We start from the raw sequence: 288,358 nt of genomic DNA on the forward strand, positions 1-288,358 counted from the left end.
AAAGGAAGGTTTTTAGGCAGAAAACAAAGGACAAATGAGACAGATAGAACACAAAGACAAAGATGGTAGATTTAAATGCAGCAACATCAATAATAACATTAAATACAAATAGTCAAAATACTCTAATTAAAAAGCAAAATTGTCACACTTGATAGAAAACCAAGTCCCAGCTATTTTCTGTCTACAAGAAACACACTGTAAATATAAAGACATAGACAAGTTAAGTTAAAAATGAAAAGATGAAACAAGATACACCATGTAAACACTAATCAAAGGAAAGCTGGAGAGGAGATAATATTAGATGAAGTAGATTTCAGAAAAAGGAATATTATGAGGGAAAAGAAGAGAAATTTCATAACAATAAAGAAATCAATTCATTAAGTGAACATAAAAATCCTAAATGTGTATGAAACTAATAACATAGCTTCAAATACACAATGCAAAAACTGACAAAATGAAAAGAAATAGATAAATTTATGATTTTTTCAATACTGCACTCTCAATAATTGATATAACTGCAGGTAGACACAAAATCAGTAAGAATATAGAAGACCTAAACTACACCACCAAATAAGTTGATCTAGTCAACATTTATGGAACAATACATCCCAAAACAGCAAAGTACACATCCTTTTTAAGTGTACGTAGAACATTCACCAAGAAAGAGCATATTCTGGGCAAAAAAACCCCTCAACTTTAAAATGAATGAAATCATAGAAAATATATTCTTTAGCAACAACAGGATTAAGTTAGGAATCGATAACAGAAAGATATTTGGAAAATTCAGAATATTTGGAAATTAAACAACACACTTCTAAACAACTCATATATCAAAGAAAAAAACACAAATTACTTAGAAAATATTAGAACTGAATTAAAATGATGACATAACATTCAAAACTTGTGGGACACAGTTAAAGAAGTGTTTAAAGGGAAATTTATAGCATTAAATGCTTATATTAAAAAAGATGAAAGTCTAAAATCAATGATCTAAGCTTCTATCTTAAGAAACTAGAAAAATAAGAATAAATTAAGCCATAAGTAAGCAGAAGAAAGGAAATAATAAAAACAGAAATCAATGGAATAAAAACAGAAAAAGCAATAGAGAAAATCAATAGAAACAAAAGCTTGTTCTTCATAATGATTAGGGAAAAAAAATAGGGAAGACATCAATTACCAATATCAGGATAAAAGATATTGTCTGTACAGATCCTACAGACAATAAAATGATAATGAAAGAATATTATAAATAACTTTATGCAAATAAATTTCCTAACTGAGATGAAATGAGCACATTCCTTAAAAGACACAAACTACCAAAGCTAACTTAAGAAGAAATAGATAATATGAATGGCCTTATCTCTTTTTTTTTTTTATAATTTTATTTATTTATTTTTCCCCCAAAGCCCCAGCAGATAGTTGTATGTCATAGCTGCACATCCTTCTAGTTGCTGTATGTGGGACGCGGCCTCAGCATGGCCGGAGAAGCGGTGTGTCGGTGCACGCCTGGGATCTGAACCCGGGCCGCCAGCAGCGGAGCGCGTGCACTTAACCGCTAAGCCACGAGGCCGGCCCTGAATGGCCTTATATGTAATTTAAAAAATTGAATTTGTAGTTAAGAATGTTCCCACAGAGAAAATTCCAAGCCCAGACAACTTCTCTGGTGAATTCTACAAAAGATTTAAGGAAGAAATAAGGCCAATTTTACATAAACTCTTCTAGAAAACTGAAGAGGTGAAAACACTTTGCAACTCATTCTATGAGGCCAGCATTACCCTGATACCAAAACCAGACAAAGCATTACAAGAAAAGAGAACTACAGACCAATATTCCTCAAGAAATAAATGCAAAAATTATTTTTAAAATATTAGAAAAATAAATCCAATCATATTTCAACCATATATAAAAAGGATAACACATTTTGAACAAGTGGAGTTAATCTCAGGACTGTAAGGCTGGTGTAACATTTAAAACTCAATAAATGTAACTCACCATATAAATGTACTAAAACACATAAACCATAGGATAATCTCAATAGATACAGAAAAAGCATTTTAAAAATTCCAACACTGATCAATGATAAGTACACTCAGCAAACTAGGAATAGAAGGGAACTTCCTCAAATGGATAAAAGCCATCCACAAAAAACCTATAGATAACATCATACTTAATGGTAAAAAACTGAATGCTTTCCCCTTAAGGTTGGGAACAAGCTAAGGATGTCCATTCTTACCATTTCTAGTCAATATACAGGTCCCAGCCAATGCAATAACGTAAGAAAAAGAAATCAAAGGGCTACAGAGTTGAAAAGAAGATGGTAAAACACACACAATGATTATCTATGTAGAAAACCTTAAGGTATCTTAAAAAAAAAAAGATTCTAGAATGAATAAGTGTGTTAAGCAAGGTTGCCAGTACAAGGTCTACGTTAAAAATTCAATTATATTTCCATATATTAGAAACAAACAATTGGAAATTGAAGTAAACAATACAATTTATAATAGCATCGTAAAAGTGAAATAGTTACAGATAAATCCAACAAAAGTTGTTCAAGTCCTACCCACTGAAAACTACAAACCATCGCTGTGAGAAATTAAAGAAGAGCAGTGAGGAGCAATTAAAGAAGGGGCCACCGTGATGTTGCTCTTACAGTAAAACTATAGTCACTAAGATCATTTTGTATTCATGAAGGGATACGTAAATTAACCAATGGAATAGAGAGCTCAGAAACATCCCCCCATACTGATGGAAATTTGGTAACAACATAAGTGGCACGTCAGGTCAGCAAGGAAAGAAAGATAAGCAAAAAAGCAATATTGGATATCCACTTGTACCACACACAAAAATCAACTCAAGATGGATTAAGAGTTTAAATGTAAAAAGTAAAACTTTAAAATTCGTGGTAGGAAATAAAAATAAATATGATTTAGACCTTGGGATAGGGAAAGATTTCCTACAAAAAATTTTTTTAAAAAGCATCTGCTATAAACACTGATAAATTATATTAAAATTAATATATTTTGTTCATCAAAATATATCTTAAAGAAAATGAAAAGACAAATGTCAAATTGAGAGAAAATATTTGCAATACACACATGATTAGTGTCAAGATGATTCATATCAAGAATATATACAGAGTTTCTATAATCAATAAAAAAATACATAAAATTAGAACAAAGAACAAAAGAAATTAAAAGACATTTATCAGAGGCGGAAACACATAAGAGACAATAAACATATGAAGAAATGTTCAATATCATTAGTGATCAGAGAAATACAAATCAATACCCCAATGAGATACCATTTTATGCTGATTTGATTGGCAAAAACACAACAGAAATATTAAAATTTCAAACAATAAGAGCCTACTGTATTCCAGTTTGGCTGAAGGGTAGAATGCATGTTACATAATAATCTTATAAAGGCAGTATATAGTGTAAATCTTATACGAACCCATGGAGAGTATTAAAAGCTAGTCTAAGTAGTTTAATTCTAGGTATCTGAGGCTATAAGGTAGCGTCTGGCTACTCAGACCCTCTCAACAAAATGGGGAATACCTTTCCCCAGGGTAGTGATCCACGACTCTGCTCTTCAACTCATCTTCTCTATCCTCTTCACAAACCACTGGCCACATGTTTTATTCCACAGAATGCAAAGCATGAAATGAATTTTCTCTTTTTCATATAATTTTTTATTTTGGCATGTAGCTTTCAGTACTTCAACCCAAAGTAATGAGGAAGATAGGTATTTCAGATATTTGAGTAAGCGGGAGAAATTTTTATTTTTTGTTTCAATAAAACAGATACCTTTATTGACTAAAGGAATCTTTTGGTTTCTCTCTCAAATGCTGGAAAGCCCCATGGGAAATAATGGATTCAATTTCATCATTTCAGGTTTTTTAAAAATGTGTTTGTCTGAGGACTCAAATTACAGAAAGGGTAGCAGTGATTAAACCATATTCCATATGAATAACAACAATGCAGTCATATTACAAAAGACATATTCCTCTTCAAAGTACCCTCATATATATATATACATATATTTTTTTTTTTGGTGAGGAAGATTAGCCCTGAGCTAACGTCTCTGCCAATCTTCTTCTATTCTATATGTGGGATGCCACCACAGTATGGCTTAATGAGTGGTGTAGGTCTGTGCCCAGCATCTGCACCCATGAACCCTGGGCCGCCAAAACAGAGTGCATGAACTTAACCATTACAACACCAGGCCAGCCCCTAAAGCACCATCATATACTTTTTTATATTCACAATTCTATGAAACAGAGTAAATATCATTCTTCCCATCTGATGAGTGAGAAACTGAGATACAAAGGTTAAATGACTTGGCCTATGATGACTGGCCTCTTCGTGGTAAGGCTGAGACTAAAACTCAGCTGTCCTGATTCTGAGTCCCATGTTCTCTTTCCCTCTCTCTTCTCTCCTCTCTGTTCTCTTCCTTCTTCCCTTCCTCTCTTTTTTAATAAAAATTTTAATAGCTTTTTAAAGTACATATTTATTGTTGAGAATTTAGAAAAGCATAAAAAAAATTAAATCACAGACAATCCTACCATTCAGAGAACTACTATAAAATATTAGTGTATACTTTTTAGTCTCTGCGCAGAGACATTTTTAAAATAGGGACCACACTGACATATAACTTTTGCTATATGCTTTTTCTCTTAACAATATAACGTAAATATTTTCTCAAATTATTAAATATTTTTCCGAAACACAAATTTTGTTGGCTGCAAACATAGTATTACAGTATGTGAATATACTCTAATTTATTTAACCAATTCACTCTACTGTTGTAGATTGTTTTCAACGCATCACCATTAAGAACAACACAGTGCTGTTTATATATATATACATATACATATATATATACATATATATATATACATATACATATACAAATAAATCTTTGTGCACATCTCTGATTCTTTTTAATGGTAAGTTCTTAGAAGTGAAATTTCTGGGGCACTGTTTTTGTACTCTAAAACATATTGTCAAGTTGCCATTCAGAAAAATTCTACCATTGCCTATGTGTGTGAGGCATGCCCATTTCCATGAATCTTTGCCAACATTATCACCATTTAAAAAAGTGCGTTAGATCAGTGAAAGTACTAACCATTTATTTATTCACTTAACAAACTCTTAATGAGCAATTACTATGTGCCAGGCACAGGGTTAGGTGCTAACCATGATCCCTTTCCTCGAGGACAGTCTAGTGGCAGTCAGTAAATTATGCGCTATACCTCTATACTCACACACTGCTATAGGGGAACAAAAGAAAGATCTCTTCTTTTAGGGGATCATGGAAGTCCTCCTGGCAGCAGCATGCTTGAGACTTTATGGATGAGTAGGAGATAGCTGGATAAAGGGATGGGAAAAAGATTCCAGGCAGAAGGAACAATACATACAAATGGAAGAGTGAATATGGTGTGTGGGTTCAGATGCCTTCAAGTAAATAAAATCTACTCGCTAAGCCATGAGACAATGTGTCATCTAACACAACAAGAAGGTCCTGTGTAGTACGGGCCCCAGGCAGAGTACACGAAGGCTCAACTCCCCTTCTCTGTCTTCTCCAGGCTCTTCCCTCTCTTTGTGTTCTGCTCCATCCTCAGCATAAGAAAAAATACTGTCTTCCACGTGATCCCAAGCCGACTTCTCCTTTTGCCTGATTGGCCAGGATTGGGTCATATGCTCCTTCCTAAACAAATGGCTAGAAGGGGAGTGAGATTATCATGTTTGGTTAGACTAATGACTCGAGGAGTTGGGGAGTCAACACCACATCCACCGCATGGGGAACTGCAGAGAGTTAAATACGGCCGCAGCACAAATAGAATGAGGTGATGAGTGACAAGAGATGAGGCACCGGCAGCTAAGGAGAAAAGGACTGTATCATGAAGGAAGATGGTGAAAGGTGTCAGATGCTACAGAGAGGTCAAGGGACAGGACGTGGTCAAAGTGCCTGCTGAAATCACCCTCAGGAGATTACTGGGGCTCAGAGAGAGTAGTTTTAGTCAAGATGGGTAACGTCAGATTTCAGAGACCTGGAGACTAAGTGAGAGTTGACGGTGGAACGGTCACTACATGAAGCTCGGCGGTAAACAGAAGAGAGAAGGTAGTGACAGCAAGAGGCAGGCAGAGAGTTAAGGGAGAGTCTTTAGACGAGAGAGGCTTGAATATGCTTAATACCCAGGGAGAAGAACCAAGAGAGAGGAAAGTGGAGGACAGGGGAAAGAAAAATGGGATTATCACCGCCCGGGGGAAGGTCAAAGGAATGGCCACCTGCAGAGAGAGAGGAGTCAGAGGAGAAGAGAAAGTTTTGAAAGAGCTTCTGGAGAGGGGAGTGACGATAGTGGGTGGGTAGACTGGAGGTCCCAGGTGAGGTTGGGACTGTGAATTTGGAGCAGCCCAGGTGAGTGACTCTTCTCTAAGGGCACTTGGCAGCGAAGAGGTTGGCTTGGAGATGGCGGACGATGGGACTGACCTAGGGTGAGGGTTTTGCCCTCACAAAAAGAGGCTGAAGTCATGGACCATAGAGCTAGGTTAGGTGGGAAAAGGAGAGGCAAAGCCCACTGCCAGGAAGGGAGATATTATAGGGTGTAATGGCAGTAGCTGGATGAAGGTTAGGGACAGGGACAATAATTTTGGATTTCAGAAATGGAACAGTTTTAAATTGTCTAGTGTGACCATGGAGGTGAATGAATAAACAGGAAAGCAGATTTTTACAAAATAGGATGATAGCATTCTACACATTGCTTGTGAGGGTGTAAGTTGGGCTTTGCCGTTGGAGGGCAACTGGGCAAGCTTGAAAAGTATACACACCCTTGGAGCTAGCAATTCCACTTGTACTTATTCTGTAGATTTCCTTCCACATGGGTGTAATGATGCATACTCAGAGTTATTCACTGCAGCATTATTTATAATAGACTAGAAACAACCTAAATATTCATCAATAGGGATCTCGTTAAAAAGAATGTTAAAGTTATTCAAAATACAAGTCTTAAGTTTAAAAAAAAAGGCAAAGAAAACAGCATTATAAAATACTACCATTTGTATAAAAAGATAGTAGAGGGGAGAATACACAGACATGCTCACACGTAAATATCTAAAATATCTCTCCAAGTATTTGCCTCTAGAGAGGAGACTTGGGTGGCTGGTAGAAGGTGGGGGGAGGAAGACTTAATTTTCACCATCTATCCCTTACTTTGATTTGAGTTTTTTAACCATGTGTGAGGAGAAGAGGTTCTTTGTGGGAGGAGAGGAGGGTGGTCTCTCAAATCACAAGACATACACCAGTGCCCACTTATGCTTCCCTGCAAGGTGGGCTCTAGATTTGGGGAAGATAAGGTCCAAGAGGGAGAAATAATGAAGAAGGAAGCATCTGGACTGAAGCTCTCAGTCTGCCTGTCCCAGCTGTGGGGGTTCTACAGCTAATGAGAATGGGAAATGTGATATTCTTACCTCTCAAGGTTGTTCCAAGGAGCCAGTGCAATCATGAAATGCTTCAGAATACGGCAAAAGAATATTAAAAAGTGACGTATTTATTCAACAAACACTTCTTAAACATTTATCATGTTTCAGGCGCTAGGTTAAAATGGTAATTACTTTAGTATTTTATTAATAATTTTCTTGCCTCTTATAAATGGGTTTTTATCATTGTTAATTTCTACGATTGTTTCTTGCTAAAAATCGGTTTACGCATCTGTCTGTGTCCCTAACCCATCCCTGGGCCCCCATCCACACCTATCTTTTGTTTAAACTCCACTAACTAGAACAGAGGTCATCAGGGGGCCCAGGCACCTGATTCAACCTCCAAAAATGTTTTATTTACCCACAGAGTATTTCAGTATTTTTGAGGTGGTTGATTTTTTTTAAAAAATCAGGAAATTTTAAAGCCCAGACTTTTTACTTTTTTAGAAAAAGCAGAAGACCTGGCAACTATGGGCCTCAGGGCAACAGACCACTGGAGCCAAGCTGGGCTGCCCTCTGTGTATTTTATTCTGGATACTTGTATGTCCTCAAATTAACTAACCCTTTCTTCTGAAGTATCTAGTCTGCTATTAATCTCATCCAGTACTTTTTCACTTCATATATTATAGTTTTCATCCCTAGAAATTTAATTTTGATTTTTTTATAACTTCCATTTCTCTTCTCATAATTTTTGTATTCAGATTGGATATTATGTTTGGGGTCTCATCCCACTAGACTCTGGGTTTTTCCTCCCTGCACTGCGGTCTGGAATCTGTCTCTGGAGTAATCACAGAGCGTATCCAGTTTGTTAGGCCTTTCTCAATGGTCATTGTCCTGCCCTGACTGTTGTCCAGCATATAAAGATCACTACCCATATATTTTGCCTGGTTTTTAGTGGTTTAATGCAAGAGGGCAAACCCAGTCTCAGTTACATCATAATGACCATGCCCATTTTAGAAAGATATTTCTCCTGGATGTAGAACTCTAGGTTAACAGCATTTTTGCTTTCAGCATGTTAAGGCATGTTTTGCTTTTCAGCATGTTAGAAATGTTATCTTCTGACTCATGTTATTTTTGACAAGAAATTAACTGTTATTCGGTTTCCAATGACGTACTTTTCTCCTGTCATAGGTCACATTTTCCTGCTTCTTCTCGTGTCTAGTATTTCTTCAACTGGATGCTTGGCATTGTTATTTTGCACTGTTGTGTGTCTGGATTTTGTTGTCTTTCTGATTTCTGTCTCCTCAACTCAGTGAGTCCTCTGTACCCTGCTTGGGTTCCCCTCCTCGTGGCACAGTCTGGAAAGTGCCTCCATGTAGAAAGCCAGAGTGATCAGAGGGCCACTTTATTTTATTCCCTTTCCTCAAGGATCACTTACCTGCGCTGCTTGTTTTCCAACATCTGAAAGCTTGTTTTTTTCCCTACATTTTGTCCAATTTTCTATTTTTTTACAGTGCGAGCAAAGTCCAGTACCAGTTACTCTGTTATTTTTGCCAAAAGCAGTAGTTTTGTTACGTTATTAAAAATAACTATCCAACTAACAAGCACACAAATTAATAAGGGTTTCCATGCATTAACTAAGGAAGAGTGTATCATGAACCATGAATTATGATTGGTCCAATCCCACACTCCTCAGGCCCTTTTCAAAATAAATTGAAAAACCAATTCCACATTTGTATTCTTTATTATTGCATTCAGTGCTGAAAGCCAGATCATTTAGCAATACATAATTTTTGCTACCATGCACATTTGTGGGGCTGGTAGATGACTTTTGTTCTCTGTTTTGGCCTACCTCTCTCAAGTATTACAAAGAGGTATTATATGGCAGAGGAGTATTTATTTGGGACAGACTCAAAGATTTCTGGACTAATTCTTCCAGAATGAGAAGGGTATACTATGCACTGGATTCTCAGAATTTACTCCATGCTCACATTATTCCTTCTCTCTTGCACATCTCATCCTTGTCTATATATCTGTTAAAATTCCATGCCTTCTTCCAAATTCAGATGATATGTCACCTCTTTTATCTATTCTTTCCTTGTCAATATTTTTTTTGTGTGAGGAAGATCAGCCCTGAGCTAACATCAGTGCTAATCCTCCTCTTTTTGCTGAGGAAGACCGGCTCTGAGCTAACATCTATTGCCAGTCCTTCTCCTTTTATTCCCCAAAGGCCCAGTAGATAGTTGTATGTCATAGTTGCACATCCTTCTACTTGCTGTATGTGGGACGCGGCCTCAGCATGGCCGGAGAAGCGGTGCATCGGTACGCGCCCGGGATCCGAACTGGGGCCGCCAGTAGCGGAGCGCACGCACTTAACTGCTAAGCTATGGGGCCGGCCCCTCAAAGATGTCTTTGATTCAAAATGTTATCAAAGGCATATAGAGACTTGGCTTTCTTTCCTCTGTGTTTCCACATCTCCTGGTTTATACTTCACATAGGATAATTATCAATTCTAACTTGTATTGTAATTATTTGTACACATGTCACATTTGCCCCCAGTGGGCTGTGAGTTCATTAAAAGAAGGACTAAATCTTAATAGTCTTTGGGATCTCCCGGCACCTTGTACCACGCCTCTCAAATAGTAGTGCTTGGTAAATCGTTGTTGAATGAATGATGAAGGAAAATGGAAGGGCCTCCAAGACAAGTTGCCCTTGATCTACTGTTTTTACCTAAACTCAGCTCTGCTGATTGCGGTCTAGTGACACAGGCATCACTGTTCTCTGAACGTGGGCTCCAAAGGCCAATGGTCCTGATGCGGCTACAGCTCATGCCAACTTCTCTTCTCCCTGAGTTGCCATGGAGAGTGGCTATTCACAGAATTGGTAGTAAGACTTCATGTTTCATCTCCTTTCATCTGTTACATTCCTCTGCCAATTCCCTACCCTATTGTCAGTCTCCCTCAACCACTGAAGCTCTGGAAGCTTCTGTGAGCTAGGATAACAGGTCCAGTAGTTTCTGCGTGCATACCTGCCCATAGAGGGTAGGAGTGTGTGTGTTTAAATGATAGTTTCTCAGTCCTTCTCTGATGCAGCTTCCAGCATTGAAGCACACTGGGCTCAGCGGCTTTTTGCCTCTAACTTTTCCTCTTTAGTGTGTTTGCTCATTTGTCTTTGCCCACCTTCTAACAGCAGAATTAGTCTTCAGATTGCTATGTCCTTTGGGCATCTAAGTGAGCTGGAGGTCACAGTGCAACTCAAGCAGAGGAAAACTCATTAATGCACTTTTGGCTGTTTATTGAGATTAGTCCTCAGCTATGTACAGAGTGACAACTTCTCAATGCCATGCACTGCCCTAGGTACTGGTGGTGCAAAATTGAGTAAGTTTCGGCCTCAGGGAACTTATCATTTAGATGAAGAGATTGATAAACAAAAACTGAACATATAATGCATAAGTGCAATAACAGAGGATGGGTAACAGATAGGTTATATAAATGAAAAGAGGGATTAACTCTGCCTGAGGAGAGTAGTCTGGTATCTCAGTATCCCAGGGAAGGTAACATCTAAGCTGGATCTTCTAGAATGAGCAGGAGTTCATCAAGTGGAGAAAGTGGATGTATGGTTCAGCAGGAGGAAACAGCATGTGCAAAGGCACAGAAACACGAAAGATTACGGTTTGTGTGATATGTTTGGGAGGGAGGCAGAGAGAGGAAATTGTTAGAAAAGTAAACTCAAGCCAGACTGCACTTTTTATGATCTGCTAAGAAATGTGGATTTGTTTCCATAGGCCCCTGTTTCCTAAATTTTGGTCATGTTCTTACTACTTTCACACCATCACCATATGTAATGTATAATACCACTACCAATGATTACTTAACACTTCCCTTTAAATCAACTTTAACACACCTTACTTAAAAGAGTTTATGATGTAATAATTTGATTACTTAAAAAAGACTATATATCACGTATATAAATTCTGAATCAGAATAGTAGAATGGATACTCATGACCTCGTTACCTGATATAAGGAGTAAACATTATTATCCAACTTAAGAACTAAGACGTGCTCAGTTCCATCGCTGTTGTTGTATGCTTCATCCCTGTGTCACTCCTTGCCTCCTCTAAGAGGTTACCACTATTCCATATTCTGTGTTCACTATTCCCTTGCTTTTTGAAGAATTCTTTTATCTCATATGTATAGATCCATAAACAGCATTTAGTTCAGCTTTGTTTGGTTTTGAGCTTTAGATTTTGATTTGTGATAGCCTCGTGGAAGAAACATTGGAGCAGGAGCAAACCTGGAAGCAGGGAGACCATTCACAGGTGATTGTGATAATCTAGAAAAGAGGTGATGAGAAGCTGGATTAGGACCATAGGAAGACGAAAGGATCAATAGGAACTATTTCAAAGGCAGAACTACTGAAACCAAGGGATAATTTAAAAGAACTATGTAGTAAGAGCTTTAGAAATCTGCCCTTTGTGATATTTCTAATACTAGAAATATAAAACCGTTTGCTTAATTTATTGATATAAATGGTTTGTATTTTGACCCTTGATGGGCTGGTGGTTCCCTGTGGTTTCCAGGGAACAAGGACAAGCAAACCCATATGCTTCCTTCCTAGAAGGTCTGCTCTGTGACTTTTAAAGATAAGTAAATAAAAGCCACTCACTTTTGAATGGAGTTTAAGGTGTGGTACCTTATGATCCTACCAGGCAGCTGAACCAATACTCAGATCTTGGCTTTTAACTCCAAAACAAATCTTTCCCTCTAGGTCATAATGTCTTGAATTTTCTTTTTTTAATTCACCACACCCAGATTTTCCCCATGTTTGTTTTTACACGAAAATCTCACCATCTTTTTGTAATTTGTCCATACAACACTGCTATTGTTTTCAGAGTTACTTTGGAAAGAATCAACAATTTGGGCAATATTTGCAAATTCTAGTTAATTTAAGGCTGTCGACACTATGGGAGATTTTTAACTTTAGAATAAGTTGAATTAGCCAGTTTTATTGAGACTAGAGCAATTAACTTGTAATTTGTGGCTGGCTTGAAACAGCCCCTCTCTGGAAGGAGAGTCTGGGTCCCCCAAGCCCTCTCGGTCACCTGGATTGGGCAATTTGAGCAAAGCAGAATGGCTTGGAAGAAGCATTCTCCAGCCAGGAGGCCACTCCTGCTATACCAATCAGACTGGGAAACTGGTCCAACTTGCTGGATCAGAAAACAGCTACACAGCAGGAGTTTAAAAACTATAAAATGATCACTTGGGAACATACAGGTGGAATGCAGTAATCATCAGGTTAGTTCAAGTCATCTTTTGAGAGTCAATAACCCCTCCCACCTCCCTAGTCATTTAATTGAGCAATTTCCTTAGTTTGAGCCAGACTGGTTGCTCAACAAAGTGTCTGACAGACTAGGAAAGCCAGTCATTGGGAGACAAAACGTCCTGGATAAATCAGCCATGTTCATCGTGGTAGAATTCCAATAGGACCCAGTGGTTCCTCATGCCTCCACTTGGCTGTGGGCCTCTTAGACTATTCAATTCAATTAAACTAACATTTATTTAGTGTCTATTATGTAAAAGTTCTGTACTAGGCACACTGCCAATGTTGTATTACTTTCCTAATGGACTGGGCAACTTGGGAAGATCTCAAATAGTTTATAACAGGGTCCCTGATCTTATGGTGAGGAGGAGACACTATTTGTCTCCAAAAAAGTTGAACAGATTCAGGAAAGGAGGGAGGGCATGGGTCACTGTGAATGGAGAACTTGGGGGGAGTGGCTCTGTGGGCCCATCCTCCCCAGTGGAAATTCTGACAAACTTGGAGCAGGAAGCCTAGTGCGGAGAGGGGTTTGGTGATTTGGGGATTTGGGGAGGTAAGATCTTAGGATCTACTATTCAATGCTAGATGAGGACCTGTGACTTCATCCTAACAGGATATGACTCATTTAGGGTTTTGTGGACGTCTTGATGGGTTGACACACATTTCTTCTGCATCCTTGTTCACCTAACCATTAACTTTATTTGACTATATACTTCCACCCTGGAGTTTTCCTCTCTGAATAGGAGGGTTTTGCTTTATTTTTATTTTTTACCTCCTGATGATTGATGGTGGGGAGAGGAAGGAACAAGACAGGAAGCAGATAGATAAGCTGATAAAAATGACAATTTTCATGTTCAAATCAGAAGAACAAAAAGCTATTTATAAGTTGTGATATTATTTGGTACTGAAGAGTAACACAGATGTAATTAAAGTCTTTCAACCCAATGTTTTATCCAGAGAGATTGTATCAGAAAGTCAGGCAGTATTTATCTCATAAAAGCAACACTGGTTTACAGAGCTCACTTACATGACAGCTGTTAACGACAGATGTCTGGATCCAGGGTGCCAGAAATGTGGTCCCAAATTGAAACTTTCAATACCCATGGCATGAGGGAGTGAGCATGCGTACAGAGAGGGGAATGATATCTGATATTTGCATAGTGCTTTTTCCCTTTTTCAAAGCACTTTCACATCACTAGAAAATGAAATTGTGCTGCTTATTACAATTCATTCTTGATTTTTTTTCCTAGTGATCATTTGGCCACCATTCTATAGACTGTGTTGTTGAACTAAGTTTAACAAGAATCTTAAGGTTGAAAAGGACCTTTGGTGATCTTTTGGTCTGGGGCTCAGACTGTGAGAAAATCTTCTAGAGTTCTCCCTTACAAAGCGAACATACCTTGGAAAGTTTACATTACTAGGTAACAGCTTACAATGTAATAGTTCATGTCTTGGCATGGATTAGTCGGCAGTTACCTGAAAAGAGGGAGAGGAGTTTTAAGGTGGTAAAGGAAGTCAGCTAGAAGAGGAGGTTGCCTCCAGGAGGAGCGGGAGCATTCACCTGGGCTACCAGAGACAAATTCCTCCCTCCAATTCCACCATCACCTCTCACCAGCCTCCCCCTCAAACTGCATCAAGCCCTCTGCTATCTGCTCCCCTGCATTCTCCCCACCCAGCGCGTGTCACACTCAATTTATCTGCTCAGTCAACCTACTGATTCTGTCCCCAGACTCTAAGTTCTTTGGGGCAGGCACTCCTGTCCCTCACCATTGCCTTCCAGCCTCTCTCAGCATATAGTAGAGACTCAGGAAATATTTATAGAATGAAGGAAAACTTTAATCCATCATTGTATGCCTAGTTGTTACAGTTAAGCTTCTCTCTGATGCCATCCTAGTTTTCAAAAGGAATGACTCGCAGCATGCCAGAAATAGAAATGTTTACCTTTGTCTTAATCCTCTAGAAGAGAAAAGTATCCAGTTTCCCTGTGGGATAATAAAGATCATAGATAACACTTTCTGAATATTTATTGTGTGCTGGGTATTGTCCTATCACTTTAGTTAGAATTTATCACTTTAGTTAGTTTAGAATAATTAATCTATTTCATTCTCACCACCACCCTATGAGGTAAATGCTATTATTATCACCATTTTACAGATAGAGAAACCAAAGTACAGAGTTTAAGTCCACTTGCTTATAAATTTTGCCTTTTTTATTATGAAAAAGGAAAAAAGTGCTGAAAGACAATGACAAAAAAGTTTCTTCTGTTCTTAAACAAACTTCAATGTAGACTCAATAAAAATCAAATGCAAAAAAAAAAAAAGAGCAAAAAGAAGAATTCATCGCTGAGGAGCCTAGCATAGTACCTAAGTATGCATAACGATCTGCTAAGGAGTTGCTAAAATCCACATGGATGTGGAGCTATGAAAACATAAGGAGTGGAGGATCCCAGAGAGCACAAAAATCTGTGTCCACCAGGTGGCACTAGTGCCTCTAAATGAGGGGCGTGGGTGGAAAGGTTTCTAATAGTGCTGCCAGCACCCTTGGCAAAAAGATTCCAGTACTGGCCTTCAGTTTTCTAGACTCAGAGCTACGTATCCAGGGTGAGTTGAGGAGCCGTCAGACACCCACCAGTGCACTCTGGCTATTTTGCTAAAAGAGGAAGAAAGTTCTCAGGTGCATAGGCACTGTGGTGTAGTGGATAGATGTTGTCTGTTTCAAATCCCAATTCAAATGCAAGTTTCTTCAAATCCCAGCCCTACCACTTATTAGTTGTATGACCTTGGGCAAGTGACATAACCTTTCTGTGTTCCAAGATCCTTATCTGTGAAGTGGGGACAATCATTGTACCACCTCATTTTGCATCACCTGGTGTAACAGTGCTCTGTTCACAGAACATCTGAATAAATGGTCTAGGAAATGGAATTAATAATGTGACCTTTCAGTTGCTGGGCACTCAAATGACATCAAAATTTTACTTGGTTCAAAATATACTCTACCATTAGGAGAAGAACTTGAGTTTTGGTTTTAAATGCTAATGTACAGCTGTGACTATTTACTAGATGTAAGATGGTCATTAGAAGAAGAAGTATGGATTTAGCATCTCCAATGAGCTAGTCGCTTCTCTAGGTGCTGCTGCTGCAAGATGAGCAAAGCAGGTACCACCCCCACCCTCATGAAGCTTACAATCTAGGGAAGAGAAGTGTTAAATAAATAATGACATAAAAGCAAAGAATCACAAACGTGCAAAGTACCAAGTCCTATAGGAATGGAAAACAGACGGATCTAACCTAGTCCGGGAGTCAGGCAAGGCTTCAAAGAGGAAGTGATGGTAAGAGGTAAACAGGTAATAGGCAAAAGGAGGGTGGATAAGCATTCCAGGCAAAAGAAATGGAATTTGCATAGGCCCCTAAGTGGGAAGACCTGCTTAATTCCAACCACTGGGGAAAGTCCAGTGGGGCTGAGGCAGAGAAAGAGTGGGACAGAGAGGCTGGAAGCTGGAGAGGTCGCCTATTGGGCAATAAGAAGTAGTATTAAAGGATTTTAAGTAGAAAAGTGCCATGTGCATTTTTGAAAGGTCATTATGACTGAAATGAGAAGGCTGGATTGGGACAGACCAGTGCAGAAGCTTTTGTATTATTTCAGCCAAATGATGATGGCAACCTGAGCCGGTGTGGCAAGGAGTGAATGGCTTTGAGAGACACTTAAAGCATGGATTTGTTGATTAAATGTGTGAGGGAGGGGAGCCAAGGTTTTTGGCTTAAACAAGGGGATTGACGGTATTGCCATTCCTCAAGGCAGGGAACATTGGAGACCTAGCAGTTTAGGAGGAAAGTTCGTGTGTTCATTTCAGGGTATTTTGAGTTCGAGGCATTTAACAAATATCTAGAGGAGCTGTTAAGAAAGCACTTACGTGTGGGGAGCTCAAAAGAAAGATTGTGGTTTGTTCATATAAATTTAGGTGTTATCAGCATACGGACATAAATGGAAGCTACGATGAGACTTTCTAAGGAGAAAGTGAAGTGTGAGAAGGGAAGATGTCCTGGGACAGAACTCTAGGGAACGCTGCCATTTTCTAAGTTGTAGAGATTAGGAATCAACAATCAGTAATGAAAACAGAGAAAGAGTGGTCAGAGGTAGAGGAGGAAAACCAGACAGTCCAGTTCCCCTCCCCCAGAAATGATTGAGAAAGAGGAAGTGGTCAATGGTATTGAAAGCTACTTCGAAGTCAGGGAAGATGAGGACTAAAATGCCTTCTTTGGATTTGGGGACAAGGAGGTCACTGGTGACCTTGGTGGGATCAGTTTCTATGGCACACTGAAGGCAGAACCCAAACTACAGTGAATTGAAAAGTTAAGTGTGAGGTCAGGAAATGATGATACCATATGCTACAAACATTTTCTAGAAATTTGGCAGGGAAGGTGAGGTGCAAGGAGGGCTTTTTTTAAAGGAGAGGAAAAAAAGAGCAATTTTTAATGCTGATACAACAAAGATACAGGCAAGAGAGAGATTCCTAAGAAGGCAGCAGAGGACAGTCTCCAGAACACAGGAGGAGGGACAACTTTCCATGAGAAGGACAAGGATGAGGCAAACTCAGGAATGTAGATTTAGTAACAGGAAGTTGGTGTGGTTCCTACGTAAGGCTGGTGAATGTCTCTTAAACACAAAGGGTGTCACTTGCTAAGAGTGAGGGTGCGGTGGTGAGGTGGAGTCAGAGGTGTGAGCAGAGGGGAGATCTAAAGCAGTCAAAGTGCGAGCTGAGCAAGATGAGGACCCACTGAGGCTGGTGACTGTCCACTTAGAGTGACGCAAATGGGGGAAGGTGTGTGATTTTCTGCAGCAACGTTCATGGCCCAGAGGTTATATGGAGAGGGTGAACTCTTGGATTCATTCACTCACAAATTTCTCTTGTGCATCTGCTCTGTGCCAGATCCTCTGCTATGCCCTGGGTTCTGCTGGGCAGAAGTCATACAAGAAAGACTAGGACAAGGTAATTTTGGATATTAACAAGAGAGTGACTTAAATGATGGACCACTGAATCTTAGCTATGTAGGGGAGGAAAGACTTTTCCTCTAGCCTCAGGTTCTGTGGCCGGGCCTGAGAATTAAACTGACAAAAGACCCATTAACAGGAGAAGAACCTACATTTTATTTGGTGTTAATATTTCCACGTGACATGGGAGCCTTCATAGAAAAGAAATGACACCCAAAGAAGTAGATAGGCATGAGAGCTTACATACCATTTCAACAAAGGACAATACATTGTGGAGATGTGACAAGACAAAAGAAAAAGGGTTTCAGGCTAGGGGCAGTAAACTGTGGGAAAGTGACTAGGAGCTAACGAAGATAAGGGCTATTTTAGTAGTCTGTATGTACAGATTCATCTCATCCCCAGTGATGAGAATGTTCCCCTTTCCCTGGTCCAGAGAGGGCATCTTTCTCACAGGAAATTTATGTCCTGCTTTTAGGGAGAAAGCAGGTGGTCTGAGAGCCCTTCCCACATCAGCTGCCTTCAGCTCAGAACAATCAATATGCCAAAATGGCATATTTTGGGATGGCAGGCTCTGACTCCGTTCAGTTAGATGGAAGGAAAGTGAAGTGAAGAGAGAACTGATGAATACGTAGACAGTAATAGAGAAAGCCACAGGAGGTTTCAATGAAATAAAAGAACAAGCATCTGGGGGTATCTGCTAGAATACCATGGAAGAACAGGAAGTTGTGGCCAGAGCCTAAGATTTCTGAGCTACTGATGTGAACCATTGATGTGGCTCTAAGAGCTGGTGGCTGAGGTGAAGAACAGATGATGTCACCACAGCAACTTGAGGGATCTTTTTAAAATGCAAATTTGCACACGTCACACTTACACAGAGCATCCTTTGCCCTCAGACTAGTTCCATGAACTTTTCCTTCATAGCAATTATTACAAGTTATCATATATTTCTGTGATCTTTAAAAAGTTATTTTTATGTCTCCCCACAAATCACAAGCCCCATGGGAGTAGCAACCGTGCATGCTTTGCTTCTTATTGCATCCTAGCAAAGAGCGCTGTGCCTGGTACATATCAGGTGCTTAATAAGCATTTGTTAAGTGAGGGGATAAATAAAGAGGTTAAGTGACTTGTTCCAAGTCATTGATTGGGCTTCCTAAGAATAACAATATTAATATTTTTAAAAAGTGCTCATTAAATTTTGTGCCTTTGTGACATTTACCTATATGTCACAGTGGGTGAATGATACCAACAGGCATGGCTGATGGTGAAGAATACCAAAACTTGAGGAGACAGTGATATAAAATAGGAGGTAACACAGCACGGGGGTTTGATACCCAGAAATCTTCCCCGGGGTTTCTTGCACAGAGGGAGGGTCGTGACAGGGCAAGATGGTCCCCTTTCCACAATTACAGGAAGATTTGTTCTGTTCTGGTCTCCTGCCTGATCATTGTGGAAATTCTAGCTACCCACGTGCCTGTCCGTCAGGAGCAAGTGGTGTGTGCGAAACACCCCCTGCACATCCCTGAGTATTGACTGCCAGACTGAGTGAAGAGAAGGTTGGTTTCTCAGGAGCATCCCCCAGCAGGCCCCAGGCCTGTCTGAGCTCTAGACCTGCTCATCTCTTCCCTTACCATCTTGAGCCTTCATTTAAACAATTGGCAGCAAGATACTTTGACCTATTACCTGAGGATTTTGTTCACGTATTTTCTCGTAACCCTCCAGACCTTCTCCCATTTTGCAGCCAGAGCATGGGCCATCCACTGGCTCAGATAAAAAAGAAGTATTTTCCTCACTTGAGTTCAAATATATAAACCCTACAGGGAACAAGGTGTTCTCAGGTGAAGTTAATGGATTTGAGAGACTGCACAATGACGCAGGAACAAGGCTTTCCGCCCCAAAGGATCATTTGATGGGTCAAGAGTGATAAGTTTTTCTGAATGTCGGAGAACAAACTACATGAGCTGCTGGTCTGTTCCTAGACAAAAAGGCATCTCCCCATCCCCCACTGTTGGATGGGAGACAACAGAAATCTCAGGTAAGTAAGGTAACTGCCTGAGTTGCAGGTAGAGCTTGAGGAAGCTTCAAGATGTCAGAACAGAAATTCTTGGCTATTGATGGGCCTCACAGAGCCTCACAGAGCACCCCCAGCCCAACTTGCTGTGACTCTGCAGAACGATCCCGGTACGCTCATGAGGAGCACAGAACTACTGAAGGCCCTTGGACAGCCCTCCAGGCCCCACCCCCTGACATGCAGGGCTCAGAAGGAGCCGTTAGCAAGGACGGTCACGAACCTTAAGGGGCCCTTGGGATGGAAACAAGGTCCGTCCAAGCAGCCATCTGTGTAGCCAAATCCCCAGGGCACAGATGAGACAACAGAACTCAGTGGATGGCAGCTTGGGTACCTGCCCACTCCCCATTCTTCCTCCCATCATCTTGGCCCCTCAAACTTAGAGCTGATACCATGCAGAAGGAGAGAGGGGGCCTCCAAATTATCTAGGATTACGTCTCTGCCACTTGGAAGAATTTGAACCTGCTATCAATTGTAGACATTCACTGTTTTCTATATTAAAGAAATGTACCTTTTTTATTATTGAGAAATAATACTTACATTTCTTGCACACTTGAGTTTGCGAGCAGAGATGCATATTCTACACACGTATTGCTAGTTATCTTTTCCTGCAGTAATGTCTGCTGTCCGTGGCTGGACGCAAGATATTCAAGGCTGGAGGGTAGCCCCTTCTTGCCCTCTCTTCTTCCTACTCAGCATCTTCTGTATAGCAGACCCCATTGTTGAGAGAAAACCTATGGAACAGGGTGTGCATAGTTGTTTCCTTTACACATTATTTGCCAGTGTATCAGTTTAAGAGTCTCTCAGCTCTGACTTCATTTGTAAGTTGTGTAGGTTCCCCCAAGTATTCACTTTTCACGGTAAGAGATAAATATTTGTCCAGTACCCTCCACACTCAAGGCCTTACTTCTGCCTCTTCCCAAGGATACAGTCCTGTCATTAAGGAGCTTGTCATTGGAGATGTAGACGACTGAACTGAACTTGCAGTGATTTTAGGACAAGGTGTTGTTGCTTGTTATTTTAAACATTTAATCGGATTGCAAAAGTGACAAATGGATTGCATCCATAAACTCAGAACCTGTAAAATTAGAGGTAGTCAGTGTTAACATTTTGGTATATATCACTATTAACGCATTGTAGAAATGTATCCTGATTCATTGGAGCTTGTTATTTAAAGAAATCCCTGATATTCTAGGGTGTGTGTATGAAAGAGAGAGATTTTTGCTTTCTCCTAAAAAGGGGATGGTGGTATTTGAGAGTTTCAGTGACTAAACGTATTCAGTGACCAAATATAGTCCATTAATGAAATAAATTTGAAAATGTATTGCACATTAGAAAAAGTTGAAAATTAGGTTTCTGGTAGCTGAGTGGGGTAGGAACCAAATAAAACATGTACTTGAATCTAATCCATGACATCTCCATGAAAATAGCTCTGTTGATTAACTCAAATGTCACCTCTCACTGAAGCTCTCTCATCTTCCCTCCAGCAGAGTTAGCAAGCTAGTCACTCTGGGCTCCCAAATATCTTTACTATCTATATTTAATAAGATCTTAATTATTTTAATAAAATAATATACACTATTATTTCTATATTATATTTTAGGGGGGCAGTATAATATTGTGGTTAAGAACATAGATTTTGGGCCGGCCCAGTGGCGCAAGTGGTTGGGTGCGCACGCTCTGCAGCGGTGGCCTGGGGTTCGCCAGTTCGGATCCCTGGCGCGCACCGACGAACCACTTGTCGGGCCATGCTGTGGCAGCGTCCCATATAGGGTGGAGGAAGATGGGCACGGATGTTAGCCTAGGGCCGGTCTTCCTCAGCAAAAAGAGGAGGATTGGCAGATGTTAGCTCAGGGCCGACCTTCCTCACACACACACACACAAAAAAAAAAAAAAAAAAAAAAGAACATAGATTTTGGGGCAGCTCTGGTGGCCTAGTGGTTAAGTTCAGCATGCTCCTCTTTCATGGCCCGGGTTTGGTTCTGTCAGTGGCCATGCTGTGGTGATGGCTCACATACAAAAAGAGGAAGATTGGCAGCAGATGTTAGCTCAGGGCGAATCTTCCTCGGCAAAAAAAAAAACCCAAAAAGCAAAAAAATGAACATAGATTTTGGATTTAAACAGCCCAAGTAAAAAGGTAAAAAGCCTTACCGTTTGCTAGTTGTGTGACCTTGGACAAGCTATTTAGCCTCTCTGAACCTGTGTCCTCGTCAGTAAAATGGGAATAATAGCACTTACTTCATCAAGTTGTGAGAGACGAGGACAATACTGCAACACACTGACCCATCCCAACACACAGGAAAGAAATAATAGGCATAATTATTTTTATTACAGAGCTACCATGTTGCATTGCAATTACTGGTTTAGGAATGCTCTCCTCGCTGGACTGTGAACGCCTAGACAGCAGGCCCCAGGGCTTGACCTCTCTCATCCAACCTCTCTCTCTCCTAGCAGAGTAGCTCATAAACAGTAGGCAATCCATATGTGTTTGCTGGAAGATAAAATAGCTATGGAAAGTGCCAGACCAAATGCTTTTTTCCCAGGAGTTCTGTATCCCTCCTGGGATTTTTAGAACAAACTCTAACTGCAAACCGTTAACTCTTATAATCAATAGTTTACAAGGTCATTTCCACTTTTAACAGAAGCTAACATTTCATGAGCACTTATTATGTGGCAGGTTTTGTTCTAGTGCTTTACATTGTATTCAAACCACTCTGTGAGGTGGATATTAGATCTTCTTTAACAGATGAGGAAACTGAAGCCCAGAGAGGGTGCTATGGTCTCTGTGACTCCTGAGATTTTGTTATGGTCTGCAGAAAGTCTTAGTTCTCCATCCTTCCATTGGAGTACCAACACAGGAGGTGAGGAAAAGATATATGTTTTTCTTTCTCTTTCGTAAGACATTTTATTTATTTTACAGTCTCTTTTCTCTCCTGGAAAAACAAACAAAAGAAATTCTTGCTTCATTCATGATTTTACCCCTGCTGAGGTCCAGGGCAGGATTTCTCCCCTGCAGAGCCTTGTTCAAGGAAGCAAATGCAGGTTACAGGACTCCGCTGAGAGTCTCAAGCAGTAATGATTTCTTTTAAGAGGGGTTTGAAATAGACTTTAAATACATTAAAATAGTAATAATAATTCATATCCCATCTGTGTGTCTAAAAACAATCAAATCACCTGTGAAATCATAAAACTATCAATAAGCTAAATAAAACTGAAAGTGGAACACATTAAAAATTTTTTAAAAAGCAACTTACTCTCGAAGAGAATTCTTTTTTTTATTGGGGTCATATTGGTTAATAACACTGTGTAATTTCAGGTGTACACTATTATATACCAGTTTCTATATAGACTGCATCATGCTCACCACCGATAGTCTAGTTTTTATCCGCCACCGTACATATGTTCCCCTTTACTCCTTTCGCCCGCCCCCACCCCATTCCCTTCTGATAATCGCTAATCTGTTCTCTTTATCCATGTGCTCAAAGAGAATATTTTATCCCATATGACCCATGCTGTTATGTTAATGAACTTTATCAATTATTGGTTCATGTGGCCTACATGAGTGGAAGATATGTTTTAAAAATAAGACAAACCTTGGAATGATTTTACTTCAAGGAAGCTGATTGGAATCTTTCCAGATTCCACATTTGTTCTATTGACCAGAAGTCTTCTGACTTGGGAAAATATTTTTATTTCCCCCCTCCTTTTCTAAATGTCCTATGAAGACCTGTATTCGGATGGGAAACATTTTCTGAGTCCCAAAGGAGTCCTCCGTTTGCTGGAAAGAGATAGCAGAAGGAGCGCTGGGAGGGGCCGCTCCAGAAGAGCAGGAGATGCCTCAGAATAACTTTCCAAACATTCTATGCATACTTCCTTCATTCAGAGTAACATTTACCATCTGATAGATAAAATGTGGTTCCAGAGAGCGTTATATTATTTTTCGTTCACATACATCATAAAAGATGCAACAAAAATGTCACTTTTAAGAGAACTGCATAGTGCCTAGGGTATTTATTCTTTAAAAAGTTTCTTTGACTTTACTTCCAGAATCAGACATGAAAATAGCAGAGGCCACTACGTTAGATTGAGATCAATTGTTATTATTCTCTAAGGAAATAAATAAATATAAAGGAAGAGGGGAAAAAAGGCCAGTACCTTAAATATGAATTTTGCTTTATTTTTTGCTAACATTCCCACAATAATAATAACCTAAAACCCGTTAAATAGGAAAACTAATTCCATCTAGTGAAGGTATCTTCTGATGTACGAATAAGAATTCACATGTGAAATATGTAGTGAATTTTTAAAGCCATTTAATCATAAAGGTAGCTGGTGTCTGCTCAGCAGTACTTTCTATGGTGAAACAGGTAGCCCTTCCTTGGAAAAATATTTTGAAAATTACTATTGTTGTGAAACTTATTCAGGAATTGAGGATGGGATTGCTTCTGGCTTCAACTCTTGCAGGGAGACAATACTCTGAATGGATGAAGTGAGAAGCGTAGTGTACTAACAGTGGTAGGTAATGCCTCCATCCAAGGCACACAGTAGGTACTCATTAAATGCTTGATCAATACATGATGAGTCAGTGTTGGAGATTGCTACTAATTGTTTGGGGTCATAAGTGTTGTCGTTTGGGACGCTCCAGAAGCAACGAGTCTTACTTAATTCCACAAGGTGTGAGTTTACGTCTCCCTTCCTCCACTCATCTATTGATGGCTGCCATGTGTCAGGGTCTGTCCTTGGGGCTGGGAATACAACTATGAACATCACAGTCATTGCTCTCACAGAGCTGACGTCCTGAAAGATGGAGAGCAGAACAAAAACGCCGTAAACCAGTCAGTAACCTCAGGTAGCATGTCTTCGTGGCTCTGGCTGGTCCTGTCTGCACTGAAGTCAGGACATGCCTCGTATGAGAAGCAACAAGGAGGACCTCCCTTGGGGACTCCTGTCCCTGTCCCCTGTCCCCTGTCCTAAAGGGCTGATTGGCTCAACCTCCATCATCTGAAGCTCTCTATTGAAAAACAGGAGTTAGAAGAGGGCCACTGCACTGGAAAAAAAACTTCTCAGGTTAATAAACGAATCTCTTCTGCCTTCTCTTACAAAATGCTAACTTAGGTGTATTAGGCTTTTGTTCACTTGGAGGCATCTGCCATCAGAATAATCAGACAATTTAAAGTGAATAGATTTCCTTGAGAACAATGGATACACTATTGCTTCTATAGAACAGTGATGATCGTACAATTCTCTCCTCTGTCCTCATTGCCCCTCCTCCCCACCCTTTATCACCACCCTCCTCCCTTGCTTTGCTTTTTATAATTGAGTAAAACGCAGGGTGTGGATCCTACATTTTCAACAAGGCTAGCCCACATCACCCTCCAATACCAGAAAATTTCCACTTTATTTGTGGCTCTGTGAAAAGGGCACTATGTCCCTCTTAACTTTCCATGTTAATGGAGACATAATTTACTTGTTATGCATGAGATTTCTCTACCATGCAGAGGAGGGAACTGAAGTCTGGTTTCACCTGTTGCCGAGGGTTCTGGTTCAGGTAAGCCCTTAAGGATCATACACGTGGGAGAAGTCCCTAACCAAGAGATTGTTTGACTTCCAGCATCAGATTTTAAATGTCTGGGATGTTGAATTAGAATTCACACTTACGACTCTGATGCTTGGATGTTATTGCCCAGCCAGCGTTGGGTCTATTTTCCCAGTGGGTTCACTGTTGTCATGTGTGGACCACTGTCACCTTTCCTATGAACCAGCGTGACTGGATCCTGAAGAACAAGGACACAGAATGGAGCCAGTCGAGCAGCACCTTGGGACTGCTTATCCCTCATTACTCCCCTGGGCAGGACCAGGCAGAGTTGGGTGACAGCAGGAAAGCCAGGCAGCTGTAGGAGAGCAAGCCCAGGTGTCCCAATTCCATGCCAGGTGGGTGGAAGAAATGCTGTCAGAGCACGGTGAAGTACAACTCCAGGCCACGTGGCACGGGCGTGGCAGAATGGAAACACCAAGAGCAAGAAACTTCTCAGTCAGAAGGGAGGTGGCTCTTGTGGAAGAACGGTGTTTGGTAGTCTGCGGATTAAAATTCAGGACAGGCTGTCAAATGTTACAATCAAAAGCTGTGTCCGGAAATTAAAGGAAGGCCTTCACACAGTGATCATGTGGAAAGAAGCCCTCTGACACTCACTGAAGAGCGTGGCTATTATGTCCCCTAAGATATAACACCTACATGCTCTGAAGAGACAACAAAATTAATTTTAAGGTTGCACCAAATATTGGTGAATGTATTCACCTTTTAATCAAAGGTTCTTCTCAATTCTTGAGTTCTGGAGTTACATGGTCTATTTGTTATCTATTGTCACATAAAAAAATTATCCCAGCTTAAAACAACAAACTTATCTCACACAGTTTCTGAGGGTCAGGCATCAAGGAGTGGTTTATCTGGAGGGTTCCATCTCAGGGTCTCTCTTGTGAGGCTGTAGTTGAGCTCTGGGCTGGGGGTGCAGTCGTCTGAATGCTTCCAAGACGGCTCACTCACCCTGCTGCTGGCAGGTTCCTCTCCAAGGGCTCCATGACTGTCTTCGTGACATGGCACCCATCTTCTCCCAGACCAAGTGACCCAAGAAGAAGACACATGCCACAATGCCTTTTATTATTGATGATGAAGACACACACTGTCACTTCTGCCATATTCTATTTGTTAGAAGTGAGTCACTAAGTCCAGCCCACACTTGAGTAGGGGGTGAGAATCTGGTTCTACCTTTTAGAAGAAGAACTGTTGAAGAATTTGAAACTCCTACATATAGTATTCATCTAGGATATCAGGAAATGTAGTATACTCAGGACCAGCTACAAGATTTGTGGGACCTACTGCAAAATAAAAATGCAGAAACACTTGTTTAAGAATTATTAAGAATTTCAAGAGAGTAAGAGGAGAACATTGAACCAAGTGTGGGGCCCTTCTAGGCACCAGGCTCTGTGCTACTGCCCAGATCGCACACCCAGGAAACGCAGCCCTGAGTACAGTGGTTAAGAGCACGGGCTTTGAAATTAAGAGTTTGAATCCCAGCCTCCCTGCTTAATAATTGTGTAACTCTTGGGAAAATTACTTCATCTCTCTGAACCTCAACTTCCATTTCTCTAAAATGGGCATGATTATTTTACCTGCCACTTAGGATTTCTGTGAGCATTAAATGAAATAAGTACAGTGCCTGGCTTATAGTAGACACTTGAAAACTTGCAGATATGATGATTGCCATTTTAAGGAGCTTTAGCGGGGGAGAAGAGAAAAGAACCACTGAGCTGATAACTCAGACTGATTATTTAGCTGATGATCATAAACCCCTTAAAGTAGGACTAGTATCTCATGCTCTTCCCTTACCAACATCTCTTTTACCTGGCATGGACATGGCATGGACTCATGTTCATGAGTTTGAAAAATGTGGCTTGTAAGCAACAACAAGAATGGCTAATAAGATGTGTTTCAGAAATGACATGTTTCAGCATTCTGAAAGGTAGGGCCAAAGCTACTATAGAAGAAGACCATGTTTCATTAGCTGTTTTAATACTAGGCATTTATCAGCACCTTAGAAATGGTTGCCATGAACGACCTTCTATTAATAACTCAGTTGATGAGACTGAATAGTAAATGGGAACTTTCCCATAGCAATATTCTCTTGGAATGGCTCAAAGAACAAAAGCAAAACCTGAAACTATTTCCGGATGAGGTCTTAACACTGGCAGGACGATTTTGTAAGACACTCTAGAGCTGCAGGCAGGCTTCCTTTCTCATGCAGCTGAGCGTGGCCCAATGAAATCAACAGTGGAAGGGAGTTTGTGCAAACCCGTGGCTGGGGCTCCAGCTACCCTGCTTCAGAGGTTCCATTTCACACAACAACTAGCCTTCTTCAAAGACCATCATCTGTTTCCACATGGACCTTCTTCTACTAAGCTCTTAACCAAAGCATACTGTTGGGCCAAGACACCCTTGCTCATCTGACAAAAATCCCGTGTGCCGGCCCAGGAGGCGGAGTCCTCAGAAGCCAGGAACACAGTACCAGGCTTTGGACTGTGACTGAATGGTGCCTGAGAGAGCTGACGCGGGTTCCAGGGGTGCTTCTCTTGCCTCTTCTAAAAAGATGGGCTCATCAAGGACCCGAGTTAGGAAAGTAGGAGAGGCGCCGCTTATTTCTCCGCATGAGCAGATAAACAGGAAACATTAGGAAAAATAGCGCGAGTTGGACTCTTCGCAAACACATTAACACCACAGAATAAACAAGCTAGGTATAAGCGTGAGTAGACTTTTTTCCCCCTGCCTAACTACAGGCAGTGCTGTGTTCTTAGCAATAGTCCTCTATTTCTCAAGGAACTTTATTTATTCCCCAATCCAAAATTAGTTCCTTAATTTGAAACAGCCATAAACAAACATGACTAAAGAAATCCCTTGGGCTCTCTTCTCCCACACCCTCTCCCCCCCCACACATTTTTTCTGCTGCTTTGTTTGTTCTCAGTTCTTTTGCCTTTGTGCTCAATACAAGGCCCTGCAGTGGTTTGGCTTTCTGAAATCCCTTCATAAGACTCTTGAAAGATATTTAAATTCTGTTTTGACACGAGAGAATTAAATTCACATTAACTTCAGTCAATTACGTATTAAATGCAAACAAACTTCAATAACATCCAAGTATGGAGTTTAGTTTTCTACCGGTTTCTAAGGTTGCTTGCAGCTCTGGAATTCTCCTGTTGGCCTGTTCTAGCTGCCCCTGTACGTGAGCGTAAATGGGGCCTCTAATCTGAGCGGCTGCTCTGGCAACTTGGAGAGAGATTCCCCCCCTTCCCTTCTGTCTCTTCTTGACTCCCAATCTTTGCCACTCCCTCTTCCTTTCCTACCTTTCTTCCTTGACCTCCCTTCCCGGCCCCATGTCAACAAAGAATTCCATAGCCATGTGGCTTTCCTCTGCAGACTCATCTCAACACCATCTTCAAAAAAGAAATGAGCTGATCAGTTGCCTGGCTGCTCTGGCCTTTCCTCTGCTCTGCTCTCTATCATAAGGGACTGCATTTTCTCTATTGTAGGGGCTAAGCCAATGGGAGGCATAGGCAGAAGATTGGGGAGTGGGAGGAGGGGAGAGCCAGAGAGTTTCTCCTCCTCTTTTTCCATTTTGAGTGGTATCTCTGGCAGTGGCTGCTTCTCCCCCATGATTCCAGCTGCTGTAAGATAGCCCCTCCCTTTGTGGTCTCAGCATCCACCAAGAATCCTCCCTCTGTGCTTCTGACTTCTCTCTGATGATCCCATCTTCCAGGGTCTGATAGCACCACCTTCTCCCTGAGTCCTTCCAGCAGTAGAGGTGGGGGAGGTTAATGGCTTCTGAGTGTTGTTAATCTTTGGGTTACCCCCACCATCCCTACTTAACTCCTCAGTTCTGGTTCTCCCATCACATGTATAACAAGTTCCTCTACTAAATTCTCTCTGTTTGAAGCACCTACAGTGGTTTCTGTATTCTCAATTGGGCCCTGACTGAACTAGAGGGCTCGAGATGACAACAACAAAGAGGAGCTTCTGGGCTGGTGAACACATGGAGGTGTTGGGAGAGTGGCTCGCTCAGCGAGGACATGGAAGCTCTAGGCCCCTTTCCACATATCTGGTCCTATTCATCTCTTCCATCTGGCTGTTCTTGAGTTATATCTTTTTATAATAAACTGGTAATCTAAAATCTATTTAAGAAATTATAACCTCCTCTGAACCTCTCAAAACTCAAGTCTTATAAAGTCTTCATAAGCTGAATCCAGACGACTACAAGTCCTCAGAGAACGGCAGAGCCATAAGATGGAATGAGTCTAGGTCCCTAAATCACCACATAGGAGAAGGCAGCTTACTGAACAGGAGCACCATCTTCAAACTGACACATGCACAAGAAAGAAACTATTATTGCATTTGTGCCATTATATATTTGGATGGTTATTTGTTACAACAGCTTATACAACTCTGCTAGAGGAGAATGTGAGCTGTAGGTGGAGAACAGAGAATACTCAAGCAATAGCTTAAATCTTAAAAGTATAATTTACATAAATAATATTCATATAATAAATATACAAAATTTAATTGATCTTTGGACTGATGAGATTAGCAAATTTACACATGGTAATGGAAACTTCTCTGTGTATAACTGAATCAGTCACGTAAACATGTTTAAATTAATGTGTTAGTAGGTCTGCCAGTGTGGAAGAAGAGACACAAAATTCCCAGACACAAGGGGTTAATCACCATTTTGATGTAATAAAACAATAAAGATGAAAAGAACAATTAAAGAAAAGAAAACAGTAACAAAACAAACCACAGCAGCACATCTCAGGTCAACAGTTCTCCAGAGTGGAATGCTGCTATGCATGACCTTATGCTATGCTCTTTTGGGTTTTTTTTACACACGGTAAACCTTAAGAAATTAACAGCTGTCAAAACCCAATGTCAAAGTTAAGTTTGGGGTACACACGAGGGGTGCACTAGGGAAACAGATGAAGCATCTTTTCCTCCATGCACCTGGTGCATCCTGTTGCTTGCACTCTCCTAAACACGGAGAGGAGGATTTTCCGCCCTTACCTTACTAATGTGGGCTTTAGAGCAAATGTTTTGTGAGATTTGTGAGTGACTTTCTTTCTCATTCCAGTCTGAGTGGGCACATCCCATCTGCTTTTCATCACTGCCTCAAGACTCCAGTAATATAGTTTTGATCATCACTGTTTTCAATGATCTTGCATCTCACCTGACAGCAACACATCTTTGTTTATGAATCTGGGAAATATTTGCTATAGAGCAGTGGTTTGCAAAACTTTGTGAGTCAAAGTCCTTTTGGGAGAATCTGAGGAGTGGTCAGAAACTTCTCCCCAGAGAGATATGTGTATGTGCTATGATTGTGAGTGAGCATGTACACACACACACACTTGGACATAAATCTCAGCAGGCTTGTTGATTCCAGATTAAGTATCTGCCATCCCCTGCCCTGCCACATGGTCCTTGGTCATATATTATACTTCTGTCCATATTCAGAATGCTCTGGGTATTGCCTATGTATGTAACTACAGTTTTATTTATTTATTTATTTATTTTTGTGTGAGGAAGATCAGTCCTGAGCTAACATCCGTGCTAATCCTCCTCTTTTTGCTGAGGAATACCCATTCTGAGCTAACGTCTATTGCCAATCCTCCTCCTTTTTTTCCCCAAAGCCCCAGTAGATAGTTGTATGTCATAGTTGCACATCCTTCTAGTTGCTATATGTGGGACGCGGTCGCAGCATGGCCGGAGAAGCGGTGTGATGGTGTGCACCCGGGATCTGAACCCGGGCCGCCAGCAGCGGAGTGCACGCACTTAACCACTAAGCCACGGGGCCGGCCCTACAGTTTTATAAATAACTTATTTTCTTCTCATTCACCCCTTTTTATTTATTTATTTATTTATTTTATTATTTTTTTTGGTGAGGAACGTTAGCCCTGAGCTAACATCTGTTGCCAATCCTCTACTTTTTGCTGAGGAAGATTGGCCCTGCACTAATATCCAGGCCTATCTTCCTCTACTTTATACGTGGGATGCCTGCCACAGCATGGCTTGATAAGCGGTGTGTAGGTCTGTGCCCGGGATTCGAACCCGTGAACCCCAAGCCGTCAAAGCAGAGCACGTGAACTTAACCACTACGCCATCATTCATCTCCTTTTAAATGATGAATTTAACTTCAAAATACAAAACCTGTCAGACACTATTTGGGGAGATTCTTCCTTATTTTGGACTTATCCTAAGGCAGATAATTCCACATCTTACTTGTGTTAGAAGAGTTCTCTATAGTGATATTAAATGTTTCTGCACATGAAATAGTAATTTCCTCCTGCTGTTTTGAGATATCTCTCTTTCTTATTGGCACCACATGAGATAAAGTTCTGCAATTGGGACAGAGATTTATGGAGTGTTATTGCTGAATGTATGTGTATGTTGCTTTCCTGTGGTGAAAGACCCATGACACAAGACTTCCGTTTGGGATTGATTTGGGGCCTAGTGTAACATATATTCTGTCATAAGTCACAGCAGATGCTGCCTATTCAGTCCCTGCTACCCCGTGCAGGTTCCAGGGTGGATAATCTTGCTCATTCTTTTGGCCTTTGCTACGGCTTGTCAGGGACTAGACTCGTGTTCATAATTCTGGGACGTGCTCAGCTGTGAAGTAAGTACTGAAAAGATGAAATGCGATTGATCCTGAGCCACTGTGATCTTTCAATCCTATGTAAGCAGGAAATAAGTATTTAAAGGGGCCCAGTAAATCCTTTTGAGTTTAAAAGTTCATAGATTAAAAATATTTATGGATTGACTTGGGCAGAAGACTAGGGAAAACATATGTACTGGCTCTGAAGTAGAGATAGAAACCATTATGGAACATTATTAGTGATAAGCTGAGTGGAGTCAGCCAAGTGTATCTGTTTCTACAGAAATGAGAATCCTTTAGCATCAAGATGTGAGAGGGTATACTAGAAGTATAGGAGACGTCAGTTCCAAGATTGATTAAAAATGAAAAATTGGCTTTCTTTTAAACATCTGTAGCTATTTGTTGTATTTGAGCTTATTAGAATAGGCTATTACACTAAAATTCTTGAGGCTTGCTATAAGAGGAAAGGGATAATCTTTCAAATTGAGTGATAAGAGCTATGCAGGACCCATGAAAGAAGATACTGGAAACGCTTAGTATTCATTCATTCATTCACTCATTCATGCAACAAGCATTGAGCATGTACTATATTACGAGACCTATGTTAAACATAGCAATAATGAAACGAATAGGACATGATTCTGCCCTCAAGATTGTCTCAGTTTAGTGAAAGATACTGATAAACAGGTAATTTGATCATGGTGTGATACATTCTATGACGGAGGTGCAGTGTTGTTGGAGCACCAAAGAAGTGCTCTCTTCTTGGTTTGGGGGATCAGGAGAACTTCTCAGAGGAGGCGATGTTTTCCAGAATGAGAAGGTGTTGGCCAGGGGAAAAGGGAGGGAGAGGCATCCCAGTCAGCAGATACAGCATAAGCAAAGGCAGAAGTAGAGAATCCTGAGAGATCAGGAACTGGAATGACTTGGTGAAAAGGGCCTGGGTGGGGCGTGGTGGGAGACAGGCTGGAGAGTGAGCACATGTCACATGTATGCCATGCTGACAATGGAGTATCCTTAAGTCAAAGGCTTTAGGGACAAGAAGGCAGGGACAATGAATGTGGGAAAAAAAGCATGGATCTTTGAGTCAGTTAGGAGGTAGAATAATAATAGATTTCCAAGATTGATGGGATTCAGAAGATGACAGTGAGAGAGGAGTCTAGGATGACATTTGCTTCCAGCTTGGGTGACTGGATTGGTAGTGGCGCCATTCACCATGATTAGGAAAAAAGGACAAGGAAAGGGGTTGGGATTGGAGATGATGATTTCCCTTTTCACGTTTGTCTGAGAGACCTGTGAGTTTCTGTCCTGAACATATTGAGTTTGAGGCAGATGTTCAGTAGACACTTTAATGTATGAAACTTGAGCTTAAGAGACACAAATTTGGGAGTCATCAGTAGGTGAAGCCTTGGGTGTGGGTGAGATTAGAGAGAAGAGAGGGTTGAGAACAGAACCTAAGGTAACATCAACATTTAAGGGGGAAAGGTAGAGACAAAGGAATGCTAAATAATGTTGAGAAAAAGCAACAAGAGCATTAAGAGAATAAGGGAGGCTGGCAAACAGAAGCCAAGAAAGAAGAGTGGTTCAAAAAGGCAGCAGGGGTCATGTGGTACAGGGGTCCAGTGATACAAGGACCTAAGCTGCCTTGAAGATGTGACAACTGAAAGATCACTGAGGACGTTGGCAAGATGTTTTAACATGGTCATAGGAGCAAAAGGTTGGGGTATGGAAGGGAGGTGAGATGGTAGACAGAACACATCCAGTAAGCTTTCCAAATTCTACTGGTGGGAGAAAGAGTTTTTAAGACCCAGGCTCCTTTTCCAATAAACATGAGAATGCAACTTCATTACATCAAAATTCTGATCAGATAGAGTCCCCTTCTCCCCGAGGGTCACAGCTCAATCTTCTGAATATTTCTACCCACCAAGCAGATGTTTCCTAAATTTACTTACAATAATTTATATTACAAAAGAAATATTTTTTTCCAAAAATGTATTTACAGTATAGTATAAAACATCATCCACTCCTCAAGACTTTGATATGCCCTACCACTCCTTGAGGTTACTAATGTAGAATTCACCTGGACCCCTCAGCACAGTGATAGGGTCTGTGGGTTACAATCTTTAGGTTCCAGGGTTAATTTCAAAAGCAAGGTGTCGTGGGTGAACCATTATTGAATGGAAACCAGGTAGAACTATGGTGTTTGAAACAGAAACTAGCCTAGGAAACAGCTAGTTGGAAATTCGAAGATTCCATATGTAAGTTCTCACATACATGTAGTGGGCCAGCCATTTTGGAGGGAGGCTCCCACCTCCCATCTCTATCAGTTTTACCTAAAATCTTGATTTTATGCTCCCTTTGACATTAAGACAAGGCCATCACACTGGCCCAAGGATCTTGGATGCATTGCCCTTGGCAGATTGTGTCTCTACAGCCCTAATTCTCCTTTGAGCTGGCCATCACAGCCAACCACCAGGCTGGTGATGGAGAGACTTCCCCCAGCATTTGTAATCACTGTTAACGCCTCCCACACACCACCCACTACCTGTGGGCAACAAGACTTCATGAAATGCAAAGAAGGTCCTCTTCCATTAAAGAGTGAGTAATAAAGAAATCCAAGCACCTTGCAGAAACAAAAGAAAAAATAAACAAATGGGACTAGAGCAGACTAAAAAGCTTCTGCAGAGCAAAAGAAACCAACAACTAAATGAAAAGACAACCCACCAAATGGGAGAAAATATGTGCAAATCATATACCTGACAAGGGGTTAATTTCTAAAATATATAAGGAACTCATACAACTTAACAACAAAAAAAATTAACAACCTGGGGCTGGCCCTGGGGCCTAGTGGTTAAGTTCAGCATGCTCTGCTTTGGTGGCCCGAGTTCAGTTCCCAGGTGCAGACCTACACTGCTCGTCAACGGCCACGCTGTGGCAGTGACCCACATATAAAGTGGAGGAACACTGGCACAGATGTTAGCTCAGGGAAGATCTTCCTCAAGCAAAAAGCAGAAGATTGGCAATGGATGTTAGCTCAGGGCGAATCTCCCTTAGCAAAAAAGAAAAAAAGAACAACCCGATCAAAAAAATGGGCAGAGGATACCAACAGACATTTTTCCAAAGAAGATACATAGATGGCCAACAGGCACGTGAAAAGATGTTCAACATCACTAATTATTAGGGAAATGCAAATCAAAACTACAATGAGATATCCCCTCACACCTGTTAGAATGGTTATAATTAACAAGACAAGAAATAACAAGTGTTGGAGAGGATGTGGAGAAAAGGGAAGCTGGTGGGAATGTAAATTGGTGCAGCCACTATGGAAAACAGTATGGAGATTTCTCAAAAAATTAAGAATAGAAATATCATATGATCCAGCTATTCCACTACTGGATATTTATCAAAAGAACATGAAATCAATAATTCAAAAGGATTTATGCACCCCTATGTTCATCGCAGCATTATTCACAATAGCCAAGACCTGGAAGCAACCCAAGTGCCCATCAACAGATGAATGGATCAAGAAGATGTGGTATATATATACAATGGAATATGACTCAGCCATAAAAAAAGAAAAAATCGTGCCATATGGGAAAACATGGATGGACCTTGAGGGTATTATGCTAAGTGAAATAAGTCAGACAGACAAAGACAAATACTGTATGATTTCACTCACAAGTGGAAGATAAACAAACACATAGATAGGGAGACCAGATTGGTGGTTACCAGAGGGGAAGGGGGTGGGGGGAGGGCGAAAGGGGTAAAGGGACACATATGTATGGTGATGGATAAAAACTAGACTATTGGTGGTGAACACAACGCAATCTATACAGAAACTGAAATACAACAATGTATACCTGAAATTTACACCATGTTATAGTAACCCAATATGACCTTAATAAAATAATTAAAAAGTAAAAAAGAAATCCAAGCACCTTGCATTTAAAGCCAATGCTCTCTGTGGATCCTTAACACAAACACTCACTCAGCAGGAGTTGGTTATCAGATTTGACAGTTTCTAACATATCCTGATAGAAAAGATCACCAAGCACTGAAACGTTTTGATGGAAAGGTATTAGAAAAAGCATGTGAGCAGTATTTATTTATCTATTTTTTTCACTAGGGCCAATTCAGAAAAACAACCAAAAAAATGTATAGGCCACGTATTTTGTCCAAGACGAAAATAGCTTTATTATTTTTGCCTGATTACAAAAATAACACGTTTGTTATTATTAAACACTTGAACACTGTTTGTATGAAAAAGAAGTAAATATAACTTGAAATCCCAAAGCCCACAGGGGGTCACAGTTGAAAAGACAACTCAAGTCGTTTCTTTAATATTTTACTTTATTTACTAGAATAATGTCAATGAGTGTCTTTTAGCCACTGAATTTTTGAATATTTGAAATTTGATATTTAAATGTTTGAAATGGAGGAACATCAAGGTAGATTTCTAATCTTTTACTCAGAATTGAAATCCTGGACTGTAGTGTAGTCCCTGGACCCCAGATTGCATATCAGTGACCTAAAAACACTTGGGGCAGCATATGAGGGGCTGGGTGGGATGGTGAGGCCTGGGGGATCCTGGGAGCAGCAGCAGGGCCCTCATTGCCTGGGGACTGGGAGGATGTTACAAAGGAAAAGAAAGAAGGTGCCAAAGACCTGAGGCTAGACCCTACATTCTGGAAGGTCCCAGACCCAGACTGTCACGTTTACCTTCCCTCCTAGCGATGGGGCCAGCACAGGACTTAGCAGACGCTTCATAAATACATCTTGATGTTGGACAAGTCTCACTTACTTCACCATCTGGCCCTGGGGCGGTGGTGCCTGACCACAGGCACTGGAATGGAAAAGAGTCCCTGAGGTTGAGGTTCTTCTATGGCCAATAATCTGGAGCAATTACAGCACCATCCAAATCACCCAGGGGAACCAAAAGCATTTAGGCACCGAAATGCCAGGAAGTAAAGAGATTCTCTTTCCCACACTCAAGCTACATTTGGGTGGTGATAGCTGCTTTAGGCTGATAAAGATTCATAAAGAAAACTGAAAAGTGATAAAACACGCTTTCCAATTTAGCAGAACTCTGGACTTGTAGAAGCATGCAGGACCCTACAGGGTCCCTCAGGGAGTAGATACAAGTTTCGACGAGACTTCAGGAGATTAGGAATTTTTTGAAGCAATTTTCAGACCCAGAGGAGAAAACATTTGAGGCCTCTGAGCTGTCTTCAAGGTCACCTCAGGTCTAGACTCAAGATTTGGGAAGAACTTGTAAAGTGCCCACTCACCAAGAAGAGGGTTGGGGCAGGTGAGGTTGAGGCCTGGCAAGAGGGCACCAGGGAGTTTGAGACGTAAGCGTCTGCTCCCTTCTCTTAGCCACATTAACGTGGATGGATTTCGAGAGAAACATCCACATTTTGGGGTGTCTGATGGGAAAGGAGGTTATGCATCTTTTCAGTAGAAGTTATGCCTGTTTGGGGAGTTGGGTTGAACTCAATGTCCTGGTTCACGCTGTCTGCTTCTTCCTCTGCAGGAGGTGGCTGTGCTTTGGTGTGATTCTCTTTCAAGTCTTTGCAGCTTTATTCAGAGTTGAAGCAGATCATCCCTGTGAATCCATCAGCAAGGACCTACTGTTGTTCTACCTTGCTGTGGAAAGTCCTTAAAACTGCTCTAAGATCCATCTGGAAATACTGACTGAGATATAGGTCAGTTCCATTTACCTAAAATAATAATAATTTATGAAATTGTTTCATCAGTTCAACAGTCTTTATTGAGTACCCTGTATATTCCTAGGCTCTAGGGACACAACAGTGAGCCACAGAGACAAAAATTCTGTCTCACGGAGCTTCTTGCCTTGGGCAGAGATGCAAGACTGAGAACGCTGTTCCAACAACGAGCTACATAGCCTTGGTTTATATTTCCAAGTGAAATTTCGGTTTATTTAGTCAATAGTCTCTAAACTTGGATTATCTGTTGTCTTGGTTGTGAATAAATTAAAACATTTTTTTGTGACACAGTTATCTTTCTCAATCAGCATTTTCATACGCTAACACCTGTGATGAATGTATACACCAGACTCAAATAAATGGACTTTTGGTTTTAGGGATGAAGCAGAAACAGAATATTACTTCATAGGTTTGCTAAATTGTTCTTCCTTTGGTATAGACAGCCACTGTTTTTTTCCTTTGCCATATTTGCTTTTCCCTACAGTCCTCCTCAGGTCTCCTCAGCAACGAGATGACAAGCTCCCCAGTTATCACGAGAAAAAGAGCCTAATGGTACTAACTTGCTACAGCTTAAGAGGAAATAAAAAAGACAATTATTTTACTAGTTGAAATGACAAAATGCTAAATTATAAAATGTCAAGGGAAAAAAATTCAGGCAATTTAAATTTCCTGGAAATGGGTCTATAATTTATTTGAGGAAGCAAAGTATTCTGAGCTGTAGAGAAATGCATTTTGTGCAGAAAAAAATTACCCTTTGAGTTTCACTGCTCGATTTTAGTGCTCAATTACATCGTTATATTTTTATAAAGAATAGTTGTTTTTGATCTTCCCATAGCGTAGTCCCTCTATGGAACCATATTGGTGAGCTCTTTGAATTCGTCTCATTTTATCTTCAAAAAGCTTTAGTCAATTTTCCTGCCCAGGAGAAATTCCATCAGTTTTTTCACTCTCTAATATTCTTGTTGTCATTTACCTCCAGTCTTTAATTTTTAAAAATTTATTAATTTTTTTATTGAGGCATAATTGACATGACATTATATTCGTTTCAGGTGGACAACGTAATGATTTGATATTTGTATCACATGATCACCAAATAAGTCCAGTTAACATCCATCATCGTATAGTTACACAATTTTCAATTTTTTTCTTGTGATGAGACCTTTCAAGATCCACTCTTCTAGCTGCTTTCTATCTATAGCTTTTTAAATACTTAAATTAAGAGTTGTGTTTTTACTGCTGAGTCCTGGAGGCTGAAAATGCTATGGAAATATTTTTTATAATACCTAATCTGAATTTCAAATAATACTTTGAGCCTTAAGCATTTATTTTCAAAGGACTCTTTAAATACATAAAAAAGATTTCCTTTTGCACGGGCTATTTAAGAACTGCTAATTCAGCGCTTCTAGCATTTGGAGCACTATTCTAAACTAAGAGAGATATACTAAAGAAATAAGACAATACTTGTTTTCGGAGACAAAAGAAAAAAAGAGCTCACAGATGAGATGCTCACAGATGTGCGAGGGAGCATACAGCCTTGAGGTAAAGAGACTGTCCCTGAAGCTATACTGACTAGCTTCACGTCCTGGCTCTAATGTTCTTACTGTGTAACCTCAGGCAAGTAACTTCACTTTTCTCTGGCTCAGTTTCATCATCTGTAAAATAGGACAATAATAAAAACCTACCTCACCGGGCTGTGGTGAGGGTTAAATGAATTAACATACACACAGAGTATTTAGAACACCTTCTAGAACAGAGTAAGCTGTCTAAAATAGTTCTTATTGTCCTGTGCCTAGAGTTTTCAAACTGAATTACTCCTTTAATCTAGAGATCTACCATCGAGTTGGAGAGGCCACACATTTATAAGAGAAAAACTAGAAAGATTTCATAACCTGGAGCAAATTAATAGGTACTGAGAGGATGCGGCATCAAGATGGGTTGTAATTAGTATTTTGGTGGTGAACATGATGTAATCTATGCAGAAATAGAAGTATAATGATGTACACCTGAAATTTTTACAATGTTATAAACCAATGCTACTGCAATAAACAAAAAATTAAAAATAAATAAATAAATAAATAAATAAATAGCAGTAAAGCCAAAAAAAAAAAAAAAAATGATGTTACCACAGTAAAGAAAGTGGGATCCAGGGCCGGTCCCATGGTGTAGTGGTTAAGTGCGTGCGCTCCGCTGCTGGCGGCCCAGGTTCGGATCCCGGGCGCGCACCGATGACACTGCTTGTCAGGCCATGCTGTGGCGGCGTCCCATATAAAGTAGAGGAAGATGGGCACGGATGTTAGCCCAGGGCCAGTCTCCCTCAGCAAAAAAAGAGGAGGATTGTCATGGAGGTTAGCTCAGGGCTGATCTTCCTCACCAAAAAAAAAAAAAAATTAAAAAAGAAAGTGGGATCCATTTCCAGAAGATGCCCATGAATAGGTGAGAACTGAGTTTGGTGTGAAAGGATAAGTAAAGTTTGTGAAAACCAAGTGTTTGGGTAGGTAGACAAGGAGAGAAAAGATGGCAAAAACAAAGATTCTTAGAGATGATGTAAAATAACTAAGGACGGAGAGCATGGGCCTCCCAGCTAAAATTCTAAAGCTAGCTGCAGACAAGGCCAGTGCGGAAATCTAAAACTGTGACTTCCAGCCCACTAATTCGTTTGCTACGCCAAAATGAGGCAGAAGCAGGTCATGTGGTGCTTTCATTGGTCTTTTTCACAACGTTGAATTCTTTAAAATTTTTTTTTCTTTTGTGAGGGAGATCAGCCCTGAGCCAACACCTGATGCTGAGCCTCTTCTTTTTTTTTTTTTTTTTGCCGAGGAAGATTGGCCCTGAGCTAACATCTGTGCTCATCTTCCTCTACTTTATATGGGAAGACACCACAGCATGGTGTGACAAGCAGTGCTTTAGGTGTGTGCCCGGGATCTGAACCCGGAAACCCCAGGCTGCCACACCGGAGTGTGCGCACTTAACTGCTTGCGCCACTGGGCCGGCCCCTAAAAATTTTTTTTAAAAGGGGCTCAAGTAAAAACAACTAAGGAAAAAATCTCCAAAACAAAAGAACCCTACACATTTAGTGGTAATTCTCTTCCTGGGACACACACAAATGTGCTTGAATTTCTATCTTTTTCCACAAAGATGGCAGGATTTCCCTGGTTTTATTGTAAATCATTGCATGTTTTTATTGAGGTGAAGCATACTTTTTATAATCTTTTACTTCTGTAATTTGATAATTTATGTTTTTCACCCTAAAATCTTAATAATAGTCTTTCTGCTTCTTCATATATTCTACTTCCTCCAAATAGACTGAGGGGAAAGTAAAAAACGCTTTTGTAGTTGGTGGATTTATTATCTATTCTTGACAATTATTAGAACTGTAATCTGTGTCTCTAAAATCCAAAAGCTGTTGATTGATGGACTTTTGAAAAGAACAGCCAGGAAGGTAGAGGTATTTTAAAACCTCATGGTATGCCTTCAGAAGCTTGGGTTCTGTGATTTATGAAAACTAGGTTAGTGGTATTTTTAAAAGCAGCATAGCTTTGCTCTAGAAACATTTTTGGCTTTCTAATAGCTTCTTGGTTCATTTTCTCAGTGTTTATTAGGATGAGTTCAACAGTTTCTAATATTCTCTTTTCTGAACTTGCTGAGAAACAGGGAGAAAGCCTCAAGTGTCCCCAGTATGTTAGGTCCTTCTAGAGGCAGAATTGTTCAAACATAACTAAGTTCCCTATCTCTTTCTTGAGGCAGGAGCTCCCAAACCTTCTTCCTCACAGCTCTCAACAGTCCCACTCAGCACATACTTGTCCCAAACCTACTTCTTACTAAAACTTGGCCATCTTTCAAGATCCGAAGGTTATAGAATTCCCCCACTCTTTTACACCATTTGTTTTCATCTTATATTTGTGAACCTGCCATTTTAATTTCTGCTATTTTTGAAAAGCTAGACTGGACAGCAGAGGTCAGAGGCTCCCTTATTTCCAAACTGCTATAAGCAGTCACTTTGGAACCTAAAATCAGAGGCGCGAAATGGAGAAGTGAATCTAAAATGCGTTGCCAGGTAGCAGGTCTATATGTCGTCTACCATGAAGGCTGGGATCTCCAGGGTGTTCATTAGGCTAGGTTATCAAGGTCTGAGGTGGTGTGCTTGATTGTGGGGGAGACTGTGGAGTCAGACTGCCTGAGTTTGAATTCCAGCTCTGCCAGGTTCTGAGTGTCTGTATGTGACAACCACCTCGATGACAATCTCTTATTATTGTTCTCTCTCACGTTTCTGGGCACTGGCTAGGCTCAGCTAGGTTTTCTCTCTAGGACTCTGATGCAGTGTGGTCAGTCGGTGACTGGGGCTGGAGTCATCTCAAAGGCTCCCTCACTCACATGTCTGGAGTCACGCTGGCCGTAGGCGGGGTCCTCAGCCGCCACCGTCAGCTGCAACACCTGCATATGGCCTTCCAGGTGGCAGGAGCTTCCTCACAGCAGGGCAGCTGGATTCCAAGGGTGAGTGTCCCGAGAGAGGGCCAGGTGAAAACTGTAGCTCCTTTGATGACCCAGGCTCAGGAGTCACGGAGCATCACTTCTGCTGCATTCTGTTCATTAGAATCAAATCACTAGGTCCAGCCTATATTCAAGAGGTGGGCAATTAGACTCCACTCCTTAATGGGAGGAGTGTCAAAGAATTTGTGGACATGTCTTCACACCACCATAGCCACATATTATCTGGAATTCTTCTCTGTTCTTGGCTTTCCTGGTCTGTAAAACAAAGATAATGAGAGTAACTTACCTCCCAGGTTTTGGGGAAGATTAAACAAAAACAGTACCTGGTACTCAATGTCTTAGCTTAGACCATTATCATGGCTTACGCAAATCTGAATTGATGCTGATGGTGTCAATGAGGGTACAGTTCCAAGCAGATACAATCTGGGGGAACTGCCACCTTTCCAAACTCTAGTGGTGGCATTTGACAAATCCCAGTGCCTGTGGCTCTTAGGTCTGTGGGAGCAGAGTTACTATATATGGTCTGAATTCTTTGGTTCACCTCATTTTAGTGACAGTTTCCAGATATAGGTCAGTCCATTTAAACCTGGCCCCATTTATGGCAATTTATTTCATTACAGGATAAAGTAGTTAGAACCATGAGTAACAATTACTGTGTCTACAGTGCTTTTAACACCTTAGCTAAGTAATCCTCACCTCACCCAGTGAGTAAGTTTGGATGAGCACCCTTCCCTCCTCTGGGATGAGGAAAGCAGGACCTGGGTCAAGTGGCTTGTTCTGAATTCTACTGAGGCAAGGGGCCGGCTGGAGTGAGAGGCTGGAGGTCCTGGTCTCTGGCTCCTCCAACCCGCCTAATAATATTAATACCCCATCGGTGATCATTTCCCAATGCCAGTCAATGCGCTATATTCAGATATCTTCAGGATATTGAAATTTATTTTAAACTATCTTTTATTAATCTGTAACAGAGATTTGGCCAGTGCCTACTTAGCGTACTGTGAGAATAAGTGAGTTAACAGATACTAGAAACCTTGTGAAAGCACACTTTGTCATTCACTACACTTTTTTTTCTCTTTCGGTCAAATTGATATTTTCTGATTTTCTTGGGCATCGAAAGTTTTTTATCTAGGGGAGGAGGAAAAATTGAGAACACTCCCACTCTTCGCTGGTATTCGCCCCCGGGCTGGCTTCTAGCTGTCACCTGCACCCTCCCTCCCCCTCCCCCTCAAAATTATATTTCTCGTTCGATGTTAGTAAATCCAGGAGTAAAAGAGGCAGCAGGACCGCGCCTTCCGCGGGGGCCGGGGGTGCCGGCCGCCCCTCCTGCCCTCGCTTTTCCGTTCCCGTGCCATCGGGGCTCGCCCCGGGTGCGGCGGCTGCCGCCCGCGTCACCGGGGGGCGCTGTGCGGCCGGCCCCGGGCGGCCGGAGGTGAGCCGGCCGGGAGGCGGCGGCTCCGGGTCCTGCCGGCGCGCGGAGGGGCGAATCCCAGGCGGCGAGGTCGCCGCCCCCGCCCCTCGGCCGGCCCCCGGCCTGCGGGGGAGAGGGAGTGGCCGGCGCTCGCGCCGCACCGAGCCCTGCGCAGCGCCCGCACTCTGCAGCCGGCGCGCACCGGAGCCCGGGCGGCGCGAGCAGGCGGGGCGCGCCAGGGGCCAGCGGCCGCGGGACAGCCCCGCCAACAGCCTCGCCCAGCCGCCGCCGCGGGAGAGCCTCGGCCCCGGAGCGCCGCCGACAGGAGCACGACGCGGAGGCGCAGTGGCGCCCGGCGAGGTAGCGCGGCGCTTTCCCTCTCTCCCCTGCCCTGCCGCTCGGTCCGGCCGCGGCCCGCGAGGGGCGGTCAAGGGGCGCCCCGCGCCTTTGTGCCCGTGTCCCGGTGGCCCCACCGCCCGCCGCGGGGGACGGGTCAGCGGGGTCTGCGGCGCCGTCCTCCGGGGGAGGCGGCGCTGCGGCGAGAACACGCGGACGCGGGAGGGCGCGCAGGGTGGTCGCGACTGCAGTTGCCTCGGGGCGAATGGGAAAGAAGCTTGTAAACTAAGTTGCTCTTACTTTGCCCCATCCTCCTCGTACCTGTGGGCAGAGTGGAATCCAGATCTTCCTCGTGTTCACCCACACCACCTCCATCTCTCTGGCCCACAGCTGTTTCCTGGCCCCCTGGTTCTATGGAAGGACACGGGATGGCCTCCTCCGGGAAGGAAAGCGGAGGGAGAACAATGGGGCGTCCTGGGGAGTGGGGTTCAGGTGCGGCGTGCCCCGGCGGCAGCGGCGGGGGAGAAGGGACTCGGGACCTGATGGGGCTTCCTGCGCGTGCAGCTGCGCTCTCCGCCTTTGTTCCGCCGCAGCGGAGGGGGCTGCCCTGGGTCTCGTTTCCTGCCGGGGAAGGGATTCATTCACGGCCCCAGAGAGGGAAGGGGAGGGGGCGGGGCTGGAATGGAAACCAGATTAGGGACGGGAGTCCTGGAGGGTGCCGGGGCCGGGAAGAGGGTTGAGGCGGGGGTGCTGAGAGTGCACTGGAGAATTGATTATAAGCACAACATTTTGTCCAAGGGCCGTGTGGGTTTCTGGAGCTCGTTTATACTGCTTTGTTCAGGCTACGGCCGAGCGTTTATTGCTGCAACAAGTTGTGTACTTCCTTGAGTTTGGGGACGCTCCCAATGTTAGTTTGCTGAAATCAAATCTTATTAGTTACAATGGAGGAAGACTCTTTTGGGGGGCTTTGAATCAGGGTATTTGTATGCATGTGTGTGCCTGTGGGTCTGTGTGTGTAGCTAGTGGATATTGGCTGGAATGGCTAGGAGGCAAATTTTATAGCATCGATTTTGCATAAAATAATTTTCCCCATTGTAGTATAGTATAGGATAACCATTTTCCTGGAATGTTCGGGGGGAAATCACCAGAAAATTAGACAGTGCTAAATAAATGAATCAGATTATGTAACACTAAATTGTAAATCCCTTTTACAGTTTTTCCCGGAAAACACACCACACACACCAGCGTTCGGGTTTTGAGTTGAGGAGGCACGGCTTCAGTGCTTTCACTCCCCCAGTGTGGGTCATCTGGAAGAAGAAAGAGAATACCAGCCCTTATGGTGAATGGGAATTTTGGGGAGGAAGTAGAATTAAATGCCATATGTTGGCATTTGTTAAGTGACCCTTTCCTAGATTGGGATGTAGAAACCCAAGAGGATGGGCTGACCTCTAGAGGGAGCTGTGGGGGACTGAATGAAGAGAGTCTTTTGAATGGGGGATTCCAGGCCAAGCTGTTTGGGGAGGAGGCTGACATTTCCAGGCATTCATGGTTTGTGCCTATGGGACACTGGTGGAAGGATCCCAAACTCGGACTGAAGGTTGGAATTACTGTGGTGATAATTGAGGAGACATTCAGTTATAGTAGTCTGGCTGCAGGCAGGGCTGGGAGATTACCCAGGGCTGCGTCTTGGACAAGCCAGAGGGTCCACCGTTAAACCACCCCATTGGCCATTCATTTTAGGATGAACCTAGTTTGAAAGCCTCTTAAGCTTAGAAGGCGAATTAGAAGCTTACTCTGGGGGAAAAAAATGTTTCCTGCCCACTAAGTGGTAATGGAAAAGAGCTGTGCAAGCTACTGCTGAGGGTTTGTCTTTTTCATGGGGAATGTGGTCAGATTTTCAGGCCAGGATGGAAAGTAGTGTCCTCAGGAGCCATTATGATGTGAAGTTGGAGTGAGATGTTGTCCAGCCATCAAGCTGTTTGTCATTATAACTAACACACTCCCTGGCGAAACAGGGTGCCATGGGCGGGCAGCGAACAGAGGGAGACTTCTTTGTTATCGTTGTCTTGCCATTTTGGACTTTTCATTTATGTTGTGAATTGTTTTGTAAAATAGAGCACAATTGGATTCCTCCCAAGTACTCATTGGAATATATGTTAGCAAAATGCAAAGCATGAAACTGTGTTATTGCTACTGGAGACACGGATGGGGGATCCTCCTAAATAGCTGGTCCTGGCCGCAGGCTGTCCCGCTGGATGCCCTATTGTGTGCTGAGGCTGGCTACAGGCTGCACCCCCTTCATGGGGTGGGATGAATCATCACTTTTTCAAGCCCGGAATTAAAGACTGACTCTCGGGTTGCTGCCCAGTTAGGCAAAGCAACAAGGAGCTTCTGACATCAGTGGGGATGGGGTGGGGTTTGGCTAAGAAGGGATCCTGAGTGTAGGATCCATGTTTTTAGCATTTATCCTCCTTTTGGATGAGATTCTCCTCTTTTCCTTCTCCCTTCTACTATTTTCAGTAGCTGGACATTTGAATTTCAATTCAATAGCCTAACGATGGTTATAGCTATCCTTTAGTAAGTGTTTACTATGTACAAATAGAAGTACAAATACATTACTCTATTAATCCTCACAGCAACTTGATCAAGTAGGTATTATCTCCATTTTACAGTGGAAACTGAAGCCCAGGGAATTTAGTAACTTGTCTCTTATATCCTGCTGTGTGGGTAGATAGTAAGTGACGGAGGTGAGATTTGAATTCGGGTCTCTGATTCCAAGGTCCATGCTCTTTTAAGTATACACTGAATGCTCTGATATCTCTTAATAATAGGAATAACCACAATTTGATTAGCCCTTTGCAGATTTCAGATCACTGTCACATCTGTCATTGTAATTGATCCTTCCAAAAACCTCTGTGAGATAGGTTTGGAAGACCAGATTAGTGACATCACAACTCTTCAAACTGGATTGTTAAAAAGCCTTATGCTCTTCGATGGTCTGTGTGAATAAACTTTAAGTGAATGAAACTTTATTTTTGAAAAGTTGGACTGCCAACATTTAAAAACAAGTTCTTTTTTGGAAACATTTAAAAGGAGTGGAATGGAATAGATCTAATATTGTATTCGAGCATTTTATGTATATTGAAATCCATTTTAGCCCATTTTACCTTACAGTCTTTATTAGAACACCGCACTTTGCGTGTTCACTTTGACCCACTGCCAAGTGTCTTTTTAGGAGAGAAGGAAGGGGGAAAGGAATGTGATTATGAAGAGGAAGTGGGACATCAGAATTGGAAACATACGAGCAGCAGGCTGTAGATTTTCCCAGCACATGCTTTTTGTCTTGACAGTCGCCTTTTACAGAAGACATTCTTCCTTAGGGAAGTGTCAAGGGTCTTTCTTTACGATATCCTCTGAGATCATCAAATTTCTGAGCTCTGTGGGAACACACATTCCACAGGATTTCTGTGTTCATCCTTTCCCCACAGGGGAAGTGAACTGGCTTAGGCGTCAACGTGACAAGGGAATGGAAGTGGTAGCCGCCGTTGGGTGGAATGGAGAGGGTTGCTGGGCAGGAGGCACCTGCCCTTGACCCAAGAGTGGCCATCAAGGGCAGGGGTAGAATGGTTTTTAACACTTGGCATCATCAGTTGTTTATGGATTTCTCAGAAAGCTTCTGGGTGAATGGAAAAGTCAATATTGGTTTTTGTTTCCCAGGTAAGACTTTGAAGACTGAACGTTCCGCCTTTGCTTAATTATTTCAGGCTAGGACACCATTTGGGGTCTTCAAGGTTGTGGTGTAGCAGTAACTTATGTCTCCTCATGCTAATTAAATCCGCCCCCTCCCCCAGGATAGTTAGGAGGGACGCAGACACGTGGTCTGCTGAGCTCTAACAGAGAGCACCTTCCAACTCACCAGCCGAGAAGGATGAAGGATGAAGGCCGCTCAACAGCATCGCGCTGTTATAACCTCGCGTAGGTTTCTTTTCAGTTGTCAGTACCTTCTTCATCAATTCGTGCTTTAGTAAGCATACAGTGGACGCAAGGCATGCATGAAAAAGCAATAAAGGAAATCTGTTGTGCCTCAAAGGATGTAGCAGGGCAGGTCGGTGTGCCCAGAGCGTAGATGTTGGTGAAATGAAGAAAATGCCTGTGACAGCCTTGGTGACCAAGGCCACGCCAACATCTGCTGACGAAAGCTGAAAACAAACAAAACCAAGAGAGTGGGAGGAAACCGAACACGGTGCCCGCTCCTTCCTTGCCTTTGGTTTCCTTTCCTCCAGCCTCTGATGGTGTGCAAGGGGTAGGGTCTCTAGATGCCTGCCTCTGAAGGTTGAATTGGTTGGGATGTTAGGAAGCATCATCCTGGTAACTTCGCTGCTTGGGGAGGCAGCAGAGGAGCCTCTTTTGGACCCTGATGATGTACAAAGTACCATTCCACGGGGGAAGGTGTTGAATAACATGGGCGGCCCTGGCCTGTGGCAAGTCCTTGGTGCCCTCCTGCTTTCTTCCCTGCACACCTGCCAGCGTCCCATCCTCATCCTGTGTTCAGCGTGGCTGTCGATTCGACCCCGCTAAGGCTGTTCGTAGACTTCAGGTGTGTTTGCTTTGTGGCCAAGAAATGCCCGGTCCCCAGAGAATGAAGCGTTCATATTTTCTGTGACAGTCGTGCTGCTGTCTGTTAAGCATTGGGTGCTTGCCTTGGGTCAGGCTTCATCCTGGGTAATTAGGTAACTTGTTACATTTAATCCTCATCAGTGTCCTCGGCAGGAGGTATCTGTACATGAGGGACCTGAGTGACTTGCCCAGGGCTAGTGGACATCAAGCTCAAGACTCACCCTTTCCAGAATAACACACGGCCTCGTGGTGCGGTGTTCTGTGAAGCTTCCGGCCACTTTTAAGTAGTTCATCTAAGCAGTTAAAGGGAGAGGCCACCCTGATGGTCTCTCTCCCTCCTGGCTTGCTTCCTTTGTCCCCTGCAGTCAGGGTTCCTGTGGGTGTCAGTGTCCTGGGCTAGTCTAGAGCTGGGAGAGTTGGTTGAAATGCTCCTCAGTTTCTCCTACTTTTCTGGGTCTTGTCCTTGGCTCCCTGTCCTCCCCCAAACGAGGGAGACCTGGTGAAACAAGAGTCAGCCTGCGAGTGAGAGACTGAGGAGCTCGTTCCCACCTCGTGATCTTTCTTACCCTCTCCTGGGCGTGTCTTTCTCTGCAGGAATTAGATGGCCATCTGGGAGTTTTCAGGGGGTTCATTCATCTGATCTCTGTTCTCGAGTCTCTCTGAGCGCAGTACGCTGCTGGGCATCCAGTGGGAGCTCAGGGTCCGATGAACGTGAATAAAGTGGTGTGAGCACCATTGCAGAGCCGGGGCTCAGAGAATAAGACTTTGGACAAGGCGGGGAAGAAAAGAGTCGGTAAGGAATTTATACTCGTTCAAGATAGGCAGTTTTTGAAATTGAAGTCTGGAGAAAAGTGAAAATTGACATTCTTGCATCGCTTATCAGATAAATAACAATGCTGAGCTTCTAAAAGGACCAGGCGCCTGGCTTTCCTTGATAGAGGCCAGGGGGAGACCCATTCCCTGCCTTCTGGGGACTTTCCCACCACTCCTGCATGGGCTCCAGATGCTTTGAAATTGCACAGATGGCTTCATTTTGCTGTGTTAAAATTAAAATACAATTCAAAATTGTACATGACAAGTTTTTAAACTTTTTTTTAAAAAATCAACATCCTTAAAGAGATTTTAGAGAAAGGACAATGGAGCAGATTAATAATTGACAGAAGAATAACAGAACAATAATTAATAAATTATTGGTTTTGTTATAGAATGTGTGCACATCATTTGCCTACTCATTTTCACTGGTTTCATGAAAGCAATTTTCACACTCTTCAACCAGAAAACAACCTCAAAAACCCTTGACTGAAAAATCCCTGCTGGCCTCCGTTACATTTTCCAGGGTACACCTTCTCTCTCCTCACTCGGTGCTGCTTACTTTTAAATTCTACGTTATTAGACCCTGAAGTGCTGTGTGCAGTGTTCAGATTGCAAATATGCTTGGTTCCTAGGTGATCAATTTTTTCTTTTGAACGTGCTTTAAGAAGATCATCACTATTTTATTCATTTTAGAGTCCTAGCCTAAATGCTTTTAGGAAAAGTTTAATTTTTATCAACATTGGGCTTAGGCCAATTTGTGTGGCTAGTTTTTTTGTAGTCCACATGTCAGTCTGCTTACAGTTGTAGTAAGTTGACTGCAGTTTTGATCTACCCCTGATGTGGTGAGCCATCGATGAAAGTTCTTTCTCCCTTGCCTGAAATCTTTGGGGTGTTGAGAGGTATTCATAAAAATATATGAACTGCCTCATTGGATCTGATTCAGGTATCTGCTTTCTGCAGAAGCAGAATACTGAGTGTTCTGTGGCGTTGGGGGAGGGGGCCAGAGTTACATTTTATAACTTTTTATAGGTTTCACGGATATCTCTTAAATATCCATAATTGCATAATCTCTTCAAAACCTCTTATCCATACATTTAAGTTCATCTTGGGTTGTTTATTTTTATCCTATATTCTCTACATTTCATACCTTCTTTAAAGGTAGAATTTGATTAAATTGGTATTTTGACTTCAAATGCCCAATTTTTGGAGTGGTGGAGTGGTAAGGTTGAAAGAGCCTTAAAGGTCACGGCTGTAACCCCCTCACTGTATTTGAGACCTGCTGGGGCTCTAAAGTTAACTGGGGACAGATCTGGGAACTCAGCCCCAAGTCTTTTAACTCCTTGCTCAGTTTTCTTTCTAGGGGAACATCTCACTGTCTCCCCAAACCCATCTAAATCCAGGCTGAGTGCCTGTCGCCTCACAGTCCCCCCTTTTTGACGTCACTGTTTGTGCTGATAGCGTTCCTGTCACCATCTTGACTTTGGATTTCAGGAGCATCGCCTGCGTTTCTGTTTTCTGTGACCCTTAAGTCCATCCCATCAGTTGCTATGTTTGGTTGACTGTTGTCTCTTCTATTTGCCTTTTATTTTCAAATCCTGAAGCCTCTATTCTGATTCAGACCTTTAAAAGGCTGGGTTACTAGAACACAGCATTTCCCAGAGTGGGTTGTTCTGTGAGAAGTTAATAGGTTGGGAAAAAAAAAAAGCCCATAAAGTTAGTAGATGATAGTGTAAAAAAGGGTTCCGTGGCTAAGTAGGTGTTGGTTAAAGAACGTTGTAAATAAGTTTCTTAGCAGAAGAACTTTCATGGCCTTTTATTTGTGACTGTGCGCTGTGAATCTTCAAGGGGGAGATGTAGTATGCACATGTCCCAACTTATGTGACCTCTTGCCGCTTTTTGAGGGGATCATTATGTAGATAACACTGCTGTAGTCGCTTCATTGTACCATTTCTAGATCCATCGTGATCTGGCTTTCTACCGCAATATGTATTCTATGTGAGCCACGCTTGGTTCACCCTCAAATATGCCTTATGCTTTTTTAGCTCGTTGTTCTCCTGGATCTTTCTTTCAGCCCCGAAGCCCCTCTCCATCTGTCACACCTGGGTGTCTTTCACAACCCAGCTTTGTTCCTGTCTTCTCTGTCAATTTCCCCCAGACTCTTGCTCTTCCCAACTTACAGCATTTATTGTTTCACAACTTAAAAAAAGAGAGAATCTGGGGCCGGCCCGGTGGCGCAAGCGGTTAAGTGCACACGTTCCGCTGTGGCGGCCCGGGGTTCGCCGGTTCGGATCCCGGGTGTGCACCGACGCACCGCTTGTTAAGCCATGCTGTGGCGGCGTCCCATATAAAGTGGAGGAAGATGGGCATGGATGTTAGCCCAGGGCCAGTCTTCCTCAGCAAAAAAAGAGGAGGATTGGCATTGGATGTTAGCTCAGGGCTGGTGCTCCTCACAAAAAAAAAAAAAAAAAAAAAAAAAAAAAGAGAGAATCTTTGAAACAGTCAGAATATTGAAAGTAGCATTGTGCACCCATGATAGTTAAATTATTGGAATTCACACAAAATGCCATTTTCCATGTTTGTGTCAGTTGATGCCTCACACGCACGTCACATTCCCTTATCTCTCCACGCAGGCTAACTTGCATATCTTATTCAAGCAGGTGGCTTGTTTTGCTTTTAGATTTTGTTATTGGAATTGCATTGCATTTATATAGAATTCAGGGAGAATTGACATCTTTATGGTTTCATGGCTTGCCATCTGCAACCTGATATTCCTCTCTGTTTATTTAGGTCTTTTATGTCCTTCCATGAAATTTTATAATTTTACATATAAAACTCTTTCACATTTGTTAGATTTGTGCCAAGGTGCTTTATGGTTTTTGTGGTCATTACGAATGGAATTGTTTAACACATTTTTGGTTGCTGTTGCTGGTGTTCAAGAATGAGATTGATTTTATATTTGTTTATTGATGGTTTTTGATTGATCAAGTTTACAGTTAAACTTGTGTTTGCTATGGGAGCCGGAAGTCAGGCGGCTTTTCTAGTAGAGCGCGAAGTCTTGAAGCAGAGCCACCTTTGGCTCTTCCAGTGTCTCAGCCGTCTCCCCTCGCCCTCTAGCACCTTCTCCAAGCACACGCTCAGGGCTCGGCAGCAATGTGGGTTGGGTGGGGGGGTCTAGTCTGAGTTATATACACTTCAGTCCACCTCGAATCGCTGCTGTTTGGTCATCGAGGCTCTGCACCTGGGGCATGCACGTCTGAGCCTGGCTCTTTCTTACACGGTGATGAGTCCTTGCCTCAGTGGAGGCAGTGTGCTGCAATGGTTATGGGCTGGGCTTTGCAGAGAGGATTGGTTTTGAAACTTGGCTCTTCTGCTTAGCAGCCCGTGTCCTTGGACATGGAGCTTAATCTGTCTCTGCTTCCACGTTCTCGTCTGCAAAATGCGGATATGGTAGAGCCTTCTTTGGGTTGTCGTAGGCATTAAATGCATTAACACGTGGAGTGTGCCCCTAGAATAAATAGTGTCAGACACGGAGCGAGCACTCGGAGTAAATGTTAGTTACTACTCCTCAGTCTTTCCTGAAAATGGATTCCTGGGGTCCCTCCTCCCCCACTAGATACTCAGATCTGTTTGAATCCAAGCAGTGCATGTAATTTATGATTTGATACGGGACTCTAGTTACTCCTCTGAAAAATATGTAGGAAGAAAGATGGCAGAGAAATAAACCAAAATGTTAACAGTGATTGTGTTAGTGTAGTAGATTGGAGTGACTTTTACTTTTACTTCTCTTATTTTCCACATTTTCTGTAATCTGATTGTGTTACCTCCACGCTGATAATAGTATAATAAAATCTTATGAAAAAAGGTCAGGCTGCCAGTTGCCCAAGCGGTTCACTAGTGGGGCAGGAGAGGGTGGGACGCCTGGGGTCTGCCTGCTCTAACTGCATTTGCAGGTGGAGTACTTTCCCGTTTATGCTGATAGTTGCAGAAATGCGACAGTGTTTAAAGGTCTTCAGCAGAAGTATCTCAGAAAGGTAGGAGACAGGGATGTGGTTGCTTGTGAAACTCTTCTTTCTTTGAGAGTTTCTTTTTCTGTCATTATTTTCCCTTTTTGTTTCTTCCTGTGCTCCCTGAGTGGGGCTCTGGGCATCTGTTAGTCTCTTTTGGTCTCTTCTTACTCCCCTTTCTTGAAAACCACTTTTTTCAATACCCCCATCTTTCTCCTTGACTTGCTGTCACACAGAAATGATGCACACATTTCTACAATTCAAAGTAAAGAGTAAATTTTATTTCTTATTTTTAATTGTAAAAATAAATGTGACTTTTCACCCTCAAAAATCTAAATTAAGTTGATTTTCACTTACTCACACTTAGAATTAATTAACTTACCTGCTAACTAACTCACTCACTAAACTCTGGGGGTCTGTGGCTTGTAAAAGTACCGGGAACCTTGGGGGCCTGGGAGGCTGAAGGAAAGGGAAGATGGAGGGAACGCGGAAGTTAAGTTTTTCCTCTTTCCCTTTTTTGTGTAAGGTTACCTGTGTGGCTGCCATTTTGGTGTGTGTCAGAGTTTTTAAACTTTTCAAACTGGAAAACCGAATTCTGGAAAATTACCAAAATATATTTTTTACAAAGAAAACTTTGCCAAATCTGACACATTTCCTCAAAAGCCCGTTGATTTTAATTACTTTTTTAAAAGTTCCGTGACCTTCCCAGCTTTCCTTTCATGCGCCTCCTCTTGTGTAATTCTGAGTGGAGAGACGGGCTTTCCAGCTAAGTTTGTTTTATCTACGGGAATTTATTCTTAAGCAGTGGCATTCTGTAAGTATCTCAAAATAATGGCGACACAGATTTCAAAGAAGGCATGACAGCGGTGTTGCCTGGTGTCAGCAGAAGAGCTGTTTACTTGAGAAATATTGCTAATTTCAATGAGATTTCACAATTGAATGTAAAATCTAGTTGAGGGGATTTAAATAAGATGATGCCTTTTTATACCTTATTCCACAATTTATAATGTTTGTCGTCTCTGACCACAAAGGCCTCATTTGAACGTCACATAAATATTTATGAGCGTTCTTTGCTGTAAGGAAGTCTAGTACAGTTACAGTAAAATCTGAATTTATAGAACGGGTATTACTAGGATTCAGTATTTACTTTTCAAAAGGATTCATCATAGGAATTCTTTAAATTAGAAACAACATATACCCCGCTTTTGAGTAAGGCGGCCGTGGTAGTAGGTCTGTGTCCCCTCCACTGCTTGTCAGGTTGTCTCACAGACCCGTGTAGGTGTGGGCACGATCTTGTGTCACATTTGTGGCTGTTGCCCCTTTCACTTCACATACACCAATTATGTGGAGGCGGAAGAGGAGAAATTTGTTGGGTTTAGCTAAGGTGTGCCAAGGGTAGGGCATAGGCGTTGAAGAAATACTGGTAAAACTGTCAGCCCAGTCTTGATACTTGCCGTTTGTTGCCAGTTTAAAAAACAAACAAAAAAGTATAGGTAAATGTTAAAAAAGACTTGTACCATTTTATGTCCTTAGAGGTGACCTGTTCTGTATCTCATGGACTCTAGGATGGGATCGTGGACAGCTTCTCTCCTCCTCGCGTGGAGAAAGTGCCCCTTCCCTACCTGGCAGTCAGCGAGCCTGTCAGACATTCGATGTAGAGGCGGCCTCACCTTCTGTCATTCGGCTTCTAGCTTTCCACATGCTCTCTTGGCAGCAAACTTGTGCTTGGCGGTCTGTTCTTTCTAGAACAGTTAATAACCGCGGCAGATGTTGGGAACCCAGTTCCGCCGTCGTGCAGCTGTTTACATGTTCGGTTAGATTTTTGGAAAGAATCAGCTTTTGGGATCTCATGCTGAGGGCTACAAGTATAATAGGATTTAGGGGGAAACTTGGTGTTTTGGGGGTTTGTGTTGGATGTTGCCACAGAGGCAGCACGGAGGTGGAGTGGCACCTGGAGGGAACTCTGTGGTAAACTTCCCGTTTCTCCCGAAACCACCCAGTTCAGAAAGCCCAAGATCACTAGAGCTCTCTTTTGGATGTTTTATATTAGAGATTCATCTTAACCTTACAGAAAATTTGGAAAATGGAGCTAAAAAAGACACTTCTTGAGCCAAGTACATATATTTTCGATGTCGCCACATAGTTTTTGAAATAAATTTTGTAGTTGTATATAATTCCATTGAGTACCATAATTTCCCGAAACTTTCCTTTATTATTGGGCGTTTGGGTGGCTTCTGCCACTTTGCTGTTGTAAATAACACTGTGATGAACATTTCTGTGCTTATAACCTTCTCCATATTTTGGATGATTTTCTGACGATAGGTATTGAGAAGATGATTGGGCTACAGATTGTTGTGAACATTTTGAGGTACTGCTCTTTAATCAGGGGAGTGGATATAGGGATGGACTGGAGGGCCAGGGAAAGTCGGAGTCTGGGATGACTCCCAAGTTTCTGGCCTGTGTGATGTCAGGAATGGCTGGCACAGATAGACCTGAAGGGGACGGGTTCCATTTGGGATGTGGGGCCTCCAGGCAGTGAGTGAGGTTCAGCAGACCATTGAAATGCAGGGCCTGGAGCTGAGGGACAAGCCCGGACCTGAGGTCTAGATGAAGGAATCACCAGCATCTAGGTGTGGTTGAGGCTGTGGGTATTATTAGGATTGCTTAGAGGGCGGAGTGAGAACAGAGGAAGGTGGATAATAGAACTCTGGGGAACATTATTTTGTGAGGAGTAGAGGAAGGAGAAGTTACTAATGAAAATAAGGAGTGATGGGGGTGGAAAGACGACAGCCAGGAAGAAATGACCACATGCAAACCAAGGCAGGAGGGAGTTTCAAGGAGGGAGTCCAGTGGCCAACAAACAGGTAGTGACATTTTATTTGAGACTATTTCAATGACATGTGCCAGGTGAGCTGTGAGTGCCTAGGAAGGATGGCAACTGTCAAAGGTGGGCCATGTCAGAAACCTTAGCTGTGGAGGAAGAGACAGAGGTAGGCAGTTGCTAGAAGGGGTTGTAGGATGGTGTATTAGTTTGCTAGGGCTGCCATAACAAAATATCGCAGACTGGGTGGCTTAAACAACAGAAGTGTATTTTCTCACAGTTCTGGAGGCTACAAGTCTGCGATCAAGGTGTGGGCAGGTTTCTTCTGAGGCCTCTCTCCTTGGCTGGCAGATGGCCACCTTCTTGCTGTGTCCTCATCTGGTCATATTGGATTAGGGCCCACCCTGCTGGCCTCATTTTTACTTAAACACCTCTGAAAGGCCCTTCCTCCAAATACAGTCACGTTCTGAGGTCCTGGGGGTTAGGGCTTCAACATATGAATTTTGGGGGAACACAGTGAATTTGAGGGGGACACAATTCAGCCTCTAACAGATGGATTCTAAGCCTGATGACCCACTTGTCTCCCTCCTTGCCCCATGCTCCCTCATTCTCCACACTGTTGACCATCTGCTGCTGCTCGTCACACTCCTGTCCCTTGGCTTCGGTGACCTGTGCTGTTCTCACCCCTCATCTCCTCCTGGTCCCTTGGTGTCCAGGTTCTGCAGGGTTTGAGCCTGGGCCCTCTTCTCTTCCTGGAATCACTTCATCTATCTATCTGCAGCTCCTTCTCTGCTAGAACTCAATCTCCTGTGGCAAGGTATTTGTTCTCCCAGGTGTAATATTTGTGTCAGGTTAACTCTGTGGTAAATTTTATTTGATAAGACTAAATTTTGTAATCCTGTCCTCATGGTTGCTCATCTCAGTTAAAAAAAAAAAACTTAGTGGAAACAATGATTTAGGTCAAGGTTCAGTAAAAATGTATTTTTGAGTTCACTCATATTTCACAAGGTGATGTTTTTCTCCTTAGAGTTTGGTTTTGGGTTCCTTCCTTTTCGAGAGCCTAGCTTGGTTAAAATAAGACTGAGTGGGTAGCTATTCCAGTAGAGTCTGGGGGCAGAATGATTTTGGTAGGTATGGTATTATTGCTTTTTTTCTCCAGATGTACTTTTTTTTTTTTGGAATTAAAGTTATATAGAGGTTAAGGTTATCCTATTTGATGCTGAGAAGGGAGCCTTCACATGCATGGTATTGGTGAAGGGGTCAGGGTGGACTTGTGAAAATGTTATTTAAACTATGGTTGGTTTTGGGGTTTCTGGTGTATATGTATTTACATAGTGTTTCTCTCAATATTCTTTTGAAATATATCAATGTGATTTCTACATAAAAGTTCATATTTTTATTGAAGAGGCTATCAGATTTCTAAAAGTATATAAATTATGGGTAGATTTACTATTTGGCTACCTAAAATAGAAGCACCCAGATTTTGCTAGACAACCTTGAGAAGAACATTTATCTCTGTCTACAATTTTAAAGAAGTATGTAATTTTAAAGTATGAAACTCAAATTTAGTTTTTAATAGTAACTTATGGGTTTGTTCTTTCTGTCTTTGAGGCAGGTTATTGGAATGACATGTGACTTTGTCCTCTTGACTCTGTCCGGTTGTGGGTTTGAAATGTTATTTTTGTGCTTTCTTAAGTGACTTAAGCACTTCTGACTGTACATTTGGGACAGAATAAATGTGCTAGTTGGATATAGTTTTGAAAAACCAGCCAGATTTTTAACCTGGTAATATGATGGTACTATTCATTCTTATAATTGTTCAGGCTTACAGCTTTGGAAAACAGTAGGTTACAAGCTCGTAGTGACCTCCAGACTTGCTGGATTAGATGGTGTTCTTTTCCTTTATAAAATATGTCAACTGATGCCCATAACACACTAAATACTTAAAGTTAGGGGCTCCCCTGTAGCATGCTCTTGAGTTCCCACCGGTGGTGTATACTTATCCAGATTCAACTGTGTTTATTCCCAAACCTGTTTATGCTAGTCGTACTTACTATAGTTTAATATAATGATTTTAAATATATGTGCAAAAAGAGTTATTTCTGTGAAAATTCATTTGAATGTTTTGGAAACCACCTGATAAGAGTGAGTTTATGAAAATGATTGCAGCTGATTTAGGAGTGGCTGAGGTAACTGCAAAGGATTTGGGTGCTCATAAAATAAAAGTATTCTCACTAATGTCGTTAGTCATTCAGGATAGGGAGCTTAAGTTGTGATTATGTACAACCTGAGAATCTTAATGGCTCCAAGCAGTCATCTGCACTCACACTGTGTGTCCGTTGTAGATCGGGGCGGGGGGGGGGGGCGCTGCTCCATGTTGCCCTTGTTCTTACTCCAGGACACAGTCTGATGGAGCAGCGTCCTCTGGAGCATTGCCGATCCCTACAGCAGAGTTTGGAAAGGCTGCTGTGAAGCCAGCAAGGCGGGGTTGTATAACCCTCCCATAGAGTGGGGTACCAAGCGTGTGTCAAGAGGAATGCGGTCTACCCCACATTGCTTCCCAGGGGTCTCTACAGCTTCACCATTCTTAAAGGAATTGGACCTGGTGGATGATGCCATGAGGATGGTTTATACAAGAAAGACCACTGGGTACTACAGTCAGCGGACATACAAGCACACCTCGGAGATATCGCGGGTTCGGTTCCAGACCACCAGAATAAAGCGAATATTGCAATAAAGCGAGTCACATGAATTTTTTGGTTTCTCAGTGCATATAAAAGTAATGTTTACACTATACTGTAGTCTTTTAAGTGTGCAATAGCGTTATGTCTAAAAACACAATGTACATACCTTAATTAAAAAATAATTTATTGGGGCCTGCCTGGTGGCGTAGAGGTTAAGTGCGTGCGCTTCGCTGCGGTGGCCTGGGGTTCGCAGGTTTGGATCCCAGGCGCGCACCGACGCACCACTTGTCAAGCCATGCTGTGCCGGTGTCCCATATAAGGTAGAGGAAGATGGGCACAGATGTTAGCCCAGGGCCAGTCTTCCTCGGCAAAAAGAGGAGGATTGGTGTCGGATGTTAGCTCAGGGCTAATCTTACACACACACAAAAAAATACTTTATTGTAAAAAATACTAACCATCATCTGAGCCTTCAGCAAGTTGTAAGCTTGTTGCTGGTGGAGGGTCTTGCCTCGATGTTGATGACTACTGACTGATGAGGGTGGTGGTTGCTGAAGGTTGAGGGGCTGTGGCAATTTCTTAAAATGAGACAACAATGAAGTTTGCTGAATTGATTGACTCTTCCTTTCATGAATGATTTCTCTGCAGCATGCGGTGCTGTTTGATAGCATTTTATCCACAGTAGAACTGCTTTCAAAATTGGAGTCAGTCCTCTCAAACCCTGCTGCTGCTTTATCACCTAAGTTTATGTACTATTCTAAATCCTTTGTTGCCATTTCAACAATCTTCACAGCGTCTTCAGCAGGAGTGGTTTCCATCTCAAGAAACCACTTTCTTTGCTCATCCATAAGAAGCAACTCCTCATCCATTAAAGTTTTATCATGAGATTGCAGCAATTCAGTCACATCTTCAGGCTCCACTTCTAATTCTGGTTCTCTAGCTATTTCCACTGCATCTGCAGTTACTTCCTCCACTGAAGTCTTGAACCCCTCAAAATCATTCATGAGGGTGGGACTCAACTTCTTCCAAAATCCTGTTAATGTTGATGTTTTGACCTTTTCCCGTGAATCATGAATGTTCTTAATGACATCTAGACTGGTGAATCCTTTCCAGAAGGTTTTCAATTGACTTTGCCCGGATCCGTTAGAGGAGTCACTATCTATGGTATCTGTAGCCTTAAGTAGTATATTTCTTAAATAACAATACTTGAAAGTTGAAATTATTCTCTGATCCATGGGCTGCAGAATGGATGTTGTGTTAGCAGGCAGGAAAACAACATTACTCTTGCTGTACATCTCCATCAGAGCTCTTGGCTGACCAGGTGCACTGTCAATGAGCAGTAGTGTTTTGACAGGAACCTTTTTTTCTGAGCGGTAGGTCTCAACAGTAGGCTTAAAATGTTCAGTAAACCATGTTGTAAACAGATGTGCTGTCATCCAGGCTTTGTTGTCCCATTTCTAGAACACAGGCAGAGTAGGTTTAGCACAGTTCTTAAGGGCCCTAGGATTTTTGGAATGGTAAATGAGCATTCGCTTCAACTTAAAGTCACCAGCTGTATTAGCCCCTAACAAGAGAGTCAGCCTGACCTTTGAAGCTTTGAACCCAGGCACTGACTTCTCCTCTCTAGCTATGAAAGTCCTAGATGGCGTCTTCTTCCAACAGAAGGCTGTTTTGTCTACATAGAGAATCTGTTGTTTAGTGTAGCCACCTTCATTAGTTATCTGAGCTAGATCTTCTGGAGAACTTGCTGCAGCTTTTGCATCAGCACTTGCTGCTTCACCTTGCACTTTTATGTTATGGAGATGGCTTCTCTCCTTAAACCTCAAGAACCAAATGCTGTCAGCTTCAAACTTTTCTTCTGCAGCTTCCTCATCTCTATCAGCCTTCAAAGAATTGAAGAGAGTTAGAGCCTTGCTCTGGATTAGGCTTTGGCTTAAGGGAATGTTGTGGCTAGTTTGATCTTCCATCCAGACCACTAAAACTTTCTGCATATCAGCAATAAGGCTGTTTTGCTTGCTTATCATTCGTGTGTTCACTGGAGTAGCACTTTTAATTTACTTTAAGAACTTTTCCTTTGCATTCACAGCTTGGCTAACTATTGGGCACAAGAGGCCTAGCTTTCGGCCTGTCTCAACTTTGGACATTCTTCCTCCCTAAGCTTAATCATTTCTAGCTTTTGATTTAAAGTAAGAGACAAGTGACTCTTGCTTTCACTTGAACACTCAGAGGCCATTGTAGGGTTATTAATTGGCCTAATTTCAATATTGTTGTGTCTCAGGGAATAGGGAGGCCTGAGGAGAGGGAGAGAGATGAGGGAACAGCCAGTTGGTGGAGCAGTCAGAACATACACAACATTTATCAATTAAGTTTGCCATCTTATATGGGTGTGGTTCATGGTGCGCCAAAATAATTACAATAGTAACGTCAGAGATCACTGATCACAGATCACCATGACAAATGTAATAATAATGAAAAAGTTTGAAATATTACAAGAATTACCAAAATGTGATATAGAGACACGAAGTGGTCAAATGGTGAGCTGTTGGAAAAATGGTGCTAATAGACTTGTTCAACACGGGGTTGCCGGAAGGCTTCAATTTGTAAAAAATGCGATATCTGCAGAGCGCAATAAAGCAAAGCACAATACAATGAAGTATGCCTGTATACGCAAAGAAAAGGCCTCAGGGGGCTGGCCCAGTGGTGTAGTGGTTGGGGTCGCTTGCTCCGCTTTGGTGGCCCTGGGTTCGCGGGTTTGGGTCCCCGGATTTGGATCCCAGGCGCAAACCTACACACCACTGATCAAGCCATGCTGTGGCGGCATCCCATGTATAAAGTAGAGGAAGATGGGCACGGATGTTAGCTCAGGGCCGGTCTTCTTCAGCAAAAAGAGGAGGATTGGCAGTGGATGTTAGCTCAGGGCTAGTCTTCCTCACACACACACACACAAAAAACAAAAACGAAAGAAAAGGCCTCAGCAGTACAGCAAAAGATTGGCAAATAAACAATACATTAGGTAGGGGCTGGCTCGGTGGCCTAGTGGTTACATTCGTGCACTCCGCTTTGGCGGCCCAGGGTTCTCGGGTTCGGATCCCCAGCACGGACCGACGCACCGCTTGTAAAGCCATGCTGTGGCGGCATCCCATATAAAGTAGAGGAAGATGGGCATGGATGTTAGCTCAGGGCTGGTCTTCCTCAGCGAAAAGAGGAGGATTGGCATGGATGTTAGCTCAGGGCTAATCTTCCTCACACACACACACAAAATACATTAGGTATGTATCATTTTTTTATGACTTCCAACTTGAATCAACTTTTTTTTTTAAACTAACCAGCCAGAGTCAGTCCCAATGCATTTGGATGAGAGAGCCTCTACCTCAGTCTTAAAACCTCCTACCTCCTTTGCCCCCTCCATCAAATTAGTTTCCCACCTTTTATGATGGATTCATCTCTTATTTCTCTTGCACTTATCCTCATATTTCATTTCTATTAGTTCTACCCTAGTTCTTATTCATGAATGATTAGGTTCGTGCCCCAACTGGATTCCCTGCCACTAGCTTGTACGATGCCTTTATGCAATTAGAAAAAGGTACCCTTCAGGACAAACACCATCCCACAGGAGCTCGACTTGATGTCAGGCCCCATTTTTTGCCCTTGGCTGGCCCACTTTTATGCAGTGCACAAACCGAACAACTGCACGGAGCAGTCCTACTCCCTGCTTTCAGTCTCTCTCCCAACTAATTTAGACCATCCCTTGGTTAAATGTCCTTTAAATTTTTTGTTTTCTCTGTCCCTGCTTAAAAATGTTTTGATGACTCCCCGTCATCTATAATGGCTGTCCTCAAGTTTATCTTCCATCAGTGACTCTCAGTCACACTTGTTGCCCTCTGGAAGCACTGACATCTGTCATGACTGTAGCTCAGACACAGGCTGCGTAACGCTGCCCTTTCCTCTCCCACCCACTCCAGCCACTCTCATGCTGTGAACTCCTTAGCTCGGACTCCCAGTCTTGCCTCAGTATACCTTTCTTCCCAGCTTCAAGGCCCATCAGAGCCTGACACCGGCTGTCTCCTCCTGCCATTCTGCATAGCCATTCTCTTCTGAATATGTTTAGTACTTCCTGCTTTAAAGTTCTTTTCTGCTTAACCACGTCCTACTCATCCTCAAAAAGTCAAGGTCAAGTTTCACATCTCCAGCCATCCTTCTCTGATCCTCCTACACCGTGATAACAGCTCCACCTCTAACCATAAAGCTTAGTCTCTATATTCTTCTTTTTGATTTTTGAGGTGAATCATCTGCCCTATGTGAGCGCTTGTTTTTTTAGTTATATTGCTCTTAAGCATTTTCTTTCCCCAACCAGATCCCCAGCCAGCTACTACTGGAAGTAGTGGCTGTGTCTCTGATTCCTCCTTCTCCTGAGCCTGTGTATGCCAGGTGCCAGGTCAGAGTGGTAGGTGTGACTAGAGGAGGGTCCAGTGGGGCGAGTCCTGTAATACGCTTCTGGTGAGGCTGAGGCTGCCTCTTCCCAGCCCCGGGATAGTGACCTACTTTTCCCTTCTTATCTGTGTGCAAAATATTTGTTGTACTTAGTGTGTTCTCCCTGTCACAACGAATGTTTGTCTCTCCCTTTCATATGAACTGAACGCTAAAGTGCTAGTTAAATCGGTGGAAAAAACAATGGAGAAGAAAAGTTGGTAAGCAGTTTTAATTTCTGAACTAGGGGGCCTTGTAATTATGTCATTTAAAAAGAACTCTCTACAGTTTTTGCATCTATCTCTCTATCTGCCTGTCTACCTACCTATCTATTGAGAGACATGATTAAGGGTGGATTGTGAATTTTAAGTTTTTATGGCTTTTAATTTGAAGATTTACAATATAATAATGTGGTATTTTGAAAACCTTTTTTTGATAAACTACTTGTAGCAAGAAATGAACTTTTCTTAATCAGGAATATACAGTGTAGTTCACTATTGAATATTTAATTTCTTACCAAATTTTCCCTTGGGAAAATTTATTGTATATTTCTCCATGGTCAAACTGATTAACTTTAAAAATTGATTTTTGTATAGCATTACAGGTTAAGAGTGTGCTATATTCAAGGGGAAAAGGGTATGTGTGTGTTGGGGGGGGAGGGCATTTGTATGTATGTATCCTTATGTAAATATGTGAAATAATTGCTGTATCCTACAGAACTTTTGGAAATTAATAGAACTGTTACTCAAATTTAGTTAACATTTATCAGTTTAAATTTAGTAAACATTTATTTTTGTAAACATTTTAATTTGTGACTTAAAAGATTATTTAGTTATAGCACGCCCCTGTAGATTGATTTGCGGTATAGTATATCTTTTAGTTCTTTATAAATACTTTAAAATGTATTTAGAGGGATGTCAGATGTGTATTACGGTGCATTGATTTTAAATTTAGTAATACTTCCAACATTAGAAAAACTAGAAAAAAATTAACCTAGAAAATACTTCCAAATCTTTTTTTTTTTTTTTAAATCCTGTGTTTATTTTATTTTATTTTATTTTTTTGAGGAAGATCAGCCCTGAGCTAACATCCATGTTAATCCTCCTCTTTTTGCTGAGGAAGACCGGCTCTGAGCTAACATCTATTGCCAATCCTTCTCCTTTTTTTTTTTCCCCCAAAGCCCCAATAGATAGTTGTATGTCATAGTTGCACATTCTTCTAGTTGCTGTATGTGGGACGCGGCCTCAGCATGGCCGGAGAAGTGGTGTGTTGGTGCGCGCCTGGGATCCGAACCCGGGCCGCCTGTAGCGGAGTGCATGCACTTAACCGCTAAGCCACGGGGCTGGCCCAATACTTCCAAATTCTAATGTGATTGTTGATTTTAATCAACTTAGGTGAGGTAACCCATTGCAATGTAGCTATTTTCTTTAAAAATTCTTTTTAAATGATAAAGTACTTTCACCTCTTCAATTTACATCATCAGTGTCTTTTTTGGAACATCTTAGCTATTTTTGTTTGATCAGTTCTCAACTAATAAACATTCATGAAATCCTAATGTAAGTGTATAAACATCTCTCTGTCTGATTACACAGTTTATTAGACTTTATTTTGGTGGATAACTGGGAAGCTTCTGAATTTTTATTTTAAAAAACTTCTTTTAACCGTGAGTACAAAGGCGCTGAAGATGCACTGTTAAGTAATACATATTTTCCTTTACTGTATAGGTTTCTTAATTTGTAATCCTTAGATACCTTTTTGCTTTCATAACTAGATTAATTTATTAAAATAGCTAACTCCATTTTTAGCTAACCATGTGATTGTAAACACACAGAGGACACATTCACATGTGCCTGGATGCATTATGAGGATTCTGTTGATTCTGTGCATTTCTTTCTGTGCTGTGTATGGTTATTACAGTTTTTGCTGGTGAGGTCAGAATAAAGAGAACTGCTTTCCTTTACCTCTGAGTAAATGTCATTGAGAAAGATTCTTGTGGACTGGCATTTTCGGTTTTTAACATTCTTTATAATCAGACCCATGATGCATGCTCATCCCAAAATGCAGGAACTCAGTCTTTCCAGAGTTGAGCCTTTTTGTTGAATCAATAATGATGGAAGCTGGGACGGGATCTTAGGAGATGATGTATTCGACCCCTTTGTGGGGAAACTGAGGCTCAGAGTTGGTGGTGTGCCCAAGGCCTCACTGTGAGTTAGCTGCAGACCTGAGTCTGCAACTTGGATCTTCTGGGATTTTTTCTGGAGCCACTGTGGTAGTCGTTCTAACCTCTGTGGTCTGTTGGAGAATGCACAGCTGGTGTTTCCCTGAGAGAGAACTTGTTTCCTTAGCCCAGAGAATAAGAAGACGGCACTAAATTCAACACATTTCCTTCTATTGTCACTGAAAAGCGCCTGAATGATGGGAAGGTGCCTTTTTTAAAGGAGGTAGTCCTGCTTGGGTGTACCCCGGGCTATTTTATGTGAGCGTCTCTGTTCAGCCAGTTATCTTCAAAAACCCATCCATAGGGCCCCCCAAAACTGACTGGTACAAGAAACCCTATGTGAGTGCCTATCAGATGCACATCACTGAACTTTAATTATAAGGGAGTACCTGGAGTGGCTAGATGCTCTGATCAGGTATGGAGAGCACAGAGAGAATGAATCTACAAGTGGGGTAAGCAAGGGGAGGGGGTCAGAGACAGGAGGACTTGGGTGAGGACATTAGCCCGAGATCCAGACCCTCTGATTAACAAGCCAGTTCACGTGGAAGGAAAGTTACTTTTCCCCTGGTGGCTGTGTTCAGTTTAACAATCACCGGTGTATTTGGGATCTGTGGCACGGCCAGAACAGACCAGCACTGTCGGGTGCGCCGGGTGTAGTTAACAGGTTTACGTTCACCGAGGGGTCCCAGGGTCTTGGGTTTGCCAATCTAAACACATTCGACTTCATGGAATTTTTTTTATGTGCCTTGAGGGAACAAATTGAGAAGTCTGTGGGTTATAATTAGCATGTCCCACGTGCAGCTGAGTTTGTGTTTCTGGCTCTAACAGACGTTTATAGTTTTTGGCTACCTTATCCCGCAGGAACTCGTAGCCCCTCTTCAGACGTTAGCTCATTAATTCTCATAACATCCAATGTGAGCTGGAGAGCATGATCGTAGATTCCCCCTAAAGCCAAGACTGCTTGCTGTCCGTTCTAGACCTTCCAGGATCCTGGCTGGTGAGGGCTGCCAGGCGGTGGGGTTGGGGAGGGGGGCTGTGTTGGCTTTCAGACCCAGTCTTGGGGGTGGGTGACGTTCTCTGGAGTTGCCCTGCCCTTTGGCAGCTGTTCCTGCCGTGACTCTGCAGAGCTTCCTCCGGGAAATGATGGTGGGGACAGTGAAGTTGGCTGCGTTTCCTCCTCAGGGCACTGAACCCGTGGAATGTGTGCTGCAGATGAAGCAAGTCTCTAGGTTATTCACCTTGACATACCTGCCAGCAGACAGCGCAGGAAGACTAGGGGAGCTCTCCAGGATCAGAAGAAACGGGCATTGGAAAGGGAGGGGATTAGCATCTAGTGAGAAACTCCTTTGCTTTCTCAGTCAGCCTGCGTAGTAATCTTGCTGTTGTCACCCCTGAGTTTCTAGATCAGAAATTCGAATTCCAGAAGTGAATTCTCTTGGATTCGAGCCTGAGTCTGTGATCCAAAGCGTGTGCTGTCCCATTTTGGGGCAGATCAAAAGGGAATTCTCAGGGGTAGTAAACTCTTGCTACAAAACTTCTGTAGCAAGTTACTCTTTCCCAATGTAGAAGGGAAGCTTCTCTTTAAAATGCCATGGAGTACTGTGGAGAGTTTGATGATTTAGAAATGACATTGAAGGATGTGTGTAATATATTAAGTGTGCCAGCGCACTCTCACACCAGGCGGGAAAGCTTCCTCCTTCAGAAACCAGATGTGCAACACCTCCTGGGTCCATTTCTCTTTCTGTTAAAAGAAGGTTTTGCCTGGGCTCCTAAGAAATTTTGCTCATATATCAGAAGAGATAGTTTGTAGCTTTTAATCCAAAACCTTCAATGTTGTCATAGCAGCCGCTGTTATTTTTGACTCAAAAATCCTTCTAATTAGTCTTGATAATATATTTGGCATTTCCACAGTTGGGGAAAATACCTTTTTTTTTTTAACTGTCACTTTGTGAATTGTCAAGTTCTAGATGCTATCTTTCAAATTATTAATATCGGTCTGTTGGGATTAAGGGCAGCCCAGCTCCTCGTTCATGGCTTTGGTTGATAAGGCCAGCCTTTCCAAACCCAGACAGAAACAAACCTTGACATTGACCCTGGGTGGTCCTGGCCCATCTCTGCTTATGCAGAGACACCGTTTGGGGTGTTAACTCTTAGATAACCGGAGTGTTGAATTAATTGCCCATCCCATTCACAGAGCCTTCTAAGATTGGAGTCCAGCTTATGGTTTATGGGCTTCCATTTGCTTTCGGCTGTTTGTTTTCACTGCCTGTTCAAATCTATTCCATTTTATCATTGCCTGATAATTTAATGTTCTTTGTATTATCCAGAGTTTGAGCATAAGGCAACAACTGACTGTGTGGAAATTGCCTAGTAGTTGGGCCTATTTCTTCCCTAATCCAAGATTCTGACGAAAGCCATCCTACTAGCAGAGCATTAAATATTCTTAACAAAAAGCTTTAGAGAAGAGGGGAGGGGAACTCTCAGTATGTCATGGCTTTAACAGTGGAATAAAGGATTGGAAAATCAGATAACTAGACTTTGTGAAGTCAATGCCGTGAATCGATATACCTTATAGAAGTTTCTCTAAGGAAGTGTGTTGAAAGGAATGAAAATCAGCATCACCAGAGCCTTTTCATGAATGCGTGTCAGGGCCCACTTTGTCGTATGCACTGGGGAGCCCTGCAAAGCACCCCATGTGGTTCCTTGTGGCCCACCAGGCCCTTGTCCTTTGAGAACCATGCTGCCTGAGTAAATTGTCCTAAAGAATGCAGCTTTCCTTCCACCTGCCCTTTAGGTTGATAAATACTGAGAAACTGTCTTGCCCTTGGGTTTCTAACCTGAGTCTTTCATGATCTTTCACGTTCTTGGTGTATCACCTGAGGCTCTCTCATTATCCTTTGCCAGTTGTGACCTGGGTGGGAAGGGTAGAGATGATGGGAACAGTCTTGGAAGGAAGAATGAGCTTTGTGTCTCCAATATGCATTCATTTATTTGCTCTACACCCCAGAGTCCTGTGTGCCAGCCACTCTGCCAGGCAGTGGGGCCTTCGCACATGGAGAGCCGGAGCCTTCTCCAGGGCGAGGAGGCGACAAGCTGACCAACAGCTGCGCCGGAGGAGGCCTGGCTTGCTCGGAGCACGCTGCCTATGAGGAATGGCTACTCACACTGGTTAAGTCAGGGGGGGTTTATTTAAGATAGGAAGCTCAGCTGAGCCTCTCGAGGGCCTACACCTAGAACCACTCAGCATCTAAAGCAGCTCTTCTGTCTGTCCCACGTGGTCCCTCATCGCTGCTTCTCTCTGCACATCTGCTTCCTTATTCTCCTTGGACTGGCCTCCTCTGCAGGAGCCCAGCAAGTCTCCCCTGAATGAGACACCCCATCCCCTGGATCTACGTGAACTTCCTGGTCCAGTGCTCACAGCTGGACTGTAGTCTCTGTGTCCTAATTCCAGATCCTCAGAAGCTGGCATTGTTTGGGCTGGTGTGTACCCATGGCCCAACTAGCTATGGCCTGGTTGAAGGAGCTGTTGGAGGCCTTGGCATATTTGTGTGTCTTGCGAGGTTTGCCTTAGGGTGGGGTCCTCCACCAGAGAGAGATGAGACTGAGGAGGAAGGCTTGATCAGGCTGTGGAGTTATGTGATCTCTGATAAGGAAATTTTTTTATTGTGGTAAAATATATATAACATAAAATAGACCATTTTAACCTTTTTAAGTATACAGTTCAGTGGCATTAAGTGCATTCATGTTATTCTGCAACCATCACCACCATCCATTTCCCGAACTTTTTCATCTTCCCCAAGTGACTGTACCCATTAAATAACAACTCCCCATTCCCTCCTCCCCAGCTCCTGGCACCACCACTCTACTTTCTGTCTCTATGAATTTGACTACTCTAGTACCTCATATAAGTGGAGTCACACAGTGTCCTTTTGTGACTGGCTTATTTCAGTCAGCATGTCTTCAAGGTTCATCATGTTGCAGCATGTGTCAGAATTTCTTTCCTTTTTAAGGCTGAATAATATTCCATTGTGTATATAGTCGTCACTTAACGATGGAATTTTGTTGTTGTCGAACATTCATAGGGTATACTTACACAAACTTATGATGCCTACTACACACCTAGCCTATATAGTACTAATCTTATGGGACCACTGTTGTATACATGGTCCGTCGTTGACCAAAATGTTGTTATGCGGTACATGACTGTGTATACCACATTTTGTTTATCCGTTCATCAGTTGATGGATACTTGGGTTGCTTCCAGCTTTTGACTGTTGTGAATAATGCTGCTTTGAACATGGATGTATATATATGTGTTTGACTTTCTGCTTTCACTTCTTTTGGGCATATACCTGGAAGCGGAATTGCTGGGTCGTATGGTAATTCTATGTTTCATTTTTTTGAGGATCTAGTAAGGAATTTGAATACTGGCTTAAAGACACAGGAGAGTTATTGCAGGATTTAAAGCAGGGCTTACTTGATCAGATCATGATCTAGAAAGGCAGGTGGGGTAGTGTGGCCCATGGATGGGGGAGGAGAGGGCTGGCAGAGGCTGTGGTGGCAGGATAAGGCAGAGAGACCACTTGGAAGGCTGTTGCCTTCCAGGTGAGAATGATGAAGGCTGAACTGGGGTAGTCACAGTGGGGAAGAGAGGGGAAGGGATGAAAGTGGGAGTGATTGAGGTGATATAATCAACGAGACAGATTGGCTATGGGGGAAGGAAGTAAGAGATGGAGAGGACAAGGATGAGAAACTGAGGCAATTGTACCTTTGTGAAATTTAGGGGGAATAAGAGGGTTTATTTTTTTGCATTTTGGTATATGATGGTAGCAGATACAAGTTTTAGAGAGGTATTCAGACACTAGACACAGCCAAGTGGTGGAGATGATTGGTGGGCAGGCTGTTGATAATATGAGTTGCTAATTTGAGGGAGGGGAGAAAGTAAAGAATAAAGGGGCAGATGGCCATGCAATTTGGCTGAATTTAAAAGTGATGGGGATGTTATTGGTGTAACTCCACAGTTTCACAGCTCCTACGGATCTATTTCACATTCCTTATCTTGAGGCAGAAATATATACAGCAAAATTTATAAAACCAGAAATGATGGCCACTTCATTGGTTATAAAAATCAGGTGTCATAAGGATTCTGATAAATTCCAAAGGATTTAGACTAAAGCATGAGGGTGTTGAATTTGGCTTATATTCTTTTCGCTCATCCACATTTAAAAATTTTTTTCTATAGTGAACATATATTGCTTTTACTCGTTAAAAAGGTCATTTGAAATTTTAGAAGTGGCCTATTTTCTTGTCTTGACTCTCTTACTGAACTGGGAGCTCTTGGGGGTGGTGTGGGGAGGGGAAGTACCATGATTATTCCGTGTGTTGCTAGCACTTAACACAATGCCAGGGACCAACAGGACTCAATACTGTAAATAGTGGTTGGCCTGGCTTGAATGGAAATTTAATCTCACTGCTCTCAGAGAGATGAGATTCAGTGCTATTTAAAAAGATCTAGGAAGGAAATTCCAGTTTTCCTCAGTCACTCAGCTCCTCATATTAGATACTGAACCACATGTTATAGACTTGGCCCCTCTCTACTTTTATTTTGCCATCAGGATTTGCTGAGATTTATTTTGTTTGTGAAATCTTGCCACATTGGCCCTGTTTTCTTACCTAAATGTGTTTCTCATGTTATTCTTAAAAGCATTAGTGATCTCTTTGGGAGCCAAATGACTCAATTCTGTTTCCTGTCTTGTGTTGATAATATCATGCTTTTAGAGGAATGGATCAAAGTGGCTTGAAGCTTGGTCATTATTTTGCCTTCTGGTCGGCTGTGACAGACCAACCTATGGCAGCTGTGAGAACTGCATTATTGAATGGCTCAGTTGTCACTGGTAAATTTGCATACTTGTTTTCCCTTTGTATCTCTCTGAGTGCCTACCATATGCAAGAGGCTGTGCACTGTGCCTTTGGGAAATAAAGACAATAAGGTGTGACCCTTGACATCAAGGAGCTGATTCTCTAGAAGAGGGGCTATCGAGCATACGTGACCACCATACAGGAAGGATAATGAGTGGAACTGGAGTCAGATAAGAACTGTGGTTGTTATGCTAAGAAGACTCCCTGAAGGTGCTCCTTGGATGTATATTGCTAATGACATCATAGGAGATGTGTTTTAAATGTCCTCGTTTATACTTACCAAAGCAATAAATATCTACTTTCATTGAGTTTTTCGGCAAGTGGCTTTTATGGCTTTGCTTTCAGAGTTCCTTCAAATTCAAAATTATGTTAATGATTTTATTAATCCTTGTTAATCATTGCAGCCTTAGCTCTGATTTGTGAATGTTCTTTCAAATTCTATAATAAAGCTGTTTCAACTTAAAAATATACGTTTGTTCTCGTCTGTGGTACTCTGAGAACTTTGAATAAATGGGAGACTACCAGATGCTTTGTTTCAGCTTATCCTGCATCTCTTATTAGTTATTAAATTAGTCATTAATTTGGAATAGCTTTTCAGGGTTACCGTTTTGATATCGAATAGTAGAAGGACCATGCACTTCATACAGATGTGCCGTCTGGTTTGGCCGTCTCTCTGTGGAGCTGTCGGCTTAGGGAATGGGTCTTGACATTGCTCATCACAGATGACATTAACATGGTAGGTGGCTTGTAATATAAGGTTGGTGACTGGGGTAGACTACTTATATTTAAATGTTAGGTTACAGATGACATTTTAAGATGCTATAGGATGTTTATGCTACATTCTCTTTTGGATTTTGAGAAATTTTGAAATGATGCTTTTAATATTTTAAATGGTATTTTTACACTGCAGAAGATGCCAGAAAATGAATTGGTGTACATTGAAATACAGGTAGTAATTTTGGAAGTTTTTGAGATGAGAGTAGGTAGGGGGAAGGAACGGTTGCAATCATATATTTTGTTTTTCTTGGATGGACGAACGAGTAGAAAGAGATGAGGCAGTCACCTGGCACCAGTTGGTGGGCTGGTGGCTGGGCCAAATCAGCACCCTTAGCTAAAGGGCCCCTGCTTCCAGGTTCCTCTGAAGGCTCTCATAGTGATTGTATTTTGTAGATTTCTTTCACCAGGGTTCGGAGATGAAGCTTAGGTTTTGCATAATAATGAAGATCAAACAGTGGTATAATACTGTATATTGGGTACTGTACTTAGTGTTCATGTCAGTTAGGGATCTTGGTTGCTGGCAATGCAGGAAGCATGTGGAGACTCACAGAAATGCAGAGAGGTTGGAAGACTTCGAAGGATATAGGCTTGGGGGATAGGCAGTGACCAGGGCCAGGAAAAGGCTAGAGGGCTGGGCAGCAGGATCCATAGCAGAAGCCATGCCACAGGAACCAGCTGGTCTTCATTTTGCTGCTGTTGCTGCAGTGAGTGATGAGTGTAACCTCCAGCTATCACGACCGACGTTCATCATCACCCAGGACGCAAAGTCTCAGGAGCATCTCATTGGCTGCACATAAGCCATGTTCCTCCGGGTGTGGAGAGAGCAGATCTGTTTCCTTGGGATTCTGTAATGGGGATTGGGCACTACTTCTCACTGGATTACTTGTTATCTCAAGATAACTGGGCACTCCCCAGAAGGGAGATCAGGTGCAAATAGGAACAGGACTGTATATTGGATAGTGTCCTCTTTTTAAAAAAAAAACCAAACAAATGTTTACTGTGGCTCTCTTCCTTTGGCTGCCCAAAATTCACATCCACCTTTCTTACCGTACTTATGTTTGTGCAAATGAGGTACTGCCGCCAACATAATGCAATTCTTCCCTGAATGGCTGAAAACACAGCCACCCCTCTTCAGAGGTTCTGCTGTTCGAGAAGATCTCCTTTGTCCGTTGTCTTCCATGGCTACATCTGAGATGATCATTGGGGAAGATGGCTTTATCAGGGGCTGCGGTGCTTTAACAGTTCTCTTTTAGTTCTTATGAGTTGGAGGTCTTGGGGTTGATTGTCTTAAGGATCAAGCACTTGTGAGTTATGGTCAGCCAGACTTCTTTGGCAGTATAGATCCCTTAAAAATGTTGTTGGGTTTTAAGGTTTATTGGCCTCCATGGACTAGTAACCAAAACTGGAGATACTGCCAGCTCCCAAGTTTTGAACATAGAACTTGGTCTGAAAACTTCTCCTGGCAGTTGGACCTGGCCTTGGTGCTCTGCAGAGTGCCTTAGCTCTTGGTTAGTAGAGTCCACCTGGGAGTAGTTAAGACGCATACGGAGCAATAGACGGGATGGTACCTCTCCTGGGCTACATCTTCATGGGGGAGTGCTATCCCTCTCTTAGGCCACAGAGGCAAAACGGTGCTCGAGATGGGTCACATTTCCTCTGCGTCTCCCACCTCTTGGCAGAATGACTCCTCTTAGCAGCACCAAATGGTCTCTCTGTTCAGACAGGCCAGTTTCACAGCAAGCTCGTCTTTTTCTTTTATGTCCTTAAGAGGTAGCCAGCACATACTCCGGCATCTGAATTTTTCTCGAGTTCCCTAAAGTTGCAGGCACAAAGTCCAAGTCTTAAGGCACAACAGCCCATGGTTTAATCAGCTGTTTCACTGTTAAGTAACAAAGATGATCGTCTTGCCAGTCCAAGACAGTAGGTCCTCATGCTCTCCACCCTGTGGCCTGGGCACAGCCAGTCCATGCTCTTTCATGTTTTACTTATGACACTCCACTTCCTCATACCAGCTTCTGTTATTAGGTAAGATGCTTTCTGTTGCAAATAATAGAAAATCCAACTCAAACAGTTTAAACAATAGGGAGAATTAATTGGCCTCCATGACTGAAAACTTGAGAGCTGTGGGGCCGGCTTCAAATGTAATTTGATCCAGAGGTTTGTGATGTCATCAGGGCTCCAGCACAAATTCTGCTTATTTTCTTGCCCTGCCCTCCTCCAGGTGTTGTCTTTTTTTTTTTTTTTGTGAGGAAGAACAGCCCTGAGCTAACATCCGTGCTAATCCTCCTCTTTTTGCTGAGGAAGACCGGCTCTGAGCTAACATCTATTGCCAATCCTCCTCTTTTTTTTTCCCCAAAGCCCCAGTAGATAGTTGTATGTCATAGTGGCACATCCTTCTAGTTGCTGTATTCTTCTAGTTGCTTCTAGTTGCCACGTGGCCTCAGCATGGCCAGAGAGGCGGTGCGTCGGTGTGCGCCCGGGATCCGAACCTGGGCTGCCAGTAGCGGAGCGCGCACACTTAACTGCTAAGCCATGGGCCGGCCCCATGTGTTGTCTTCCTCCTCAGACCAGGCCCTGTCATGAAAGCAGACATGGCCACAGCAGTTCCAAAAATCACTTCTGTAAATCATGCCATCCAGATATATAGAACTTTTGTCCTAATATTCCAAGCCAAAGCCTCAGGCACAGCTATCTGAGCAGCCCTGAATCAGTTACAGCGGCTGGGAGATGGGAGTGTGTTTATTGCCTTTGTCTAGATCGCGTGCTACCTTCCCAGAACATGGGATAAAACTGGCTTCCCTAGAACAGCATGGATTCCCATGGGCGTCTTGGAAAGGGCAAAGGTAGACATCTCCATGTCAAACAAAAAGGATCGTCAGTGCTCTACGTACGTCATTTCATTCTCCCATGTAAATTCTTCTAATAGTTTATGGAAATCTCGAGTTAGCAAGTGATTCTGAAATTTGTTGTTGTAAGCATTGCTCCTTCAGAGAAAAGACAAGTCAACTTCCTTTAGTGGAGGAAACATACCAACTAATGTCATTGGGATGTCAAAGTGAACCGAACCAAGGCTGGAGACAGTCGTCACGTAGGGGAAGTCAGTCCTCTTGTAGGAAGATAGGGCGGTACCTCTACACAGTCTTCTCAGTGTCCCGTTTTTACCATGAGAATGAGGGAGGGTATCCCTCTTTCCTCCCCCAGAGTACTTAGATGCTAAAAAGAAAAAAATGAAATGAAACAAAACTGTGGCTTGAATGACTAAATGAATGTTGGCATCACCTTTTCAGGTGGTTTACTTTATTGTATTTTGGTTTGTAAAAGTTGTATTTTCAGAGTTTTTCAGTTTTATCAGTTGCCCATAGCTGAGCATTTGTTTTGCCCTCTCCCCCACTGCTGATATAAAGTCGGGATAGAAGTGTAAAAATTGGAACCCATACAAACTTGTTTAAAGCCTGTGTTTGAATGTTGAAGCAGGTTTAATTACAGAGAAAGACTGGCTGCTTAATTATTGTTACCTGCAGCGAAGCCCTGGTCTTTCCGCAGCTATTTCCATAAATAGACTTGATATACAGGAACACCCCAGGGCACAGAGTTCCCATTCAGCCTCTTCGTTTAATGTAAATTGCTGGTTTGAGGTGGTTATTTTTGAAACCCTTCTCAGGTTGATTTCCCCCTTAATCCCCAAGCCTTCTTCCCTCATCTGCCAAATTATATGTAATGCATCGCAGCTCAAGTGCTTGTGGCATTCCACGAGACTGAGAACTTCAAATTTGATTTAAATGCTAATTTATTGCGACAAAGGTTGGGCACTCACGTTCCGTTTCTGTGCAAGTCTTTCCATGGACTTGGCGGGGGACCAGCTGTCTCCCTGACTTCTGTTGCATCTCCAGAGAATGGCAAGTGCCCCCACCCCTGCCTATTTTGTTTTAAAACAGAGTCTGGCCTAGTTCAAAGGTCACGGAATCATTCTTAGTGCTATTGTTGGGTTTTAGTGATAACTTGGGGTTTTTTATTCCAGGCGTAGTTGGCATGAAATTAAAAAAAACGTGTTAACAAAAATGTTAACTCTATTTTTCTTCTTTTGAATATTAAATACTTTCTTACTGGATTGTTCTTTTTAATGGGAGAACCTCTCTGCTTCTTGGTCTCTCTTTTTTGGCTTTTCACTGCACACTTAAAAAAATTTTTTTAATAGGGTCAGAAATAAAGGATGTGTTTGTGGATTCATATAAATCATTAGTAATTAATAATAAAAAATTATGCAATTCCCAGTCCTTCCTAGTTCTCTTTAAAATAGCCCAACTCAATGTAGTTTCTATTGCTTCTAAGACACCTACTGGATGTTCTAGACTAGAATAGGAGGACGTTTATTTAAATTGCTAAGTCTTAAGCAAGTAGACCAACCTTTATAAGATATAATAGGCCTGGGTGACCCCTTTTTTTTGTATGTTCATTTCTATTTATTTATTTAAAAAATCTTTTTTTTAATTGAGGTAACTGGTTTATAACATTATATAAATTTCAGGTGTACACCATTGTGTTTCAACTTCTATATAGACTGCATCATGTTCACCACCCAGAGTGTAGTTGCCATCCATCACCCTACAAATGTGCCTCTTTATGCATTGTACCCTCCCCCAACCCACTTCCCTTCTGGTAACCACCGATCTATTCTCTGTATCTATGTGTGTGTTTGTTGTTGTTTTTTATCTTCCATGTATGAGTGAAATCATACGGTATTTGGCTTTCTCCGTCTGACTTATTTTGTTTAGCCTAATACCCTCAAGGTCCATCCATGTTGTCGCAAGTGGCACGATTTCGTCTTTTTTTTATAGCTGAGTAGTATTCATTGTATATATCTACCACATCTTCTTTATCTGTTCATTCCTTAGTGGGCACTTACATTGTTTCCAAGTCTTGGCTATTGTGAGTAATTTAGCAATGAACACGGGGGTGCATATATCTTTTCAAATTAGTGTTTTCATGTTCTTTGGATAAATACCCAGAAGTGGAGTAGCTGGATCATATGGTATTTCTATTTTTGATTTTTTTGAGGAATCTCCATACTGTTTTCCATAGTGGTTGCACCAGTTTACTTTCTCACCAGCAGTGTACGAGGGTTCCCTTTTCTCCATTTCCTCACCAACACTTGTTATTTCTTGTCTTTTTAGAAATAGCCATTCTGATGGGCATGAGGTGATATCTCATTGTAGTTTTGATTTGCATTTCCTAATAATTAGTGATATTGAACATCTTTACATGTGCCTGTTGGCCATCTGTATGCTCCTTTGGAAAAATGTCTGTTCAGATCCTTTGCCCATGTTTTAATCAGGTTGTTAGTTTTTTTTATGGTTGAGTTGTATAAGTTCTTTATATATTTTGGATGTTAACTCCTTATCAGATATATGATTTGCAAATATCTCCTCCCAATTGGTAGGTTGTCTTTTTGTTTTGTTGATGGTTTCTTCTGCCATGCAGAAGCTTTTTAGTTTGATATAGTACCACCTGGGTGACTCCTTAATACAAAGAATTAAATGTACTTTCCCCTCAGTATTAGGGGCGTGAATATACATGAGTATTCATTGCATGTTAATTTGATTTTGCTGTTATAGTGGTATGTGTGTTGGAACGAGAATTAAGAATATTGAAGTCACTCTTCGCAGAGTGACTTATATTTTATAGGCAACCTCTAGTTTACAAGTGGGTTATGTTTTTTTCTTTATAAGTTAATGTTGGTGCCTGGAATGAAATTTCCACCCGTAGGTGCAGTGTTATAAGTGGTGATTGAGTTCTTTAACACAAAAAATAACGCACTCTTAAATTGTCATATGCAAAATTTCTTAATCTCTCTGGGCTTCAATTTCCTTATCTTGAAATGGAGATAATGATAATGATACCTACCTCATAGAATTATTATGAGGATAAATTAATTCATGTGAAGTTCTTGATATAGTGTCTGATATGTGGCAAGTACTCAATGTTAGCATCATTTTTGAAACATTTCCTTGGAAAACGCATTCTGAATTTTATCATGGAATGCTGGGGGATGTCATCTTGGGGGAAGCAGGTTCATATAGGCTCAAATCTGACATTGGTATGCAAGGGTTAATGGAAAGGAGTGGGTGGGGTTTTCTTGCTAGAGTTTTGCAACTACTGGTTAAGAGAGGGGATGGTCTAAAGAAGAAAATGGAGACCCTGGCTTCCTAGTGGCTCTTTCTGCAGATGGACTTTGCCAGGGACGATGGACTGGAGGTTTGTTTGTGGCGGTAGGTTGGCAGATGGGGCTTCTAGTGGCTTGGCAGTGACCTCAGCGCCTCAGAGGCTTCTGACGTATGTTGTAGGGAGGGGAGGTTATGACGTTGGTGAATCAGGTGAGGGCCAGTTGGAACTACCAGTGTTTCATTTCTCCAGTAGTGCTAAGAACCCATCTGAAATAATTTTGCTCATTTAAATCGACCCTTTTCCCCTCTTTCCTATAACAGGAGACTATGGCCAAAATGGAGGTGAAAACGTCACTTCTGGACAACATGATTGGAGTTGGAGATATGGTTCTTTTAGAACCTCTGAGTGAGGAGACCTTCATCAACAACCTCAAGAAGCGCTTTGACCACAGTGAAATATATGTGAGTGTACACCAAAGGTCAGCTGGGGGGCTTAGACTTTGTATTTCGTGGCAGAGAGCTGGCTTCTCTTCCACAGACTCTTCTCTCTTGTTTCTGTTTATCAGAGTCCAGAGGTATTTGTTTATACCCTCAAAGAGAGTTTTGTGTTTGCTCAGTTGGCACGTGAGTAATATCGATTGAAGTCAAATGAGTGTGCTTTCCATGTGGTGTTTCCAGAGTGCTGACCGTCTGCAGAGTATTGTACTGGATGTTGGGGACATTCGAAAGCAAGTAGAATACTTAGTGCCTTGCCCTCTGAGGAACATATATTCAGGAGGAGTTTTGAAATTCATAGGCATCTTCTTGGATGCCTTCGTAAGATGAGCATCTAATTGTTGAGAAGCTACCCATTAAAATGCAAGGCAGTGAACTGTCAAAAGAGACATGAACCTTCTTGACATTTGTAGTGAGTAGGGACAGGTGCAAATTACCAGATGAGACTATGTGTTTGGTCCCTCGAGATTTGGGAATAATCATGTCCTGCTGTGCGAAAGTATAGTGTCAGATACAAAATGAAAACATAAATATATACAATAATAGGAGAAATTTTTTGTTATAAAAATTCTTTATAAAAGATTTCACAGTGTTACTTTAACTATCAAGTTCCTTAAATATATTTAAAACATGAGCGAAAAATAGAATTTATACGCAGCTTTTCAGGAATTTGCCTAAAGCACAGAAGTTTGCGTCTGTTCAGGTAGAGACGTGTTGTTAACTAAACCAAGGAAACTGGGCGTTGACACCATGTACCAGCAGCTGAGAAGGAAACAGAATGGATTAGATGGAAGTAGTTTTAGCAGATTCTGCCTCGCTTCTGAGTTCTTCTTACCCCTTTTTTATAGTATATCTGTGTCGGGAGTTGAAGTGGATTATTGGGACATGATTCATATTTTTCTGTCTATCAATGTGGGAACAGTAAGAGGAACTATAAGTAAATAAAAGGAGAGATCATAACTGATACAAATAGGGTCAGTTTTAACTTTTGTGGAACTAATGTATTTTTAAAAAGTTATATGCAAAGCTGTATTATTTTATGTCACATATAGCTTTCCTTTCCAGATAGCCAATCGTGTTTCAAGGATAGCTTTGGATAATTAATTTCTTAATGAAATAGTAGTCATCGTCTGGGGATTGAACTTGCCATCCTTCTTGATTTGTATTCTTGGAGGTAGGGGGAAGTTGATAGTAACATGAGATATGTGAATATTTCTTTTGGAATATTAATATGATGACTGGATACTAAACTAAGTCCAGAGATGTAGTATAAAATGCTGATTCAAATGGAAAAGGTAGAAAATGCTGCTGCAGAGCAGGGAAGAGGTATTGTTGGGTTTGGCAGTGAGGCCCAGTGTCGCTTTCCCTCGAAGTATCGCAGTTCGGCTTTCAGGTGGGAAAACCTTATGGTTCTGCAGCTTTAATTGAAAGTATGGTCTGATATCAAATAAAAGACAGACTTTAAACACTGGTCTTTGAGATGGAGATAGGAGGAATCAATCCTATCACAACTAACATTGCTGATCATTTTTCTTTTTGTCTCTAAGAAGCACAGTTCACTGTTAGATGAATTGAAAATAGGGTGGAGGGTAGAACATTACGTGCATTCAAATACCTGATTTGTTGTGCTCACTAGAAATAAAACAATCCCCTTTTTAACAAAACGCCAAGTGTTAACATTCATGGGTCTTTAGCAGACGAAATGTCTGGGTTTTGGCCCTACATAATTTTATTTTCTAACTATTTTAGGAATGCCCTTTCTGGTATAAAACAAAAGCAGAAAATTGCTTTCTGCTTCCCAATATTCATGTCAATTAATGTTTTCCATGATACTTTAGGACTGTCATTTCCGTGAGACGTGTGCCTTTATTTTGTAACTTTAAACGCACATCATATTGGAGGGCTGGGCATTCTCTATTTTAAGCAAAAAAAAAAACCAAAACAAATTATAAAGTAGTGGGTGTACTATGATCCTATTTTTTTTGATGGGAGGTTTAGGGATGTGTGCATATGTTTGTATATTTGCATGCACATAGAGAAGGGCCTGCTGACTTTGGGTAACACAGTGGGGACAGGGAAGGGTTATTCTTTTAGACCTCTGTGTTATAGGACTTGTTAAGTCAAGCATGTATTGTTTTTGTAATTAAAATACCGTACAATAAATGTGATTGTCACACCTCTGTAACCACATGTCGTGTATACCACCCTTGGGAAATCTTTTTCTGGCTCTTATCCTGATAATACTCCTGCTTTGCTTTTGTTCATGAGTTGCTGAAGAATTGTTTGCCTGATGCCAAAGGCCAAGTTAATATGACATGTAATATTTTATCGTCTTGTACTTCACTTTGTTTTTTAATTCTTTCCCAGAAAATGAAGGTGCAATTTAAAAAAAAAAGTCTCTTTTGTAGTCTCATAGCTTTGTTTTATACTATAAAAGTGGGTGATGGTCTAGGGTGATCCATCTTGCAAACATATTGAACAGTAGTTTGTATGTTCAGAAGCCATGGTTGATAAGGGGGGCTGGTGAACAGAAGGACCTTGGCTCAGGCTTTTGAACTCTGGCTATACCCAGAGCCTTAGCCATCTCCTGTGTGAACCAGCTCTAGCTCGAGGGTCCCTGTTCTTCCATCCTGACATCCATCCATCTCCCTCCCACCCCCATCTTGAGATAGGAAATAGTCCCTACCTTCACAGAGCTCTCACAAGGGATTGCTTTGCCTCCAAATATGAGTTATCAACTCTCTAGAGCATTCATAACCCGTAGTGATTCTCCAGATTTCCAGGCAGCTAAGTCTGGAAGTAGAAACCGTTGTGATCCCATCATACTAAACCTGAAGCTCTGAGGAGGCCACTTGAGTCATGCATACTCCTCAAACCACTGACTGTGGCCAGGTGACCAGATGAGCTGAGTGGCTTAAGAAAATGATGTCTACCCCTAGGATTGGAGTAGGATCAGCTTTTTCCAGAGTAGATGGGCTGTGTGTAAGGGGGTGGATACCCAACCAAATATATCTATCAACATATTAGGAAGAGGAAAAGGGGAATGGTGCTGATGAGGCCAGCCGCTGTAGACCCCTCACAGGTTTGGTCGGGAATTCTGTAATGAAGTGGCTTTATTAATGTTGATACCATCCTACAGGATATGCCCCATGGGAAGCGTTTATCATTTGAGTTCTAGGCTGCAAGGGCACCCAAAGCCTTGCCTCCCAGACTTGTCTCCTGGAGAACTCCTAAGGGCGGAGAAGAGTAAATAGGTGTCCCAGGTCTCTGGGGGCAGAGTTGAAGTCCGTCCACTTGAGGGAAATTTTGTTCAAATCTTTGCTGCTGAGGTAATTCAAAGTTTTATTCTATTTTGTAATGCATATGTGTTTGTTTTACTCTAATATGCTCCTTGCAGTCCTTCTTTGAGTAAGAAGTATTTTTGGTGCTGACAAGTAGATTTAGTTTGTTTTCTATCTGAATTGTCAAGTTGGGGATCATCTAGATAATAGAGGTCTGAATTAGTCCAATTTTAGGATCTTATGTTAAACTAATTGTAGTGGTAAGAGGACTACTTTAAAAGTCTGGTAAAAATTGTCTTAATTTTTAGAAGTTAGTACTTGAATTAGGATCCCCAACAAGATGGGATCGGGTACTTTTACGAAAGATACTCAAGTGCGTGCCTCCAGGAACATCCGTTCTTTGCTTTGAGGTGGGTTCATACACTTGTTTAAAAAGCCCTGATGGCGTAGCGGCCCCGTGGCGTAGCGGTTAAGTGCACACGCTCCGCTGCTGGCGGCCCGGGTTCGGATCCCGGATGCGCACTGACACACCATTTCTCAGGCCATGCTGTGGTGGTGTCCCATATAAAGTGGAGGAAGATGGGCACAGATGTTAGTCCAGGGCTGGTCTTCCTCAGCAAAAAGAGGAGGATTGGCATGGATGTTAGCTCAGGGCTGGTCTTCCTCACAAAAAGAAAATAAATAAAATAAAAAGCCCTGAGCTGGTTCATAATCCCCTTTGTAGCCCGACAGAGTCTCTAAATCTGGGACAGTTGCAGATGTTGCCGTGGTATTTGCAGTAAGGGCTGTTCAGGGGGAGACGAAGGAGCCTCAGGGGAGAATAGCTAGAGGGAAGAGGGAAGGTTGGGCCGATGGGGTAATGTGCAGGCGCAGGGACTGTGCTTTTATTCCTCCCTCTTAGCAGGGTGCGGTTCAAGCCGGGACCAGCTGCAGGACGTGCCATTTGGTCTAGCAGTTTCTGTGTGGGGTCAGCGGTGGGAAATGCTGGTCATGACATTCCAAGCGCCGCCTGTCTGTATTCTGTCCTCTGTCAGACCTTCTTCCAGCCAGATGGAGTGGTGGCAGGATTTCACGTGGACTTGTAATGTAGGAGACCCAGCCAGACGAGATTCTGTTTTTAGGGTGACTGGTCAGGACCGTGGTTCTCTTCAAGAACAGGAAAGCTGCAATTTAGGCAAGAATAAGGCCCAGGGCAGATTTGGAAACTAAAGAACCAAGGTGTCTGTTCTCTGACAAGAAGTATTTTTGGTGCTGACAAGTAGATTTTTTTGTTCCCTCTCTGAATTGTCAGGTTGCAGATCATTCAGATATAGAGGTCTGAATTAGTCCAATTTCAGGATCTTAAGTTAAACTAATTGTAGATGTAAGAGTGACTTCTTTGAAAGTCTAGTAAAAATTATCTTAAGTTTTAGCAGTTAGTACTAGAATTAGGATCCCCATAAAAGATGAGATCAGATGCTTTTATGAAAGGTACTCAAATATAAGTACAATGTATTAGGTTTAAAATATTGCAAAGTAAATGAAAATAATACTAGTTAACATTTATGTATTTATTTGAAGTGTCAAAAAACACTTCATTTATACACATGAAAATCCTACCTTATAGGTATAATAACATGTATTCCTGGGAATTTGATAAATGGTGTATTGGTTTTCTCTTGCTGCATAACAAATTGTCCCGAACTTAGCCATTTAAAATAACATACATTTATTATCTCACTATTCCTGTGGGTAAGGAGTTCAGGCATGGCTTAGCTGGGTCCTCTGCTCAGGGTTTTACCAGGCTGTCATTAAGGTGTCAGCCAGGACTGCAGTATCATTGGAGACTCAGTCCTTTTCCAAGCTCACGGGATCTTTGGCAGAGAGCGGGGCTGGAGTTCAAACGTCCAATTTAGTGCTATTCCTACTACTCAGACATTCTCCAAACTTTTTTCTTTTTAACATTTCACTTAAAAAATTCTTTATTTTTTTAAATTACAAAAGTAACAAATGCTTTTGGAGAAAAAAATCCTGTAGTACAGCACACATAACATAAAAATGTAATTTTCTTACCTTAATACCCCAGTCCAATTTCCAGGAGTAATAGTAGTTAATAGAGAGGTGGGTAATCTTCCAGATTATGTTAGTTTGATTAAAAATAAATTTTTTTGTTCTGTAGTTGGAACTAGGAGGAGGTTCTCCTTCGTCTAGATGGATGGGCCTTTACCCAGAGAACCCAGACTCAACAAAGTTGGAGGGAAACAAGGACCGTCTTTGATGCCACCTCCCATCCCGCCTGGACCAAGTAGGGAAAGGAGGTGGGGGGATCCCTGAGCTGGTGGAGTGAAGTGTCTAGATGTGATTGTGTGTGAGGGGTTCACCGTGAGCAGACTCAGCCTACTCGGCTCAGTGAAAAGGTAGACCGTTAAGGAAACACGGAGAACACATTGTATGTGTTTTCAGAGTGTAGCTTTGGTGTTTGGTTTGGAGACACAGCAGTAGAAGACTAGATAAAGCTGGAGAAAAACGGCACATCACGAGGCTGAAGAGAAATGTTGTGTCTAATTTCTGAGCATGGTCTATCTCTTGGATGGTTTTATAATACTTTTCAAAACAATCATTTTTGGTAATAACTTGCCAATTTCAACCCATCCAAGCTCTCTTAAAACCTCTGGTGATTGGAAAATTTCTTCCTCCTAGAACTTGCAAAATGGACACACATTTATTTGTTATTTACTAAGCTTAGTGAGTTGTTTGATCATGCAGGCGCTAGATAGTACTTGAAATATTTTATAATATTTATAATATATTAATTTAATGTTCTGGTTGAAGCCATACCTGAAGTTCGATTTGGAGGAAATTAAGGCCCGACGTTGGGTCTGCAGAAGTGTCATCTTTTGGTGGCAGTGAGGTGGGTCCTAAGAAGCGGAGCTGTGAGCTCCAGTCCTGGCTCTGCCACTTACTGTCTGTGAGACCTGGGACAAGTGCCTTAACTGCTTGGAGACTGTTTTCTTATTGGTAAAATGGTAAATGAGAGCAACTAACATTTATTAAGTCCTTATTGCTACAATATGCTATTCTAAGCACTTTACATGCATTTGTTCATTTAATTTTTCCTAGCGTCCTGTGCACTACAAGTTTTTAAATTATCTTCATATGAGGAAGCTGAGTCTCAGAAAGGCTAAGTGACTTGTCACATAGTGAGTAGGGGATGGAGCTGGGATTCGTACCCAATAAGTGTGACTCCAGAGTTCATTCTCTTAGTACTAAATAGTCCTGTTGACTTGACACAGTTGCTATGAGCATCAAGTGATACCACTAATATGGAAGCATTCTCAGTCTACAAAGTGCCATTTAGAATAATTGAGTATGATATTAAAGAGTGTGTAGGTTTGGAACAAGGCAATCTCAACAACCCGGACAAATAATTGAAATGATAATCAGTGTTCCTGCCACATTGAGTTAGCATTCAACAGCGCAGTGACATGAACCTGTGTGATGTGGAACAAGTGCATTCAATTCTAAAGTCACAGGTGCTCACTAGCTAGAGAAAAGCAATAGCAGCCATTAGGGTGATGTTTCCCCCTCTGGAAGGTGGGAGAAGATCTTGGGAGGAGATTGTTTTTCATCTTGTTCACTGGATGGCAGATGATTGACAGCTGCATGTGGTCCTTCACCTTTATGAGCAGAAGGTAGAGGAGGAGGGGGAAGCAATTCAGCACAAGGGACATGTGGCCAGTTCACAGGGCACATTCAGCCCTCCCCTCTACACATGCATCTATTTCTGCTGTTACATCTGTAGTACAGATAAATATTAATGGTAATCCTAATTTCTAAAGAGAGGCTATTTTGTTCATCAAACTCTGTTTTGGAGCGAGTGGAGGGGCAGATACAATGTGACATACTCAGAAAGGCATTGGCCTTTGGCAGACAGCCCTAAGGTTGACTCTTGGCCACTCACAACCACTGTGACCGTTGGGAGTAATTGAGGGTCAGTTCTCTCATCCGTAGAAGAGGTATCATCATGCTTATCTGGTTGAGTTGTGATGGAGATTAAGGGCGTCTTAGCTCGGTGCTTGGTACTTTGTAGGAGTGGAGTCCCTGGTAGGTGCCATGATCATCTGAAATACTTGGAAACCCAGAATGACTTTTCCTCAAAGTCTCAGACACTGAGATATTCTTGTAATTAGAATCTTTCTCTTTCCTCCCCTTCCCAGACTCTCTGTTTCCTGCCGTTTCTCCCTCTCCTTTGGTGTTCATTGTACAGATTTCGTTTTTGTTGTATTACTACTTACAAGTAGCCACATAATATTATTTTCAGGACTTGTAGCTAGTAGTATGTCTGTAACAAAGGACCACTCTGTACCTTAGTTAAAGAGTTTTATTAGGTCTGGAATATGGTCAGTGTTTGGAAAATCCTTGTCTCATTACAGAGTTTATCTCAAGGAAGTATTGTGTTATTTGCTCTCAATAAAGGCTGCCTGAGGTGATATTTTTAGCCAGTTTTCAGCGTGGCATAGAACTCATATATAGTTCTTTAATTCATAGTCTGAAATGACTGGCAGCACAGGAACAAAGGAATTATAATACGATGGTAGTTTAGGCATGTCTCAGACTAGACTGACAGTGACCGCGCCTGACAAGCTGGCCGCCCTCTTTGGGCAGCTCCTGGCCTGTGCGTGGGCTCCTGATCTAAGACCAGTGATTTATGGCACAGCATAGATAAAAAGATGAACAGGGCTTGATTCTTTCCTCAAACTTTGAATTGAGAAATACTGGAAAAAGTAAAATATCAATGGAAGCAGATGCTGGCAGTCTTGATGTGAGGCCATAAGGGGCCATGTGCAAGCAGAAACTATGAGTAAGAGTCTTTGAAACAGACCAGCTGTGGAGTAGAAAGTGAGAAAGCCAGTTAGTAGCAGGCCCAGGGGAAGCAGGAACATGAGCAGGGGATGAGCACGTTGATGTTAGAACTGGAACTGGAAAGGAAGTCTTCGCTGACTTGGGCTGCCTTGGTCTGTAGTGCTGCCTGGCACCATACTCACTCTTGGGTCCCAGCTTTTCTCGTAGCTCGGTGATAGGTTGCTTGGGGGTTCCTGGCTGTGTTCATTATTACGGTAAAACTTCAGTACTTGTTGTAACTTGAGAGCATCTCTGTGCTGAGCAGCTGAAAGAGCCCGACCACGTCACACCTCTCTGTTCCAGCGTCACAGACTTTGGGGTAGAGCTTTGTCATGAAACCACCTCTGCCACTGATTGGGAGACCCTGGGCAAGCTTTTAAAACCTTCTCATGCCTTCTGTTTCTTCCTCTGTGAAAAGAGGCTGTTACTAGTATTAGTTATATATATATTTTGCGTATGTATCACAAATATGTTCTTAGCCTGGGGATGTGAGGTGTACACACTGAATTTACATTGTTATAGATATAGGATCCAGGTAGAAGCCTAAAAGTGTTATTGACCTTACATTTGTAATTTTTCTCATATGAGGTTTTTCACAATTTTGAACTGTGTGTAAAAAACCAACTAAAGTGTTCGGTAGACCAAAGAGTGTTTTTGAAAAACTAATTAAGACAAAAGCCCTCTTCAGGGGAATTTGGGAAATCTTACAGATGTCTAATTAAAAACGCTGTGGCACATAACATCTTGATGTCTTGTGATCAAATTCCCAGGATCTGAGACCCAAGAAGAGGGCAAAGTCCTCCTAATGAAGTGAAGAGCGTGTTGTCATTTCTGATGATTCCACCAGCTCGTCTTGTATAATCATTTCCCCAGTATCCTAGTGTTTTAGTATTAGTTTCGTTAAGACGTATCTCGTGTGCTCGTCTGATAACTCATCAGTTCACTGTGTACAAAGACCGTTTTGTAAGCGTTTGGCATTATGGGACTCCTCAGTGAGTTTAGCTGAGATATTAATGTATGTATGGGCTTTTGAGTCCTGATTTGGCTGTTTACAGTGGCCAGTAGATTCCATTAGAGCCAAACCTTGAGTTTCTGTAAGCACAGCAGATAATATTTACGGAATGCTTGCTGTGTGTCAGGTGCTGTGTTTCGTGCTGTGACACACAATCTCGTTTAATCCTCTGAATTGGATGAGGGAGGAACCAGCATCATTCTCCTTGTCCAGATGAGGAAACGGGCTTGGAGAAGTTAGGTAATGTGCCCAGGGTCACACAAAACTGAAAAACTACCAGATAACTTGGAGCTGAGGCTTACATAGTATTTTAAATATGTATGAAGCATTAAAATACTGTATGACGTAGAATCTGAATAAAGAGCTCAACACACTTAAGTCTGGATGACCTGGGTTCAGATTTAGTCAGTGTCATCATCTAACCTCTTCACCCCACACACTGACTTGGACTTCAGAACTCTTTCAGACTGAAGCCCAGACTCCTCACCCTGACATTTGAGGCTCTCTACAGTAGTTTGATCCCATCCCAGTCTTATTTTCTAGGCTATTAGTCACAGGAGGTCTGTGCTCTAGGCAAGCTGTTCCATTTCTTTTCTCTGAAATGTAGTTGGGTGGGCCTTTGCGCCTCTGTCCATATTGTAATCCATGTTACAGCATGTGTCAGAATTTCCTTCCTTTTTAAGGCTGAGTAATATTCCATTGTATCCACATTTTGTTGATCCATTCATCCATCAATGGACACCTGGGCGACTTACTCCTTTCGGCTATTGTGAACAAGGCTGCTGTGAACCTGGTGCACATATGGATGTCTATTGTGAGTCTCTGGTAGTTCATACTTTAAAAAAATACATTTTGAAGGATACAACTATCTTAGCAAAACTTTTTTAAAAAAGAGAGATGTTCAGCTATCATCAAAAACCTGAAATCTCATGTGCCGCTCTTTGGGGGAACATTACTTTATCTGAATCATGCTCATCCTTTCAGACCTGCTCAAATCCTCCGGCTTCCCTAGAACATTCTCAGACCTCTGCAGATTACTGTGACTTTTCCTTCATTTAAACCCAAAGCAGTCATCTAGACAGTAAGATAATAAGACTGTTGACTCATTTAGCCAAGAATCACGTAAATCCTATTTCATCTGTTTCCGTGGCTGGAGTAGTTTACTCTTATATTTTATGTTTTACAATATGTCTCACTTTCTAGTATAAGCTTCTCAGAGGCACAACCACAGGAGCATCTTATCTTTCCCACTATGTCCAACACACTGTTTTGCATAAAGAAGGCTCTTACTGAATTTGTTACTTGCTTGTTCAATGATTGTTGCCTAAATTCAGTCAAGGCTATCAACGCAGTTGTGCAGCCGAGTAAAGGGTTATTATTACCTGAGTCCTGACCCATCCTGGATTTGAACTGTTATTATTTTAGAGATGAAAGTAACATGGCTTGGAGACTGGGACTTGGAGGACTCATACACATTCTTTAATATTTCTTTGATGCCATTTTAGGCTGAATAACTAGCATTAAGTAAGATATTTAAATAAACATTACCCGTTGCAGTGCCACTTTCCTGGTTTATTTCTCTGAAGTTAAAGGATGATTGTAATACACTGTCTTGCATTTCTTCGTGATGTATTCACAACTTTGTGTGCTGAGATAAACATTAAAAAAAAAAAAATCTTTTCTGTTGAGATGAAAAATTTCCCCTGTAACTAGAAGATCTTTTCTTCCCTCTCCCACCTTTTGTGTTTATTCCCGGTGGTAGAAGGATTTCGGCATCCCTCAGATAGTCAGAGAGGCTGCTTCTGCCCAACAGAATAGCTCTCTGTTGTAGAGAGGTGAGGACGCCGTTGTAAGGCATTGTACAACTCAAGTTTCCTGTGACTCGGCATTCTTCTTGGCCACTTTTTGCCAAAGCTTCCCAGGCCTGACAGACAGCATGTATTGTGTGCTCTAATGAAAAGAGAGCAGATTCTTGGCTCCTCGTCTTGATCCCACGTTTGTTAGATAATGTGGTCATACCACGTAACTTCTCTGTGCTCCATTGTTATGGACGTTAAGATGGAGAATTCATATCTGTCGCAAGGGGGTTTAGGAACAGTTTAGTAAAAAGGCGCCTAAGTGTATATTATATGCCAACGCTTTCACAGGTTTGGATGAGTTTTTAAGGAGCTGCAGAGACTGGAAACAACTCAAATTCATTCTGAGGAAAATAGGGGAGCTGATGGGTAGGCAGATGGGATGGCTAGTTAGGGCCTCAGCAGAGCAGGGGCTTTACAAACATGTTTGGGAAGAATTTGATAGTTGAAGCGAAGCGTCGGAGTAGTCATCATGTTGAAAACAAGTCATCGTAGGATTTCCTTACATGTATTTTATGGTTTAGTTATAATTTTATTTTCAGTTTCATATCGGGAATTGAAATGTAAGCTTTCAGGGTTTAGGGCTTCTAAAGATCGTCATGTTGCCCTGGGAAGGACTATGATGTGAAAGATGTGAAAGTGTTCTGACTTGTCTGTGTGTGTAGACTAATGCTTCGTTTACCTGGCATTGTGTAGGAATCTACCAACAGGTCTACACAGTTGAGACTCACAAAATATTCACTATTTCACTTGAATAAAGTTTTTTTGGTTAAGTATCTTTCCAAAATGTATTGCATGTATCCTTGTCATCAAAACCAAAATGCGTTCTCTCATTTGGCCCTCCATGGTTAGGCTGTGCTCTGACTCAGTGCTGTAATAAGGCACTTGGGGCCAGCTGAGCTGAGCTGTTGGCTCTTACTATAAAGGGCTCTTCATTTTTATACTTTTAGAATTATTTTGATCACTTCTTATGCCTTTTGCCTCCTTCTTTGATTGCTTCCCTTTTGCTCTCTTTTCCTTTTTCCATTAGTGGCTGTTGTTTCTTCCCTTAGGATGAGAGTTCTTAACCTAGTATATCAACTCTATGCAAACTTTTATGCGCATATTATATGTGTTTTTTTCTGGGAGAAAGTTCATAGCTTTCGTTGGCATCTCGAAGGGATCAACAACTGAAAAAGAAGGTTAAGAAGTGCTCTGTAGCAGTATTTTTTAAACTGCAATTTCAGCCCATTAATGGATGATGAAAACCGTTTAGTGGGTTAGCACCTGCAGTTTTAAAGAATTTTGTAATGAATAGAATTGAACAGAGAATCTCAGTGCATCGCATATTTATGGATTTGTGAAATTTTTATTTCATATATATGTATGTATATGTATGTAAATAGACACTCAAATACACATACTTGGTCATGATGAAAATTTTATTTCTGACAGTGAGCCAGATGTTTGAAATACACTGCTGTAGAACAGGTCCAGTTTACAGATGTTGCTGCTGTTTCTCTGTAGTGTGCAGAGATACCATATGCCAAGTTTATTAGAAGTGTGGCTAAAATTAAGTAAGTAAAGCTAGGAGGATTTTGTTTTCTCTTCTAAATGTTTATGGAATTAATTACATAGGAATATTTAAAGGGGAAAGCAGGATAGGAATAGAGCAACAGTGACACTAGTATGGTTACTGCAATTCAGAGTAAAACCTGGTCCTGTGACTCCTGAGGATGAGGGCCATAAACAATGGTTTTCAACTCTGGTTACATATTACTTCATCTGGGGAGACTTGAAAAGATGCAAATGCCTGGCCCCTCCCCAGACCGTTGAAATAGAAATCTCTGAGGATGGGGTCGTGGAAGAACTTTCTTATAGAATAAAATGCATGGTCTCTGGCTTATATATGTCAGGGGCCTTTCTTCTGTGTTCTGAATTGTGGTCTGGAGGGTGGAGGTCACTGGATGCATGTCCTCCAGAAAAGACTTCAATTTCCATTATAATCACAATAGGACCACTCAAGTATTATTTGGTTATTCACAAGGCATCTGTTCTGGAATGCTAGAGATATCTGAAATATGAAGACGGAGATTGTTTTGGCTTAGGAATGTTTGTACGTTCTTGATTTATTGTCTGCCCTTGAGAAGTGAAAGATAAACTTGCTAATTGAATGTGCCATTTATAGAAAGGTAGAGCTTTTCCTCTCCCTCTTCCCTTTTTCTTTTCTTTCCTTCTTGTTGGCTTCTCTTCCCTCCCCCTTCCCTTCCTTTTCCTCTCTTCGATTTCAGAGGCTGGTCCCACAGGGCAGTGCGGTGGAGGGAGCTTTCCATTGTCATGGTGGGGGTGTGCACACGCCTGACGACTTAGGGGTGCTGGGGGATGGGAGCGTGGAGGTGGTGAGCTAAGAAGTGGCTGGGGTGGTTAGGAGGTTGGTTACACTGGGTAAATAAGTACATTGATTGAGCAAATACGTGCATACATGCGTGCATACATACATTGAGGGTACTGAGAACAGACTTGTCTCTGTTGGAGACGGTAGATAGAACCTAATTGGTAGATAGTCTTGGCTGTTTTGTGGAAGGAGTCCTTTTCAGTGTGATCAGCCTAAAAGAAGAACCTCCTCTGGAATCCAGTAGGAGTTTCTCTGTGAGTCCTTTGGGACATAGGGACCATCTTGAAGCATGAGCACAGCCACAAAACTGGCCTGGTGGGAATGAATTAAACTGCCGGAGGCCTTTTGTGAGCTCTCTTGGTACTGGCACCATCTGAGTGCGTTGGTGCTAGACGCAGTCCATACTTACCTGTTATTTCTCTTCGAATAAGTGAGTGGAACTCTAGTGGGCAAGAAGTGGATCTTTATTGCTGTTCCCTTTTGTAAAGGTATACGATGCTTTGCTTTCTTTTCTTTTTTTCTCCTTGGCATATTCAGAAAAAAAGGGCTCATAATGCACCGCCCTCTTATGCACATACTTGACTTTAAAAAGCTCTGTGTCTTATCTCCACTTTCTTAATTCCAGCGGTTACTTAAGAGTTAGTTTACCATTGCTTTTAGAGCATGATGCAATAAGAAAATAGCAACTTTAAATAATGTGCAGCTGCTTGTTAAAAGAATAATGAAGTGTATCATTTGTAAGTCCAAATGTTAATTGATGTAAAAATGAACTGTCTGGTCACCATTGTTCTGATCCCCAGAAAAGGAGGTTTAATTGGGCACTGCAGTTACCTGAAAGTAGAATGGGTAGCTGCCCAAAACTAGAGGAGAATTGTGGACTCCACCCAGCCAGTCAGCTGCTGTTAGGAATGTCTTTTGTGTCTCAGAGAAAGGAGGGTTGTGGGTATGAACATTTGAGTTATTCTGTTGGCACAAATGGGAATAGTTAAATCTTTGACTAATGCACATAGAACCTTCTAGGAGGAAACCCATAAACGGCAAGGGCCGGTATCATATTAGATATGATACCTACTAGAAGTTTAAGATTAGAGGATACATATGTGAAACAGACACATAAAGTAGAATGGAGAGAGAGAGAGCACAGTTTCTTGTACTGTTTGCTTATTTATATTGGTAAGGTTTGTCCTGCTCAGCCCCTTGTCTGACTTGTTGAGCTATGTTGGTGTGTAACAAACCAGCCCCCTGCCCCCTGCCCCATTAATGGCTTAATAGGACAACCATTTATTTGTGCACAATTCTCTGGGATAGCATCTGGTGGCCTGATTGGGGCTGAATGGTTTAGAACGGCCTTATTCGTGTCTGACTGTTGTCAGGCTGTATAGTTCAGGGCGCCTCGGCTTCCTACATGACCTCTCCAACAGGCTAGCTCAGGCTTGTTCAGATCATGGCTTCCACACAGTTGTAAAAAAGAGGGGCACATCCTAATACACAAATGCTTTTCAAGACTGCTTGTGTCTCATCTTGTAATGTCCCTTTGGTCAAATCAAGTCACACAGACAAGTCCTGACTGAAGGGGTGGAGAAATAAACTCTGTCTCTTGATATAAAGAATGGCAAAGTCACATTTCAAAGCGGTGTGCGTACAGGGGTGGAAGGAATTGTTCCAGCTGTCTTTGCAAACAATCTACCACAGTAGGACAAAGAACCCGAGGCAAAGAATGTAGTTTAAGGATTTGTTCAGTGGCAACACGTGGCATACAAGTTTAATAAAATATTGAGGACAGTGTGCAGTGTGCTTGGTAGTATATTTCAGCAGAAGAATAATTGTATGAGAGTCAGTGGTTTGTACTGTCCACTTTCTTAGTGATGAACGGACCCTGTGCGAATCATTCGTTCCGGTAACAAATGTTTAAGGGATATCGTTAACAGGCCAGACCTGTTCTAGGTGACAGGGAAACAGCTGGGGAAAAAGCACACGTAATTCAGTATATGTACAAGTCACAAGTAACAAAGAGAAACTTAAAACTTTGTAGTGTGGCTTTCGATTTTGGGTTTGAGGCAGCAGAGTTTGTTGTCTATGCAAGAATGCCACAGAGGCAGATTTTTATCAAGGATTTAGCCACTGTGACGTTTAGTTTTAAAGAGCAACTTGGTCATTGGTTTCTCTGCCAACAGTGAATATGTATTTTAGTTATTGTATTCAAGAAATTACCTAAAAAGGGAGATTCATGTACTTTTCTGCTAAAGAAGCTGATCTTTTAATCAACAGATATTAAAGGAATAACCAATCATTGTATTTTGATATCTACCAATGGAATTAATTCTAGTATATTAGTTAGGAGCTTTTTAGACAGTTCTTCAGTCTCCAGCATCTCCCATCTACTTGCCTAGGTGGGTTGGAGTGTGAAGAAACCTTGAACAAGTCTTGTCTCAAAGGGATAAGTTAGGAAACTTGGAGTCATCTCTTGTCAGGCCAAATTAAGTGGGTCCTGGTGATAGAATGTCAGAAATAAAAGCAAAGGATGGCGTGAGAACTGAGAGTTTTCTTTCACAACAGCTGTCTTGTCTATTCTTGATAAGATTATTTTCTTACAGGGTGAAAGTATGTATAAAAATGACCTATTCAGATTTCCAGGTTGAGGGAAAAGTCTTTCATAATTAAAATAATTGTGACCCATGTAAAAAAAAATTAGAACATTTCTACTGTTCTGTTTTCTATTCTGTTTAATTTTCTAGAACGATCTGGCAATCTCTTTGAATCCAGTGGTGGCAATACTGGAAAAACTTGTTGCTCTAAAAATGCAACATTTTGTTGCATGACACTGGAAAGGTGGGGAAGTTGGAGGTGCCTTTTTTTCCTTCTTTCTTTCTTTCATCTTTTTCTTTGTTTTTTTGAGAAAGATTGGCCATGTGCTAACATCTGTTGCCAATCTTCCTCTTTTTCTGTTTTCTCCGCAAAGCCCCAGTACATAGTTTTGTATCATAGTTGTAGAGTTGTAGCTCTTCTGTGTGGGATGCTGCCTCAGCATGGCTTGATGAGCCGTGAGTAGGTCCGCACCCAGGATCCGAACTGGCGAACCCTGGGCCGCCAAAGTAGAACACGTGAACTTAACTGCTATGCCACCTGGCCGGCCCCTCATCTTTTTCTTTAAAAAATTTTGATCACTTTCATATTTTTGTTAACATCCTCCCTCCACCCCTGTCTTTATGATGTTGGAACTGAAAGGAAATGTGGAGCTGCTAAGATGAGTTATAGTTAAGTGACTTTTGCTTGTGGCATTGTGCTAGTTTTTGTACAAAATGAACTAAGCCAACAACTACTCTTGCTGCCAGGAATTTAAGATCGAAATAGAAAGGAAGATAAATAGTGTTCTAGTTTGTAGTGTGAGAGGGTTAGTGTCTGCTAAAATATAGCATTAATCCCTCCAAAAGTACGTTTGAATTCTACGTTAAATTTAAATTCGGCGTTAAATGCACTCTCCTTCAGAAAGTACATTTAATTCTGATATTACAGTGCATTAGATATAATATGAAATGATGTTCTTTGAATACCCCGGGGGATAACTGTGGCTCTGATATTGAACTGCATGTGGTCTGAGCTCCCTGTAGAGATTGACAGGCTTGTGCAAGAGCAGCACCCAAGTCCAGGCCCTGTTTGATGGGAATGGGTGTGGGTAGGGTGGAGGGGAAGCCCTGGGTTAGTGTAGACTGGAACAGCAGGATAAAGATGAGAGAAGGAAGCCCCAGTTCTAACCGGAATCAGGGGAAGCTTAGCTCTTGCTCACAATTAGTCATGGTTGGTGACAACATTTTTGGCAAGAATGACAGGACTTTGGAGAACTCTTATCCAGGATCATAAATTAATTGAGAGATTTATTTTGAAAGGTATTTTCAGTGTATAAATCTATGCTTTCCATTTATCAGCAAAATCAATAAACATTATTGACCATCTGTTTCAGAGATGTAAAGTGTTTGTGAAAAGTATAAAATGAATTGTTAAGCAGTAGAACTAGAGTTGTTTTTAAAAAGGATGAAATCGTGACACTAAGATTTAAGATGTTAAAGTACATACTGTGTGTTAATGGGTATATTTAATTCTTTCTTTTGCAGACGTACATTGGAAGTGTGGTTATATCCGTTAACCCATACCGCTCATTGCCCATTTATTCACCAGAGAAAGTGGAAGATTACAGGAATAGGAATTTTTATGAGCTGAGCCCTCACATGTAAGTACGAGATTAAAGCATTAAGTTTCTCTTTCGCTCCAGAGATGTGTAGTTGACAGATGTGTCCAGCTGTTCCCTCTGAATCTCAGGAAAATGGTTTAGTCATTTTTTTAATCAGATAAAGGAATGTAGAAATTAATTGTTATGCCTCATTTTAAATGTAAAAAAAGGCAAGTACTTCATTTGGCGTCAGGCTCTTTAAGTTCTGAAATATTTGGGTTTAGTATGTAAAATATTTTCTATTAAAAATTCTGTTAAGTAGCAGCTGCTGCTGATTATTTTTGCAAATAAAATAAGAATGTGCATTGCTCATTGTAAAGAGCCCAAGCAGCATTTCTGTACTCTGGTTGGGTCAAAAAAAATCCCAAGGGTGGGGTTGTGTAGTGGTTCTTAAGCAAAAAGAATTAATAATACCTTCAGTTTGTCATCTTCGTGGACATTGTTCATCAGATGTGTGCATTAGGCCAATGATTTCACCTTTCCCAAAGTTAGTCACTTGTTCGATTTTTCTGAAGAAGCTCACTTGTTAGTGTAAATAATTCCTGATAATAATAATCTGCAATAATTACCTAGTGCCGAGGTTGAGAAACCCTGAACTAAAGTGAAAGAACGTGCAGGGTTTTAGTTGTGTCCTAGCAGAGAAGAGTTTTCTCTGTATGATTGAAGATGGGCTCTATTGATTTTGATAGAAAATAAAATCTAATAATTAAAGAACATATATACCACTGTCTAGGTGTTTATTTTAGTTTCTCTTGATAATGCATCATAGAGTGACATTTTTGGGCTGTTTGGAACTAAAGATTTAAATAATTTGTGAAAATGGTTGTTAAAAACTAAATACTATGTATTTTACCAATCGAGCGGATACTGATTATTCAGTTTTCTTCTAAAGCAGTAGATTTTGCAAGTGATCTTGTTTCATTTTTTGCCTTGACAAAAATAAAATCTGAAATTTGTTTTATAAAGTTATCCTTATAGTTTAGTCCCTGCAATGAAATACTTTATTTGATGCCTGAATATTTATTTTAAATTCTAGTTCTTGAAACCGTGCTTCTCAAAGTAAGGTACTTGGATCAGCTGTGTCAGAATCCCCCAGGAGCTTAGGAAAAATCTAGTTTCCTAGGCTTTGCCTCAAACAAGCGAGGAATCTACATTTTTCACAAGCTTTCCAGGTGCTTCTGAGGTGTCTGCAAGTTTGAGAATGTGTTGTCTTCAATGTATATTTATAAATGTTTTCCTTCCCTTAACTGCTTACCACACATCATCATCTTTTACAATAATAGTATTAACAATAAAAATAATAATGGCTTGTATTTATTGAGTACTTATTATGTGAAGGCTCTGCTCTAAATACTTTACATGCATTGTAACTCACTTCATTCTGAAAATAATCCTGTGAGGTAGGTACTATTACAAATGGGGAGATTGTCACAGAAGGGCAAGTAATTTATCCAAAGCCACACAGCTTGGGCGGGGAGCCAGGGTGTAAAAACAGCACCTGAGGCACCTCTTAGCTGGAAATGGGTTCCACTGTTTTCGTGTTAGGGCCTCTTACTCTGTGCTTCCATCCCGCTGCCCTCGGCTTGCCTGCCTTCTTGTACCTGGAGCCCTCCAGGATACCTTAGCTGTGCCTTAGTTTACCTGACTGCATGCCATTCTTCCATTGCAGCTTAGATCTCCACTCTGAGAATGTTTAGATGTATAATAGATGTCTATTCTAGACCATAGAAGTTCATGTTCTGGAATGTCCATTTTTATCCCTGCCTCTGAAAGATTCTTGTAAAAGGCTGCATGGCAGTGCTACCCTAGTTCATCCCCTGTGAAAACCCCCCTAGATCATCCCCAAGGAAAACAACCACAACCAGCAATAAAATAAAATAAATTTCCAGTGTGCTTAGAATAAAGACAAAAACTCTTTGCCACGGTCTGTAAAACACTGTGCATGGGTGCAAGGTATACTTTTACCTAATGAATCTGAATTTGCTAGATTCATATTATACCCCCCTCCCCATCTCGCTTTGTTCTTTCGGTTCTCACCTCACTCATTCCCCCAAGGTCACCTTTGCACATTCTGTACCTTCTGCCTGGAATGCTTTTCCCTCCCTTTTCCTCAAGGCAACTCCTGTTCTTCCTTTAGATCTCAGATTGCCTTAGACCTCAGGGAAGAACTGTCCCTCACCTGCTCCCTGCCAAGATCAGATTTATTGCTCTTGTCACAGTTAAAATTTAACATTTCTTTATGGGGTTATTTGATTCATGTCGGCTTCACCTGCTATGCCAGCTTTTGCTCACCGTAAGATTCTCAGCACCTGAAAGTGTTTAAAGTAACAGTCATGCTCTGCATAACAATGTTTTGGTCAATGACAGACTGTATACATGATGGTGGTCTCATAAGATTAGTGCCATATGGCCTAGGTGTGTGGTAGGTGATACTATCTAGGTTTGTGTAAGTACCCTCTATGATGTTCGCACAGTGACGAAATTGCCTAACAACGCATTTCTCAGAACGTATCCTCATCATTAAGTGACTCATGACTGTGTGTTGAACAGGACTTGGGTTCGAGTCCCAGCTCTTCCGTTTACAAGCTGTGTAATCTTGAGCAAATTACTCGAAAAAACTTCAGTTCAGGACTTCAGTTATTTGCTCTGTTCAGTGGGAAAATAATTATTAACTTACAGGATTTTTGTGAGGGATGACTGTCTAGTAGATATTTAGGTAATAGAATTATCCGATATATGTAAAGTGCTTAGCGTGGACTCTGCCACGGCCCTATAGTAAAAGAGAGCTGCTGCTATTGACAGTGAGAATTATACTAATTATCATAATCATGAGACATGTGGACACATTTCCAACATCCTAACAGGCTCTTTCTTACCATTTGCTCCTCCGTCGTGGGACATTTTCCTCTTCCTTTAATGCATTTTCCTGCATTATTCTTTGTGAGTGCCCATCTTGGACAGTATCTGAAACAGGATCAGTGCCAGCTAGGCTCCCTACTAAAACCCAGCCTGACATTCCCATATAGGATTTTTGTGATGTAATAGGATAAGGTGACTTTAGGCTTCTGATGCATTCTAACCATAACTATTTCAAGAATTTGGTTCCAATTTGAATAAAAAAGAACTTAAGCAGCTGCTTAGACCATACACTACGAAAATTTTGACAATTAATTTACACTAGATTACATTTGGAGTTTAATTTGACCTGTTGTTCACTGTTAGTCTGCAGAAACATCTAGATATTTCCCTTACAGCTCATGTGTTTTTGAAGGTGTCCAGAAATGATCTTTCTTTAAATTTCGGACAGTTGAAAAATAATTACCTTCGCACAATGACGAAATTGTTATGTAAGTATCTGACTTTCGGATAGTGGAAGTGTATAAATGAGTAAAGTGAAAATAAACAGTGGTTTTTTACCTATATTTCTTTTCAAAAATAGTTTTATGTTGTCATACCTCTTCTGCTCCCTTCTTCTCTGAGCTGTGTGTTTGGGGCCACACCTTGAGTGTGATATCATTGGGTGGCATGCCCAGAGAAATGAGGGCCCAGGTGGGTGGCATAGACAGCACCATTTGTCTTTCTAATTGTGTAAGGAGTGTCTTTCCAGTGTGATTTTTAAATTCTTTGAGCATAAGGATTTTTTTAATATATCCCAGCGAGGACTTAGTGCATTTCAGACAACTCAGTAACCGCACTCGTGGAGAACTGCCTCAGGTCGCCAAACCTCACAGATAAGAAAGGGTGATAGGGGAGAGATGAGGGAAATGATTGAACTATTTAATCTGCCTTCACTCAGTTGGAATAGCACCATGACAGTACACTTGCCAATTAGTTCCGGAATGCACTGGCCTTTTGTTGGGTGATTGCCTTTTGATCTTGCAGCGCCAGATACCGTTTATCACTATCAGATGGATCTTCCTAAAATCGGATCATCTACTTCCCTTCCCAGAAACCGTCATGGGCTCCCTTTTACTGTTTGCATGAACTCCAAGTTCCTTGGCTTAGTGTTCAAGCTCTCCACAGTCTGGCCTTAGCTCTCCTCTCCAGCCCCAGACACCACTCAGCTGCTTCATGGAACCTCCTTAATCTGTTGCAGGATTTTTCATTTACTAAAATGGAAAGACTGCTTGCTTCAAATAGTGCTTGTAAACGCCTGCTGTCACACGGCGACCACATTATACCCAAATCTAAGGAGGACACAGTTCAGCTCACTCCTGGGCTGTGACCACCAGGAGAGGTTGCTAGCAGGGGCCACAATCCACTCTTCCTCCTCGTGGCGAGTTCCCTTGCAAGTGCCATGAAAGGAGTCACAGCCTTTCATGTCTTTTCCTTTCTACCTCTCCTGCCCCTTCCCCCACCACTACTGTTAAAATCCTGCCAGTCTCCTAGGGTCTGTCTGAAAGGCTTGATCAGCTCCGACCTAACCCACAGGTGACTTTTCCTGCCTCTCAGTTATTAGAACCATTCATATGATCCACCTTTCTTAACTGTGGTTAATTGTGTTTTGGTGTTGTTCTCTTTAATGGGATAGAAGCTTCTGTAGATCAGGAACTTTATCCTGCACATCTCTGTGGCTCTCAGTGCTTTTCTCTTAAGAGCTCAATAACTATAGAACAAAAGAGGTTTTAAATAATTTTTCATTACATTTTACTTATATTATCTCATCTCTGACAATTCAGTGAAATCAAACTATTCTTAGTAAGATATTTGCAGAGTTTATTCAAAATGTCCTGCAGTGTAATGAGAATGTCTCATTTTTGTAAGAAAGTAAGCTAAAACATTTTTATGGTGCTCTTCACCACTGAGTGTACAGGTTCAATTTGTTCAGGATGTGGAGTGCCTACCATCTAATTATATGAAGTGCCTCGCAAAGAGAACTTGCCATGAGGAGGAAGAGTGGATTGTGGCCCCTGCTAGCAACCCCTCCTGGTGGTCACAGCCCAGGAGTGAGCTGAACTGTGTCCTTCTTAGATTTGGGTATAATGTGGTCGCCGTGTGACAGTAGGCGTTTACAAGCACTATTTGAAGCAAGCAGTCTTTCCATTTTAGTAAATGAAAAATCCTGCAACAGATTTTAAAAACTGAGAAAAATGGCTTACAGCTTTGAAAAATTTCTGGCTACTCTCACCTAAAAATGGTAAAGTAATCAATGGGAGGATAGCGCTCATGTCAGTTGTCCAGACATGAGCCCTCTGTCTCTGGGGAACCTTTGACCCCTAACTTTGTGCCAAACTGATTTTGCAGGACCACATGCTGTTGCCCACAGAATGACGTAGCTAGAATGTGTGTGTAGTTTGAGGCCTTGTTAATCCTGTTGTCATTTTATTCCATTCAAGGTGAACCATATTAATGTTATAAAGAACATTTCTGACTGTATCTCAGAATGTACGAGTGCTCTTGTTGGGTGTCCGGAGCTTAGGATTCAGATCCAGGGCGGAAGACCCAGGCCTTGTCCCTCCTGTGTTATCTGTATTTTTCTCTATAGCAGAGTTGAAATTCTGTGAATAAAATTTTATTTATTTTGAGAACTCTTATGACAGCTAGATCTTGAATTCTCATAGAGGTTGCTTGTATAACTAGGTGTGAAAGTGCTTGAGAGAGAGAGTGTGTTTGTGTGTGTTTGTGTTGTGATGTCACTGAGGCTTTTGTGTTATTTCTCTCATTTTACTTTTGGAATAGTGATCAAGTGATCAATGATCTAATTGATCCAATACCTCCCAAAAACCACTTCCAGAAAAGGGTTTTATGCTTTCCCATCTAGCATTCTTTCTCCTTGCTGCTTTAGAAAAGTTACTCATTTACTGAGCAAATATTTATTGACAGCTTCCCATGTGCCAGGCTTTCTTTTAGGCACGGATACAGCAGTGAACAAAGCAGGTAAAATTCCTGTCTTCGTGAGGGAGACAGTCGTCAGATTTCAGTATACAGAAACCAAGATTGTTCAAATCATCAGTTAGGAGGAAAAAGGATAGAGCAAAGGGAGGGAAGCTTTCATGAAAGACAAAATGAATTTAAGTAGTATTCTTTGAAAGCCCTTAGAGCCATAGTCTCTCAGGTGGTTTCAGTCAATAGGCGGTAGGTTGTGGTCTGGAAGGCTCTGCATCTGCTTAGGTCTCTATTCTACATGAGCAGCTGTGCAGGAGGGAATCCCAGCTCTGTCTTACTCTCCAGTTTACACGCCCTACATTACCATCTCATATGGAATGACACCATCTTGAAAATAGTTAAAATGGCCCTTTTCCCTTTCTTCATGACTGTCATGGGTCAGAGTAAGCAGAAAGACAGTCACTGTGTTTGCTTTCAGTCTTGGCAGATACTTATTTGATTCTGGACGATCGTGGATTAGAAGACTTCTTGGTGTGGAGAGACTAGTTTCCTGTTAGCAGTGCAGTGGCGATGTGGTGGTGAAGGGAAGTTGTTAAATTGCTCGCTTCCTGAGGCTGGTCCATGGCGGGAAGCACTTCTGGGCCCAGCACATATTCAGCTTTTATGAAGCTCCATGAGCTGAACTTACTGCCTGTGACTCTCTAACTTTTATTTTCAGTCTGTTGCTTTCTTGGGGCTATTTTCACAACAGTTTCTTTAAGAAGATATATTCTGGGAAGAAAGAGATCTCAGCTAATTTCTCTTTCAGACTATGAACCTTTTTAATTAAAGTTGGAAGGTTGGTTCTATGCCACCGTAATGTTTTTATCATGAAAATCATTGTGATATAAGAATACATTTATTAATGAAAAGTGTATCTGTATGTCTGAGAAGTCTGAGAATCCTAATTTCTAGATCCTTAATTAGAATTCATATAAATTCTTATAAAATGCACACCTCAGACTTGAAAGAAAGTTTGTTTTGAAAAGGCTGTTCTAAAGCCCAGTACACCTTCATACCATCATACGGGACTATTTCAATGATATATAATCTTAAAGGGAAAAGTTTGATTCTCAGCAAAATAGGTTGCTTCCTGCCAGAACGTTACAGGTCTTTGCAGGCCTTAAGAAATTCTGCAACATTCTGGAAGAGATCCATTTCATCCAAAGGAGTGGCACTGAGGCCTCAGCCCTGAAAAGGATTAGTCTAACACTTCATCACTGACAGAGTTGGAACCTGTGTGGGGAGCCCTGTCTAGAGAGAGTGTGTTTGTTGGGGTGGGGAGGGGCACCCCCTTTGTTGCTGAAATAAGACTCATTGCCATGGTCTGTTGCCGGGACATATATGGCAGTAGGACTGGGTAGGTAGGGCAGAGGGAGCTGTGTGGGAGTTTGTCTAAACAGGAGCCAGCAAATACTGGTCCCGATCCATCTGGGGAAATCAGCAAAGCCTGGGATGATAGAAACCGAGCACGTAGAAGCGCGTAGGGGCCCACGCTTAGGAGACTGGGGAACCAAGAGTGGGGACTGGGGCTGTCATGGGGCAGAAATCCATGCAAAGGGGAGCAGGCCCTGGAGTCCCAGCCCCAGGAAGGGGGCTTGTTGCTGTCTCCACTGTCCACGGTGTGTTTTCCTGCCTGTTCCACCCTGTCTCAGGGATCCCAAATGCCCAAGTGGAAGTGACCAGTCATTCATTGGATCAGCATTAAGCACCTAAGGTATGTGTGAGGTGCTGGGGATACAAAGATGAATTTGTCCTCAAGGTGTGGGAGACAGGCCAATAAACAACCACAGAAGAGAGAGAACTGCCATGAAAAAGGCAGGAGATATGGAGTGACCACATGTTCTGGTTTGCCCTGGCCAGCCCAGGTCGTTCCTGTTGTATCAGCGTCATTATTCGTAGTACCCCCTTGTACTTGCAGAAGTGTCTGAGTGTGGGTCCCCTGGGGAAAAGGTACTGTGGGCGTGTCATGGAGAAGGTGCTTCAGCCCTGCCTGAGGAGCTAGGAGATGGGACAGTGGGAGTCTTGGAGGATGAGTTTGCTGCATAGATAAGGTAATAGGATTCTAAACCCAGGAAGTAATTTTTCCATCAGAGGGTATGGTGTTGATGCAGTCATTCAACATTTGTTATTTGAGTGCCTGCCATGTGCCACATACTAGGGCAGGTACTAGGCAAAAATCTCAGCCCCGTTGGGCTTACATTCTAGCAGTGAGAGACCATAAACAAGAGAATTAACTAAAATAAATGGTGTTGTAGATGGTGACAAGTGCTATGGAGAAATAAAGCGGGGAAAGGGAGAAGGACTGTGTGGGGGTGGGGGCATGCTGTATTGTTTTAATAAGGGTGGCCAGGGATGCCTTCTGAGATGGGGATGTTTCAGTAACGTCCTGAAGGGGTGAGGGAGTGAACCGCATGAAGGGCTGGGGAGGAGTGTTCTAGGCAGAGGGAACAGTGAGTGCCAAGGACTGAAGGGGAGACATAAGAGATATAACCACATGGCGTGTCAGTGATCTAAGTTCATGGGGTGCCCAAAGGTTGGAATGGAGGATGCAAGCTGGACAGGGGAAATGGGGTGGAAGAGGGAGAGCAGACCTCGGTCGTGTCGGACTTGTGTGCTAAGGATTTGCGCTTTTAAGCAGGTAGAAGGGGAGGTAAGATCAGCCTTGAGATTTGAACTGTTCTGGGGCACGGGGGAAGAGGAACTCAAGGGGAGTGAAGTTTAGGGGTCTGGTAGGCTTTTGCAGTACTCTAGGCTAGAAGGGAGAAGGACAGAAGTCTCATCTGGAAATGAGGGGACATTTTGAAGGCAAATCCATAGAACCTAGTGGAAGTGACTGGAAGTGGTGAGGAGGGCGGAGGCTCAGAGACCAGTCATGACTCCTGGCTGAGGTGGGGATCATGATGCCTAACAATTCCCGAAAAGTTAAAATAGCCTGGAGACTGCCTTGTAAAGCAGCAGTGGATACTTAGAAGAGCATGGCCCTGGGTGGTCTTTTTGCATGGACTTGGAATAGGGGGCTTCCTCCCTGGCACTTCCACGTTCCCTCATTTTCAATATGGGGACAGAGTGACTTGTCTGAACTTAGGGAAGAGAATGTGTATACAGTAGTCCCCCCTTATCTGCAGTTTTGCTTTCCATGGTTTCCGTTACCTGCAGTCATCTCTGGTCCGAAAATATTAAATGGAAAATTCCAGAAATAAACAATTCGTAAGTTTTAAATTGTGCACTGTTCTGAGTAGTGTGATGAAATCTTGCACTGGCACGTTCCATCTTGCCCTGGACACTACGTCACAATGTCTATGTCATTCATCTTACTTCATCTCATTGTGTAGGCATTGTGTCATCTTACGTCATCACAGCAAGAAGGGTGAGTCCAGTAAAAAAGGTATTTTGAGAGGGAGACCATGTTCACATAACTTTTATTACAGTGTAGTTGTTCTATTTTATTATTAGTTATTGTTAATCTTTTACTGTGCCTAATAAATTAAACTTTATCATAGGTATGTATATATAGGAAAAAACATAGTATATATAAGGTTCGGTACCATCCCAGTTTTCAGGCATCCACTGGGGGCCTTGGAATGTATGCCTGGTGAATAAGGGGGGACTACTGTATAGGCTTACATTCCCAACATTGGATCTCTTCTGCTCGTGCTCAATCACTCAGCATTTACTGTTTTATGAATGTGTTTCTGAAAGGTTTTAAGTATAATTTGAATTCCTTGTTAGTGTATGAATTCACCATGTAGCTGTTTTATTTTTAAGGTAAAAATTGGTTCATGTTCCATTGTCCATGCCTCTTAACTCATTGGTTCTATGTTGCTTTGATCTCAACTTCCTCTGCAGGTGATTAAGGTTTGGGAAGCAAATAGACCAGCTTTGCTGTGTGCTAACTCCCCATCCCCATGTTTTCTGCATTTAGGGTCCTTGGTTAGACGTGTCTGTTTTTAAGAGAGTGCAGTTTTTATAGTCTTCTTTTCTTACTCCTTAAACCTGATCGCTTGAAATTTTGACATTGAGACATTCACTCCTGTCATCAATTCCCATGGTCCCCTATCTGTTGTTTGTTTTATCCCCCTATGGCCTAAGAGCAGATGCTGTGTGTTTTCTGACACCGAATGTGTTTTTTTCCAACACCAACCAATTCTCCGACACCAGCTGGGTGTCTAACAATTCAATTCAATTCTGACACTAACTACCCAGAGTTATTGCAGATCCCATAGGTCAAGGGCTTAGTCCCACAAGACCGCCCCCACTTCAGATGCCTGCCGCAAATGGAGTGCCCACACCTCTACCCAGCTGACTAAAAATTTGGGAGTTTCCACAACCCCCCTCAGGTTCAGTAATTTGCTAGAATGACTCATAGAACCCAGGAACTGACATTTACTGGTTTATTATAAAAGATACAACTCAGAAACAGACAAATGGAAGAGATGCATAGGACAAAGTATGGGGGAAAAGGGGTGCAGAGTTTCCATGCCTTCACCAGGCATGCCAGCTTCCCAGCTTATCAGTGCCTTCACCAACCCAGAAGCTCCCTGAATCTCCTTGTTCAAGAGTTATTATAACCCAGTCTGCAGCCCCCTTTCCTTTCCTGGAGGTAGAGAGGTGGGACTGAAAATTCCACCCTCTAATCATGCATTTGGTCTTTCTGGTGACCAGCCCCCATCCTGAAGCTATCTAGGGGTACCACCATGAGTTACCTCATTAGTATAAACTCAGATGTGGGCCAAAGGGTCTTGTTATGAATAACAAAAGACATTCCTATTACTCAGGAAATTCCAAAGGTTTTAGGACCTCTGTGCCAGGAACCAGAGAGAAAGACCAGATATATTTCTTATTATAGCACAGATGTGGATATGTGCATATATTGTTCTCGAGTGTTAGCTTCCTGAAGCCAAGATAATGTTGGAGTCTCTGTGTGGTACCTAGAAACCTGAATTAGTGGGCCTCCTTTTTCCAGGAAATGTGTTAAGGGTAGTTCACCAGTTCAATTCAATAAACATTAAGTATCATAAAGACTCAACTGCCCAGCTCCCCTCTCAGGCACTGCCTCCTTCCACATGCACTCTGGATCCCATCCAGCCCCTAAGGACATCGCTCTGTGATTATCTCCCTTCTCTACAGTATTACCAACTTTTCCTTCTCTCTCTTCCATTCCCACCAACATATATGCTATAATATTCTCTTGATTCCACACCATTCATCTCCCTTTATTACAAAACTCTGAAAAAGTTGCATATACTTGTTGTCTCTAGTTTATCTCCTTTTCTTTATTAAACTCACTCGAATTGGGCTTGTATCTCCCTACTCCACTAGAACTATTCTTTTCAAGATCATCTGTGACCTCCTCCATCAAATCCAATAGTCAATTCTGAATCCTTCTCTTCCTTTAATTCTCAGTAACATCTGATATTGTGACCAATTCCTTCCTGAACCCCTTTTTTAAATTCGACTTTCTGGCCTCCACACTTTGCTGTTTTCCCCAGCCCCCTGGCTGCTTCATCTTTGGCCTCCACCGGATGCGCCTCTTCCTCTCTACCTTGAATGTTGGTGGGTCCGAGGGCTCGACTCTGGGCCTTTTCTTTTCTCCTCTGTAGGCTCTACTTAGATGAGCCCATGTGGGCTTTAAATACCGCCTATGTGTTGATGCCCCAGATTTGGGTCTCCATGTGGACCACTCCCCTGAGCTCCCAGCAATTAGCTATTTTCAGCTCTTCAGTATCTCCTTGGGTGTCCAAGAGGCATCTTAAACTTTGTAGTATGCTTCTAACCTGACTTGGGGTTGCTCAACTCCCTCTCCTCTTCTCATTTCTGTCAGTGGCATCACCGTCCTTTGGCTGCTCAAGGCACAGATCTTTTCTTCCTTTTCTCTCCCACCCTACATTCAATCGACCATTGGGTCTTGTTGGCTCTGCCTTCATTGTCCCAGTCTCACCACCTCCACTGCCATGTGGGGCTTCACTTGAGGGCGCTGGCCACCCGACTACGTTACTTGGCGTCCCCTCGCTCCAGCCATCCTGGCCTCCTTGCTGCTTCTCTCACGTGCCCAACACTCAGCATCACTCTTCCCGTGTCTCGGATCTGACTTGTTCTCTCACTTCATCTGGGAAACGCCTGAATTGTCAGTGATTACAGTACCTAAAATAGCAGTCCCCACCCCGATCACTCACTGTATCGCCTTAGACTAATTTACTTTTCTTCATTTGTCATTATCTGACATTTCACTAGGTGTTCATTTATGTCTGTATCGTTTGTCTTCTGTATTCGAATGTCATCTCCCCGAGAGCAGGATCTTTGTTTATTTCATGTATCCATGTATCCGTAGCAGTTCGAACAGTGCCCGGCACCGAGCAGCCATTCCATAAATATTTGTTGAGTGAGTGAATGAATGAATGAATTTGGGGGGCCTACTATTTGTTACAAACTGTGTGTAGAAGACACACATGATCTTTGTCTTAAGAATCTTCAGGCTAGGGCCGGCACCGTGGCTTAGCGGTTAAGTGCGCATGCTCTGCTACTGGCGGCCCGGGTTCGGACCGGGCGCACGCCGACGCACCGCTTCTCCGGCCATGCTGAGGCCGCGTCCCACATACAGCAACTAGAAGGATGTGCAACTACGACATACAACTATCTACTGGGGCTTTGGGGGGGAAAAAAAAGGAGGAGGATTGGCAATAGATGTTAGCGCAGAGCCGGTCTTCCTCAGCAAAAAGAGGAGGATTAGCGTGGATGTTAGCTCAGGGCTGATCTTCCTCACAAAAAAAAAAAAAAGGAATCTTCAGGCTAGTTGGGAGGACAGGGGAATGGCTTCATAAACAGGTCATTTTAATACAATAGTGTACTTGCAATGACAAGGAATAAAGTGGAAACGCAAAAAGTTGGTGGATTCAGAGATTCTGAAGATGCCACTTGTGTTGAGTCTTGAAGAAGAAATTCTAGAAATAGGTGATTGCTGTAGTATAAATAACTGGCTATATAGAAGATAAAGCACACAACCAGTTATGGCCCAGTGAACCAGGATGATGGGAAGGGGAAATGGTGTTGGAGTTGAGATGATAGCTACATGTAGAACTTTTTTTCTCTTTAAATAAAATAGTCAAATGCCAGTCTGCTTGATCATTGGGAGGATTGAAGGCTTATGAAGGTTACTCTAAATAAAAGGAGAGTTTGGGATGAGGGCATTACTTAGAATTACAAGCTTATGTGTCTGGAAAAAATGCCATCTTGCATTTTTAGTCACCAACTGGAAAAAATTTTCAGTCTTATTAAATATGCCTAAATGCGTATGTGTATAAATGCAGTGTTTTAATGAATGAGTGGTAAATGACTGAATGTTGAAATGACTTGTAAGTGTAAACAGATGTTAACTCGTTATGTTTTATGTCAGAACCTCTAGTTGCTCTTGGTGATGGATCATAATGTTATTCAGGAGGAGGAACGTTTGATACACAGCATACTGATTTTCAGCCGTTATTGGCTTCTACAAAGGATGTGCTCTCCTTTGGATATGATGCCCTCCTCTTGGGATATTAGTGTTCAATGTCTGGGTGCATGGGTAGTCAGCTTGAGGTCTGAAAAGAGTATCCTCAGTTACGTTAGGAACATCCTAAGCCTTATAGATGGTTTAGCCTCGTTCCACAAAAATTTAGCAGTAGAGGAATAAGTTAGAATATATATGTTTTCTACTAATCTTTATCCTTCAGTCCACCTCAACAGCAGAAAATTAGACAGCACCTGGAGGGAGGGAGATTTGCTGGTGTGCACCATGGACCTTTATCTTTGGGAAACACATGCAGGCCTACTCAGGTTGGCTGCTGAAGCCCGTAGATTGCTGCCGGAGGAGTCCATTTCCACTTTTGTCTTCTGTATTTTCATGAAGCATGGGTCACTAAAGGCTCTTGAATGTTTCTTCAGGAATTGCTAGTTTTTAAGCCGTTGCTTTGCTTGCTTTCAAAAGACATATTCTCACACTCACATATCCTACCTCACATTCCGTCCTACAGCAGTTGCTCCTGCCTCTATCTGTATTTATTCTATCTATACATTGTCTTGGCCATCATTAATAGCAGAGGCTTATACATAATTTGCTTATGTGCATAGCATTATGGATAAAAACAACAATATTCAAAATGGCAGAATCCCGTTCGAGATCAGAGAAATGTATTAAAGAAAAATGTTACTGAAGTATAAAGATGTTGAGACATCAGTTATAAAATGAACACATGTAGCTGTTTAAGATTACATGATGTGGGTGAGTCATTGCTATCTGATTACTCATTACCTGGAATGTGGTTATAAGGAAGAAGGAAGTGTGGAAATGTGTATGGGGGTTTACTGGGCATCGTTCCTAAAACAAAGAGAAATGTATAATGTGTATAATGTATAATGCTTTGAACATTTGCTTCCTTTTCATAATGTAACATAATTTTCATTATAATAGTATGGTATCTATGATTGTGAATGCCATACATTGTCTTGCAGGCATAGATAAGGTAGCATAAATGAATCTTAAAACTTGAAAATCTTTGTCATTTTCTATATTTAGGGACTTAAACTTTTCTTTGGTGTTTGTGTATATCGTGTATATCTGGCATTGTTGTTGAATAGAACTTATAGGATTAAAATCAGTCCTAAGTGAAAATTTTGGCTGTGAAAATAGAGAGGTTGAGTTTGAATAAATTTATAGCTACTGATCAGTTGGTTGTAAGCCCTCCTTCACTTGGCCTCTTCGTGCCTATTTCGCTGTTTCTTTCATTTCTGCTTCTTTCCAGGCACCCCGGCCTCATATACTGTTACACTCACTCCACTCTTCTCCACATATTCAAATCCTACTCATGTTTACAGATGCATCTGGGGTACACCTACCTTTTGAAGCCTCTTCCCAAAAGGCCACTTGGTGGCCCTAACATGTATTTTCCATAGCATTCATCATGTCACAATTATACAGTACTTTGTTGTATACTGTCATATATTTCATTAATTGTTCCCTGTTGAAGTATTGGACTTATACAAGAGTAAGCATCTTTTAAGCAGGGACTATGCATTATATTTACTTTGTTGCCTCAAAATCAGTGGTCTTAAAAGCTATCCAGTATGTTTGTTTATCTATAGTTAAGTTCAAGTCGTACCATCCTGATATGTTGTGTACATTATAAAACATACACAAGAATAGGAAACTTCAGGGCCGGCCCCATGGCTTAGCGGTTAGGTGCGCGTGTTCTGCTGCTGGCAGCCCGGGTTCGGATTCCGGGCGTGCACCGACGCACCGCTTCTCTGGCCATGCTGAGGCCGCGTCCCACATACAGCAACTAGAAGGATGTGCAGCTATGACATACAACTATCTACTGGGGCTTTGGGGGGAAAAAAAAAAGTAAATAAAATTAAAAAAAAAAAAGAAATGAAGAAATCATTTAAAAAATGATGAATAAAGTCATAAATAGAAGTTCTAATATTTTATATCCATCCTCCATGGCTCATCTTGGCCATGCCCTGGGATGCCCACACCTCACTCTGGAGGCCTGGTATTGGGTACATGTTAGGGACTCAGGAAATATTTATTTTTAGCCTTCAGCTATTCCATGCTAGTTGCTAACAAATTTCCCACCTGTCCTAAATGAAACTCAAAGTTATAGTCTAAGTATGTTTGAGATCTAGTTAGGGAATATAAGGGATGTACAGTATTAGTCAGAATAAGGTAGGTTATGCTTGGGCAACAAGCCTTCACATCTCAAGATATAATACAGTGAAGGTTTGTTCTCACTGATGGCCCAGTCTGATGGGGGTCAGATGGCTTTACTCAGAGGCTTTCCTCCAAGTGGTGACTCATGTCCAGACTGCTTCTGTCTTGTAGTTATAACAACTGGAACACATGGCCTTTAAGGTTGCTGTGGAAGGTGAAGAGAAAGCATGGTCAGGCCTTATTCGTTGGCCAGGGCGCAGTCACATGGGCCCAGCCTAACTGCAAAGGAGGCTGGGAAGTACAGTCTTCCCATGTACGGGGAAAGGGGAAAATGGAATGGGATTTAGTCAATATGTTGCATGGCCTCCTGTTTGCTAGGTTCATCTGTTCATTTCAGTAGGGTTGCTACTATTTGATACTTCAACTCATGGGTACCATGAAAAGCAGGCCTCTGCATGAATTTAAACATGAGTTCAGTAGTATAACTTAGAAGGAAAATAAATCCTCTTAAAGTACTTTCAAATATTTTTCCCTTGTAATGGCTGTAATCATGGTGCATTTCCACATTTCCATTTTAATCTTATTTGAATACATTTTAAACTACAAAAGTAAAACTGTTCACTCATTTTTCATGGTTCTGTTACTATTCCTTTTCTTTCACACTGCTGTTCAGCACAGAGACATGTGACTTACTGGCTTATTATGAACAAAGGCTTTTAGTAGTGTCACATTTTGTTGCTATTGTTTATAGAAGTAGTAATATGTGAATATTGGAAGATGTGTCTAAATGATTTGATTGTTTATGGCAATAGATCTGTCTTTAGTCCAATTCCTATGTTATTGATTTTCATAAAATCAATGTTTATTGCAAGTTTTAGAAAAGTAGACACTAAGCTCATCTATATTAATTCACATATTCATCTATTGGGAATTGTGGCAAAATGATTCTAACCAGCTTTGAAACTTAAGCCAGTGCAATGTTAATTTTTTTGGGTTCAACTCTTCCCAGATGGGTGATGAATAAGTAAAAATCAATTTCCCCTACACTGGGGAGTTTGAGTTGTGTTTAAGGACAACTGTAATTAAATTCTTTTTCCAAATATACATGTAGTCAAAGGTGGAAGATGAAGAAATATTAAAATTTTAGAAATGATTACAGAAGAATTCTAATGTTACTTCTGACCAATAAATTTTAATTTTAAGGCAATAATCTTAATTTTCGTGGTGGGAAAACAAAACCCATCCCTTCAAACCCAATAAATAATGTCACTCTCTATTTTCATCTTATATAATGTAGATGATATATTACTTTTGAATTCTACTTCCGAATTTATACTAGTCATTCTCTTGTTAATTTTGGTAATGATCAAATCCTTTGCAAAAATGCTTACAATGTATCCTTTACATGCTTTTCTTGCATCCTCTTAATCTGGGAAAAATATACTTGTTTTTTCGTAAATAGTTTTAAAAAGCAAGTTTCAGTTTATACATTTCTATGCACTTATTTTAAAAAAGCTGATTATCTTCTTGTGCATATATATCTTATTTTCCCTACAATACAGGATCCTCTTTCGGGGATAGACTAAATTTTCTGTTTTCTTTGAATGGTACAAGAGTACCAAATTGAGTATCTTGCTTATTGTCGCTATCAATATTTGTAGATTGATGTACCCAAAGGTATGATTAAAAATCATTGTCAACCAGCTGTTTGAAGGCATTAAATAAAGCATAAAGTAGTATGATGGTTAAAATAGGATGCTGTTTAACCATTAAGCCAGATGTACACTTGCATATTGAGGGTTTTGTCTCTCTGTTCTCTCTGCCTGTAATACCCCAGCCCCCCACCTGTGTATGTGTCTGTCTATCTCTCTGTCTATCTCCACATGTCCTTCTCCCTCACTTCCTTCAAGTGTTTGCTCAAATGTCACCTTCTTAGTGGGTCCTTCCATTGTTATACTTTCCAACAATTGCTGCCTGCTCCCTTTTTCTGCCCTGCACTCACTATTCCTTGTGCCTGCTTTATTTCTCTCTTTTCACCACTTTCCAGCATATACTGTATTTTACTTGTTTTCTTTATTGCCTGCCTTCCCCTCCATCCCACCCCTAGAATGCTAGGTCCATGTTCACTGCTGTGTTCCCAGTGCCTAGAACAATGGGTGGCACATATTAGACAGTCTTGTAATATCAGTTAAGTAGATTAAATAAACTTTTAATTATATGTTCAAAAATACCTGTTGTTCTAGGAATTCATATCAAAAGATGAAGCCAAATTGTAAAGACTTTGCTTGGGTATCTTAGCTTGATATTTAATGACTTCTGCAAAAAAGAAAAACGGAAAAATTTCAAGTGGTATAATATAATTTTTAAAATATAGGCAACAACTCCTTTAGTTATTCATAATAGGGGACAGAAAACTAAATGAAAGTTATCCAAGTATGAGATGGGAATGTATACTGACAGTGTTACAGCTAAATATCCACAAATTAACTCATGCTGTCAATACAGTTATTGGTGGGTGTTTAAGTTGTGAATGTCAACAAAGAATTTGTGAATGGGAAATATTTGATTCTAAGGTTCCTTTCAAATCTAAAATTCTATGGGTATATGATTCTCCTGTTTAAGAAATGTGTGGTGTATTTTAGGGAAAAAAATCATTGGAAATTTTCTTTTAGTGTTAGTGAATGAAAGGTTTGCTTCAGTTGTCTAGAATAACTAGCTTATGGCTTATGTAGGCCATTTCATTCTTTAGAGTTTCTAAACTAGAGTTCATAGTCTAAATTAGAGTAATTAAGGTTAGTTAACTTATCTAGATTTGAAGCCTGGTTTTGCTTTTTTCCAACTTCATTGTCAACTGGGTGCTTTTGACAGAAACTCCTCTGTCAACTTGGAGATGTAACTGAAAAGCCTTATTTACATTAAAATGAAGGCAGATATTTTCCAATTCTCTTTATAGAGATGACTCTCAAGAAGTAGGTCTTAACTCTTTTTGAGTTACTGGTGACCAAGATCTGTCTTGTTTACACTGGAGATCTTAGTGAATGGAACAATACATTTTCATAAGCATATGCTTCCTTTTCAGTATCTGCACAAAAGCATGTAAGGAAGGAATCCTCTTGGAATTGGCAAGAAAGGAGAAGAAAATGGGAGTTTTACAGAAGAGTTGGGGAGGTTTGAGATTGTTGAGTGATGGATTAGGGAATAAAGCATAGAATTAGGAATGCACAGATAATTTGAATAGATACAGAATCCATGCCAACAGTCATGCTATTTCAATAACATGCGGTAGGGCAATAGCCTTTTGAAGTTTCTCTTGTCTCAGTGTTGCTACAATTTTTAAATTGTAGTCTTTTTATTCTGGTAAACCTATGTCTGTCTGCTTTCACACTGAAGATTTTCTTAGATTTGTGACAGTTTTGAATGTTACAGTTTTAAGTGAATAAATGAAAATTTTCTGAGAAATTGCCTTTCTTAGCTATGCTTATAAGGGGGCTCATATATTTTGGGGCAAATCTATCTATCCAGCTACCTACCCAACTATCCATCCATCCATCATCTCTCCTTCCCCCTAAAAACAAAGAACTGTACCTGTATGCACGGATTTTAGTCATACCAATTGCATCATTTGGTATTTTATAGTCCAAAAATGTGTGAAGAATATGAGTGGGAGCTAATTATTATGTCCTCTCACATTGAAAATTGACTGGAGGCAGCGTACTATTTTACAGTCAATATTATAAAATGAATAGCTTTTTAAAGGTCAGAGCAAAGGAAACAGAAAATAAATGAGAGCCGAGCGAAAGTTAATACCATGATGTCCTCTCTGGTTACTGAACTTGGATTTTTCATTTCCTGGTAGTCAAAACAACAAGGGAAATAACAATCAGTGACAAAATTATTTTTCCACATAAGATCAAAGCACATGAGTTGCTCAAGAGAAGCAAAGTTTTCCTTACCAGTTAGGTTTAAAAGAGATTTTTCTTATGGGACTTAGGACTTGAAGGATGTCATCTCGAGCAACACCTCCCAAAATTCACAGTGGAAAATAGAGGTAGTGAGTTTTATATAGCTTCTTTTTATGCCACTTCACGAAGTGGAGGCAGAGGACATAATGCCAAAGCACAGGTTAGGAAAAGCCAAGTCTGTAAGACGTATAAGTCAGTGGTTGTCCTCCTGGGATACTCAGTAGAACCACGGCAGAATGTGATCAGAATCTGTGGAGTGTGGGCGGGGGGGGGGGGGGGGGGGAGGGGTAAACGAGGCATCTGCTCCTAGGTGCCTCCAATGTGCATCAAAGGTTAGAACTCCTGGTACAAGCACCTGGCTTATTGATGGTTTGCCTTGATTTAGGAGCACAAGGAATAGGTAGATTACAGTTACTCCTTCAGGTGATACTTCATGGCGGTTCTGTTTGTTCCTTTATTTGTTTTCTGTTTTTTCATAACTGGGCTTTGAATTAAGGGTGGTCTGCAGACAATTGGAGGTTGTATTCTCTGGAAAGGGCCCAGAGTACACATACTCTTGTCAATAAAAACAGAGCCTTAATTTTAAAATCCACTGAATAATAGGTTGGGCTGTCATCATTTTATGAAAATTGGGGAAGCAAACCAAGACCTGTTTGAATAGATGGCCCCTCCTCTCTGTAGAGATGTGGGGCATGAGACGTGACAAAGCGAAGATTCTCTAGACTGGAACTAATTTATGATGGTGATTAGGCAACTGTGTAGCGTATAAGGATGGTTCCAGTCTGTGGGCCTAGGGAGTTATTGCGGAGATGGGTATTTTCTCAGTCAGTAGGTATTTGAAGTACACGTATTTGGAGTGAGCAGGCATATGTGTGTGTGTGAGCGTGCATGTGTGTGTGGTTTCTTTTTTTTTAACCTTAAGCAATAAGGTTAGGAACCATAGAATATTTTTAGGAATTGAGATTCCCTATTTGAACGGCTGTTTATACAAATTGAAGAGAAGTCTTCTTCCAATAAGTGTTCATAGTTCTGAAACCTCCTGAGAAATGTGGCTTCATTCCAAATCTTTGTAGATTTTCTTCTCTGTCACTGAGCCTGCTGTTGGCATGGAGAAAGCTCTGGCGAGGGTCATTTGGCATCCTTCTAGGGCATGTCACTAAATTAATTAGACTCAACAGCATGTCAGATTTCAGTGGTGAGAAAGACACATGGGAGAGGAGCAGAGGGTTGTTACTATAGCTTTTCTAGATAGTCTCCTAACCAGTTTAAGTTATAAAGATTTAATGTGTGAAGTCTTTGAAGATTTATTGGTTTATTCATCTAAGAAAAATTTTGAGTGCCCTGCCCCTGCAAATCCCAGTAATTTTCTTTGTGCAGAAAATCTGCTCTGAAGAACATAAATTCCGGAACGGTGAAACTCCAGGCCTTCTTCCAGGGAGAGGTCCTTTGCCTGGAGGGGCAGAATGGAATTGTGATTTGTGACTCTTAAGAGGCCATGGTGGAGGGAGAGCTTTGAACTTGAGGATCTGGAGAGCAGAGACAGCCTCGTTTTCAACTTCATGGCCTCTGATGCTGGGCACAGTTTCTGGCAGTTGTAGGCACTTGCTAGATATTGGCTGCAGAATTCGAGAAGAAAGTTAGGATAAACACGATAATTTGCTCAAGGGGGATCTAGAGAAGTGACTATACATATTTTGGAGAAGAGAGATCGTATCAGCTGGGGCTCTAGGAAGGATGAGAGCAAGATATTCTCATCAGCCAGCTCTGCAGATGAGTAATAGCTTTTGTGTCTTAGTTCAAGAACTAGCAAGGTCCTAGAATGTTACTGGTGCAAATATAATCACACTTTGCCTTTCTAAAGCAGATTTTAGATGATCAGTTGCCTATGTCTTCAAATAGAATCTATATAGACTAGCATTAGGGAGAACTGCTGAATACTAAGTGATCACCTAAATGAAGAATTTCAGATAGGGAGTATAAAATAGAGTCCCATTTCTCTTTAACTTTCTTCTTTGAATATTTTAAATCCATACAGCTCTTTCTTTGTAAACGTATGAATGTGCATTTACATATGCTTACTTGAATAACATTTCCTTTGATTTCTCCTTTACTTGGTTATTTACAAGTAGTTGGTAAACAAACATAGACTTTGAAAATGCCACGCATTAATTTTGTCAATTTCTTGCATGAAGAGGAGAAAAGACTGTGTTAAGATTCATTCTACAGATTTATTCTGAGCATCTACTGTGTGTTAGGCACTGAGATTCCCGGGTGAGTCATAATTCCTGCTCTCAAGGGAGAGAAACTGTAAGCAGAACAGTTTCCAGAAAGTTAAGATACTGTGTGCTAAGGGTATAATAGATGTATAAATGGGGTTTCATAGGTGTACAGGCAAGGCGCTCCTAGAACAAGGGGAGACATCGGGGAGCTTCCAAGAGAAGAGGGTGTTTGGTGGGGACATTGGGGCAGAGAGGGTACCGGGGGAGAATGAGCTGGGAAGAATAGGCAGACCAGCTCCTGGGAAGGGCTTGCTTGCTTTGTAATCTGTACCACACTCATGAGAAATAAAGCTCGTGGAGACTGGATTCTGTGTGAGTAGCCTGCCTGATTTTGACCTCTCTGGGTAATCAGGAACCAGTCTGGATTTACCTGAAGGAAGTTCAGGATTTTGTGTTGAAGATATAAGCTTCTCTTGAGTTTATATCCTGTAATAAAAACATATCCTACTCTGCATAGCTCCCAAGGCCCCAGTGTCTGTGTCCAGAGTGCCTCGGGGCATGGTCTGTTCTCATCCAGGGCCCTTGCCCCTGCCCTGCTGATCTGGAGGCTTGTTCCTGGCTTTCAGGACTTGATTTGTAGTTTCTCGAAGTTTGGTCTTTAAGGACAAAGGACTTTATCAGAGATAATAAATCCTGACTGCCTGCAGATCCGAGAGTTTCTTTCTCTCACATACGTATGTGATCTGCTATGTGGTATTTCAACACAGTCATTTTCTTGTGGCCACTTTGCAGACGTAGTGACATGGCTTAAAAAACTTGAAAGCCGTTGAAAGATGTTTGAGTGCTCTCTGTTTGGGTTCCTTTTGGAGCTGTGCTCTCCACATGATGGAATGATGCAGGAGTTGTTTCAGGCCCCTTGTGAGTGTCAGGGCGCTTTCTGTGTGTCAGCATTAAATCTTCCTTTAGCAGTAGGAGTAGCTCAGAGCTCTGCTGTTCTATCATCTTCTTCCTAAAGCCATGGGCCAGGCTCTGCCAGAGCAGTCAAGAGCCAGGAAGCTTGTCAAGGAGGGCGTGGCCTGTTAGAATTTTTGAAGGAGGAGGGTTGCAGGGAAGCCAGCCTGCAGGACGAGTGGCATATGGTATTTTTGGTTTACCCATTCTTATGTGGCCACTTTGAAGCCATTTTTTTATAGGCAGACATTTTAGCATTCTTTTTTTTTTAATGTAAAAATAGTAAGCAACTACTGTGCAGAATAGACCTCCTGGCGTCTTGAGCCTTCCTAACCTTATCCTTGAGGGCCCTTCCCTAGGGTGGGGACCAGGACTGGGGAGCGGGAGGGCGTGGGAGTGAGAACCCTCGGGAAGACACAGGCAGATAAGGAGTGGTCATCCTTTGTTGACCGCACTTGGTCCTCTCAGAGAGCCCCGTCAGTCACTGCAGCCTGGGGCCTGCTCTTTCTCTGAGGGGCTTCTATCCCAGTGGTCTGGTTTGCAATCCTCTGATTTCCCCCCATTAATCACTGAGTTTCTTTAAAATTAAGACATGGATTTCGCTGTGTAGTAATGGAACTTCTTTGTTTTCTGTTTGGAAATCTAGAGGAAGGGTTTCTGCATTTGTCTGTGTCCTGAATTTGCAAACCTTATTTGAATAGGTACATATGAAACCCTGGTGTGTGTAGGGGAGGGCGGCCTCTGGGCCACATGAGGATCATTTCAGTTCAGTCCGACTGCCTAGGAAATCCGCAGTCGTGCTGCCAACATTTCTCTCTGGTGCCTAAGCAAAATAGAGCATTATACTTAAAATCAGACTACTCCATAGAACCATGGTTTTGGAGACAGAAATGATATAACCTTGCTTTGAGTTCTAACAAATTTGGGGAAAAAACTTTGTTAGAGAAACACATAAAAGCAAGAAGTTAAATCTGGCTGCAGTGAAGACAGAATTAGGAATGGAGACAGAGTTATGGTAATGAAAAGGTAACATATTTTGATAGCATTGTGTCAGGAGGTTTGTGAAAGTGTCCTGCTTGGGTATAGAGGACCCCTTTAAGAGTTACTGAAGCTCGGGCCAGAAATGGGGAACTCGTCTAAGGCAGTAAAAAATTGGTGATGGAGAGGAGAGGAAGGGGCAGGTGGATTTGAAAGGTATTGGGGCCCTCGATGAAAGAGAAGAAGCAAAACTAAAATTTTTTTTCTGGTACCAGTATCCCTCTCATGCTTTAGGGGAAGTTTTGTTGTTGTTTTGTGGCTTTTTTTTTTAGTAAGCCACGTAGACCGAAGGACTTGTCCTCAAATGACTAAATTATTTTCTAGTTAGATAGTATGTGATTTCTCTAGACCGAGCACCCAAGGGTAGGGATGATGTCCTTTGTATTCTACTGAACACTCTCCCTGGCACATAGAATATGTATTGAATCAATGAATACTGAATTCTCTTAAAATTATTTCCTAAATGGTTCCTCCCTCACGGTATCATGATATGAATTTAGCTAATAACGAAGAAGTCTCGTTATTATTATTATTTTGCCAATTCATTTTCCTTTCTCCACAATAATATGTGCAAACCTAGACATTCCATTGTATACATACAGTGGTCTTTGTGTGTACATGTGTGCATATATCTGTAATCAGGCATCTTATTAATATTTATTGATTTCATTGAATTTTGCATCCGCTCTATGAAGTGAAGGCAGGTCTTGTTCTCCAAAACGTGAACAGGTTTGTAACTTTGGTTCTGGAAGGTAAACATGCAGACTTAGCCCCAGCTGGCCTTTCAGACCTTTGCTGAGCCCCTGCTCCGTTTCAGACATTGTACGGGGCGCTCTGGAAACATCCCCTGCCCAGCCCCATAAGGCTTGAAGCACAGACCGAAGCTTGAAGAAGTTGATTACTTTCCACTACTGACCACCCTTCTCCTCTGTGTGTTTTTTTTTCTTTCTTTTTTTAAATAAACCAAAGCAGTGTGTACTTCGGGTTCCCATCCAGATGCCATCTCCACCCGATGCCTCTGTGACAGCTGCAGCCAGATTTCTCTGCACTTCTTCAGTACGTGGTGCTGCCCAGGGTCCCCAGCACAGTGTCTTCTATTGTGGACAAGCGTCCCTCTCTCTCTCCTCCCGTGGGAAGCTGGGACCCCACTTCCTTGCATCCTGTGTTTGTAGCAGGCATTCAGGGGCTGTCCAAGTTGGTGCAGAGTGGTTTCCCTTTGAATGTTAGAAACATGAAAGGTTCACTTTACTGAACAGTCTGCTATTTGGGATGTGGATTTGAAGTACCTTAGATTGGAATGTGTTTCAAAGTTAGGCGAAGAAAAAGACACACAAAGTGGCGTACGAGGAGGCACTTTTTTAGGCTTTAATTCAGTAGAGAACGTCTATCTGAAAAATCACTTAGCGTTTTGAGAACTTGAAATCATTCTGTTTACATTAAAGAGTAAAAACATTAAGTCCTGAGGATAATTAGGAAGGTCTTTGAAGTAACTTCTCTTGGGATAAGTGTTTCCAGGATTTAGTTGCCTGTAATAAAGTGATAAAAACTGACTGTGAAATTAATTGAAATAATAAATTATTAATAAATTGAAATAAATTAATTTCGCCCCCAAATTTGGAAACAGTTATGCTGGGTATTTGTTTAAATTGTATTTACCTTGAGCAGGAAAGGCTATTCTTGTGAACTGTAACTGTGTAATTATTTTTATGAGAGTCAGGTAATAAAAATGATTGTTAATATTCTTTTGTTAAAAGTGATACTAAAAATACTTCAAGGGCTTATTGAATTTGAATTAAGAGGATGATTGCTTATTTGTTTTTTCCCCCAAATCAGGTGTGTTTTGTTAATTTCTGGACAGGGGAAATAACATAATTTCCTCCTTATTCTCTGTGTCCTCGCAGCCTCTGTCCTTGTATATGCCTTGGGATTCAGATTTTACAGCTTTCCATAACATGCCTCTCTCAGGAAGTCATTTTTTCCTTTTCTGAATGTCTTTAGGAGATTGCTGATGTGTTAATTACCTTCTCCCACCCCCTTTCTTGAGGGACTTAAGTGTCTTTCCTGTTAGATTTTAAGCCTCTAGAGGATCATCGTTCTCAGAACCCACACAGTGAGTACCATACCTCTCATCTCATGGTGCCCATGAACTACAGTGCTTCTCATCTCATGGGTGCCTGTGAACTCCCTGGGAACCCCACCCTTGTGGATGGTCTCCTCTAGCCTCCACATACTCTTCCATCTTAGTAGTTAGGGGATTGACTCAACATGGTAGAACCATCCCCACTGTATTAATTCATGATAAGGATAAGGATAAGGCCTCACAGCAGCAAAGACTGATGAAGTGGAATTAGCCTCTTTGCTTTTGACTGCTTGTCAAGCCCAAAGCAGGATGCCGCCCCTGTAGAGGGCTTTCCCCCATGGTGTCTCGTGCTGAGGGCACCATTTTCAGGAGGAAGTCCTCAGCAGCACAAGGGATTACTGCTAAATTCCAAAGAGCAGCTTCCAGGCCCTGAAGACAGATGTTTCCTCCTCACTGCTTTCATATCTTAAGTCCAGTCCTTTTCCTTCCTGGCGTAATTTAGTCTCTCTAGCCCTCTTATCTGCTTCCTAATGCATGTCTCCAGTACCTGGTTTTTCCAATCCACCTTTGAAAAAGAGTCACCCTGGGGCCCAGTGCACCTTCCATATCAGTCTCCAGTAGAAGAAAGGTGTTGACTCTGTCAAGTGACTTTCAGCCAGCTGGCCCTGGACTGGGTAGACTTGAGGAACTCCATTATGATTTTGATAATGATTAGGCCCATGGGGTTGGAAGACTTTGGATGTGCCCCAAAGCTGCTTCATCACAAGAGGATTATAGATAAAATTTCTAAAATCTTGAAAGAAGACTACCCCTTAAGTATTCTTTGCTGTTTATTTTGGATTATATTCCGTTAACTAGCGTGTAAACTTTTGAAATAAAGAGCTTTGCTTATAAATTCTAGTACTGAAGTAGAAGAGTTTCTTGTCTAATTGCAGAGGGATTTCTCTTCTTTCTTAAAATGTTTATAACACATGTGAACCATTTTATACACACAAAACATTCGAATACTGTGATTTTTGTCCCCTTAGTGGTTACATTTGACAGACAAGATAAAAAACTATTTTTCAGTGACCCATTAAAAAATAATGAGAGACGTGTATATTGAGGTTGACACAGGCAATCTATGAAATTTCACAAAAATACTGTGGAATCTATTTTTTGGAAACCAATGTAATTCTAAAGGAAGAAACTTTTTGTGCCTATTTGTCCTGTCCTATTTTAAAGCCTGTTGTTTGAACTTTAATGCTTTACTGTTGTCACTTCAGAATAGATGTCATCTTAAAGTGACTCAACTTTGATGAGATTATTTCTGTTTGTAGCTAATAGAAACAAACCTTTTCCAATCATGTAGCCAAAAGAAAGCAATGTGCCTACTTATGTATAGGAGTATTGATAAAATATTCTTAGAAAAATGATTGTAGTTCATTTTTCAAGTCTCACCTGCACTCTGCCATATGTCATCCCCATGGCATAGCAGCCTTCTTATATTGAGTTGGTAACTAGGGACGTCTTTGACTTTAGATGTGTAAAGAGAAAAGGTACAATGCAGGGTTTTTGTGTTTTTTTTTAGCCATTTTTTTCCCTGGTATATTTTTTTCCATCTTATTTCCTTTCAGCCTTTGTCTTCATATTTTAAATGTGACTCCTGTAGACAGCATATAATTGGGTTTTGCTTTTATATCCATTCTAACATTCTCTCCCTTTGAATTGGAGTATTTTGTCCATTAACATTTAATGTAATTATTGATATGATTGAATTTAAGTCTACCACTTAATAATTTATTTTATTTTTTGTTTGTCCCTTGTATGTTTATTCCTCTTTTCCTGCTCTTTTATGGATTATTTGATTTTTTTTTTTAGAATTTTATTTTAATTTTTTAGTTAGTTATTTTGTAGCTCTTTGTGTTATTATTTTAATGGTTGTTCTAGGTATTATAATATACATCCTTAAAATTTCAGGATCCATGTAGAGGTATATTGTACCACTTTATGTAAAAATATGGAAATTTTGGAACCATTAGGTCCATTTACCATCCATCTCCCCCCAGTCCTGTTCTTTAAGTTTGTTTTCATATTCTTTCCTTTTTACTTCACAGTGTACATTTTGCCCATTGCTCTTTATTTTGAAGAGGGGCTTGCTTTTGTTCTCTGTTTTCTCTTGTTCTGAGGCTTGGATTGTTAGGAATGTTACCAGTGTTGTGGTAGGAGGGTATAACTGTATTGTTGTAGATATATTCATTTACCGTGCTTGTACTGGCATAGGACAAGAATGCAATAAAGCTTTCCAAGATAAAATTTATTTGTAACAAATAACTATAAATTATAGACCTATTTTCCCTGAACTTTTCCCTTAAGATGTGATAGGATGAATGTCTGGTGAAAGGGCATAATGCTGATTTAACAAGGTGATATTTTTCAAGCGGGTGGATGTTTTCTGAATTAACAATATGAGACAATTATAGATGTACCGATACCTGCATAGTATTTTACAAGGAAGGGCAGCATTGTGCCTCTCCTCAAAAACAAACAAGTGAAGAAACAAAAAAACTCTCAAGGTTTTTGTGCAAAACACACCACACGTAATTCCTTTTCTCCTTTTCCTTCTCTTCTATGTCTTTCTTGTGGACTATCCTCAGTCCTTGATCGGGTTCGATATGAAGTTAGAAATTGGTGGAACACTTGGGGTTTAGGAATTTTTTAAAAAACATTTATTTTTTTGTTACTTAGTTTTAAAAACATCCAGTTTTTAGGGCTGAACCAGAGCTAGAAAGTAAAGAAATAGTTGAGATTTGTAGATCTTGATTGTAGAGGAAAATTTTGAGACTGAGCTATTTTAAGAGGGTTAAATTCAGAAGCAGAATTTCCCTAGTGTGATTTGAAAGTATTCTAAGAATAAGGATTGAATGAAAGGGGATAATCCATTTTGAGAACATTTGAAGAAAAAGACATGAAATAAAAGGTAGAAACAATTATCTAAGTTCAAGAAAGTTTCCTAAGACAGATTTTGTTCTATTAAACACTTTGGTTAATGGAACTGACAAACTAAAAGTCCTCAGAATGGCTCAGACTGTTGTAGAGAATGATTTCTCAAGCAACTCAGTAGGGGAGAGAGCCAGAGAGACTGGAAAATGGGGATCTACTTGGAAGATCATAAGCTTTCGGTGGTGGTGTTGATGTATTTGGTGTCACAACATCTTTCCTGCTTTGCATTGTAGGTGAAATAAACTTAGAAAGGAAACGGCGGGGTGGAGGGCCTGGAGTTTTGGCCAAAGAAGCCCTGCCATTGCCCCTGATGGCCGTGAAAGCAGAACCACTGTAGAGGTTAACATTCTGAATAGAAATAAGGTGGAGGAGGAACATAAATACCAGCTGGATAATTTTGAACATGCAACCCAACGTTCCGCCCTGACAGAAAATAATAGATGAGCCCCAAACCAAACTTCTAAAACCTAAAAGCAATAGATACAGCTGTTTGGGAACGTGCAATGAACAACATACTTGGTGCTGGGAAAGTTTAGCTCTCAATGAGCAGTCCTTTAGCTGATCTGGAAATGAAGGGGAGACTTGCATTCAGACGTCAAGACCGTCTCTATTCTTAGAGCCCAAGTATAGGGCAGAAGAAGTGGATAAAACCATGCTCTTGATGTGGTGGGATAAAAACCATGCTTGCGCCTTACGTTATCGTCATTATATTGTAATAAACCGTTCATTTTTGCGTGTGGTGAATAACAATGCTGACATGCTCACAAAATAATGCAAAGCATATGGGTCACAACAGTTTTTAAGTAAAAACTTCTTTAAAGATTTATTTAGGTTTCCTAATTATGGAGTGGTTGGGAAGACTGGCATGTGGTTTCAGTTTATAGTTGTAAATGTTGGCTTTGGTGATGGGGACGTGCTCATGTTGCCAAAGGGAAAGAGAACAAGATTGGGAGGAGGGCTTGCGTCCTTCAGAGCCCGCCCTTTTGCCCTTTTTAAAAAAAATCAAGTCAATATCTGTGTTTATGTGAAATAAGTATGATGCCATTTATACTGTGCTTGAGATGAGTGTGCCAGTAGTTCAGGCCAGTTTTCCCAGTGCTTAAGTACTTAACTGGTAAATTTTCATGGTAGTTTGAAATCAGTGGCTCTCTAGAGTCCTAAAAGAATAGCTATCCCTTTTAGCCTTTATCTTATATTAAAATATACTCTTCATAGATGAATCAAGCCCAGTTTTGGGGGACAGCAGTTAAGTATTTCTGTCTGGACAGACAAGAAAATAATAAGCTTTTTTTTTTTTTTTTAAGGTGTTTTGACTTGAAATAAACCCCTGGCAGGGTCATTTGGTGATCTTCCAAAGCCTCGTGTGTGTGTGTGTGTGTGTATGTGTGTGTGTGTGTACACATATACATGCACATACACAATCATATATGGTTATTCATGTTAGGAGGGATTTTGCATTATTTGGGATCTAGGAATAGTGTAATATATATAAATTGCAATCCTAGGAGCACGGGAAAAAGCCTGTGTTAACTACTCCATGAAGAGGTTGGTGAATATGTATGGTTGGAAAAATTCGCTTGTGTTTTCTGCAGTGTGCTTTCCTGCATTTCTTGCCAGTGATGATAATGATAGTGGCATGTCTGAACTATTGTCTGGAGGTGGAAGGAGTGGGAGGGGAGGAAGGCTAATAAGAAATCTAAGCATTGCTTTCCTTCCCTGCATGAAGGTCATAGAAGAAATGAATTTCCTGTTTACCGTTCTTAATGGAGCTCACTCCAGTAGTGACTTGGTCAGTACTTGGAGAGAATCCCCTCATTCATTCCTTCATAATTTGGTATTGATGATGTCTTATGTTTATAGCTCTGTGGATGGCACAAAGATTAGATAGAAAGAAAGGCTGTGCCCTAGAGGAGCTTACACTCTGCCAGGGGATAAGAAGATATGTACATAGCTGATTATAATACAGAAAGAGTTTGGATATTTATTCAGGGTTTTATCCCTTTTAAAGCGCTTTTATACACTTTTATTTAATCTTCTAAGGTCAAGTACGTGGTTTCATTCTCTATTTTGTGCGTGAAGACACCAGAGTTGGTCCAGGGCAAGTGACTTGCTTGAGCTCACGTAGGTAGTGAAGTTGTGGATCTGGGGCGCAGGGAATCCTATCCAGGATGTCTTCTGCTCCATATTCGCTGTTTTTCCACCATCCCCGGTATGCAGTGGTGCACACAAGGGGACGCTTGTTTCCACCTGGGGATCAGAGAACACGAGAGAAGGACGAGGCCCCTGAGTGACCCTGGAGGGTGAGCAAGGCGCTGGTTACATAGGAAATGGCTGAGAGGGCCATTTCCATTTGAGGGAGAAGATGACTTCCTGGGCAGAAAGAGATGTGTGGACACTGTTCACAGAAACAAGCTAAAGCAACGTGTTACTCAGAAAAGTCCTTTGCGCGAGATACTTCCATTATTTTTTCTCTCTTTTTCTGCTATTCATACATTCATTCAACAAATGGATTTAGAGTATACTTGTTATGTGCAAGGCACTGGATTCTTTGATGTGATGTTTACAAGAGAAGGCTCGTGGTGCCTCTCTTTGAGGGTCTCACAGTAGTCCAGCTGGAAGATGAGATCACAAATAATCATAAGATTATGTGACAAGAAGAAGAACATGATACACAGTATTTCTGGGTTCAAGTTATGACTGTTCGAAGAAAGAGATCATGGGTATCTCATGTCACCTCTCAGTCTCAGTTGGATCATTTTTTTTTAAGGAGGCTAACATTTACTTCATAGGGCTGTTTAAGGGTTAAATCTGATGATGAATATGAGGACACCTCACTCAGCTCCTGGCACATTGAAGTTGCTCAGCAAACGTTGGTATTAACAGCTCCATACATTTCTGAGGAAAAGCCAAGGTCCTTGATTGAAAGGCCCTCTGTGGTCTGGTCGTTCAAATGTAAACTCTTTCTGTATCCCAGCCGTTCACCAGACTCCTTGCCCCCAAACTGGTCTCTCCCGTATGCACCTTTGTGGCCTGTGACCTGTCCAAGATGCAGAGGTGGTGTATCCCAGTGGTCAGAGCAGGGGTCAGTTCTGGCTCTGCTGTGTCATACTGGCAGTGTTACCTCAGTAAGTTATAGCTTCACTTTTTTGCCACAGTTTTATCCTCTGTAAATGGGATTAATAATATTTTATTCTTAGTGGTTTTATTGTGATATTTAAAATGACCAAATATGAAGGGCTTGCGGGCAGTGCTGGTACAGGGTCAAAGTTGCTGTTTTTAGCTGTAATTACCATCCGATGACCGTCTCAGCGTGCCGCTCCCCTGCTTACAGGCCTGTAGCGTGGCTCCCCATCATCTCTATTCTTCATCTGTTTCTGCACATTTATCTCCGTAGCTCGTGACTCATCTGTCCCTTCCTTATGCTTTGCCTTCCAGCAACGTGGAACTGCTCATAACCCTGTCACCCCTCCTCTGGGATATTTTGGCCTTTGTTTTTGCCTAAAAGCCCTTTGTCTTGGTAATGAATTCTTTAGGACTGGTTTTTCCACCTCTTAAGATTCTCCAACTCCATTCGCTACTGCCTTGAATTCCCTGTCGTCTTCTGCAATGTTTTGCACATATCTTTGTCCTTCCACTTGCCTTTTTTCTATTTGTATCTCTCGCCTCTACTTTTGACTGAGAACTCAAGAAAGAAGGGCTGAGTCTTAATTATCTTTACATTCCCAGCATGTTCTTGACACATGGTAGACTCTGAATAAGTATTGGTTAACTGAATTAGAAGAGAAACATAACCTATATTAAATACATTATCATGTGTCAAGATTATTTTTCAATTAGCAAGAAAGGGCAAAATTCACCTTATTAGTGAATTGCGAGGAGGGGAAGGTTGACATGAGGACTGGCCCGGCCTTACTAGTTAGGGGCCCTTGGTCGTCACAGGGTGCAGTGGGGAGCTGGGGGTCCAGGACTGGACAGGAACCCTGGCAAACCCAGAGAGCCATTTGCCTCTGGTGGACCCGGCAGTCACAGTCAATTGTGAAGGCAGTGGTTCTGTATTTATCTTAGTGATGGTGATATCAGCTGTTTGGTATTTGATACCCTTTCTCTAATGTTTGAAAAGATTTTTTCCCTCATTGTTTTGAAACTCTAGTATAGTGTCCAGAAAATCTCAATATTATCCTGTTGTGGACATGTGATGTAACATTTTCTCCCTGGTTCCCTGAATTGCCTAGGTTTTAACAAAGGGAGCGATAAATATAGCATGTGGGTTAAATAAACCATCTCTTTAGAATACAGTAAATCAGTGCCGTTTTGGTTAATTGAGAATGCATGGGAAAGGGGAACATGGGCCACAAAGGATGGATGGGCTTATTTATTTATTTTCAGAATTTGAGGGAAATAAATGTGATGTCTCGGCTTTCTATCCAAAGCATCTCAGTGGCCCTTTAAAGGGCCTGCAGTTACGTGTGATAAACACACAACAGTGAGCTCAATTCTAAGGATTTTTTCCCATTATCCCCTGCAGCTTTGCCCTGTCTGATGAAGCATACAGATCCCTACGCGATCAAGATAAAGACCAGTGTATTCTCATTACTGGGGAGAGCGGAGCAGGAAAAACAGGTAAGGCCACCACCGCACTTTCTCCCCTAGAAGGTAAATGCTGCACAGAATGACAGAATGACGATCGCAGAGAGGGCAGCTGGGGCCTCTCTAGCATGAAGCTGCACAGGGCCACTGTGAGGGCTCCTTTGCGGGAGGCTACTGATTAGGGTCACGGAATGTTCTCTGGGAAGGACTTACCTCATCTCTCACATGAAGAAACAGGACCTATGAAAGGGATTCCAACCAATGTGGGAGTCTATTTCTGGATTCTAGACTTTTCTAGTCCAGTCCCTAATATTTCAAGGTCTTGTACCTTTCCTCCAAGACGCCAAGGTCAGTGAGGTCTTCCCACTTCCCTAAGGAATGCCAAATTATTTGAACGTTGGGAGGTCACAATCACAACTTACCTCTCCCAAAACGTGAGAGAAGGCACCAGGAAGATGCTGAATTTCACTCTAAAGAAGTCTTGCTCTGAAGCCTAAAGAATTGAGATTTTTGTATATGTTTCTAGATGGGCTGGCAACTTCCCCATAAAACAAACCCCCAAATGGAGGGATTATGCGTTTTTTTCTTGTGGTTTTAATAAGAGCAATTTGTATGATTGATGGACTTGAGTGAGAAAGCGATTTTACACGTGGTGTCCAGCTACATGGAAAAGATTCGAAATAACTGCCCTCTGAGTCCAAACTTAGGTCAGAACTGCTGTTGTCAGTGGGTATCTTTGATCGAATTGACGAGAGCGTGGAGGAGGAGGATGGTGAGAGAGATGGTATTTTCATAACCGTTTCATCTGTAAAATGTTCTTGTTTTATAGATAAGACTCTGATAATTGGTAATTTCTGCTGGTTTGGCAAAGTGGGATTTGAACATTTCCACTTTGCTTGGCTATTTAGATATCAGGTTAAAAACTTCGATTCCCTGAAGACCAAGGGAAGAAAATCCCCCATGGGTGTTTCAGCTAACTGACTGAATCCATTTTGTGCGTGAGCTCTTAGTAAGATCTGTGCCTTTAGAGTCTCACTCTCTGCTTTGAAGTGGCTTTTCCTTCTCTACCTGTGCCTCCTCCACTTTCTTTAGGAGTAACTGTTCCCTATCCTCCAAAGTAGCTGAAGAAAGAATGGTTAGATAAGTGTGTCCAGGTCCCGTCCTAGAGCCCTTTGGAGACAAAGCACACTGTTTCCTTGTCAGGTCATGCAGGTTTCAGGCTCTAGATGGGCAGAAATGGAGGGCAAAGGACTGGCATGTGAGTATCTAAAGTAACAGAAAGCATAGTCTCAGATAGTTGGAAGGGATTTTAGTTATAGACCATCTAGTGTAGAGTCCTCCCCAGGGACAGCCAAACTCCTTCTTTTTTAGTGACACAGGGCTCACTGCTTCGTAAGGCGGTCTGCTGAGTTCATTATACAGGTTTGGCTAACAAAAGTTCTTCCTTACCTCGAGTTTAATTCTGCCTCTACCAGTTGGTCCTAACTCTGCAGTATGGAACCTTACCAAATTAGTCTACTTTCCCTTCTCCAGGACAATTACTTAGTTATTTGAAGTGTCATCCATCATATCTTCCTAGGGCTAAAAATCTCTTTTCCCTCAAAAATTTCTTGTATGGTATACATTCATTTATTCATTCATCCAGGAAATACCTGGATAATAATTCCTGAGTACCTATTAGGTGAAAGATACTGTACTAGGTACTAGTGATGCATTGGTAAGCCAGACACCATCCCAGTCCTTATTAAGTTTATAGACCAGTAGAGGAGATAAACAATAGCTCTACACTATATGTTTACATACATCTAAATGTATGCATGTATACATGCAATTAATACACAAAACTCTAAGTGTGGTAAAGGAAAAGTACATTATAAGAGTGCTTATAAGAACATGTAACAGGAGGATCGAATCTCATCCCCAAATTCCTCACTATCATGGTTATATTATTCTGGAATCATCCCAGTTTATCAATGTGCTTCATAAAATTACATCCCAAGAAGTTAACAGAATACTTCAAGTTTGGTCCTGGTTGTGGTGGAACTATTATCCCTCTTAATGTGGATACTAGGCTTCTATTAACATAGCATATGTATTGACTCATATTGGTCTTTTTGTCAAGCAAGATGTTATAGGTTTTTTTGTACATTAACTTCTGTTAGGTCAGATCTTCTCAATCCAGTATTGTTCGACAAAGTTATTTTAAGCTTACTTGTAGAATCTTTTATTTATTTTTATTAGTTTTAGACCATTGTTGTAGCCTCTTGAGAAACTGACAAATTCTGATTCTGTCCCCTCCCATAGAAGCACTGCCATGTCTTTGGGTAATAGTAATAGTAGCTAAATTGAGCACTTACCATGTGCCGGGCGTTATGTTTAGCATATTACATGTATGAGTATTCTTCTTATCTCCATTCTTATGATGGGGAAATGGAGCCACAGAAAGGTTAACCAACTTGCCCAAACTTATGCAGTGAGCAAGTGGCAGAACTGGGCTTGTGAACACAGGTGGTATATATAGCTCTAGAGTCCCCACTTGTCTTAGTCAGCTCAGGCTGCTATGACAAAATACCATAGACTGGGTGACTTAAACAACAGACATTTTATTTCTCATAGTTCAAGAGCCTGGGAAGTTCAAGGTCAAGGTATCTGCTGATTTTTGGTTCCTGGTGAGCGCCTTCTTTCTGAGTGAGGTACTCAGGAATTATTTCCTGGATGAGTGAATAAATCCTTATAATCCCACCCCTGGAATATATCTCACGCCAAGCTGTTTTTTGCTTTTCTTAGTGTCCACATGGAGACTCTAGTCCAAGCCATCAATCATTGTTTCCTTTGAGGACTATTTGTCACAATGTCCAACAGGTCTCTCTCTTTCCCCTAATGCCTGCTTACAATCCCTTTTCACAGACACCAGAATGATCTGTGAAAATGAAAACTGGATCAAACCCTTGACCTGTTTAAATACTTTTTTTCAAGCTTTATTGAAATATAATTGACATATAACTTTGTGCAAATTTAAGGTGTACAATGAGATGATTTGATATATATATACATTGTGAAATGATTACCACAATAAGGTTAGTGAGTACATCCATCACCTCACATAGTTAGTTAACCCCCCGCCCCCGCTTTTTTGTGGTGAGAACTTCTAAGATCTACTCTCTCAGCAACTTTTAAGTGTACAATACGGTGTTAACTATAGTCACCACGCTGTATATTACATCCCCATAACTTCTTCATCTTATAACTGGAAGTTTGTACCCTTTGACCTCCATCACCTATTCCCCTCCTCCAACTACCAGTCTACTCTCTGTTTCTATGAATTTGAGTTTTTTTAGGTTCTATATGTGAGATCATACAACATTTGTCTTATTCTGTCTGACTTATTTCAGTTGGTATAATGCCCTCAAGTTTCATCTGTGTTGTCATAAATGGCAGGATTCCCTCCCTTTTTATGGCTGTATAATGTTCCATTGTGTATATACCCCACATTTTCTTTATTCATCCATCAGCGGACACTTAGTTTGTTTCCAAGTCTTGGCTATTGTAAATAGTGCTGCAATGAACTCGGGAGTACAGATATCTCTTCTAGATAATGATTTCATTTCCTTCAGATACATATCCAAAAGTGGGATTGCTGGGTTATATGAAAGTTTTGGAGCCTTTGAGGAACCTCCATACTGTTTTCCGTAGTGGCTGTACCAGTTTACATTCCCACCAACAGTGCACAAGTATTCTCTTTTCTCCACATCCTTGCCACCATTTGTTATCGCTTGTTTTTTTGGGTAATTAATAGCCATTCCGACAGGTGTGAGGTGGTATTTCATTGTGGTTTTCAATTGCATTTCCTTAATGATTAGTGAGGTAAGCACCTCTTCATTTACCTATTGGCCATTTGAATGTCTTCTTTGGGAATATGTCTAATCAGGTCCTTTGCCTATTTTTTAATTGGATTTTTTTTTTTTGCTATTGAGTTGTATAAGTTCTTATATATTTTAGATATTAATCCCTTATCCAAATATATGATTGCATATGTTTTCTCCCATTTTGTAGGTTGCTTTTTTGTTTTGTTAATCTTCTTTTTGCTATGCAGAAGCTTTTTAGTTTAATGTAGTCCCACTTGTTTATTTTTGTTGTTGTTGTTTGTGTTTTGGGTGTCATATCCAAAACCAATGTCATATGAAGACCAATGTCAAAGAGCTTTCTCCCTATTTTTTCTTCTAGGAGTTTTACAGTTTCAGTTCTTATATTTAAGTCTTTAATACATTGTGAGTTAATTTTTGTGAGTGGTATAAGATAGGGGTTCAGTTTCATTCTTTTATATGTGAATATCCAGTTTTCCCAACACCATTTATTAAAAAGACTCTTTTCCCCATTGAGTATTCTTAGCAACCTTGTCACATATTAGGTGACTGTATGTGCATGGGTTTATTTCTGGGCTCTTGATTCTGTTCCATTGGTGTGTGTGTCTGTTTTTATTCCAGTACCATATTGTTTTGATTTCTATAGCTTTGTAGTGTAGTTTGAATCAGGAAGTGTGATGCTTCCAGCTTCGTTCTTCTTTCTCAAGATTGCTTTAGCTGTTTGGGGTCTTTTGTGCTTCTATGTGAATTTTAGGATTGTTTGTTCTATTTCTGTGAAAAATGCTATTGGAGTTTTGATGGGGATTGCATTGAATCTATAGATTTGGATAGTATGGACATTTTAACGATATTTATTCTCCCTGTCCATGAACACGAGCTATTTTTCCATTTATTTATGTCACTTAAATTTCTTTTATCAATGTCTTATAGTTTTCAGTGTACGGATCTTTCACCTCCTTGGTTAAGTTTATTCCTAAGTATTTTATTGTTTTTGATGGTATTATTAATGGGATACTGTCTTATTTTTTTTCAGATAGTTTATTGTTAGTATAAAAAAGCACTACTGATTTCTGTATGTTGATTTTGTCCCTGCAACTTTATTGAATTTGATTATTAGTTCTAACAGTTTTTTCAGTGGAGTCTTTAGGGTTTTCTATATATAGTCATGCATTGCTTAACGACGGGGATATGTTTTGAGAAATGTGTTGTTAGATGATTTCATCATTGTGCAAACATCATAGAGTATACTTACACAAATCTAAATGGTATAGCCTACTACACACTAGGCTATATGTTACTAATCTTATGGGACCATCATCGTATATGTGGCCTATCATTGATCTAAATGTCATGCAGTGCATGACTGTATAAGATCATGTCATCTGTAAACAGAGACAGTTTTCCTTCTTCCTTTCTGTTTCTGAGGCCTTTATTTCTTTTCTTTCCTAATTGCTCTGGCTGGGACTTCCAGTACTCTGTTGAATAAGAGTGGTGAGAGTGGGCACCATTGTCTTGTTCCTGATCTTAGAGGAATAGCTTTTAACCTTTCGTCATTGAGTATGACGTTAGCTGTGTGCTTGTCATTTATGGCCTTTATTACGTTGACGTATGTTCCTTCTATACCCAATTTGTTGAGAGTTTTTATCATGAAAGGATACTGAATTCTGTCAAATGCTTTTTCTGGATCTATTGAGATTATCAGATGATTTTTATCTTTTATTCTATTATTGTGATGTATCACATTTATTTATTTGCATATGTTGAACCATCCTTGCATCCCAGGGATGAATCCCACTTGATCATGATGTCTGATCCTTTTATTGTGCTGCTGAATTCGGTTTGCTAATATTTTGTTGAGAATTTTGGCACTTACATTCATCAGGGATATTGACTTGTATTTTTCTTTTCTTGTAATATCCTTATCTGGCTTTGGTATCAAGGTAATGCACCCTTGTAAAACGAGGTTGGAATTGTTCCCTCTGCAGTGTTTTAGAAGAGTTTGAGACAGAGTGGTGTTAATTCTTCTTCAGTGTTTGCTGGAAGTCACCAGTGAAAACACCTGGGCCTGAGCTTTTCTTTTTCAGGTGGTTTTTGATTACTGATTCAATCTCCTTAGTAGTAATTGATCTGTTCAGATTTTCTATTTTTTCATGATTCAGTCTTGGTAGGTTGTATGTTTCTAGGAACTTACCCATTTCTTCCAGGTTGGCCAATGTGCTGGCATATAATTGTTCAGAGTAATGTCTTATGATCCTTTGTATTTCTGTGGTATCTGTTGAATGTCTCCTCTTTTATTTATAATTTTATTTATTTGAGTCTTCTCTCTTTTTTTTCTTGGTTAGTCTAGCTAAAAGCTTGTCAATTTTATTTATTTTTTCAAAGAACCAATCTTAGTTTTGTTGATATTTTCTGCTGTTCTCCTCCTCTCTGTTTCATTTAATTCTGCTCTAATCTTTATTATTTCCTTCCTTCTGCTAACTTTGGGCTTGGTTTGTTCTTCTTTTTCTAGTTTCTTGAGGTGTAATGTTAGTTTGTTTATTTGACATCTTTCTTTATTTTTATTTGTTTATTTTTTTTTTGTGAGGAAGATCAGCCCTGAGCTAACATCTGTGCTAATCCTCCTCTTTTTGCTGAGGAAGACCAGCCCTGAGCTAACATCTATTGCCAATCCTCCTCCTTTTTTTTTTTGCACCAAAGCCCCAGTAGAAAGTTGTATGTCATAGTTGCACATCCTTCTAGTTGCTGTATGTGGGACGTGGCGTCGGTGCGCGCCCGGGATCCGAACCCGGGCTGCCAGTAGCAGAGCGCGCGCACTTAACCGCTAAGCCAAGGGCCCAGCCCCTTTCTTTATTCTTAATGTAGGCATTTGTAGCTATAAACTTTCCTCTTAGGACTACCTTTGCTGCATCTCCTAAGTTTTAGTATATTATTTTTCCATTTTTGTTTTGTTTCAAGATTTTTTTTTTTTTTTTGTGAGGAAGATCAGCCCTGTGCTAACACCTGCCGATCCTCCTCTTTTTTTGCTGAGGAAGACTGGCCCTGGGCTAACCTCCGTGCCCATCTTCCTCCACTTTATATGGGATGCTGCCACAGCATGGCTTGTCAAGTGGTGGGTCAGTGCGCCCCCGGGATCCGAACTGGCGAACCCCGGGCCACCGCAGCAGAGCGTGTGCATTTAACTGCTTGTGCCACCGGGCCGGCCCCTCAAGATATTTTTTATATAAATTTTTTTAAACAGTTTCTATTGCACTTAAGTAAAAGCCAAACCCAGTGGGCCTATTGTGCAAGGTTCTGCTTGATCTGGCCCCTACCTACTTCTGCACCTTCCTTCATGCTTTTCTCCCCTTCTGATGGCATCTCATGTTATATGGCAGCTCATGTTACTTTCCATTAAAAGGCTTGCTCTCTATTGTATGCAGACAGTGTTTCATTATTTAGAGCTTCCCATCCCTTTTTAGATCATTCATCTGAACTCTGGGTATGGGCTCTTACCTGTATTTGCTCAGAAATTTGTGAAATCTTTGGCTTTTTAGAACTCTTTCTTTCCAGTAGGAATTTTAAGAGGAGATTGTGTCTTGGGAGAAAGTTTTTGCCCCTTCTCTGTTACTGACCAGTTTTTTCTTGTGAAATAGAATTTAATGCTTAGAAGCAGTACAGTTTCTTGTTTGTTTCCAAGTTGATCAATGAAAATGGTAGCAAGGCAAGTTGAAAACTGTGTCCCTTGACAGAAGTCATTTGTGTTGGTGGTATATCTCATGCCACCTCTCCCCACCCCAATCCTTTTGACTGTATCTACGAGCCTATTCACTTTACATATCTTTCTTTTTATTTAAGCGTGAGGGAGGAGAAGATGAAAATATTCCTAAGCCTATTAATTTTTTAGGTTTTTACTCATTCTTCATCACGACTAAAGACATATTTTTTGAGAGTCTGATTGTATTAATTTGTTCCTAAGTGAGTCATCAGAAGTGGGTTGTGGTCACTGGTTTGACTGGTGTTGGCCAATTTTTCATCTCCTCTGGAACATGTGTTCCAAGAAGACAGCACGTCCACTAATTAGCCCTGTCAGTGTATGGCTTCCTCCTGGAGTGAGATTCCATCTCCTTGTGGCCTCATCTACCTTCCTTATTGAAAAACTGAGTGGAGGTTGCTAGTACTGTTTCAGAGGGTTGGCATTCATTCTTTTCTGAGAAAAGCAAAAACCAATCTAGCGGCTTAGAGTTTATTCTTCTTTTCTATATTTTTCTCTTCTCTTGATGCCTTTTCTACTTACTAACCTGTTGTCCCATTCACCACTTGAAATCCTTTTCTCCCGATCATCTTCCCTGGATATAATCTTTCTAGGATCTTTTTACCCTCTGTCACAAGCTGGAGAATGGAGAGCTGCTTCTCAGGGCTGTCTCATTTTCCTCTGGTAGGGCCATTCTGTTTACAGCATACAAGGTTAGGTGCTGCTTCAGGCAGGAGGCTGGAGGAGGGGACCACAGACACCTTAGAGCACTGTTTGTCAAACTTTCCACTGTGAAGCACCAAGTTCCCCTCTCCCCAAGTCTGTTGCTGACTGATGCCAGAAAAATGAAATAAAAGAAGACATAGAAAATTCAATCTCTAATTTTTTGTTTTAGTTTCAACAGACAGAATAAACTACCCAGTTGCTACCAAAACTTCTAAAAGCCTACTTTCATATGTAGACCGGTAACAGTCCATGGATTGGCCAACTTTGAGTAGTGCTGGTCCTTGGACCATACTTTGAGTAGTACTGCCTAGATGTCTCTTGAAGCATTTGTCTTATTTTTGAGCTACTGTGCTTCTAGATCTTATGATGCTTCAGTTGTCCATTATCACTAAAATTCCTAGTGCTAGGAGGTGGGCACTATTCCTGGGAGCTGCTGTTTTTAAATATCCACTCAACTACACTCTTTGGTAGCTGCTGTGATCTTCCTTTTCATTTATAGATTCCAACAGCATCTCGTACCTCTCTGTCTCCATGGAGACATGTAGTGTTTTACTCACTCATTCCCATCTTTTTCTACTTTTCTTTTATTTTGAAAGCAGTGGTACAAAAATTGCTTCAACTTTTATTATGGTTTTTATTGTCTTTAGACTCTAAATTTGAATAAAGCTTAGAATTTGTGTGTTGTTTAATGTCTCTGTTTTATGGAGAAAAATGAAATGAGGGGAAATAATATAGAGATTGCTGCCAGTAGTGTGAGGAATTTGGAGAGGGGATTTAATCTCAATTTTATGGGGAAGAGGGATGCGGGCTGTTTTTGAAATGTCACATTATCTTATTCACTAAAATTGTTTTTGAGTACACATAGTTGTTAAAAATTTTGTGTTAGTAAATAAATGAAAGAAGAGAACTAACATTTATTGCGGGCCTGGAATGTGCTAGGTACTTTACATATAGTAGCTCTTTTCAATAAGAATCTTTGCTTAATAGCTTATACAGAACCACCATGTCATATCAGAAGGCTTATTTTATAAGAAGTAATTAATTTAAGTAGGTTGTAAACTCCCCTTGGCAGATGATAATGTTATTGGTCTTAAACATTGGAGACACTCTTAAGCTGCAGGGTTATATAAAGTGGGCACTCGGGGAGAGGCGTGAACTCTTTGAGTCCTTTGGGGTCCTATTTAATTCATTACTGCTGTGCTAAATAAAAAATTCATCATGCCTCATAAAAGTACCCTAGTATTTCTAGGCAGTGAACTAAAAATTCACTACCAAGAATACAAACAGTGTGTGGAGAACCGTTCAAGCACTGATGGGGGGCAGGGAGGCAGAACATGAGGGAACCGTCATAACTGCGTTTTTCCAAGGACATCAGAATAAATCTGTCGGCCTCAGAAGATGATCCTGACATATGAAAACATTATAAATTATTTGGTTTCTAATTTTGTAGTTACATCAGTTTCTAGGAACTCTTCAGCTGTCTGCTAAAACAGTTAGAAAGCCTGCCTTCCTCATTAAGACTTTTGGTTCTGAACCTCAAATGACCTTGTATTACTTTACATCTGTGATGGCTCTCTGACTGCCAGTGACAGAGATGTCACTGACTTACTGTAGCCTAAACATCGTGAGCATTTCACAAGGCTGAATATATCCACATTGAAGCGGAATAGCTAAGCAAACTGAAGGCCAAAATGTAGTGAGCTTTCGTTTTGTTTCTTCTCCATGTGAGAAAGGCCTCTTCGTGACCTACATGTTTTATATGAATTATCAGAGATTTTGTGGCCAACTTTCGTAAGCAGAGCAACTTATATATATTTGTATTTCCATAACAACATTGCTAGTCATGACTCCTCTTGGAGCAGAGGCTGTGTTTCTCATTGCAAGACCCGTGCGTTTTGTACCATGATCGGAACAGTTCACGGGTGCCTGTCGGATCAGTTTGGATGTGCTGCAGCTGGGTTATTTTGCAGCACTGCAGACTCAGAACTGCTAAAAAGGGTGTTCTTCTATGTTGCAGAGTCCTTGTCTCATTGTGTACAACATGGCCTCGTGGATTACTCTTTAGGTCACTGGACCGCAAACCTATGTAAGCTCAGTCCCTAGAAAAATTTGGGTTTCTTAACCAAGGAGATAGAGAAGTATAGAAGTAGATAAACGTATCAGCATGTGTGTGAGTATAAATGTGTGACTCTCTCTATATGCTATAATGACATATATGACGTGGTTATATGATCTATCTGTGACATATATGCTATTACATATATTTATAAACGCGTGCATAGATGCCTGTTAACTCCGAGGTAAATTTGCTAGAAGCTCTGTGAAAAAAACTCAGATGAAGCTTTGCTTATATTCCCGACACAGTGATTGAATCCATGTGGAGCCTGCTCAATTAACATGCATAGGTTTTGATACCCTAGCAGTGAGATTCCCATCCTTTTGTCCTCCTGGTTACAAATGTCTTTCATTGAAATGTTTGTTTTCCCTTTCTCATTCACCTACTGCTATTTCACAGTGCTTTCTTTCATAAAGCATATTATTATATATGAATTTATATAATTACATGATAACATATATAATAGATATTATTCACAACACAGTGCAAGGTGCCAGAGAATACAGAGTTAAATTAGTTATCATTCTTACCTTAACAGGAATTTTTAAAATCCCCAGAATCATAAACTATCATCTCTAACCCCTTTCTCTTCTATGTAGAAATGAATTCTGTTGTAGATATTTTGATCTAGAAGTATTTTGTTATAGGCCATTTGTCCATTAGGAAAATGTCACCAAGATCAAATGAAATATAAACTCTGTCCATAACTGAGGCCAAGTCAGCCTGAGCTGAGCAACTGTTAACCCTAGATGTTCTACCATTTTCTGGTGGGAAGAGATTTTGACTTCAAAGACTTTGTATTTTGTTTGTCCGACAATTGATGAATTTTAGGATTCAAGTTACATTCAAACATATATATGTATGTATATTTACATATGTAAAGTATCTATGCATTAGAGAAACAATGAACTAAGAATTGATTATATACGGTGCTGTTAAGTTTTGCCAATTTTAACTGCCACTGTTCTTATGTCTAAAATGGCAGTGCTGTTCAGAATTTTGAGTACACGTGAAGACTACACCTGTTTGTCCCAAATAGGATAATTTTATATTTTTACGGTATACGTGCAAGACGTTGTCATTGAGAGTATGAACTCTGGATTAATGTATTCACAATCTACTCAAAAGTATTGCTTTGGAAAATGCTTACACTTTTATGCTGTGATTGCCAAGGCCATGTTTAGTTGGTCCCTGTAGTAGTCAACATAATTCAAAAACTAGACTTTGAAATATGGAGGATGATAATTTAGTTCTTGAGTCTCCTCCGCAATAAATTTTTCATTCATAGAGGTTATTACATAACATTTTGATTTGGACAAATATCTAAATATTTGAATAAGGATCCAAATTTACCTGACCTTTAGCACAGAAGAGTCAAAAGGAAATGAAGCAGAAAGCCTCATGAGATAACTATTATTTCCTGTTTCCAGCATGGTGAAATATTATGAAAATAGTCCTCTAAACTATGATGGACTTTGCAACTTATCCTACTAGTTTACTTACTTTCTCTAAAGTAGTGACTGTCCCATGAACTACTTGAGTTAAAGATCAAGTATTATGTCAGGAAAAAAATTATAATGGTTGTCTCTTTTGAACAATGAGGCTTTGGAGAAAATTACTCTTAATCCCAGCTTCCAAAAATGAATTATTAAAATGAACCAAGTAAGAGAATTCCTGAAGATAGTTAGGAGTCCGAGCATAGAAACTTTTTGACAGCTTAGAAGTAAGTATCCTTGAGGTATATTTTAAAATTATATTTGAATTACTTAAATAGATTTTAAAGTTAATAAAAGTGATTCCTAATTTCAATTTAAGTTAACCCATCTTTATATCTCAGTAGGTTTTGTGGGTTTACATACAGTTTAACAGCCGGATGGTGTAAGTCCAATCCAAATTCCAAAAGATTTGCTCCTGGCACCATTCTTTTTAACAAATTTGACCCCGAGAGAACTTGACTCCATTTTGCTTATGCCATTTAAAAGGTCTCTGAGAGACCTTTTTGGCCACCAAAAAGTTCTCATTCTTCGTTGATTCCCCACCCCCCCGACCCCCCTGCCCCCAATGCAGTTTGTCCCTGGAGTCCATCCTGGTCCAGAACAGGAATTCTGGAGAACTTGGTATGGCCATGTATTTGAAGTTTGAGGTTTGGCCTCAGTGAGGTCTGTAATCACTGGAATAAATGAAACAGCCTGGCCTGGATTTTAATATTTCTTGTCAGTTTACCTAAAAGAAAACTTACCTTTTCATCTAAAATACATGTTTATATATATGTTTGTGTGTGTGTATTTGCCACTCTCCGGGACAATTATTTTGCCTATAAATGCTTTTAGTCTTCTAATAGTATAATGAGTAGAAAGATAGGCCAGAAATTCATGTCAAGAAAGAATATACATAATATATGTGAGAGGCCAGAAATTCATGTCAAGAAAGAATATACATAATATATGTGAGAGTGTATGTGGGGATGAGGAGCAAAGAATGCAGTTGAGAAAGCAGAATGACAAGAAAGAAAGCCTGGAGGTGAGTTGCTTCAGAGGCTGAAGTGCAGAATTGGAATGCGTGGGTGATTCAGGAGAATTGGCCCAGAGAGCACAGGATGTCAGGAATTTGCTGGGAGGGCAGCCTCACTTGAAAGCCAGAGAGCCTAGAAAGAAAGTGTCCTGAAGTGACCAGAAGAAGAGTTCCAGTTTGGACTGGTGGGTAGAGGAAATGTCACCAAGATCAAATGAAATGTAATAGCATATAAACTCTTTGTCCATAACTGAGGCCAAGTCAGCCTGAACTGAGCAAAGGAGTGTGTACATGTAATTTATCAGCTTTTAGATGGTTAAACCCTGAGAACGATGGAAAATGTGGTTCAGGGACTTTACACATTGGAGAATGTGTTAAGGGACAATGCCCTTTGGAGGAAGGGTATTGCAAAGATGAAAAGACTGATGATTCTCAGTTACAGTCTTTAAAAGGAGACAGCAGAAATCAGGCATCACAGACCAGAGAATCTATTTGGACCCATTTTCATTACCCAGAAGGCAAATTGGAGGAAGACCTAACTCCAACCATTGAAGAAGTACCCGGCCTCCCACCACAGTTCTCAGGGCTCCATGAGATCATTTACTTCTCCTATACCGTATTTGCTAGTACTCCAGAAGCAGTCATCTTAGGCCTTGAGAACTTTATGTGACCTGCATAAATTCTTGGTGCTCAGTGGCTCCCCTTAGTCGATGCTTTTGGGTTGCTCAAAGGCCCTGAAACAAGTGTTGGGCAATGCACCCAAGGTGGCATTCCAGTTGCTCATTTATTATTTTTTCAACGGTGGGGAATGGGGCTGGAAGCCACCTGCAGGTCTCCCATGAGACATGGCAGTGTTTAGATTTGCGCCCTTATACCTGTAGGCAGAAGTACCATCACTCACACCTGGGGAAGGCTCTCTTGCTCTCGGACAGTGGCACCAGAGCCAAGACTTGAGAGAAAGCACTATTTGGGAAGCTTGGTTTCCTTACCTCAACTGCCCCGATGAGGGCATATGTTTTATTCTGCCAACATTTAATAGTTGAGCATTTCCCAGATCCTGATTATGGAACATTAGAACTAGGACAGCTCAACGAGAAACAGATTCCTTGGCAGATAGATTTGGGACATGCAGCATTCTCGATACTTTTCCAGAGTTCTTCAATGCGCGTGATCCTCTGAGAAGCCCTTTAAAAAGGAAACCTATTATTACTTCATCTAACTCACAGTGGCCCCTAATTCGTTTGACTTTGGACCTCATTTTCCCTGAATACTTATTAGCATTCCTTGGAACTCAGTATTAAAAGAATCGGGTTCTAGGAGGCAGATACTGAGAGGGGACGTGGACTGAGAGACGCAGAAGGATAAAACCACCAGAAACACATTTTGTTCACCTTTGAGCTATGAATTCTTTGTGTGTCTCAGGTGGCCTGCTGCTTGTAGCAGCTTACCTTTCAGAGTTACGAGTGAAGCCTGTGAAAGCAGCTATTCTCTGACAGGGCTGTGTTTCTTGTTATCAGATCCTTAGATCACCTACTTAGTTTTTTGAGTTGAAGAGTAATTAATTTAGTCTAATTGTGAGCAAACCAGTTTGATTTAGAGAATACTTTTGAGGAGAACAGTTCTTCTAAATTATAAAAAATACATTTGGTAAAGATACCCAGGTTACCAAGTTATTTTTGGCTTGAATCATCTGTGTAATATAGTAATTGTATATAAATGGTTGCTTTGAGAAGCTAGTTCTCCTGAGGTTTTGTTGGCTGCGCTACTCAGCAAATCTTTTAGCAGCCTGGTGATAACCTTTAAGCACAATTCCTGTTATATCTGAATTACTGACATGTTGAATAGAAAGCACAAATGTTTTAAAACATATTTATAGCTGGGAGTAATAAAGGCATTTGCAAACACTATTAATGGGTCTTCTCCCCTCCAAACAGGTTTTCAGTTTCTGCCTCATTTATTGATATGACTTGTTTTCATCCACAGAGGCCAGCAAGCTTGTTATGTCCTACGTAGCAGCAGTTTGTGGAAAAGGAGCGGAGGTTAATCAAGTCAAAGAACAGCTTTTACAGTCCAACCCTGTCCTGGAAGGTAGGATTTTCCGTGTACCTTGAGTTGGTGTGACTGAACAGTAGATCCAGTTTTCAGGGCCTTGCAGGTACCTGGTGTGCTGGGAGGTGGGCTGGCAGGGAAGAGCAGGAAGAGACTCAGGCCCAGACCTGCCCAGGACACGGGCTGCGTCCTAGGAACTCATAGCTTTTGCGGGTTAAAGGAGGGAACAGTTGACTCAGGTAAAAGGAGTTTTCCCACCTACAGTCATTTTTTTTCCCTTCAATTTTTATTTGAATCACTTCAATTTTGCTTGAAAAGAATCAACTGATATTTGCGTTTAACTTGATGGCTAGGAGAAACCTGGTGAAACAGAGCAACGTGAGTGCAGTGCAGTTTTATCATTCAGGATGACACCTGTGGCTGCTTATTTCCATTGGCAGGGAGATCAAGGCTATGCCAGAGAGACATTTAAGGGCCAGTTTTTTCAGGGCCCCAGAAAGCCTAAACCTGACTGTAGAGCTCAAATTCTATGGTTGGCCATCTGTATTAGTCGGCTTGGGTTGCCATAAAAAAATGCCGGAGACTGGGTGGCTTAAAGAACAGAAATTTATTTTCTCCCACTTCTGGAGGCTCAGAAGTCCAGGATCCAGGTGCTGGCAAGGTAGGTTTCCTTCTGAAGCCTCTTGGCTTGTAGGTGGCCGCCATCTTGCTGTGTGCTCACGTGACCTTTTCAGCATGTGTAGGGGAGGGAGGGGTAACCTGGTTGGCTCATGACCTCATCTAACCCTAATTACCTCCCAAAGGCCCCATCTCCAAATACCACACATTGGGGGTTAGGGCTTCAACATATGAATTTTGAGGGGAACACAGATGTTCACTCCATAATAGCATCAGAAAACAAAGCCAGGGGTGAGTCCCCTTAATGCCATGGAGGTTGACATAAATCATTGGTATAAAGCATCCTTTGATTTGGGAACAGTAAATCAGAGCCTTTCTCTATTGATGGCAAGCCCTTAGCGTTGCTTTATATTGGAAGCATGTCTTTACTGTCATTTAACACGGTTGTCGGGGTGGAGTAGGGTTTCTCAGCCTCGGCACTGTTGACGTTTTGGACTGCATAAGTCTGCGCTGGGGAGCTGTCCTGTGCATTGTAGGAGTTTAGCAGCATCCCTGGCCTCTACTCACCAGGTGCCAGTAGCATCCCTGCTCCACTTATTACCAGTGAAGATGTCTCTGGACATTACCAGATGTCTCCTGGGGGTGGTCAAAACCACCCCTGATTAGAATCTCTGGTCTAGAAGAGTAGCTTGGTTCAATCTTTCCTTCAAAGTCATGGAAGGTCAGGATTTAACATGGATAAAAGCAGAGCTGCTTTGGGGTGGTTGGAATACTCCCTGACGTGGAGGGACAGAACCCTGCTCGTTGTCTTTGTCACTCAGGCCTAGCCCCTCCTTCCACTTTATTACAGGGAGATACTGTGCATCTTTATCCCCAAGATAGTGAAATAAGAGTCATGAAAATACTTCAACTTTGTGAAAAGCAGAGGCTGAAACATGTATTACATTGTTATTGATCTTTCTTCCCCTTCATTATCTTAATGAATAAAGAAGCTGTTATAAAAAGTGCTATATCTTCATTTTGTTGTTCCAGTATTTGACTTTTTGTTTACTGTCTTTTGCTTTTAAGTTAGGGCACTATACATGTGTTGTATTTATGCATATGCTTATTTTAAGAATGCTGTGATCTAAAGGAGGAGCTTTGTGGAATGCTGTAGCTTGCATCTGTGATTAGAATCTGGCCCTTTATTCGATGGTATTTGAAACGAGGCCCCAGTGCAGGAAATGGAAGAAACGTCTACTGTGGGCATGTATTATCTTTTATGGGAATGCTTTACTTCTTAACCAGAGCTGCCACTGTAAATGAACGTTTAGAACAATGAACTTAAAAAAACAATCGAGGAATGTGTCTCAAGTGTTCTATAATGGAACACTTGTTTTTGATTCTGTGGCTCACAATAAAAGACTTCAGTGTTTAGAGCTGTGTTAGTAATGTGCAACTCAGATTTGTTTGATGAAAAGATGGTTTATAGCTTGCAAATGGCGCCCTGAATAAAGTTTTTCTGAAGCAATTCCTTCACTTGCCCTTGACCTTCAAGCCACAATAAATTGTCCTTTATGTATCAGCATCTCGAGCTGGACTTTGGGGCTATGCAAGTCAGTTCACTTGGCACCCCTACGTGTTCACACCCACCGGGAGGGACTAGCCTATGAAAACACAAAAAATGTCATAGTCCTCATGATAACTAGGTCAACCCTCACCATTACGAAGGTTGCATTTATTAAAGCCTTTTAGCTGGTGGTGGACATGGAATAATGAATGACATGACCCTCGTCAGCAAGCATCCTCTTTGAGTATTTTCCATGTACAGGTTTCCTCACTCAGTATAGCATCTCAGCTTATTTTCTATCCAAGAGAGAATTTGATGTCAGGGACCTACCAAACCATACCCGTTCCAAGCGGAATCTCTGATACAAAGAACTCTCCCTGTGTTGACTTCGTAAATTTTGTCTTAACTGAGCAGGGGCCAACTATTTTTTTTTTAATCAAAACCATAAAAAAGCCAGCTAACGTGACGTATAACACATCAGGTTTGATTACTGAATATCCAAAGTGAACTTCAACTTGAACACGTGCTCCCACCTTGGTCAGGTGATTGCTTTCAAAACTTGGACCAGCTTTTAGCCCTAAGTAATCATCTGAGCTCTCGTCACTCTAGCCTTCTCTCCATTTAATTTAATGAAGTTTTGGAGGCTTCCAGGGATTTGGCGCCTGGCCTCTTAATCTCAGATTCATTTCTATTCACCACGTCCTCATGAACTCTTCAGTCCTTGCTAGCTGCAGTGTGGCCCAGGGATCCCAGTACCAGCCTTGGGGTGGAGGTGGGGAGGTATTGATAGAAATGCAGAATTTCATGCCCATCCCCCAACCCATTGAACCAAAGTCTGCCCTTTAACAAGATCCTCAGGTGATTGGTTTGCACATTCAAGTTTGAGGTGCCATGCTGGGCTTCCAAAGCATCAGACAGGGATCCCCTCTGTTTATAGAACTTATATTTATTTAACTTGGTGCTCTACTACCATGGTCCTGATTAATTTGCACCTATATTATGCACGAGCTTGGTGAAACAGTCCTTCTACCTTATGACACTATGAACTACCCCTGTTAACCAGGAGCACTCTGTGCCTGGGGCCGCATCAACTCATGGTTCTTATGTGTCCTCATTTAAAAGGGAATCTTGTGGGAGATTCCAGCGCTTCAAAGCAGCTAAGATTGGAACAAACTTGGATTTTGTATTATGGATTAAATTGGTTTTCTTTATTTCCTGGAAAGTTTCACTTAGGTCTGATGGACATAAACTAATGAAACTGTGTAGCATGTTTAGCCTATGGGAAATAACTTTAGTTTTCAAATCTCTTACTCTTCTGTATTTCAGTTATATATTTAATCACATTTAAATGGCTTTATTTTAAAATTAAAGAATTTAAGGTTTCTCCTGCCTCTTCCCTCTGGAAACCTCATGAAATTCTACCAAACCTTTGATAATATTAAGTAGTTGTCTCTGAAATAACCTTATTCACTGGTGGAAGATCATAAAAGCCTTGCTTGCTAGCTACTTAGTTGACTACTCTCAAAACAGTTCAAAGGTGTTGGATTAGACAAGATTAAGTTTACAGTAATACTTGGAAAAAATTCCATGAATCATGGGAATGTCTCTCTTTTTCTGTAAACTTATAATAAGACATGGAAGTTTTAGCAAGTTATTATGACTTCTGTTAAATGTGTTTCTATGAAAAGTTTGGACAGAAATGTTGTTGCTACAAGTTATATTTTCTAGGATTTATAGATGTCAAATAATTACATTTGCTTTATCTTTCTGCTTGAAATTATGTTCTGTCAATTTTAACCACACATCTGTTTCTTCCTTACTAGCTTTTGGAAATGCCAAGACTGTAAGGAATGACAACTCCTCTAGATTTGTAAGTATTTGTGTAAGCATAAGTGTTAACACTAATATTTAGCTCATGTATGTTTAAACAACCAGCAGATGTTTAATATTTCTTAATACACACATTTTAAAGATAAGAACACCATTATTATTCAGACAGTGAAGGTTCTGTAAGGAATATTTTTTCCTTTCTGGAATATTCCTTTTTAATTCTTGGAGTGACAAGCTATTTTTTTTCATGTGTTCTTGTCATCCATCTAAAATTCCATGAGCAATTTAAATGAGGCTGTTTAGAATAACTCTTTGTGTGAGTTTTGGTATTTAAAATTATAATGAAGAATCAGAAATTAAGTACAGTAGGACCCCCTTATTCTTGGGGGATACCCACCTCCAAGACCCTCCCCCAGTGGATGCCTGAAACCGCAGATAGTACCAAATGCTATATATGCTATGTTTTTTCCTAACCAACAGGCTAACAGGTGGGTAGCAAATACAGCACGGATATGCTGGACAAAGGGGTGATTCACGTCCCACGTTGGATGAGCAAGAGGACACTAGATTTCATCACGTTACTCAGAACAGTTTGCAATTTAAAACTTATGAATTGTTTATTTCTGGAATTTTCCATTTAATATTTTCAGACTGTGGTTGATTGAGGGTAACTGAAACTGCAGAAAGTAAAACTGCAGATAAGAGGGGACTACTGTAGAAAGAAGGATAAACTGGGTGTCAACTTTGTATACTTGGTAGCTTTTGTCCTTCATTCAGTGGGACCAGAAAGGATGGGGGTGTATCCTAAAACTTTATAGAGATAAAATCATTAGGTTTGGCAACTAATAAGGGGAGAACTAAATAGTAAAAACTGAAGCTAATTGATGTTTTGAGTTTGGTTGAGTTGGAAAATCCTAATTCCAACCTAGAAGCCTTTCCAGCCTCGTCACCCATCACTCTCCAGCGTGCACTCTGCACGTCAGCCCACTGGGATCTCTCCAGCTGTGCTGAGCTCTTTCGTGCCTCTGGTCTTGACAGAGACGCAGACGCTGCCTGGAGGCAGCTGGGGGAAATATGTTGAGTGTGATGGTGGCATTTTGAAATTAGTCCCTTTTTTCTATGGTTTAACCAATCTTATAAATTCTTATAAAAAAGATATTAACTTTATAAGCTGTCTTCTCATATAACATTACTGGGGACTATTTTTGGTGGTCTTCTATGCCTCTCTGCCAGAGACCCTTTCTCTCCTTTCTCTCTCCTGTCTTTTAGCCCCTTTAAGCTTTTTTGTCATTAGAGTTACCCAGTGCTAAGGCACGAGAATGCTGTCAGGTGGAGAAAGTTTTGATAGCTTGGAAAGTGGAAGACTAAGGTTCCCAAATCCAAGGCTGTGAATTTTTTCCATTGGATTAGCCCCTTAAGTTGTTATAACTGATTTGAGCCATGCCTTTTCCTGTTGTGGTAACATGGCTAATCTCATTACATAAATAGAAGTAGAAGTGAAGTGTGGGCAGATAGAAGTAATTCTAATAGGTCAATCTTCTTTATGGGATAGAAATTTTTTTTTGCTGTTTGCAAGTCACACCCTCTTTAAAAGAATTGCAAATATGTTTAGTCTATAGACCATAAAAATGCAGAAAACCATATTACTTAAAGAGTCATTAGTACTTAATGATATTTGAAAATCTAGTGAAAGGCTTGGCAGGTGATCTGACTTATTAAGTAACTTCAGAGAAATCCTGTTATAACACAAGTATTAGGATATGAGATTAATACTTGATTATAGGCTAAATCATTTCATGCCCAGGTTTTAGTAATGTCTCTGCTTTGTGGTCTGACTTGACCAGTAATATGCTCAAATCCATGTTATAATATTATAGTAGGACTCTGCTGTATTTAAACTGTATATAACAGTGGTTTATGACTCCCGGGAAATGACATTTCCTTCGACTGTGTTTGACTGGTTAACCCAGAGTAAATTTCTTGATCTCTTCACTGAAAAATCTGATAGACCCTGAGATGGTCCAGTTATGTGTGCTCCTTGTAGCTGACATTTTAGAACAGTGTTCCCCAGGAGGTGCCTCACAGTGCCCCCCCTCCCCACCCACACCTCTAAATTGACATAATTAGCTTCTATTAAGAAACCTACTGTTTTCGCAAAAAAAGAAAAAAAAAATTTAAGGCTTTGAAAATCTTTGTTTGTGACTAAGGATTTTGGAGGAGGGAGAGGTATTATGTTGAGCATCTGCTGGATGCAAAGGGCTGAGCTAGGCCCTGGGGAGTGTAGGAGGGAACCTGTAGGGTCAAGATCACCAAACCTCTCATTCAGTAAGAATTAAAAAAACACAATTTATTAATTTGTTCAAAAACTCTGTTTTTTTAACATAGTTAAACATGGGTCTCCCTGCACCTCCTCTTGCAGCCTATGGTCCTTTCCCCACCAGTAGCCAGAGTGATCTTTACACGCTTATGTCCTCTGCCTGCTGAAAGCCCTCTGTGGCTTCCCCTTGCACCTGGGACACAGTGCAGCCTCTCCCGCAGCCTTCTGGGCCCTGCATGAGCTGGGCCTGCCCCGCCCGTCGCTCACTCTGCCTCAGCCACGTGGCCTGTGTGACCGTCAGGCTTACTAAGCACCTTAGGCCTTTGCATTTGCAGTTCCTTCTGCATGATGGGCTCTGTCCCCAGATCTTTGCATGGCCAGTGTCTTGTATCATTTAGGTCTCACCTCAAATGTCATTTCAGTGATGCTTTTCGTAGACTCTGTGACTTCATCTTGTTTTTATTTTTTTAGGAATTTATCAGTCTCTGGAATTATTGTACTCACTTCCCCCGTTTACATGGTCACTGACCTTAGAGCAGGAGCTGTGGGAGCAAGCACCTTCACCTTCTTGTTCACTGTGGTGGCCCCAGTAGCTAGAGCAGTGCCTGGTGCCACTATAGACACTCAGAAAACATTTATTGATGAACCAATACCTGTTTTTGAGGAGCTTATAAACTAATGAGAAAAAATAGACATGGCTAAAAATAATTATAACACAACACATAAAAGTTCCCCATGCACAGTTCAGAGGAAATGCTATGGAGGTTGAGAACAGAGAAGCGGGAGGAGTCTGGGGCTGGGACAGTTCTGATGGGCCCATGAGATTTAAATGTGCCAAAATCAAGTGGAGAGCAGGAGGAGCTGGCAGTACAGCATGAGGAAGCCTGGGGAGAGAAACCAGTGTGGACCTGCATTTGCCAGAGTTAGTAGCTAGACCGGAGGGTCTGTGAAAGGAGCCGTGGGCCAAAGGGCTGGAAAGATGGGTCACGCCTCAGTTGGAGAGCTTGGAATATCAGGTTCAGGGGCTTGGCCTTTACTTTGTAGGCAGTGGGCAGCCGCTGGTTATTTCTGAGCGACATGATCAGAGTCAAGCTTTTGGAGAGTCAGCAGGGTGTGGCTGAACGAGAAGAGCACTGCTCCAGTGTCAGCTGAATTCTAGGTGCTGTCCCATAGTTTATCCCTGGTCGGCTTCCCATTCCATTCTCTACACTGTTTATTCTACTCTCTTCAGACCTCTTGTCCTTTACTCTCAGCTGATGATATTATGCCTACTTCACAGAAATCATCTTCGTCGTCATCACCCAAGCCCTCAACCTGGGTGCCTCACCTGTCCCTGTATCTGTACACACCCTCCTGTCACACTGGGAGATTCTCAATTCCTGTCTCATACAAATCCCTCCACCTGTGCTCTAGATCCTATTGCCTCCTGTGTCCAGGGACCACCTTCCATCAGAATCATGCTCTCTCTTGTGGTCTGTCTCTGACTCTCTTGTGAAGTTACCCTTTCTGCCCGCCTTCGCAGCTGCTTCGCCTCCGTTGTCCCCCACCATCATGGAGAGCATCACTGTCCGCTCAGTTGCCTGGGCCACATTCCGTGCCTTTCTAATCCTTGACCCCTTCCTCTCTTACCTTCTGTGTCGGACCAGGACCTGTCATTGTGACTCTGGGTGGCTCTCAACTCTGTTTACTTTTCCCTTTTGCTATGCCTACTAAAGCCAGCAACATTTCTCCCCTGATTACTGCTACCTCCTATCAGCTACCTGTGGTCTTGATTCTTTCCAGTCCATTCCACACTAGCCAAAGTGATCTTGTAAAGAGGCAAGTCTTATCATGGCATCCTTGTCTAGGAACTTTTAATGACATGACTTTGCTGTCAGGAGAATGTCTCAATGTCATGATGTGCTCCAACTTGCCTCTCTAGCGCTTCCCCACTCGCTTCCCCACTCGCCATCCTCACGGATACCAGTTCTTATGCGTGCCCTTTCCTTTTCTCCCACCTCCTTGCCTGCCTGACTTCTCCTGATACTTTGCATTTAAGCTAGGGCAGACTTCCTGCTCCCTTTTTGCCTCCTCTTCTTTGTGCATAGCATCATGACCCACTGTAGGATGTATCCCCGTCCACGGTAATGTTCTGTTGACCTGTCTCAGTTCCCCCCAGACTGTAAGTTCCTTGAGGGCAGGAGTGTGCCTTCCTTTTCCCTTGTGCCTGCTTTAGTACCTAGGAAATGCTTGATAGGCATTTACTTAATGAATAAGTGAAGACTTGAGAAGGGCAGATGACCTGTGACAATGAAGGAGGAGAGGCAAGGAAGCATGCATGAGCTAACAAAAAGTCACAAACTGCCTTGTTGACTGAGGGCCATGTGATCATGTTTCTTCTCCCCTTACCACTATTTTGAAAACAGCAAGAGTTAAAATAATTCTTTGGGAGAATTATTTACACACCATCTATTTGACTAAGGTAGAACATGAAACGAAACCAAGGACTACTTATTAGATCAGTACACCCTTATCCAAACAAAAACAGCTGTCAGGGCTATTCTGTTATACTGGTTACTCTTTAACTAGACAGTTATAGACCAATCCTTTAAAAATCACAGTATGAAACTCCTTGTGTATATCACTTTATCATCTATAAAGTGTAATATGAACCTGGGGTTATGTGTTGCTGTATAATCTAGATCCAGAGCCAAAGAGAGTAAAAATGGTCAGTCTGATTCTTAGTTGGGCACAGCACATCAGCATGCATTTGATTTGAGTAGATATAAAAACAGAACTTAGAGTGTTCCATTTTATCCACTGTCCACGATGTTTGGAGTATCTAGCTGTGTCTTAAAACATGTTTTCCCTATAAAAGTGAAATACTTGATACTCCAAGTAGTGCACATACAAGGTGTACTTATTCTTCCCAGTTTTTATTCTTGAATTGAATACACACACCCTTCAGAAGTTTGAAATACATATCTGAAATGGAAAAGTCACATGATGGCTGAGAAGATCTGTTCTTAAATTAGCAACATGATATGTTAGCTTTGAGCTTATGGGGTATTTAGTATGAATTATTTATGGAGGCATATTGTTTTGCATCATGGTTACATAAACTATGTCTTCCTAAACAAACATAGAGGGCTTAGTCTGCTATTCTCTAAGAAGATATGCTGACTGAATATTTTGAGGTGAACTTGAAAACTCACAAAATCTTTCTTTGGCAGGGCAAATATATGGATATTGAATTTGATTTTAAAGGCGATCCACTGGGAGGAGTGATAAGTAACTGTGAGTATTTTACTTGAATCCTTTTAAAATTTGGAATAGTAAAACATATTTATGATAGAGTATTTTAGATACTTAGGTCTTTAAGAGATAGGTATAAGAATACATTTCTTTTTCTTAGATTTTTAACCTATGCATTTCAGATTGTTTTATAATATGATTTAATTCCTAAATCTTTCTAAAAGATCACTTAAAGTCTTTACTTTTGAAAGACTTGTTAGAAGTCTGCTAAAGAAATAAGATTAGTCCAACTGCATTTTATATTCTATAGGTCTTTAAGCCAATCCAGTGACGAAAGGGACCCTCCAGCAGTCATTTTCTTTAACAAAATTAATCTGTGATTAAAAACAAAATATAAATAATTGATTGCCCTGGGCTAACAGTGGTGCCCATCTTCCTCCACTTTATATGGGACGCCGCCACAGCATAGCTTGCCAAGCGGTGCGTTGGTGTGCGCCCGGGATCCGAACCGGCGAACCCCGGGCCGCCGCAGCAGAGTGCGCGCACTTAACCGCTTGCGCCACCGGGCCGGCCCTGATTTTAATAACTTTTTGGGTAACATTTATCTAATAAAATGAGTAGATCTGTACTTCAAGTTTTGTTGTGAGAAATTTTGTTTGTCTTCCGGTGTATTTAGATAATTGAAATGTGATACACCTGTTAGGTAGAAACACAGATTTATTTGCCTCCTTGAGTCATGATTTGTGATTGTAGAAGTGAAATGTTCTGTGTCAAAGGTGAAAAAATTAACAAAATCAGATGAGGTCTGCTTAACAGCCCCAGGTCCAGAGTTTTCTCAAGTGGGCATAATGGTCAGTATCTGTTATAAATATGGCCCTGTCATCAGTGCTTTGGGGCTGCAGGACATGCAGAACTGCCCTTGATGTCTCTGCTTGTGTTGATTTCAGAGTTGATTTGTTTGGAAAATTTAAGATGACAACTCAGGGTTTGTGCACCTCCTAATGGAGCGATGGCCTGATTATCCTCTTGAGTCCTCTTGTTTTTTTGAGGGTCACACTGCTGAACCTCCCACTGCCTCTGAGCTCTTCACCACCCCATGGTGCTATTGGGATTTTTAGAATGAAAAAAATCTTAAGTTTGGAGTAGAAAAAAAAAAATGACAAATTGACTCAGGTATCCAGAGCAATGCTCATTAGATTGGTTATAGCAGTGGCTTTCCTTCTTCAAATGAAATTTTATGCTGAACCCCAAACATGAAACAGATAAAATAAGACATGATCTGGTTGAAGAGGAGATGGATAGCCAGAACCTCTGACCCCCAGATGGCCCCTGAGATCTTCCTGGTGAATTCTAGAACCAGGGGAATGCCATTTGAAAGTTAGTGTTTTCAGTAGTTGGGCAAACTATGCAGCTGATTTTTAAAAAAAATTTTTAAATCAGTGTTTCATAGAGAAACCTATGGCTGGGGTTTCCTCATCATTGAAACAATGGGATTGAACTGGATGAATTCAGCGGTTCTTCCCATTTCCACCATTCCGTAGTTTTTAAGTAGTTTAATTTTCCATTTTAGTTTGCCTGATTACACACTTTGTATTCCATGCATTGGGATTATCCATATTTATAAAAATATATAATTATTAGAGAAACTTCTTGAACAGGAAGTTTTAATATGAAATGAAATTGGCTAGGACAGTGCTTTTTAGGTTAAATGGTTTTATATGTCAAATATGGAAGCAAAAGTACTCCTGCAAACAATATATGATGTAACCAAAAGCAAATGATTTTAATTGTAACAAGCTTGTTAGGCAGACTCCCTTCACAATGTATGGCAGCTGCTGAGAGCTGTATAGGAGGAGGTATGCCTCAGTTTTAAGACTACCATTTTAAGGAGTGATTAATTTTTATTCTGAAAGATATTCATACATCTTGAGCATTTACTTTTATAAGACAAATTAATTCTAGTTATTAATTTAATAATATACTATTTTTAAATGAGATAAGTTTAGTGCTGTCTTTATAGTACTTACATCTAAACATCTGGAATGATTGAATCAGTATTACTTTTGAAGACTCTAAGAAAATAATAAAATTATAATATAAAGTTATATGTTTTATTAGATAAAATACAAAGTTATTTTTAACTTCCTTTAAGTATTAGAAAATAACTTAGGTTTTATATTTTGAAGTTTAAGTTTTAAACAGAAATGTCTTCCTGCCCCCTAATTCTTACAGTATCCATGGAGAATAAATATTACACACTCAGTTCTTTTCCAATTAAGATTAATATATTGTCATGAATTGATTTCATATGGTGTTTGTTACCATTTGGTCCCACAATGAAATTATATTGAAATTTGTGGTAGTGGGAACACCCTGGTATTTTAGAGTGGCCTTTGCTTTGGAAGGGAAAGGAATACATTAGTGGTGAGAGCAGGAAATTTCACCCTGTGCAGATAGAGGACTGACTCATAGCTGGTCACTGGGAGTTGCTCTCTGCTGGCGTAAGAGGGTGTAAAGCAATGGGCAAACTCATCCTTGTTCTCTCCAAGCTGCTAAAAGTTAGCATCTTGTAGCCCAGAAAAGAAGACAAAATTTGCCATTTTGTAGGAAGTACGTTTTGCCTCCTTTTCCAGCAACCGCCTGGTAAAAGCATAGATTATTGTTGCCTGTAATTATTACTTTGAAAAAGGCATAAGATCACTGGAGCCAGTTCTGTGCCCAGGAAGTGGGAAAGAAAGGCCAATCACTTACTCTCTCTTTCTAAAAGAGTTTTGCTATAAAACTGAAGTCTTAAACTCACTTGAAAGCTACGTGTCCCTGAGGTTAGTATCATTAGGAGAGAGGTGTTACAAAAATAGAAACTGGCAAACATTTGCTTGGAGAGAGAAGATAAAATCTGGAAGCACATCCAGATGTTTGGCTGATGTGAGATAATATTTCTCCTACTTTCTTAATGCTTGTAGGTCTCATAAAATTTATACATTCATATTTGAGGATTTTGGATCTAGTGTTATGAACTGAAAACTTCTGGAAATCTGTTGCTTTTATTAATGGTCACAGACACTTTCTTATAGCTGTGACACTTGATGGCAATTTAGATTGTGGAGAAAATGTGGTACAAGTCTCAAGGGATTTTATGTCCTAAAATAATAATAGCACAGAGATATATATGCTGTGAAAAAGCCTTATGTTTTAAGTGTGCATATACCTGTGTAAACTGTAAGGACAGGAGATATGGCTGTCCTGTTCACAGTAGTGTATACAGTAGGTGCTCAGTAACTGCTGGTGATGAGGATGGAATTGGTTAAATATAGGCGGGTGCTACCTTTTCCTGCTTCATTATTTGAGGCCTATCCATGAGCCTACTTAATGTAACTCGTATTGGTTTATCATGTGGTTTCCAATGTCTAAACAAAAAGACAGCAAGTTACTTAATTCTCTGTGCCTCCATTTTTTCATCTTTGAAGTAGGATGATAATAGTACTGATCTCACAGGGTTGTGATGAGGTGTAAGTTATTTGTTAACGTCTAACGCACTTGTAACAGTCCCTGGCCCATAGTAAGCACTCAAATGTTTGCTTCTTTTCATTATTATATATTTATTTATTGTCTCTAGCACCAAGCCAAATATATGCCCTATAAGGACAGAAACTTTGTTTGGTTCATTGCTAGATGTCAGCAAGTAAAATGTGCCTGACATCTAATATATATTTGCTTAATTAATTAATTATCACACAAGCACACAATGTACAAGTAGAGTTGACGTAGAGAAATTTATTGAGAAATAAAGCTTCTGCTTTATTGGATAATTTTATCTGAGTATTCTATGCCGGTCAATTTTATATACTTTTTCTAAATCCCAGAAAGGCAAACAAAGTTATTAGTAGTCAAACTTCATCTGTTCCCGGCTTCTGTGTTCAGCTTGAAAAAGTAATATGATCCTGTGAATTATGAAGGAAAGCAAATGTTGAAATTGGTGTGTGGTCCAGTAATTATTACTGCCCAATAAACCACCCCAAACTTAGTAGGGTAAAACAACAGCTCTTTTCTATGCTCTTGGATTCTGTGGGTCAAGAATTCAGATGGGGCACAGAAGGGTTGGCTTGTCTCCATAACTCAGATTGTTGGGGGTGACTTGCCTTAATGGAGATTGGAATCCTCTGGAAGCTTTGTCACTCATATGGCAGGCTCCTGGGCTGGGATGAATTAAAGGCTGGACTCAGCTGGGACTGTTGACTAGAGCCACCTATATGTGGCCTCTTGTGGTTTGGGCTTCTCACAACGTGGTAGATAGGTTCTGAGAGAGAATGTTCCAGGAGGGGACATTCCTGACAGCAAGTGTTCAAAGAGAACCAGGAGGAAGCCAAATTAGCCTGGTAAATCATACAGTGTCCCTTCTGCTGTACTTTTAAGTCAAAGCAGTCACAACCTTGCCCAGTTTCAGGGGTGGGGTATGTAGGTCCCACCTCTCAATGGGAAGAGTGTCAAAGACTTTGTGACCATTTTATGTTAAACAGCCTCAATCTGATAGATTGTTTTCAGAAATAGCCACAATGATTTTTCACCTTGTGTCCATACCCGTGGGTAGTCCCCTCTCTCAGTGACTCAAGGCTTGGCCATGGAGCAATTAGCAAATATGGCACAACCAGAGACTTGAAAATTGGTTACAGATTGGAGCTTGTTCTCTCTTGTTCCTCTTGGGAACTCTCTCATCACCACCATGTTGATGAATCTAGGCTAGTTTGCTAGATGATGAGAGACACATGGAATGAACCCCCAGACATGAGTGAGGGCATCTTAGATCAGCCAGCTGCCAGTCAACCTGCCAGCAGACCACCAGCCCATGAAGCCTAGCAGATGCATGCCAAGTTGTCTTAGACCAGAGGAACTACAAAGGTGACTCTCAGACTCATGAACTAATAGCTGGTATTGTTGTAAGCTACTAAGTTTTGGGGCAATTTGTTATGCAGCAAAAACTGATACAGAGGTCTAGTAGATAATACCCTTTCTCTTGCCCAGTTTGGAAACACGTGAGAAATAGGCACAGGAATCAAGCTGGAGAGTAGGCAGCTTTAGTACTCTTAGAGACAAAGTTGAAGAAAGTGGCTTTTGGTTTATCACCCGAGTGGGTATACTACTGTCATGCACCACACAGGACGTTGCGGTTGATGATGGACCACATCTGTATACAATGATGGTCCCATAAGATTAGCACCATATAGCCTAGCTGGGCAATAGGCTATACCATCTAGGTTTGTGTAAGTACGCTCTGAGGTGTTCACACAACGACAAAATCGCCTAATGATGCATTTCTCAGAACACCCCCTTGTTGTTAAGCGACCCGTGATTGTAGTCCTCTGGCAGTATGGCCCGTGTCAACAGCACTCAGCAACCGCTGGCCTCTCCTTGTGTGCGTTGCTCCTTCTGTCTTACAGCACTGGGGAGTAGAGCTCAGTAAGTACACGGTGTGGGGAACCAGAGGGCTGAGCTGTATATGCATGTCTATTCCCCTCTCCAGACCTCACTACTTAGAGAATTCCTTGCTCCTGCCAAGGGGAAGAATGAGTAAGGGGCTGAGAGAGGCTAGGGGAGTTAGTCTAAGGAGATCCCCCAACATGGAATCATAAAGCAGGAGGAAGCGACCACCTCGCTCATAGGGAAGGTGGGGCATGGAACAAATCGCTCTGAATTCTTTTTCTTTCACATTTCTTCTGAATTTATGATACAATTGGCTTCACTTTTATCTGCTGTCTACCTCATGGGATGTTGTTTAATCTATATATATGGTGCATTCATGCCATTTTGTAGGATATGGAGTATAATTTTACTCTTTTAAATAGTTTGTGATTTATAGCTTTGTTCTCCCTTTTATATCATATCCTTGATATTATTGATGACAAGTCACTGATTAGGTGTAAAACTGCCTGTTATAGCACTTCCTAAAGGAAACTCGGATCTGCTCTGTTTTCTGGGAATGTATACATTAAGGTGGAATTGGAGACGACCTGTATAGAAGTTAATTCTCAACAGCAAGTGAATGTTCATCAGTAAACAGTGTCTGTTTTTAATCTGTCTTCTTTAGGGTCAAAATGCACCAAAAAACTGAGACAGTGCACTACCTAGTTTATAATACAAGGCTGGGCTTTTGTAGCACTTTGATAGTTAAAGCTCTTGAAGACAGAAATGGTCAACCATTGGTTATAAAGTATCTGTAGCAATAAAACAAATTTCAAAGAGCAGTTCTGGTACTCTGTAATGGATGGCTTTATATAAAAGTAGATGCTTTCCTTTGTCTCAGTTTTACTTTGGTGTTCTTTCTTTTACAAAAATATGTTTACCATTAAAAAAGACCATACGTTTATCATGAAACAAGATTATATACAAATCTAGAAGAAGCCAGATGTTCAAATGTTTCTAAATTAATTAGGATAGTATGTTTAATAATAAGATATTATGTACTAGATATTTCATTAATTTTATTTCAGGATTTTGCATGGGATTTTAGATTCAGATACAATTATGAGTAAATTTTCAATTATTAGATAAACATTAAATTTGTATTAGAAAACAGTCTGTTGTGAAAATACATGTATGCTATATGTACATAACCAGATCCTAATAAAAAACAGTGGTTGATTAGGTATATAATAAGCCAAGTTTTCTTAGTGTTTTATAGCCTAAGTTAATGTTTCACGGGCAGACACTGGAACCCTTTCACAACTTTTCATGCAGCCTGTCCAGCTACCTTTAGTGCTGATTTTTATAACTTCAGTATGCTGACTTTTAAGTAAAACCTTAAGCTAATTTTGTCAAAATTAAAATGCTGCAAGGGAGGTGGAGTTAAGAGAAAATTGTAACGTGCGTGCCAGATGTTTTAGACCTCGCAAAGCCTGTAACCTACAAATAGATAGCCATCTCTGTGAGCTCCAGGCTGAGAGAGAGCCCTGTGCGGAGCATCCACATCTACTTTCTTTTACTGTAATGCACGTGCACAGTGAACAATGTGTAGGAAGACATTTGCCCCATCTTTTTGACTTTAAAATTTGTCATTAGTGAAACTTCCTAATTTTTAATATTGAGAGGTATGTCATCTATTTCCAGAAAAAGTATAGAGGGCCCGGCCCAGTGGCGTAGTAGTTAAGTTTGTGCACTCTTGCTTCAGCGGCCTGGGGTTCGGATCCCAAGAGTGGACCTACACACTGCTCATCAAGCCATGCTGTGGAGACATCCTGCATACAAAATAGAGGAAGATTGGCACAGATGTTAGCTCAGGGACAATCTTCCTCACCAAAAAAAAAAGAAAAAGTATAGAGTTGATTTTAGATTAGTTACCCCAATATATGAGCCAACGTAAGTTCATAGAGTTTTCCATTGAAACTATCATCATTTATGTCCAGTAATTCACTGGGTTGTTTGACATTTTTTCTTTTTAGGGATGGTTATCCAAGACAAGAGAGACAAAAGGGAGATAAATTGTACTTACTTAGATTGCAAGCCCGTAATTATTACTAAATGTATCATTTTGCTTTAATGAAGGGGGGTAAATCCATCGGAAGAACCTGAATGCCACTGAAGCTCTTTTTTCATAATGTTTATGTGTGAGCATTGGGAGGAGGAGCACAGGGTCTCAGGGGGTCGTCGGCCAGTGTTCTGCATCCTGGGCTTTCATTGTCATTCTGGCCTTACTGGCAAAACTAAAGACAAAGCTGATTTTTCCTTAAGCTTTAATCAAGAACTTGGACCATTTCTTTTTTTCAGGCAGGGAGATTGCACATAAAATAAAGAAACTTTGATCATACTATCTAATCTTGCATCTGTTATGTTCCCAAGTAATGTGATTTCTTTTTCTTTCCAAACCACTACTTGTCCTTTTATTCCTTTGCCTATTAAAAGACTTCCTTCTCCAGCAGGTACATTTTACTTCTTTCATATCTTGTGCCGTGGGGAGGCTGTCCTGTGGCAAGCACAGGCACATGTACATGCCCTGGACTAGCTGGTAATTAGTCAAAACTGAGAAAACCCCTAAATGATGGCCTAGTTCTGTTAATAGTCAGATGGCAGTGGCATGGTGAGGTAGGTGGGGAAGTTCTGATTCCAGAGTTTCTCTCTCCTTACCTGTTGATTTTCCCCTTTAGAATGGCTTAATAGGTTTATCTCTTCCCTTAAAACTGAACTTTATATCAAATTTAATATGAACTGAAATGCGTATCTCGAGAGCAGAATGGAGCTGCGTGGGAATATATGGAGACTCTTATGCTCTCTTCTCTACTAAATATTTGGCATGTCCTGTACTCTCCCTTACGAAATCTTGTTAGCAGAGGCTCAGTCAGTGGTAGCAGAAGCATCTAAAGCAGAAGAGAAGGCTGTGCCAGTGTGCTGCTTTGACTTAATTCAGGAGCACGTTTAAGTAAATTAAAATGATTAGTTGGCGAGTCCTTACAGTGAATTGAGTTTATGTTCTGTACTTTAAGTAATTATTCGATATGGCTTCATACTGTTAGATTATGTTGGTGCATGCATATTAAAAATATAGAATAGAAAGTGATTTTAAGCATTAGTAAATTATTTTGGGGCAAACATTCCTCCTGATTGCTTTTCTACCTGGAAGCTTGTGACTTATGAGAAAAGTCATAAAGAAATAGGAGGCTCTGGGGTAATAGGCTAGCATTTTAGGGTTCCTCATTTTGTGATTGAGTTGCTTAGGTGAAGGCATATATTTTATGTAAAGTACAACCTTTCCAAGTGTTTATAAATTTTGCATTCTTTTTTGCTGGAAGATTATAAAGAGCATGAGCATGATCCCTTAGTCACTGGAGCTTGGAATTCTGGCCCTGTCGCTTGGTAACAATGTGATGTGAGCGTCATTTTCTCATCTGTGAAATAGGGCTTATAAAACCATCAGGGCAGGTGTTCGGGATTGAATATGGTAACGAATGAGAAGCACCAAATGCATGGGGGAAGGTCAGTGAAATTTCCCTCTCTGCTTCCCCTTTGCGCCTTCCCTTTTAAACACATTGTATTATGTTTCATATTTGAATATGATAGTAATCACTGATCATATCAGCGTTTGTGGTTCAAGAAGTACACGGCCTACATTCCTTTCCAGACTGCACAAGCAGATATTATTCTTTAACTTGGTGGCTGTTATCTGCTGAATCTCGTAGCCATTGCTGTTTCTCTCCTCTTCATTGTCTATGAGCATTTGTCCAAAAATGCCAAGCATTAGTCTGGCCCATGTGTTCCTGTTGCACAGTGTAGCCCTGTCACATGGTTTGAAGGTGTTGTTTCATGTCTTGAAGCACTGCAATTTGCTTTTATTGGAATGTGATTGGATAAGTGCCACGAAACAATGATTTGTCATCATTACTAAGGCGCCCCTATGAGGTGAGAAGGCAGCAGGCTGCTACTGCTTGTGAGGCATGGATTCTTAGTGCTATGGGAAGAGCCTGGGGTTTGTGGGCTTTGACAGGAGAAGGACACATGGTTATTCTGCCTTCTCCACCCCTAACTGCTGCTCTCTCTTAAGGGCCGTGGCATCCCACCTTGGAAAGAGCTGCTGCTGGTGGTTTGGGTGGTGGGAGAAATTGGGAGCATGAGTGACTCTTGTAGGCCAAGAGTCATGTTTGCAGTCGACGCCAGGCTCATTCCCAAGTAGTTCCTGGCACACAGTGGGTGAGCAGTAAGTCAGTTGATTGAAGGAATTTGTGCATGAGCGGATGAAGTGAACTGTAGCATTTGTTTATATTTTTCATGTAGTCGAGTTACTTTCTTCTAGGCTTGAGGAATTTCCTAGAAGGATTAGCTTCTTAATGAAGAATCTGCTCACTCCCTGTGGGTTCTTTCTTCTAAAACTGTGTTAGTCTTCTTAGGACCACATAGGAACTTGGTCATATGATAAATACAGCCATACTGCATTTTTATCCTTACCTGTTTGTTCTGTCTTCTGCTCTGTATGTCAGTATTTACTTATTGATTGAAACATTCAATCCTTAGAGATGATGAATATCACACAATCCTTTCTTTTCTAAATTTTGTCTCACTTGTGCTTTTCGATTCCTGTTTTCTTTCTTTTTGCTAAATATGAAGTCTTCGTTATTCTCCATGTATGATTTGAGGGCATTGGCAGTCATCCAAGTCAAATGAGAGCTGGAGATGAAAATTAAAACTCCACAGCATCCTGTTCCTAATAATTTTTGTATTTACATATTTTTGTTCTCTTTTTAGTCAACTTAATTTTATGTGTCCTTGCAACTCGTCTCTTCACTCTTACAAATGACTTTATGTTTTCAGAGTACCCTAGGACTTCTCATTCATCGTATCTACACTTTTTAACTCTACCTAGCCTCCTCTTCACATGCGGGTGTGGATGCCAGAAATACAAATTAAGAAATTCAATGAGCATTCCCGGAAACATCGCACATTGTTCTCTCTCTCATTCATTTTTTGGATAATGTTTAGATTTCAACCTGATTGGAAATCAAATGTGTGTGTTTTCTAGAATTAGTGCTCAATAATGGGATCACTGATTTGGAATTTTATAACTAAATTTGGCCTTTGCCCACAGGACCCAGACCCTCTTTTATATCACCGGTCAGTGATAAGCAGGAGTCCAGGCAGGAATATTCTCCACCATTGTACTTTGCCATTTCCTGCATACTGCCACAATGGCTGCTTTCTGGTTGGCTGGCTCGCTCCTTTCCTTCCTTCCTCCCTTCCTCCCTTCCTCCCTCCACGTCTCCCTTCCTTCCTCCCTCCCTGCTTCCCTTCCTCCCTGCTTCCCTCCCTCCCTCCTTCCCTCTCTGGATGAAAGTTTGAAAACATGATAAGACATCAGATTTATGCGATGAAAAGTTATTTGGAAGCGATGAAAGTGTACTGTCAAATAACACCAAATTCCATTAAAGAGAACCACCTTTCATTCTCTAAGACTTCAACATATCAAGAAAATCTGCTTCACTTATCCCAGGTCGCAGGACGTACGGATATAAGATGGGGTCTGCACTTGGGTCACATGGTCTCATTTCAAATCCTGCTTAAAGTCTTGGACTGTCAGTTTTTTCATCTGTTAAAGAAAACCTTACAAAATGATTGGGAGGATTCAATGAGATAATTAATGTCTGTAAAGCACTTAGCACATAATAAGATCTCAAAAATGTTAACTTTTTATCATTATAATAAGTGGATTTGTAACTGAATGGCTGAATTTCATTGCTTAGATTTGTAATGCTACATTTTGAAGAATTTACTGTTATCTTATATGATATAAAACCAAGAGAATATTAGTCTAAAAACTATAGTCTTTAACTTGTTGAATGTATTGTTGAACATATTTTGTATATTCACTGATGTTTAAAAAGAACCTGATGTGTTTAATTTGCTGATTTCAGTTAGGGTTGTCCTTCCTGGAAGTAGAACTGAAAATGTATCTTCTGTTATTATTTTATTAATACAAAACAGAAAATGAAAACAAAAGGTGCGGGGAGGAGCACATGGCGGATTTGAGAGTGAAATTAATACTATGCTATGATTTGATTCTTTTCCTCTTTAGATCTTTTAGAGAAATCTCGAGTTGTTAAGCAGCCAAGAGGTGAAAGAAACTTCCACGTATTCTATCAGCTGCTCTCTGGAGCCTCTGAAGAGCTCCTCAGTAAGTCCTTGTTTGCATGTTTTAATTCTTAATGTCACCACAGTTTCCAAAGCATTCTTTTTAAAAGTGTCCCAGAAGCTTTTCCCCTTCCTTCTTAAAATTTTTCCATGCCTCTGGTTGAAGAAAATGGTGTGTTTGCCTCTATCGTACCCCAGCATTTGTTTTATATGTGTTCCTGTCCCTTACCAGACACTGGGCCAGAGGCCTCAGATGGTTTACCAGCAGAGCTAAATATTGGGGGAGGGGCTAATCATAAATTCAAAAGATAAAATGGAAGAATATAATTATTCCACTTGGGGAGAGAGTTAGATAAACTTATTAGCAGGGAGCAGTAGGTGAGTACAATTCTAAAACAAGGAATTTCTCAGTGGAAATTTAAAAGTAGTGAGAAGACATTTGTAACTGATAGAAGAGTTAAAAATCTGACCTTTGGATATTTTAGAGAATTAATATAAATCCATCGGGATAGTAGCCAAAAGCCTAGTGATGAAAAGTTTTGAACAAATAGTTCAAACAAGAAGAGCTATGGAAAGTCAACAACATTTGGATGAAAATCATCCTTACTAATAATCAACAAATGCAAATTAAAATAGCACTGAAGTATTCACTATACATATATTAGCAAAAATTATTAAAAAGGATGAAGCTGGCAGAGTTGTCAGGCATTGGTCTCCTTAAAGCTTGTGGGTGTCACTTCAAAGTGAGGTCGTCTTCTTGGGGGACTAATTGGCAATCCAAAATAAGTTATAAAATGATCAGAACCTGCCTCCCAGGTGCACCATTTTTTGGAATCCCAGTGAAATCCCAAAGAAATAATTCAGAAGAATCCAAAAAACATTTTGTATGAGGACATTTATCACTGCCCTATGTTTATTATTATAGACTGGAGAGAACGCAAATGTCCAATGGTGGGGGACTGGGCAGACATCTTATGTTATAGTGAAATAGTACATCAAAGATATTTTATATTATAAAAATATGGAAAGAGCCTTACCCAATAAGAATAAATGTAAAAAAGCAGAGTTTGAGATATGTACAACAGTGTTAAAGGTGATTTTAGAAAAGTGCTATTATTGGTATTTGGGTATCAATTTTTATTCTGTTGATTCAATACATAATGTAAAAGTCATTTTATCTGAAGGATTAAAGGAATGAGATATTAAAGATGATTAGATTTATTGAAGTAACTTATTAACTTATGTGTGTGATTCAATAGATAAACTTAAACTTGAGCGGGACTTCAGCAGATATAACTACCTGAGTTTGGACTCTGCCAAAGTTAATGGAGTGGATGATGCAGCGAATTTCAGAACCGTTAGGGTAAGGTGTGAACCCCTTAAGATGAGTAGCACTATATTGCTCAACTGAAATTGGTAACATTCTGACTTCTTAAAAGTGTAACTCGTGCTCCCTAATGTTTTAGAATTATACAAGAATTTATTGTATTCTTTGTATTTATTGTATTAGTTTGATTTTTTTACTAACTCAAAAATCATACAATATTGTGAAGGCCATGCTTTACTAGAGTGTGTGATTTTACTATTTATCAAAAGGAGCTTTCTTATTATATTATCTTGACTCTTTTAATGTTATATTTAAATTCCAAGTATTTTCATATCCATAGCTCAGTAGCTAATTTCTGGCTATGAAAACTGTCCTAGGAACATGTTAATATGAAACTATCTTTGAGACAGAAGTCATGTTTTAATACAGTTTGTTAAAAGTCATATATAAACTGGAATGATTGGCGTTTCATGTTCATTAGAAAAAAATTATTTTAAATAATAGCCTATGTTGTATGTTTATGTGGCACTTTGAAAATTACTCCTATTAGGACATGATGTAGTTAACTGTTATTTACTTCCAATGAGACAGCTGTGGTGGTGGTGGGGGGAGTAGGTCGGATTATAGATAAAACGAGATTGACAGCAGTTCATCTTTGGGGGTGAGGGAAAATGACATGGAGTTCTTTTCCTGTTCTCTGTGCTTTCGTATATGTTTGAAATTTTCCATAACAAAAAACTTAAATTACTCCCATTGCTAGGTAGCCTAGTCACAAACAGACAAACAAATAAAAATAAATTGGGCTAGTCTCAAAAAGAAAGCATTTCTTAGAGCATGTCATTTTTTAAAACTGTGTAAACATCCTCATATGGGAAGCCTCTTGGTTCCTGGACATGATTTTAAGACTTGAGTTCAAGACTGGTTCTATAATCACTTTGCCTGGCAAATCATTGGCACTCTATAAAAGTTTATGACTAAACCAATGCTCCTTGTTACCCCTAGTGCCTTGGATCAGGCACTTTGTCTTTGCAAACCACGGTTTTTCCCACATGTAAGATAAACAAGGAGGTTTATTTTGTAGGGAGTTATAAAAGATTTTTGTTTGGTTTTGTTTCTAGCAGCAGAACCCAACTATAAAAAAAGACATGTGGGCGCAGACACACACGCACGCGCGCACACACACACGCACACACTCTCTGAGCCGCTGCAGTTGAAGCAAGAGTGGGAACTCAAGGCTCAGCTTTCAGCCTCTTCTCCTTCTCTCTTTCTCTTTGCACGCCCCCCTTTGCCACGGCGTGCGAGGTGCCCTAGGGCTCCTTGAGTCATAGCTTGAAACCCCTGAACAAGTTATAGCCCCCCATTGGTGCTACATCAGGTCTGTTAATAGGTTTGCCTTTTGGAAAGTTTATTCTGGGATACTGTGTCTTTTTTGTTGTTGTGTTTTGTGTTTTCAGAACAAATCTGTTAATATGATTCTTTTAAAAAAAATAATAAAGAACCACAGAAAGAAAACCGGTGCTTTTTCCCCTCTCAGAACGCCATGCAGATTGTGGGTTTTATGGACCATGAAGCTGAGTCCGTCTTGGAGGTGGTGGCAGCCGTGTTGAAACTGGGCAACATTGAGTTCAAGCCGGAATCTCGAGTGAATGGTTTAGACGAGAGCAAAATCAAAGATAAAAACGGTACGTCAGTGCAGAGTCAACTTTGTTTAGAAAACTTCCTTTGAACTTCTGCCCGGTTTTTAATCTAGAAAGTAAAACTTTTGCTTTTCATTGGTTTGAAAAACCTTTCTTGTGAAACTGAGCAGAAACTTAATTACAGCTAAGTTTTAAGTCTTTTGATTTGTGTATTTTCTGTTCAGTTTGAATGTGATTTAGAAAGAACACTCAAAGCCTTGAAAATGATTATTAGCAGCACATGTACAGTTACTTTTTGTGTCCGTTTCCCCCCCAACAGAGTTAAAAGAGATTTGTGAGTTGACCGGCATTGATCAGTCGGTTCTAGAACGGGCATTCAGTTTCCGCACAGTTGAGGCCAAGCAGGAGAAAGTTTCAACTACATTGAACGTGGCTCAGGTGGGTGAAACATAACATCCAGAAGTGAGTTTTTAAAAACTGTGTGATATTTTTATACAAGCGGATACAAAAATTTTATTTTTATTTTGCAGGCTCTTATCCTAACTGTGATACTCTATTCCAGGCATCTTTCTAGGCAGTGGGGCAGAAACTAAACAGATGAAGATCCCTGCCCTCATGGAGCTTAAAATTTTGGCACGAGGAGCCGGACAATAGCCAGTAGACCTCATAAATAAATAAATGTATATAGCAAGCCAGCTGTGGACAAAGAGAAAAAATAGAGCAGAGTGAGGGAGATCCATAATGCTGGGGGTGGGGAGGTTGGGTCTAAGTGAGGTGGGAAATGACTGGAGAGATTTGAGCATGAGGGGCGTGACCTGTCTTGTATTTCAAAGGGTCATTCTGGCTACAGTGTGGAGAGCAGAGTGTAGGGGAAGGAGGAGGAAAAGCAGGGTGATGCGTGGTTTGAACAGTGACAGCAGTGGAGTGAGAAGTGGTCACATCTGGATATATTGTGAAGCAGAGGCAGCAGGATGTGCTGATGGCTTGATATGTGGTATGACAGAAAGAGGAGAGTCAGAGATGACTCCCAACATTTTTTGCCCAAGCGACTGGAAAAATGGAATTGCCGTTTACTAATTTGGAGAACACAGTGGGAGAAGCCAGCTTGTGGTCAAATGGCCAAATTGGCCTCCCTGCGTTCTTTATTGTACCCCCTCTATCCTCCACACTGAGGCCAATGAGGTCTTTCTAAGACACAAATCTGAGCTGCTTACTTCTTCTCTCCTTTGGTTCAAGTTAAATGGATGGATGAAGGGATGGATGAATGGATGGATGAATGGATGGATGAAGGGATGTATACCTAGGCAGCTTCTGGAGCCCTTTCACTGTAAACCCTTGGTTCTATTAATGGCTTAAACACTTTCCCACCAGTCATTGTGGATCTGGGCTAGAATTAAATGACTAATTGAGGACTTTTCCCACTCAGGCCTACTTTGTCCAACTGTATTCTCATCCCTCTTGTAAGCAGTCTTAAGCATCTGTAAGACAGTAGGGTGGATTTAATCTTTCTCTCTGCTACTCTGAACTAGTCTTTCCCACTAATCCAAGAATGCATACATGTCTTTAGCTTTCTTTCAACGTTGATTTCTAATTTTAGGTGAGGTATTTTGGCTATGAAAAATACTGTAATTTCATCTATATGTAAATTTGATTTCTAACAATCCTTTCCTAGCTGTAACTGTTATGTGTCCTTCTTCCTAAATTACTACTTCTGCTGTCATGTCTGTCCAAGTCAGCCTTATCATTCAAAGTCAGATGGTAAGTGGCTGACTTAAGACGATTTGTTGAGAACCTACTCAGCACAAGCCCCCTTGTAGACCATCAGTAAGGACAGAAGGGATTAAGGATGAGTTCATGGAGAAGATGGTTTCTGAGCAAGTCTTGAAGGATTTAGATGTGTAAAGAATAGGCAAAAGGGCATTTCAAAAAAAAATAGTGAGAAAAGCCGGGTTTGGAGTACATATGAGGAAAACGGTTGGTTAAGCTTGGCTTTAGCTTTAGATGCGTAAAGAGGATTCAAAGCAGTATAGCTAGAAAGGTTAAGTTTGGGGTCAGAGTAGAGGTCTACAGCAGTAGTTCTCAAACATGAGTGAGCATCAGAATCACCCGGAGGGTTTGTTAAACACGCTTGCAGGCCGCACCCCAGAGTATCTGATTCAGTAGGTCTAGGGTTGGACCAAAGAATTTGCGTTTCTAACAAGTTCAGAGGTGAGGCAGCTGCTGGTTCAGGGCCTACATTTTGAGAACCACTGTGTTGAAGGTCACACTGAGTTTGGATGTTTTCAATAGTCAGAGTGGGGACTCTTCAGTATATAGTGATGCCATGAGAAGACCTCTGTTGTTTATAAGAAGGCCCTTTAGGAATATCCATGTATATATATATGGAAATATAGGGAATATATATATATGGATATATTTTGGTCTGTTTTTATTGTGTTTTACTCTTGCTTTTTAATCGTCCTCTACAGAAACCTGGCCCAGGTGCCGCATACTTCCTAAGCTTGAGTCACCCTGCGTCACTGGGTAAAACTTTTCCATATTCTTTTAACTTTTGGCATAAAAGAATTTGGCTTGAGATCGTTGATTACTCAGCTCCTTATTCAAGTTTTTTTTTGATGCAGGGTTCTGAGTATTTGTTTCGACCAATCTTATTGCCCACACAGTTTTGATTCTAGTGAGAAGTGTTTTTGACTTTTCCTCATAACTTCGATTCTTGGGCTCCATTATCATCTTTATTGCTTCATGCCTCATTTTCCCTAAGGCATTTAGATCTTTCCCCAGATACGATGATTAATATTGAAATATTGGAAAGTCAAGACAGAGTTATTGTCATTCAGCTTCTACCACATACTCTCTCCTTGGCCTCCAAGGCCCCCTGTAATCTGACCCTACATGGCTTATCTCGGTTTATTCCCTGCTAGTTCTCTAAATGCCATACTTACTTTCACCTGGTGCCCTTGCTCCTGCTTGTCCTTACCCCGCATGTCGTTGCTCGTTCTTTCCGCCTGTCGCAATGGTCCACCTAATTGCCCCTCATCCATGGAGCCTTCCTGGGTCATGTGGGCTCGCTGATTCTCCCTTCTCTGAACTCCTTTTCCTCCTGCAGTTTGGCGCTGCCCTCTGATTGTTCCGTGCATGTTGGTTTGATCTCCTTCACTCCACTGTAAGCTCCTGGAGGGTGGGCCCCATGTCCACACATCTCTGTGTCCCCACCTTGCCAGACATGTACTGTCCTGGCCACACCTGGTGCCAGTCATCTCTGAAGCAGGTTCCTCCTGGGAGTTTGCTCAGTGAGCTTCACGCAGCTGCAGAAACACAGTCTTTTCATATTGTGCTGAGACTCTGACGTGGTGAATCAGCACACTCAGTGTCTTCCCTCATTGCTACACACCTTATCAGTGATCCTTAAATGAGAATGAACATTCCTGCCTGTACTTTGGCAGATCTTACTGTGGAGATTAGATGGCATGAATCAGACTCAAGAAGTCAGAGCTGGCAAGTTGGTAGCCCCCAGGCCCAGCTATGGCTGAATAGGCATAGTTATTTGGCGAAAGGATAGTTTTTTCCTTTGTTTGTTTTGTTTTGTTTGCTTACTTCTTAAGTTGTGAATTTGAGTGCCTTTAACCTGGAATGCATCCTCCAGCCTCTGCAGATCTCCCTACTTCCCGTTCATTTCTATCACCCAGTCCCTGGAAGCATTTGAGTTTGTGACTCGTGGAATAAATATTTGATCAAAGGAAGGAAAGGAGATTAATATTGGCTGTGAATACACTTTAAAAATTATAAAGCAGTTTACCGGAATAAGCTGTGGCTATTAGTTCAATTGCATATTGAAATAGTGGTTTGTAGGAAGCAGGTAGTATACAACTAAGAAAACTGGAAGATGACATTACGATGAGAAAGGGTCTCTTTACAAATACGTAATGTTTTGAGATTATGTGATGTTTTGAGATAACTGGATTTCACAAGGAGAAAGGATTGAGAAGGAATTGTGTAGGCTTATGAAATAATGGTAGAGGAGAGGCTACTTCAAAAATCATAATATAAATACATCTGTAGACTTACCGTGTGCCAGGCAATGTTCTAGACGCTTAAATTATCTATTTTAAGAAAGTAAAAACTAGGGGCTGGCCTGGTGGCGCAAGCGGTTAAGTGCGCAAGTGATTAAGTGCACGCGTTTCACTGTGGCAGCCCGGGGTTCGCCGGTTCGGACCCCAGGCGCACACCGAAGCACCGCTGTCAGGCCATGCTGTGGCGGCATCCCATATAAAGTGGAAGAAGATGGGTATGGATGTTAGCCCAGGGCCAGTCTTCCTCAGCAAAAAAAAAAAAAAAACAGGAGGATTGGCAGATGTTAGCACAGGGCTGATCTTCCTCACAAAAAAACAAACAGTAAAAACTAGAAGAAAGGGGATTGGAGAAAGGGTATGCATCTAAATTTAGGCTTCTTTCTCTGTTTCAGCATTTTACGTGCACTTTCTGCTATGGAATCGTTACCCACCACCCAACACAGCATTGCGCAGTTGGGTTTATTTTTTGCCAACTTCTAGGTGGATTTTCTACCTCTGACTGGAGTAGCTGCCTGAGACTTAGGGAGAACGGTTTGGGATTAGCATGGAAGTATCAGATGTAGGGAAAAGGCGCTCTCTTTTCAGCTGCAGGACGTTGCTGGGGATGTGTGTGTGTTATTAAAGTTGTTACACTTTAATTAGGAAGAAATGTAGAAAAAGAATTTCCACATAATCTAAGAAATTGTGTTCTTGGTAAAATAAAAAGGTAATGATTTACTTTAATAGTAGTAACCAACTTTCTACTTGTAAGCAATGAAGTACACATATGGCCAGAGTGTTAAAAACAACAGCAAAATCCCTAGCTTTTCTCTCCTGAGGCTGCTGACGCTCATCTCGGCCTTCCCAGGAGCACCCGTGTCACACAACTAATTAGCATCAGCTGCTGCACATTCTCAGCACCCAGTGCATTTAAGAGCTGTTTGGTTCTCCCAAATAAACCTCTTCTCCAGCCTTTGGGTTCTAAGTCAAGGTTATAGAGACATATATGTCTTCTGCCTCTTCTTTGTCAAGTAGCTCTGAACAGCTTTCAAATTAATAAATAAGCAAAGGGTTTTATTTTTAGTATACAATGTATTGTCCAACAACATGTTGTTATACTGCACATTAGGAGGATTTTTAAAAAATGCTCAAAAGATTGAATGAAGCCATTTGAATGTATTTCCTTTGAGTTTCCTTTCCTATGTTTAGGGGTTTAAAAAAACTAGCTGTCATTGTATTACGTATACAATTTTTTATTTTCACAAAACATAACGTAAGCATTTTCCATTTCATTACCTAATTTTCATAATGATCATTCTATGATGACTGTGTAACTTCTCTTTCAATGGGTGTTTATGTATTTATTTTACTAATCCCCTGTGGTTGAACTTCTAAATTGCCTCTGATTCTTCTCTGTTCCATAACACTGAGATGAATATCTTCATGGAGAAAGCTTTTGCAATATCTAGAATTAGTTTCCTGGGATGCAAAAAGAGTATAATAACTGGGTATAAACAATTTGCCTAATTCTCTCAACAGCTTGACTGTTCATCCAGAGTATAATAAAAACTGGCTCTGAAAAAAATTTGAAATAAAAGAGCTTTAAATATTTTTAAAAATATCTTATTTTATTGAAATGAAGGCTTGTGGTAATTGTGAGTGTTGAGTTTTTCTTTTTCTTTTTAATAGGCTTACTATGCTCGTGATGCTCTGGCTAAAAACCTCTATAGCAGGTTGTTTTCATGGTTGGTAAATCGAATCAACGAAAGCATTAAGGTACTGAATCTCTATAACCAAATAAATCAGTGGTAATAAATGGTATTCAGAGTATCAATATTAAGTTAAAGATATTTTAATTTTATAATCAGATAATTGATGACCACTTATAAAGATTGTTCCTTGAAAAGAATTTCCATTGCATAGGATTGAAATTTCTCAGGAGTTCTATCTATTTTGTTTTGCCATGTGTGTTATGAGAAATCTCACTGGTGCATAGAGTGGTCTTTGCAGAGTTGTTCTGAGAGTTAGTATCCTAGGTCCTGGTTGTGGCTCATCTACTTGGCTGAAAAGGTCACTTTACCTCTCCAGCTACTAATATGTTCTTCAGTAAAATCAGGATATTGCACTAGGTGATTTTGAAAGACCCCATTGTAAGATTCAGTGATCTTTTTTTAAATTAAATATCACTAATGCCTTCTTTAAATGTCATCTATTATTAAAATTTCTGAAAGATTCCATACCAATATCCTATCTTATATGTTTAAAAATAAACTAAGTTACAGTTATCCTCCTAGTTATGAAACACAATTAACTTGTAATATGTGTCTATATTCCTTGATATGCTTTTAGTGTTATATTTCATGCCTAAATTAACCCATTAATTTGAAACTTTTTTTAAGGCACAAACAAAAGTGAGAAAGAAGGTCATGGGTGTTTTGGACATTTATGGCTTTGAAATTTTTGAGGTAAGTTATTTTCTATTTTTTGTATTATCTTTATTAATGTGGAATAGTTGGAAATTAAATTGTATATTCTATAGACAACATTTAATACAATTAATAGTATAACTTTGAATCTACAAATAACCTTTGTGCAGATGTAACAAATTTGTGTGTGTGTGTGTGTGTACATGTGTTTTAAGTGCTGAGAGTCAACGTTTTGGAGACAGTGCTGTTTAAAAAGAACTTCTTGTCTCAGTACTTGACTTTTGAGATTGCAGATACAGAATTCCTACTGTGAAATGTCCAACACGGTATATGGACATTATGCCTATGGTCGTTCATTCATTCATTCATTTGTAGGTTGTTAGGAAAGTGAGGCAGGATAGTGCCACAAAAGATCCAGGAACAAGAAAGACAAATGCTGGCCATGGCCTGGCCAGAGCTGGTCACTTCATCTCTGTTGGACTCATCAGAGGGTCTGCATTAAATGATTTATTGGATTAAGTGATTAAATGATTCAGGTCTCATCCAACTGTGATCTTACACTAATGAGTTCTGTTGCAAAGGTTGAAAAAATTTCTGCTGAAGTTCATAATGAATTTTTTAAAAGATTCCATGCTTATTACAAATTAAATATTTAAACGTTGTATACTTACATTAGAATTTCCTGTTTACCCCCTTCCTAACTTTGACATTTAGAAGCTGTTTTAACGACCTTTTAAAACACTTACTCTCACTTTCAGGCGTGGTATTTTAGTTTGGTTCAGGAACATAACGAGTTGATCAGGCTTCTCCTTTCTTAATTCTCCCTACAAGTAATGACTTGTGAATTCCTTCAAATAACCAGGCCCTGCCCAGAATCACCACCCACAGAATTTACATGTTCCAATTTATCGGGTTCACAGAATCACAGAAAAAACGTCAGCCCATTCCCTGCAGCTAAACAAGGCCTTTCTAGCAAATGCCTTTTTCTTACAATATTTATTTTTGTGATAGGGCCTTCCTCCTGCTTGATCGTGTTCTGCATTTAATAACTAGTGGTAAATAGTTACTGAGGGATGACTGCATGCAAGCATTGGGTAGGTGTTACATATATTGTCCAATTTAATTTTCACAACAACCTCATGAAGGAAGTAGCTGCATTATTATTCTTATTTTATGATGGGGAAGTAAGGCTCTGACGTCATTCCCCGGAAGTAGCCAAGGCACTCCCCCAAGGTTACATGGCTACTAAGTCGTGGACTCAAGACTTAACCCCAGACCGCCTAAGAAATAATAAAAGGCCTCCTACAGAGCCATTTCCTCACTTTTCCCCTTCAACTCATAGGGTCTCAGCATCTGGAAATAAGGAAAAAAAACAAATGTGATAAGTCTCTGATGCCCCCTGTTTCTGCGCCATTGTCATCATTCCACGCTTCTGGCCAGTGTGGGGAGCCTTCCCGGAGTTCGTCTGTGTGCTGGTGGCAGAATGTGGGACACTTGTGCTATGTACTGGCTGCTGTCCCCGTACTGCCCCTAGAAGACCGCTCTTCAGCACAATGTCTGCTTGTATTGGCGCCCTGTTAGCAGACTCTGCAAAGGAAAGCTTCCGGTCCCTTGGTTAAAGGGGAAGAATTTGAGATTTGTGCATTAGGAGAATTACTTGAGTATACACAGAAATCATGGTGCCAAAATTAATTTCTTTCTAGCAAGAAAGGTTACTGTCACTAAATGGACAGCATGTCCAAGTCATTCTTTACAGTTGGCAGGGAAAATAATTTCTTACCTGGCACATTGCTGATCTAAATTTAGATGGTTTCGTGAACAGGGCCAAAGCAGTGATCTCACTAGAAAGTTAAAAGAAAAAGATATATTCAGTGATATTTCTGAAATCATAGAAACTGATTTTATTTTATTTTTGTTTTGCCAGAAAAAAAATTTATACATCCTTAAGCTGATGGGCAGATGCTTAAGGTCATATCACAATAAATGGGATTTTTTTTTTTTTTTTTAATAGGACAATAGGGTTGTGATGGGACATTGGTTTGGCTTCATCTTCCAGTTCGTTAGCTATGGGAAAAGAGACTCTCACAGCACTCAGGGATCTGAGTTATACCTCATGAGCAGATTTGACCATGTATAAGTGAGGGAGTCATTTCTCAAGTATTTATTCAGTGCCTAATATGAGCCAGCTTCCGGTGGTAAACAAGACAAAGATGTTCCTTGCCTGCTAGGAGATTACGATCTTGGCCCTAAGATTGAGGGTCTGTTGCTGGCGTTCTCATCCTGTCTGTTAGGAAAGTCTAATCAGGAAAGTAGATTACTTTCTAAAAGTGTCTTTGCTACAGACCTAATCAGAACAAAAGTTGGATATTCTGGTTGGAAACACCCTATAACTTGGCACTGGGTGAAACACCCTGTAGCAATCCAGGAATATTTTTCACTAATGGTTAATTCAAGTTTTTCTCCAAGCCCATCCTTCTGCACATGCTTTACTTCTGCACGGTATATTACCATTTTTCTCAACACTGTTACAACTGTGGACTTTAGCTTATAAAAATGCCTGCATTATGTTTCTAAATGCTCTTCTTCCTTTCTTCAGAGGAATATTCCAGCTCAGAAGTTCTCAAACTTAGCTGCACGTTGGAATCACTTGGGGAGCTTTTGAAAATTCAGATGTCCAGGCTGCACCCCAGAGCAGTAAGTCAGAATCCCTGGGTGTGGGGCCCCAGCAGCAGTATTTTAAAGCTCCCAGGTGAGTCCAGCGTGCAGTCAAGGTTGAGACCAACGGTTCCTGTAGACAGGAATCTCCAGAGCAAACTACAAATTCCAACCATATGTGCTATTCTAGCTGTTTGACCTCTGCATAGTATGCCCTTGTAAAACATCCAGCCTCACCTACAGTTTATCTTACCTCATCCTAATCTGTGTATATATAACATTCCTAAAACCAAACACGTTACATTTTTACTCTTCTTAAATAGAACTTTCAGCCAAGGCCAAATCCAGCCAGTTATATGTCTGTAGCAAATCTTGTGATGGCCATAAAATCATTAGAAGTTAATTTTCCTTCTCCATGTAGTAAAAGCTTTGATTTTTTTTCCCAATTCCTTGACGGAATTAAGATTTGTTTTTCATTATACAGTCATGCATCACTTAATGACAGGGATATGTTCTGAGAAAGGCACCGTTAGGTGATTTCATTGTTGTGCAAACATCACAGAGTGTACTTACGCAAACCTGAATGGTGCAGCCTTCTACACACCTAGGCTATATGGTACTAAGCTTATGGGGCCGCTATCGTATATGCAGTCAGTCGTTGACTGAAATGTTATGTGGTGCATGACTGTAGTTAATTGGTCTCTGTCCTTCTCAGATTAATCTTCTAAACATCTCTATTTTTAATAATTTATTATTTACTTATAAATAAATTTGTTTTGGGAGAGGTCAGAATAGAGATTTGGTTGGGCACTTTTAAGATACTTTCACCTGCTCTTGGATACAGATTTAGAAATTCTTTTTTTAATATATTCACGTACATACCCTAGCTGTCATTGTGCATTTTCCTGGACTCTCAGCAAAATTAGAACACGTGGAAATGTCAGGAAGCCCATAGATTTAACACTGAGAAGCCAGATAATTAAGACTTAAGGAGTACCACCAGCTGTAGTACAAGAGCTCCGAGTATGACTTCGTAGGAAGCATTCAGAATCTATCAATGCAAAAATGAACATTTCTGTGATATCATCCACCCAAGTGAAAATAAACTTATAGAGTGTAGAGAACATTCTGCCTTTGTTCTTCAGTGAAAATTGACTGCAGGAATAAAGGATTCTGCCTTTTAGAACGTCCTGGGCATCACTTTGGAATTGGACAGTAAAGGTCCAGGAAAAAATCTTTTAACATTTCTAATTCTGCCTCACGGCCCCAGTGACAATTCCCATGAAAAGATGTTTCAGCTGAGCTGGTGGAAACCTTTCATTCACTGTGGTCTGTCTCTAAATGGAAGAGGGAGTCTGATGCATAAACCATGGGTGATGACACGTGGGTTTGACTGACAGATGTTCCAGTGCCAGCGGGGTGAATAGCTCTGCCTTGCTGGCCACATGGGATCTGATGCCAGTTTGGAGAACAGATCAGTAGAACACTGATACCAAAAATAAGGTGAAGTGAATTATAAATCACAGAGGAGAAAAATCTAGCTATAAATCCTCGTAGAACAAGTCTAGTTTGCAAAGGAAGAGAATTATAATCCAAACACTCCAATTCTATACAGTTAATTTTGGGTGTTCTTATAACTGAAAACATGGCCTTTGATCTCTGAGAAATGTTTATAGCATCTCCATAAAATAACAAATGGTGTTCTTGAAAAAAATGAAATTAAATTCAGAACAATGTTGAGCAATCTAAATTGATTCAACTCTTTTCTAAGTACTTATCTGATAGGTATTAAAATTGGCAGGTAGTTTAAGGGGGAAATCTAATTAATTATTAGTGTCCTGTAGATCAAAGCAGGACAGCAGTGGCTGAATATTTCACTTTTCATACAGTTGAGCTGGTTTCATACAGGCAAAGGGCTACTTATTTTGAATCAGGCTCGCCTTATTCGTCCTGTCCCTGTGAACGTCACTGAAGGTGGCCTGTGTACAGTAAGGGTGTGATAGGCTGGATGCAGTGATTGTTCCACATAAAATAAGCTAATAGTTGGGCCAGTGTCAGTGCAGCCTGGTAAGTCCCTCTCATGAGTATAGGATTTTTTTTCTAAATTGTTTTAATGTGAAAATTGATTCTGGTTACAGGCCATACCTTGCATTTCAGCTTTTTGCCTTTAATTTTGTCCTTCGTGTGCTAGAGAACTTAGAGTTGAAGAGGAATAGACGATTTAAAGTAGATTTTAGAATGAAAATGGTGGGCATTGATATGGTTCATAGTACGTATATGTTCATCTTTGCTCTTGCTTTAACTTTTTAATTCAAAGCCTGTTTTAAAATATTTAAGAATAGCACTATAACGCTGTTTTCCTTAAAACTTCGCATATTTGAGTATGTACCTGGAAGAAAAATGTTATATATTTAAAGGGAAGTTTTCTGAAACTTTAGCCATTCAAGAATTTTTGTGAATGTCTAAAAAGGAGAATATTTATTTATTTATTTATTTTTAATTTTGATTTAACAAATATTTATTGAGTAATTGTTATCAAAACATTAGGTACTGGGGATTTGCAGTAAATAAAACTTGTGTCAGATTTCATGTATCTTTTTTTTTCATTTAACAAATGTTTATTGAGTGCCTGTTACATGCCAGACACTGTATGGGGGCTTAGGTTATATAGGAAACAAAATAGACAGTAATCTCTGCTCTCAGGGACTTTACATTCTTTTTTTGTTTGTTTGTTTATTGCGGTAACATTGGTTTATAACGTTGTATAAATTTCAGCTGTACATCATTATACTTCTATTTCTGCACAGATTACATCATGTTCACCACCCAAAGGCTAATTACAATCCATCACCACACACATGTGCCTAAATATCCCTTTCACCCTCCCTCCTCCCCACTTCCCCTCTGGTAACCACCAATCCAATCTCTGTCATAAAAAGGAGAATATTTAATGTTAAATGTTTTTCTCTTATTTTGAAGATTTTTGTAAAGTTCACTTTCTAAAAAAAGCGCTTCTTGATTTGGGGCCCATTTCTTGACATTGTGATTTTTAAAAATGGATTGTTAAGTACATTATATTTTTCTGTAGAAACAGCACTGTAACTGGGGACTGCCCAAAGGCTTTTCACCAAGTGTAAATCTTCGCTAGGACCACAGCACATTTTAAAGCAGTAATGTAGCCCAAATCCTCTAAAACAATGATATTACACTCGAAGTTCTATGATTTTTATATAAATGTACTGTTTTATTTATTAGGCAAGAGACTTCATTGTATGTAAAATAGAGAATCGCCAACCAACTTATGTTCAAAATTTGACCTCAAATGAGAGTGCTGAACTATAAGACATATCAGTTAACTGTGTAATTAACAGTACTTTTTGCTTAAATAAGTGATGGTCTTTGTGTTTGAACTGTCCCCCGTTTTCCTACACACAATATTCACCTGCAAACCCCTTCCCATCCCACCATCCTAATGAGGGAGGCGACAGAGCTGCCTCCTTTATTTTGCATAATATTTTCAATATTTATTGTTTTTAAAGAGTACAAGATTTAAATATCTGTCTTAAAGAGTGTAAGACTTCATTAGCCTCCTCTATTGCGAAGAATATACAAATGTAGTAACAGGCCAGTATTTTTTATCTATCTTTCAAAATCATTCCAAGTGGAAAGTTCATGATTGACACTTAGGAGTACAAACCAGTTATGACCTCTGTTGGGAGCATGATTTTCTGTTTCTTTGATGTTAAAAGGAGCTACTCAAACTCTAGAATTCTTGAAAGAAGCCCTGGAGTTTAAAATTTTGGTATATGATATACTTCTAAATATAGTAAATGCTTACTACCCCAAAATACGCTTGGTAAATACAGTGTAAAACAATATAGAACCCAGACACCCTGCTGTTTACCTGTGTTTTCTAGAGCAGTCATTGGGGTGGGGGTCATTCTGAGCATCATTCAAGGCGACTGTATGATGGAAAATTCTGGATGTACTTGTTTGAAGATGTTCCCAAAAGTTTTAGTTCTATCCCTCAGTCTTTAAAGATAAATGTGGGTTAGACAATGGACAAAAATTCCATGCATGGAGCATGGGTAGAAAACTAGAGACAGAGGAGGTGAGTCATTTATGGGAGCCAGCTCCTGCCCACTTTCTCCTTCGGACACTGATTCATGAGACTGACACGTGGCAGAGAGTGCCCAGCTCAGAGATTGCTGGCCACCCGCACAGTTCTTGACAACCCAAAAAAGTATCCAAATACCAAGTTGCTTTGGGGCTTTCATATTCATGTGATGATTCCTAGACCCAGTTTGGCTATTTTATAAAGGAGAGAGGGAAAACCTGGTGACACTTAATGCCTATATAAATGGAGAAAGGCATTGGACCTGTGCAAGTTGCAGCTTCATGAACTGTTGCCAGGCTGATCCTTAATTTTCTGCAAATTATAAATTTTTGCAAATTATTTTTAATGATTTGTAAAATCCCATTTCTCCAAAAATTTGGACAATGTCAGCAACTTAAACTTAGATCACAAGAAATGTGGTCGCCTTCGTGTTCAGCGGTAGTGATTGCTCTGGCGATTCATGACATGTTTTGGAGGCCGTGAGGTATGTTTGCAAAAGATGCTGAGATATTTCTGTGGGGAAGTATGCTGGTTTCTCCCTTGATAATTATGTTATTCTGTTTTTGTTTTTGTTCTTTAAGCAGCAGCATAAGGTCGGAGAGTCAAGTTTTTGCTCTTAGACCATCTCCAGAACACTCTCCTTACCACCTTGTTTGTGTTTGAAGGGAAGACACAGCATGTATAGCACAGGGGTGGGTTGCTGTGGTGGGGAAGGGGAGGTGCTCTGGACCTTGCTGAATCCCATCACTCTTTCCGTGACCTGCCAACTGCCTCTGTCCCTGACTCTTGGGGTGGATGTGTCATACACATTTTATTTTTCCTGATAATTTAGGATTAGAAGCATTAGATTCTGAAGCCTTAGGACTTCAAACAAATTATATGGTGTATCACTATTTCAGTCAAACTGTTTTTATCCTGAATGGCTCTCACCTAGCAGAACTGCAATTCAGACACCATAGGTAGGTATTGTGGCCCTGTCTTTTGAATAGATCGGACTTGTGTCTTGATCTAAAGTTTTTATGCCAATCAGAAATACAGCCTGAATGGTAAAATCTGTCGTTTGCACCATTGAATACTATTAATAAGTGTTTACTTTTAGAAGTTTATTGCAAATTAAGAACTGACTGCATTTTGTGTAATCTGTCCCTTTTTGCACCAGAATGCAGTAAGTATGAACTGTTTGCAGTGACGGTCTGTTGCATGCTCCTGTGTTAATAGCTTCTCCAACTGTGTGAATTTTGCAGTAAATGGCCATTGATTAACTGTGTGGGTATGAAGTATAGAATTCATATAGGAATTTTTAAACATTGAAAGGAGATTTAATTTAGCTCTAACTTCTTAGGTTGTGTTGTAATTGTGAAGCTTTGCCTCTGGTTTCTAATCTGCTTGTGTGTATTTCATAGTCCTGTTCAAGTTGTTCAAGCCACGTAATAGGTCTACGGACGCTGGGTGCTCTCCCCTTCCTTCTCCTCATTAGTGGCCATTTAAAGATTTAGCATAATTTTGTTTAAATAGCTCCATGGGCACAGACTTATTAAATAACAGAAAAGATTTACTCCATGAATTGGTTTTCTAAAAAGCCAAAGATCTGCTCATATAACCATTAAAATTTTAATTTTATTATGTTTTTAATTTGTGGTAGTAGATTATATAAGGATCTATTTTACCAAACCAAGAAAACCAGACTTTGTCATATGTGAAATGGCCTTGTGCTGATTATAATAATAATAAGGCATCTATACCAGATTGACTTCAGCTTCTAATCAAAACTGTTAAGCTCCCAGGTTTGGGGCACATGGTTTTTAGAAGTTTTGTGTGAAAATGAATACTGGGGACTGCCCTTTGTGTCTACCATATTTGTCAAAAGTATTGAAAATAAATGTGTGCCCTTTAGTAAGAATTTTCAGGATTTTAAAAGAAAAACAGCTTTTATCCATGACTACATTTAATATTAAAAGAAGAGTCAGTGACAGTGTCTATGTGTCATTTATGGTTTAGGGTTAACAGTTTCCTCTGATCAGTTAGTTCGTCACTGGTGATTAGAACTCCTGTGCTGACTTCCAGGGAAGAACGTGGTCAGATGCTGCATCATAAGTATCATTTTAAAATTTGTCCCGGGTAGAACCAAAGTTGATTTTTTGCTTTCGTCATCCATGGAGAGATTTGCAGGCCAGTTCTGTGTATTCGCAGGGAGTGGTGAGCTTCAGTTCCGCTGTTGCCCAGGGACCCTCATAGCTCATGAGGCCAGGACTGGCCGCCTCAGTGGGAGAGGAGTCAGGTTCATCAGTGGTGGGGTCATACCGTCCCTTGCTACCAATGCTGCCGTCTCTTTCTCTGCAAAGAGGAGGGATAGAGGTGAAAATAACTAGTTTTACGAGCAGATCTACCTCTTCCTGGAGGGTGTGGTTCTTGGTTAAGTGTGTTCATTCAGCAGACGTGCATTTTGTGTCCTCAATATGTACAGCAATACATGAAGCCCTGTAGATTGTTCCGAAATGATTGAGGCAAGGATCTTCCATCGGAGTTCAGAGGAGATATCTCTAACATGAAGGAGAAACTGCTGAGAATCATAAGAGGAATAAATGTGTGAGCCTTCTGAGAAGAGAGAGATTGTTTCTAGCGAGGGAGATGATTTTGATGTGCTGATTCCCTCGGGTCTCCATTTTGTAGGCACCTCATCCGTTTCTGCCCTCATCAGATACATACTGAGTACTTACTAGGGGTGAGGTGCCGTGCAAGGCAGGGGCTTACAGTGGTGGCCAAAAGAGGCGTGTACTCCACGCTTGCCCTTAGGAATGTAGAGTCTAGTGAGACAGATCAATGTGAACTGATCAATACATGTGTACACATATATACATAGAGCATGGTTTTTTAAAAGTGTTGGTATGTAAGAGTCAGAATGAGGAATCTGACCCTGGGTGGGAGAATGAAAGAGGTCAGGTCAGGAAGACTTTCTTGAGCTCAAAATTTTCACCTGAGAATGGAAGATCGAGAACTTGGATGACCAAGATTGTAAATCTCACTGTTTCTTTTCTCATCTTTCCGGGGAAAATGTATGTATTTTTTATTTTTTACTACGTGTGGGGTGCTTCTTCGTCAACTAAAAATCTTCATCTTTCAAATACTGCATAACTTGTGTACACTTCATTCATTTGCTTATCTCGTGAATCGTTTCTCGAGTGCCTGCGATGTGCGAGCCTCTGTCCCGGGAGCCGCGTGCTGGGCCACAGTTAAATTTGAGAGGCGGTGTGTGACGTTTCTCGTGGATTGAGATATTAGAGTGTCGTCGTCATAGTACAGCTAATGGCTTTGTTTCTAAGGCTGTCTTCATTTTTCCCTGTGCAGGACAACAGCTTTGAACAGTTCATTATTAACTATTGTAATGAAAAGCTGCAACAAATCTTCATTGAGCTTACTCTTAAAGAAGAGCAGGAGGAGTATATTCGGGAGGTAATATTGAAATATTTTTTTTTAAATGTTCCTTTTTTACTCATAATACAAATTCTGGTTTCAGAAGACTATATAAACATGTCGCCAAAATCAAATTTATCTAGATTTAGCCATATTGTGTCTTTTAAAAATTTCTTTGGTGTGACATCTAAGCCACACCAGCGAATTTTCTTCGCTGCTGTGCTGCTATTCCCCAGAACAATGCCTGGCATATAGTAGGTGCTCAATTAATATCAGTTTACTGACTTGAGTCTCACTGGATTCCGGTGCAATGATGTAAAATAATAGTATGCTAAGAAAATAGTCTGCGATGAATGGACAGACAGCTGTGGTCCATCCACACAAGGGCCTACTACTCAGCAATAAAAAGGAGCAGACAGTTGAGACACACAGGGACATGAAGGAATCCCAGATGCATTATGCTAATGAAAGAAGCCAGACTCAGAAGACTACATACTGGATGCTTCCATTTGTATGTCAAGCTATAGAGGCAAAGTGATAGAGGCAGAGAACAGTCAGCGGTTGCCAGGGGATTGGGGTCGTGAGAGAGCATGACTACAAAGGGAGGGAGCATGAGGGAATTTGGGGACTGATTGTGGTGGTGGTTACATGACACGATGCATTTGCCAAAACTCAGAGGACAGTATACCAAAAAAGTCAATATTGCTGTATATAAATTTAAAAATATTTTGAGACTTTGTTCAATCTTGAAAAACACTGATTTTCTAAAATTTTACAATAAAAACAGATAACATTTGTTGAGGGCTTACTATATGCCAGGTATTGTCCTAGTGCCATGTATGGACTATCTCACTTAATGTAATTTAAAAATAATTAGAAGTAATGTTTGCAAAGTCCTTTCAACCTTAATTATAAAACGCACACTTGGTTTTCGCCCTTCCATTTTTTAAATAGCCAAGATTTTTCTAAGTATAAAATTATTTATTTCAAAAAAAATTAAAAAGATAAATTATTTTATTATGTCTGTATTTTTCTTTCCTTTTCCTTATTTGTTTTAATATTTTAGTAGTGATATTATGTATTTTTCTTCATTTCTAAGGTGTCATTTTAGGTCATTAAGGACACTGAATTCTCCCTTTTTTGATCTCTTAGCATAGATTTTTCTAATGTGATTATTATTCCCAGTGACTTAGTAAAATAATCCATTTATTTGAAAGCTAAATCATAAATATTTCATTTTTCTTTTGGAATGATCATTATGCTTTAGAAACGTTTTCTATTTGTCTGGCACCTTTTGGTAACATAAACATCCTAAAAGCCAGATTAATTCTCTTCCTGTCTTCTCATCATAAAGAGAATGCCCAAACTTTGATCTGTAACTTAAAACAGTTTGTACAGATTGTCTAAAACACTTCTAAGATTATATAGGAAGATCCCTAGCTTGCTGTATGAATTAAATTTCTTCCCCTTAGAAGAAAAATAAATGTTTACACTAATGAACAGAGTGTAAGCAGATGCAGAGTGATTACATTTGGCCTCCCAGATTTGGCTTGTTGCTAGTGTTAGAACCAGTGGAGAGGTTTTTGTGTCTTTCCTTATGTTGAAAAGATTTTGTCTTAGCACTAGGCTGTTTTTACGCTTGAAGTAGTTAATTGTCCTACAACATGAGATTGACTCTAAAATTAATTTTTTCTTTGTGATTACAAATTAAGAACAGAAAAATCTAGGCTTTAGATTCTTGGGATCAAGTTCTGACTTATTTCCTTATAAATACTTTAAATATACACAAAGTAATATTGACCCGAGGGCCTGTTGAGTAAATGTCTGGCCCAGGGCCAATGAAGTGCATGGGAAGTTGCCACACATGGGAGAGTGGAATGGGAGGCAGTCTCAGAACGGGTCAAGGGCGCTCGTTTCAATCAGATCGTGTCAATGGTGGGCTGCTGCACTGAGAAGGTTTTGGGAACCGAAAGATGACATTTGCAGCACTGACTTTATAAAGGAAATATTCAGAGAGGAATTGAAATATGGTCAGGTGGGCAAAATCTGTTTTATGGATGGTGGTATGGTGGCATCATCATATGGAATTTGATTTTGTTCTGTTTTGCTTTTCAGGACATAGAATGGACTCACATTGACTACTTCAATAACGCTATCATCTGTGACCTAATAGAAAATGTGAGTATTAGGCACAGTTTTCTAAAGAATTTTTTAGTAACGTAACTCACTACTTGTGAATGATCTCGCTGCCTTCAATGTGAAGCTTTAGTATTTTCACTATTTTGACACTTTTCTTTAGGGAACTACAGAGTTCTGGAGACTGGATTGTAGTCCTAAGGAATCATACACAGCTCTTGAACACATACATAGACAGCTGGATATTTTGATACTTAGCTTGGATCCCCCGTGTTCATCCTGTGCCATCTCACAGAGCCCATTTGTGACGCTCATATGCCTGCCCTTAGACGCACCAGCCTTTCTTTTGTGTTGGGAGTCCAGCTCCAGTCCGTGGCTCCTAGAATGTGAGGACTGCTCAGAGGAGGCTTGGAGCAGCCGTAAAGGTTTTTGCCAAATCAAAATATCCATTTCATTTCTAAAACTCTAGTGACCTCTTAACATACTATTCAACGGTTATTATCAAAAAGATAATTGTTGGTGAGGAAAGGGAACTGTTGTGCACTGTTGGTGGGAATGTAAATTGGTGCAGCTGCTATGGAAAACACTATAGAAGTTCCTCAAAAAATTAAAAATAGAACGATCATATGATTCAGTAATCCCACTTCTGGGTGTATATCCAAAGTAAATGGAATCAGGATCTTGAAGAGATATCTGCACTCGCAGGTTCATTGCAGCGCTGTTCGTAATAACCAAGATATGGAAACAACCTGAGTGTTCGTCTATGGATGAAGGGATAAAGAAGATGTGGGGGGTGTGTGTGTGTGTGTGTGTGTGTGTGTGTGTGTGTGTTTGTGTGTGTGAATATTATTCAGCCATGAGAAAAAAGGAAATCCTGTCATTTAAAACAACATGGATAGACCTCGAGGGCATTATGCTAAGTGAAATAAGCCAGACAGAGAAAGACAAATACTATAGGATATCACTAATACGTGGAATCTAAAAAGTCAAACTCATAGAAACAGAGAGTAGAATGGTCGTTGCCAGGGCCTGGGAGATTGGGGAAATGGGGAGATGTCGGTCAAAGGGTACAAACTTCCAGCTGTAAGAGGAATAAGTTCTGGGGGTATAGGGTACAGCATGGTGACTATAGTTAGTAATACTGTATTATATACTTGAAAGTTGCCAAGAGAGTACATCTTAAATGTTCTCAGCACAAAAGGAACGGTAATTGTGTTTGCTAACTGCTATGCTGGTAATCATTTTGCAATATATAAGAGTATCAAATCAACATATTGTACACCTTAAACTTATACAATGTTATCTGTCAATTATGTCTCAGTAAAGCTGGAAAAAATTTAAAAAACAAAGCAAACCACGAAACATGCTGCTCAAGTTAAGATACTGGCTCAGCCTCAGGAGCTGAATTAAGTAGGCCCCCAGGAGAGATGCAAATACAGACCTAGTACTGGTTGAGAGAACGTATGCAGGGGACATTGCATGTGTGACTTTGCAGGTGGCCAAGGGCCATGGGATTTTTCAGGTGACTCAAGTATGTGTGTATGAATGTGAAAAGGCTTTAAAGTGTGAAAAATCACTGGATAATTTACAGTAACCTTTCTGAATCTTAAGATTTTTGTTTTTACATCGTATTCTATAGTTTATTGTAAATGAATTGATTGCGGGAAGACTGATTTGTATTGTGATTAGGATCATTAACATTCCTGGTCTTGATTAACGATGTTATTTGGAACAATGTGTCCACATTATTGTCCGACAGTCTTTTGAGCTGTCAGTGGTGGATGAGGGCTGTTTCAGGAATGCACTCATAGGCTCTAAATGTCCAGCACATCACTTTCTATTTATGTATCTTTAACACACCCTTTGGAAATTATGTAATTAGCTGTATCTTTTCCCTGGGTATTCAAGATAATATTCCTGAAAGCTGCATCTTTGATTAAATTGAACGTTAAAAACTATTGTAATTCTAAAGCATTACAATTTTCCATTTAAAAAATAAACTTTGTTTTGAAAAATCTGACCAGTGTTGGAATGTGAACACTAATATTTCACCTAAGCGATTCAAAACTCTAATCTAAAATCCAGAAAATCAATAAATTCCCTGAAGATTTTTCCTGGTAAATTTTGTGACCGAGGTAATTTGCCGTGGGAATTTTAACTTTCAGAAGTCATGACTAATACGTTTTCCTTCATAAATATAACATTGCACTTAATTATTTCCCTTTAAGAAGGAAAAAGAAGAAAAAAACCATGGTAACTGGATTATTAATTTAACTGGATTGTGTTAATCTAACTGGATTGTCTCAGCCCCCAATCCCCTTGCATATATGATGGAAGAAACTCATGTTCATGTCGGAGCCTGGGGACATAAAGGAAGTATTTTCTTCCAGCATCAGTTAACAATAATGTTTATTCTGGGACTATTATGAACCCGCCTGGTTCCTGAGAGTCCACACTTCCCTTGGGTTTTGTGTGGAATGAATAAATGTTGTCAGAGGATGTCACAGCCTTGTGAGGAGAAGGGAAGAGGAACGAGGGACTTTGCCTTGGTGGACGTGGCAAGGTTGATAGTCAGAGGAGTGGATTGTTTTCTTTGGAATGGAGACATATGGGCCTGGAGGGGCAATCAAAGGAACAGCAGCCTTTATTTAACAAAGTAGAAGATTCCTGATTTTTGATTCAGTTTAGTTGGGCTGACTGCTCTTGGGATAAATATGATCACAGGGTCTGACTCTACAAGAGATAGATTCTCACTCATGTTTAACATCCATTTTGAAATTATATATGGAAGAAGAATTTTATTCTAAATAGATATTCTTGAAACACAGCTTGATTGCATTGATCGTTAAAAGCAGCAATCCCAAATCACATCGTTTTTTTTCCCTAGAAAATAAACTTTATTTCGAACACATGAACAATTTGGAAACATCTGAAACCAGTTTCCCTCTCAAGCTATGAATCAAATAATGGGCTTAGAAGACCGTGCTTTGTGATTTATGACTGCATGTTAGAGAAACAGAATTGTCACATCAGTTTCTGACTTTTAGATTTGTTTTTGAATCTTTGAGGTCTAACTTACCTTTTTCTAACAATACGAATTTCAGTCATCAGCCAGCTAAGATGGCTGAGGTGACGCTAAGTTCTGTTCTGTGGGAGGGAACGGAGTGGGGGAGGGAGAGACTGATACAGACACTACCCCCCACCCCCAGCCCCACCCCCCACGCACACACCTGGGACAGTTTGGAAGAGAGCGGACTTCTATGGCTTTTTGTTATTTGTTTTGATTCTCTGCTTTTTCTTTGTAATGGAACGGACTTTTCTTGTGACTAACTTGATTGTGTTTGATGGTGTCATTAGGAATAATTATTAAAACAATACAGTGAGGAAGGAAGGAAACCTTTTTATTTCCCTTCTCCCAGAACACAAATGGAATCCTGGCCATGCTGGACGAGGAGTGCCTGAGGCCTGGCACGGTTACCGATGAGACCTTCTTAGAGAAGCTGAACCAAGTCTGCGCCACCCACCAGCACTTTGAGAGCAGGATGAGCAAGTGTTCTCGGTTCCTCAACGACACGTCCCTGCCTCACAGCTGTTTCAGAATTCAGCATTATGCTGGCAAGGTATGGGGGGCCTGCCAGCACCCCCTGGGCCTGCAGTTATTCCCTCGAGGAGACCGTGCCTCAGAGACGGGCATTCTGACCAGTGCCGACTTGTGCGGATAAATTGAGCTGCTAAAATAGTAGAATCAATAAATATTTAATAGCAATAGAATCTGGACTATGTTGAGCAAAATCTTATTAATACTGGGAACTGAAAGGAAAGCAGTAGACTTAATGAAAGAGTTCGAATATATTTTAAACATTGATTTTCTTATTTTCAAGCTCTAAGCTGTCCTATAAAAAAGATCTGACAACACTACTAAGGGAGATGTGCCGGTGAAAATTAGGGGTCACTAAAGACTTAGAATAAGGGTTTAAAAGCACAAACCATTCAGGAAAAATAATGAATTCTTAGATTGAGATTTTGAAATGACACTGGGGAAAATACTTGGTTTTTAGAAAAAGCAATTATTCATTTGCTTAAGATTTGGGGGAATTAATTTTATGTCATCTAATATCTAAGATAATTTAAAAAGAATTTTGACAATAATTTTTAGAATCCTAAAAGATTATTGATTAGAGTTAATACCTCCTTTCTTATAAATAAGGTCGCAAACTTCGAAGGTAAAAATATTCTTAATTATATATTTAGTAAAAATTAAGTAGATAAAATCTGAATTATCTTTAATTTCAAAATGTTGTAACTTGGTACTTTGTTATTTTTTTCATTAACCTATGTTATTAAAAGATAACTTTTCCAAACTCTGCTGGCTGAGGATGTCTATGAAAGTATCAGTGTTATCTCTATTTTCCCCTGTCTACTTTTAAACAGACTGGAATTGGCACATGTGAACTAAAAAATAAAACCTCAAAAATATGCTCGAACACCAAAAAAAACTTAAAATCCTTTGTAAATGTTATGATAACATTTTTGAGTTTATTCTTGCAAATCCTGAAGGGTAACAGAACCTATTTTGAACTCTTCCATGATTTAGACAGATGGAATTTAAACTTGGAGGCTAATTCGGTATTAGAATGTGGCTAACAAATTGGGGATTTTTTGATGGTGAAAGAAGAGGCTGCAGTATCAATAGTCTTGGAATATTTTTAGTGGTTGTTGGATGTTCTGGCGTGCGGTATGTCAGCTGTTGGGTTCTGTGTACTGTTCATAGGTGCTGTACCAGGTCGAAGGATTTGTTGACAAAAACAATGACCTTCTCTATCGAGACCTGTCCCAAGCCATGTGGAAAGCCAGCCATGCCCTCATCAAGTCTTTGTTCCCCGAAGGGAACCCGGCCAAGATCAACCTGAAAAGGCCTCCTACAGCAGGCTCACAGTTCAAGGCATCCGTGGCCACCCTGATGAAGAACCTACAGACCAAGAATCCAAACTACATTAGGTAATCTGGCATATAGAATTCTTTGACAGTGCCATTATGAAGGCATTCTCAAGGAAGATCATAAGATCATTTTCCTGTTTGCTTAAATCTGGGTGTAGCCCAAGCAGAGGATAACTAAGTACTTACAGGTCAAATAATATGGCATTTTGAGTTTGCTTAAAAACTTCTCCAGTACCCCTTCCTCCCCCAAAATAAGGAATTTAAAAAAGGGAAAAAAAATATTTGACAGGGAATGGAAACAGATACTTAAGGAAATTGGGTTGTTGGCAACTAGGAGTTCTTAACTTGGTGTATTTTTTTTTTTTAATGAGAAGTTAAGAAGCAAAATGTAATTTTTTTTCTGGTAAGGTTTTTGCATAAAATCTTGTTGGATTCATTTTGGATTCTTGCTATTTTAACTTAGAGCGCAGCATTGAAGTAAGTGGGATATTAGTTACAACTCTGGTGTGAGGAAAAATGTGCCTGTTTCTTTCCTGTGAGAGTCAAAAGGTCTGGAGAAAGTAATGATTCCTAAAACAATCTGAATTTTTTCAAAGCAATAGAACTCCTTAAAAAGCATCTGCTCTCTTTTTTCTGCTTCTAGAGCATCTTAGATATGCCTATCTCAAGATTCAGTGAAGACCGATTAGGATTAGAGGTTGCAATGGGTGCATTTGTTGAACTAGATAATAGAAAGTGTGTGTCTAACAGGTCACATTTCACATAGCAAACGCACACCCACACATACCTTCTATAGTTGTCTTTGAAAATTCAGTTATGAGGAAACTAGAGTGAAGAACGTTTTTGTGTTTGGCCTTGTTTACCTAATATTTATATTAGTAACAAATATAAATAGGCAAAATCCCCTGGTTTGATTGCAATCAAGTTAGAACATATATTGGGTAAAGATTCTAGTTTCAAAAAAAAAAACCAGGAAACTTTTTAAGATCAGTTGCTTTTGTTATTCTCAATTAAGTGGAACTTTTAAAAAATTATTATTTAACTAAATTTTATTGAGGTATACTTTACATGAAGTGATATACACAGATCCTAGGTGAACTGCTCAATTATTTTTCATCACTGTCTATATTTTGGTAACCACCATCCAAGTGAAGTCATAGAACGTTCTGTCAGCCCAGGAATTTCCTTCATTCCCCTTCCCTTTTAGTGCTTTAGTGTGTCTCTAAGAAGTCTTAATAAACTCTAGAGTTGTGAATATATATTTTTTCTAGAATCTTTGTAGTTTCAGATTTTGTATTAAGGTCTATTTTTTTTCCATATAGACATCCTGTTGCTCCGGTACCATATATTAAAAAAGAAAAAAATCTCTGTTTTTCATTCGACTGCCTTGATGCCTTTATTGAAGATCAGTTGAATGTGTGTGTAGGGGTCTAGTCTAAACTCACTAGTCTGTTCCATTGATTTGTTTGTCTGTCCTTAACTAAAGAGTGGACATTATTTTTACAAATGTAAAAGGAAAAGCATAAAAACACCAAGGCCAAAATAGGTAAGATTTAACTGTCCACATGTTATATACGTGTGTGGAATTTCTTTGACAGTTGTAGCTAGGCAGACGTAACCATAAATGTTTAACAATGTGTTAGTTAAGATATAGAGATTGCTGCAATAAGATCCAAAACTGGCTTAAACAAGATTGACATTTATTTCTTGTGTAACTTCTAAGTATAAGGACTCCAGGGCTAATGGAGCAGGTTCTTCTCTTTTGTGCATCTCTGGTTTCCAGGGTATTTCCCTCCTATGTGGTTGAAGACGGCTCTCCACCATGTCAACAGTCCCAGCCAGCAGTTAGCAGAAGAACAAGGGGAGAGCAAGTCCGTTTCTTTTAAGGACACACCCAGAAGTGGCATACATTACTTCTGCTCTGATGCAAGTGGTCAGAATTTTAGTCATATGGCCATACCTACTTGCAAAGGAGGCTGGGAAATGTAGTCTTTCTGGGGGCAGCAAAGTGCTCTGTTAAAAAGGAAAGAGATATAGGGATATAGGGAGATAGCAATGTTTTTAATCTTTTCATTGAGGTATATAATATGCGTACAATACAGTAAAGTCCGTGAATCTTAATTATGCAGCTTGTTGAATTTTTACGTATGTATACACCTGTGTACCCCCATCCAGAGCAAGATATAAAACATTTCCATCATCCCAGAAGGTTCCTTCCTGCCCCTTCCCTGTTGATTTCCACTTCTACCTCTCCCCAGAGGTAGCAGCAATACTGATTTCTAACCATAGATTAAAGATTTGTTTGAAGTTGATATAAATGGGATCATAAAATATGTACTCTTTTATGTCAGACTTCTTTCATTCCACAAAATGTCAGTGATATTCATCTGTATCATTGTATGTGTTTTCGTTTATTCTTTTTTTATTGCTGTATACATAGTGTTGTATTTCTTTTAGGGTATCGTAAAATGACTCGAAATAATTTCAAAGGAAATGACTAGATTTCCCAAGAGTGAGAAATAATTATCTCACTGCAAAGTAATTATATATTATACTTTGTAAAACATGGATGGAGACAGACTTTAAAACCTAAAATTTTCGTATTCTTTTAGGTGTATCAAACCAAATGATAAAAAAGCAGCACACATCTTCAACGAGGCCCTCGTATGTCATCAGATCAGGTACCTGGGTCTTTTGGAGAACGTCCGAGTGAGGAGGGCTGGCTACGCCTTCAGGCAGGCCTACGAACCTTGCCTAGAAAGATACAAGATGCTTTGTAAGCAAACATGGCCTCACTGGAGAGGACCAGCAAGGTAAGAAATTCATTGTTTATATTTAATAATGAATTTATAAGTATGCAAATAACATGTTGTCTTCTTCACATGCTGTTAGGCAAAACAGAAATCTAAGAAAAATTGGAGATAACCTCTGTTTTGGACCCTCTTCCATCAGGATTCCATTTTGTGCCAATTCTTGATTAGTTATAGAGGTCTCGATTTTCTTTAAGGTCAAAACAGGGCCTATCAAATCCACATTTGGAACTCGTGTGTCAATAGAATTTTTAAAATATGCCGTGGCAAGTTAGTTGGAGGCAATTTCTAATTGATATGTATATTTGTGTAACTTCATAGAAGGGTAGAGTTAGAGCCATCTTGGATCACTACTCTCAGCTTTTGCTTTTCTCTCAGCTTGTCATTTGTGCTCTGGGGAATTAACCCCAGAGAGAGTTCGATGGGTGGGGGTGAAGGTCCCAGGTCTGCACCAATTGAGAAATTGATACATGAGCAGATAGGGTGCAATGTTTTGTATATGTCAGTGTTATGCTAGTAAAGCTGGATTGGAAAATATGGCCTGGACCATCCAGGCCCAGGCAGAGCGCTGGACCGCTGCAGGCGCATCACCTGGAGCAGCCCCTGCAAGCTCTCCCCACACAGAGAGAACTTGTGTGCTGGCAGGCGGCCTGCTGCAGAAGAGAAATCAGACCTTGCCTGTACAGTGACCTTTCTTCTGCTCTTACCAGTGAGAGAGGTTGCTCTCTCCCTGCAGGCATAGAAGCTCTTTCCCGACTGCTACAGGAGGGCCTAGGCAGGAACTTGGGGATTTTCGTGTCGCTGTACTATGTTGCCTCTACATTCTCACTAGACCTGGCCTTTCACAGAAACGTCAACAGTATTAGACACACACCATGTATTACGAGAAGATATGGAAACTCCAGACATACGATGTGGTCTCTGATGCATCATTCAGTACCCAAATAATGTAGCATCTGGGTACTGTTTCAGTTCCCACCACTAATTTCCAGGATATTATGGTCAGTGTATATCATAATACACAGAACATGTATTTACTCCATGCCTGGCACCTAGTCCGACAGGTTGGTGGGGTGAAGTTTAGCTTTAAAGACTGATGTCAAAACCAAGGTCCAGGATGGAGAGGTCTGAGCCAAGTCCAGGCCTTGCTGCAGCCACATAAGGCACACATTCTTTTGCGCCCCACTGGTCTGGTGCTTAGCGCTCTCTCAGGCCCTGCCTACACTCTGAGGGGCAGGAGCAATGTTTAAAATGTTTTCAAGAATTAACTGAGTGGGTTCAAAATAGTTCTGAGTTTCTCACACTCTCTCTCGGTCTTGGTTGGTACATCATTACAGGTATATTTGATACAAGTATCGCCTCTGCTAATGAAATCAAGAAATTGGCTTTAATACCACATTTTCATAGACTACATAGTCCTGAATCTGAATTTACTTTGTTAGCATTTACAGGATTTGGTTTAATTTGTGGAATTCAGTATTAAAAATTCTTTGACAGAAGGATGCTAACTGAAAGAGAAATTATACTTGGAAATGAGGCTTTTTTTTTTATACCACTAAGAACCTGATATCATGATTTAAGATAAGATAAACTATTTATTTTTATTTTTATTTTTTTTTTTTTTTTTGCTGAGGAAGACTGGCCCTGAGCTAACATCCGTGCCCATCTTCCTCCACTTTATATGGGACGCCGCCACAGGATGGCTTGACAAGCAGTGCGTTGGTGCGCGTCCAGGATCTGAACCTATAAACCCTGGGCTGCCCAAGCGGAGCGCGGCACGCACTTAACCGCTTGCACCACCGGGCCGGCCCCCAAGATAAACTATTTTTGTAACTCAGAAAACTCATTGTTTTTATTTATTTTTATAGGACTGGTGTGGAGGTTCTGTTTAATGAATTAGAGATTCCTATGGAAGAATACTCCTTTGGTAGATCAAAGATATTCATCCGAAACCCAAGAACAGTATGTAATCAAAACCTTTACACTCGCAACTTATGCTATAGTCATAGAGGCAAGTTCTTATAGGATGTTCCACTTCATAACGTTATGCGAGATGCTGCTAAGAAGGCCACGTTCTTGTGTTTATCTGCAAATGTCAGAGAGGATGGGCAAGTAAGAGGTAGTGGAAGATCATGTGTATTTTCTATGAAACATCAAAATCTTTGAACGGATAGATTGTACAGCACTTAAGAAATCATCAAGAATCTGTTAATACAACAACAAAACCTCCTTAATTCATAGGAATTGGAGGTAAATTCAGTCTGTGTTTGTCATACCTGAATTATGCAATAATTTTAGGAAAGACAACCCAATTACTTAGAGGTACATGAAGGCACTCAAATTAAAATTTTTAAGTTAAAAAGAACACTTAAAATTCTACTTAGTAGAACTCCAAGGGAGTCTTTTTATAAATGAATGACTAGCATGAAGTATAATTAGCATAGCAATGGGTTGGTAACGTGGAAATTTAGAGTATTTGGAAAGTGTTTAAATTGTTTGAGAGAAACTTTGCCAGCATCGCCTTTCCGTTAATAATTGCATCCTCATAGATAGCATGTAGGTAAACCGAGGCTCAGTTCAGCCCTTCTCTGATTTGTCATCAATTCTAAATCACCATAATCTAAATTGTAGATCTTGCGTGAATTCATCAAAATAGTTTTCTCATGTGCTATTATCCGTATCGTCTATAGTTAAGACAATTATTCATCTTTTTCTCCCTGTGGTTGACTCTAACATCATGACACTTTACCTCCTGAGAATGTCTGTCATGTATGCCATGAGTTTTGAGTGGATTTTTGATAAATCCGTCTATCATTTCTTGTTAGTTATTCAAACTAGAAGACCTGAGGAAACAACGTCTCGAGGACTTGGCCACCCTCATTCAGAAGATTTATCGGGGGTGGAAATGCCGCACACACTTCCTGCTAATGAGAAAGAGCCAAATCGTGATTGCTGCCTGGTACAGAAGATACGCGGTAAATCTACAACATTTTTGATCTGTAATAACGATGCGAATTTGCAGATATTTCTTATGTACTCAACTGTGTATGCAGTTTTTACATATTTAATCCTCCCAACAACTTCAATGAAATGGATGTGCCCTTGTGGTCCATTTGTTAAAGATGAGAAAACTAAGGCACTGAGCTGTTAAGGGACATGCCCATGTCACACAGCTACGAAGTGGCAATGATGGGTTTGAATCCAGGGCAACTTCAAAGCTCCAGTTCAGTGCGTCACACTGCCTTCCGCTGCTTTAGATGCGCACAGTGGGAAATCCACACCATGAATTTGGTCATCAGATTAGAAGAGACGATGTCATTTAACCCTTTGACTATCATAGGGTCAATTTTCCAAAATAATTGGCTATTCTCTGTTTGTTATAGCAGCACTGAAAATGGCTTTAATTCCAGAAAGCTAATGCCACATTTTAGTAGAATTCTGGGTTCGGTTGAAGGGTTGGATTTCCTTTAGTTCTCAGATATCTAGCCCTGTGAACTATGGGAGAATAAGTATGATTACTTAATTGATATGGAATTCTTTTTGGAATTTCCATTCTCACTTGATTATAGATATTTCGCTGGGGTCATAACACAAGTTTGAGGGAAACCTGAAGGTTTGCCTCTAGGCTCTTGAACTTGGGTTGTGTTGTCACAAAATGAATTTTAGTGATAGGAACACTGCTTCCAAGTGCTTTTTCATTCTGTGCTTTTTCACTAGAGAGTGAGTGGGAAAATGAATTAAATTTGCAGTCAAATCTCCTTTAGGCTGTTCTTCCTCTTTTTCAGCCATAGAGAGGTTTTGCTATCAGGCAGTGTATAATCAGGACATAATTTATACCAGCCAATACATTTTAGTGTGTTATTTCCAAGTTTTAGAAATTAATGAGATACGTAAATGATTAAGCTAAAGAAAAATTGCCTGACCTTTAAAAGAATATTTTTAAAATTGCTTCCTCTGGTTAAAAGAGTAGAACTAACAGTACAAGCGTTTAAGTATGAACCTATCCAGCCACATTAATGACAGATTCATTCCTATGTGTTCTGCAAAGGCATGGAGGACTGTTATCATTTCTTATTTTGAGATCATTAAGAAAATTCAAGTTTGGAAGTGCATTGAATTCATCTATCTTGAATTCTACAAATGCTTTGGAAACACCTCCTCTGCCAGGCTCTGGGGATAGCAAAGTGAACAAAACAACCTAATTCTTGACCTCACAGAGTTTATATCTAGTGCAAGACAATATGCATTTAAGCAAATAAATAATCAGAGCAATTACAGATTATAGTAAGTGCTAGGAAGGAAATAGAGAACTGAGATAAAGCATAATAGGGAGACGGAATATACCTTTAGATAGACTGTTAAGAAGGAACTTATGGAAGGGGCCATTTTATCAGAAGGATGAGAAGAAACAGACAAAGAACCAAGAATAGCAAGTGCTATTTGCACCCTCTCTCCCAGTATAGAGCTTTTGTATCTCCAGATGAAAAAAAGTCACTGTATGTATCATTAATTCACGATGGTGAGAGCTATGAGCAATATTAATTTGTAGGATGAAAATAAATAATAGCCCAATTTTTAGAAGAAGTATTGATGTTGCTCTAGTGTTATATCTGTTTCAGAATTTGAACTAAATACCTCAACTAGTTAACTAACATGTTATCCAAGCCAGTGATTAAACTCAGTATTTTCCCTCAACCAAATAACTCAAAGATTTTCTGAATACCCATTTTCAGTTACTGATTCTTTTAAAATCCATATTCTGTGATATTTCATGGCTCCTTGAGATGAATTTTTAAGTGAGGTAGAGTTATTTTCAAGCTATTTAGGAATTTAAAAAGAAAACATTGAGGTACCAAGTGCATATCAGAAGTGACGGTCTGATATTGTAGGTATAGTTTGTTTTGCAGCCATGCAGTACTACTCTGTGGGGAATCTTAGAGACCTTCCAGCTCCTTGTTTGACAGATAAGGGAACTGAGGCCCGGAGATGGTAGTGACTTGTCCACCATCTCAGAGTTCTCTTTATCTTCCTCTCTGGCATCCTCTTTTGTTCTGCTGCTCATGTGTTGATAACATCACCCCCCATTTCCTCTCATTTTCCAAAATGTGGCCTAGAGTCCTGGCAGGCGTGTCTCCCACCTCAGAGGTGGGAGCTGAGCAATCCAGGGCTTCCACGGTCAGTCACAGCATGGCTTCAGTCCTGTGTTTGAAATGCTGTGAAATTTCATTGCAGATGTCCACGTTCAGTGACCATTTGGCACTAAATACAGTAAGAGCTCACTTTCCTAGGGAGTGTTCGAGCAGCCTCCATGCTCTGAGGCATCAGCCCTAGAACTAAGAAGGGCCTCTGGGCACCGAGCTGGCTGAGCCAATGCTTGGCCTGGAGCCTTCTGCTTGGAGCCTCCCTGGGTCTTCTTTACCCTTCTCCCCCGGAAGTAACTGATACTGCTTCTGAAGCTGCCTGCCACACTCTCCTTCTCCCAGGACACTGTTTCTCTTTTATGCTGCAGACTTGTGTCCACTGCGAGTCCTTGAGTGCAGGGCTGGAGTGGGATTGACATTTGTATCCTTACGGTTCTGTTAAAGAGCTTTATGCAGAGTAGGAACTCAATAAATAAAGTTTACTTGATTGATAGAAGTTTACTTAAATTTGTCAGCTGATTTCCCAGCTTGAGGCTGAGCAAAAACAGGAAACCTAAGAGACCGGGGGTGTTAGAGGCTGACCCAGCCAGTAAGTAGTATGGTGAGACGTGGCAGCAGGAAGAGGGAACACAGAGGCAGATGCAGAACTCAGGGTGTGTTCGTTCAGTAGGCATTTATTGAGTATCTGCTTGTGTCCGACCCTGTATTATAAAGCATATACAAAGAACAGGTGTTAATGGTGGGTCGTGAACCATTTAGAAATTATTAATTACATTTAGCATTCTTGAAGCATGCTGTGGATTAACTGTAATCTCTTTAGGTTGTTTGATATTTTGGTTTCTTTACATATTGGTTCTTAGGTGGCATATGGGTGATCAAGAGTTAATTGCACTAAGTGAGCAAATACCCTTTCTCAGTCCTTGTGGTATGTGTATTACACACTCGTAAACAGAACTGCTAATATCTTCCCCTTTCATCCTACAGCAACAAAAGAGGTATCAACAGATAAAGAGTTCTGCCTTGGTAATTCAGTCTTACATCCGGGGTTGGAAGGTGAGTTTAAAAGAAGTGAGCCTTATTTGTTTGGAGTTTTCAGGTTCTTCTCAAAGGATGGTGTCTTTAGGCTCACTCTGCAGGGGAGGGCTCCTCGTCTCCTGCCTACCCTGTAAACAGTCAGATGGAAAGAATAAATATTATGGGCCAAGCTGGGGCCCTTGTGACCATGTCTTGGCTGCTTCCTCCTAACTGGCTTTCTTTTCAAGAGCATTGTTCTCTGAGCAGGAAGTCCTTGAAATAATACCGTACATGATTTCAATATCCTCTTGCCCCGTATTTGCGAGCAAAGCTCGCTGTCCTGAAGGCTGTCTCACTGTTGCCCCTGTACCTGTGAGTCCTGCCAGACCTCAACACCCCCAGCCCAACGCCTTCCATAATTTCTGGGTGGCCTTCTTGCGGGCTGCCTGCCCCACAATGATTGAAAGTTCCTGCGCTCTGGCTATTCTAGTAGGGGATCACAGTGGCTGACTTGGTTCCAGGTCCTTACTGTCAAGGCTTGATTCAGGGGTCAGCAAACTATGGCCCACGGGCCAAATCTAGCCTACCACCTGTTATCATATAGCCTGAGAGCTAAGAATGGTTTTTGTATTTTTAAAGCATTGTTTAAAAAAAAAAAAAGGCAAAAATATTTCATGACATGTAAAAAATCATATGAAATATGAATTTCATATAAATATATAGATATGAGAAATACAAGTTCATATAAATAAAGTTTTATTGGTACACAATCACGCTCATTTATTGTACATCTTGTCTGTGGCTGCTTTAGTGCTACAACGGCAGAGTTGAGTTGTGATAGAGAACATATGACCTGTAAAACCAAAACTACTGACCATCTGACCTTCTACAGAAAAAGTTAACCGAGCGCTACTCTAGGTCAAAGATACTTCAGGGCCTGTTTTGACCACTTTCCTGCTGGGAGACTTTGTGGAGTGGGCTGGATCCAGAGGGGCTACTTCAAGGTAGTTCCCAGGTCTGGAACCCCTTCAGAGAGTAGAGCCCTGGGCCGGGAGTCCAGAGACATCAATTGACCTTTGTCTAGGCCCATGGGCAACCCAAGGGCTTGGTAGCTGTCCCACAGCAAATGCCAAAACACAAATCCGGGCACGTAGAGTAAGTGAAGTTGCTGCCTGCAGGTTCTTCTTTGACCTTATGACTGAGGCCTGGGTCCAGGTCTCCAGTCTAGAGACTTTAGAGGAAGCATTCAAAGTCCACCTCCAAAGTAGGTGTTCTGGCCCCACAGTTTCCAGCAACTACTAGAAAGAAGCCACTGGTTTTAGACCAGTGAGATAATTTTGTTTTAGCAAAATTTTAAACTTCTCTTTTGAATACAAAGTACAGCTACAGTTACATTGCAGACAATAAAAATAAAAACGGTAGAATGGGTTCTGGTGGATCAGTGGAGAGCCTCCGACCACATTCTGAGAACTGTTCCTTCCAGCTGGTGTACACCAGCTTGTGTTCCTGTGGTCACATTTTTTTCCTGTCACATATATGGGCATGAGGGGCTGCTGTCCCAACCTGAGTGGGGGCTACACTGTCATGCTTGATGTCTTCATTTACCACCTTCTCGTAGTCCATCCGTTTTGGGCTAATAAGCAACTTCCCCTTTTCCTTTCTTTACGCTATTGATTTTCCAGTTGAGAATGGGTATTGTAACTGTCTCTTCAAGTATTTTTTCCAAGTCACTATGGATTCCGTTTTTTTGTTAACTTTCTATTTTTCGGGGTGATTCTGTACCTTAGGCCCGAAAAATCCTGCGGGAGCTGAAGCATCAGAAGCGCTGTGAGGAAGCAGCCACCACCATTGCAGCGTATTGGCACGGTACCCAGGTAGGCCAGAGACCCCCAGGAAGGCAGTGGGTCGGAAGTAACGTGTGAAACAACGACAAGGGACCCTCTCATTCGGGGACAGAAAATGTTTCACTGGCTTAAGCTACTGAGCACGCATTTGCCTCTCGCTCTTTCCACCATTTTGGCGTGGGGTGGCGGCACACGCTTTCGCGTTGACTGTTTGGTGGTGATCCATGTCTTTCTTCTTCTTCCTCCGTTGGGAACCAGCAGTAACCTGTCCTGCCTTAAACTTTTCTGTAACTCCTTTTCAAATGCATCACACAGGCACGAAGGGAGCTGAGCCGGCTGAAGGAGGAGGCTAGGAATAAACATGCTATTGCAGTTATATGGGCTTACTGGCTTGGATCGAAGGTACTCAATACGCACATCCCGTCACTCCGTCCTGGAATCTGCAATAATCAGTCCGTATCTCTAGCATCTCAGGGGACGAATGACCACAGTTAACAGTGGCTCACACGGGTGCATGTCCAGCAGCTGGATTTAATACACCTGGAGATGTTAGTGCCAGTAGTGCACGTGGGAAGCTTAAGTGTGGGTAGGGAAAGAAGACTAACTGCGTACTAATGAGGCTTTGGTGAGGTTGCTCTTTTTTTTAAACTCAAGTAACTTGCATGTTTAGTTTCTTCTTCTTTTTTTTTTTTCCCCCCTTTTTTCCCCCACGACGTATACTGACAGTTTTCTGGAGGTATTTTTGTGTGTAGGGGGCGTGTTGGGAATGTTAAGTTTTGGGCTTCAACTGGTCTTCTGCAATGTGTTGACGGTAGAAGCGCCTTTCGTGCATGCCTTAAAAAATATTAATCCATGAACGAAATTGTTTTTTAGGCTCTCTGTGGCAGCTATTGATTATGATAAGCAAAAAATTATATGTGAACAGAATTGTCATCTGTGATTTCACAGAAAGCCATGTTCATGCAAAGCTGGCTCTAATTGCCACTGAAGAATCCCAGGAATGTCAGCATCAGCTGTTTGTTTTCAGAAACAAAGCCCTCCTGAAATACTCTCGCTAATCCCCAGGCAGAGTCGTGGGCTCTGTGAACATTTCGCATATCCCAAGGGACGAGAGTTTTAGATGTTTTTGTTACTTAGAAAAATCAAAGGTCATCCCTGCTAAAAATGTGTATTCCAGTTAGAAACACAAATATCAACATACTTCTATCTTTTTAAGTCCACCTTGTCAGCATTATAAGCCCATCTTGTGAGAAAAATGAGAAAAGTCAACACTTGCCTGCGTAAAGATCTTGTTTGCCAAAAACTAACCAAAGTAGTTCATTTGTGTTTTCCTTTGAAAATCTGCAAAGAACTATTTCCTTTAGTAAATGGTCCTGGCAGAGGCAGAAGGACTCTTAGACAATTATTCTTGGGATTTCTCCACTGAGTGAGCTCACTTCCCAGTCTGAGTACTATCATGTAATGAAAAATCAATGCTCGTCTCTTCCTGTCTTTTAAAATAGCATGCCCCACGTTGACTTTTCCCTAAGATTAACGTTTAAACCTGTAAGTTGTTTCACTTTTTATCTTGCTTCAGTATATGTCACTGTTTGGGGTCTTAGCTAATATTGAATTTTGATACACGCTACTTCTAATTTTCTAACTGCAAAGAATTTTGAGTTTTGTTTTCTTGTTTGAACTTCAGAGAAACAACCTGTATTCCTTCCAATTTTCTAAATGGTTGTTCACAAGAGATGTCTTTTTAGACGTTCAAATGAATGAACTCAGGGATCCCAGTCTCTTTAGCCTGTGGGGTGGCAGCAGTGGGATGCCCACTGAAATCGTGAGGCGCCCCTCACTGTTGGAAGGAGTGAGAGTGTGGAGAAGGAGGGGAGGAGGGAGAGAGAGCAGAGAGGAAAAAGGAAAAGAATGAAAGTAGGGGAGTGGAATAGTGCTGACCTCAGGGACCACACAGATTGCCCTCCTCTGGACCAGAGCCCCACTGCACTAAAAATACGAGGGACTGCTCCCACCTGACTCTGATTCTTTGGGTTTAAATGATTATGCACGGTTCCTCTATCGTTCTGAAATCCTCATTCATAAATGGGCTCTTCTGTGTGGTGGGGTGTCTTTTTCTGGTCATGTGTGCTGTCTGCGTTGGGCTGTCTCTTTTATTTACTATCTAAAACATTCTAGGCTCGAAGGGAATTGAAACGCTTGAAGGAGGAGGCTAGGCGTAAGCATGCGGTTGCTGTCATTTGGGCTTACTGGCTTGGACTGAAGGTACTTCCTCACCCCCTTCTCTCTGCCCAGGGTGAACTCAATGAAGCCTAGCACCTACTAACCCGAGAAAATCATTGATTATGCTTGCCGATGGTCTGCACAGTCCTGACAATGCCGTCTGCCTAATTTTGTTTCTTTTTGAGAACAAACGTGTACACTAATATTTTCTTTTATTGTGGTGCGTTTCTTTAAATAATAGATTTAAAGTAATAACAGTGTAGCATATTTTACCCAAGATAGTTTGTTATCCAAGTTCTATTTTATGTTATCTTTATGAGGATGAAGGGTTTTTTTTTTTTTTCATTCACGAGACAGAGTTAGTGTAGTCGAGCTGACAGCTGACTCACCGTCGGCAGTGACCAGCCTGGGATGACGGGCTTTTGTTTCTCTTTATCCACCTATTCTGTTCCAGCCATGGCTCCTGGAGCAGAGCTTTCTTCAAAGCAACCGTCATTCTAATTATTCAGCAGAGAAAGCAAAGGGTTTTGCATAAACGTACACGTTTTGATGAGTAAGATGAGCATTCAGGTTAAAGAGAACTTTAGATTCAGATACCTGCTAACTTTGGGTAAGATTTATTTTGATGTGGCACTTAACTACTTTAGGTAAGGAGGCACATAAGTGATTATGACTCTGAGCTCTGGAAAACCTTGAGAACCACCTTAGGCAGTATAAGGATTTTGTCTTCCTAATAACTTTCTAATAACTCGTCACTGTGGGGAGCCATCCATATTGTCTTTTTGGGATAATTAGGCCCCTTTTTGACACTATTCTTCTTTATTATTTTTACCTTAATGCTATAACAATTCATCTTTTTCTAAATATTTGAATATTATCCAGGAAACCGTAGCCTCGGAATCTGAACAGCATTAGCAGTGTTCTTAAACTCTGCTTTGAACCATCTGCATTTTTCCCTGAAAGTTTAGCCTGTAAACTTTTGGTAAATTAACCTTTTTGATTATGTTGAATATTCATCAAGTAGTTTTTGAAGTAATTAAGAAGTAGCTAAAATGTGAATTTAAGATGTTCTATTTCAAGAATTCTGAACAAGTTCTGTAACTGCCTTTTTTAAAGTCAAAACTAAGGATTTTATTTCCCATTTTATTCTCATGTTCTAATTTGCATTCTAATTTTCATAAAAGACAGGAACAAACATCGAGTCAGGATTTTCATCTTTATAAAAATGATTTCTACCAGCAACATCATATTTATCTTCAGTTTTCTGGGTTTAATTAACTGCATATGGTTGCAAAAATACTTTTGTATTAAGAGTGTGTGCTAGCAACCTATAAACCAAATTCAGTTTGTGAGTGAATGCTGTTTTAGCTGAAGTTAACTGGGCGTACTCTAGACAAAACTGTGTTTACGTTCCATTTTCCAAAAGAATAGAAGTATTTTAATATGTTACATTATTATTGTTATGAAATATGATTAAACTTCTTTGAAGTGCAAGAATGTAATCATTTTGTACTTTTTTTAAAAGAATTATGTTGATATGAGCAGTAGTTTTGCCCTTTTATTTTTTATTATTTTTGTGTGTGTGTGAGGAAGATCAGCCCTGAGCTAACATGCGTGCCCATCTTCCTCCACTTTATGTGGGACGCGGCCTCAGCACGGCCTGACAAGCGGTGCGCCGTTGCGCGCCTGGGATCTGAACCCGGGCCGCCACCAGCGGAGCGCGTGCACTTAGCCGCTACGCCAGGGGGCCGGCCCCCAGTTTTGCCCTTTTAAATGATTTGATTTTTGTGAAGTTGATTACAAAGTTCAGTGGACCCTCGTAGGACTCCCCGGACCCACGAGGGAAACTCATTCTGTATGTCAGCATGTCACCAGGCTTTTTCTGTATGTAGCTGATTTCAGGAGAAAGGGTCTGTCCTGTGAATATCAAAAAGCATGTTGCAGGGCCTGCCCGGTGGCGCAAGCGGTTAAGAGCGCGCCCTCCGCTGCGGCGGCCTGGGGTTCGCAGATTCGGATCCCGGGCACGCACCGACGCACTGCTTGTCAAGCCATTCTGTGGCGGCATCCCATATAACGTGGAGGAAGATGGGTATGGATGTTAGCCCAGGGCCGGTCTTCCTCAGCAAAAAAAAAGAGGAGGATTGGCAGATGTTAGCACAGGACTGATCTCCTCACAAAAAAACAAAAAAGCATGTTGCAGTGAGCTCAGTTACAATGAGGTTCCACTAAATATGGTAGGGCTTCTAATATGTTTTCATGAACCTCACTTTAACTGCTCTGCTTTCCTACTATTATAATTTCAGGAGCCAATTAATAGGTACCATTTTTCTTCTCCCTGTCCCTTCTAACCTTATAAGTTTGGGATTTGAAATGATTATGAATTTAACAACTCCATGGCTAAAAGAGAAATGATAATCTGTAACATAGAATATGGATAAAAGGAAGAGCTGCCTAGGTGGTGTATGGGAGAATTTTTAAACCTTAATAATCTGCAGGTGTAGAGGATGGATTTGGTGCTCAAATGCCCAGAGGGACCAGGCTGGTCACATGGATGAGGGAATTAGCAGGTGGAAGGTGGGTTGGGAATGTTGGGGGGGCCTCATGCCATTTGGAATATGCATCTCTCTTCTAAAGACAGCAGCAGCTACTCTGGTCTTCTCAGTCTTTGTCTTGTGGGAATGGGGCTCACTGTTGCTAGATCTTAGAAAATTTTAAGAGAAACTTGCAGTCTGAATTCCTATGTGAAGTTCTTAATTTAAAATATGCATATAAAACATTTTTCTACAAACTGAATTTGGTTAGTAGGTTGCTAGCTTATAACTCCTGATGTAAAAATATTTTGAACATTTGCTATTAAACCCAGAAAACTAAAGACAAAAGAGAAAGGTTCATAATGTCGGAATTATTCAAATAGGCTAATATTTTGCTAAATTCTAACTCTCCCATTTATAGCTGGATATAATAAATATTTTTCCCTCAATTTCAAAATTTAACTATTTCATTCATTCAGAAACACCTCGCTCAGTTATTTTATTTGTTAGACATTAGTAGACAATGTAGCAAGGAAGAAATAGGGAAACTAAAACTATAATATGATGTAAGTGCTGTGATAATATTCAAAATTTGGTAGGAGTAGGGAAGAGAGAAAAATTAATGTAATCAAATGGAAGATAATGTAATTGAAATGTAGATAATATAGTTGAAAAGCTGCTTTTTTGTGTGTGTGTGAGGAAGATCAGCCCTGAGCTAACATCCACGCCAATCCTCCTCTTTTTTGCGGAGGAAGACCGGCCCTGAGCTAACATCTATTGCCGATCCTCCTCCTTTTATTTCCCCTTTTTTTTCTCCCCAAGGCCCCAGTAGATAGTTGTATGATAGTAGATAGTTGTCCGCCTCAGCATGGCCGGAAAAGCGGTGTGTCGGTGCGTGCCCGGGATCCAAACCCGGGCCGCCAGTAGCGGAGCGTGTGCACTTAACTGCTAAGCCGTGGGGCCAGCCCCGAAAAGCTTCTTTTTAAGTTCTTATTTTTAGTCACATTCAGTTCTTAGTGTGCAGTACTAACGTCCTATCTTCATGTGCAAGGCTCTTGGAAACTGCAATATAGTTCTTCAGGCATTTTTTGCCTTTTAAGGACAATTTGAAGCAAAAATTACCTTATGTAATTTTTTCTGAAATGTATTTTGATTTGTGACGAGTTTGCAGCTATGCCTGCAAAGTGTTTCTCGTCAAATCATCACTCTTTAAAAACGAGTTAAGAGGATTTAAAACATCAAAACATTCTGATGTCATCACTTTGCATCTCCTAATTTCCTTTTGTCTGACTTAAAATCCACTGTCTGAATATGCTTCAGTTATTTTACTATATCCAGAAAGATACTTATAAATTTATTTATTCCACCTATTTTCATTTTTAATAGAGGTGTATCATCTTTATGGGCATCTGCTGGCCACACGTTAACCTCTGTGTTCTGCTTCTTTCTAAAGGTGCGTAGAGAGTACAGGAAATTCTTCAGAGCCAATGCTGGAAAGAAAATTTATGAATTTACACTTCAGAGAATTGTAAGTTTACGCTTTATATATGGCTAATTGGCATTATTGGATTAACCGGTTAATAACACCAACTCAGTAATATGTGACTGACTTGGTAACTATTAAATCATAACTGTGACACTGAGAGATTGTGACCTTTTTCATCATCGCCCCTCAAATTCAGGCAGAATTGTGTCAGAATTATTAGTGACTTATAAGTGATTAATAATAAAGTGTTCTTTGACAGAGAGAAAATAATTTGGGGAAAGTGAACCTAAGAAAGCCAGGTGTCTTAGTTCAGCCTCCTATAACAAAAATGCCATAGATTGGGTGGCTTAAACAATAAACATTTATTTCTTACGGTTCTGGAAGCTGGGCAGGCCAAGATCAGGGTACCCACATGGTCTGATTCTGGTGAGAGCCTCTGGCTAGTTTTCTCACGTGGCAGAGAGAAAGAGAAGCAAACTCTCTTCTGTCTCTGCTTATAAGGGCACTAACCACATCGTGAGGGCTCTACCCTCATGACCTCATCTAAACCTAATTACCTCCCAAAGGCCCCATCTCCTAATTTCATCCCATTGGGGGTTAGGGTTTCAGCACAGGAATCTGGGGCAATGCCAAGGTCTTGCCCTGCTAAACTGCCATGAGCTGCTCCACGGCGAGGTTGGCAAACAAGTTAGTGGGTAGAGGGTTAAGGGAGAGCAAGGCCGTGCCACTCTTCCTGGATGGATTATTCTAAAGTTTCCCTCTGTCTTTCAGAGAAGTATACATGGTGGTGAAACACGCAAACTCTGGAGCCAGCTTGCTCTGCCACTTACAGAATTGTGACATGAGCAAGTTACTTCTGTGAGCTTCATTTCATCCTCTGTAAAATAGGGATGATAATAGCACTAAGCTGATAGAGTTGTTGTAAGGATTCAAATGGAGTAATGATATAAAGCTGTTAAGTGCCTGGTCCCTATTAAGTCCTCTAGGCAGTGCTCGCAACAGAACTTTCTGCAGTGATGAAAGCGTTCTGTATCTTTGTGGTGCAATAGAGCGGCCACTAGCCACACGTGGCTGTTGAGCACTTGAAGTCTAACTAATGTGACTGATGAACTGGATTTTTTTTTTTAGTTACTTAAAATTTAAATATAAATAGCCACATGTGACTAGTTGGCTACCTATTAAATGGTGCAGCTCTCTAGTGTTAGCTGGCATTAGTGTTAATGTTAATATTAATATTAGGGTTAGTATTCTTCTTTTCTCTTAACCATTTGGTGGAACTCAGATTTCCCCAACCAACATGAAGAGTAGAATAGAGACTTTCCAGAGAAGTTACAAAATTTTATGGACTAAAAGTTGCTAAATTCCACGGAAGACTGGTTTGTTTAATGCCGGTTTTGTAAACAATGTCTTTTCTGGTATATTTTACTCATTTGGTATTTTCTGTCAATCCCAACACAGATGCAGAAATACTTCTTGGAAATGAAAAATAAGATGCCATCCTTATCTCCAATAGATAAGAATTGGCCATCGAGACCTTACCTATTCTTGGATTCTACTCACAAAGAGCTAAAAAGGATTTTCCACTTGTGGAGGGTAAAAATGTCTTGTTATATTTTTTCGGTGACTTCTTATCATACATTTTGAGTGTTTGAGAAGTGTTATGTAAAAGCAAGTTTTTACCACATTCTTCCTCAAGCCTCGGGGAGAATTATTTGAGGACTTTGGTGTTTTTGAGTCGTGCACTGTACTTGGCTTTCTGTAGGAAATCCTGGAGCAGCCGGGTGTCCCCATGGTGGTCTCCCCTCATCTGTGGTTGGAAAGGAGAGCTCGTGCCCGCATTGTCTTTCCCTTCCAGATCCTAGTTGCTTTCCAGTAGTTCAGTTTTTTTTTCATCTTTATCTGAAGGAATACTACTGGAGATAGAAATAATAAAATTTGAATCTCTTCAAACGATGTAGTTAAATCCCTCAAATGCAATGAGTTTACTTTGTAAGATTTATTGAACACGTAAAGAGACATACATGTGAAGAGACACATTTTGATGGGCTAGAAACAAAGCTTTCAAGTCCCCCCGAAGACATTAAAGAGATTAAAATTTCCCTCTACTTGAATTACAGGGAAACTGAAAATCTGTTTGATGTTGACTTATATTTTGGCTAACTTAATTTTATAGGAGAGCATAACATGTAATTTAAGTGTTGCCCAGTGTGGGGTAGATAGAGTATTTGTATAGACATTGACTATTTCAATAACTTAGTTGATAAATGGAATGCTAAATATATATGAATATCAGGTATAATAAAATCATTAGATAGAAGGCCTTGTATTCAGCAGGTGAGTGAGTGATGGATACGTCTTCCGGGAACTCTTTCCTGCCCATCACCGTAGGCTTGTTCTTTACCAGAATCACGTATGTATAGATAACGTCACTGACCGGTGTGATGCTTGGTACCAGCACAGCATATGGAACTGGATTCTGAGTTCTGTTCTCTAACTTAGTGAGTCAACTTTACGAGATTCACCAACATTTCAGTGTTCATCTCCCCTTTTGAGTCTGACATAGAAGCTATTTTCAGAAATAACAGTGGGGAGCTGCTAACGCCAGGGGTCTGCTCTGCCTCTCCCCTCCCCTGGCTCCCGAATCTCACTTCTACCTCCTTGGTTTGGGGGTGGAGAGTGAGAGGGATGTGTTTATTCCTGAAGGGGTGGGCAGCGATGCTAGCATTCCTTTATACAGTTACGTCAGTGGTTCTCAACCACGCCTGTAACTGAATTTCTTAGAGTTCATCTTAAAAACCTGGCCCTGCCCCTCCACCGCCCCCTATCTCCTTTCAGTGCAGTCTCAGAATTGGGGTGAAGAGGAGACTTCCACATTGTAAAATGGTAGTGATGGATGTGGAGCAGTTTTTCAAACTGTAGGTCAAATATAGCTAATTTGTGAGTCATGAAATCAATTTAGTAGGCTACTACCAACATTTTTAAACAAAATACAACAGAATAGGAAATAACGAAGTACATGACATATAGAAAGGGTTAGTAATGTTTCGTGAAGCTTTTTTGAAGCTGACTGTGTGTGTGTAAATGTGTGCATTGGGTTGTGTTGTATGGTGTTTTTGTTTCTATGAATCTCTGTAAAAGAGCGTGACCACGTCAGCACTGAAGGGTGTCCAGGGCTGACGTCACAGTGGGAGGGAACAGTACTCCCAGGAGGGCCCAGGCCAGCAAAGCCCTTGCATGTCTTGAAGAAGTATCTCAAGTTCTGCAATACAAGCAATAAAACCCACAAAGGAAAAATGCTTTTGGCCTTTTAAAAGAGTATTTCATACACATTTCCTCTTATCCTTGCTGCTGTTAAATTGGCTTAGCATATTGAAGAATGAGTAATGACTTATTTATGTAAGTGATGTCTTACTTTTTTTTTTTTCTTCTCTTCGTATCTCACAGTGTAAAAAATACAGGGACCAATTCACAGACCAGCAGAAACTTATTTATGAAGAGAAACTAGAAGCCAGTGAGCTCTTCAAAGACAAGAAGGCCCTGTACCCGTCAAGGTATTATGGGTTTGCTTTACATAAAAGTCAGTGTTTTAAAAGTTTCTCGAATGTATTTGTAGGTCTTTTCTAGTAGAGTTTGATTTCAGTTATACATGAGAGATTTTTAATTTTATGAATCATTTGATGAGCAGCTGGATATGATGACACATAAACACATTTGAGCAGTGGCTTTCCTGGTGCCCTTGAATGAAATGAGATTACAGTTGTTGGTTTTACTCCGTTGGCAGTAGCTCAAACACGTCACTAAATAATCAGAAGTTGTCATTTAAAGTAAAAATTATATAGGCTATTAAGATAAATTTATATTGTCAATTCCCATTAGTTTTCCATAGTTTTCAGAGACCAGTCCAATTTCTATTGGCAGTATAGTGTAATCGCCGTTCCAGTCTTCCTACTTTAACAAGCGGGGTCAGAACCTCATTTGTAAGATAAATGAAGAGGGAGCCAGTATATGACTTCGGAGTGTTGCTGAAGCACTAGTCGGTGGTGGCCTTTGGTCTGCTGACTCACTGGGCATGGCTTCGGGGGCCTGTGCCGCCAGTTCAGTTCTTTTATTGTAGACACCGAGTACTTCATAAAAAAAGGAACACCAATTGCAAGTTTGCCAAGTGACATCCTTGGAGAAGACTGCTTATCTGAATATTCTTACATCTCCCAAGTTCATCGTTGAGTGAATTCCTATCCGTTTTTTGTCTGATGTTTATAAAAAAGTAGCTTGCACAGTCTTAAGCCAAATTTATAACAGCTTTTAGTTTCTCCAAAGAATGGCCTAGAAATAAAAATGCATTATATGCTAAGTATATTCACATGTATTACATATGGTATGTTTATATTCTCTATGTGTCTTTCCCCACATTTGAAAGCTCTTCCTTTTAAAGGATTGAGTAAACATAAGTTGCCAGACACATTCAGTTGAAATATTTTAAAGGACACAGCTTTCTTGGTCAGCGGATTTGGCTGCTTGAGGTGGTGTATATTTCTCTAAGTCAGACATAGCATCTAAATCCAGAGTTGTCCAAAGCGCCTGCTACATAAAGCATATTCAAACGGGAAAATTGTCTGTATGCTTTCTCCAGCAAGCAGTTTTATTCAGCTCTTTATATATTTTTGAATTGTAGAGTAACCTTCTTAATGAGCATCCTTTGTAGATGAGTCTTCAGAAACTAGAGGGAGAAGAATACATTTTTTAAGAAACAAATTCAAAGGCTTTTAGTCCTTTTTGTTGTTAAAAACATGTTTGAATGTGAACAACAACAAAATTGTTAACATCAAGCCAAGTCCTTTTCGGATACTTTTATCCGTCTTCGGGGCTGGTGGCATGCTCACCTACAGCACTCAGGGGTGGAATAATTTACCCTCCCACCATTGTGGGAAGTGACAGCCCTTATGGGTTTCAGCCTTTTATATCCTGGGAGCTGTGAAACGCTGGCCACCTACGTGGATTTTTCTTCCCTGATCCTCCACCCACAACACAAGCATTTAAAGTTGTATTTGCAAATTGCCGGGATAGCAATTTTATGGCCCTCAATGAAGCTGCAGGTTTTTTTTTCCTTGGTGTCTTTGAAGAAACTGCCCTGAGAGCATCACCCCACAAGTCTTTGGGGAAATTGACACCTTAGTGTATGTGCATGATTATGCCTCTTGTAAGAGGTAGTTGGTTTGAAAGAAAACTGCTCTGATTCGGAATGTTTGCCTTGGCCCCTTCTTTCCATTTAGAGGCATATCCCAGGAGGAGAGGCCTGATTCTTCTTTCCTATATCGCCTATTTAGAACCAGAGTTACATGGTAATAAAAAGTGCTCGATAGTTTTCTTCTAAAGTGGTTGCTCTGGATCTGTTCTTCCCCGGAAGGCCTATTGATTTTCTTACTCTGCAAGAAAATGAAATTTTTCTTTGGAGCAGGTGATGGTAATAATTTGTGCTCTTTTTTCCATTGCCACATATTGTTTAAAGGCATTAATAAATCCTTTGTGGGCAGCTGTTAACTTTATATTAACAGATTAGGAGGAATTGCCTCTTCCTTCACGTGAGGCCATGCACTTGGGTCTTGGCTACCATTCTGGTGGGTGATTCCTATCCTGATTGTTCCATGTGGTAAGATTTTTATCAAAGTCCTATGTACCAAATGCCATGATCACATCAAAAATATATTTGAAATAGGTTTAAGGTTCCATTTTCAATTTATATTTAGGACAGGTGCAAGTATAATGTATAATATATATAAAATAAATTAACTTTTTATGAGTTGTCAGATACTCTTCAGAATTAACTGACATGTTACCTTTTTCCAGTAATACTTCCATTTGAAACCGTTTCTAATGCAAGGGAATCTTTTTCCTTAAGTGTTGGGCAACCATTCCAAGGGGCGTACCTGGAAATCAACAAGAATCCCAAGTATAAGAAACTCAAAGATGCCATTGAAGAAAAGATCATCATTGCTGAAGTTGTGAACAAAATTAACCGTGCTAATGGGAAGGTAAAAACGCTACCCCTGAAGACCTCTTAGAAGTGTTTATCAGTGGGACAGTCATCTTTAGTTTTCTGATTATTAAAATATGCATTTCATTTTCTCCGCAGAGTTACTGTGAAGGAAGCTATTTTCCCTTACCTTTAAAGCTTCGTAGAATTTTGCTTGTTCTCTGAAATTTTTGTGAATTAAAATATGTTATCTATGTTCTTTAGTGTGTTCTCAATATACATAGGTATGCATGCTGAAAGATATTGGAATAAAATGTGCATTTCTGCAAATAACTAATGCTTTAAACTCATTGACCATTTTTGGGTATTTTTGATCATTGGTTTTACTTCCTTTCTGTTTTGTTTTATTTTAGAGTACATCCCGGATTTTCCTCTTAACAAATAATAATCTCCTTCTTGCTGATCAAAAGTCTGGACAGATCAAGTCAGAGGTTCCCCTGGTGGATGTGACCAAAGTATCGATGAGCTCACAAAACGATGGCTTCTTTGCCGTCCACCTCAAAGAGGTAAAGCTTCAACCATGGACTTGACTGAAAGATTTCTGCATTTATGCAATCTCTTAGCGATTGACTTAAAATTTTCCACATCTGAATAATCCTGTTACTTGAAATTCACGTATCCTTATTGATTTGCAAATTTTAGCTATATTCACCCCTATTAAAATCTCAGGCTTGGTTTTTTTAATAATTGAATAAGGTCAATCACTTTTATTGACTTGTCCACTTAAGTTCAAATTTCACTGAGTAGCTTTTGTTTGCACTCACCATGATACGCATTATTTTGAGACTCATGCATAGAAATACCAAGATATTTAAATGATGCTTCCTCCTGTTGTTCCTTCTGTATGCCAACTTAGCAAATGTCTTCTTGTTCATCTTTAATTTGGTGGTTTTTAGTTAAAGAATGCAACTACAGTAAAACATCTGCCTCGTAATTTGACCTACAGATTTTTTTAGTGTTCTGTGCTTTTAGCCTACCCAGGACCTTCTGACCTGAGTCGAGTGGTTAAGAATGTAGGCTCTGGGTTGGTCTCACTAACTTTACAGTAACCTTGGCCAAGTCATTTAACTTTTGTGTGCTTACCTAGTTTTTCTCCTCTTTAAAATGTACCTACTTCACAGTGCTGTTGTTATGAGGATTAAATGAGACACTGTATGCAAAATGCTCAGCACAGTACCTGTCACAGAATAGTCACTAAGTAAACAGATGTTAGCAAATATTGACCATATTTAGAGACGTGCATCTAGCTAAGAGTGCCACTGTCTAGCTCATTCTAAACTTAGGACCATCCCATAAGCTTAGTTCAGCCTGTTTTCCTCCCTGTGGCTCTTAACCTAAAGGGGACGTATCACATCCTAGGACAGTGGTCCTCAACCTCGGTGACACATTAACTCGGTGCTGATGCCCAGGCCGTTCTACCAGTCCAATCAAGTCAGAGCTTCTTGGAATGGACCACAGGCATCTGATTTTTTGAAAGCTCCCGAATGAGTCCCTGTGCAGCTAGGGTTGAGAGCTGCTGCCCTAGGATATTTGTTGGAAGTGTTGTTGTTGCTCTTAGTTTTTAAACCAAATCACTGAGGACTGTTTTAAACAGCTCTTTCAGAACGAGTTATAGGTTAGGTCAGTGCTTCTTGAACCTGAATGTGCAAACAGATCACACAGGGACCTTGTTGTGGACTCGTATGCAGTGGCCTGCGGTGGGGCCGGAGATTCTGCTTTTCTAACAAGCTCCCAGGTGATGCTGATGGTGCTTCTGGTCCATCGACCAGCCTTGGGTAGCAAGGGGCTGGGTAACTTTACTGAAGTGCCCTGAGCAAGTTGGAAGAAATACTGCTTTTGTCATCATTGTTTATTCGGGAGAGTGGACTCAAGTATCTTATGTTTTAGAGAGACTATAAATACGTTTTCAGCCAAATCTTAAACATTTACCTCCTGAGCTGTCTTTAATTATGCTAGTCTGACTCTTGGTTTGTCCTTTTAGGGCTCTGAAGCAGCTAGTAAAGGAGACTTTCTCTTCAGCAGTGATCACCTGATTGAAATGGCCACCAAGCTCTACCGGACGACTCTCAGCCAAACCAAACAGAAGCTCAATATTGAGATTTCCGATGAGTATGTTCATGAATTGCTTGAATAGACCTTTCACTTTCAGCTTTATTGTTTTAGTTGAGCAATCCAACCTCATTCATTTATCCAGCCACTCCTTAAGTAACCGAGTCTGTGTTTGTATTTGTTCTGTTTTATGGATTTGGGTGAATGACACTGACCACATCCCCACCTTCATGTGCCTGACATCTAAGTGGAAGAGAAAAATATGCACAAATAAAATAATACACAGGTGATATGACTTTGATTAGTGACAAGTGCTTGTGGAGGGAAAAAAGCAAGGTAAGGGTCGGAGGGTGTCATTTTTGATAGGGAGGTCAGAGAGCCCTCTTGGATGCAGTGACATTTCAGTCGAGACAGGAATCAAGGAAGGCAGGAATTGATTGAGCCAGGCAGCAATCTAGGGAGATGTCTTCCAGGGCAAAGAGGCAGCAGGTGCAAAGGCCCTGAGGCAGGAGTGAACTCTGTGGCAGAGTGAAATGGGAGGAAAAGACCCTGGAGAAAGGGACCGGCCCAGTGGCATAGTGGTTAAGTTCGCGTGCTTCACTTCGGCGGACTGGGGTTCACAGGTTCCGATCCCGGGCATGACTGATGCACCGCTCATCAAGCCATGCTGTGGCAGCCGTCCCACATATAAAATAAAGGAAGATGGGCACAGATGTTAGCTCAGGGCCAATCTTCCTCAACAACAAAAAAAAAAGAGCGACCTAGAGAAAGAGGCAGGGACCTGGCCGTGTAGAGCTTGGTGGCTGAGGTCAGGAGTTGAGATTTTCCTGAGGGTGATGGAAAGCCATTTTATGTTTTGAGTGAGGGTGTGGCATGATCTGATTTATGATTCTCAAAGCTCAATTTGGCTGCAATGTGCAGAATAACTATAGGGAGGCGGGAGTGGAAGGAGAGAACAGGAGCTCCTGCAAGGAGGATGCGCTTCGGCTGGGGTGTGAGTGGGAGGCAGTGAGAAGTAGTCAGATTCCGATTGTGATTTAAAGGAAGACAAGAGGACTGACTGACAGGTTGGGTGTTAGGTTTTGGGCCTGAGCCCAAGTGGTGGTGCGATTTACTGCAGTAGATGACCCTGAGGGAAGGGGGTTGGGGGCGGCGGGGGCGGGGGGCGAGGTGAAATCAAGGGTGCTGTTGGGATGTATGGTATTTGAGATGACTTTCGCATCGAGATGACTAGAGTTAGAGAATAAGCATTCCATTAGTGCTGAGACTGCTGTAAATGTGAAATTTACTTTTTTTTACTTCACAATGGGGCTCTAATTATAGAGACATTATTTGCATATAGGATGGAGCATCTTCCCATTTATGAAATCCATCGATATTAATGCATTTTAATGAATTCGAGTTACTCTGTTGATTGATACTTAATTGGTTACTTTTCAATAGATTGTTTACTATCTGCTTATGTAATTCTTTGCATGTATAGTAAAAACTTGCATAACCAGAATGCTCAGGAAATTATTATATTTTCTAATTAAAATTTTGCCAGTCTGTTCTATTTCAGTGCTTCCTAAAAGCCTTTCTAAAATAAATTCATACCATTTCTATCCCTTTGTAAGCCAAACTAACTCTCCTTGATGTGTTAGGGTGTACAGAACTTTAAGGTCAGTGTCTCTTCTCATTGTACACTGGGAGTGGGGTTTAGATTGGGTGCAAGATGGCCCTTTAAGTAGACTCTCCATGGGAAATTGCAGTTTGGACTAAATCACTCTTCTTGTTACTGAGTCTTTTCTCATAAACAAAGAATATTAGGGAAAGAGATAATGGCTAGTTGGGTTTCAGTCAATTAAGGTTTTAACCTGTAAGGGCCTGTTAGAGCTTTAAACTCCCTCTAGGTGAAATTTTTCATAACTTGGGATGCTGGGCTTCTGTTTTGGTGGGACTGGTAATTCCCACTCTTCCTGGGAAGATTTTGTGTATTCCAGGTGCAAAAGCCCCTTGGTAAATGAATGAAGTAGCCTCGTAGTTATCCCACTACGTTAATAAGGCCATCTTTGCCGAAAAAATCACACCAACATCCAGGCCAGGAAGGAGTGCTACTTTTACGCATTTCCCAAACTGGTATTCTAAGAACACTGCCTCTGCAGGATGCTAATAATGATGTGCTGTGAATAAAGTGTTCTCTGGAGGAAATTTACAGTCTTCTGTAAATTCTGTATTGCTGCACTTCTCAGAGCCTCTGTAGTCTTGTTGCACATTATGACTCTCCGGAGGGGTTTGGGGGATAGCATGTGCTGTGTTTCTCAAACATAATCAACCACAGAACCCTCCGGTGGCTCTAACGGTTTGTGTTCGAGGCACACGATCGCGGAAGACTGATGGGGATCATTTGCTTCTGGGCAGCGGGGACCCTGCCTTGCCCGAGAGAGAGCTGTGGTGTTCTGGATGTGTCAGCTTTCAATAAACATGCTTGTCTGAGTGAAGATCAACAGTGTGGCCACGTGAAGAAAACAGGCATTTATTAGCATTATAAACCAGTCCATAACACCTTTCCTCCTCCAATTCCTGATTATTGGTTGGTCTCATAAAAATAAAATAGCTGCTGGAACCTTGCATAGCACCCGTGGTCCCTTGTCCAGGCGGCACGGGAAGCTACATGGCAGAGCATGGTGCCCATGTAGCCTCTGTTTCGTAACCTCTTAAGCAGGGATTATACACCTCCTTGGAGAGCATTTTAAATTTAACCCAAATTTTACAAAGTCATGGGCAGGGGCACCCGTGATGTATTTCTCAGCCCTTAGTGGCTTTAGTCTGTTTCATTGCCAGCTGTACAGACTAGTGTTGTAAACAGCATGCAGTTCAGTGACCAAAACCTTCCTTAGTGCATCCTTTTCAGAAGTAGACATAGTTATTCTAACAAAGCCAGTCTCCATGATCGTTACGGATAAACTGGATGTCAGTTTACAGGAGGCGAGTCAAAGTCCTGTTTACTGCTTAGAGCGGTTTTAACCTGCACAGGTAGAAGTGAGAATTGAATTCATGGAGAGACTCAACTGCGTTGTAATTCTCGGTTCTTAACTCCCACAGTGTTCAGTCTGTAAACAGATTGCATTAAGGATAACCTTAAATAAGATGTATGGTAATTCTAAAAATGAAGACCTGAATATATTGAAAATGAAAGTGAATACGTTCTGTTAAACTTTCGAAATATTCATGCGTGTATATGTACATGTTTACTCACATGTACTCATAATACATGGACACACATATATCATTTAAGTTATACAGTTGTATTTCTGAATATTTTAAATCCAAACAACTAATCTACATTCCTTTTGCTGTGAAGTTTTCACTGATCTTGATGCTGTGAAATAATGCATTCGACATGTTTGCTGGAGGATAATTCTCTGATTCTCCATGTCCTGGCTGTGGACTGTGCGTCAGTTCTCTCTTCTATGAAATAGAGAGAAATAATAGTACTTACCTCATAGGTTTGTTTTAAAGTTGAGTTAATACATGGAACTCACTAAGAACAGTGTGATGCATGGTAAATACTCAATAAATTTTAGCTATTATTGTTATTTCTAAAGTGAATTGTGATCATGAATTGTGAACATGGAGGCAGCCAATGTTTGCTGAAGTTATTGGGAAAAAAATTCCCTATACATTTATTGTACTACAAATGGTCTTTGAAAATTAAAATATAATAATATTTGATTTTTTTAAGTATGTGTATTTGCGTTAAACTTGAAAGATGTTATTTTCTTTGGGACACATGGATTTAAGTATATATGTCGGGGAGATATCTTAGATAGGTAATTTAGAACTATGGCTTTTTTTTCAGTCTTTCAAGTTGAAAAGAAACAACCCATTTAAAAGCTCAAAAGTCCTGTCGTGTTTCAACAACCGATGAATCAGAAGCTTGTGTCACGTTTACCTCCAGTAGATAATGTTTGTAAAATGTGGGCTCTTTAGACTTTGAGCTAATGTGTACAGAACAGAGCTGTTTCGATCTTTGCTGTTGTCGTGTATGCCAGCGAGCGTGTGATCTGTCATGTGGCTGTGAGAGTGACTCACTTAATTTTATTGCAGTAGCTCAGTTATAGGCCACTATGAGAAACATACTGAAAACGTGGTGCCATTACACTGATTGTGATGGTGGAGAGGAAAGAGCACTGGCTTTGATGTGGGAAAGCCTGGGTTCTGTCTGGTCCAGCCATGCCACTCGCCTGCCTCCGCAGTAATGTTGTTCTTGAGGCCAGGGACCTCATTTTTTCCACCCTGGTGTTCCTCAAAGCACCTAGCCCAGGGGGAAGCCGGTGGTATGTTTGTTGTAGGAAGGTGTGATGAATAATCCTGTGAACAGGCACCTGTCCTAGTCTGTGAAAGGAAAGACTTAGACAAGAATATGGTTTCCCACAGTGAACCACGTGTACCAGTGGTAGGAGAAGAGGTGGCTTTAGGTGTATACCAATAGATTTTTAATATTTTATTTATTTATTTATTTATTTTTTTCCCCCAAAGCCCCAGCAGATAGTTGTATGTCATAGCTGCACATCCCTCTAGTTGCTGTATGTGGGACGCGGCCTCAGCATGGCCGGAGAAGCGGTGCGTCGGTGCGCGTCCGGGATCCGAACCCGGGCCGCCAGCAGCGGAGCGCGTGCACTTAACCGCTAAGCCACCGGGCCGGCCCGTGATTTTTAAATTCTTATAGTTTTACATATATATATTTTTAAAGGGTATTAAAAATATGTGGCAGATCAAACTTGTGATTTTATCATTATGTTTCCATAGGTCACAGCTGTTTTGAAATACATTTATTTAGGCTAAAAATAACTATTAGCATAGTGTATGGATATGACAAAAATTGTATAGGAAGTATGTGAGTAGTGTTTCGAAACCATAGTCTGGAGGGTCTCTAGACCCCTTCCTTTTCTGAAATTCTTTATTTCATTTTCTCAATTCGTTGATAATTTAATAGGACCCCTCCCCCAGTCTATATTTTTGCTATGGAAAAATAGCATGTTGGTCGTCCCATTTGAAATACGGCAATACCTTATTTTGGGATATGATGAGTTAATGATCTTCAGTTTACTTAGGGCTAAATGATGACTGCGGGAAGTGAAATGCAGGTTAGAACCTGAGGACGTAACTCTGTGTATAGAAGTGCTAATGGGAGGGAATACTTGTCAAGGTCAATATCAAGTGTTAGTGTAATCATCAGCTGTTTTGTGTGTACTTCTCTTCAATTTGTCCTATTCTTTTCTCCTAGGTTCCTGGTGCAGTTCAGACAGGACAAAGTATGTGTGAAGTTTATTCAGGGCAGCCAGAAGAATGGGAGTGTCCCAACGTGCAAACGAAAAAACAACCGTCTCCTTGAAGTCGCCGTTCCTTAACTGGCACCTCCTCTCTGCTTTCATGGACTCATGTCTTTGTTATAGTGCAATTTGGTTTCCTTTTGTTTGGGGTTCATTGTATGTTTGGGAATTGCCAAAGGCTAATACTGTTAGAGTCCCTTGGCAAAATAAAAATATTTGACTAATCAATCTTTATTATTGGAATAGTTTTAACCCTTAAAGTACACATTCTGTCCTGGGGCAGGATTGTAGAAACTAACAGTGTCTGTGCCATGTCATATGTGTTCTTTGTTTAGTGATCATGTTAGGTCTGTGTACCCTAAATCAACATATTACTCATAAATCATTAATACATCTAAGTATAGGAAATGGTCTTAAAAGATAGTGCATTCATTCATCGAGTATTTATTGGATGCCTGCTCTGTGCTAGGCACTGTGCTAGATGGTATGAAGACTTACCAGGAACCTTTTTTTGTTTTTAAGGCCATTGCATTCTGGCTGGTTTGTGCTGGCTTTACTAAGGCAAAGAGAGTTTGAAAATGTTGAGACCAAAACAGTGGCTGTTGATGATGGACAGCATTATTAGGAATCCTGTAGTATGGTCTTTAGCAATATATACTTCAAGAAGGGCTGGTCCTAGGAAGTAGAAATATATAACTGAGCAGGACTTTTAATTTGGTCAGATCTCCTGTAATTGCTTTTAACGGTAGAAAACAGAATCAATCATATTTTAGAAAAAGTGACAGAAACAGTCCAGTAAGATTATATTTTCCCGTTTTTGGTAAACATCATGTATGATCCTACATATGCTAATATCTGCAGAGTGTTGTTTTCACCCAAATTTGAGTAAATATTTGAAACAGCTAATACAGTGAAGGGCTGAAAGCCTTTCCAGTAGTGGCAAGTGTTCTGTACGATGTGCAATAAACATCCAGGATCTTTTTTGCAAGTTTTATTTATAATATACATTTTGTATGAGAGAGGTGATTGGTGCAGGGTGCATATTTTAGTCAAGGATCAAAATGGTTTGTGTTAATTTGCAGGACTTTTTTTTTTCTTCTTCAAATTTACAATAAGGATTCATTTTGGAAACTACATTTTAAACTTTGGAATCAAATTCTTTCTTATTTGGGAGGATAATGTATATACATTGGTATGTTAAATAATAAAACTGTTCTATTTGGTGCCATTTCCTGGATCACAACTGTATTTTTGTATTTCGGGCTATTTTCTCATGTTGTGTGTCAATGTATTGTTGCACAGAAAGGCTTTACAATCCAAACATTAAATGTTCTCTGTGTAATTGAATTTCACTTATCTTTTATAAACCAGAAACATTCATTGAAAGTATATTCTGGGGCTTTTCTTTTAACTGTTGTACTTAAAAACATTGCTCCCATAAAGAAATTTCCAGAAGCCTTTGTGTTTATTGGTGCAGGTGGAGGATACAATTACTTTCTTTCAGTCTCCTCCAGCAAGGTACCTACAATGGTAGATTGATGGTTCCCAAAAAAGGTGAGTAGGAATTTGGAACTGAGAGGTATTTTTCAAAAACGTTTTAAAAAATATGTAATACTTCCACATTGTTCAACATACAAATGAGTATAAAATAATATATAATACAAATTCTCCATCTCGTCAGTGACCCATCTGCTTGCTTCCCATGCCCACCAAAAGGTAACCATTGTTTTTAGTTACTTTTGCATTACTTTATGCATATGCTTACAAGAGGAAATGAAAATATGAATTCTTATCTTCCTCCTGCTTTAGTAGACAAAAGCTAATATATTATAGACATTGTTCTTTACTTTGCCTTTTTAGCTCTTCATTGTTTTTACAGTGGCATGTTCTTTGTCGTATGGACGCACTATAATGTATTTATCCAGTCCCCTACTGATCATCATTGGGTTGTTTCCTGAATGGAAGTTTAAGTCCAGCATGGAGACGACTAGTATTCCATGGGTCTACTTGTTAAATTTTCCCAAGTACCTTATTTGCAGATTGTTCATTGTGATAATTAGCCACAATAGCCATTAGCAACAAGGTATTTTCCAAAATTGTATTTCCAATACAGAAACCATTTAATCCCAAACTTCATAGTAGGTGTTCTTCAAAGATTTAAAAACATCTCTACAAAGTAGTTTTAAATAAGAATATTTTTGCATATACATCCATCGTGTATAGTCTTATCACCGAAATCTTTGATAATTTCTGGTCATGCAATTCATTGTAGGTGGGTTGTGACTTTCCTTGGTGGGAAAGGTTTTCTGAATTTTAGCAAAAAACCTTCCTTATGTACCAAGGTGAAATTTGCCTCCTTAGACTTTCCTAAACCAAGCTGGCCAATGGGGAGAGCATCCTGGAACAATACTATTGGAAGTGAGAGTTCTTAGTGCTTCGAATGTATGTGGTGATACCTCCTTTCTTTTCCATAGGGAGAAAGCTGAGAGCAATTATTTAGAGCTTTTCAGCTTAGAAATAGAATATTAAACCCTGGTTTTCAATCCTGAGGTTAGAGTTGACTGCCCTTCAGAGGCAGCCATTTTCTTGTTGGAAGCCCTTCACGTCCATCCCTGGGGAGAGCAGTGATAACTTGACCCCTCTGGAAATGAGGGAGAGCCACCGTGCTCCAGGTGACCAACTACAGAGCAATGTTTCCATAATGTCGCCAAGCCAACCTGAGTCAAAACCACAAGGAAAGCTTGTTTTATAAAAACAAAACAAAAAGCCATGCAGATTCCTGGACCATATGCTTTCCCAACTGAATCAGAATCTTGGAATAGACTTGAAAATAGGCACTTTAAAGAAAATCTCCAGGTGATCAGGCACATTAAAATTTGAGAACCACGAAGAAAAATACTAGAGCTTCTCTGTAGCTACACACAGCCATCTGTCTTAACAAGCCCTCCAGGAGCTGATCCTGATGCACAGCCCAGTGGATCAGAGTTGGCCTAGAGGTTCTCTGTAGCTGCACATGGCATTGGTGGCCAGACCTACCAATGCTGCCCACCCAGCCCCGCTGCCTGCCTAGAGGTTACTGATAAACTAACTGTAGCATTGCCCTACTATAGCGAGTGAGCAACCAATACTTCTTTATCCTTGAATTTCTGTCACTGTCGTGCAATGGGGAATTAAAGTCTTGATGGCACTTCAGAATTCCTGTGCACCCCGGCCTGGCCACATGGCCCTAACTTTTTCCCCAACCACCACTTAGTGGCCCAGCCCCTGGAGTGAGTGGCTTGTAGGTCTAGACTAACAGATGTTGTGCTTGAAAAAAGTAACCAGGTAATGAAGTAATGATAGTCGCCAAGTTTGCAGTGTGGTTGACCCGTGACTTTGACTTCCATCTACCACAGGGCAAGAAAGGAACATGGGAAAGTTCCTCTCTAATAGCCTCGTTACAGTTTTATGTTTCACACTCTTGGAATAGTAACTTGGACCCAGTACTCAGATGTAAGACGTTCAGCTCAAGTTTGAAGACCTTTTTGATACCCTACGGGTCATGGGGTGTTATCTGTAATGCCAAAGCACCGGGACCACGAGTTCTGAGAATCATAGGCACATCCTCAATATTGAGGATTTGGCTGAAATCTAAGAGAATAAGCAGTTTTATTATCATGCCATATCAGTATGCTGAGTGAGAACTCTCAAGTTCATGTAATTGAGTCTAATTATGATAATTAGAGCATGGTTTAAAATTCTTTTAGGCTAAATATAATAGCAGCATTTTTTTTTTCTTATATGCTCTTTTCCATGTAATAGGTAAGGTGTTTAGGTTCTAAGATGTTCAAATAACAAGTACTCTTTTTAAAATGGTGTGTGTTGGTGGTGTGGGGAAGGATTTAATAAATTCCTTAATGTTTCTGTTCTATTAAGTTTTTCCCAGAATGCGTTGTAGTAAGAGCCTTTGTTTTTAAGCTGGGCATTATTTTTCCATTAATACTGCAGCACTCAAATTCACTCAAACAATTAGATGCAGAGGGGGTGGAAGGGAAGAGAATGAAGAACAGTAGTTTTGCTCTTTCCTCTTGGTGAGAAAAACAGCCGTGAGTTTTCATTGTGAGTTTTCATTGTCCATGTGAAGATTTCATGGACATGGTCGAGGAGTTAATATATGATCACTGGAGGGGCTCTTTGGATCTCGTTGTAACAATTCTGTAATGTGCTTGCTCTTTCTCAGGTTTTTGTTAGTTAAACCCTAGGAAGCCATGGCCTTGACGAGCTGGCATTTGCTTTCTGGTCTCATCAGCTTCTATTTCAATAGCCAGTCAGTAGAAAATTAGTTGTTTTTGAGTCGATTTCCTGCAAATCTTGGAATTGTTTGCCTCATTCTCTTTGGTTTGAAGATCATTTTCAAAATCTGGAGTTAATCACGGTACAGCATAAGCCTCAATCTTTTCCTCATTAACTTTTTTTTGCTGGCATAGTGGCCAGATCCCCTCTGTTCAGTTCCATAAAATTCAACAAAAATTTAACTTGGTAACCAAGGAAAATAGTCTCAGCTGCTCGGCGTTTAAGGAGAAAACTGGGAACAAAATTTAATTTCATATTCACCCAAAGGCCTGGCAGTACTGAGAGAAGGAAACAGATTAACCAGGCACCTTGTTATTTCACTTTTTAAAAAATTTTTTTCTCGTTTTATTGATATATAATTGGCATATGATATAGTAGTTTTAGGTGTACAACATAATGATTTGATATAGTAAATATTATAAAATGATTACAATAAGTTTAGTTAACATCCATCACCTCACGTAGTTACAAATTTTTTTTCTTGTGATAAGAACTTTTTTGTGTGTGTGTGAGGAAGATCAGCCCTGAGCTAACATCCATGCCAATCCCACTCTTTTTGCTGAGGAAGACAGGCTCTGAGCTAACATCTATTGCCAATCCTTCTCCTTTTTTTCCCCTTTTTCTCCCCAAAGCCCCAGTAGATAGTTGTATGTCATAGCTGCATATCCTTCTAGTTGCTGTATGTGGGACGTAGCCTCAGCATGGCTGGACAAGCGGTGCATTGGTGCACGCCTGGGATCCAAACCCGGGCCACCAGTAGCGGAGTGCGCGCACTTAACCCCCAAGCCACGGGGCCAGCCCCGTGATGAGAGCTTTTAAGATCTATTCTTTTAGATCATTTTACTTATTTTATACTCACCCCAACTTTCCTATTTTCTTTTCTTGTTTTTCTTCTTCCTTCCTTCCTCCCTCCCTCCTTCCCTCCCCCCCTTCCTTCTCTCCTTCCCTCCTTTCTTCCCACCCTCCTCCTCTCTCTCACTAATTAATGGATCTGGCATATTCTGTTTAAAATGAATATATTTTTAATGACATACACATCAGCAATGTAGCTATCAAAGAACTTTTACATAGTGAACATACCCCTGTAACGAGCACCCATAAAAAGAAGCACCCCAAAGATAGCACCCAGAAGTTCCCTTCTCCATCCCAGTCATAGTCCCCCACAAAAGTAACTTTTCTCTTGTTTTCTAATTTTGCCCTTTTTTTTTTTTTTTTTTTTTACTTTATATGAATGGAATCATACAGTATATACTCTTCCTGTCGGCCTCTTTCATTCAACATTGTAATTGTGAAATTCATTCTTATGGTTGCATATAGCTAAAGTTTGCTCTCCTGGCTGTATAATCCATCATGTGGGTAGACTGAAATTTTTGTAATCCCTTTTACTGTTGTTGGGCGTTTGGCTATTATGCATAGTGGTGTTGCACACATTTTTGTACATGTCTTTTGGTGAGTATCTGTATACATTTGTGCTGACTATATAGCTAGAAATGGAGCTGCTGGGTCACAGGGTAAGCATATGTCCAGCTGTAGTAGATTCTGTCAAACTGACTTCCAGAGGGCCTGTGCCAGTCTACACTCCCACCAGCAGTGTATGGGGTCGCAGTTGCTCTGCACCTTTGCCTCACCTAGATTGTCTGTCTTTTTGATTTTGTTCCTCCTGATGGATTTTAGCTTTAATTTGCATTTTCCTGATGACTAATGAGCTGGAACACCTTTTCAGTATTGGCCATTTGCATATCATCTTTTGTGAAGTGCCCTTTCAAGTATTTTGCCATTTCTTCTGTTGAGCTTGTGTATCTTTTCTTTTTGATTTGCAGTTATATTTTGGATATGAGACCTTCCTCAGCTGTGTGTGTGGCATGTGTCATCTCACAGTCTTTTTACTCTCTTACCAGTGTGTCTTGATGAACAGACATTCCATTTTAGTGTAATCTAGTTTACCAATTCTTTCATTTATGGTTAGTACTTTTTTTTTTTTTTTTTTTTTGGTGAGGAAGATCAGACCTGAGCTAACATCTGTTGGCAGTCCTCTTTTTGCTGAGGAAGATTGGCCCTGGGCTAACATCCGTGCCCATCTTCCTCTACTTTATATGGGACGCCGCCACAGCATGGCTTGACGAGCAGTGTGTCAGTTGGTGCACGCCCAGGATCCGAACCTGCGCACCCCGGGCCGCCGAAGTGAAGCACACACGCTTAACCACTACACCACCTGGGCGGCCCCCTATGGTTAGTACTTTTTGTTTAAAAAATATTCGTTTGCCCACGTTTATGAAGATATTTACCTATTGATTTCTTTTAGAAGCTTTATTGTTTTGCCTTTCACATTTAGCTCTTTAGTCTACTGGAATTTAATTTTTTTTTGAATGTTGTAGAGAGTCAAGGTTCATTTTTTTTCCGTATAGATATCCAGTGGACCTGGCCCCTGTTATTGAAAAGACCATCCTTGCCCCACTGCACTGTTTCTAGATTCTCTCTTCTATTAACATTGATGATCTTTGTGTTGATACTAAAGCGTGTTAATTATTATCACTTTGTAACATGTTGGCATAGTCATGTAGAAGTGAAATTCATAACTCTTAGAGGTGCTCCACTCTTGTGATAGAAGAAAAAGCATTAAAACTAATAAATACCCATTTTCAGGTATTTAGAGTAGTGATAGTTCATCAGAATTCTAAAAATATGAACATAAAATCATCCCTTTCCTTTAGCCACAAGGATTTGGGCATGGGAGTTCCTAATGGGATCATATGGGGAAAATATTAAATGTTTCCTTGAAGTAAATTAACAACTTCTAATTTTATGGGATATTTAGATTTTTCCATTGACTCAGTGGTTTCCATCCATATTACTAATCATCCCCATTTAAAATTTTCCATAAAGTCTTCATAAAATTATCATAGAAGTGCATGTGAATATTTTCTCTTGTTTTTAGGTAAGACTGCCTGTTTCTCAGATTCGGTTCTTTAGTGGTGGATAATGAGAGACCTCTGAGGGATTTCTAATTCCTTAACACTCTTACAATATTTTCACAGTCTTTTACAACTGGTTATCTTGTGCAATGATAACAGTTTATAGATGAGGCCAGATGGTGCTAGAAGTGGAGTGTGCATCCTTGGCCTCTCTAGTACTTGCACATCTGTTTTAATTACAAAAAAAAAGATTTTTCTAAATCATTTCCTAGGACTCACCCAATCCATTCTCTTGTGTGCAGTTCTGAGCTAGTTCAATTCAGAATTGCCTTCTCTGAAATGATCACTGCAAACTCAGCTTCCTGAAGTCGAGATTTTAATTGACAGAGAGGAACAGTACCAAAAGAGCATTTAGTAGCATTTTTTCAGTAGCATTAAAGGCACACATGTCTTGTTTCTTTTTCTCATGAGGGACAAATTATAGGCAAAGGAAAACATGTTTAACATTCATTTTATATGCAACAATAATAATAATTGCCTGGAAAGGTACAAATAGAAAATAAGTTTGTATCAGTGTAAGCTCATACAAGGAAGGGAGAGAGATACAGTTGTTGAGGCATTGCAGAGCAGAAGATAAAAATTTTCCTTCCTCCATTTAGAAACCTGAAAGTAGTCCTTTAGCTACAAATTCACCTTTTTCGTTTGTTCAGTTATATAATGTATATAGTGATATTGCCGTTCTATTGTCTGTTAAATCCTAACTTCTAAAAGGGGATAGTGTCATGTTTAAGCAGGGTAATCATCAGGACTCATTCTCGTTGTTATAGCCCCTAAAAGTGACCTGAAAATGAATTTCCTAAAGTTTGAAAACAGCTTTCAGAACAGAAGCTCATAGAAAATAGGACTGTATCACATGGGACTCAGCACTGTTTTATTCAAATGAAACTACCTAAGCCTTTCTGATGAGGAAAAATCAGTAAGTTTCTATTCAGATGACCAGCCTGGCATTTTTGAGAATCAAATTCAAAAAGAGCTTTACAACTTTAATGCTGTCAAACATGCCATTTACATAGGAGAGGAGAAGACTTATTCCTATCTTGAGTATTATTTTGTAGAAATTGGGTAACTATAAACAAAAATGAAAAAGAAGATGTTCACAGGTATCTTGGTGTTTGTTTTTGTTGGAAAACACCTTCACTTTACTGTAGCTTTGAATATAAATGAGACAGAAGTTTTTGATCTGGGTATTGTTATGGACAGGCGCGGCAGGAATTAAAGTAGAGATCCAGGAAATGGCAATAGTTGAAATCTAGTCTTCTGCTCATCTTGGAGGCTGTTTGGTAACAGCTGTCTTTACTTCCTCACACAAGTTGGACTTGGATCTGACAGAGAAATGGGATCTGGTAACATTAAATGAAAATCACTTGGGAGCCATCGCTGAAACATTATAAAAAGGGAAGGAAATCCACCCATCAATTTGTTCTTTCCACTAGGAAAAAAACCCTCCAGATGAAGATGCCGTGTGTGGTGTCTTGAACTGCCACCAAACCACACCAGACACAGAAAGTTTGTTTGAAAGAATGTATTTCACAAATGTGATTTGGTACACATAGATGCAGACACACCATTCACGTCCTTATCTAAAGAAGCCATTTCTGATGGGCACATGTGGCTGATTAGGAAAATTGGTCCAGGTCTGCTCTACTCATCCTGGATTGCTCAGGAGTCATCGTTAGTCACATGTTGCCACTTACCTCCCAAACACACCCATCTCTGAATACTTCATCTTTGGGGTACCCACTTCAGGGTTTCATTATATTTTCTGCTGAGACATGGTACATTCTAGTTACAGAATCTGTTTTATGTTGAGTGTAGAGATTTAAATACTTCAATTTTGCCATCGAGTCCTATTTTGATGTGATCAAGTCACTTATTTTTCACTAACTTCATCACTATTTATTCTTTTCATGGAGCTAATAAAATACCTGTAAACCAAAATCAGATCCCTGAATGGGCCATTTTGCTCTATCTTCGACTTCACTCAACGAGTCTTGACAAATGTGTATCCTTAGACAACAATGCCAGTCGATGACTTGGCAGAAACCGTACATTGCTATTCAAATGAAGGTACATTGAGAGTGTCTCAAAGGTTGCCGTCTTGATTTAGAATGTGGATGCTGAGAATTAAAAGTGTTATTGAAGGAAAAACACTTTCAACTCTTACCTAAAAAGAAGAGAATTTTTCCTTTGCACAATGCAGTTTCAAGAATATCAGTGAAACAATATTAAGAGATTATCTCCATTGCCTAGTTGAATGGTTCCCAAAATTTTCCAGTATGAAGACGCCCTTCTTAATTTATTCATCAACACTTGCATGATGGTGGTCATGCTTTAACATCATTTTTAACATTTTTGGATTGGGCAAATACATAATTTTTATAAGTTCACGACTTAAGTAAATTTGCATTTTCTTAATCATAGCACATCTCAACACATTTGCAAAATAGAATTACAAATGTTTGCAGTCATTAATACAGTCAACAGACAGGGTTTGGTTCATGTGGACTCATGGACCCCTTGAAGAAACTCCAAAGTTGGGGAATTGCCAATATGTATCCTCCAATCCCTTCACTTTACAGATAAGAAAAATCAGGGCCCAGAGAGATCCAATGATGGGTCCAAGGTTTTATGGTCTCTGGTAGAACTAGATTGCCATCTATGTTCTGATTTTTCTACTCCCCACCACAGGCTCCCTTAGGAGGTTTAGGAAAAGATGCCCAAACTCCTGAATTTTCATTTATGAATTTATAGTGGTGGATATTGATGGAAGACGCCACAATACAAAAAAACATGCAGGAAAGATGGGACCTCAATGGAGAAGCCAAAACTGGAAGTGCCCAGCACATAGTAATTGTTCAATAAATAGAGCAGATGAGAGTACAGCTTCTTTTCCATAACTAACCCTCTGCCCTCCCTGAGCATTCCAATTCCCTTAAACATGAAGCTTTCCTTGTTCTTGTTTACTCAAGTTGTACGATTGAGTGGTCTAGTCTGCTTTTCCTGAAGATATTTATTTACAGTAATTCAATTCCCACCTCCGTCCACTCTCCCCACCACCCATAACTTTGTTTAGGGGACTTACCTTCCGTACCGGGGCCCTGTCCCTCCGGCAGGAAGTGGGCACAAGCAGATGGATTGTTCTCATTTCCCAGGCAAATGTTCCAGAAAGAAACTTGGTCTCTTGTATTGCTAAGGAAAGTAATATTGATATGAGCAATTAAATGAGTGTTCCCCTGGTCTTCATTCATTCTTTCTGGTATTATATGAGATATCTCTAAGCTAATTAAGATGGTGTATATTCCAAAACCAAATTATATCTTTAATATCATAAGTATAAACTATCCTGCAGCATGAACATTCATTCCAGAAATGCATTTGCATCTTCCCCACGTCCGTGAAATTGTTGCTTGAGTCTTGCTGGACTCCCTTTTCATGAAAGAGCCATTAGAGATGTCCAAGGAAGAGTGGTTTGCCTCAGGCAGAGCCGCGCATTCGTTCAGATGGTCCCTTCCTGGATTCAGCACTCTTTCAGACAAGTCGAGGCTGTACCCTGCTGATTTCCTCCAAAAGGCAAAGGAGAGAACAGATACCCTCAGCTGCCTGAAAAGACATAGGGCATTTAGGTATTTTGTCTCCTAGGGAAAATTGTTATTTCAAGTTTATTTGATAGTGACCACGCATAAAGTAATAGTATTTGAGTCTGTTTAACACTTGGTGCTTCATTTTTTTTTTAGAACAATTGTAGCTGCTTGCAACACACCATTTGTTTAATAGGAAGGATCAGGGAAACAGACTGAGTCTCACGAGGCTGCAGTAAGCCGATGCCCGCCACCTCTGATAAACAAAGTACTGATGGGCATTTGTACAGATTTGCACTGCATAGACCCAGGGGCCCTCATATCTTTTATCTTTTAGGAAAAGCATTTAGAGCAGATTGGAAGTTCCTTCCAGAGTCGGTCGGCTTCATCAGATCTTAATCCTGTTTATAAATACACACACACAGCCCAGGGCTGCCGGAGCACACACTGACTCCTGTTTGTTTTTTGAGGACAAACCTTCACTAACGCTCACGTCGCCCTGCCATCCCCCTCGCTTGCCTCAACCTCTCCAATCTCTCTGTCTCTCAACCTCCTCAGGCCTAGTGCGAAGCAGCAGCCCAAATCATTGGTTTGGCTCTGAAGCAATCCTGGGCAGGCCCTGTGGCGTAGCGGTTAAGTGCGCGCGCTCTGCTGCTGGCGGCCCAGGTTCGGTTCCTGGGCTCCCAGCGAGGCACCACTTGTCAGGCCATGCTGTGGCAGTGTCCCATGTAAAGGAGAGGAAGATGGGCACAGATGTTAGCCCAGGGCCAGTCTTCCTCAGCAAAAAGAGGAAGGATTGGCATGGATGTTAGCTAAGGGCTGATCTTCCTCACACGAAAAAAAAAACAAAAAACAAAAAGCAATCCTGAGATGTCTGAGGAAGATTGCTCACAGTTTTGTCATAAAAAATTAGTAACTCAAAATTGATGATTTTGATAAATTGATAATAAATTGATGATTAAAATGGCACACAGTAAATGTGTTACAGATGAGAATTTGATTGGAGAACTACTGTATGAAACTACAACAACCACCTTGGTTCTCTTCTGAAGCAACTCTGGGGAAGTCCACTCTCTTCAACATGACAACAGTATCATGTCCTCATTTAAAAAGTAGAGATCTGATACCCTCCATCTCTTTGCCCGCCCCATGTGCCCTGCACTCCAGGTCGTCTGCAGCCCTCCGAAAACGCAGCCCCAGAACCACACGCGGAGCCCTTCAATGCGACAGCCTGGCGTTCTCCACTTCCGGAGGAGCTGACATGCTTGATGCCACTTCCGGTTAGAGAAAAATCAAAAACAAGCTTTCGGAAAGAAATTTAAAAAGTAAGATGATGAGAAATAAAATTTACAAAAATGCTAAACTTTTCATAACATGCCTAAGAAAGACACATTTGTATTATCCCATTGGGGATAGACTTCGTCGTTGATGAGTATGTTCGGTATAGCACATTTTTAGAAAAAGAAGTAAGCTATTACTTTCTTTGCTGCCACCCTCTTATATTCTAGACCCCCTAATAAAATAATTCTGTTACAGAAGAAAATTAGAATAGTGTGATCAGATATGTTTCCTACAAACAAAAATGGCTACAGCTCTGAAAATATTTTTTCAGCGACTGCAGTACGGAGGAAAAGAACGGTGGCTTTAGCATCTTAAACATGTCCTTCAGCACCTGGTGTGACCGACAGCTAAGAGTAGAGACAGACTGGCAAACTTCTGCCTGCACTCCAAATGGCTCTTGAACCTGCACACCTGGTGCTTTGGACCGTAAAGAGACATAATTGCATCTGCAGAGTTTAACTTATGCTTCATTTAAGATTTGTAGGGAATAGCTTACTACTGTTCCCCTTTAAAACCTTGGGGCTCAGATGCTAAAGCTGCCTGGACTCTTACTTCTTCTATTCTGGCACTCATTCAACATGGGAAGCCTCATTTGCATTTAAATTTTAGATATGGGGCCTTTCTTAGCTGTACTGTTCATAAGATTTCCATGCGCTCGTGACTGACAGATGGTTATTTAAAACAATCAAGTGTATGTTATTCTTTGAAACCATATGATTCAGTCTCTCTTGTGGCTAAATTGTTTTCCCAAATGAAAAGTGTCTAGAATCCTCAGCTCTGAAGATGGTGTATGTGTGCATTGAAGATGGTGTGTACATTTAAAAATAGAAGAAAAATCTTGCTATGTGCTTCCTTCTTTGAACTTGAACTTCATCTTGCAAACAGGCAGATCTCCTCATCTGTGATGCATCCAACCAGGAAGTACCGGAGATATTTTTGTAACTATTTTGCAACATAATGCTGCATCTTTCTGACTCCCTTGAAGACAACATGTCCTGTCCCTCAAAGATCATAACACTTGGGTTAAAATTTTTGAAAAGCAAAAGAACAAAACAGAATTCCATGATGCTGGCTTGGTATCTTGGTATCTTGGATTCTGGTATCCACCAGAATCAACCAAGCAAGGTCCCAGATGCCAGGCCCCTAGAGGTCACTATTAATTCCTTCCCTGCTACTGGAAAAATATAGCTTCCTTTCATGCCATCGGGAAGATGCTCCATCACGCTCTGCAGGGTGGACTGGTATGTCGGCCTGTGTGACTCTAGGCCATTCTGACTGATGGGGAGAAAGGGTGAGAGAGATGGGAGAACCGACGATGACATCATGGAGACAGGGACGTGGCCAAGCTGTCTGAACAGAGCAGCAGGCAAGGAGGTCACAACTGCCAGGGCTGAGAATGAGGGAGGGTTTGGGCTGGTGATGATAAGTGGGAGGAAACAGTGCTGTGACGGCAGAGGCAGTTCAAGTAGGATGCCTTACCATACTCTCTAATCAATAAATAGTGTCAGTTATATCCTTACTTTTCTCCTTCCAATTAGTCTTCTAGGACTCAATTATAAAAATAATATTATTAAATCAAAAGTTATTGGTCTAAATCATAAAATTAACTTTTCAGAAAGACTCAACATGGGAACTTTCTAGGGAATGAAACATCCTGTATATTTTGAATGAAGTTGCTTTTTGCCTCCCTCATCCCCCCACCATTCCACTCCCACTGACCCACTCTGGACACCATCGCTTTGTGCCCAGGGAGCACCCCTCCTCCCCACACTTCTTTCTCGTCACCCCCTCCCCTCCTAGGGGTGTTGTGCACAACTGTGCTTGGCAGTTTATCTCTGTCTTTCCGTCCTCTCAGCTTGGTTCGCTGCATCTCTGGAAAGTTTACTCTCTTCAGTTTGCACACACTCTTAGAATCTCCTGCCTTCTTCCCCCCTAGCCTCTCAGTTTTCTCAGGAGAATTACATTTCTTCTTCATCTTTATGGCATTTTTGAGCCAAAAATGTGTGCTAATCATAGCAAAGTAGCTCTTTCCTTTAGAGCACTTAGCTAACTTGAAATGTTTACATTTATTAGGGAGATTTTTCTGTGAGTTTCTCTCTCCCCTACAAGAGAGTAACTCCATGTGGGTAGACACTTTGGTTTTTCTCACTTCTTTTTTTATATTCCCAGCTTCTGTATAGTGGCAGACACTCAGTAAGTATTTGCTGAATTATTAAATGAATGCAATATTTATTGAGCACCTAGTATATGACAGATACTGTCCTAGGTGCTGGGGATATAATGACAAATAAAATTGACACGTCCCCGGGCTCTTGGAGCTTACATTCTAGTTGATAAATGCATCAAATTATCCTATTTAAATAAAATAAAAAGCAACTGAAAGTAGACATCATAAAAACCAGTACGATGGGCTGGCCCCATGGCTTAGCGGTTAAGTTCGCGCGCTCCGCTACTGGCGGCCCGGGTTGGGAACCCCGGGCGTGCACCGATGCACCGCTTCTCTGGCCATGCTGAGGCTGCGTCCCACATACAGCAACTAGAAGGATGTGCAGCTATGACATACAACTATGTACTGGGGCTTTGGGGGGAAAAGAGGAGGAGGATTGGCAAGAGATGTTAGCTCAGAGCCAGTCTTCCTCAGCAAAAAGGGGAGGATTAGCATGGATGTTAGCTCAGGGCTGATCTTCCTCACAAAAAAATAAATAAATAAATAAATTCTTTAAAAAAAAAACCAAAAAACCAGTATCCTCAAGCTCTAAAATCCCTGAAAATAAATATAAGGTTCTATCTCCTGTCTTTTTCTGGTTAAAATTTCTCCTTAAGCGCCAGCTTTCAAGTGGAAATAGTTCTTATTTTACCTCATTATCTTTCTCTCCTTATGACCAATATTATAAAGTATTATTTTCGACTATGTGTCATTGCAAACATGAGGTGTTTCAGCCACATTGTAATATGAAAAGGTTTTGAATATGAGGGTAGGAACACAACTATCTTTTAGATCAGTTTTTATGGGAAAAGGTATTCATGTGTCTAATAATGAACTTAACTCTTGAAATACAGCCTATCTGCATGGTTAGAGGGGATTTCAGCATGGGTAAAACCCAATGAAATGTCTAAAGAAGCATTGCAGAGTGTTAATAATTTGGCTTTTTTTTTAATCAATGTAAATATTTTATCTACTCATTGCCCCAACATCATTATTAAGAGGAAGAACTTGATCATGGCCCTGCAATGTGGTATTAGTGCTGTGTGTTTGATTCCCAGATAATGGGATATCATCTCTCAGACTTCTCCTCTTCCAAAGGGAAAAACCAAACAAACAAGTCAGCTGTCACCTCTGTTGATGTGGAAGGCCATTCCCCAACTAGAAAAGGTGGCAAACCTTTTCAACAAGTCACATGAATTCTCACTAGGTATTAAAATTAAAAGAGACATTGTGAGAACTTCCTCCCAATGAAAAATACTATACTGATTTTGCAGAATGTCTTTTGTTTTCCTGCATTATTGCTTCTCTTTCATTCATCCATCAAATACTCACAGAGAAGAATATTATGAAGACTATGTAGCAACATAAAAAGTATATAATATTCCCTGTTAAAGTCTGGAAATAAAAATTGTGTCCTATGTACAAAATATTTACATATGCTACATGTTACATTATCATGGCAATTGAAAAACTGAATTTAAAAGTTACGGTAGCAGTGACTTTAAATTGAGCCTAACGGAAGTTGAAACTTTCACTGCCTTCTCTGTCATTTATTTCATACAATTATGAGTGTGGCAAAAAGCAACAAGCATATTGATATTTAAGATAATGAAGGAATGGCATATATTCATTCAAATATAGTTAATCTTACAGTAAATTTTTTATTTATATCAGTTCTGCTTAAACGTTTTCAAATACTTTGATAATGACTCTCTTAACAAAATCTGTTCCCTGCTGAGGCAATTGCTTTCTTATGAGTCTTCTTATCATTGCCAAGAACTTCTAAGTGTATATTTTCTCATGTGAATCATGATGTAGTGAGAGGTGTGGTACGTCTACTATTGAATATGGGTGAGCCCAAGTGTCAAACAAGCATTTACTTTTAAATACATGTTATTCTGAAGACTCTGCCTCTTATATGAACTAGAATCTTCTACATGTGCCTCTCATTAGAAAAAAATTGGTATGGAGACCTGTACTTGAAAAACATAATTTAAGGATAGTTTCACTTCATTAAAGATTTCCTCCCTTTAGGAAAAAGCTTACCGTGGGGCTTATTCAGACAGCCAACAACATCAGTGAATTTTTAATGCTGAGTTTCTAACTTTTCAGAAAGACTGATACTGCTTAAAGGGGAGCTAAGACTCCTGGGTTCCCTTTACATAATTCTCCTGTCCCACTAGATCACCCTCTCTGTGTCTTTCATTGCTTTAGCACCCCCGACTGAATGAGCACATTTTCTGGCTTCATTTTTCCAACCATGGAGCCTTTTCTTCTTTACATGAAGGTAGAGTCAACACAGCAGCCCTGTACCTCTTAAGAATTTGCACCTCCTGCTGGAAACGTTCTGCTCAGGGCAGGCATTATGATCTCTTCAGCTAGGAGGTGCTGGCTGAACTTTTCTAGACCAAAGCTTTCATCTCAACCCATTAGAGAAAACGCCACATAAATCACTGAGTCAGTGACAGCCCAGGAATGCAGCACATGCCTCCATCGGAAAGGGCCTGCAGTCTTAAGTGAGGGGAAATGTGAGCCTAGGATTCAGACCTGCTGGAGGCTGGCCCCTTGAAGATGGTTTTCACCCTACCTCATTTCCAGTGTGGGAAGAAGGACAAAGGATTTCAGGGGCGGAAGAATCAAAGTCAGACTGGCGCTCTCCTGATGTGGACAGGGACTCAGAGGCCAGATGTTCCAAGTCACATGTGGAGAAGTGTTTGTGGTTGGATTCTGTTTGAAACTGATTGTTGATACTCTCATGAGACAGCCTGTGACAAATTGTATAATAAAAATGTTAAAAATAGCATATTTATTCCCTGGAAAAGCTGAGTTCCCACAATTCAGTGAGCTGGGAAAATTGCTAAACTTGTTGGACACCAAGTGCTGATTCTCTGTTCTTATAACCCTTTCATTACACATAGGATTTTCCATTATAATTTTTGTTTTTCTGAATTCCAAACAATGCTCCAGCTAGCCCTTAAAAAAAAATAAAACAAATAAGTCAACTTATATCTTTGAATAAAATTTTAAAATCTAAACAAAATGTACATAAATATTGATAAATTAATTACAAAAATGACACTACCTTTTTCAGAAAATTCTTTATATATATATATATATATATATATATATATATGCCTTGCCCAATAGAACTATAATGTGAACGACAAATGCAATTCACGTATGTAATTTTAAATTTTCTAGTAGCCACATTAAAAAAGTAAAAAGATTCCACAGAAATTAATTTTAATAATATATTTGACCCCATATATCCAAAATCTTATCATTTCCACATGAAATCAATGTAAAAAATTATTGAGATATTTCATATTTTTTTTCTTGAATTAGAGGTGCAAAATTCAACTTGTATTTTATACTTACAGCACATCTCCATTCAAACTACCCCCAGTTCAAATGCTCAATTGCCACGTGTAGCTAGTGCCTACTGTATTAGATATTACAGGTCTGTGCCATAGCAAACATTAGAATAAAAATGAGAGAAATAATCCTCTGTCTAAAAGTATGTAGATATTTATCAGTGTTTTATAGGGCCTTTGATATACAATGGAGTGGTAGGACTTCCAGGGCAGAGATCTTGGTTGAGAATGTAGGAGATGAAGGATAGTAAAGATGGAGAAGGGAAATGCTTTGTGTGGCTGTGACTGCAGTGAACTAGGATAAGAAGTGTTTGCTATATCTAAGCAACTTCATAGATTTCAAGCAGCACTATGTATCAGGAAGGCTTTTGGCTGTAAGTAACACAAACCTGCATTACGGTGACTGTGATGGTTAATTTTATGTGTCAACTTGGCTGGGCCATGGTACTCAGATATTTGGTCAAATATTATTCTCAATGTTTCTGTGGGGGTGTTTTTAACTTTCTGTGGGGGTGAGATTAACTTTTAAATTGATGGACTTAGAGTAAAGCAGATTGCCCTCCATAACGTAGGTGGGCTTCATACAATCAACTGCAGACCTTAACAGAACAAAGACTGACCTCCCCCCAGCAATAGCAAGAGGGAATTCTGCCAGCAGACGGCCTGCGGACTTGAACCACAGCATCAGCCCTTCCCGGGGTCTTCAGCCTGTTGGCCCACCACGCAGATTTTGGACTTGCCAGCTTCTATAATCACGTGAACCAATTCCTTAAAGTAAATATATATATACACAACCTATTGGTTCTGTTTCTCTGTACAGTAAATTAAACCAGAAGGGTTTATTTTGTCACAGAAGATATCTGGAGGCAGGTAGGTGTTGATTTTGGCAGTGTCTCTGGGTTTTTCTTGGCCTTTCCCTCATGCTTACAGCCACATGGTTGCAAAGTGGATGCTGCATCTCCAGATACCACATCTGCATTCAAAACAGAAAAAAAAATGATCCTGGAATGATATTGAGAAAACAAAACCTTGCAAAATCCTCCCCTGTAATCTTCTATTTATACCACATTATATCAGATATTCAGTACTAGCTGCAAAGATGGCAAGAAAATCACGTGCTTTGTTTTCCTAGCTGCTACAGTAGAAAGTAGCAATAGAGGAAGAGATTGAAAATTAATATTGGATCAACCAATCTGTGGTGTCAAACACTAAGTGCAAGTTGGTGCAATCCTTTTGGAAGGGAGAATATAAATATATATATTATAAGCCATAACAATTCAAACATTCTGTATGCAATAAGCATTAAGACATTCCTTTCATGGTTATCTATAACTTTGGCTTATACACTTGTCATTTTGGCTGCCCAGGCTCCAAACACCTTTTCTATTTGGAGAGGAATACAAGAAAACAGTAAGGCAGGACCCACCAAAGAAGGTAAGAGCGGCAGATATTTCTTCCTCCCTGGGAGCTATGTTGTGGTCATGGGACCTTCACAGCGCCTCAGACACTCGTGGAATTTTGGATCTTTGTGGAGTGATGCAAGGCTCAAGGTCCATTCGATTATTTGAATCTGCTGCTGCAGGGGGTAAAGTCTAGGGTGCTGGGCAAACATCAGAGGCGGCTGCGCTTGGCAAGGCTGCTGAGAGTACTGACCTCACAGGTTTCTTGGGAAGAGCAGGGGAGATGAGGCTGGCAGAGCCCCTGGTGCACAGTGAGCCCTCCACGCATGCATCTTCTGTGCATAATGTGACACCACAGCTCTCTCTTCCTTGCACCTGAGCCGTAGCATCTCCCTCCTCTGAAAACGAGCCCCTCTCCCTGTGCTCGTTGCCCCTGCTAAAGTGTGGTTGCCTTCCCTGCCTCTGGCCTCCAAACTCCAGGCTGTCTCAGAGCCATGCTTTCTTACTTGTAGACCTGAGCAACTGGAGCCTGGCCTTTTTCTTTTTAATGAATCCCATTGCCATCTGAATAAAGTCTAATCCGCATAGCCTCGCAGCAGGAGAGTTCCAGAATGCCCACATGGGGGAGACTTGGGGGCAGCAATTTGATGGAGAGGATTGAGAAACTGGCTTATTTTTTACTTAGATGCATTTTATACATCAATAAAAACAGTCAAGTTTTAAAAAAAGCCAACGTTAAGGAGCTCCCAATGGTCATATCTGGGACAATTTTAGCAACCAAGTGAATAATGATAATAACGAATTATAGCCCATAAAATAAGAATACATGAGTGCACACTGATACAAATAAATAACTGAATGAAGAAGTTAATGGAGGAAAAGGGAAAGCTCTTTTTCAAAGTAGAAGCATCAGGAATAAATGTAGAAGGAAATGTTGGCAAAAACTACAGTAATAATTGCTTCAGGCAAACATCATCAATGGATGCCAAAATTAGTAGGTGAGAATATGATGAGAAACACTATATTTGCATGATCTTACATGATATGTATTATTTATAAAGGGAAAAAATATTAAATTTACAGTGGAGAATTCTGGCAGAACCACCTTAACGAAGTGATCAAAAGTTAACGTTACCAGTAATGGAACAAATCGTGTCTCCAGATACGATTCTGTGGGAAGAACACATATTGCCTCTGTGATATCTTTGACAAAAATACATAACCTCCATTAGTGGTTCTCAGCTGGAATTGATTCCCTCTCATACTCAAGGGACTTTTGAAAATGTCTGGAGACATTTTTGATTCTCAAGACTGGAAAAGTGCTACTGGCATCAAGTGCATCAAGGCCAAAGGTGCTGTTACACATACAATAAAAACAATGCAGAGGACAGCCTTCTGCAACAAAGAATTATCTGGCCCAAAGTGTCAATAGTGCCCAAATTGAGAAACCCTGACCTAAATTTAACTGTGAGGAAACATCAGATAAACCCAAATTGGAGGACAGTCTACAAAATAACTGGCTAACACTCTTCAAAGGTATGAAAGACAAGGAAAGATGGAGGAACTGTTCAAAATTAAAGGAGACTAAAGAGACAGACATTTAAATGCAAGGTGTGATGCCGGACTGAATCCTGAATGAGGATGGACATTAGTGGAATAATTGAAGGAACTTAAATAAGATATGTAGATTAGATAATAGAGTTATATCAGTGTTAACGTCCTGATTTTGATAATCGTACTGTGGATATATAAGATGTTAACTTTTAGGGAAACTAGGTGAGCAGTAGACAGAAATTTTTTGTACTATTTTTACCACTTTTTCTTGTCAGTCTGAAATTATTTCAAAATGAAAAATTTTTTTAAGTAAAAAATATTTAAACATAAAAGAGAAAAAGGAAATGAAGAAAGACGTACAAGGATCTGAGAGAACAGAATAAATATTGATGATAGGCAAAGAAGATAGAACATATGGATAATATGAGAACCTTTCTGAAATTAAAAAAAAAAGTTTTGAAACTCAATATTGAAAGAGCACACCATCTACTCTGAGAATATTGACCCATAATGATCAACACCAAGACACATTCTAGTAAAATCACTCAACTTGAAAGAAAAAGATGATATCCCTTAAGTATCTAGAAAAAAAGAGTATGTGATTTATAAGGAAAAGAAAATGAGATTATTATACTTGTTGATGCTAATGTGCTTTGTGAGAAAAAATATGGAGTAACAAACTTAAGATACTGAAGAAAACAAGTGTGAATCAAAGATTTTCTTATCCAGCATAACTTTTAAGTATAATGGGCGCAGATAGAACTCAGGGAATATTGTTCCTATGAGCCCTTCCTGTGAAATCTTCTAGAAAATGAGCTTCAGACAAAATAACTAGACAGATATTGACAGACATAAGGACTGTTGGTGAGCATTAAGTTCAGAAGTCCCCTAAAACTAAGACGACTAATTGAATACTAAGTGAGAATGCTTAGAACTGTATCCTCTGATACTATAGATATTGCACAACCATTCAAAAATGGAGGAGAGAATATTTTCAGAAATCATATTGGTATTAATCTTATAATTGCTATATGAGACTGTTATGTGTCTAATATGGGGTAAAACAAAGGAATAATTATGAGATATTCAATTCTATCATCTCCTTTGCCCCTGGTTCCTTGAGAACCAAGATTCTTGATATGGAAGGAAGGAGATACTAAAGTAATAGAGAAGAGGTTAAGTAAAAACTCTGTGATCTCAAAACTGAATTGGAACTATCGATATAAACTCATGAGGTACTTGATCTTATTTTATTTGCAGATATGTTTACTGAAAAGACCTATAAACAATAAACTACACAACAGCAATGAGCATCTCTAGCACCCTGATAGTGGTCTTGCAATACCATTTTTCACTACAAGGAACCAGGTCTCTTTGGAGAAATGACTGATTTCAGGTGTAAGGCAGGAAATGAACAAGATGACCTTGGAACATCTTGACACACCAGATGGCAAGTAAGCTATCAAAGACTACTAGGGTCGTGTCTAAAGGATTCTGTGTCAGCATCTCAACACAGAGTCAATGTGAAGAGGCTTCCACTGGCCAAAGATGGAAATTTTTGAGTTAATGATCATTGTAATGGATTAAAATTCATCAAATATGTTTAAATCCATGATTTCACAAAAATAAGGAGAGTAGTTATTACTTTTGGCACATGATAAGAAAGCAAATCATTATCTTGAACACGGGTAAATAGAGCTATAGAACCAGGCATTTATCCTCCCTTTCCTATATGAACTGTATCACTGTGTAACCAAATAATGGATGAGGGGAAGCATCTCTTTATGAAAGTATTCTAACTAATAAATGAAAAAAAATTGAACTAGAATATTACTATTTTGCAAACTATAATGAGTGGCTATAGGTATTGAGTATCGATAATTTCTCGAGGCCGGCCCCGTGGCGTAGCGGTTAAGTGCGTGCCCTCCGCTGCTGGCCTCCCGGGTTCGGATCCCAGCACTCACCGATGCACCGCTTGTCAGGCCGTGTTGTGGCAGTATCCCATATAAAGTGGAGGAAGATGGGCACAGATGTTAGCCCAGGGCCAGTCTTCCTCAGCAAAAAAAAGAGGAGGATTGGCATGGATGTTAGCTCAGGGCTGAGCATCCTCACACACACACACACACAAATTTCTAAAATCACAAAAAGACAGCCAGATATTATGTGACTCTATAGTCTTCAAAAATACCACCTACAGATTTGTCAAGGGGTTGGAACTAGAGTCTGACCCTTTCTCTAGATTCGACTTCCAATTTGCAGGAAATACAGAGAACAGAGGAATAAGTCAGGATAGAGGCTAGTTATGGAGAAGGGAGGGGTGGTAATTGGGTTTGGGGCACATTGAAGTGCTGCTAGGTTGACTGGTGAAGTTTCTTTTCATGACCTTGGAGGTGTTTGCCACAATAAAAATAACAAGGAGATGAAGAAAAGAAACAAGACAAAACAACCAAAAGATTGAGTGAATTTTTCCATAACTGTTAGTTTGGGAAGGCAATGCCTCACAGAGGTCATAAGTTGATTTGACATAGAAAACTTACTTCTAGGGGACTTTGGGTTAAGTTTCCTCCAATTTATTGTAACCTTTCATGAGCAGTAGATTTATTTTTAAAAAATAAGTAAACAAAACAGTGATAAGCTTTGTCCCTTGCTCTCCCAGAAGTGGTGAGAAAATAGAGTTGTGTGTTTTCTCTTGCAAAAGCATTGCTTAATATTACCTAAAACATCTTTGTAATTTCTCAGGGCAATAAATTTCTATGAATCAGTTAGGTATCAAGACAAGACACATGACTCTGAACTGCTTTTTTATGCTACCTACTAATTCATATTGCCTAGGTGGAATCTTTTAGATATGTTGGTGCTTGCATTATAGGCACATGGAGGCAGTGCCTTGTATACTGAAGATACTCAATAAATGCTTATTTTATGAAATTTAAGTGAATAAATTAGAGGAACATATTAATCTGCACCATAAGTTGGTGAATAGCTAAATCCAGAGTCTAGACTCACATGCTGTTTATTGATTTAGAGCAGGAAGGTCTTCATTAGGAATGTCCCAAAATTCAGTCTCCTATGTTAATTCCCTGCATCATCTCATGGCCTTAAGTCAACTGATGACTACCAAACTGATATCTGCAGCCCAGACCTCTCCCCTGAACTCCAGAGATATTCTCCAATAGCTTACTGAACAGCTCTACTTGGATGGCTAGTAGGCATCCCAAATTCACTATTGCCCAGGCCAAATTCCTGATTTCCACCTCCACACGCTTTCTCTACCCAGTTTTCCCATCTCAATAAATAGTTGCTTCTTCCTTCCAATTGCCTTAGTCCCAAATCTTGGGGTCATCCATGACACCTCTCTATCTTTCACACCCCATGGCCAATCCATCATCAAATCCTTTTGACCCTACTTTCAAAACATATTCAGAAATCTGACTGTTCCTCTTGACATGCACCACTACCACTGTGGTTCAAGCTGCCATCATTTCCTTTTATTTCAATATAATTTCAAACATATAAAAAAATTGCCAAACTAGTATACCCATTACCCAGCTTCACCAACGTCTTACATTTCTCTTCAATTACTTTATCATTCATTTATCTGTCTTTTCTTCCTTCTCTCAAACACACACACATACACACACAAATATACATACATATATTTTATTCCGAACCTTGATCACTTGATTAAAGTGGTATCTACCTGGTTTTTCAGTGTTCAGTTATAATTAACTTTATAATTAATAAATAATTTCTTCCTTTATAATTAATGAATAATTTGTGGGGAGACGCTTTAAGACTATAAAAAGGATGCTGTTCCTCATCAAATTGTCAACCACTAGTTATAGCTTCCATTGATGATTTTCAAATTCCACTGTTCCTTCTACATTTATAGTTGCCCTTATTCTGCAAAGAAGAGATTTCCCATTTCCCCTTTTATGTGTTATGTACTTTTTTACATTAGTACGAATGTATGGACACATCTTATTCAACGTGTTATATTCAATTACTTTTATGATATATTTTGATGCTCAACTGGATTATCCTTCTCATGTATTTTATATCTAGGTATGTTATAAATCCCATAATACAATATTATGTTCTTCGCTTTAAGAAGTGAGCATCTTTAAAATAAATTAAGAGAGGAAAAAAGGTCTTTTATTTTTACCCACATATTTACCATTTCGGTGTTCTTCATGCCTTCCTGTAAGTCTGTGTTTCCATCTGGTGTCCTTTCTCTTCATTTTGAAAAAAAAAATCTCGTCATTTTAGTAGTGCAGTCTCCTATTCTCTACTCTCTCTCTTCTCCTTCTGGAACTCTAAGTACACAGATTTTGCACTCTTGATATTGTCCCATAAGCCACTTAAACTCTATTTGTTTTTTTAAACTTTTTTTTCTTTTTCATGGATAAAGTAATTTCTGTTAATCTATCTTGAAGTTCACAGACACTTCCTTCCATTCTTGTCAGTCTATTCTAGTGACTTTTTTTTTATGTGAGGAAGATCAGCCCTGTGCTAACATCTGCCAATCTTCCTCTTTTTTTTTTTTGCTGAGGAAGACTGGCCCTGGGCTAACATCGTGTCCATCTTCCTCCACTTTATATGGGACGCCACCACAGCATGGCTTGCCAAGTGGTGCGTCGGTGTGCGCCCGGGACCCAAACTGCCGAACCCCGGGCCACCACAGTGGAGCACGCACACTTAACCACTTGCGCCACCCGGCCAGCCCCTATTCTAGTGACTTTTTCATTTGAAATGTTATACTTTTCAGTTCCAGAACTTTTACCTTTTTTATAGTTTCCATTTTCCTGCCAAGATTCACCAGTAATAATGGCTACATCTTCCTTTAAGTCCTTGAACACATTTATCACAGCTGCTTTAAAGTTCTTGTCTGTTAATTCCACTATCTGGTCATCTTGGGGTTGGCTTCTATTGTTTGCTTTTTCTCTTGACCATGAGTCACATTTCTCTCTTTCTTCACATGTCTAGTAATTTAGATTTCAAACTGGACATTATGGATGATATATTGTAGAGACTCTTGAATTCTGTTATCCAATTATTCTAGCAAACGGTTCACTTGGTTAAATTTAAACTCTAAACCCTGCCTCTCGTTCAGTGTGCAGTATTTAAAATCTCTGGTCAGTTCTTGTGGTGTTCTTCCTAATGTTCTTCACTGGGCTTTTTTACCTCATGTGTTTGCAGCTCAGAAGTCATCCAAGGAGCTGAACGAAATTTATGTGCAGATTTTTGGGCATCCCCACTCTGTGGAATCTTTTTTCCTGAGATTTCTCTGCTCAATTTCCAGTTGCTCTTACAGGCCCTAAACTCTGTTCTCTCACTCTTCAAACCAGCAAGACTATGCTTTTTGAGTCACTTCTAGCTGCCCCATGTTATGTGGACTGGAGTCTGCTATCCAGCGAAAACTCAATCTCACTTAGCATGATTCCTTTCTTTTGAATTCTCTCCAGTTTCTGCCTGCTTCTGATCACTTGACAGTGCCTTAAATTTTTTTTTAAACATTGTGTCCAAAGTTTGTAACTGCTATCCATAGGAGTTTAGTCTGATACATGTTACTCTGCCATTCCTGGAACTAGAACCTTCCATCATTTCTTACCTAGAATAGAGCACTGGCCACCTCATTGGTCTCCCTTCTCTCACTCTTGCCCCTTCAGTCTGTTTTTTACCCAGCAGTCCAAAGTATCCTTTTAATATGTAAGTAAGTCATATCATTTCACTTTTCTGGTCAGAACCCTCTATTTATTTCTCACTTCATTTAGAGTAAAAGCCAAATTCTTTGCAATGACCTACAAGGCCCTCCATCGTCTGTCCCCCTCATTATCTCTCTCTATCTCATGTTCTACTCTAGGCACACTTGCTCCCTTGCTGTGCTAACACACAGTGGATATAATCCTGCCTCAGAGCTTTAGTCCTGGCTGTTCCCCCTGCCTAAAACGCTCTTCCTCAGATATCCACCATGCACACTCCTTCACTTACTTCAGGTCTGGCTCAAATGTCACCCTCTCGGTGAGACCTTCCCTGACCATTCTGTTTAAAAAGCACCCTCCTCTCCTCCCCTCTCTTCCCCACCAACGGCATTCCTTATCTCCCTTCCTTGCTGTAGTTTTCTACTTACCACAATACTTACCACCACCTAAAATATAATCATTTGACTATTTCGTTTATTGTCTACCTCCACTAGAAAAAATGAGCTCCATGAGGGCAAGAGCTTCTGTCTCTTTTGTTGGTTGCTGTCTCCCCAGTGCTGGAACAGGGCCTGGCAGTTAGGGGATGCTCAATGGACATTTGTTCAAAGACGACTGAGTAAATGTGGATCATTCCTCCTTGTCAGGCAGGTCTATATTTAAACCATAGATACAAATACAATGATGGAGTTTGACTTTTCCTAATTAGGGATCTGGCAATAAGATAGGTCTATCAAACTCTTACTGTAAGATAAACTTATGTCCTTTCTGTCCCAGATACGGAGAACAGCAATAATAAGCTTCATTCTATCTAAAGACCTGTCCAACTCTAAGTTTATATGATGGTTTAAATGCATGTGGTACAATGCAAAGCATGTAGGCTTTGGCATCGGACAAAGAACACTCTGGACTTTATCAGCCACAAGGCTTTGGGTTATTTAACCCCTCTGAGCCTTAGTTTCCTCATCTAGAAAGGAGGATAAAGACCATTATCCAGGTTTATTGGTTGAGATTAGGTAAAGTTGGAGTGATGGAAAAATCCCAAATAGTAAAGGATCAAACAAGATAGTAGTTTACTTCTCTCTCATGTATAAGTCTGGAGGTTGGTCCAGAGTGGGTATGGCACTTCATGCCACTGGGGATCCAGGCTCCTTTCCTCTTGTGGCTCTGTCCACAGCAGCTTTCATTACCATGTTCACCTGAAGTTCTAAGACGGTTGTTCCTGCTCCAGCTACCATGGCGAGTCTCCAGCCAGCAGCAAGGAGGAACGAAGCAGAGTCTCAAGGTCTACAACAAAGCAGTTACCCCGATAACCAGAACTTAGAGAAATAGCCACATAGAAGGTGACTGGAAATGTAGTGTTTATTTTGGAGGGCTATCAGCAGGTTGAAAATGTTATTACTGTGGAAGACGGGAAGAATGAATATTGGGGGACAAATGGTGGCCTTTAACTTATTGTAAAGATTAAATGACTCTAAGATTCATGATATCTAGAAACACTTAAACTGTTAACTATCCTCCTCCCTTTTCTACATTAAATCATCTCTTGGCCTTTCTCTTTCAAGAAAATCAACATTCTTTAATCCTTTCCTTCTGGTTCTTCTTTCTTACACATTTCTGCTATGCTTTCCTAAACCTTCTCAGTCTTCTCCAACTCTTACAGGTAGAGATGAAATCTAATCACACCAATCTAAATAGGGCTGTTCCAGGTGATGTTAAGCCATCGATGCCCATCTTTGGGTGGGCCTGTCATCTCTATAGGGGTTCCTTAACAACAAAACCATTTTGATTGCTGGTTTTCAAAAGGTGTCCCGCAGATCCTAAGAGTTCCTTGGGCTAAGATGTAATAAGACAGATGTACGGTATTTTATTTGTGTTTGTTCTGATACCTTTAGCTCTTTCCCAGCACTGCATGCAGAGCGAGGTTCTAGGATGTCACTCACAGCCTCTAAATGATCGATGTTTTGATTTTAAGTGGAGGATTTCTTTCCCCAAATAAAAACTTATGAATACACTTCAAACAGATTAAAGCACAATTGTACTGGTTGAAGCAAGGGTCGGCAGGCTGTAGGCAAAGTACTGGTCTCCATCGTTTCTTAACTCGTTGAGAATCAGTCAGTAGGGGAAGAGTGCTACTGATTACAAAAAGGGATTTGGCAAGGAAGTCAAGGTTCTTGTTCACTTGGGTGACTCCAGCTAGAAACTGAGGCCTGGTTGCCTAGCAACTCAACCCAATCCAGGACAAGCTCTGCCAATACCTTCCCCGAATCTGCCACTAAAAGAAGCAGAACTAACGATTGAAAGTCAAGGAACTGATCCACAGAGTTATAAATAAAACATAAGTGGACGAACTGCCATCAGGCCCTCAATGTGTTGGGAGCCCGAGGGGAGAGGGGGCAGATGGGTAAGGAGAGTGAGACCGGCACCCACCCTCCAGGACAAATCATGAATAGGTCTATTTCTCAACCGTTTCCTCTCCCCTGCCCCCACATGGTGTTGCCTTTTGCACTTCAATTTTCTCACTATCGTCTCCTGCATTTCACCTTCTAGTTCCTAATCTTTCCTTAGTTCTCACTTTAAAAGTTGTCTTTCCTGACATTTTGTCAAAAACATTGTTCTGCCTTTTCCTACGCATTGACATACCTCCTTCTTGTTTCTATGTCTAATGCAGTGGTTTTCAAATGGGGCAGTTTTGTCTCCCAGGGGACATTGGTAATGTCTGGAGATATTTTTGGTTGTCACACTGGGGCTGGGGGTGGCGTGCCACTGGCATCTAGTGGGTAGAGCCAGAGATGCTCTAAACATCCTGCTATGAAGATCCTACTGTGTGTGGTCAGTCCCCCATAACAAAGAATTACCTGGCCCAGATGTTACAGTGCTGAAGTTGAGAAGCTCTGGTCTGATGCATGTATTCTCAACAAGGACAGTAGATTAAATATTACAACGGCTCAACCCTACCTGACAAAATCTTACTCCTTACTTCCTTAGTATTTAATTTCCAGTGGCAAGTAAAAGTAATGTCTTTAAAGCCCCCTTATGGAAGTAAGAACAGAAAAAGCGTTGAGAAACACTGGTCTAATGTTAGGAACTTTTCAGGGTGAAGAATCAGTTGTACCAAGCCCTTAGACAAAGCACAGCGTTGCAGTTCAGCAAAAGCTGGTTCCTGGCCTTGATATACAGCAACCTCCTAGAATTAAACATGAGTTTAATATAGATTGGTTCTGATTTTCCTGGGAAGAAGGGCAGGCAGGCCAACCATCAGCGATCTAGTCCTTCTTTGAGAAAAGCATATATTCTTTCAGGCCCCAAAGGCACCCTAAAATGTTTTGGGCCAGTAATTTACTTAATGACACCCAATGACCTAGAGGAATTAATGTGCCTTTAAATGATGAGTTTTTATGGCTTCCCCAAAGGCCCTAATTTATTTGCTAGTTGAGCACCATAATGCAGAAAACAAAGGCGAAAGTTTTAAGAGCATCCCATTCTCACCCCTGAAAAAAATTCTGCTCTCTCAACTTCGCATGTTTCTTTTTGCTTAAAGGTAGTTCTCCTATTGAAAAGGCTTGAAATGACATTTCTTCTCTGAAGGTCAAAAGCAAACATATCTCGCTGGGACATTTTATCTTGCCCAGGGTATTAGAAAAGACATGTTATAAAATGACTAATATCTGTAACTCTAGACTCTGACCAATAACTTTTTTTTCCTCTAACCAGTTAACATTTTTTAATTATTAATACAAATTTTTATCAAATCTGGTTGGAATCCCCTGAGATATTATACTTTTACCAAGAGAAAATGGAGGACGGTCAGAATGTGTAAAATTTGGCAGACTTTCAGTTTGATATTCTTTCTTTTAAAGCTGTTTGGTTTTACCAGGATCTTCCACCCTGTGCCGGGGAACAGTCCCAGGAGACAATTCACTCAAAGAAAGGAGGCTCTGAGGAGCTTCAGGGGGTGGAGCCCACAGCAGTGGCTGGCCTCGAAGAGGTGAGGAGTCAAAATCTCCTTTAAAACCAGAAAATACTCTTACAACTTTGAGGACAAAGTTTGGGGCCTTGTTGGTCAGAGTAATTAAGTAGAGGTCGGTCCAGGAATGTGGCCTGTCGATCCACACAGCTGCAGAAGACTCTGGGAAGAAAGGCCCCTCACTTCCTGTAACTGTGGATTGTTCCGCTGGGACTTCCTGTCACAGGCTGTCCTCGGGGCTCCAACTATTCCTCCCCTCAGTTTTTCCTCCTACCAGTTTCCATCATCTCTAAATAAAAGAATAAGTGAGTTCATTGAAATTGATGCCAAAAAAATATTTAACACTAGAGCTACTTTCTAAATGAATTCACGTCTCCAAACATTTTTCTACGAAGTAATTTTAGTTATAGCTTAAAAAATAAAATGAGGCAGGAATAGGAAAGAGAAAGCCTTTATGAAGCCAAAATAGAAGTTTTATTGGATTCGGTTCCAAAAATAGAGTCCCTGGGTTCAGCTCTTATTGTGACAACGTAGGGCAAAACCATTTAGTTTTACATGCATACCATATTTTCATTTTAAACCTGGCTAGTGTTCCAACAGAGGAAATTATTTTAGGATTGTGAGAGTTTGCTTTCCAGAGTCCTTTGAGAACAATTTAATTGAGTTTCATGGTACTTTATATTTTTAATTTTAGTGTCACAATCATCGATGTTTATTTAATAGTACATAGAACGTGTATTGTCCATTAAACAAATAAATGATCTAAGGACCCACAGTGACCATTCCACAAGCCAAACACGATGGCATCAATAAAGTGCACACGCTATTTTGTAGGCTTAGCCCCTCTCACTACCAAGCAAAGTGCAACCAAGTAAATTGAATGTTTCATATTGATCACATGAATCATACACAAAAAGAAGTATTCTGGCCCAAAAGCTCAAAGCAATTGGTAATAACGCCTTAAGCTTGTGTGCATTTCACCAGTTTTCAAACACTTTCTTCACATATATTATCTCATTTGGTTTTCTCAGTGATCTGTCAGGTAGGCCTACTAACCATTACATAGTGGATGTGGACCCCATCCACAGTTAAGGTGAGGAAGAACAGAACTTATCTATAACACATTAATTTCTGACCCTGGCTTGGTGGGAGTAGTTAATTTTCAGGGCTCTGTTACCACCTAATTTCCAAAAAACACTTCTTCCGGGTAGTAGAATCACAAAATGCACCGTAGGTGGGGAAATTGCAAAAAGCCTCTTCCTCCACGTGAAGGGCCTGGGTGCGGAGAGCACATGGACTTCACCCAGCCTGCACGGTCACCCTTGGGCCAGGCACCTTTGTGTAGGACACAATCAACACATGTGTATGCAGCCCTGACAATCTGTCTTCCTGGGCTTCTCCTCCATCCTGTCAGGGTAGGTGCCTGAGTTCTTGGATCCTCTGAATTTCCAAGACCCTGGGAAGGGGAGGTGGGAGGGCAGGGGCACAGCTTCTGGTTGTCCACACATGTGGCACTGTGATGCCGGTAGTTCTTGTCTGTATATCGCCTGCAGGCCTGGTGGCTCTCTGCTGTTTCCATTACACACTTGGGGCATGGGGATGTCTGCTCCGAAGCCCGTGGTCCCTTCCCCAGATGCACCATGCGGCCATTTCCCCTCAGAAGTTCCGGAAAGAGCAGCACTGGGGCCCTGTGCACATGGCTCTCACTCTCTCAGACCTCTTCTGTCTCCATCTCTCACTCTCACTTGCTGTCTCGCTCTCACTTTCTCCTCTTCCTCCCCACAGGCAGGCCAAGAGATCCTCTCTATTCTGGGAGAGAGAGGAAGAGGAGAGAAGGAACTCTTCCTTGAGACTCAGGCTTTTTAAGACAAAGCCCGACCTTCCTCTAAGCTACTTCTGTGTGGCCCTGCTACAAACCCACCCAGAGACCATGAGAACAGGGCTGACCACCTCCTTGAATAGAAGTAAAAAAGGGGGAAGAATACAAGGTGGAGGAAATTATCTACATACAATTACTATTCTTTAAATGGAAAATAAACGGCTGTAAAGGTTGGGACCAGGACAAGACTGAGGCCAAACTCAGCTGGATCTTTTACATCACGGCGTGATAAAGCAAGGTAGGTATTCAATTACCAGAGAAAAAGGATGGGCCAAGCCTGCTTATGTTTCGAATTGACTATCGGAGTGTGGTCAAGGATGAGAACTAAGTTGCTCCAGTTTTTTTCTCCACTCTATTGGGTGCATCTTCTCTGGGGAGTAATGGAATCCAGCACGTCACATGACTCTGACAGGCTGTCAGGCAGCAAGTCTCTCTGAGAAAGACCAAAGCTGAATAGCTGGCCTGGATGCGTAAACTCTGCTACCTCATATATGCTATTCCCATACGCTGAGCATGTTGAAAGGCATGCACTCTCTAAAAAGACTCTTTGATGTGTTATTTTTCTTATGGAAAGTAACACGTGCTTTGGGATACGTAGGAAGACTTTAAATCCAGATGGGGGTAGGGTGCTGGTGGAGAGTGACATCTTCAAGGAAGAAGTGCCGTCTATGGGGAGACCCAACAGTTGAATAGGAATTACCCAGAAGAAGAGTTTGGTGGAGAGAGCAAGAATAGAAGGAAGGGCGTATAAAAGCCCTGTAGGGGAGAAGATGCGGCTTGTTGAAGGAACTGAAAGTTGCTGACTATTGCTGGAGCAGAAAGCAAAAGGGCAGGGTAAGGGAATGGAATGCAAGGAAAATTGGAAATTTAAGACTGGAAAATTCAGGAAGAGAAACGTCAGCACAGGTGAAATTGGCTGGATATAGCAGAAACCCAAATAACAGTGGCTTTAACAAGATAAGCATTAGTTTTTCTCATGTAACAAGAGGCAGGGAGATATTTGCTGCTGCTGGTTGGGTGGCTCAAAATTATCAAGGCCAAGATCTCAGTAAGCCCCTTGCCCGTTTTTTCATGGCTCCAATCAGCACTTTCACTTTCCAGGAAGTACGGAAAAAGCAAAAAGGGAAAAAATGGTGCATGTTTATTGAGTCTGACCTTTAAAAGAGTTTTCCTGGAAGCCCGACTCCCAAACTTCACCTTACATCTCTTTGTCCAGAGCTCTATCATAACAGAGGCCTAGCTGTCTTCCAGATATCAGACAAAAGTGTTGGAATTTACCTTGAATGGATACATTTGATACATATTTCCACCTTCTTAAACCAATCACTGTGGATGATGCACTGATTGGCCCATTCAGGCCTTTGTTACGTTATTCCTGAACTACAGCAGGAATTTCTTGCGAGATTTCATCCTGTCAGGGCCCTGCCCAAGAGAGTTCAGAGACCTTCCATTACTGCAGGGCAGCTTTCAAGACTCTCCTCCAATGTACCATCAATTAAATTTAACAAAAATGTGTTAGGCACCTACCACAGGCAGACAGGCTGGACTAGTCCATGCTGCCTAAATAAGCAAGTCATTTCCACGCCCAGGCCTTGCTCCCCACTTTCCCTCCTTCATCCTCTGCATTTCACCTACTTGATTCCAGTGTATCCTTCAGGACCCTGCTCAGGTCCTAGCTAGTCCTGGATGCCATCATGCACATTAGGTTATGAAGATTCCTTCCTCCTTTTAATTCACAACACTCATTGTCCAACACCAATTGGCTAGCAACTAGAAATGGCCTGCCTTGTTGCTATCTGGTTTTTATAATGTTATTGAGTTTGCGCATAGGCATGTCCTATCTCAGCTTTACATCTTCCACATCAAACCTTCAGATATGTTTAATGTTGAAGGAAGAAAACCAATGAATAAGTGAATGAAAGATTACAACGTAAATGCTCCAAAAACACTCAGTTGCAGTTTTAAGATCATTATGAAACTTCCTTGGATTGAACTTGTCACTTGTCCTCAGCATTACGTGGCTAGATTTCCATTGAGACATGACACCAAATACAGTGGAGGGACTTGGTTTGTTATACTTCCAGATCCTTCTATATATTTATGACAATCATTTTCCTCTGTAGATGGAGAAATTGATTTCACAGAGGAAATCAGGGCACTAATTAACAGAGGTGTTAATTACATAAGAGGCTCGGCAGGTTAGTATCTGTCCAAGCAAATGGAACATATGTGATTGCTAAACTGCTTGTTGAAATAAAAGAAATTCAGATCCCGTGGTTACTATTTAATTCTGATATAAAGCAAGTGGATGCCTTCAGAAAAGTAACAGTTGATTGCTAAGTATAATTATATCTCAATGGAAGTCAAATTGTCTAAGAAAGTCTCATAAAACTCTGGAGAGTTAATCTTGAATATAGCAAAAAATTCACATTAGACTTTTGTTGTATCAGTAATCAATCCGGCTTTATGGCAGGATTCTCAAAATACAAGAGGGGCCTTTGACTTTTCAATAAAAGTGATGAGGACTTTAAAGCTTATGACCGTATTTGATTTATCCATGGAGACAATGGTTAAATGCAAGGTGGGTGCATGAGGTTTACTGTTTTGATATAGCATTTGAAGAGGAATTAAAATTCTTTCCTAGGCCTGCTGGCATTGAGTATATCTGAACTTGTCTTTAAGTACAGAAAAATCTCTGTCGTGAATAATGCCTGGAATAATTTTTCCAAAATGGAAAGTGTTTTACTTTCCTACATCAAATGATTTTGTTCAACAAGACTAGCCCACACACTAAAAATTAATGTCAAAATCTTTCACAATGTGAATTAGTTTCGGCATCTCTAATTCTTTCTCAAATTGGGTCAAGATTCACCTTGGGGCTCTTTTACATTCTTCTGGCTCTGGATAGCAGCTTGAGGCCCAGGGTTACCGAGGCCCTATTAGCAACATAGAAGGAGCAGACAGCAAAAGGCCTCTCTGCTGGGGTTACTGCTCACCTCCATCCCTGCTTGCATGGCTTGTGAATCCTGACTCTATACTGATCTGCCTGTCTCATCACCTCCCACATCTACCTGCTGGGCCTAGAAACACTTATCCTCCTGCTTTGGTTAAATTCCTGCAAACTACTTTTTTTCCTGTTTAGATCTACAGGGGGAATCTACAGGGAACACCCCCTAATACCGATTTAAGCTGGACTCTGATCAGACCTTGACGCAAGCCTCCCCTCCCTATTCAATGCCTGCTCTTGATGCCATTATTTTTTTTATTTTTTGGTGAGAAAGATTGTCCCTGAGCTAACATCTGTGCCAATCCTCCTCTATTCCTGTATATGGGACGCCATTACAGCATGGATTGATGAGCAGTGTGTAGGTCCACTCCCGGGACCTGAACCCCGGAACCCTGGGCTGCTGAAGTGGAGCATATGAACTTAACCACTATGCCACCAGGCCGACCCCTTGATGCCATTATTTAATGGAACCCTCCACTGCCTATATTTTGCCTCTTAGTGCCTTTGGAGCATACAGCTATCAAAAGCTGCTATAGAAGTATTCTTATCCTAGAGGATCAAAACTGGGAGTGGGAGGTAAATTAAAAAGTTGAATAAAGTATAAAATCATAAAAATGATGTGTACATATCTTAAACGTTCTATTTAAACCTAAAACCTTTTAATGTACATTTATTCACCAAAGTTTTGATGACGGGCCAAGTTCTCTCTGATTCTAGTTCTGAGCTGTCTTTCTGGCGTAAACCACTCCATAGCGTATTATCCATCATTTCTAGTTTTGGTTTCTTCATAGTGGAGGGAGAACTTAAAGATGCTTTTAAATCTAAGTTTTTATGACTCTTTCAAGCTTTTAAAGCTTTATTGCCCATACTTCAATTGATGGCAACTTTATTCTGTGTAGTACTTTGCCTTTGTCAAATCTTTCCAAAGCATTTGACTTTGTTTTCACAGGCACAACTCTCTTTACACACTCATATGTCATTGATTTACACAGCAGACATTATGTTATATAATTACAGTAAAGCACGGGTGTCATAAACAGATTTGGGAACAGACGCAATCGACTCTTGGTAAGTATATAACTCAACAGGTAGAGAGCGAAATGAGAAAGGAAGGAGTACCCTAAAAGCAGTGAGTGAGTATTCAGAGTGCTGTGGGCATTATTCAGCGTGTTCTAAAGAAGGAATAGAGATACGTCAGAAATCCGCTGGCCCCTTACTGCTCCCCAGCCACCTTACTATACTTCCCTAGTTTACCCCCATCTCCTAGAAACTTCATAGCTTTCCTTAATATCCCTCCCAACCCCCATCCTGTCTTTATTCAGTTGATGAAATTGCTTCTCATTTCTCTTTAAAAAAAAAAAAAAGAAGCTATGAGAAGAGCTCCCACCACCTCATGTACATACCTACCTATACCTGTATGACATTCTCTGCCTCCCCTCTTGTTACTATGGATCAGCTGTCCAGACCCCTATCTGTGACCAGCCCCTCTATTTGGGCCCACCCATCCCCTCTCACATACTGAAGGACTTACCTCCTGCAATTATTTCCTTTTCCAGGGGCATCATCAATTTTTCCCTTTTCCCTTACCATTTACATTAGCATACAAGTCTGCTATAATTTCTCCTATCTTTGGGGGGAAAAAACCTCTTTGACCTCGTATTCCATGCCAGTTATTGGCCCCAATTCTCTACTCTCTTTGTTGGAGTCACCTATCCTTGCTGTCTCCAATTTCTTTCCTTCATTCCTCTCTGGAACTCTCTGGAACGAAACTTTTGCTCCCACCACTCCATCAATTATTAACTCTCTGTCCTCATCTTGTTTGATTTGTCAGCAGAATTGAACAAAGCTGATCATTCTCTTCTCCCTGAAACACATTCCTCTCTTTGTTTCTGGAACAATCTTCAGTTTTACTCCTACGTCACAGGCTGCTCTTTCTTAGGCTCCTTTACTAGCTGTTCCTCATCTCTCTATCCCCTAAATGTTGGAATACTTCAGTCTGAATCTCTTCTCTCTCTCTACTCAGTGCCTGGATGATCTCATGGGTTTACATATATGTATAAACTGATGGTTCCTTAATTTATATATTCAGCTTTGAGCTCTTTGACTCCTAGATAAATGCCTATTCAATATCTCCACTTGCATGACAATAGGCTTCTCAAACTCAATACAGTCAGTTCTGCTAAACGCTGATTTTGAAATTGTGAATTTGTTCCAACATGATTGATATATTAGGGAATAATTTGAGCATAACACTAATTTTACCTTTGCTTAGGTACTATTTTGTCTGAAGGACACCAGGTAAAAACAGAAAACTGCACCCACCTGAGCCCCATAGGAATACACAAGGTGCACACGTGCACACAACATCCACCAGCTACTCTGTTCACACTGCGTGCTATCCTACAAGGGTGTGTTTGGCTATTCTTTCACCTTTGTGAACCTCTCTATATTAGAAAACACTCATTCAACATCCCAAATATATCTAAGTGTTCTGGCTCAAAAATGCCAGGCATGCAAAATGAGAAGTATTTAAGTATTGAAAAGAAGCTTCAAACAGCAATGTGTTTTTTTAAAAAATGAGAGAATACAGGCAGTCTTGGCTTCGCACTGCACCATGTTAACTGAAACTCGTGCAAATAGGAAGGAACGTGTGTTCCCTCTGTATGGTTCTGTGATGATTGACATATCTTAGCAAGGACATGGCCCTGATATGCATGAGTTTTATTAACACAGTGTCGTGCAAAACAAGGATGGCCTTTTGTGATATCTCCTGAGCCATAGGTAGAAAGGAATCCACACTGCAGACCATGACAGACAATGCCACCAACATAAAGATTTAAAAAGTCCGTGGTTGGAACAACTTCAGGTGCTCTGAAGTCAGTGAGAATAAGGCCTAAAAATACAGAAGAAATGGAAAACTAGTTAGACATATGGATTGAAGACCAAATAGTGAAAAAATCAAGAACAATCTTTCTCATAATCAAAGAGACAGCACAACCTATACACGAGACCTCAAATGGAAATCTCCAATTGGCAAATCCTGCAGAAGTGACTTCTTTTCATGCTGTTAATGCCTGGTTTAGTGGTTTCAAACATTGCCACAATTTCCAAATCCTTCAGCTGTAGTGCATATGAAAAAGCTTCAGAAGAATTTCCAGCAATGCAGAAGTTAATGAAAACAGCTATACATTGGGTCAAATTTGCAGTTTTGATAAAACAAATATCTATTATAAAGGCATACCTTGAAGGACCTACAGCGCAAAGGAGGGAGAACCTGCCCCAGGATTCAAGGCTGAGAAAGATCACCTAGGTGTGATGTTCAACATCAATGTGAACAGAGGACTGTGAGGGCACACTCATCCATTTCTGGTGTTACAGCTTTCTGTCCTGTTTCAGGTAGCACTACTCTATTAATCAGGTTCTCCAGAGAAACAGAACCAATAGGATGTATGTAGATATATATAAGACAAGGTTCATTATAGGAATTGGCTCATGAGATTATGGAGGCTGAGAAGTCCTACAAGCTGTCTGCAAGCTGGAGAACCAGCAAAGCTGGTGGTCTGATTCAGTCCAAGTCCAAAGGTCTGAGAACCAGGGGAGCCAATGGCATAACTCCTAGTCTGAGGCTGAAGGCCTGACAATGGGGAGAGGGACGCTAGTGTAAATCCCAGAGTACAAAAAGGACTGGGATCCAGGAGCTCTGATGTTCCAGGGCAGGAGAAGATGGAAGTCCCAGCTCAAGGAAAGAAAGCGAGAACTCACCTTTCCTTTGCCTTTTCTGTTCTATTCAGCCCCTCAATGGATCAGATGACACCTGCCCACTTTCGTGAGGGTGGATCTTATTTACTCAGTCTACTGAATCATGCTCCTCTCTTCAGGAAAAACCCTCACAGACACAACCAGAAATAATGTTTTACCAGCTATCTGGGCATCCCTTAGCTCAGGCAAGTTGACACAGAAAATTAACCTTCATGCCTAGTTTGTCACTTCACAATACACCACTGCAACCCCTCTGACACCTACTTCCACAAGCAAACTTCACGTCTTCTCTAAGGGGATGGGCCATACTTGTTGACTGTAGGATTATGCGTATCTGAGCCATTTATCATGTGTAAAACTCTGCTATCATTTGCATTAGGTTCCTATCTTTTTTTTTTAGTGTGTCACTGAGGAAGGTTTTAATTATTACACTCCTAATACCATTTTCCCCCATAAGTCCTGTGGTTTTTATTATGTGGTTTTATGAAGATTTTTAGGAGCACATGTAATAGCATAACTGACTATCTGTCTGAAACTAAACTCCTAATCTTTTCGCTAAACCTGTCCCTCTTGTCACCTTCCCCATCTCAATTAATCACACTCCATTCAACCAGTTGCTCAGGCCGAAAACATTGGAGATATCCTTGAATTGTCTTTTTCTCTTAAACCCCACATCCATTCCAGCAGCAAATCCTATTGGTTCTATTTTTAAAATATGTCCAGAATCTGGCTTTTTCTCCCCACTCCCACTAAACCGCACTCCTAGCCCTCATGCTCTCTCTCCTTAATGTTGTGTTGGTTTCTAACTGGGCTCCTGCTGTACCCCTGCCGCCTGTGGTCTAGCCTTCCCTCATCAGCTGTGTGTGTTCTCATGATGTTGTTAACACCAGGCGTACATTTACTCCTCTGCTCAAACCTTCCAATGGCTTCCGTGTCGCCAGGGTAAAGCCCCGGGTCTTCCCGGTGGCCCACAAGGCCCTGTAGGATCTGAGCCTCCCCGACCAGCCTCATCTCCTGCCGCTCTCCCTCTGCTCACTCTGCTCCAGCCCCACTGGCCTTCCGGGTACTTTTGAACCTGCCAGCCTCATTTCCGCTTCAGGGACACTGCATGCTGTTCCTTCAGACTGGAGTGGTCATGCCCCAGTATCTGCACAGTTCATTCACCTCCTTAAACTTTCCCTCAATAACCGCCTTGTCAGCAAGGCCTTCCTGACCATCCTATTTAGAATTTCACCCCCGATTCCTCAAGTCACAGACTCCCTATCCCCCTTTTTTACTTTATTCTTCTTCGTAACGTTTATCACCATTAGACATATTAGATATAGTATTTTATGTATTTATTAGTTTGTTTTCTGTGGCAGTTTTATAACATGACTGCAAATTCTTTGACATTTGTCTCATGGAGAGGTGGGGTACCTGCCCCTCCTCTGGAATCTTGGCGGGCGTGGTGGGAATGACACTATGTGACTTCTGAAGTGAGGTCATAAAAGGCCGTGCAGCTTCTGCCTTGTTCACAGGAACACTTGCTCTTGGAGCCCACTCGCCTGAGCAGCCATGCTGTGCGGAAGCACTGGTCAAGTGGAGAGGTCTCTTATGGGTGCTGGTCAATAGCACCAGCAGGCCTAGCCTTTGAGTCATGCTAGACCCGGGGCCCAGAATTTAGTGGAAAGATGAGCGTACATGTAATTGCAATAAACTATTACAATCAGATACTTCCTGAGAGCTGTGGGAAATGAGAGGAGAAAGGAATCAATTTTCAATGGAGGACTGTAAGTGAGGGCTCAGAGTAGAGGGGACATTGAGCTGTATTGAGCTGTCTTGAAGGATGAACAAGAATTTGCCAGGCAAAGGATGGAAGAAGAATTGGACTCTTGGCCCTTTCTTTCCAACACTCAAATAGCTTTGAGGGCAGAGGAGGTCCATCCTTCGGACAGCAGGAATCAACCAACTGATGGGAAGCATAAACTGAGTTACAGAGTGAGTATTGGGATTAGATAACCTGCTGCTACAGGAATAAAACTACCAGGTTTAGGCAAGACTGTAGATGGAGATGAACACGGCATCCCCTTTTCTGGACCTGTTTTCTCATCTGTAAAAGATAAGGGTTAGAATAAAAGACACAGAGAAGGTCATTCTCACTTGACAACTCTGTGATTCTAGTTCTTTCCTAAACCTCAAGGATAAACAGTCTCCATTCCATCAATTGTTCCTCATATGATATGTTTTCCAAGACCTTTAACCATGCATGTGCCTCCCTTTGCATGGATTCTACTTTGTCAAAGTCCACTTTAAGTGTACTGTAGTGCCCAGAATAAATGTAATACTGCAGACGTGGCCCCACCAGAGAGGAGACTCTGAGGCAATGCCCCTTTTTACCTAGTTATTGTCCTTCAGCTGGAGCAGCCCAAGGCTCCATCAGCTGTTTTCCAGTCACATTAGAGGTTCAAGGCCTTTTTCACAAGAACTTCTAATTAATTCATCCATGTACCACGTATTGTGAGTTTATGCAATTGATTGAACCTAAATGTAGGACTTGACATTCATTCATATTAAATTTATCTCTGTATTCTCAGAAGCATCTTGGTGTAGTTAGTCAATAAATATTTATTGAATTGATTTTCATTTTGCTTTAGGCTGTCAACACAACTTAACAAAAGCCTTTTGAATTTTTATTAATTTTATATTCTATGACACTTAAGCCTTTCTACTTTAAAGAGTGATTTGAGATGTCTTAACAAACGAGACGACAGGCTCAAAATGGAGTCACATCACCAAACCAAGACTTAATTACAGTTTGGGCTCTCCGGGAAATGGAAATTTAAACCAGTCAATCACGAATTGCCTGGTCAGCACTAGTTGGGTAATCTGCCTGATTTATCTCTGCCATCCCCTAAAGGAAAGTAATCTTGCAATAATCAACCTGCTTTTTTGCCAGTATAACTTCCTTGTTCCTGCTCCCTTCTGCCTATAAAAGTCCTTCATTTTGTACAGCTCCACGAAGTGCCTTTCTACCTGCTAGATTGGGTACTGCCCAATTTGAATCAATTTTTGCTCAAATAAACTCTTAAAATTTTAAATACTCCTCAGTTTATCTTTTAACAGATGAGAGCCTTGATTCTGCATTTCCTCTCAACTGTGCACTTTCTGTAAGTCAGACAAAGGTCCCATTTCTGTATCCATAATGAATGTGCCCTGGAAAAGACATTAATCTGGTGTTTGCCACCAGCCTTCTCCATTAATGAGTAAGACATGTCATGCTAACAATAGTGTTAACCATGTAAGGATCACAAAGCACACTGAAAGCAAAAAACAGGATCCTCAAAGTGTAGATTTTAAAAACGTAACAAATAATAACATAATCCTTTCAATGGAGGATTCACAGGCAAATTCTACGCGGAGCAGGAGATGTGCCATTCCCGAAGCGCTCTGTCAGTTACTCTCTGGCCCAGGACTCCACTGATGTTACGTACAGGGTTAAGTCTGAAATTTCAAATCAGGCCATCTTGCTTTTTGTAAAGAATTTTAGAAGTTCTGAATCAGATTGTTCAAGACAGCTTCTATGAGCTCAGGAGGAAAAGACCCTCCTATACACCAGCAGCAGAATGGACAACACCTCCCCTGCCCCTCAGCAGATGGAGCCAAGAGAGACAAAGAACTCTAATGATGGGATTTTCCAGCAATTTTTTCTTTTAATTCTGTGCTTTTCAAAAACTGAGGGAGTGACTGCATGTAAATAGACCTCTCTAATGGATGTCTGATTACTATTGACTCTTTTCAGGTTTAATCCATTAAGTGCCTTCTGCAGAAAAAAGACACAATGCCCCACCACGCACAGGGTCAACCATAAAAAATAAAACACAACCTGAATGGGGAAGTGCGAGAAATCTAAACAGCCTCGTTGGTACAGGGCGCTTTGTGATTTTTTTTTTTCCCAGAAGGGAAGCTAAGTCAGGAGCCTGATACTTGTGCTAATCTTTTTCTTTCCTTTTTTTCTCCCCTCTCAGGAAGAAAGCCATTCAGGCGACAAGCAGGCTCTTATCCCAGGCTTCTTATCATTAACCAGAGGAGCCTGCGCTGGAAATGAGATTCAAAGCCACGACCAGGAAAGGCTGTTTCCTTAATGGAGCGCCTCCCTTTTGAAGTCCTGTCTCCCCGGCGGAGCCTGGAGCTGGCTGCGTCCCCTGGCCAAGATCACTCGTGTATAATTCTCGCACACCAGAAGCAGATGCTCCCCGACACGGAGCTTTTTTGAAAGGCCATTAATAAGATTTCTCAGTCCATATGTCGGGCAGGCGGAGGGAGGAGCAGTTTTCAGAAAAGCCACTGATCAAAGAGTTTAGAAATATTTTAGGGGTTCTGGAGCTTTTCTGCCAGATACACCTCAGTCAAGAATCTGCAGTTCTGGGGGCCTCTCAGCCCCTGACTGTTCTCCCCATCCTGTCCCTTCCCCAGCTTTCCCTGTCCTGTCCCCATGGGCTTAGAGACTCCTTCTCTTCCAGTTCCTTCAATGTGTGGACATTTAAATTAGCATTCTTTAAGATTTCTTGATCTACTTTGGGTGATTTGGACATATACAAGGCTGTCGGGGACTCTGGTAGAAGGTTCAATAAATGAGGCAAACACCCCATTTGAAGTTAATGCGGAGGAAGGGCTATTTTCAAAAGTCAGCCAAGCTCACATGATGTTGGAGTTAATTAAACTCTGAGTCCAAATGTCCTCTGTAAATGAGGGTAATACCAGACAGAGGGACAAGATCGTCATGGGAATTAGATAATGTGGAACGTGAGGAGCCCCTAGCACAAATAAGAGCTCAGAAATGTTTACTATTCGTTTATTACTCTTGTATTATTACCCCTATGGGTAGGGGAGCCCTCTGCTAAGGTTGGACTGTCTACGCCTGATGCAGAGCGACAGCACTAAAGCACAAAGAGTCAAGGCTTTGTCAGCTATTGCAACACAATGACACCTGGACGGGGTATTTTGAGTCACATGAGCTCCTCCTCCTGCTTTGGCACACCTCGGCCCCTTCCATACCTCCTTCCCCACTTCCCACTCCGTCTTCTCCACGTCCACCAACCCTTTCCCCCTATGACATTCTGTCCCCCACACTTGGCAAAACCCTCAAACCAGATCAGTCTAATTGCGTGGATTTTTTTATCTTCTGCCTGGGCTGCTGAGTTTTACAGAGAAATCCCCACTGCTCAGACTGATGTCACCACAGCGTCATGGATCCCAATATTAGTGGGGGATGCCTCTCTATGTCTCCATTCATGTGGCACAGAGCTCATGCTCCTCAGGTCCTGTCCTACCCCCTCCCTCCTTCTCAGTGGATGACCTGGTCTGTCTGGTTACTGAGAAAATGGAGGCCACAGGACAGAGACCCCTCAGCCTGCTGCTCCTCTGTCTACACACTTACCTGTGCCCAGGCTTACCCCTCCTTCTTTTCTGTCTGAGACCCTTGTCCTCAGGGTTCCATCTCCTGCATCTTACTCTTTACTAGGCTGTCTGAATGTCCTTAACCACAGTCCCCCTCTCTCTCTTTCACACACACACACACACATACACACACACACACCTTCCTCCATATTCCTTTTGTTTCAGCTTGCCCTTAACCTCTCTTCTTCCCTTAATGGCCAAGCTTCCTGGAAAGCCTCACACGTCGTCTCCATTCTCACTGTGCATTTGCTCCTGCAGTCCCGGTTCATCGTCCACCCGCCCCCTCACTGAATCCGCCTTGCTCCCAGGTCGAGAGGGCTCTTTCCAGGTCGTGTTATTGATCTATCTGCAGCATTTCCTGTTAACTTCCCGACAATACACCACACCAATTTCCACCACAGCATCCCTGCTTGTTTTGCCACCTATCTGATGGCTCCTTCTCAGCCCCTTCGTGGCGGCTCTTCCCTAATTTGCCTGTTCCTCATTGATTCACAGTCCTCCCTGGGTTCTGGCCTCAGCCTTCTTCTCACTGCACACATTCTCCCTGGTTATTTTATCTTCCCCCATGGCTGTAACCACCACCTCACTCCAACCTAGATCTCTCGCCTAAGCTCTAAACCTGCACAACTGCCTACTGGACACGTCTGCTTAGCTATCCCATAGGCACTTCAAAATCATGATCCTGTTAACCAATTCTCATATCCTCTTACCTAAACCCACTCTCATCTCCCATATCAAATCACTCACCAAAAACAGTTGATTCTACCTCCTAATTTTCTCTGAGCTCTTTCTTCAGCTCTCCATTCCGTGGCCACCACTTAGTTCAGGAGCCTATCTTTCCTTGCCTACATCACAGCAAGAGCCCCTAATTCATCTCTCTGTCTCTGGTCCTGCTGCACCCCAATCTATCCCCACTACCCTCAGAGAGAACCTTACAAAATCAGATTTAATAGACACCTCTGTCCTTGATGACCTCCTTCCCTAAAAACCCAAAGCAGTGGGTCCCTGCAACTCTGATATGATCCTAACCCTCCCAGGCTGTAGATGATTGGATTGAGGGACACCTGTGATCCAAGCTGATCCAATCAGATTCTCCTGAGAATTTACAATGAGGACTCAGAAGATTCTAGAGTCATGTCCGCACTTAAACCAAGTGAGTACTCTCTAGGTGATTTTAATTTTCTTCTTTTTCCTTCTCTGTGTTTCCAAAACTAAAAAAAAAAAACAACTCATGAAATATTTTTGAAAGCAAGAAACTTAAAACACTTTTTGCTGATTTTGAAATAAAAACTCTCAGATTTGGTCCCTATACTCTCAAGTCAATTCTCATTTGATTGCTTACTTAAGTTAAACAAGAAGAATGGATTGACCATAAGCAATAATATTTACTTATGTTGTCAAAACATCCTCAGGTCGTAGGAATTGAGGAATTCTTCCTGTTAAATTCCTTTGCTGCTTTCCTTCTTTCCCTCCTCTCTTTCTGCTGGGCCTCCTGTTCAACCTTTGAGCTTCTAGGGGGTGGCGGTAATGGTTGGTTAAAAGTCTGGGCTTTGGAACCAAACAGATGTAGATTAAAATCCTAGCTTTACCACCAGCAGAGTGACTGTGCAAGCTACTTAGCCTCTTTGTGTCTCAGTTTCTTCCTGTGTAAAGTAGGATAATAATGCCTAGCTCACAGTGTTGTGGTCATGTTTAAATGGCATTGTGTATGTAAAGGCCTTGACACAGATTAAATGTGCAGTAAGTAATATTGCAATAAATGTATTCTATCTGTTGGCTTGCTGGGGGCCCTCTCACTTAGTGACCATTGCTGATTTCTAACCCACGGCTACCCCTCCCCCTGTTCCCCAGTCAATCTGTCAGGCATCGGCTCTAACCATCCTCAGTTTCAAGAACAGGGACTCTGAGGCCTGGGTATAGAAATTTCCCTTCTTTCTCTGGACAGATGGGGCCTGGGTTGAGAATGAGGTAGGACTTGGGTATTTCAGGGAGTGGCTTGAACTCCTAGACTAACATCCCAACAAGAGACAAAGCACCCCAAAGTAGCCCTACGTGATGGAGGACCTCACCACTCCTCCATCCCCACCTCCCCCTCTTTCCTACTGGTTTCCTGCTTTCCAATCACACTGTCCTATTCACTCTTCTCCAGACCCACTGTGAATGCTCCTGCCTCGTGGCCTTCACCCCTGTTGCTCCTCCTGTCTGGGAAGTCCTCTTTCCATGCTCTTACCTGGTTGGCTCCTGTCTTCATTCAGTTCTCTTGCTCAAATATCAGCCAGGCCTTCCCTGGACAATATCTAAAACAACTCTCCTCCCCCAGGTAATCTCTTTGCCTTGCTTTACATTCCACATAGCACCGATTGCTATCTGAAATTATGCTATGTATTTGCTACTGGTGTGTAGGCTAATGAGGGCAGGGTCTTTGTCTTGTTCTTTGCTAGTGCTAAGTAGGATGCCTGAAACATAACAGGCATTCAATAAATATTTGTCAGATATCTAAATAAAATGATAGACCAACTACCAAAAAACATGTAAACAATGTAAGTAATTAATAAAAATACATGGGCTTGGGGGCTTGGGAGAAATGATAGGTTTGTACTGATAAAAAGAAACCAGAAGGGTAATCCAAGAATAGGAGATGTCAAGGGAAAAGAATGTACTAGAATGACTAAGACAGGTTTATGTGATGTCTTAGAAGACTGACGTGACTAGAGCAGAGCTGCTCTTTTGAAGAAGAAAAGGGGATGAAGAGATGGTGATGGTGGTGATGGCTGTGGTGGTCGAACTCAGACTGCCACGTACGGCTGTACAGGTTGTGCGCCCCGCAAAAACCATCACATCTAAAGTGTTGTCATTCACAAGGGAAGTTTTCTGCCATTAGTTCTACTGCTCCTTTTTCTCTCCTCTCTTTCTGGTACTCCCGTTATTTGTACGTTGGTGCACTTAAAGGTGTGTCACAGTTCTCTGAGGCTCTGTTAATTTTTCTGCATTCTGTTTTCTTTCTTCTTCGGACTGAATAATCTCTATCCACCTATCTTGAAGTTTGCTGATTCTTTTTTCTGCCAGCTCAAATCTACTGTTGAGCCCCTCTAGTGAATTTTTCTTTTCAGTTATTATAGTTTTCTTTTTTATTTATTTATTTATTTATTTATTTATTTTTTCCCCCCCAAAGCCCCAGTAGATAGTTGTATGTCATAGTTGCACATCCTTCTAGTTGCTGTATGTGGGACGTGGCCTCAGCATGGCTGGAGAAGTGGTGCGTCAGTGCATACCCGGGATCCGAACCCGGGCCGCCAGCAGCGGAGCACGCGCACTTAACCGCTAAGCCACGGGGCCGGCCCTATAGTTTTCAACTTGAGAATTTCCATTTAGTTTTTGTTTTTTTTAATAATTTATATTCTTTTCTTAACATTCTCTATTTGATGAGACATTGTCATTGTATCTTCCTTTTCTTCTTTAAACATAGTTTCCTTTAGTTCTTTGAACATCTTTATAACGGTTGTTTTCAAGTCTTTGTCTGTTTAATCCAACACCTGGGCCCTATCAAAAGCAGGCAGTTTTTGTTGCCTGTTTTTTTTTTCCTATATATGGGTCACGCTTTCCTCTTTCTTTGCCTCTTGTTATTTTTTGTTGAAAATTGTATATTTTAAGTAATGCATTGTAGTGACTCTGGATACTGATTTCCTTCCCTCATCTCTGGGGCTCATTTTTGTAGTCTGCTTGTTTATTTATTTAGTGACTTGGTTAGACTATTTTAATGAAGTCTATTACCTCCTCTGTTTCACCCTCTGGTGGTGTTGCTCCTCAGAGGTTGAAAACTTGGGTGTGCACACAATCACCCTGAAATAATGGTGGTTTTATCAGGGCTCTCCTTGTCTCTTTCTCTGATTTCTCTGAAGCTGTCTGCCTCATTTGGTATCACTCTCAGCTGTTAGGCTCCACTATTTTCTAGCTGATTACTCTACTGTTTTCCAACAGTGCTCAACGCATAAATTACTCAGCAGTCTGATCCAATTAAATTTGGGCCCTTTTGCAAGGGTCTAACCCAAGGAGGGCTATTCTTAGCTGTCTCTTTCCCTGATCCTCTCTGGTGAACTACGTGATCGATGGTTTGGCTTGTTGCTCTTAATTAAAAGGAGCTATTGTCTTCAAGAGCACCCTTAGGGTTGAACTTTGAACTTCCCCACACTTTGTTTCAAATAAAGTCAATTTTCTTAGGGGCAGCCTTGGAATTCCCTTTTCTTATGGACTTCTCTCTTCCCGGTAAAATCTCTAAGCCACTCTTCTGGGTGCTGGGTGGGGCGATAGCCTTTTAGTCTTCTAGGCTTGCCTTTTCTGGGGTACAACCTCTGTCCTATGAGTGAGTTGGGGTGAGGATGATCAAGTCCCAGGATTCTTGCCTTCCATGCCTGGGCTAGAGCCTCCACCTATGATAAGTAGTAGCTGGTTTGCAGAAGAGAGCCCCCAACCTCGCAGCTACAATCATCAGGAATTTAACCTCTCCAACTTAGAGTTGGAGGGGATAAGAAATGCTGGTGGCTTACCTCTCTTGGTGAAATATGGAAACCCTTGTTAGGGAGCTGAGGGGAGAGGGAGCCCCATCTTCTTGGCTGCACATGCTCAGAGTAGAGTTTTTATTCAACTGAGCTGCAGGGGAAGTGGGGGGAAGAGAGGAAGTGGATTGTGGGTCAAAAGCCACAGGCTGTCTCTTTATTTGAAATAAAATTTTAGTAGATTTTCTTTTTCTTTTTTAACTTTTTTAATGCTTTTATTAGTGATATGACATGAGCATGAATCTTAACCAAGGCATGACTTTCATAATTATTCTTTTTGGGGGGAGGTTACTATTTATTTTTTATTTATTTATTTTTTAAATTTTTTGTGTATTGCAGTAACATTGGGTTATAATATTGTATAAATTTCAGGTGTACATCATCATACTTCTATTTCTGCATAGATTACATCATGTTCACCACCCAAATACTAATTACAACCCATCACCACACACATGTGCCGAATTATCCCCCTGGCCCTCCTCCCTTCCCCCCTCCCCTCCGGCAACCACCAATCCAATCTCTGTCTCTATGTGTTTGTTTGTTGTTGTTATTATCTACCACTTAATGAGGGAAATCATACGGTATTTGACCTTCTCCATCTGACTTATTTCACTTTGCATAATGCCCTCAATGTCCATCCATGTTGTCACAAATGGCTGGATTTCATCATTTCTTATGGCTGAGTAGTATTCCATTGTGTATATATACCACAGCTTCTTTACCCATTCGTCCCTTGATGGGCACTTAGGTTGCTTCCAAGTCTTGGCTATTGTGAATAATGCTGCAATGAACACAGAAGTGCATGTATCTTTACACATTGGTGTTTTCACGTTCTTCGGATAAATATCCAGCAGTGGAATAGCTGGATCATATGGTAGCTCTATCCTTAATTTTTTGAGGAATCTCCATACTGTTTCCTATAGTGGCTATGCCAGTTTTCACTCCCACCAGCAGTGTATGAGAGTTCCCTTCTCTCCACATCCTCTCCAACACAGGTTATTTCCTGTCTTGTTAATTATAGCCATTCCAATGGACATGAGGTGATACCTCATTGTAGTTTTGATTTGCATTTCCCTGATAGTTAATGATTTTGAACATCTTTTCATGTGTCTGTTGGCCATCTGTATATCTTCTTTGGAGAAAGGTCTGTTCAGGTCTTTTGCCCATTTTTTAACTGGGTTGTTAGATTTTTTTGTTGTTGAGATGCATCAGTTCTTTATATATTTTGGAGATTAACCCCTTATCAGATGTATGGTTTGCAAATATCTTCTCCCAATTGTTAGGTTGTCTTTTTGTTTTGTTGATGGTTTCTTTTGCTGTGCAGAAGCTTTTTAGTTTGATGTAGTCCCATTTGTTTATTTTTTCTATTGTTTCTCTTGCCCGGTCAGACATGGTGCTTGAAAATATGTTGCTAAGACTGATGTCAAAGAGTGTACTGCCTATGTTTTCTTCTAGAAGTTTCATAGTTTCAGGTCTTACATTCAAGTCTTTAATCCATTTTGAGTTAATTTTTGTGTATGGTGTAAGGTATGGGTCTACTTTCATTTTTTTGCATGTGGCTGTCCAGTTTTCCCAACACCGTTTGTTGAAGAGACTTTCTTTTCTCCATTGTAAGTTCTTGGCTCCTTTGTCGAAGATTAGCTGTCCATAAATGTGTGGGTTTATTTCTAGGCTTTTGATTCTATTCCATTGATCTATGTGTCTGTTTTTGTGCCAGTACCATGCTGTTTTGGTTACTATAGCTTTGTAATATATTTTGAAATCAGGGAGTGTGATACCCCCAGCTTTGTTCTTTTTTCTCAGGATTCCTTTAGCTATTCGGGGTCTTTTGTTGTTCCATATAAATTTTAGGATTCTTTGTTCTATTTCTGTGAAAAATGTTGTTGGAACTTTGATAGGGATTGCATTGGATCTATAGATTGCTTTAGGAAGTATGGACCTCTTAACTATGTTAATTCTTCCAATCCAAGAGCATGGAATATCTTTCCATTTCTTTGTCTCTTCTTCAATTTCTTTCAGCAATGTTTTATAGTTTTCAGTGTACAGATCTTTCATCTCTTTGGTTAAGTTTACTCCTAGGTATTTTATTCTTTTTGTTGCAATTGTAAATGGGATTGTATTCTTAGTTTCTCTTTCTGCTACTTTGTTGTTAGTGTATAGAAATGCAACTGATTTTTGTTTGTTGATTTTGTATCCTGCAACTTTACCCTATTCGTTTATTACTTCTAAAAGTTTTTTGGTGGATTCTTTAGGGTTTTCTATATATAAAATGATATCATCTGCAAATAGTGACTGTTTCACTTCTTCCTTTCCAATTTGGATCCCTTTTATTTCTTTCTCTTGCCTGATTGCTCTGGCTGGGATTTCCAGTACTATGTTAAATAGGAGTGGTGACAGTGGGCATCCTTGTCTGGTTCCTGTTCTTAGAAGGATAGCTTTCAGTTTTTCACCATTGAGAATGATATTAGCTGTGAGTTTGTCATATATGGCCTTTATTATGTTGAGGTACTTTCCTTCTATCCCCATTTTATTCAGAGTTTCTATCATAAATGGATGCTGTATCTTGTCAAATGCTTTCTCTGCATCTATTGAGGTGACCATGTGATTTTTATTCTTCATTTTATTAATGTGGTGTATTATGTTGATTGATTCGCGAATGTTGAACCATCCCTGCATACCTGGAATAAATCCCACTTGATCATGGTGTATAATCTTTTTAACGTATTGTTGTATGCGATTGGCTAGTATTTTGTTGAGGATTTTTCATCTGTGTTCATCAGTGATATTGGCCTGTAATTTTCTTTTTTTGTGTTGTCCTTGTCTGGTTTTGGTATCAGGGTAATGTCGGCTTCGTAGAATGAGTTAGGGAGCTTCCCCCACTCCTCAATTTTTTGGAAGAGTTTGAGAAGGATAGGTAGTAAGTCTTCTTTGAATGTTTGGTAGAATTCACCAGGGAAGCTGTCTGGTCCTGGACTTTTATTTTTGGGGAGGTTTGTGATTACTGCTTCGATCTCCTTACTGGTGATTGGTCTATTCAAATTCTCTACTTCTTCTTGATCCAGTTTTGGAAGGTTGTATGATTCTAAGAATTTATCCATTTCTTCCAGATTGTCGAATTGGTTGGCATATAGCTTTTCATAGTATTCTCTTATAATCTTCTGTATTTCTGAGGTATCTGTTGTAATTTCTCCTCTTACATTTCTGATTTTACTTATTTGTGCATTCTCTCTTTTTTTCTTGGTGAGTCTAGCTAAAGGTTTGTCAATTTTGTTTATCTTTTCGAAGAACCAGGTCTTGGTTTTATTAATTTTTTCTATATTTTTTTAGTCTCTCTTTCATTTATTTCTGCTCTGATTTTTATTATTTCCCTTCTTCTACTGATTTTGGGCTTTGTTTGTTCTTCTTTTTCCAGTTCCTTTAGGTGCATTGTTAGATTGTTTATTTGAGATTTTTCTTGTTTGTTGAGATAGGGCTGTATTGCTATAAACTTCTGTCTTAGAACTGCTTTTGCCGTATCCCATAAATTCTAGCATGTCGTATTTTCATTTTCATTTGTCTCCAGGTATTTTTTAATTTCTTCTTTGATTTCTTCATTGACCCAATCATTGTTCAGTAGCATTTTGTTTAATCTCCATGTATTTGTGGCTTTTCTGATTTTCTTCCTATAGTTGATTTCTAGTTTCATAACATTGTGGTCGGAAAAGATGCTTGGTATTATTTCAATCTTCTTAAATTTATGGAGACTTGTTTTGTGCCCTAATATGTGATCAATCCTGGAGAATGTTCCATGTGCATTTGAAAAGAACGTATATTCTTCGGTTTTTGAATGGAATGCTCTGTATATATCTAGTAGGTCCATCTGTTCTAGTGTGTCATTTAAGGCCAATGTTTCCTTATTGATCTTCTGTTTGGATGATCTATCCGTTGGTGTAAGTGGAGTGTTAAAGTCCCCTACTATTATTGTGTTACTGTCTATTTCTGTTTTTATGTCTGTTAATAATTGCTTTATACATTTAGGTGCACCTACATTGGATGCGTAGATATTTACAAGTGTTATATCCTCTTGTTGGATTGTTCCCTTGATCATTATGTAATGCCCTTCTTTGTCTCTTTTTACAGTTTTTATTTTAAAGTCTATTTTGTCTGATATGAGTATTGCTACCCCAGCTTTCTTTTCATTGCCATTTGCATGGAGTATCTTTTTCCATCCCTTCACTTTTAGTTTGTGAGTGTCTTTAGGTCTGAAGTGTGTCTCTTGTATGCAACATATATATGGGTCTTGTTTTTTTATCCAATCAGCCACCCTATGCCTTTTAATTGGAGCATTTAGTCCATTGACGTTTAAAGTAGCTATTGATAAGTATGTACTTATTGCCCTTTTTTAACTTTTTGTTCTCTCAGTGTTTTAGTAGTCCTTATCTGTTTCTTTCTCCTTCTATACAGAATTGATGGTCTCTTTAGTTTGACATCTGTCTGAAAGCTCTACTCTTTAATTCCTCTCCTCCCTCATTTTATGTTTTTGATATCATATCTAACCTCTATTTTGTGCATTTGTATCCATTACTCTCTTACCATAGAAATAGATAATTTTTCCTATTTGTGGTCTTCTTTTTTCCCCTTAAATCAGCCCCTTTAACATTTCTTGTAGCACTGGTTTCTTGTTGACGAACTCCTTTAATTTTTGCTTGTCTGGGAAATTTTTGATCTCTCCTTCCATTTTGAATGATAACCTTGCTGGGTAGAGTATTCTTGGCTGTAAATTTTTTCCTTTTAGCACTTTAAATATATCATGCCATTCTCTTCTAGCCTGTAAGGTTTCTGCTGAGAAGTCAGCTGATAGCCTTATGGGGTTTCCTTTGTGTGTAACTTGTCTTTCTCTTGCGGCTTTTAGGATTCTCTCTTTATCTTTAATTCTGGACATTTTGATTATGATGTGTCTTGGTGTGGGCCTCTTTGGGTTTATCTTGTTTGGGGCTCTCTGTGCTTCCTGTACCTGGATGTCTGTTTCTTTCCTTAGGTTAGGGAAGTTTTCATCTATTATTTCTTGAAATAGATTCTCTGCCTCCTTGTCTCGCTCTTCTCCTTCCAGGACACCTATAACACGGATGTTAGTGCGCTTGATGTTGTCCCAGAGGTCCCTTAGACTGTCCTCACTCTTTTTAATTCTTTTCTCTTTTACCTGTTCAGCTTGGGTAATTTCTTCTAGTCTTTCATCCAGCTCACAGATCCGTTCTTCTGTACCCTCTACTCTGCTTTTGAGTCCCTCTAGTGAATTTTTCATTTCCAGTATTGTATTCTTCATTTCTGATTGGTTCTTTTTTATATCTTCCATTTCTTTGTTGACTTTCTCACTGAGTTCATCTATTCTTCTCCCCAGATCAGTGAGCATCCTTAACACTCTTTGAACTCTCTGTCGGGTAGCTTGCTCATTTCTGTTTCACTTAGTTCCTTTTCTGGGGTTTTGTCCTGTTCCCCTACTTGGAATGTATTCCTTTGCCTCCTCATTTTGCTTCTTTCCCTGTGCTTGTGTCTACGTATTAGGTAGGTCAACTACATCTCCTGCTCTTGGATAAGAGACCTTATATAAGTGATGCCTTAGGAGTCCTGCAGTGTGCTTCCCTCAGTTCTCAATGTTCCAGGGGTGACCCCTATGTGGGCTACGTGTGTCCTTCTGTTGTGGCCTGTTTGCTCTCCCTGTAGGTACCCAGGGAGGCCGAGTTATGTTGTCCTAGCCAGCTGTTGTAATGCTCAGCTGCTTGTAGTTGTTATGGGCCCTTCAGTCTCTTTATCAGGTGTAGGGAGCCCTAGCACAGTTGGCTGCAAGTTCTAATACCGCATTTGTGTAGCAGTATTTCTTTTAAGTGAGTAGGCCCCCATCATGGCAGATTGTTAGGCTCAGGGCCTTACAATTGCTATAAGCCTCCAGCCTTTAGGTCTCTTGTCAGCGCTCTGAGGATTGCAGCTGGGTGGGGCTGGCCTCAGGCCCGGGAGCACTCAATTGTTTCAGGCTTTGGAAGGTGGGGCAAACCCCCTATGTGGATCTTTGAGAAGCACAAGTCTTCTGCAGCTGACAAGCCCTGCTGCCCACAGGTCCACACACACAGTCAACACAGTCCTGCCCCGTGTGTGAGCCCTGACCTCATGAAGTGGACCCAGTCTCTCCATGGCGGGAGCCCCACACACTCCACCACTGCCCCATACTCTCCACCCACACCTTGTGCATGCCCTGCCCCACTGAAGTGGGCTCAGTTGCCAGGCTGCAGAGAATCCACTCACCAATCTATGCAGGCCCACAAGTTGCCTGAGGGCTTGTTGTTGGGTGGGGCCAGTCTCTAGGGTGGGCTGCCTGCCCTGGCTGAGCTGGATTAAAATGGTGCTCTAGTGGGTGGGGCAGGCCTGGGCTAGCAGGCCCCAGGGAGAACGCCAATGGCGTCTGTGTCAGCATGCCCACACCAGGCCACAACAATGGCCGCCGCCAATGTCCCAGTCCCTGGAGGGGTCTCACCTCTCACTGCAATGTACTCAGAGCCTATCAGGTGAGTCTCTTTTCACCAAAGTACCTTTCTTTCTGGTGATTGTAGGTTGCTTTCTGAACTGGGTGAGTTTGTGTGTGGGCTCTTTAGAGCCAGTTTTAATTTCTTTGTGAACCAGCTTTTCTGGGGGATACTCCCCAATGTTTTAGTAGCAGGCAAAGTCAGATACTATGCCACTCATCTCAATTGTGCTGGGTCCACAAAATGCCCCCAGCAGGGGCGCTCCCCTGCTCAGGGCCCCGCTCCTCCAGGGAGGGCTACAGACCTGTGGGCTGCTCCCGGGCGGCTGTGAAGCTGGTGGCTTGTGAAGGCGACATTTTTCCTTTCCAGAAGGGAGTTTCTGTCTCTTCCACCTTGATTAGAATTGTCCTCTGTTGCAGGAGTTCCTCTTATCCAGTTTTCAGTTCTGTCTCAGGGGTAATTTTTCCACGAGTAGTTGTAAATTGGCTGTGTCCATGGGAGGAGGTGAGTTTAGAGTCTGCTTACACTGCCATCTTGACCTTCCTCCTCTCCTAGATTTTCTTGAATAAAGGTTCCTTCGTTTGTTGTATGCCTTTAGGACAATTTCCAGAGACTATAATGTTTTTTTTGTTTTAATAGTTTTCACCAGTTTTACTTGTTTCTCTGGGGAGGGAGTCTGCAGAGCTCCTCATGCTGCCATCCCAAAGTCATGGACCTCATTCACATTGTAGATATAGTAGATCTGTATCTCTATAATAACAAACACTTTCAGGCAGATGGCTATATCTTATTCTAATAAACTCAGAATATTCCAAAGATTTTCCATCAGACAAATGTCAAGTGTCCTGAAGAAGGAGTATCCTTTTCTAATTTGCACAAAGACTCCTTAGGGTCAAGCATTGGCTTTGATGGTGAAGGTTAGGGTGATGGCAGGGTAATGTGGTTGGAGGTGGAGGTAGTCCCAGTCATAGTGTGGTGTCAGGGCTGCTGCATTTGGCTGTACAGGTTATTTATTGTGAAATTGTATGGTCATCATAGATTTATATTTATTGTTACTGTTCTGTTCAGTGTCTCTCATTTATTCCTCCGGGTCCACTCTCTCCACTTCTCTACCTTGCTCTGTGTCCCAAGAAGTTGACCTGTATGAACTGTCTCGATGGGCTGCCTTGCTCTCTGGCTTCTGGTTGGACTCAGAGAAGATGAGAGGGCAAAAGGACTGTGAGATGGGCGCATTTCTTCCCCTTATTCTCTCTTTCCCGGGTGACCATCGGTTGACCACATCCATCTACTGAAGGTCACAATTCTTATCAAACGGCCCTATCCATATAGCTACCTTTCTCTGGGTTGCGATAACCACACCCTGCCCTTGAGCCTTCAAGCCTAGTGGGTGATAATGACTCCTGACCGTTGCAAGACCTAGGGTGCTACACTCTTCATTATTTGTTTCCCTAAATCCTGCCTATCACTTTGTAAATAGTCCTCTTATTAACTTGTACTTAAATTACCCGATTTGAATGTACCATCCTTTTCCTAATGAGATCCTGGCTGATAGCACATTTTGCTGCAGATGGCAGTCAAATATCTTGAGTACAGTGTGCCTTTTTTCACGTTGCACCTGAGCTAGCCATCGTGGTGGGGTAGGGGAGGTGTAGGATAGTGATAGTGGTGGTTGGGGTGGCAGGGCGAATGAAGCTATTGTGAATGTCAGGACAAGGCTAAGATGTGCAATAGACAATATAGACTTATGAACATGTGGACAATGCTCTTTAAGAGAGATTATTCTGGGAGCCTCATGAAAAATAGACTGGGATCAAGGAGGGCTTCAGAATGAGGCCAACTGGAAAACTGCTGCTCCATCCTTGGAACAAAGCAGACTAGAAAAGAAGCCCTGGGAAAGAAAGGAAGCATTCCAGAGACCCAGTTGGGGGAAAGGGCAGAGCTTCCTGGTGAGTCATGTTGGGGATAGAGGGAAAGAAAAGCAAAGAATAAGAAGACTAGAATATTACTGTAGCACATCTGGGCAAACTAGGGAGTTGAGGAAGATGATAGAAATAGTAATAACGTGAGTGACTAATTGCAGCTTAGATCATGAAATGCTTCCTGAATTATGACAGAGGTTAAGAGCTTAACAAGTATTAACTCGCTTAATCCTCCAACGACTTTGTGAAATAGAGCTCATCATCCACATTTTACAGATGAGGAAACAGAAGCACAGAGAGCTTGTTACTTATCCAAGTCACAGAGTAAGGAAGTTAGTGCATAACTGAGTTGAGATTTAAACTCCAGAGCCTGAACTCTGCTGCCTCCGAAGACAGGCAGGAAGTGCTGAGGGGTCAAGGAACAGTGTTCCTAAATCAAACATCCGACTTTATCTTTACCCCATGTGCCTACTGAGATGGCCATAATTAACTTCTTGCTGTTTCCACATTCACCATATACTTTCCCACCTCTGACTGAAATGCCCTCACTTTTCTTGCCCATCTAATAATAATAATAACAACAACAACATTGTTAGGCATCTATTATATGCTGTCACTGTTTTATGTACTTGACATGTGTTCGCTCCTTAATCTTCATGACAATCTCATGAAGTGGGTATTATTATTATTGTCATCCACTAAAAGGTAAGTTGTAGGCAGCAGGGATTTATATTGTTTTATTCACCAGAACGTTGCCTAGTACATTGTTATGCTCAGCAAAGATTTGTTGAATGAATGAACTTTACAGATAAGGAAACTGAGGCACAGCTAGGCCTAAGATAACACAACTAGTATGCAGTGGGGCCAGGCTGGAGCCCAGTTGTCTGGCTTCCTAGTCTGCGTGCTGTCACTGACTCACTCCAACTCAGTCTTTAACACCAGTACAGATGTCACCTCCCCTGGGAAGTTGGGAGCGAAATTGATCTTCTGGGAAAACCTCCCTACCCCTCTCCCCTTCCCATGAGACGTGTTAGAAGAAACAGTGTGTCAAGGGCTGTGAGCAAGACCACCAATCATGTAGCATCTTGCTGGATCTTTAAGTCCTGCCCTGCTTCTTTGTGGTCTTCCTCAATTCTCCTTGGCCTCCCTCCTCATTCTTTTCTGTGCTTCTATCCTCTCATGTACTCATTTCGGATTCCCAGGATCACACTCCCACCCTCAGACTTGCCCTTTATCTCCTTTGGCTAAATGCTGGCAGTGACACTGTCCGTGTAGCCACTTCCCCCATTCCCTAGGGCCCATTGTGCTAGCTCTGCAGAAGACACCACTTGGTTTCCATTTCTAGCCAACCTTTGATCCTCTCCAAAGCTCTGTTTATAGTCCACAAATTGCATTTCCTGTTTCCTCTCAAACTTTGAAATTAGGCAGCGTAGGCTGAGCTGGGTGTGGTACTCTAAGAGTAGGGCTGGCACCACCTCCTTCCTGGCTTATATAGTAGCAGCAGGGAGAGCGCTGCCAATGAGTAATTATTGGACATCTAGTAGAAGTTCAGCAAGGAGCTAAGGTGAGCATACCAGTCGGGAGAAGCGTGGCCTTAGAGGTACGCTGCCATTGCAAAGCCTTGCCTTGAAGCCATACCTTAAAATTTAGCAAAGGGAAAATGCCAAAAGGACAAGTAGCCCCCTCAGACTTCCCAGATAGGAGCAGGTTGTGTCAATGATTGTGTTCTGTTCAGCTCTGCATTTGCTATGACTTAAAGCCTGAGGAAGGAGCTGTAGATCCAACAACTGATAATAATAACTAAAACCAAAATCTGGGGTTTTCCAATTGGAGGATTAGAATTCGTTTCTGGAGCCATGAGTTTAGGAGGAAATACTACGTGATATTTCGTACACCACAAATACTGTTTTCTTTTGGGAAGAAACCAGTTCTTAGGAAGCCAACTGTGGAAGGCAAATTGCCTTTCGTGGTCTCGTTTTGATTCTCAGCTCTAAGGGTTTGTGACTCATAACCACAGACTTCAGCCTAAGCCCCAGAAGCAGCCAGGAGCTGGGAATGGAGGCTATTACTGGAGGTGACTAAACAGCATCCAGCTGAGGTAGCGGAATCTGCTGCTGCTAATGAGGAAAGATGACTGCTGCCTTTTCTTTTCGACGAGCTGGAGGTTTTCTTTGGCAGATTTTCAACCTCTACATGAAATGGCAGACTCGCCTCTCCAGACATTAAATTTCCACAGATGTAAAATTATAGGATGTTAAAATTAGAACTTTCCTTAGGGATTAACTCCTTCATCTTCTCAAATTATATATAGAGAAACTAAGGCAGAGAGACCAGGTAACTTACTTTGTTAGTAAAAGCCTGGAATGATGTCTGAGTCCAGGGTTTTTGCCATGGAAGCTACAAGAATGTCTCCATGGGCCATCTGCTAGTCTGGAGTAGAGTAATTGGAGAGGACAGAATATTCTTTGGTGAATGACACTTTGTTGACACTCCTTTTGAGGTTTTGGTGATATTCTGGTAACCAGTGACATCGAGCAAAGACAATGTCTTCAGTGCCATCCTGGGAAAGATGGGAGCACAAACACCAACAACCAGAGGAGCTGGTGGACCTACATAGAGCTGGAGCTTGACCTGGCCGTGCTGCCCAGAAGGGCCTCATGTGTATTTCATGTATTCACCCGCCAAGTGTACAGACCATGTGGCGGATTGTGTTGCGTCAACTTATCTCAGCTAGGAACTTCGTTTCCCCAAATACCCCTCCCTGCATGAGTGAGGTTAGAGTTGGCCAGAAGCAGAGTCTGTGTGAGACCGGAAAGGCAGAAGAGAGGTAGTGGCCATTACTTTCTGAAGATCTTTGCAGGGTCATGTGTGGTGACAGATGGACAAAGCAAGTCCTCGCTCCGCTCTGTACCCAGTTCTTCTAGACCGCTGGTCCTGCCGACCAACAGCAGCCTCAAGCCCACCACCAGACACTGGGCTACAGACCCTCAGACGTAGCAGAGGCAAGAGCTTCCCACAGACCTCTGCACAGCCCCACTTCACAGTCCGCCTTCAGTTGCTGGGACGTGATTAACTCCTCTGTTTGACTAGTCGGTGACTCCTCATTCTCACACTCGCCCTTTCACACCTTCGTTTCTCCAGCTCCTCCCACACTTGTGTAAGGTCTAATTCCTAGAAGAGGTCCTTCATCCTGTAGCGCACAGAGTGACTCTGCCCCTCTGACGGAACCCTGAGTGATTCACCCTGGATCTACAGGAACCAGGGGCCTGGGGCATCCGATTCACTTGCCCCTCCCTGCATTTGGTAATCCACCATGAAATCCATGTGGCAAAGGAGGAGCCAGGAAGCGCTCTCACTGTGTGCAGGCAAATATGTGTTGTCAGCGCCTCCCTGGGAGACTCCTCAGATGAAGAAAGAATGTCCCGAACTCTGTCAGCAGAGGACTGTCAAAGGGGACTGGGGAAGCTGAGAGCCGTATGTCCTAGTGGGTCCTCCCAGGCGGACAGTGCCTCTCTCATCCAAAACAGCATTTCCCAAGCTTTTGCAGCCCCTCCAACTCTCTCCTACTCCTCACCTCCCGGCAAAGAACGGAGCTGTCCGACAGGGCTTTTGATATCTTTGTCGTCTAATTGATCTGCGGAGCTGAAGACTGGCTTCCTTAATCTATGTTGACAGTTGCAATTTCCAGGCCGTTCTGGGACCAGACAAATTGTGAAAGTCAATCTTAAAAGGACTGTGATTAACTGAACTTTTCCAACCCCTATAAAATATATAATTTGTAGTTTCTCACATTATTATTTTTCGCCCTGTCATATAAAACATGAACTGACAGTGGTAAAATGTCAGAATATCATTTGAATAAACTTCCTGATACCTAAAAAAAAAAAAACCCTCATATCTGAAAACTGCTAAATTCGCCACATTTTATCTGAACTCTAAAAGGCAGGGGAAGGACATGACTACATCTGATGGTAGGACATCGAGTGACTTCTTTATAAAAATTTTCCTCTCTTCTTTATTGGGCAATGCAAATTTTCCTTTTAAATTTGTGAATGGATTTTTTTTTTTTTAAATAGCTAGATCAGCAGTTCCTCAGAACACTGACATTCAGGTTGTTAAACAGATGTTATAGAAGAAAGGATTCTCTCATCAAATGAAGTGTGGGCAATACTGGCTTCATTTGAAAAGAGCAACAGAGTGCCCCCTCGTCTCAGGAGCTGTGCTGGACACTGAGAAAAATATACCTGGTCCCAGCGCAGTTAAACAAGCTTCTGTGCTAGAAGATTCTTGGAGGCCTCTAATGTATCAGTGTACATCGTGAAGACCAAGGGGAAATGATGTCCACATTTTCTCAACTGATTTGACCATGCTTCTTCTTCATCTCTCCTTTTTTGAGCTTGCAGAGTAGAACTAGTTATCCTTAGGAAATTTTTTTGTGAAAAGCTGACCTAAATCAAGTAAAATCCCGAGCCTAACTATTTGTAATGAAGAGTATTTCTAAACAGCAGCATTGAACTCTTGTCCAAGTTGAACCTCATATCATCAAAAAAATAAAATGAAAAAGTGCTATTCATTTCTCATAAAATGAGCTAAGAGCTTTGACATCATATTTGTTAGCAACGCAAAGATAGATTTTGATGTTTTTATAACTTTAAGTGGAACAAATGTTTAACATATCTGCTATAGTGGTGATAATTCACAAAGCAGAAATACAACAAGCAAATTCTTGAGTTAGGGCTGTGTTTACACGTCTGTTGTAAGAGATTAATTCTCTGCGACTTGATGATATGTATTAGAGGAAAAAATTTGAGTCTGGAGTGTTTTGGGGGAATTATAATCCAAGTGTCTGCTTGTGTCCATTCAAGGATTATCTTCTCTGGGACCTTTGGAGAAAAGGGGAGCTTGTCTCATTTCTGCTCCAGGTCAGTCCAAACCAGCCTACTTCTCTGAGAGGGCTGCACCTCCCACTTGGACCCCCACTCACCTGAATCCTGGACCCCGTGGAGTCTGTCATCCCCCTTGATATCCTGCTGCTGTGACTGCCCTCATCTGGGTGGTACTACAGGCAAGGCTGCCACATTGGACTTCATCATTCTGTTCCTGAATTTCCCACTATGCTGTTGGGGGTAAAAGACTCTTCTTTTTTTAAGGTTTGGAGTAGGTGAGGATGGAAATGAAATTTGGATATTACTCCCTTAAAATTCCTTAGCCATTTTATCATGGGGAATTTCTAGCCTCCTCAAAGGCCTGGATGACCTCTATTTTCTTTGTCCTTTTTCTTTCTTTCTCTCTCTTGTTTTTCAAAAAATCAAGTATATTGATGTATAATTTATACATGGTAAAATTCATCCTTTTTAGTGCACAGCAGTTTTATGATTTTTGACAAATTCTACAGCTGTCTGACCACCCCCACAATCAAGATTTAGAACATTTCCCTTGCTCCCAAAATTCCCCTGTGTTCCTTTCTGGTCACCCACTCACCTTACCCCTATCTCTTGGCGACCACTGATCTGTTTTCTGTCTCCACATCTTTACATTTTTGAGAATGTCATTAAAAAGGAGTTAAAATGGAGTCATACATTATCTAGCTTTATTTACTTAGCATAATGCATCTGAGATTTATTCACGTTTTTGCGTGAATCAGTGGTTTGTCCGTTCTTATTACTGAGGAGTATTCCATTGTATGGGTGTACGACAGTTTTGTTTTTGTTTTTTTTAAATCCATTTGACAGTTGAAAGGCATTTGGGCTGTTTGTCATTTTTGGTATTTATCAATAAAATCACTATAAACATATGCATACAGGTTTTCCTGTGAATATAAGTTTTCATTTCTCTTGGGTAAATACCTAGGAATGAATCGTGGAGTAAGTGTATATTTAACTTTATAAGAAACTGAAAACAGATTTCAAAAGTGACTGTATCATATCGCATTCCCATCAGCAATGTATGAAATTTCCAGTTGATCCACATCTTCACTAGCACTTGGTATTGTTAGGCTTTCTTTAAGCAGTTCTAATAGGTGTGTAGTGGTATCTCATTGTTGTTTTAAGTTGTTTTTCTCTAATGATTAATGATGTTGCATGTCTTTTCATGTGCTTATGTGCCACGCATATATCTTCCTTGGTGAAGTCTCTGTTCAAATCTTTTGCTTATTTTTAAAAATTGGGTGTTTTTTTTTAATTAGGTTTTGAAAGCTCTTTATAAATTCTAGATATAAGTGCTTCATCAGACATATGTTTTGCAAATATTTCAAATATTGAACCAACATTGTATTCCTGCCATAAACTCCACTTGGTATGATGTGTTATTCCTATTCCCGAATTCAATTTTCTAATATTGTTTTGAGGATTTTTATATCCACATTCATGTGAGATATTGGTCTGTAACTTCCTTTGTCTTTGTTGTTTGGGATCAGGCAATGCTTTCATCATAAAATTATTTGGGGAGTATTCTATCCTTTTCTGTTTTCTAGAAGAGTTTGAAATTATTGGAAATATTTCTTCTTTAAATATTTGGTAGAATTTGACAGCCATAAAGGCCTTAAGTTATCTTTGGTGGAAGGTACTTAACTACTCATTCAATTTTTTTAATAGATACAGAATTACTCAGGCTATCTATATCTTCTTGAGCAAGCGTTGGTCAATATCATCTAAGTTGACAAATTTGTGGGCATAACATTGTTGGTAACATTCCCTAGTATCCTTATAATATCTGTGGAGTCTACAGCAAGGTCATATATTTCATTCCAGATATTAGTGTACAGTCACGCCCATACAACAATGTTTTGGTCAATGACAGTGGTCCCATAAGATTAGTACCGTATAGCCTAGGTGTGTAGTAGGCTATACCATCTAGGTTTGTGTGAGTACTGTAAGGGAGGAAGAAATTTTCCTCTACCCTTCTAGGTTCTTCTGGCTGGTCTAAGAATTAAATTGATATGAGACAAATTAACAGGAGAAAAAAAACAAAAGTTTAATAACATGTATACATGGGAGAAACCCAAGAAATCTGAGTAACTTGTCAAAGTGGCCAAAGCCTTCCACTTAAATACTATCCTCAGCTAAAGATAAAAGAAGATATTGGAGGTGGAGAGAGTCAGGGACTTCAAAAGGAAGGAAAGCAATTCACAGGTAGGTGAAAAGGAGTAAACATTTGGAAAACAAGTGTTTCTTTGGCCACACAGAAACAGAAGAACACAGAGGGGAGCCCAGCAAACAGGCTTTTCTAGGTTTCTCTCTGTCTACCATCTAGTTCCTGTTATGCTAAGGTGGTAGCCTGCTTCCTGAGATAGGTTTGTTTTGTTTTGTTTTTATTGTGAAATTTTTGTTGTGCCTTATTGTTTGTCAGTCACCATATAAGTGCATCCCTCCACCCCCTTGTGCCCATCCCCCACCCCCCTAGCCCCTGGTAACCACTGAACAGTTCTATCTGCTGAGACAGGTTTTTTAATATGAGTTCTTTTAGGCAGTTAAGGGTGAGGTAACAAGAAAAACTTTCTAAGTCTTTTGTTTCTTAAAAATAATCAGCCTAAAATAATCCTCATGTTAAAGAGGCATGTGTTGGGGTGGCAAGTTTTGTTCCCCTGCAATATGCTCTACAGTATAACAACAAAATTGCCTAACCACACATTTCCCAGAAATATCCCCATTGTTAAGTGATGCATGACTATATTGTATTTACCATTTTTTTCTTGATGTT

The 288,358-nt window shown here is 40.7% G+C and overlaps 1 protein-coding gene across 5 annotated transcripts; it reads left to right on the plus strand.

Annotated features, from left to right (window-relative positions):
- The first annotated feature begins 43,834 nt into the window (after nucleotides 1–43,834).
- Nucleotides 43,835–224,534, plus strand: MYO1B (myosin IB). 5 transcript variants are annotated; one of them, XM_058549453.1, is made up of 32 exons: nucleotides 43,835–43,956; nucleotides 45,147–45,271; nucleotides 78,732–78,872; nucleotides 96,419–96,534; nucleotides 129,842–129,936; nucleotides 144,833–144,937; nucleotides 148,889–148,935; nucleotides 154,425–154,488; nucleotides 165,995–166,093; nucleotides 167,310–167,413; nucleotides 168,912–169,059; nucleotides 169,334–169,452; nucleotides 174,753–174,839; nucleotides 175,463–175,528; nucleotides 185,607–185,711; nucleotides 187,788–187,850; nucleotides 191,228–191,428; nucleotides 192,580–192,806; nucleotides 195,359–195,559; nucleotides 197,425–197,518; nucleotides 198,382–198,531; nucleotides 201,682–201,750; nucleotides 203,499–203,585; nucleotides 203,871–203,957; nucleotides 205,731–205,817; nucleotides 209,760–209,834; nucleotides 211,251–211,385; nucleotides 213,237–213,343; nucleotides 215,689–215,821; nucleotides 216,177–216,329; nucleotides 217,805–217,932; nucleotides 223,142–224,534. In XM_058549453.1, the coding sequence occupies exons 2-32, from the start codon at nucleotides 45,269–45,271 to the stop codon at nucleotides 223,263–223,265; spliced, it is 3,420 nt and encodes a 1,139-aa protein (XP_058405436.1). In that variant the 5' UTR covers nucleotides 43,835–43,956; nucleotides 45,147–45,268; the 3' UTR covers nucleotides 223,266–224,534. The 5 variants fall into 5 exon arrangements, with proteins under 5 accessions (XP_058405436.1, XP_058405440.1, XP_058405437.1 ...); XM_058549457.1 differs by lacking the exon at nucleotides 203,871–203,957; XM_058549454.1 differs by lacking the exon at nucleotides 45,147–45,271.
- Nucleotides 224,535–288,358: the final 63,824 nt, after the last annotated feature.

The sequence above is a fragment of the Diceros bicornis genome, chromosome 10 (genome assembly GCF_020826845.1).
Source record: "Diceros bicornis minor isolate mBicDic1 chromosome 10, mDicBic1.mat.cur, whole genome shotgun sequence".
NCBI lineage: Eukaryota > Metazoa > Chordata > Mammalia > Perissodactyla > Rhinocerotidae > Diceros > Diceros bicornis.

Coding starts and splice junctions, on each gene's coding strand:
- MYO1B (XM_058549453.1), top strand. Junction 169,453..174,752: donor CTACATTGAACGTGGCTCAG/GTGGGTGAAACA, acceptor TCTTTTTAATAG/GCTTACTATGCTCGTGATGC. Junction 203,586..203,870: donor CGTATTGGCACGGTACCCAG/GTAGGCCAGAGA, acceptor TGCATCACACAG/GCACGAAGGGAGCTGAGCCG.